Source organism: Strix uralensis, chromosome 3, assembly GCF_047716275.1.
Source record: "Strix uralensis isolate ZFMK-TIS-50842 chromosome 3, bStrUra1, whole genome shotgun sequence".
Taxonomy (NCBI): Eukaryota; Metazoa; Chordata; class Aves; order Strigiformes; family Strigidae; genus Strix; species Strix uralensis.
Window position 1 is genome coordinate 125,054,131 of NC_133974.1, and position 235,625 is coordinate 125,289,755.

The window sequence follows — 235,625 nt, forward strand, 5'->3', positions numbered from 1 at the left end:
CCAGCATTCATTTGAAAAATATATTGTACTTTGAAAAGTGTCTAAGCTGGGGAAGTTGCATTCTGCCCTTTAAAAGTCTGATGGACAAATTGGATTACTAGTATTGGATTAAATAACAAATGGTTAGAGGAGAAATGAGAAAAGCTCGCTGTGATCACAGGCTTTAATATTTTTTGTTACTTATAAAGCTGAAGGGGTCTTTAACCAGTTATTAAAGTCAGGATTAATTTGTAATGGTCCAACTTACTAGCTTTAAAAGGGTTTTGTTGTTGTTGTTGTTGTTTTTTTATCAAAAACAATAGTGTAATGCATGTATTATGGAAAAAAATTTAAGTTTAAGATCTGTGGGCTATTTATAGATTTTCATCATCTTGTACTGACTCAGATAAGGGGTTTGCATGCGTGGGATCGATTTGTTCTCAAACATGTTTTTCGCTTCATTTAAATAATCTCTACAGTTTTTTTTTTCCCCGAGAACGGCACAGATATTTTCCCAATTTTAATTTTCAAGCATTTGCAGCAAGTCAATTAAATACTTGTTTTACACTTGGAAAGTGGAAATAAAAACAACCCCAGCAGCAGCAGGGTTTTACAGAGTGAAACTGTGTTGAAGAAAGGCTTTTTCTAAATTTTTTATTTAGGAATTGTAAATGTAAATTTAGCTTGCAATATCACTGCAGTAACAACACTCAGTTTTTCTTTGTTGAAAGTGTTTTGTGTGCATCCTTCCACCAAGGGGGGGGGGGGGGGGGGGAAGTACTGTGCTAATGGCACTGTATTTGCTGAAAAGAGTTATTTAAATTTTTTATATGTGGCAGTTCATCTTTATATTGCCTGTATGGGAAGAATCTGTTTCAGCTTCATGCGCAAGAATTTAAAAGCTGACGGTCAACAAATAAAATATCAGCATCAACTGCTATTAATATTGCACACATGTGTCATTTCACTGATCAAAAAGGCCTTTGCCAGGGTACAATTGGCCTTTTTCCAAATTGCAAGCTTTTTCTCAGCTTTTTCTTTTTTACTCTTTCTTCTTTTGTTGCTGCCCGGGGATTTGTGCCTATCGCAGCCGATATCACATGACCGGTGTCAGGGCATCACATGGGTCCAAAGCGAATACAAAAACAGATTAAAAATTCTGTAAAAACAATCAAGACTTTGTTAACTCACTTTTAAACCAGCCTATTCTATGGATATTGCACGTGCTTTGGTGTCAGTGTGGAAATATCAAAATAGGCACCTGTTCAGATCTGACTTGACAGCTCCAAACTTTACCTAGATCTTTTCTTGTTACATGTTGCAACTAACTTTATTTAGGAGGATTGCATTAATAGAAAGAAGTTTGTATCTTAAATTTATATTGCTACCCTGAGATCGCATGGCATGAAATTCAAGTTCAAATCTGCCATTGAGTCAAACTCCTTTGAAACATTCTGTCTCTCATTCCTTTTTCAAGGCTTGCAAAATGAAATGCAGCAAGAGCTTGCATTTATAATGGCACCTTTTAGCCAGAGAACCCAGACCACCCCAAAGCCAACAAATTGTCATAAATTGATTAAAATGTTACTATAGCTGCATATGTCTGGTTGTGAGAACTTTTTTTCACCAGCAGTGTGACAATCTCATGCGTCACAGAATAGACTGATCATTTTGCAAGGATAAAAAAAGCAATCTATACCCTTTTTCTTTCCCTCTCCCCCAAATAAATTTCAGCTACTTGGTGCATTTCAATGAAAGGTTGTTAATATTGTTTATCATCTACTTGTAAAAGCAGACCCTGTTAGATGGACCAGTATAGCAATACCTTTGATCTGTAACTTAACAGCAAAGTATACATGTAACTTTTAATCCTCTTTGGGGAAGTGCTGAACTGATGAATATTATTGTAAATGCCATGGTGTAATATTTTCTGCACAAATCTGGAAGTTGGAGGTCTTGGGGGAGAGTGTTTCTACGTGACAAATTTCTTCCTTCATCACTGCATCGTCCAGGAGCTGGACCCTGCTGCTTCTGCTTGGAAAAGGGCTACAGGGCCATTCCCACTTCAGGATGCTCTGCCTTTCCCATCTCACCGGTGGAAAATCATGTACCCTAAAAGCACCCTTCCAGGAACAGTTTCATCAACCAGGAACTTCCCAGAGTGATAAGTGGATATGAGGGGATGTCTCACATCAGACAGAGCACGCCAAATGGCATAACTTCTTCATACTGTGTGGGTCCACCAGCTCCACCCCAAGCTGACCCACTTCCCTGTTCATCTCCTTTTCCTTCCTTGTGTGGATGCACCAAGCCCACAGGCCATGGTGGGGGGAATCAAACAGTTTGGAGAAGGCCAGCGACCTTCCCTTGCATGCATCAGGGTCATAGCCGGGTGAGGAGGTGGTTCTCCATGCAGATCTGGGCTTGCACACTACCGTGGCGTTGGGGTGTGAACGTGCGCATGGCAGGCACGTACGTGCAAGCATTTCAAACGCTTCCATCCAGAAATTGAAAGCTTTCTTTAAGAGCAAAACAATATTTTTTCTGGTGTCTTTCCAGCTTCTGGTGCTGGAAATTGCTTCTCTGCAACTAGGGATCCTATGGTTTAAGTTAATAAGATAGCTTCCCTGAGTGTACAGCACCTTGCATCAGAGATTTCAAAACCCTTTACAAACATCAAAGAATTAACTTTTAGCACCCTTGCAAGATCGGTATGGGTGATTATCCCCATATTACACACAAGATCAGAGATGTGCCCACAGTCTCCCAGTGAAGCAGTGTCGAAGCTGGGAGAAGTACTCGGAAGACCCAACTCATGCTCTTTTGCCAGGATTCCAGGTTTCTTCACAGATTAATTTTAACCATAAGAAATGTGTGAATTTCATAATTCAATGAGGACCATATAGTCTTTGCTCCTCAAAGCAAGAGGAAAGAGCTGAGAATGGCAAGCCACCCCAGAGGTGCAGTCTCCACAAAGGACTTTGATGAGGTTTCTCCCAGCCCATGAGCTCAGAGACAGTGGAATTTGGCTGAATGACCCAGCTATGTGGAAAGGACAGTCAGGAGCCTTCTGGACGCAAATCCGCCTTTCCCCCACGTGACCTGATGGTCTCTGTGAGACCTAGAGTCTCACAGAGTCTAGTGGAGCATCCTGATCCTGATCCTGCCTGGGAGGCAGTGATGACCATGGGCTGGGGGGAAGGGGTGCTAGTCCATGCACCCTTAGGCACCTGGACCCCACAATGATTTGAATTTGTGCAGCTCTTCCCAGCTTGTGGTCAGAAAGAGTGGCCATAAGCACAAAGAAGCTGAGCAGGTGCCTGCACCTTGGCCAGGTGTTCAGGATTGCCATCTCCTCTGCAGCTACGCGGCCCCCCACCACGTCATCCTGACTGCACTGGGTTTGCATGGGTGGAGTGGATCTTGCCCACAAGGCTTGGTTTTGTGTTCGGAAGCCCATAATGGTCAGGCATCTTTTAGCAGCAAGGTTTTTTTCATTGGGAATGTCGCAACAATATAGTTCTTTCAAGAGACTTTAGAAGATACAGTACTTTTAAACAGGTGTTTATTTAGATCAGGGTATTGGCGTGATAAAGAACATTAAAATGTGTGCTGAAGAATGGCTGCTTTCAAAGATTTATTTATGGCGCAAGCAGGACTGGGTGGCAGGACTTGTAGTCATACGTTTTTTTTTTATCATTTGAGAGTACACCTTGTAATGCTCAATGATATTGGAGGCCGATACTCCAAAACCTGAAATGAAATGTGTAGCTCAATCTGTGAAACGCCACATAAGTAATGAAATTCTTTTGATTGCAGGAAGAAACACAGAAGAAGAAGAAGCTATGATGCAAGAATGGTTCATGCTGGTTAATAAGAAGAATGCCTTAATAAGGCGAATGAACCAGCTTTCTCTTCTGTAAGTATGGATGGACACATGTATTTACAAAAGGATGATTTACTGGAATATTTATCCATCAGATAGATGCAAAACTTTTTTGCTCTCTTCCCATTAGACTTCAGAAATATTCCCTCAAAAGTGAGTAGCATGGATGCTTAGTGGAACACTTGTTTTTCTCATATTTCAGACTTGAAAATGAGAAGCGTGCAATGACACAAGATTATCCAGAGCTGTGAAAAAAAATAATTAAAGAAATATTAAGCACAGTTACATTTTCAAAGTCCCAAGAGTAGAATAAAATTATATTTTTAAAATGCGCAAACAGATTTGGATTGTGCCTCAGATGTGACAGGTGAAGACTATTCAGAGAGAGAGCAAAATTTGAGTCGCTACCTGCTTTGTAGGAATCCTCAATCCATCGCTCGTTCAGCAGCACCGGACTGCTGAAAGGATATTAGTGAATCAGTCACAGTGCGATGATACCACCGATACAGCAAAGCAAGGACAAATAAACTTTTTTTGCTAGCACGGGCGAGGAAGAGAGAAGATGCTGCTCGTTTTGAGAGGCGTTCTGCCCTCAGTGCTTCTTTTCCAGCTTCTTTCGGTTTGATTATATTTCCTTCAGTAATGCCACCTAGTGTAGATGCCTGCATACTTCCCTGGGAAGAGCCTGTGCTCACGAATTTCCTACCGTGTCTGAACTTGACAGAAGATTCTACGTTCAAAATATTAAGCTTTCTAATCCCGTGTCTAATTTTCATTATTCATTAGGGCAGAATGTATATAGGATAATACTTCCAGTGTCATATTATCTTTGTGAATAGGCTGATGCTGGAATTTCTTCATTGGATCCGGGGGAATGTTTTATACTTAGGACATTCCACAACAGCTGCTCCAAGAATGAATATGAAATAATTGCGTCCTGTAGCACAATAGAGTTAAACTGACAGAATTAAACCTGACATTATAGAAAATGAAAAGGCCCTGTTACTGAATGTGCCACCTGAGCAATGTTTTAAGTTTGTGTATCATTTGTTTGGAGTAGCTTAAAGTTAAAGAGAAAAGTCAGTTACGAGTCCTAAAATCAATGTAAGTTAAAGGTTCTTTTAAGTGTTTAATGATTTAGTAATTAACATATTGATGAACTTTTGCAACTTGCCTAGGGAAAAAGAACATGACCTAGAAAGGCGCTACGAACTGCTGAACCGGGAGCTAAGAGCAATGCTTGCTATCGAAGGTAAGAGCAACGCTGGGTACTGAGGGAAGGAAAATGCTTGCTGCCAAAGGTGGCTACCTGAAAGTACCAAACATGGAGGCTTTTCTGAAGCCCAGTTAAGAATTACTGCTGATATTTACATCATTTCAGGTGACAGCACACGCTAAATACGCTGGGTCCACAATCCCATTCTTAAGTTTTATTTGGGGGGGGGGGGATGGGGTGGGGAAGTCCAAGATAAGGGACAAAGAAATATAGTCTCCTTGGAATAAACTTTGCAAACAAAGTGAGGAGGAGATAAAGAATATTTGTCCAGGGTTTATTATTTTTTGTGGCAGTCATACTCTCGTGGCTCTCCTGCGGCATTGTGCTGCTTTCGGTGCCGCAGAAAATGGAAGGGGTGACCCACAAAGGAGTCTTCCTTCCCTGTAATGTTCCTGATCTGTTTTACAACAGTAGCTCGCTCAGAAAAAGTCTCATCGGTTTTGGTGGTAAAACAGTACATTTGCCAAGTAAATATTTTATCGCAAGCAACACCAGGATTAGTGCGATCCTTTGCACAGATTTTCTCCCTTCTCTGCAACTCTCCCGAGTTCAGTCACCTTACCTGAATGAAAACTCATGGGAAGATTGACACGTGGGATAAATGAAACAATTGCATCCTTTCCATAGGGCTTTCGAGTGAATTGTACAATAATCCTGGGGATGATTCATAATAAAAAATAAATATCCAGATAGCTTAAACCATTGCTTGCATTATTTTCTTATTTAAATATCTTAAGTGTTTTCTAATGCTGCACCGCTTGTACCTCTCAGTCACAAATGCTGTCTTATAGTTCAAAGATGTTTGCTTAAAAGTTAATCCTTTGGGCTCTGTAAAATGGACCTTTTGTCTAATCAATGCAAATTGATTTTGCTATTCTATATTGACCTCTCAACCCTTTGACTGTCCATGGTAATTTCTTTCTTCACCTGATAAGGTACCTGATCCATAATAAATCAATTCTAATTAGTTTGGAGACTTCACTGGGAGCATAAGTTTGTAGGAAAAAAGCAGCAGGTTTCAGGTAGCTTTTTCATATCTCTCCATCTGTGGTTATATTTTTTGCATAAGACTGCATTCGCTGTATTCTTGGATAAACTTGACTCATAAATGTATACATTGCTTTCTGCGGAGACACTCCAGATTAATTGGGACTCATATGAATGAAATATTTAAAACATAAAATACTCTAAAAACAGAGACGAGATAAGAGATACTGGATTTAAATGCAAAATTTCAGTGTTTAATTGCCTCTGGTATGTTTTACTGTCTTGGAACATCCTAGCAGAAGCCTCTGAATGTCTGTCAGCCTATGTCATTCACACACTGAGTTGAACAAAAATCTGTCCTTTTTTAATTTCTTTTTCTAAGTTCAGAGAGGGATGTCAAAATCCAGGAAAGCCCTCTTTGTTTTTTCCTCTTTTTTTTTGTGCTACTGGTGATATGGTAAACAGGGGCTTAGGGAGAAAACATAAGTGCTGGAGAATTTTGGTTATTTTGGGTTTTTTTATTTATACAACAAAGTCTGCATTTAGCATTTTAACCCTCAATAAGATTATTAGTCTGCTAGAACTTTTAGCAGCTGCTTTTACCTAAAAAACATATTAAAGGAGAAACTCTCCCAAGAAAATGCCTGTCAAAGCTCAAAATACACTTTTGTGACACCTCGCTTCTCAATGTGTGCATCTGCACTGTATCACTCTGTGTTCGACGTACGCAGGGGTGCAAAGATGCACTTTTTGGGAAGTACTGGTAAAACCACACCACTTATGATTTCCCCAAAGAAGCATGGGCTGCCCCAAGAGCCTGGTGCTGTCTGCTTCCGAGGCCATTTAGCCGATTGCTAATGAGCGCTTGGGCTCTGTGAAAGAGTTGAAAAGGCAGATCTCTCTTTTACCGGCACCAGTTCCAAACCTGAGATATATGGGCAGGAAAAAAAAATATATATATATGTAACAGGATGGGACCAGTTTGTTTGTCTAAAAGAAAGGCAGAATGCACTAACCCAAACTGGAACTTAAAAAAAAAAAAAAAAAAGTCTTTGAAAGGTGATAATTAATGTTTTGGTAAATTGCTCTAACTCTTCCACGCGTGACTGTGCTGTTTAAAAATCTATCAACCAATTTACTTAGCTAGTTGATGACAGGAAGAAAAAAAAAAAAAAAAAGAGAGCGCCAAAAGAGAGAGCCTTGCAAAAGGTAGCAGCCTGCTGATCACAGATAAAGGCGGTTTATTGGCGGTCGGCCTGCCCGGCCTGCGCAGGCAGCGTGTGGGCAGCGCTGGCGTCTGGAGGTGCTGACCGTTATAATGTTCAGTGATGTGGAGACACTGTCCTCTTAGCCAACCGCTAAAATGGAGGCATACGCAGCTGAATAGCCTTTTGGAGTGTTACGGCACTTCACGTGGAATACATGAATGACCGAGGGTGGTAAAAAAAGGCATACTTCCCCCCCTCCCCGTTTAGCCGTGGAGATAAGAAAGAGAGAGTTAACGCGCTGCCTTCTTCCAGCTAGAAAGTGTTCCTCTCTTTCCACTGCCGAGACTGCTCCGACTGAGAAGGGCCTGAAATCCCTGCCTAATAGGCCAAAGAAAATATAGGTTACTGGGTTTGTTTTAACCTGCGCATATGGGAAGGCATTTTGGCTGTCTCTCTGGGAGCCGGCAGGCTCGTGTAAACAAGGTGCTGCGTTTCAGAGCCTGATTTTTGCCACGGTCGAGTGGTGGGATGCCTTACTTTCAGCTACCTTTCCTCTCGCTCCTTTCTTTTTTTTTCAGTTGAGATTTAATGCCTCCTTAGAAAAGATAAGTTCATTTTTGCACACCTTGGGGTGGTGTGTTCATTTTCTGCCCAAGAAATGGATCTTCTTTCGGATTTTGTACATCTTGATTTATTCTTGGCTTATAGTTTGAAGTGGGTGCTCTTCTAAAAGGATTTATGCATAGGTTCACTATTTTTGTAGTTATGGTTTATATGATAAGCTTTTTATATTTAAAATCAATATGTAATCCTGTGGAGGAGCTTATCCTCTAAAACCCCATTTGTAAATCTATTTTAGCTTTGTTACACCGCGCAGCCACAGTATTCCATAGATTGATTAGGTTCAGCAGCAGAATCCTATCAAATGGCCTGCTCTGATGATGATGCAAACTCTTTCAGGATTGCTAGTTGACTGGAACTAAAGATAAGACCTGACTGCAATCCCCCAATGTGCTCTTTACAAAAATAGTGTTAATTTTCATCAAAGTGCTGGGCTTATTTATTATAGCGGTGAGGTTGAAGGTTTTACTCTGAGAACTTTCGACCATTTCTATTACAGCATTTCTATGGGAACCAGCCGCCTGTTTGCTCAAAGTAATTATCAGTTTAAGCAGTGGGGGGAAAAAAAAGACAATATGAAGTCAATGAAGATGAATAATTGAAAACATTTCGACTTTAACATGAATTTAGCAAACTCTGTCATTTTAAACTGCCCGTCGCGAACGGTGGCACGGGGGCTTTAGCTTTCAACACTTTTAGCTCATATACAGCCTCAGAGCTTAATCCTATTTTTGTCCAGAGTGTAGCTTTTATAACAGTATTATTCTGAAATCTTCAAATTAATCACAGCCCATATTGTAGCTTCCCAGAATGGCAGTCAGCCTGGGTAACTATATGTGACAGGTGTTATAGGTAATCCTGGCTTAAAAGGCACAACAGGTAGGAATCAAACTTGAACACAGTTGCTTTTTTAAACATAGGGATGCTTCCCGAAACTGCTGTCTGGCAGTATCTTGTTGGATAAAACAAAACTGCAGTGTAATCACATATAAAATGATATTTAAATACTTTTTGCTGGTTCCTCTTTTAACCAATTGCTACTTGACTGTATTTAGTGGGGGGGAAGTCAGACTCCTTTTCTAGGAAACAAAGTAAAAATGCAAGGGAGTATTTCTGCCAGCAAGTTTTCCTGTAGCGTATTTCAAACACTAATAATAAGCAAATACAGAAACAAAAAAAAAAAAACACCCTGGTTTTGTTCCATGAAGCCCTAATATGACATTATTTACCCAACAGGGCTACAAGATGGGGCACCAAAAACCATAGCTCTTACAAAAGAACTTAACAGAGAAAAATTGTAGTGAAGAACTGAGTGAAACCTGTGCTGAAATATTTTTGCCGTTTCAAAAGCTAAAATTGCTGCTGAAACTGGAGAACTAGGGGGTGAAGGGAAAAAAAAAAAAAAAAAGAAAAGGGCTTTAAAAGTGAGAGCTTTTCAACTAAGTGAAAACCGTCAAAATTGCAAAATAATTAAATCTAGTCCAGGTAGAGACGGGGTTTCTCGGGTTCCTTTTCATCTAGAGCTTCGTGTGCCCAGATGTGCCGGGCAGCCCGAGTCTCAGCACAGTTATCAGCAGAAGTGGGGGGAAAGTTAACCTGAAAGTTGGGGGCCATGTCTCGGGGGAGCAAACACCCGTGAAATTCTCTGCAGTGTCTCCCTCCTCCTTTTCTGCCCGGCTCACCGCTGCTGCCCTTTGCAAGACTTTGTCACGCTGAGATTGCGTTGCGCATGCAGAGGCTTTATTTGTGGGGGTAAAACCCTCTGGTTTGGGGAAGCTCTGACTTGCGGAGGTGCAGAGCGGTGAGTTTTAAACGGGTCGAACTGAAGGAGCCTTCCCCAAAAGGAGCAAAAGGGCAAGCAGCGACGGAAATTGAGAGAATCGCCTTGAGAATTAGCACCTAAAAGGCTGCTCCCCAAATTAAAGCAGCTTTGTTGCCGGAGAAATGGTTTAGATTACCAGTAATTTTGGCTGGTAGCTTCAGTTTTAATCTGTGTACACCTGGAAAATTATTTCCTTAGCAACGGTGGAGGGAAAGCAACACATTTAAAAAAGAAAAAAGAGGAAGAAAAGGAAAGGGAAAAAGGAAAAGAAAAAGGAGGAAAAGAAGAAGAGGGAGAAAAAGAAGGAGATAAAGAAAAACTCCTGGGAAGTCTCGGCAGGGCCCTGGCAGGCCGATGCTCCGGGACGGGCTCGCGTGCTGCTGCGCCGAATCCCTCCCGGCTTTGCGAGGCACGGCCGTGCACCTTCGCTCTCCCAAGTGTGCCTGCACACGCGTGTCAGCGTGGGTTTTCCCTGCGTGCCCGTGGACCCGTACCTCACTCGTGGGCCCGTGTGCCCAGCCAGAAGGCGAGGGTGCGATAAAAGCGGTTACACAGTCCTGCCTTTCTGCCGCTTTTCCCACCTTTATTGCATGATGATGCATCTAATTTTTAATTTGTAAATACAAGGCTGAATTCCCTCTAGCACCACTTGCTTTCATAAAGCTTCTGAGCAGTTTGCTGTCTTGAATAAATTTGGCTTTGGAGGGGGGTCAGGGGGATTTGAACCACCGCATTCTTGCGGGGTTTGTGAAGATTCACATGGTAACGGGCGGTGAGCATTGTTCGGGTTATCTGAATAAGCACCAGCCATGTGAGTTTGAACATGATCGCCCAGGGCAATGGAGAGCGCGGGGAGAAAGCCAAAACGGCTGCACCCTCTCTCCCCTCCGCCTTGGGGAAGGACGAGGAGGAGGTGGAGGAGGAGGACACCGCCGGGCCGGTGGCGATGGCTTCTCCCGGTGGTGGTGGCTTTTTTTTGGAGCCGGTGTCCTCTTTCCCTCCCGCTCCTCATTTGTCCTGCTATCTCCCTCATCATCTACTGCTCCCGCTTTTCATTGTTTACCTTCTTAATGAGGGAGGCGGGGCAGGCTGGGCCTTGACTGGCAGCCACCAGCCCTCACGGTCTGGCCCGGGAGAGCCGGGGGGCTGCGGGGCGGCCCCGGGGGGCTGCGGGGCCGGGCCGGGGCCGGGCAAAGCCCTTTCGGGAAAAGCGAGGCGGCTTTTGGGAAAAGCTGCCCGCGCCGGGGGTGAAGGGGGGCCCCGCGATATTCTGTAGCAAGTGTATTTTTACTTCAAAGGGGAAAATGCTAATGAACTGATACCTGCTTTTTAAAGTTACTGTGAAGCATATGGTGCCCAGTGTGAGATTCCTCCAGCTGCTGAGAGCGAGCGGGGAATTAGCAAAGAAGAGCCGGGTTGCAGGGAAACGGGCTTTCCTCCGAGGAGGGGGAACTTGGCAATGTCCGTAGCCGTCCAGGAAACACAGACGTGAAAAAAAAAATATTTAAAAAAATAAAAAAATCATTTTAAAAAACGACCCCAAAGTCGCTGCTGAGCTCCCCCCAGGCCAGGTGGGCAGGGAGGCAAAACGCCGACGGGCTGCGTGCGCTTGTCCCCGCGGTAGCTCCGCGGGCCGGGCCGGGCTGTACCGGGCCGGGGTCCCCGCCGCAGCGGCCGCGGGTCCCGGCGCGGCTCTCTGCGCCCCCGCGGTGGCGGCCGCGGTGTCTGAGCGCTGTTTTTGTTTTGGTTCCCTCCCGCAGACTGGCAGAAGACCGAGGCGCAGAAGAGGCGGGAGCAGCTTTTGCTGGACGAACTCGTTATTCTCGTTAACAAACGGGACGCGCTGGTCAGGGACCTGGACGCCCAGGAGAAGCAGTGAGTCGGACGAAAGGGGAGGAGGGGAGGGGTGCAAGGGAGTCCCCGCCGAGTCGCCACGGCCCCCCCGGAAAGTTTGGGCCAAGCCAGCGGGCGGCCCGTGGCCGTGGCGGGAGCTCGGCGCGGCCGCGGAGGTGAGCGCACATCCCGCGCAGCCCCTCACCGCGCCTCCCACCGCCTCTTTCCGCAGGGCCGAGGAAGAGGACGAGCATTTGGAGAGGACCCTCGAGCAAAACAAAGGCAAGATGGCCAAGAAGGAAGAGAAATGCGTCCTCCAGTGAGCGGCCTTCCCGCAGCGGTGGCGAAATCGCAGCGCGGCTCTGTCTTACGTTTTTAAAATGCCGACATGAGACTGGAAAGAAAAAAAAAAAAAATGTTTTGAAAAAAAAAATTTTAAACTTTTTTCCATTTTCTTAGGCCAGATCTAGGCTGCGCCGGGCCCCGCTCCGTTGTTTTTTGGTTTCCATTCAAGCGAACTCGCGTTGTACCGTGGTTTCCTTGTGGGCTCAGCTCTCCTGCCGAAAGGGTTTGAAATGAAATCGCCGAGACCCCGGGTGTGCGGGCGATGCCGGAGGTGTGTGGAGGGAGCAGAAGAAATAAAGTCTGTCCTGGTTTCTGTAGCTGGAGGAGGGCTGAGTTTTGAAATAAATACGTTTTTGTCGTAATAGGATTAGAGAGGGGGATATAGGAAAAAAAAATCATTGGGAATGGTTTCATCTAGTCCTGCCATATGTAATACTTAATAAGCTACCTACATTTTATAGTTAGGTCAGATCCACCCCAGTTATTATTAAAAATGTGCTGTATTTACCAGTGGTTTATTTCAGCAGTTTTACATTATCCCCGGGAATAGAGCTGAGCTGCTCCGATTTACTCGGGGGGTTTCTCCCCCGGAGTTAGTGCAAAGCCCGGGGTGCGGCTGCGAGCGGGACAGAGCCCGGCCCGACCTGGGGCTGAGCACGGCCTGGGGCTGAGCCCGGCCTGCGGCTGAGCCCGGCCCGGCGATTCGCACCCGCGTCCCCCCGCGGGCCCGGGCCGCGCCGCCGCTCCGCGTTATTTATTGCGCCCGGGCCACGTCCCCCCTCCCCCCCCCCCCGCCCCGTCCGTGTGTCCCACGCGTGTCCCGCGCTCGCATCGTCCCTTCGTGGAGCTCGTCTCGTTTATTTATTACAATATCGACTCATATATAAGATTTTCAATAAAAGCCGAATCTTTCTTACCGTAACTGCCGCTTTCCTCTTTACCTGGGACACTCCCTCCCCCTCTCCCCCCCCGCGCCCCGCGGAGGGGGCCCGGGGCCGGGAAGGGCCCGACCCCGGGGAGGGCTGCGGGGTTCCGCCGCCCCGGGCCGCCTCGGCCGCCGCCGCTTCTCCATCGCAACGAAACCCACCAGCGGGAAAAGTTTTTCGTTTGTTTTTAATAAAATGCGAATCGGGGAGGGGGAGGTAAAACTTTTCCCTGCGGGGCGATGCCGCCCGCCGGCCGGCGCGGGAGATGCGCGGCCAAACGCTGCGGCAGCGGCCGCGTAAGGAGCGCTCCCGCGGGGAGCTGAGCGGGCGGCGGGGTCGGAGGGAGCCCAAAGCCCGCGGGGACACGACTGCCGTCCCGGGTGGGACCCTCCCCATCGCCGGCGGCCCGGGATGCGACTGCCACCCGCTCCCCGCCGCGCCCTCCCGCTCCCACCGAAAAAAAAAAATCCCCCGTGGAGGAGGGAAGCGCCCGGCCCCGTGTGAGCGGCCGCCGGTGCCCGCGGGCTGTGCTGGCCTGGGGCCGGGGGTCGGGGGCTGCCCCGGTGCCCGCCGGTGGGGTGGCCCCGGGCGAAGTTGGGGAGGATGCGCGGGAGCGCAGGGGCGGCAGGCAGCCGGATCCGCCGTGTCCCCCTGCCCCCTCCCAAAAATGCAGGGGCTGGGGGCGGGGGGGGAGACACGCTCCGAGGTCTCCGCGGCCGCGGAGGGCAGCGGAAGCTCGGGCGGGGAGGGGGCGGCAAAGCTCGCTGCGCTGCCTGTCCGGCCGGGCACCGCCGAAGCCCGGAGCTGCCCCTTGGGGGGGCGTGGGGGGACGGCGGGCGCGCATTCCCCCCCCGGGGGTCCGGTGCTTGTCTCTCTTTTAATGCGAAAAAAAAGTAACTCAGGCCCCGGGTTGCGTGAAAAACAATTGTTTCCCCCCCCCCAGGTCGGGAACTGGCCGCAAGAGCCGCCCCCCCCTTCCCCCGTGGCCGTCCCCAGCTGCACCCCCTGCCCCTGCCCTTCCCCGCCGCCGGGGCCGGGGGCCGCACAGCCCGGCCCCCCCCAAACCCCCCGGCCGGCCGCCGAGCTTACCTGGGCGCAGCGGGGAGGGCGGAGGCTCCGTCCGGCGGAGGGGGGGGGGGGGGGTGTGAGGGGGGGTCGAGCTGAGCCGAGACCGTCACCTCGGGGGGCGGCGGAGCCCCGCGCCCGCCCTGCCCGCAGCCCCCGGCCGAGCCTGCGGGGAGGCGCCCGCAATTGGGGACTGGGCAACCGCGGTGGCTGCGGGGGTCACAGATACCCCCCGGTGTTGGGGGGGGGAGCAGCCCCGGGGGGGCGGCTGCTGCCCGCCAGGACCGGGGCTGCCCCCGGCGGGGAGAAGTGATGGGAAGGCGACGGGGGGCGGGGGAGCGCGGCCCAGCCCGGGAACTGCCCCGGCGGGACCGGGGCAAAACGGGAGGTGGGGGGCGGCTGGAAGGGGGGGGAACTGCCCCCCCAAACCCTTCCTCCTCCCTCCTCCTCCTCCTTTTGCTTTTTTGTGAATGGGCTGCGGCGCCTTTGTTGCGGGGAGAAGCGCCCGTGTCGCTGACTTCTGGGGGCGAGCGGAGGAGCTTGTAAACCTCCTTTTCTCTCCCCAACTCGGCCCGTCAGCTCCCTCCCGCCCGGGTCAGACGGTTCCCTCCTCGCCCGGGAAAAAGATGGGGAAAGAAGGAGAAAAAAAAATATAATAAAATGTGGGGAGAAAGGCCAAGCGCGTTTCGGTCGGGGCCGGCGGGCAGCGCCTTTGAACATTAGCTCGCTTTCAGCTCCAGCTGCAATTAGGGGGGAGTTGTTTTGGGGAGACCAACAAAAGCCGCGCACCGGAGCCCTCGGTAGAGGTCCGCGGCCGCTCCGCTGCCTGCGCGGCTGCAGAGCCCCTCTCCGCGTCCCTGCGCGCCGCTCCGCTTTCGCCGCCGCGGCGGACAACGAGTCAGGCTGCGCGGAGCGGTGCGGAGCGGCGCGGAGTGGTGCGGTGGGTGCCGTTCCCCCCCACCGCCCCCGGGCCACCCCCGCCCGCTCGTCCCCCGCGGTGCGGAGCAGGACACGCGGGGAAAGGTGCGGCCGCTGCTTTTTCATTATTATTTTAAAGCACAAAGTTTGGGCGAGCCTCCAGCCCCCGGGGGGGGGCCGGGACCCCGCTCCCCCCAGCTCCCCTCCGTTCCCCACACCGCCTCCCCCTCCAGAAGCGCCCTCCGCGCCGGCGCAGGCGGCGGCCGAAACTTTTCCGCGGTTCCCTCGGCCGGCGGCGGCGCGGAGCGGCGCAGGGCGGGGGGGCTGTGCCCGGGGGAGGGGGCAGAGCTGCGCGGGCGCGGAGCGGCTCCCCCAGCACAACTTCTCTAACGATTCACACCCCTTCCATCCCCTCCGCGGAGATTCCGCGGAGCCCTGCGCGCCCACCCCCTCCACCCCCCTCGCTCTGCCGGCCAGCTCTGCGCGCCGCCGGGGCCGGGCGCGGCGGCGGGTGCGCGGATGAGCGCGGAGCGGCGCGGAGCGGCGCGGGGTGGGAGGGGGGGGGGGGGGGGCGCGGAGGGAGCGGGCGCCCTGCGCTGCCATTGCCCGGGCGGCTGTCAGTCAGGCGGGGAGCGGCCGGGGATTGGCGCCGGGCTGGTTACGCAGATGCTTTGCGCGCACATACAAGGGTAGGGCCGGGGGTAGGTGATCAATCCTCATCAGGGCCGCGGCTCCATCGCCCCGACAGCGCGGGCCGCCGCCAAGGTAACGCGGGGCGCCCCGACAAGTTGGGGGTGCGCGGCTCGGCCTCGGACAACCCCCCCCCCCCCCCCCCTCGGCCCCCCTCCCCAGCCCGCCTCTCACCTGCCTGACCCCCCCCCCCCCCCCCTTCCCCCGCCTCGCCCGCCCCCTCCCTCCGCGCCCCCCGCCCGCTCCGCCCTGCGCGCAGCCCCCTCCGCTGCGGTCGCTCCGCAGGTGGCCGCGCAGGTGAGGCGGCGGGGTGGGGGGCGGGCGGCGGGCACCGCGCTCCCCGACGGAGCGGGCGGCGGCGGCGGGACGGAGCGGGCCCGCGGCACCGACCCCCACCGTGTGTGTGTGTGTGTGTGTGTGTGCGGGGGGGGGGGGGCACAGCCGGGCCGTGGCTGCCCAGCGATTTTCTTCTTTCTCTCTTCTTTTTTTTTTTTTTTTTTTTTCCCCCCCTTTATTTCCCCCTTTTCCCACCCTCTCGCCGCCCGGGACGGTCCTGCTCCGCCGCGCTTACCGGCAAAGTTATGCAACGCCGGGTGCGGGGTCACGGCGCTGCCGCCCGGCCCCGGCCTGCCGGGGGGTGTCCCTCACCCCCACCCAAAACCTGCCACCCCCTCGGGCCGGGGCGTCCGCGATGCCCCCGGGGCGGGGGGGGGAGTGTGTGGGAGTGTGTCCCGGCCTCGGCAGCGGGGGCCGCCCCCGGGGCTCGGCGGGGCCGCCCGGGCTCTCTCCGCCCCTTCCTCCCCTCCGCGTTTATCTGCTGCTTTTTGCCACCGGCCGCCGGGTCCCGTGTGTCCCCCCCGGCCCCGCCGGAGCCCCCCCAGCCCCGGGACGGGCCCCGCCGCCGGCCCGGCCCCGCCGCCCGCGCGGGTGCCTGCGCTCTCCCTTTTCCTTTTTCCCGTTTTAACTCTTATCCATTTCTAATTAAAACGTCCCCGTCTGCTCGCTTTTAAATTAATTATACTTCCCTCCTCTGGTACCTCCTTTTGATTCCTAATCCAATTATCTTTTTAAATAATTGCTTTATCTCTCCCCATCGCCGGGCACTGTTGCCTCTCGGCACTTGCACGCAACTCGCCTTCGTTTAAAATAAAATAATAGTCATAATAATAAAATTTACCACCGAAGGCCGCCCGACCGGTGCCCCCGCGCCGGCGTGCGCGTAGCCCCGCGGCCGCGCAGCCCCGGGGCGCCCCTCGGCAGGACTCGGGGCGCCCGGACCCCTAACCCGCCTCTCTCCGCTCTTTCCTCAGACGCTCCGGCCTCGCCTCTGCGCGGGGAAGAAATCCGCCTTTTTGTTTCCCGATCCTCGTTGTCGTTTTAATTTTTTTTCCTTCTTTTTTTTCTTTTTTTTTTTTTTTTTTTATTGTCTCCCTTTGCCTGCGATCGCTTGAGGACCTCGCGGCGGTGACGGCGGGACGGAACGAAAAAAACTCCTTTTACGCCGATTTTGTGCTCCGTTTTTTAATTGTTGTTGGCTTTTAATTTTTTTGCCTCTCGTTTGGGGTTTTTTCAGGGGTTCTTTTTGTTGGGGCTTGCTTTTTTTTTTTTTTCCTTTTCCCCCCTCCCCACCCCACACATTTTTTTTTTTTCTTTTTTTTTTTTTTTTTTTCTCTGCGGGACTTTGGAGGAAACCTGCCCGGCTTTTAGCATGATGTCTTACCTTAAACAGCCCCCTTACGGCATGAACGGGCTGGGGCTGACGGGCCCTGCCATGGACCTGCTGCATCCCTCCGTGGGGTACCCGGGTGAGTGCCCCGCACCGCGGCCCCCTCCCCATCCCTGCCGTTGCCCACCCGCGCCTTGGCGGGTGCCTGCCCGGGAGCAAGTGGAGGGGGGAAAAGCTCCATCCCGGGCGGGTTTGGAGAAGCCCGTGGGGCTGTAGGGTTTGGGGTGGGCTGTGGGGTGGGTGCCCCCCTTTGCCCGCAGCCTAGGGTGGGGGGACAGCACCGGGCCCGGCTGAATTTCCCCCCGTCCCCGGAGCTCCTTCGTTCCTGCGGGGATTTTTAAGGATAAAAAAAGCTTTAAAACCCCCAAGAAGTAGATTTATTTCAACGCAACGAAATCTCTCCGTTGCTCCCGCCGGGGCTGGGCCTGACCCTTGCCCAGCCCGGTGCCGCTCGCTCTGCCCGCGGCAGGACAGGGTCCGGCCCGGAGGGGCAAAGCCCGACTGCCGTGGGGCCGGGGTGTGTGGGGAGCACCGCCGCTTTTTGGGGTCGGAGCGGGGGATGCCTCTCAGGCCCCTGCCCCGGCTATGCCGGGACTCCCGCCACGCCGGGGCAGGGTGCGGGAGGTGTGCGGGGGACCCGGCGTGACCGGCGTGGCGGTGCTCGCCCCCAGCCACCCCACGGAAACAGCGGCGGGAGCGCACCACCTTCACCCGCTCGCAGCTGGACGTGCTGGAGGCACTCTTCGCCAAGACCCGCTACCCCGACATCTTCATGCGGGAGGAGGTCGCCCTGAAGATCAACCTGCCCGAATCCCGAGTCCAGGTACCGGACCTGCGTGGGGGGGATCCCACGCCGTTGTGGGTGGGGGGGATGTGGGGGCACCCCCCCTTGGCTGGTGCCGCTCGGACCCGGCTCACCCTCCGCACTCATCCCTCTTTCCTTGGGGCTGGGATGCGCGTGGGCTCCCGGCCACTCGTCTGTCCCGCCGTGGGGACATCCAGGCAAAGGGGGGGGGGCTTTTATTTTTCTTTTTTTATCCTTTTTTTATCCTTTTTTAAAATTCTTTTTATTTTTCTTAATATTTTTCTGTCCCTTCCACCTGCCCCAGGGTGTAGCAGCTACACTGCCCGGGTGCTTCCCAGGGGTGCTCCCTCCGGTGCTGCTCCCCAGATGATGATGCCCAGCAGGGCAGCACCCCACACACGATCCGTGCCCCCAAACAATATTTTGTTACTGCTGCGGACAAGCACAAACTGGGACACCCCAGCCGCTGGACCTGGGCATCCTTGCTTGGGGCGGGATGCGGGGTGGCCTGGGTGACAGGCGGGGCAGGGTTTTTTTTTGGGGTGTGGGGGTGTGCAGTGCTAATGGCTGGGCGTGGGTGCTGGGAAAACTGGTGCTGGGGTGAGGTTGGCTGGGTGCTCTGGGGGCAAGGAGGGGTGGTGGGGCAAGCCCCCCCCCTGCTCGCCCCACCGCCCCTCCTTGCCCTGCCGCTCATCCCCCTGCACCCCATTTTCTCTCTCCAGGTCTGGTTCAAGAACCGCCGTGCTAAGTGCCGGCAGCAGCAGCAGAGCGGCGGCGGGGCCAAGAGCCGTCCGGCCAAGAAGAAATCCTCACCGGCTCGAGAGAGCTCGGGTTCGGAGAGCAGTGGGCAGTTCACGCCGCCAGCAGCGGCCTCCAGCTCAGCCTCTTCTTCCTCCTCCAGCTCAGCCTCATCGGCCCCGGCGGGTGCCCCGGCATCTCTCAGCACCCCAGCGTCGTCCATCTGGAGCCCGGCTTCCATCTCCCCCAGCGCGGCGCCGGCGGGGGTGACGGTGCCCGAGCCGCTGCCGCCAGCCGCCGCGTCCTGCATGCAACGGGCTGGCCCTGCTGCCGCTGCCGCCTCCGCCAGCTACCCTGTGTCCTACGGCCAAGGCGGGGGGTACGGGCAGGGTTACCCCGCACCGCCCTCCTCGTCCTATTTCGGGGGCGTGGATTGCAGCTCCTACCTGGCGCCCATGCACTCCCACCACCATCCCCACCAGCTCAGCCCCATGGGGCCCTCCTCGGTGCCTGGCCACCACCACCACCACCCGCTGAGCCAGAGCTCGGGCCACCACCACCATCATCACCATCACCACCACCACCAGGGTTATGGCGGCACTGGGCTGCCCTTCAACTCCTCCGACTGCCTGGACTACAAGGAACCCGCTGCTGCCGCCGCCGCCTCCTGGAAGCTCAACTTCAACTCCCCTGACTGCCTCGACTACAAGGACCAGGCATCCTGGCGCTTCCAGGTCTTGTGAGGGGCTGACCGCCGTCCCCCCAAGCTGCCACGGACCCCCTGCCTGGGGTCTCCCCGCTGCCTCCCGGGCAGGACTCTGGCTCTGGCTCTTCCTCCTCCTTCTCCCCCCTCTTCGTTAGCAGTGGCAATGCCCCGGGGGGGTCCTGCCACCCCCATCTCTACTGACTGATATTTATTTGCTTCCTGCGCCCCTCCAGGGGCTTTATTATAATTATTATTTTTTTAAACACAACAGAAGAGGAGTTTAAAAAAAAAAAAAAAAAGAAAAGCCTAGCGTCTCCCCTGCTGCCCCCTGGGCAGAGGCGCAGGCTGGCTCCTGCCCTGCCAGTGCCCCCCCCAACTTCATGTGGGGACCCTCCCCACCCCCCCCTTGGGCTGCGGGAGCCCCTGGCTCGCTGGTCCTGTACAGCCTCTTGCCGCTGGGAGCGGCGGGAACGATGTAAATACTAGGTCCGTTCCAGTGACCGTGATTATTTTTAGTTGATGCTGTTGGGTTGGCATTTATCTAGAGTCTAACATGGAACAGAACTTCAAAAAAAAAATTTATTTTAATTTTTGTCCCTAAAAATGAATCTTTCCCTGTTTCACATCCTCCGTCCATCCTCCAGGGTTCCACGCAAGCTTGGCTGCACCGTCCCAGGGCCGGGGAAGGGGGGGCAGCAGCCCAGGGAGGGTGCCCAGAGGGAGGGAAGGGCTGCCCAGCTGATCCACAACCTGCAGACCAAAAAAAGCAAAACTTTTGGAAAAAATTAAACAAAAAAAAATAATAAAAAGGAAAGAAAAAGAAGCAGTTAAAAAAAAAGTTTTGGTTTATTTTTTGGGGGAGGGGGGTGCAGAGGAAAGCAGCTGTGCATTGGGGTTGGGGGGGGCATGACTTTTTGGGAGTGTGTGTTTTTTTGTTTGGGGTGGTTTTTTTTTTTTTTTAGCCCCTTCAGGTGGTTGGTGCGTTTTCGTGGGTCTGGGCCACCTGCCTCAGCCTGGTGCTTTCCAGCAGCTTTGCCCCATAGCAGGAGAGGGACCATGTACGTGTGAATTTTTTGATGCCGTAACCCCACACTTACCCCTTCAACTGTAAGGCAACCCCCCCCCCCCCCCCCTTCTTCCCCCCACCCCAATAAAATCCAAACTAATAAACGCCGTGGTGTCCTGTCCTCCTTCCTCCTCCCTGCCTCCTCGTCCCCAGGAAACTTCTCTGCAGGGAATGAGGTGCTGGGAAACACTTCCTGGGGGGTCCCAGCAGGATGGGGGTGTGTGTGTGATGAGTTTGTGAGTGCTCTGGAGGGGGGACCTACTGCTGCCTCTGTGGGTGTGGACTGGGGACTGCTTTTATGTTAATTGAAGCTGTTAATTGGTTACTGCTTTATTGCTGCACTGCTCTGCCAGCGGGACCCACAAGATGGGCAAACACTGGCTGAAACAGCAACCCCTGCCCCAACCCGGTGGAGCAACCCCACAGACTTGGGACCCACGGGCAGTCCTGGGTGGTGGTGGGTGTGAGGGCTGCTCAGACATACAGCCATGCAGACAGACCTCTGCCCCCCCGGTGCAGGCAGGTGCAGGCAGGGATGCTCGACACCCGTGTTTCCAGCTCTGGCTCCCAGCATTTCCCTCCTCAGCTGCTGCTGGGTGTGATCCAGCCGGGGAAAGGGGCAATGAATTATTTCTCATGACAAGCTCCCCTTTTTTTCCCCCCAGACCTTCCCCGCAGTTGTTGGAGGCTGCCCACTGGTGCTGGGGCCATTCCCACTCCCATGGGACCCAGGCTGAGGGGACCACTGGGGCCACTGCTACCCTGCTTGAGCTGTTGATGCACTTGGGGGGGGGGGGGGAGGCATCCCCAAATTCCCATCCTGCTCCCTGTGGTCTTGCAGCAGTGCTCACTGCAGCCAGGAGCTCTAGGGCTGTGCCATGTGTCCCCATCCCTGGTGTCCCCCAGCACTTCTGGGGCAGCAGGGACAATGGAGGGGGGTGGTGAGAGATGTCGAGGTGCTGACGTGCTCCAGGCAGCCACTTTGGAGAGGGTTTGCACCTCTCCACAGCCCCCCCTCAGCATCCCAGTGGGGTGCAAGCAGATCTGGTGATGTGCTGCCGCGGCTGCTGGGAAAGAGGGTGCAGCCGGCAAACTGGGGGGGGGGGGGATCAGGCCCAGGGGCCATGGGCTCAGCTTTCCAGGGTTGGCCCCCAGTACTCACACAGCACAGCAGGGAGAGATGGTAGCCAAGTTGATTTTAGAGGATTTTTTTTTTCCTTTAAACGGTTCTTTTCCTTGTTGTCTCCTTCAGTGCATATATATACATATATATATTTATTTTTATATACATGTGAAATAATTGTTCTCTTCTGCAAGCACTAGTAAGGCATCACACCAAAGCGTGGCTGTACAGGCAGTCTTAGGGACGACTACGTTTGCTGGGTCTGGGTGCCACCAGCTTATGCATCCCCCTTCTTTCAAAGGGCAAAAAGTTATCACAGCCCTCCTGGAGCTGTTAAAAAAAAAAAAAAAAAAAATCTGTGCTGCGCACAAAGCAAACTGCAGCTGCCCTCCCAGATTTAGTGAGCACCTGAGGGACAAGAGCCAGCAGGTGTATAAAGTGTATAACACACCCCCCCCCCATCTTTAAACAAAAATTACATGCATTTCATCTTCCTTAAAAAAATGTGCTTCATTATAACTCAGTAAATCAGCAATGCTGAGAGACATAGCCAAGAGGGGAGCCTGAATTTCAGTTTTGGGGACATGGCCTTAAACTTCTCCAGACAGTGCTCCCCACTGAGGTGGGGCCACTGTGGTAGGGTCATCACTCGTATCCCCCAGGGGAAACCCCCCTGGTTTGGGCACCCAGCAGCTCCCAGTGGCTTCTCCAGCATCCCCCACACCACAATTTGGGCATTTTCCTGTCCCACTCGTGCAGCCCTGGAGCACAGCAGCGGGGCCAGTCTCTGAGGCCAGCTGGCAGCGGGGACGCCGAGGAGACCTGTTCCAGATCACATCAAATAATGGCTTTGCCCTCAATGCCTGGCTTCATTTTTTAATTTTTTTTTTTTGTTGCATTTCTCCCAGTCCTGGGTTTCTTCGAAGGTCGACAAGCACAACTCAAGTGGGGACAGCTGGTTTGCTGCAAAACAAATCAAATTTCTTTTTTTTTTTTTTTTCTTGTATTGGGTAGAAACCCCCCTGGAAAAGCGGTGTGGTGACTAACCAGCGCAATGCCTGCCGGTGAGCCAAGCGTGGTCAGGCCTCGTCCTCCCTCTGCCATCCATGGGTCGGTGCCAGCAGAGTGAGCAAGACATGACTTGTACTTGTTAGTGGGCAAGTGTGGTCTGGAGAGGGTCGTGCTCAGATTTGGGGGGTGGGCCCAGCACCCCCCCCCCCCCATTTTGCTAGCATGCATGCCTGCACCGCTGGGACTCGGGTGGTGGAGAAAATTTCTCCCACTGTGGGCTTCCCCGAGGCTTGAAGAGGCGCTGCCGCCCCGAGCGCAAGTCTTGGCAGGTAAATCGGCTCCGGGAGCAGGCGCCGGCGAGATCGTGGGGCTTTTTTTTGGGCAGCCTGGTTGTGAAACAGCCGCCTGGGTGACTTGGTGCCTCACGTCTCAAGCAAGAAGGCTGCTGGGTGCATGGCTACTATTAGTATCTTTTTTTTTTTTTTTTTTTTTTTAAAATAGCATTTGCTGCTGGACCACAGTGCTGCCAGCGGCCCAGGGGCTGGTGCCACGGTGCCAAGAAGCTGGGTTACCCACCACAAGCTGACGAAGCTCCTGCCTCTCGCCCGAGTGCCGGCAGCTGCCTCCGCACGCAAGCGCCTGCTCCAAAGGCACGTGGTGCTTTCCTGCCTGTAAGTCAAGAGCCAGGACTTGGTGGGGGGAAAAAAGAGAGGCAGAGAGGGGAGAGTACTACCCAGCTTGGGCTGTCAATGGTCTTTATGCTTGGTGCATCACGGGCCTGAAATAATTTATGCTCTCTTTGCTGTTATCAGAGTGCTTGCTCTGAGTAGAGTCCCCTCCTGGAAAGCTTTGCTTTTAACCCCTCTGTACATAGTAGAGCCAGGCAGTGATTTGAACGCCCTTAGTGGTACCCAGCCAGGCAGAGGTAGGCAGAGGCTGGGCAGGGTTGATGCTGGCTGGCGTGGCCGACAGCCAGCTCGGGTGCAGGATGTGCTTTGGGGACGCAAAGTGTTATGGCTGAGCATAAATTAAATTATTAAAAAATTAGAAATATAAATTATGATGTAAGTTTCAGGAGATGTACCCACTAACACGACTTACTACAGTTATTCTGTAGACAGCCTTTCTGGCAGAGCACAGAGAAAACATATGATTACAGATGAATAAGGAGCCATCGCACCCAACCATTTGTGGTTTTCCCTGTGCTGACCTCTATGTTAGCCAGTCACTGCTAATTCATGCACTTTGAGTAGCAATTAATGCACATAAAAGCCCACATTGGTTCCAAACCTGTTCTGAATTTGTCAATAAAAACCTGCCGGTGTAACTCCCAGCCGAGGAACCTGCTATACTGGAGAGCTCTTCTTTCATGTCGTATGGTCAAGCACAAAAGCTGTGGGGAAGGAGGAGGGTGAAAATGGTCAGAGGGCTGAAGCCTAAAGGGAAACATATGCCTATTTCCAGTTAAATCCCTATTCAACACTTCTTTTTCTAGGACAGACAGGACTTTTCCAAGAAAGCCATGAGGGGATTTTTTTTTTTTTTTTTTAATGAAAAACTGCAATTTTAGGAAACGGCATTCTGGATCTTATGTACATTTCTAGTATCGTTTCCTGTATATTTTTAAACTGAAATCCTCTTAGCATGCAAAGTAAATAGATTATGATATACTGAAGGATTAGGAATCACTGTCTGGTGTCAGATTAATCCCTCATATAGACCATCACTTGTACTGACAGAAATATGGCTGCAATTCAGCAAAATAGCTGTACGACGAAGCAACGCATCGCAGCGCCTTATGCAGAACAAGCACGCGATCACCGTGGTCCATCGTTGCGCCATGCGTATTTCAGAAATTAAATTTAAATCTACAGGACATTAAAGGCACACTCCCCTCCAAGTGCTGTGTGAAGCACAGCCATTACAGGCACGGCTCTGCGAGGGGAGGTGGTGCAGCAGCCTGCTCTGTTTCAAAGCTCTATTAATTTTTCCCTGTTGAGTGTACAAAAAACCCGATGCATTGCAGCCCATTCGGTCCCTTCAAACTGCAAAGCAAAAAGTCTCCATCGAATATGCTCATGGAAAGGCACCAATTCGCATGAAGTGCTGAAATGGGTTGGGAGTTTCTCTGGTGCGATCAATATTGCCCATCGTGCAGCAGAAATTCAGCGGGATTTTGGCTCGTGGGGGAAAACAAACACAAATATTTTATCTGAGTAGAAGCAGAATTTTTGTTAATAAAATACTTCTAATGGCTTGTGTTTTGTTTTGGGTTTTTTTTACATTGTGCTTTTATTTTCAGTCCATTCATCGTACAAATTTTTTCATCATACAAAACTGATTTCAAGAAGCTTGCCGGCTTCAGCTTGCAACCACCCAATACTCCCAAAAAAAGCTCAAGCTTAACCCACACTCGTGCCTATGGTGAAGTACAAAAATCTGCACCCGTACACGCTGCACCTCATCAAATGGTGGGAAGAAAGACCTGCGACGATGCTCGCCCCTCTTCACCGTCAGAAAAAACCGAGAGGGCTGAAACAGGTTGTGTTACCTTCTCAGTGCATTTTCTCTTCGTGGTTAGAGGAGGCAGATTAAAATCTGGACTCCAATGGAATGATGTTTAAGAGGCTCTGCGTCTTTTTTTCAAGGCAAAATAATGGTTATTCAACTAAGATGATATATCTAGATATGAAAATTGAGAGCATTCTTCGAAAAATGCTGCCGACTGTGAAAGGCTGCTCTTTCACAGAGGTATCCTGAGCGAAGATTTTATCTGCTGGTATCTCAATAGGACGGTTTTCAGAGCCTTAAGTGGAAATTCAAATCTGCTTCCAAGTGAAGATTGTTAAAATATATAATGCATAGAGAATTACAGACTTTCTCCTGAGAAGTTTATGGATTTGTCCAAGAATCCCCCCTCCCAAATTTTTCAGCATTGCATTTGTACAGTAAGTGGCGATCCACAATTACTCGCTTTTTTGATGTCTTTGAATGACACGATGAAAATGTCACCAAATTGCCCTCCATCAGCAAACATGGGGCAGTTTGTGCATGGACATGTTCGCTCTAATTCAGAAATAATTCAGAGGTCTAAGGGCAGCGTATTTTCTAAGCCTGGTGTTTTGTCTTCTGCTAGTGGCCGGATCCAGGGCTGGCTGGCAGTTCGCTGAAGGACCTTCCGTGAACTTCACCACCTCGATGAGGTCTCCCCTTCTTTGCTTTGGCAGCTCAGTCACACCAGCCCGAAGTGCACAACTTTGAGAGACCCACTGTCTCCGATCTCCTGCGGGGAGAAAGACAGGCAGGATCAGGCAGGCTGAAGGGACAGGTGATGAGGGATGGAAACACGGGTATCAGAAACACCATCCCAACCCCCAGAGAAGAGACAATTGCAGACACTGACCCTATTTGGCCTGGGAATGGAAGATGCAGCCCTGAAGCAGTGGAGACTGCCTTGGGGTTCAAGGTAAGTCACTTCTCCCCTTTTTATAAGTCCTTTTGCATCACCCCTCCCCTGCTGCTCTTGGGGAAACCAGGTGCTGCAGCTCCAGAGACTGCTCATGGTGCTGCCTGCGGTGGGCACAGGGTTGGAATGCGAGGGGCTGGGAGCTGAGGCTCCACCTGCCTTTGAGCCCCCTTCCCTGGCACCTGGAAGCTTATTGGCAAAAGTGAACCTTCAGATTTTTGTTACCTTTTAATTAAAACATACTGCAAACACCACAAGCCTGGGTCAACGCCAGCAGATAGCGAGCCAGGTTTTCAAAGTTACACAGGGGATGGCATTTTGCATTCCTCATACAATGCAAATACGTGGTTTAAGCACAAATTCAAGCTCCTCTTTCTGCGCTCGGTGCCTGTGCAGGGTGGAAACCCCAGCACTCTGGTTTTGCAAAGCACATGGTGATGGGGAGAAGATGTGCCACAAATAGAGGTTATTTCATAACACAGGCTAGCGTGCCTGCGAAAGGCATGAAATACTTTGCCTTGGAAAGTGCTGTAGTCTAGTGAGTCATTGCTTTCTTTTGAATTACAGATGAGTAGCCAGCTCTTCACGATGCAAAGAAAAACTAGGTGTGGAGCTGAAAACAAAGGGAAATGTCTGTTTGTCCTGTCTCAGAGGGCAGGACGGGGTGGCTGTCATGGGAAGGAGGGTGGGCTTGGGCCCAGGAGGTGACTGTCAGGGCTGTGTCAGGCTGCTGGAGCACTAGCGAGGCGCACGGGACTCATGTGAGTGACTCACAGCTCCTTGACTTCAGGAAAGAGGAAAAAACAGAATTCCCCTAACAACTCTTGCAGCTTCATAAGGAATCTTTACAGAGCAGCAGCTCCATCTCATGGCACGTGCATTTCACCACAGAGATAGAGATCACCCTCTGAAACAGCATTCCTGTGTACAACCTCCCTACCTCAGCGCGGAGGGAGCAGTAAAAGTGTGATGGCTCAAAACGAGCGCTATACAGACACTGAGTTTTGTTTCCAGCCCGTTGCTTGGCACTTCCCTTGCAGGGAGATGGCAGAAGGTGGCTCTGTTAATTCTTAGAGGCAGTTTGAAGATGACGAGAAAGTGTCTCCGATGTCCCATCTGAACCAGTGCTTGCATTCCAGATCCCACCAGGTTATTCCAGCGTTGAAACTCGAAGCGTGGCTTCACCGCCAACATTGATGCTTAGGCAGGTGTCTTCAAGGAGGTTATGAGGTGCCTTACTCAGTGGCAGCCCTCATGGTGGGACTGTGTGTATGTGCCTTGGTTTTTGGGTGGCCGCAAGCTTTCTGTGGGCTCTCCTTGCTCTCCGAACTGCACTTGTTGGAGGCTCCAAAAAAATACAAAAGATTTTTTTTGCAGGGGAGCCACAGCAGTAGAGCCTTGAGGAGCATCAGCGGCTGAAGGTAAGGGGTGGCACTATTTTCTCTAGAGCTGTGTCAGTGCCTGATGCAGAGGGGTTTCTGCTGCTGCTTGCTCTGGGGACTGAGGAAATAGGGGGGAAGGTGAAGGCAAGCTGGAGGAGAACAGCCCCATGTTCAAAGCTGTTTGGGTAGGTCCCTGTTGTTCAAGGATCAGGGTCCTGAGCGCATCAGATAGATATCTGACCCAGGTTTTTGGATCTGTGATTTGTGCCTCTGTATGGGGAGAGGTTAAGAAGAACTCTCAAAGTCTCATCCCACACCAACACAGCTCTGCAGACCTACCTAGTTGCCTTTTTTTTTTTTTATATATACTTTTTAAAAAACCTATTTGCAAACCTCTGTGGTCAAACTACAGCAGCCTTGGTGTGGGAAGTCTGTGGTGTGGCATCAAGCGTGTAGAGATGTTTAATGTTAATCAAAGGCTGAAGAGCAATGATGACTGGAGCCCTCTTCTGACATCTGCATCTTTTCTGATGTAGCACCCTGGCAATAAAAGAAGCCGTAATAACTTGATGAGAGTTGATTTTCATAGTGCAGGAAGAGGGCTGTCTGTCCAGGAACAGGGGAAGCCAGCACTGCAGTGCTGCTGCCTATGGTAATGAGCAGCTTGTCATCCAGAGAAGGAAAACATGAATATCCTGACAGGAGAGCATCCACTTGTGCCCTGGAGAGTTCAGATTGTGGGGCTTTGCATGGTAATGATGTGGTCCCGCTCCGGCAGGCGAAGGGAGGAGCGGTACAGGAAGGCACACCCTATAATTGAAAAGCCACTAAGCCATCTCAGACCTGCAGGGATAGCAGGATGGAGGCAGTGGTTTGCTCGGTCTCCCCAGGTCTGAGCCAGAACAGAGGATCCCTTTAGTCTCCTGGAGCAGGAAATACAGAGAAACCTCTTCCTCGCACTGCCATATTGCTCCCAGGAGGTTAGGCTTCTTCTCCTGGGGATTAGTGTCAAGGGCACAACGAAGGTGGGAAAGGACGAGAGTGGGAGAGGGAGGAATAAAGGAAGGAGCCATGGGGAGTTATTTGAACACCTGTTTTTTCAGGCAGAGACTGCCTGGTTCCAGGCTGTAGGAATGGCTGTGTGGAAGGACAAGCCTGTTGTTAGGATCCATAGGTACTGCTCCCTTTCACTGGAAATGCCTTGTTTCCCCTAGCATCATCTAAAACCTTTCCGGCTGATAGGTATTTAGCTGAGTGATAATATAGTAAAACAACCATTTGGTAGCCATAAGGCACCATTGGCTTCAGTGTCTCAAACTGCCATAAATAAGATCAGTCTCCAGTCCAGAAACAACAGAGCAGTTGAGATTTACATTTTCCAAAGGGTCTTGTTTGCACCAACATTGGTGACCAGGGTGTTTGGAGGTTTAGTTTTGCTTATCTAAGGCTGGGTGCTGCTAAATGGAGACTCTTTGAACCAGCCTACATAGTTTGCTCAAGATTATCAAATCCCAGCATAACGCAGACCAGGAAGGACCTCTGGAGATCACCCTGCTCAAAGCAGCAAGAGTAGGCTGGGTCTTGAGCAGCACGGCCCTGGATGTTACTCCCATCCCATCTCCAGCCTTTCCTGGAAGACAGGACTGAACATAAACACCAAATCCTGACCCCACCAAATATTGTGGATGGGATGCTCACTTTTCGTTTGCTTCGTCCCTGCTGCTTGAAGAGCTGTACCCAACCAAGACATGCACAGTGCAAGAAAAGCTCCAGCTTATCCTCACTCCTCTGGCAACTGCTTCTGCTGTCCCCACCTTCGTCCCCGGTGATGGGATCCTCTGGTCCAAAACCAGCTTGACAAAGCCACGTGGTCTGCATTTATCCTACGTGCAAGCTGAGACCGCCGCGGCAGCCTTGCCCATCATCCCCCATGCACCAAGGGGCTATGGCAGGGACATAGGTGCCCCTGGGCAGTGCAAAGCCACCGGCACTGCTGGGGGGCACGCAGGCAGCCCCTGCGGTAGCACAGCCTTGCCTCTGAGCCACCTCTTGTGTGCTGTAGGGCTAATGCTTTCCTCTAGAAAACAGACCTTGTTCACCTGCTTGAGTGTTGTTTGGCTGTGTGACAGCCAGCTGCTCTGGCGGGCGACTGGGAACAGTTTGTTGCGTGATCCTTACAGTTTCAGGGAGGAGAAGCTTCCTCATAGCTGAGAGCGGCAACAAGGGAGGAAGACACGCGGTATGAGGCACGTACAAAAGATAGGGCCTGTGTCGGCTACGTCCCCACTGAGGCCTCCACGGCCATTTCCACTGGAGATAGGTAACTGCTGGCTCCAGACTTTTGCCAGCAAACTGGTGATGGGGGGCAAAACAAATCCTCTGCTTGCAACTGCAGAGCTCTTCCTGCAGAATTGACTGTGCAAGAAGGGCTGGGTTTTGGGTGTGCTCCCCTTGTGTGGCACCGAGCCCGGTATTGTGAGGGTTCCCTCTGAAGCAACGTGCGGGAAGCGGTGGTGGAGGCGCGCCAGCCCACGGCAGCAGGAGGGTGAAAATGGGACCTCGCGGACAGGCTGGCCATTGGATGCTGGCACCGATGCAGCAGGCTGGTGGTGGTGCCCAGGTGTAGAGCTGGGTTTGGGTTGGATTTGGGATGGGTTGAACTAAAGCCAGAGGTTGGTCCAGCTAGAAGAAGCTGCTCTGATTTGCTGGGTGTTGGTTCCTGCATTGGTACCCAACTGCTGCAAGACTTCTGAATTTCCAGACGCCATTAAAAGTCAGGACAGAACGGTGTTGGAAACGTACTCCCAGAAGTGCAAAGTCAGTGTTGTGTGGATGGCTTTTCTACTCTGAAAACCCTGGTGTGCACAACAGGTTCCCCCTTACCCAGCAAGTCATTTCCCTCCGCAGCCCAAGCGCTCATCAGAGCTGCTGCCTCCCTTCCCTCAGTCCTGTGAGAAACAGAGCGGCTCAGCAAGGCTGGAGGTGCCCCATTTTCCTGTGCACAAGCAGCTCGGCAATGGGTGGTGAAATTGGGGCACCTCCACCAGGGTCACAGAGGTCACACTTTGACCCACCAGCTTCTAGCAATGGTGCCCGCTCAGCTACAGTAACTTTTTGGAACCAAAGGATGCCTTAACTGCTCCCTTGTGTAAGTCCTTAACGATGTGACAGTAAAGCTTTCTTCTTTGTATCACTCTCATTATACAGTCTGCACGTTTGCACTCGCGGATTTTATTGTGATAGTCCAGAGCTTTCAGGTGAACTTCTCAGTTTATTAATTCAGCTGCTTACGTGAGGGCAAGGAGCATCTTCCATGCAGCTCAGAGAAGCAGCAGTTAACTGCTGGATAACCCAGCTCCAAACCCAGAAATCCCACCAATGTCTCCAGACCGTCGCCGCTGCTATATTTTACTTGACTTCGTATCCTGAGGCCACCAAACCATCAAAAGAGCCACCGGGGACATCCTTTGACTACAGGGACTTGCCACCAGTGCGACCCTAGTGCGGCGAACTCTGTCACCTGCTTCCCAGCATTTCCCTGTCCTCCACCCAGTGAAAATGTGCAGGGGCCCGCAGGAGGCTGCAGAGGTGGGGCTGGCCCGTGTTGTTCTCCAGTGCTTCGGGACTGGTAGAACAGCTCTTAGAGCACGATTTTACTTGGCACGGGCTGGTTTTGTAATGAAAGAAATAAATAAGTGCCATCCTGCTCCGCTGGGAGGTTGAAGCGTTTCCTTTCTTTTTTTTTTTTTTTTTTTTTAATAATGATCTGTTTGTACTGAGGCCAAACATTGAATACTTCAGCCTCAAAATAAAAGTTTCAACAAGAACTGTAATTGGGAGGAGGCTAAAATACAGTCACTCTTGTGCCTTCATCCACGCTGCTGTGAGACAGCTTTTATTTTATTTTATTATTTTATTTTATTATTTTATTTTATTTTATTGATCTTATTTTTTCCTTTAAAGTGGAACTGAAGGAGTGCGTTGGTGCTGCATGCTGCTGACTCACCAGCTCTGGAGACAGGATTGCCCTATGTATGTTTCTATATGCACCCCCACCGACACCCAACAACCTGGGGCACCAAATAAGGCCAGGAGGGAATGTCCCCATGGGACATGGGGGTAGCTGAAGGATCTGGGGGACAGGGTAGGGTCTCCCTGCCCACATGGAGGTCTTCTCCTCCTCTCCTGCCCCAGTGAGCTTCTCGTGGGCTGGAAGCGCGCAAGTGCCCGAGCCAGCGTGGGAGAGGGAGGAGGACATAAGACTGGAGGCTGACGGTGGGGGAAGGGATGGTCCACCTTTTTTGGCAGCACCTTGCAGTTAAATCAGCTTAAAGCGATCATGAAACCATAGGGTAGTATTTCACTCCTCTTTACTGTGGTCTCGCTCTTGAAAGCGCCAATACGAGCGCTGGCTAGTTCCTGTAAGATGAACACGGATGGAGGACAATAAGTTCTTTCTTAGGTCCTATCCAACAGGCATCGGATAATAATAATTTTCGACTTTTATGCACTGTGCTCAATTCAAAGCCGCAGATGAAGCCCCACTCTAGCAGCGTGGTATAGGAGCATTTCTACCAATTTCAGTGAGAGCCCTGCAGGCAGACAGCTTGCAGGGACAGGCTCAGGGAGTTTCAGGAAGCTGCAAAATAGAGTAAATAATAATAAGCAGAAATAAAAAAATAAATCAGAAATGTGTTACCTGCTCTGAAGGAACTGCTCTCAAATTTCCTTCAAAAAAAAAAAAAGATCACCATGTTATTTACATTCTGTTTAACTCACTGAAAAACCCAAACAAGAGTACGGTATTAGGTAACTCACTTTTTTGATAGGACACAGCTATTTTATATCCTGTTATTCAATGGATGAATTAAAATATTTAAGGTCTCACTTATACAAGTCTATACATGTAGGATACATATATTCCATCAAACACTACACCAGGTTAAAGCAACCGTGATTTTTACAGACAGGGCAGTGTGGAGACACGAGGCCAGCGATGGATCAGGGTTCCCACATTGTCCCAACTCGGCGGGGAGCTGTTGCAGGAGTGGGATGCACACGCTGGGACAGAGCCATGGCTGTAGCACACCTCTACCTGTAGCGGGGTAGCTGTAGGGTGGTGGAGCTCAGTACGGGCTGCCTGCCTGAATGCTCGTCCTGTGTCTCAAGAGGGTTTTGCAGCCCGTGTGCTGTCAGGTTGCTGTGGAGGTGCTTGAGGATGAGGCTCGTGTTACAGCTTGAGCTGAATTAACAGCTGCCAACATCAAAAAGACATCCTGCTGCAGGCAATGTGCTTCTGCCCCTTACTTGGTGCTCTCTGTGGTGTCCTCTGATCCCCAGGCAAGGCAGTTTGGTTCAGGGAATGGACAAAAGCCCACAGGAAAGAAAATTAATCTTTTTGGGGGGGGTTGGGTAAATATGCTGGTGGCCCTTGGTGTGATCCTGTGAACGTGGGCGGAAGAAGACGGTGAGGGGGAAGCAGGACCTTCCCGCTTCGGTGGTGGCAAGCTGCTAGTTCAGCTTCACTGTAACATGGAAGCGCACCCTTAGCTGGCTTGTTTGATACTATCGATTTCAGTTGTGTCTATAGGAACCGCGGTTACGCCTTCACTTTCCGTGTCAGTGTGCCTGGAGACTGGCTCAGTTCCTACATACCTGTCAGTATAGTGATGGGACACCCGGACAAGGCAGAAGATAAAAATCCTTGTCTCACCCCTTGTGCAAATACTCTTACATATCCCTGCCTGGCTGACTTTACAGGATGACTCTTTAATCATGACTTTCTCATGCTGCGCTACTCCTCTAGTATACTGTTGCACTACTTTTACTCTGCTATGATGGAGATACCAAACACTGCTGAAGCAAGACAGATGTCCATTTAGTCCAGAACTCCCTGCAGAAGTAGTGTAAAACACTGCTTCACAAGCCATGTAACTGGTGAGGCTCTGCTGCTGGCCACTGCACACCAAATAACAGAGCAACAACAACCAAAACTAATAAACACTTTGCCTGTCTTTGTTAAATTGTGAGTAGAGCTGCACGATAAGGAAATTCATATGATCACTTGATTTATTCTATGTTGCGAGAGCCAAGTCCTCACACCTCCCCCTGCTAGGTATATACAAACCAAGCTCATGCTGCGATGCCACTGCCTTATTTTTCTTCCTAGAACCAAGTTATTTTTCAAGATATCAATCACCATTGTTTCTAGCTTCATCCCCTTGTGCATATTTGAAAGAAAGAGACTCGTTTGCTTACCTTCTTGGCTGCTGGAAAAGGGTTTCCCCACCAGGGATGTGGCGTGGCCATCCACTCCAGGCTTATGCTCGGTGTCCTCTGCCTGTCTGTGGCTGCTGGGTCTTTGAAAACAAAACAGAAGTGATAGGAGAGGAGGGAGCAAGGACTGAAGAGCTGGGGAGACACTACATAGCACAGCAAAGCTGTTTCATTTGTTTTCTATCTTTTCAAATACACAGCAGCCTGTGTAATTCCCTGGCTACAAGCTGTAGCTCTTTTTTATCAGATGTCAGTACGTTTGTTGACTGAGCGTCACTAGGATCACTCATTTGGCTGTGCAGTCGCTCCAGCACCATCCTGTCATTCTAAACACGGTGTAAAGCTGGTGTTTTTTTTAACGATTAAAGTTTTGTTAAGCAGGACAGACTGGGGATGTGCAGCACACGTAGCAGGCGCCTGGCTCTGCTGCAGCCCTGCACGGAGGGAGTCAGGCAGATACTGGGAGAGGAGGATGTCGGACCCAAAAGGCAGCGCTGATTTTCTGTGATTTTTGCAGTTAAACCCTGTCCCCACACCACTTCCATCACTGAAATCCAAGTTGTGAAGGAGCTGCAGGGAGGAAAACACCAGTTATGTTCTATGGAAAATACAGATGGATTTGCAGATGGATTTGCAGATGGATTTTTTTTCTTTTTTTTTTGGTTTTGTTAGTCTCAGTTTCTTCACTCAACATTAATCTCTGCTTACGTAGGCGTATGGAAAGGCAATCCATTCCCAAAGCAGTGGAACTGGAAATTTGGAGGTCATCTTGTGCTATCTTGGCTTGCTGACTCGCCACTAATCCTGCCATCCGCAAACTACCAAGTGCCTGGCAAAGTCCAAGGAAGCGTTGCCTTCGGCAAGAACGAGACGAATAGAGAAAATAAACTAAACCTCTCATGTCATGTCAGCTGGGATCCCTTCTAGGGGAGATTCTCCTCATTTGGGTGGTTTTTCCTCCTCTGTGGACATAGTCATGTTTGACTTAAGTAGTGTTTTACTCGAGGGTGGCTTTAGACATGACAGCAGCGTAGTTGTGAAAATGTGAGCATTTCTGTGTGTCACCCAATTTGTTAACTGCCACAGTGAGAAATCTCACTAGGCTTTGCTAATATAAATAATACATTCCAGGTATAAAAAGCCCTTTATTACTGACAAGAACATAATTAAAGAAAAAGCTCAGGTTTTCCCTGTACCTTTGTCTTCACACTACCAGTTGGGCGATAGCTATGCAAGCAGCTAGGCATCTGTAAAGCAACTACAAGCAACTCTCCTCATCAGCTTCCCTGAAACATTTTTAAGCTGCAGTAATGCAACTCTCCCATCACGCTAAGCTTTATTGGTTCAGCAAAAGAAACTAACAAACTTCATTGGAGGCCAGATTATGCCAGCTGCAAAAATGGAGGGATTCTTCTGCTCTTCAAGCCCATTATCTCCTCTGTAGTGTCTTGATCAGCTTTCTTACACACAGCCTCGGATTCTGCCGAGACCTGCAAATTGCTTTTTTGGCAGCCAAATTGCCATAACCCTTCTATTTTTATGTTTTAAAAGAGCTTAAAACCCTCCATCCTCTTTGGACATGTCTTTAAAATTGACCAGTACTGGGGGGATTTCATGTATATCCGAAGGCTTAGAAGAAGATGTTACCTCTACTGAGCTTCTAGTTTTACAGTCAACAAACATGAAAAGCCCAGCGGGGATAAAAGGAACTTAACCAGTTCTGTCTAATGCATATAAATCTACCTAAGAGCTCAAGGCACTGGAAGTACTCAATGCGCTACATTTATCTGAGTCTAAGATACAGAAATGGGTCTTCAGCCCACATGCCACATGTCCCATTTTAATGCCAAGTTAATATGAATTAAGAGACTGAGATGAATAAACAAGGTCAGTCTGGGCTGGGCCAAGTTGAATCAATGTAAAATAATTGTCAGTATTTTCTATCAGCAATGCTGGTTTATCTTGGCTCAGGATTCTCAGTGCTATAGATTATAAAATGTTTTCAGTGGAACAGTTGGCAGACATTTTATTGATTTTTCTTTGTTTTGTGAATGCTGGAAAAATTTCCATTAAGTATACATGCTGCTCATGTGATGAAGCCAAGTTGCTTTTTCAAACTTTTCTTTCTTCAAGTGTGCTAACGCGTTAATACGTTAGCAATCTAATTTAATCAAGAGGACCTTTGTCTGGAATCAAGAGGCCATAGAGCGCACCTCGATGCATCTCAAGTACTTACGGGCTAATAAGAGTTAATTTCGTATTTTCAAGGTGCTGTACGCACACTGACTAATTAATTTGCCCAACACTTCTTTGAACGGTAACCTATTAGCTCAGTTTTACAGATGCAGAAGTTGAGAGTGCAGGTTTGTACAGAGCCACACATATTTGCCCGCTGTTGTGTTCTCGATGCACGTGAAGCTCCTGTTGCCTTCACCGGGGCTGAGCGCTGGCAAAGAATGAGAAGGGAGGCTGCAGCAACTGGGCAGGATTAGCACTGCTGAGCTGTTGGATCCCACTTCCGTGATGAGTTTCCTACACCACATTGCCACATCCCCACAGCACGCCTCTTAATAGTTACTTTGGAACTGAAAATTGCTAGTACAGATAGAGCAGCTTGTAGGATTACGCCTGGACCCGTGGCAGACTGTATTTCTCAGCCTATATTCCTGCTATTTTAAGACCAGGTTTGCTTCCTGGTTAAAGAGGATTTTTGAAAAAGATAACTGATGGTGAAGGAACAAACAGAAGTGCCGTAACGGTAATGAATGTTTATTTTGTTTAATGGCACAAAACAGAGGAGTAAGAGTAAGAAATCCATTTGATGGGTTTTTACATGACACACAAAAGGGGATGCAGTGGGATAACTCTAATTCTCTCTCTCTCTTTATGCTGATTTAATAATGAACATATACAGATATGAAAGACTCATGCAATTTTCTCTTAACGCTTCCTGAGGTTTGATCGGTGATGCTACAGATTCAAAATATACAAATTTGCTTCTGAGCTTAAATAAAAACCTTGTAGAGAAGTATAAGTATGTGTGTTTTTAAGTACATAAGCAACAGGAAAGAAATCACTGTGATGATTTTTTTTTGCCTTCTATCTTCATCACTTGTATTAAAATAAGAGATATACTAATTAAAATAGGAGTAGTTCTGGTTTGGGGGATGGGGACAAGGTAGATGGATAATAAGCTAAAAAAACACTCCAACCCAGCTTCACACACCTCCTGACACTACCAACAAATGCAAGATATTTAAACCCACAATGCATTATGGTAAGGAAACAGAATGACACACTGATGGGGAGGAAACCCGCACCGCGGTTACCAATGCCAATGGCAGAGAAGTGAGTGCAGCCATAGCTCTGTGCTGACTCTTATGTGCTGAACTCTGGCACGGTCACAGGCACTCACTAGTTGACTCATCCAAAAATAAGCTGCCCCACAGGGAGTCAGTCAGTTCCTTTAACACATTGCCGAGAGGATCAGTATGCTACCTTGGTCCTCTGAACAACAGCATCCATACCTTCTGAAAATATTTCCCTCATTTACAGGCAGCAAAAGGGTTATGCTGATCAAAATGTTTCCATAAATGGATAACAAGAATAATGAGAGGAAAAGAACTGCTAGGCTATAACATATCTGACACTTGGAAGGAGAGAATGGCAATGGTCAGTGGCAAATGTAAGCCAGAGATGAGAGCTTTGTCTTGTAAAATTATTCACTGGACTGTACATTGTTGGTGGTATTTAACTGTCCCGTTCATGTTAGAGCGAAAGAAATGCAGCAAATAAAATGCCTCTATCTGGAGTGTTGTCCGGAAATCTTTATTGCCCATAACTTACTCTGCGTGTGTGTGTGTGTGTGTGTGTGTGTGTGTGTGTGTGTGTTCACAGCTGAGAAAGTTGACTACAGTTCTCTGCTGACAGCAACACTATTGCTACTTTCATAAAATGTCATGGAGCTAAGCTAATTTTCTCTGTCTGTAAAACACACTTCAGTCTCAAACTAAGTTCTGTGCTTTCTGACTGTCAAGGCAAGAAGAGAAGCCAGACTTTGCCTAGAATAAGTTCTCAAAGAAATAAACCCTTGAGACTATGTTATGAATTATTATTTTGGTTCCAGCCTTTTTTGTCCCAGGCTACAGCTTTCCTTGTTAGGCAAAGGAGATGATGATGTGAAGAGTTAATTGAAGTGATTTGTTAATCATGCAGCCTGAAAACTGGGCTTCTGCTACACATATGCAGATGTCAGGCTCCCTGAAGGGCGTCAGTAACAAGGTTGATTAAGTAAGTTAAACAGAAATGTCTTCTGCTAGTCTTCACAGGGCCCTTGCCCAAGGCTTCTGCCTAGTGTAATTCATGAGATGTGTCTCAGCTGTCCCAAAACAAAGGTTCTGTCAAAGCTGAAATACAAGAAAGAAAGAAGTCCAAGTATGTGCTAGAGATGAGCTTCCAGAAACTTGGGTAAGATACAGATTTGGGACAGTATCTGGGTCTGACAGGGGTGGTAGTGTTAGCAATGCAGTAATGTAGGTCAATTGATTTCATGTGTTTGGTGCAACCAGCTGGTACAAAGATGTCAAGCCAAGGCAGACAACAAAAGACTCTGGGAAACAAGAAAGAGCAGCTGTTGAGTACTCTTGTTTGAACATCTGCGAAGTCCCATCGTGGTGTCTTACAGAGATTAGGGGAACCACTGCTACCCAGAAGACAGCAGAACCTGGTAGTACCTGAATTCATGTAGGCCATACTGTCTTTGTGTGACTGACGAGTAGCTTGTACAGATGCGGTTGTGGGGTTTTTATTGCAAGATTAATGACACTAAACACTGACGCTCAACTTGCAAAGAACAGATTGATTCTAGTTTGGAAGGGAGCTCTGGAGATGATCTCACCCAATGCTCTTCTCAAAGCAGATTCAGTTAGATCCAACTTTAACGTTGCTTTAGCTCAGATCTGTGACCCAAAAGGAACTTGTACTGGATAACAACAAAAATGAACTGTCAGCACTGGCGAGCATCCAGAAGGTCAAAAAGACCATTAAACTCACATTAAACTTGGAGCAATGCTCAGGAGTCAAGATCTGAGCTGACTCTTGTCACATCACCAGAAAGGATATTTGCTGTAGGAAGTCATGGTATGCCAGCATGCAGGGGATGCAGCAAACAAAAGCTAAAGACTAACCTAGCTCATCAGACTATAAATCAAGTCCTCAGAGACAGCATCTCAAGGTTTTAAATGATGCTGAGGAGGTAAATCAACAAGTTGCCTACAGTAATATATATAAAGTGTGGCTGAAGTGACTTGGCCAAGACAGAAGGCTGTATTGTGCGTGGGGTTAGGGAACAGAGCAGAATAGTAGTAAATCTATTACAAAAATGGAATTTTCCTATTTTGCTTTTCTTGAGGGGAAAGGCTTCAGAAGTAAATAGGAAATTTATTCAGCATGTACATTTATCTCACTGGTGAGCAGAATATATAAACACTGAAGACTAGCGTTAAACAGCATGAGAAATGGAGAAAGTCAATAATGAAACAAAAAATTACCAAGCTAACGAACGACGAAGGGCCTTTACAGGAGAGAGAATGTGTCCTGATTATTGATTTTGAAACTGCAGGTAGTGGTTGGAGGCTGGAAAGAAGTGGACAGTGGAAATGTCAGATATGAATTTGTGATGTGGGAAATCGGTTGCTCAGCTGCAAGAACTATACAGCTGCAATTTCATGAACTTCACTGCGTTTTAGTAAGGCATTGCTGTTGTCAGTTTTTGAGTGGAATCACTGAGGCAGCAGAAGGCAAATACGATTTAATTTTATGTTCACATGTTGGATCAATTTAAAGAAATTTCCTCAAGTGCTGCATAACCATTTACACATTATAAACTGTGTCCTCTGCTGATGTCTCAAATTAGGCAGCCAAATCTCTAGTGATGCTGGAGTATCTTGGCCAGAGAGATGAAACATCACAATGACTGCAGAGCTGAGAACGTGCCTATTTATGTAGGCTTCTAACACTCAAAACCTTCCTTTCTTTGTACAAATTTCTTCACATGAAGAAGTTTGATGCAGACTTGGCAGCAGATGTATTACAGAAAACAAACTCTGTGAAACTGGAGGCAAAACACAAGCTACAGTTACATGCTTGTAACCATCTGTGGGTTTTTTTAAGCACAGAGAAGAGGTTGTTGGAGTCACCTGTGCCTCAGCAGGTGAACCTTCCTAGCCAGTTGGCATTTTCACAGGGAGTGCCTTTAAAACTCAAATTCGTGTTGGCAGGCTTCAAACGACTGTGGTCAGCCAGAGGAGCTGTGAGAAGTTTTCTTTCACAGCTCTGCAAGAGGCAACCAAAAACTCTAGTGTCTCCTGGGGGAGGTCAGCTGCAAGCTCTGGGTGTCAGCAGATGGAGGAGCTGGTCGTGTGGGTGGGGAGCTTGCTTTATATTCACCAGACTGGCAAGAGGCAAACAAAAGCCTTGGGAAATCCCAGCAGTTTATGCAGCTCCAGCGATTGCAAGGAGCCACTTGTGAGGCTCAGCAGCTTTTGGTGACCCACCTGGGCAGGTGCAGGTGAACGTGGTCAAGCCAAGGAGCCTGGGAGTAGGAGTAAAGTTGAACTCTGTAATCTCTCTCCCAGGACGCCTGATGAAGGCAGATGCGGGACTGCCAGAGATGTGTGAGTCACAGCAACCTCCGAAAGGGAAAAGGTGAGCTGAAGGGAGGGTAGCATGTTTATACCTTGGCATCAGAGGCATGTTGGGATTAGTCTCTGCTCTAGTGCTCTGTTAAAGTAGCTCTTTTTATTGGAGTGCTTGGAAAGTCCTCTGTAGTCAATAGAGTCTCCAGCATGATCTTTCTGGCCTGTATCAATATGGTGCTACATCCATCCCAAAAGTTAAGACAGAATAATTATGCACTAGATTTTTAAAAGCAGGCCCATCTCCAAACCGCTTAGATATCTCTGAAAGCTTTAGACTGCTCTGTATCCTAAAAGTTGTAGGCTATGCATAAAATAAATATTTCACTAGTGGTGTGCAGCTGGTATAATGGATATTACATCTAATACTGCAAAAGCTCAATCCCTTCATGTGAGGAAAGACAGAAAAGTAGGTAATATAGAGATTTCCAGAAGGAGAAAGAAATGTGTTTCCTGCCCACATGAGGAGTGTTCAGCACAGTTATATACAAATGGTTAGGATGATTTGTCAATGTGGTAGTTCAACGTTGTACTCGCACTAGATTTACTAAAAATGTTCCTACGTAGAGTAGGCATAGAAAATTAAAACAAGTGCATCTATATACTTACTGGTAACAAATAATTGTTGTTTTTCTATCAAGAACGATGAAGAAAAAGGAGAAATAAATGCTTTCTTAATCTTTGCAGAAGAGCTGTTTCATTCTGATTTCCTATCTGTTGCAAGGTGGTGTACTGGTTTGCTAGCAACAGAAGTGTTCAAAAAAAAAACCCCCACAATCATCAGACCTGTTGTTTCTCTCATAATAGGTAAATTCTAGTTTTTAATCAGCTTTGGAAGAAGGGTACTCTTAAAGATCGTCCCAGGGATTTTGATCACAGGCTAGTGATGAGTTTACAGAAATCTGTGAAGATCATGTTAGGTTGTTAAAAGTTCTGTTTATCACCTGTAGCTGTTAATTCGCTGGATTTCCATTGCTGTATTTCTCCCTTCTGTACATTCATCAAGGAATGATGAATTTGCCCAAATGGTTTAATTTGGAAATGGTTCTGCTAGTGCACGTTAAATGCTTGCAAACTGTCTGTTTCTGGAGATTGTTTTGCGTCCATTCCACGTCCTTCTGGCTTCCAAGTTTTTCTTAGTTCCTGCTTAGTGTCTTCATGTTTTATTGTGTTTACAGTCATGATGCAGATGACAACTGAGGGTGTCAGGAAAATTCAGAATATCAAACATACATTTCAGAAGTATTTTATTTAATTGTTCTCCCCTCCCTTTCATTTTCTATTATGAAAATACAGGATTTTCCTTGGCCTTATGAAACATCTTTGATATCGACACACAAGTTGCCTGTGTGCCCTTTCCTGTGTCACTCACCTGTGGGAGCAGCTCTGTGCTGGTGGTCTGATGGCTGGACCAGGAGCAGGCAGGTCATGCTCTCCTCCATGCTCTGAAGATTGGCCAGTGAAAGCTTCGGGAGATGGGTCTTCTTCATCTGACTTCCCCAGAAGTTCTGTTAAGATGAATCAAGATATGATATTTAATTTAAAAGCACCGATCAAGTTCCTGTTTGTCTTGGATGTCAGTAAGAACGAGGTGTCCTCTCTTGTAATGCATCATATCGAATGGGAAACCATACACTTATACAGCTTTCACTCTTGACTCTTCCCCTTGAAAAGGAGGCCAAGCAGCTAACAACCAGCAACAATAACACATCCAAGAGTTTTTGGAAGGGAGGGAGTGAGCGTGTGTTGGCTTTAGATAGCAAGGAGGAAATGTGTTCTCTAAATTGTCAATTACAGAAGGTCTAGCTGGCTCCCAAAGGCCTGTGAGTATTTCACCGTTGCCATACGATCAAAGTCTTATCAATTGGACTGTTCCCTCCACAAGGATATGTGTAACTCCTTCCTTTAAAATTGAAGACTTTCCTTAGCTTTGTTTCAAAATATTTTCATTCATAATCAAGACCTGAAGTCTTCAAGTGGGTGAAGGAGGGGACCCCAATTCCCAAGTTCCAGTCTGAGCCCTTTGGGGAAGGAAACTGTTTGAAAATACCTGAACCACTTAAAAATATAGGGGAGGAATTGCATATTCTAGGTGTGAGACTTAAAAAAAAAAAAAAAATTAATCAAACCCCAGGCTAGCAGAGTTTGGATTAAAGAAAAAAATCCTGTTACAGATAAAGACTTTAAAAGATTTTTCTCAAAATTGTAAGACCCTTTTGCATTTTTTCTTTCTTAATCCTGTTTTTCTCCCCTTGTTCTCTGCCTTCCCAGATCCTCTATAAGCTAATCTGCACGATACCCATGGCAACACCATGGGCAGTGCGAAGAATATAATGCTCTTGTGAGTGCTGCCATACTGCTAGTTTACATTTTGGCCGGAGACCCAGCTCACCAGCTTAGGAGGGCAAAATCTACTTGTAAGCGTTTCTGAATCTCTGAGTCCTAAAAAGCCAATGCCATAAGATTGCTGCGGACTATTTCTACTCTTCATGCTACCTAACTATTATTAGCATCTGCGGTGCGAGAGAAGGTGAAGTGTGGCAACCAATTTGGCTTTCTCAGGTAACTGATATTGTCCACCTGTGCTGCTGTTTCCCACACAAGGAGCAATGTGGGGAATCACTGAAGACAACCAACGCGGTCAGGGGCAGCACACCTCCAAGCATGCATACCACATTACAATAAACAAAGGAGCTAAACTGGCCTTGGTGTAATCTCTCCTCTACCTTGAATAAAAAATCCAAAGAGAAAAAAAGGAGGGGAGAAAAAAGGTGTATGAGCAAGGTTCTATGTCTAGGAAATCAACTCAAGGGCAAGTGCAAGAGGTTTCTCTGGAGATCTCTTCTTGGAACCTGTTGCAGAGTGAGCAGCCAAGAGAAGGAGGGGAGCAATACAAAGAATTTAAAAAGGCGCAGGAGAAACTGCTTTTGATATGCATGAAGAACTCTGGGAAAGGGCTTAAAATTCCTCTTGATGTGTGTGTAGGCAAAATCATGGGAGCTCTCATGGGAGAAACTTTGACAGCCTCTGCTTGGGAACACAGCTCTCGCTGCTGTGCTTCCACCTGCGAATTGAGTCTTTGGTCCTGAAGAGCATCCCTCTTCACTTGGCCTTGGCTTTTAAGGAGGTAAATGTTACACCTTCTAGTTTTCTAAATGTCAAAGCTAAGTTGTATAGTGTGAGTCAAGCTGGTGTAACTCATCTTTTTTTTTTTCTTTTTTTTTCTTTTTTCACCTACTCAGTAAATGTCTAAGGCCTACATAACTTACCCCCTAAAGTTACAAACTTTCACCAATATACTTTGACATCACTCCTGAGGCTGACCTAGCTCCAAGGAGCAGTGGTATTTCAGAATGTAAAACCCTGAGAGAGGAGTGTGTATTGAGAAAGGGAACAAAATAGGATTGGGTCAGCTTTGTCTTGATGTCTTTTCATCATACTATTAATTTGCATTTTTTTGTACCTGCTGAGAACCAGATGTGAATAAATCACAGCCCTCTCATGTCAGTCACTCCAGCGTAACTCACGCACGTGCTCTGGGTGGGGCCTAGCAGTTTTGTAACGTAGAGTAGGCTACAATTTGGAGGTATCCAGTCCTCATGTGGCATATTTCTAATATATGAATGCTATGAGCAATTATAACCATGGCCACTGAGTGATATTTTGCTCTGTGGATGCAGCACAGCTACACCTTGTTAAATAATGATACTGAATCCATAGGAATCTCATGGGAAACAAAGTAGTCTGTCATATGCAAGCACACTTGTAGTCAAAATTGGGGGATGAGGGGGGTTCTTACGGGAGTGCAAATAGATTTCTTTGCACTTTCATATCTAAATTGAATATCTGAAACTGACCTCAAATTACAAGGATGGAACCTGTTCTAGTCTGGGTATACAGCTGCAGTGTGGCAGTAGAACATTAGATAGGCTCAGATGCCAGGAGTGGTTCAAAGCCACAGAACCACTAGATATGAGCTCTAGAGTAAAGAAATAAACATTTTTGTTGTGGGACAGTGGACTGTGTTCCCTGTGAGAAGTGCTACAGCAGGAGAAAAAAATGTGCAAGGAATGCTGTTTAAACAACACAGCCCTTCCCAAACCAGAGGCAACACATCCCACGTTTAATTATAAAGGGAAGGATTTTGTCAACAATGCCATATTGCTGGGAGAGGGTGGTGGTCTTCACATTTAGATGAGGGCTCTGGCTAGGGTTTGTTGCTTAATAAAGACTTGACTTTGTGCTGGCATTGAGGTCTCACAAATTGCATCTAAGATTTCATATTCAGGTAATCTGGGATCTTCCTTTGGCTTATTGCACAATAAACTCTTGCTGTTCTTAATTCTAACTTAGTATTTGCTTATCACGTTAGGATCTGGGGATTTGAATCCGAATTTGAATTTTAAAAACTTGAGAGTTGGTATCCCGGCTAGCATTGTTGTTTCATCATTAAGTCACTTATCGGATGCAATAATATGAATTATATCGTGCTAAAAATCTTTATCTACAAAATCCCATTGTCATGATCAATATTAGGATAATGTACACACGCAACCTCACAATGCACATTCTGCATTTCCAGAATGTGCTCATAGCTGCTATTGCTACATCTAGGGCCTGTCTGAAACAGCCAAATACATTCCTTTACAAGTCCACTAAAAGTTTTCCTACACGTTAATGAGCAGGATGCTCTCTGAACACCGTATGCAGGTGATGAGATCTCATGCCTTTCCGGCTCATGTACGTGTCATTATTTAATCGTATCTGTTCTCTTTTAGATCTGTGTCTGCAAATTAGAAGCTATTTCCATTCTGCAGTATCCCTCACTGGACTTTCAGGGATAAAAATGCCTTTTAAAACGTGCAATCCCATGGTAAAATGAAAATCTTCTTTTAATATTGTTTGCAAAATTGACAGCTCTACTTAACAGAAGCCATTAAATTATTTACAAAGTAGCAGCTGCTCTTGTAAAAATACAGCCTTTTTTGGGCGTGAAAAATAAACTAGTTGATAAGTGAGAGATAAGCCATTTGACTTCTTCTTTGTGTGTCCAGCACGGTATGCAGAGCCAATTCTGTACAATCTGATGTTTACAGAGCAATCGTAATGTACGACCTCCTTAGGCAACAGAAGGCAACAAGAAGCCTTTAAAACGCTGAAGCAAGCATTTAATCAGAACTCTTCATGCTGATCTTTGAAAAATTCAATAAGTTCAAAAAATGTAACTCCTTCTAAAGATAAAATACCACTTTTTTGCTTCAGGAGTTGCAAATATAGCCCAATGAACTCCCAATGAACCACACAGACTTCAGACATACTGCTCTTTTTTTATAAAAAGAGAAGTAAATAGTAGAGTTTTTCTGAAAGAAACAAATCAAGGGTCTGAAGAAATGCAAATGGTTAAGCAAAGCAAGTGTTGTAAAACAGTTTAGCAATAACCCAAACAATCACACTTTTTTTTAGGCATTTAAACAATTCTTTTTAACCTGAATAATATTTCCATGTGAATAAGTTCATATCTCCTTTTATTATGCATTAACTTTATTTATTTATTTATTTTAAATTTTTATTTTGACCTGTTGAAATCAAGCTCTCATGCTTTTGTGAGTTTTTGGTTTTGGGGTTTTTTTAAGACAAATAACTGCTACAGGAGGTGTGACATTGAGCATGATCTCATGCATTATCAAGTTGCTCCACCTTAACTCTATCCCAGGTTCTCTCAAACTACATGAAGGTATTTCTAAAGCCTTGGGTAAAATTCTTTTGGTATCAAAATTAGTGGGAACTTCCATTGCTGACTTGAGGGCAGTCAGCTCTTTTTTTCTGGCTACAATTGTTTTCCTGAAATTGTCTTTCTAAATAAACAGATTCTAATAAAATTGTTCACTTTCAACAAATTCCTGCAGGGAAACCACACAGCTTTGTTTGTGTGTGTGTAAAAATATAACTCTAAACTCCTCTGCTTCTTTTGGTCTAGTTTTTCATGGTTTCTTGTTTTTAGATTATTTTTGTGTTGTTTTGTTAATTCCCAGTGCTGACATGTTTTCATTTGACAAATATAAATTGTTGAAATATTGGTTTTATAGTACTTTTAAAACTCATTGAAAACAGCTGTTACTGTTCAGAGAGCTGGAAAAGGTCCATTAAATCAGAATATCTCCCGTTTGTGTTGTAATTTAACAATTTGATACCTGAGAAGATAAGGCACTTCAATCACTACTAAGTAGAAGCAACCCTTAATGGTAGCATAACATGTCATTATTTCACTAGTTGGATATTAGGCCTATTAGCAGCAGCAAAATTGTTTCAGTGGGTGTGACAGGAAATTTAAGAATTAAAATAAGTTATGTGATAAAACTAAAGAAGTAGTTAACATTTATAAACACCCCCCCCCCCTTTTTTTTTTTTCTGTAGTGTAGACAGTTATATTTCACTTCGCAGTCTTCTGCAACTTGCAGTGAAACTTGGCTTCAAAACTTTCTGCAAATGGAAATGCCCAGTTTTTACTAGCTCCGGCTGAGATTTCAATCTCTACTACTCATTTGCTCTGCTAGAATCATACACAAAATTAAGCTAACCACTATATAGGCTGAATAGTTCATTTTCTATCTCCCTGGAGCCGAAGTAATCAGGTTCCTTAGGAACTACCCTAGCAGTGCCAGTATTACTTAATTAAAAAAAAAAGGTGTGTCTTACAGGGTGATCCAGATGCGGTAGTACCAAGCTGTGATGGATAGCCAGCTAAAAGAGACTGAGTAACCAAGGATATGCTTCACTTCCAGGCTCTTTCACTTCAAAGGCTTGAATAGTGTCCCAGCAATAGAGATCTTGCACCTCTAGATTTTATCAGGTTTCCTGAACCATGTGAAGTTTGCCTTGTAATCTTGGCAGCGGGCAAACAGCTCTCCTCTCGGCTGCCGATGCGTGTTAACAAGCTGGAGTGCCAAGACACAAGATGAGCAACCTAAGGCCGCTATTGCTCAGTAATTACAGCAGGCACAGGAGGGAGGGCATTCCTGGTGACTAGGCATTTTCTTTGTTTGGTAAGTGGTACTTTAGACCAGGTCTTTTTGTTTTGTCTTTTTTTTTTTCTTCTTCATTTTAAGTGACTATCTAGAAATACCTGTTCTAAAGGAAAGCTAGGCAAAAGCTGCTGGTGAGCAGAGACATTCCCATTGTTTGGGGTGAAGGCTGCAGCGGTGGAAATGTGGGTGTGTGCTCCAGAGCATCTCGGTAAAAGCATTCAGGGAAGACCTGATTATTCTTAAGTGATGCTCTAGAGACTCCACAGAGGCAAAAGCGCCTCCGGCATTGCAAGCCCCAACCCACAACGGGCAAAGCAGGCACTGCCGAACTTGCGTGTTCCTTCAGCTGCTCTTCGTGACGCCCGTGTACAGGGCACACCCTCTGCTTGGCACTTCCAGCCCAAGGACCAAGCGTCTCCGCTCCCGGCTTCCACCCTCCAGGCATCCAGAGCAGGGAGATGTGCCGGCCAGACCGGAGGCAGGTAGGCTCAGGGGAGAAGAAAACCATTTCAGGGGGTTAATTGAAAAAGAAATACATCTGCAAACACAAGATGCAGAATGGAAGCCTGCAAATAAATGCTGCCAGACGGAAGCTGGCCAAACTGATAAAGCAGAAAATAAATTGAGGGTTAAATGTTTTGGATGCTGAAGGCTTGGAGTTCAAAGAGGAGCTCAAGGAAACTCAGCCACCAAGTCCATACCAAGAAGCTCTAGGCAAACACAAGCCTTCTGCAGGACAGCTTTATCCGAAACAGAGTTTCCAAAAGGGAATGGTTTGGATGAATGGTTAAGGGATATCTTTTAGCATCTGGGAGCTCTTGAGCAAGGGAAGATGATGCCCACAGGTGAGCTATGGCTGAGGGGCAGAAGGAGTTGCTTTCCACAGGGAAATGGATGAGAAGGGCATCTGCCCACATTGGGTTGGAAGAACAATGTGTAGCTGTGGATGTATTTTCATTGCTTCGTAGAAAGAGGCAGAAGGGAGCCTCTCCTCCAGGCCAGGAGGTGAGGGAAACCAGGGCACCCTGTCTTCCCTGGAGCATCAGCTCCTGTCCACGGCAGGAGGGGAATACTGTACCTGATGGCAACCTCGTTTTTATCATGTATATAAAGACTGAGGGACTGCTACTAAAAACTCCTGTCTAAATCCCAGGGAATAATAATCCCCATTAGAAGGATGCTTCCTTTTCCAAAGAAATTCTGTTTTGGGTTTGCATGGGCTACCGTTTTCTATGCAGTGGATTGGGGGTAGGAAAGCCTCCTTTTTCTACTGGACCAGGAAGCCGTACTCAAAACAGAGGATGGGACAACTGGTGATGTGTCTTGCTGATATAACACTCTCTGTGCCAGGTGGTTTTGTGACAAGGACCCTGTGTTTCCAGCACTGACCCCCCCCTAGAGGCTACACAATAAGACCACCTTGGTCTTCAGACAGCCTTTGTTTTAAATCAGCTGGGGTCAGAGGTCTGCACCGTCATCCCACGCTACAGCGGGGTACAAGAGCAGCACAAGGACAGCAAGGCACGGCTGCGTAACACTAAGGCTCTTAACACAGGAATTACACTTACAGGTGGGAAAGTCTTAGTCGTAGTATCAACACTTTTTGAGCAGGTGCATAACTATGTCGTAGTACTGGAGCAAGGCTAGAGTTCAAGAGTTAGCTAATTGTATCTCTCTCAGAAAGGAATTGCCTCAGACCAGTTAATTTGTCAAGATAACGAATTGCAGCAATTCTCCTTGTTTGGAGCTGGGCCACTAACACTGATCTGAACTGTATTTAAACTCTTGATGACAGAGACTGAAAAAGATATTGCAATACTGGAGGTACAGGTTCCTAAAGAAAAACTGCATGTAAAGCTGGAGCTGAGAGGCAGCAAGGGCATGCAAGTACACATCCTGCATATCCCTTAGATATGAAGAAATTCCCTGGGGCACTGACTCTGGTGCCTGGGCAGGCAGAGTTCATCTTGAATCTTTGGGAGTGATTAAGGTCCAAAAAGGATAATATAATACCCATCAAGTCTCCATTTCTGCAACATGAGATAACACAAGCAGGATTTTTACCTCCCCCCTTCCAAAAAAAGAAACAAACCCCAAAAGTACTGATTTAAAGTTGTTGAAGGTTTTCTGGTAGCCATAAGAAAAAAGCGCCTCTGTGGGTCTGATGCTGTGATTCCTATGGCACTGTATTCTCCCAAGTCCCAGGTCACTACCGCATTTTTCTCTACTGCACAGCAGTAGACATGAACAAGTTTGGAGGAGAGGAAAAGCAGAAGAAAGCTTCCATAAAAATGTAGGCTTAGTCCAAGGACTGTCCTCTATTTCTGCTGAAAGCGAAGTAGGCAGCATCAGGTAAAATGAAATGATAAATGTTCTCATGTCAAACCTTCTCCTCTGGCTGCCAGGTGTTCCTTCCCCCACAAGAGAAATGTGAACCAGAATAAATCCTCTACATTGACTCAGGGGAACTGAAAAGAATCAGGGATGAGCAATACCATCCCTGAAGGACACTCCAGACATGCTTAAGTTGGGGAGCAGGACTGACTTTCCCTGGGCTCCTCCAAAGAAGCCAGGATAAAGCCTCTGCTGGTACTGGCATCTCCTATGAGTAGAGAAGGACACACTGAAGTCTATTGCATTTGTGCTCCAGCAGTGCTTTTTGGTGTTAGAAAAAGCAGGAATGTTTTCAGAAATTATTTCATGCTGTTACGTTAAGCAGAAATAATGTCAGGTAAAGACAGAAAAGTATGCAAGACCTTTGACAAAGGCACCTTGACCCTCGCCTTGCATTGGCACACCCTCTCCAGGAAAAGGATGCACTGAAAACAAAATTGGTTGTTGATGACTGTGCGACTGTGTCAGTGCTTTAAAAAGCACCAACATGAGAAATTAGCCAGACAGCTTGTTTCAGAATATTCTTGCTGAATGGTCTACTTAGGAATGAAATTACTTTCTTTCTCATGTTATTCAGAATAATCATAATCTACCTGTAAACCCACTTAATTTAGAAAAGCAAAGTGGCTTTTATTTTGGAATAAGTGTATCCACAGGCAGAGTTCTTTCAAAATAGCTAATCTGGTCATTGCCACATGTAAACAAGCCCTTATAAATTGATGGGGATGGTAAAGAACTTGTGAAGGTATGGCCCAGGACTTCTTACTCAATTTGCAAACACTTACTTAGACCTATCTTCCTCAGGGCTAATATGGTGATCAACAGAGCCAGGTTCAATTTAAACAACATAGTCATATGTTTGAAAAAGAAATGAGCTTTTGAAAACTGTTTCCTCCTGTTGTCCCCTCAAGTTCCAAGACTATCTTGCTTGAGTTGATCCTCACTTTTAAATACCACAGTCAAATGGTAGTCCAGGATTTAGTAGATCTCAGAAGTGTGGATTGCCCATAAGGTTGGTCTAAGGCTGGTAGGGGCTGGAGATGAAGTGTGTGCAGCCTCTTCTAAAAAAAGCGAGTGACTGATAAAGGGTAACTTTATGTTGCTTGCAGCTGGTTTCTTGGCTTTGGCTGCAGTATAAATGTCTTGCTGTGCACAGACTGCAAAGAGATGCTTAAATGTTAAGGTAGAAAATTATAGAAAGAATAGATCTTTGCAGGATGGGTTATGTCATCTTGTGCAACATGTAGGGTGCTTATCTGTTTTTCTTCCCAAGACCTTTCTGCTGGTGGAGTGCTCCTGGGAAACCATCTCAGACTGGAAATCTGGGCTGAGGTTGCTCTGACTGTTTGTGGTGGCTTAGTGCATGTGTCCACACAGCGTGGCAGCATCAAGAGCTATGTGGGAGATGTGAAGTGACCTAGATCAGCACCCCTAATTCCTGCAGCTGTGCTAGTTGCTCTGTCCTGTGCAAGTGTGATGTGAACCAAATACCAGTCATGTTAGAGACTGACCTTGTTTTCTTGGAGAAACCTGTGTAAAAAATGGATATAACAACACTCTTGACACTTACCTCACAGGATGTTGTGAAGCTTAATTAAATGTGCACAAAAGCATTTTGAGATCCTTAGATGAAAGATGTTTTTATAAATGCAAATTATAATAATTATGACTAGTAACCACCATCAACTACTGAAACAATTAATTCAGGTTGCCACAGGCCATCACAACAACGTGTGCAAAGAGGCATCAGCCATTTAATGACATACGTGTTGCATGAGAACTCAAAGCCTTAAAAATGCTGTAAACAAAGAGGAAAAAACTAGACACTTGGGGCTTGCCCATGCTGGGTGCAGTTGGTGGAAGTTTCCTCCTATTTCTTCCATCACCCCTGTGTTTACATTGCGACTTGTCCCCAAGAAGACCCCACCTTAAAGATTGCATCACTGGGATCATTTTAAGTCCCTATGATTTTTATATTTAACATTGCAAGGAACTGAAAATGACCGCAAATAGCTTGGCTCACAAAAACTGGCAAATCCATAAATCTAACTGTGTTTTTTGTTAGTTCTTCCTCTCACCCTCCAGCCTAGTCCACTTACAGCATCACAGAATAGACTTTAGCTACAGGGTATTATCCAGCTGACTTTCCAAGGGTGAAAACAAAAGCTAAGCAATCCAGATGTGTCTGGCCAAATACTTAAAGGCCCAGTGCACACATTTAGTTGACAACTGACTGAAATCTGAACCATTTTTCTCAGCCTTTCTTGTTGCTTCAAAACTGATTTGGGCTTAAATAGCTAAAACCTACAGGTGTTTAAATGCTCTCCCTTGTCAGCAGAACAGCCTCATCAGACATGGTCTGAGGATGCGGTCAGACTGGAAGAGATATCCAAAGACCCCACAGGTGAATCCCAAAGAGCAGGCTAGCCCACCTGTGCCCCTCAGGCTTATTTCATTGCTGGCCTTTAAAGACGAAAATTCAGAAGAGTAGTAGTTACTAAGCACCCAACTTACCAAAGCAATTAGGCTAAATGCACCGCAGCTAGAAATTTAAGCAATGCACTGAATTTAATTTGAGAATTCATGGTCACAAGACTGAAACCTTTAACATTTAACCTAGCAGCAAATTAAATCAGCTTTCTGATCAAGTGAAAAATTCTATGCTACTGAAGTTTGAAAGTGTGAAGCACACACTTATTAAAAGGAAGTTTTTTTCCTTTTTATTTTAATGAAGAGAAACTTGGGACCAGTTAGTTGTGTAATCCAAATAATGGAAAAATGGGAATACAATCTTTAAATAAAGCCCAAATTACAAAACAGTATTGCTTTCTGGCCTCTGCCAGACCAATGTGCTCATAGTCAGTGGGTTTCATGGAAAAAAAAAAAGTTACTCATGCTGAAAGGTTGTATAGACTAAACTTACTCTGATACCAACGAGTTTAATACCTGCAGAGTTTAACAGGAACTAGCTTTCCATGTACCAAAACTGAAAATGTTTAAGTGTTTTTTCCAGTCCTTTTAAAAATACTGGCTTTCTATAATACCTTTTGTGTTTTAAGAATTAGGATACTAAGTTGGGAATTTCTTGGGTAAGTTTTCATAAAATGAGGGCCAATTTTTATGGGGTCTGTGTGTGTGTGTGTGTATCTGCATAGAAAATTAGCAGCACTGGTGCAACGTATAGAAAACACGCTACACAGTAGGTACCAAAAAGTTATTTTAAACCTACAAAGTCTAAAACTTTATTGTGATGTGTATATATGCAAGTTGAGTGTTTGCACACACACATATACACACACACAATGTGCATACTGATTTCGTGTTGCTAAACTTTCTTAATGACACTTATACAGCGTTCTGTTCAATGTCTCTTGGCTAAATCCTACAATATGAGGTAAAACTTGGATGCATTATCTAAATGCACCTCAAGGCACTAGGACATAAAAGAAGTTGGGGTATTAGAGCATGTCTTGTTTTAACCATCTCTGGAGCACCCTGACTGACACTTTACAATTTACAAGAAAGGTGTGGCTAATAAAGCCACTGAAGCAGATATACGGGCAGGTCCTCCCTGATAGGCATTTACGGCCCGTCACTCACCCGCTCCAACGCTTTGCTGCACAGACTTGCTGATAACCACCAGCACATTCTGTGGTTCGGGTGCCCAACAGTCTTAAAAGCCGATGTGACCATATCGGCATCTGAGAATCCCAACTGCTGGGTTGACACTTTCCTTTCCACCCCTCACCATTAGAAGAGACTAATTTAGAGGGAAAATGTAAAGCTTTGCAAACGGGACACGCTACGCTTTGTACACCCTTTCAAAAGGGAAATGCATCCTTGTAGAAACAGAGGGTTTTTCATTCCCAGGCTGTTCCTTCCACTCCCTGGGAAGATCTTTGTCTGGCTGGTATCCCTCAATTACAGAGTGGCACGAATACCAGAGTTTGTTGGTTTTTTTTTTTAAAACCTCACGGAGGTAGTTTACACTATATGCTGCCTTCTGCAAACACAAATACTTTCTCCCTGCCTATTTAAATAAACTCCATCAGCAGGAGCAGCGGCTGTGGACGCTGCTTGGGAAGCTCAGAGCCCCGGAGGGAGCTGTGGGCAGCTCCTGGCGTTGCTTGTGCTTCTCAAGGTAACCAGGAGGAAAGTCCATGGGAAGCGATGCAAAGAGCTGACTCCTGATGCCAGGGGAAAAAAAAAATCACCGTGGTTCCTGCCGGAGTTCCCTCGCTGCCCCATTTCATTCCCTTTCTTGCTCCTCTTCTCATTGAAGTAAACAGGAGTTTGGAGATAAGATTCTGTCTCAGACAGATGCTCACCTTTTCAAAAAAAAAAAGTTGTTTTTTTTTTTTAAGAGAAGGTAATTAACCTAGTCTGCATTCTCTGATATATGGTGAATACAGCACTGCTTGTCAGCCACTCCTTTCATCACTTAAAGTGCATTTTGTATCCATGGAAAGCAATTAATGTTCAATAGGGAAAGTTTGCCCTTACAAAGCAACTTTCCACATTCCTGCATTACCGCAGTGATCTTTTTCTTCCCTTACATGCCACCACCAGTCCTTCTCTCACAGACGTGCATCACCAGAGATGTTTACTATCTACCTGGTTATTACTTTGTGCTTGTAGTCCTTACAGACTGATCTGTCTCTTCTCTGACTTTGGGTGGAAACTCTTCTTCACACTTCATGTTTTGTAGGACATTTTTGGACTGGTTTAGGCTACCGGTGGGAACTCAGCCCACTGCAGGGAGAAGGGATCACTTGGAGGGAAACTGTCACCACAATCCTTTCTGATCTGTAAAGAGTGGCTTCAAGCAATTTTCTCTCTACAAGAATGGTGCTGTTTAAAGCAGGCTTACAGCTCTCTGCTGCTTTCAAGTCTATTTTACTAATGATTTGTTTCAAAATCAGCAAAATTACCTTTGGACTCACCTAAACTAACTCTAGGTGAGAGTGCCAATGTAAGCAGGTTGTGCCTGGTCCCGGAGCTTCTACTTACACCTACCTGGGGCCCTGAGGGAGCAGGGGGTACAGCCAGCTACGATGGCCAGTGCTGGGTTTTCATCTGCTCCCTTTGTACCACAAACAGGAAGAAGAACCTGGTCTGAAACCACATGTGAAAATAAGGAGCTCTTCAGTTTATATTTCTGAAGTCAAAATAGATGCGTAGGATAGCAGGAACTTTCAAGCTCCCACCAGTACCAATATAAAGAAAGGTTTAATCGCTGCTATTTAAAATAGTACAAAACAAAAGAGAGTTAGGATGCAAGTAAAGTATAGGAGACAGCTTTCTAGGCAAGCTGAGTAGCATAAGGAGTGGAAGAACATCATCGTGGCAACTCTTAATATGAAAATGGTCAAGGATTACTTTGCAATCTTGTATTAGCAGGTGGCTGGAGCCTTTTAATCAGGCATCTTTTCTATTCCTAATGCCTATAATTATCTATTTTAAAGACAAGGTCAAATTGGCACATGAGATTTTTCTTTCACCACCCCCAACTTGAAGAGGGGCAGGGCTACCAAATTATGGAAGTCATTGCTCCCATAAAGAGAACTGCAGCTATCCCACCTGGGGAATTGTAGCAGAGATGGTACCTGAGGATCCTTGTCTTGGCTAGGATTACTCTGGGCTGCGCAGTGCATGCTCAGGACTAACTGCTCCTGTGTCATGCAGTTACTAGAAAACTGGAAGTAGCTAAAAGAAAAGCCAGCACGCTCAGATGCTTATCACAGCAGCACGGTGCTACTCAAGATTTAATCTATCAATATAAAAAAAAAAACCAACATCAACACCAAATTTAAGCAATGCTTACAATCTCTTCCATCTCAAACGAGAAAAGAGGAAGGCAAAACTGAATCCAAATCCACAACAGATACCCTGATCCTGGTGAAGGCCAAGCTGATTTAGCCATTATGTTGACCTGATCTAAATCTGATTAAAGTTAATGGTGAAAACATTTCCAGTTCCAGAAGTAAGTCAAAAAAATGCTACCCTACAAGTACTTGAGGTATTCTCAATACTAGAGGTAACTGGACAATATTTTTTACATTAATTTTCTTCTGAAAATACTTTTTTTCCCAAAATTGATTTTTATTTTAAAAGTGTACTAACTTTCAAAAGTCCCATGTGATCAAAAACTGTTTGCTGCCTTTGCCACCTCATTTTGGGAAGTGCCTGAAAATTTGTTTAATAACTATTGCAAACTCCTTAATATATGTCATGTTTTTACTAGTTCTTCATCATGCATACCACTGATACACCAAAATCAGGTAGTATTTCAGACACAAAAAGTTGCTTTAAAACTAATTTTTAAGTTTTATATCCCTTTCTTCTGAATGAGTGGAACTTTTAGCTGTTTTTCTAATACAGTATTTTAACCAACTTGTGCAGGACCCGTCTATAAACATCAACATCAGCAGGCATCAACTTACATAAGTAATTTAACATTTGCATATGGGCAAAGCAGTTTACCTCCTGCAGACTGCAAATTACTAACTGTTTCTTTTGTCCCAAAATAGAGTGTCAGACCAATGTGTGCAGAAGCCCTTTTCCTGGTTTTGTAAATATTACACTTCTTCGACAACTGCAGCACTCGGAACGTGAGACACGCTGAATGAAACGCAAACAGACCTATCTGTTCGTAAATAACTTCAATCAGGAGATGGAAAAACCCGAAATAAAGTATTTCTTGCTTTCTTCAATGTTCTCTTTCCCCTCAGTTACATACTGTATTTTCCCTGAGTCGAAAATGAGAAGTTTAGGATGGGGTGGCATCCCCGCATGCCCCGCAATAGCCTTTTTGTATCATGGTTGTTGTCACACTGACACCTAATGGCAGATATGAACTAGAATATTATGGCTGATTTCCCAGGGGTGTGTTTTTATCCTATGCTGTAAAAATTCCTTCAAATTATAGAAAATAAATAATCTTAGAAAACGGACTTCACCTGACTGTGTGGTTAACCTCTGGGAGGGCAGTGCTGGAAACGCAGCAGCAGCAGGGAGAAGCTGAGGGCGCAGTGCCGAATTAGCATGACACGAACAAGGGGCTGTGACAGGGGGCTCAGCTGCTGCTGAAAGGATGGGCAGCCCATCACAGAAAGCTCACAGAGTCCTCAAAGGAAAGCAACAGCACTGAAGGCTAAAATGAGCTGGCCAAAGTCATCCAGTAGGTTGGTGATGGCTGGAAAGGTCTGATTTCATCCACTCCCTGACCTGCTGTGTTGTTTCTGATCCTGATGAATGGGCAGCAAAGCTCTCAAACACACAAGAAAATAAGTTGGGACAGTGTCGTTGACAATAATATATGAAAATAAGGCATTGACTAAAGCTTGTGCTTCTCTCAGGAATTTTTGAGGAAATCAGGAATTTTTGAGGAATGTTTTACTGTTAAAATTCTGTTTATTACGGTGATTGGGGTGCAGTGCTCTGGTCCTAATCTTTCCCTTACACACCTAAGAGGCCACAGCAGCACAGTCAGCAGGACAATCTGGCCTTCCATTGCAGCAGACTATGCCCACACAGGCTCCATATCCGTGGCTGTGAGCTAAGCATCTCACCATTTGGCAGTTAAAAGCAAGGGCCTAAGGTAAGCACTTTGTAGCTGTTTTTGTTTGGCCGCAATACATCCTATGTAGTAAAATAAATAATTAATTATAGCCATAATCTTTCATCTAGTTAATAAAAATTGTGTTATTTAGGCAGAGGCGTGGTGAAATTAGCAATGAACTTCAAATGATGATTCAGGAGAAGTTTAGACCAGGTCCCAAATCCTTCCTTCCATGGGTTATGTACTGCAGTCAGAGGGTGAGCTCATGTAAGGCTCCTGATGGTTCAGGAGCAGCAACCCTTCCAGAGGACATAAGATCAAGTCCTGGGGTTATTCTGCAAGGTCTCTGGGATGGCCCCAGAATCTGCTCTTCACCTGGAGCACTTCAGGCATATATGGATACCTCTGGGGGGGATTTTCAGCAGTAAGAACATCAGCAAAGGAAATGACTAAATTTAGCAGAGGTAAATGAATTACCATAGTAAGATGTAGCAGAAGGTAGGTTACATCAAGCAAAAAATATAAGCCAGCAGTTGTTATGAAACAAAACTGTTATGCTTTTGAAAGAACTAGAAGTAACACGTAGGTTTTTAACACAGTTATACAGGAAAGAATATTGTCTTCCATGTTTCTTTACAGTGAAAATTTTTAAACTATCAGTTAAGTGGTTAATCCATGGGGCCTAATTTATGTGAGAACTATACCCTGACTTTTTACTGATCTTGTGGTATGCAAGGACTCAAAGCTGTGCTCAGAGCCATCACTGGTGAAGGACAGCAAGAAAGTCCTTGTAACTCCTGCCACTGGTTCCTCACGAGAAGTCAGGCTGAGCTCTGAGCACCATCCAGACAGGGCTGATGGAGTCAGGCATGGCGAGCCTCCGTGCTCACATCAAACACACCCTGCAGATACATTTGAAAGGGATTACTTTAAATATGGGCAAGAGAGGTGGGGAAGCTGTACCCTCCCAGAGAGCAGAGGTCACAGGTGCCGGGGAGCCCGAGCTCCTGGGGACAGCGGGTGTTACAGCCAGGCCCTGGGCTGAGAGGGCAGGAGGCAGAAATCAAGCAGCTGCTGCATCTTTGGTTATCATAAAGATGAAAAGGTGGGATACCAGCAGTGTACCTGCAGGAAGTAACTAATTATGATCAACATACATGCTTATAAGCTATTATGAATGATATCTTTTCATCATATTATACTATTTTGCTACTTCATAATACCAACGTTGCAGAGATAACCAGTGATGCCTCACAATCTATTTCTAAGACTGAATTTTACACTTTGAAATCTATCACAATTCAGGACTTTTTGGTATCTTGAACACCGTGAAGAATATTATTGAAGGGCAGATATTACTCCTGCATGAGTTCAGGAGTTGCAGCAGTCTCATGGCACTGAGATTTAAAGTAAAAAGAAGTCTCAGTGCAGACTAACCAACAGGAAGGGTATTTAGGGAAAAGATATTTCAAATAGCTGAAATGAAACACAGAGTGTACATTGAGGGAAGAAAAAAGTCAATTCTGGATGTACTTACTGCCTTGTATTAGGCACTGTTGATCAGTTTTTCACCAACGCTTTTTCTTAAACAGCCCATTTCTTTAATTCTTCTGGCCAAGTTTGGCACTTTAGAAAGTGCAAGACTGACAACAGCGATGGGTGCAAAGCTTACTCTTGGGCCCCACTGAGCCCGTCCCTATGTGATATCCTGACTAGAATGTCACCAGCCCTGAGACAGGACTTCAGCAGGGAACTTGGTTTTGTTAGACGGAAAGCATTCAACAAGAACTAATATCAGGTCATCAAACACCTTTGTTTTTGTTGCAGGAGTTTTTCAGGGGTGAACTGTCAAGCAGTCTCCTGAGCAGGAGTCTTTGGAGGAAAACAGCCTTGGCCTCTGATTTTGCTGTGGGCAATTCCACCGTATCCCCACTTAAGGGCCTGTGGTGTGACTGGGGAGTGTAGTGAAAGAAGGGAATAAATAAATAGTCCTTCAATGTTTTTGTTTGTTTGATCAGAAACCAGATGTGCAAAGATTCTCATATTTACAAGAGTTGGTCCTTCTGAGCACAGGAATCTACGGCCTTCTCCTCATGTTGGCTATGCTATAACTGATCACTACTTCTAAAAACTCACCTGCACGGGGAATATTTCGTGGCAATTCTTCAGTAGGCCATTATAAAAAGACTTAATGCTGAAATACTATAACTGAATGTTAAATTGACACCTCACATCAGCCCACCATTATACCTCTTTTCCAATTCCTCTGCTGTCATGCCACTGATGTGATGAATTGCAGCCTGTCACATCACGTTATGGTGTGCAGAACAAACAGGACAAAACACATACCAACTGCCATGCAAATATGTGTTTGCCAACTCTTTTTGGTGTGCAGAAACACAACTGCCGAATTCCCTATCAGAAAACTAGAGGCTCAAGGATGGCTCTAGGGTGTGTGAGACAAACATGCCTCTGACACACCATGAACATACAGATACGCAGCTCTCGGCCAGCTACAGCAATTATGAAAGCACCTCCTGCTGTGATTATTTCTTGTTCTTTCAGAAAAAAAGTAGCATCAGATTCTGTGGCTGCTGATGTCACGAAGCAAAATATAAATACGTAATAATTAATCTAGTGCTTGTGTTCAGATTTGGAGCTATTTTTATGACTGGCCAGATTTTGGCTGTGTATGTGTAAATATAACACCCACTTATGTACACACACACACGTGCATACTACGAGATGTGTGAATATACATTATGTGGCTTTTAACTGCAGTCTTTTAGCCTACATGTGGGCCTTTTGAAGCTAATGGGAGATTTACCAGGGGCTTTTTCACAGAGCTGTAGGCAAGACTGGAATCCAGAACATATGAATATTATACTATAATATAGTGTAAATCATCTAGATTGACCTACAGTAAATTAGAGGCCATTAAATTTCATCCAGGTATCCTACACCGAGCCAGAAAAACTTGTGTTTGACTAATGCATAAATTGTATTTGGCTAAAACCCATTTCCCAGAAGGGTATTCATTTAGTCTCCATGCAAAGACACTTTCCATGCATCAATTTCTTTGATAGTTTGTTTCAACAGTTATTTTAACTATGTGTGCTTTTTATTTAAATTGACTTCAGTCTATGGAGTCAGTGCTGAGAAGTCAAATTCCTACTTAAATTCCTAGCTATAATGTCAATGGATACTCGAGTACTGACTTGCTTCTCTTTAATTCAATGTCATGCCATGGGCATCCCTTTGAGATCTTTTATGCTTAACTATTCCTTATCATGTAACATCCTCACCCAAGGAATATCTCTGCGAATTTTTTTCACTTTTGTAACTTCTTGATATGTTGCCACGGAAAATAAGTTGTTTACTTGGTAATTAGTGTCATCCATTCTCTACTGTCTATGTGCATCAACTTTGCTGGAGGTTATAGGGATAAGATGGAAATATACTGAAAAGATCTGAGATGAAAGACCTCACATATCTTGCAATAACCTAATTGTTAGTAGAATAAATACAGATCAGACATAGACAACTCCTTTCAAATTTCAGAATTTGGAAATACTGTAATTTTTTTGTTTATAAACCAGTCATAGTATGTGGCTATAGGTACAAAAAAATGAGTTCCTAAAGCTGGCTCTTCCAGTTGGTAATTTTTCTTTTTTCTACTCAACACGTCATTTAAAATGAAGGCAAAAAATGGTTAATCTATGGCTTCTTGGTAAGACTTCTTCATACTAAATAGGGCATAATTTTACTGCTGACAGATATTACAAAATATGAGGATCATTAAAATTAAAATATTAAGGAGAATAGTGTCTTCATTTCAGGCATATAGTGTTGTTTTTTAAATCAGGTTCTGTAGTGAGCAAGAATATGTCACAATAAAGAAGGGAAAAAAATGGAATGCCATGATTATTCTAAAGCTTGACACAAAACTATAAATCTCTTTCAAGTGAAGATACACAGATCTTTGTGTAGACCTCTGCAGCTAAGCAAACCAGCTAGCCTTTGATGTACTTATAATTATTAGGGGCTGAGGATTATGTCTTTAGGCAAAGCTGTCTAGCAGTGGGAAGGTATAGATCAAAACTGACATCATGACACAAGCAAGTGGAGAGGTGAGATGAGGTGGAGCCAAAAACAGTTTGGCATTACTATAGACCTTAAGTAAAACAAACAACTCCACTTCTCGAAAAGAACACAAGGAGGGGAGCAATTAGTGCCTATAACCTCTTGATAAGAGTAAAATCCTCACTACGAGTTGGAAAATTAAAAATGTAATTGACAAAAGTTAAACATCAGAATAAAGAAGAAGATTCAGCAAATCCGCTTAGTTATATGGGAACATATTGTTACACTCCCCGTGAGGTAGGTATGCTAGGCTGTGAATTCAGAACTACCACTGCAATAGGCTTCCATGCCATGAGTGCTGGATGCCACTAGCCACTCTTGAAACCAGGGGACTCAAGCAGTCTACATCAAGTAGAGCATCCTTCCAGACCAGGTTCTTTGTCATTTCTTTTGTAGAGGGCAGGAGTTCTGGTAATGCCAGGCCTACACATGAGCTTGTTACCTGCTAAAATCTCCATTCAAAGCCCACTGAAAATGGTAGAAATCTTTTCATTGTGTTTAGTGGCTCTGTATCAAATGCTGTGTGTGGCTTGATATGTGCAAGAGAGTGTACACGTGAGCACAGTTAAATAATTTCAAATTACCATGGATCTTCAAAGACATTCATCTTGTGTGGCACAAAATTAAAAAAGTGCTTGTGGAAACTAATTTCTTGCCATAGGTTAACTGCCAATCATACTTAAAAACCATTTTTCATTAAAAATGTTCTCCGGCTCTCTGGGGAAAAAGTCACATTATTAGAAAAAATAAAAGCAAAGGATTTGATTCGAGAGGTTTTGATTGACTTAAACTGAAAATCTAAATAAATAAATAGGAGATCTAACACTTACACTGAAGGGAGCAGAGCTCCAAAAAACTGTAGCAGAAACAGGTGTTCCCTGAGTCTTTCCAGATCACAGTTCATCTGTGTCTTGGATAATAGCTTTTAAGCATGCCACAGACATGTTACGCAGTGAAATAAAAATCATGCCATGAAATAAAGGGCTAAGATTCTCAGTTAGCTTGAAACTTGACAGCAAGAGAAAAGATGTGTGTGCCAAGGAAGAGTAGGAAACGAAGAAGGCTTTGTCCTCGGTGTCAGAGAAGGTACATGAGGAAGAAGTTTATCACTTGATAGATGAACGGAGTCACTATGGATCAGAAGAGGAACATATGTTATCAACTAAGTTAATGCATGGCCAGACAAGGTTACAAAAACAGGGGGACAATTCTAAACATGGTCTTGAAACCCAATCAGGATCACCAGGACTGTTAGGAATAGGGGAAGATCTGAGTAAATTATAAGTGACTGTATGCAAGATCAGACTGGTATCTCAGACACACTGTATGGAAGACAAAACACTATAGCATGTGTCTATTAACTATCACTAAGAACATATAAGCCATTCAGTGTAAAATACTACCACAGAACTAAGAAGAAATGAATAAATTCTCCACTTAAGGTTCAAACTGGTGCCACTCCTTGCCAGTAAGGTGAAACATTTAGGGCCCCTACATTTTGAATGTCATTTTATGAACAGTGAGAGAAACTAGACCTCAGTCTCTGTAAGAATTTATAAGATTCCCTATCCCACTTGCAAACATTATGAACTATTTCCAGAAATGTTTCAAAATTCTATTTGAAGTGGAAAAACCTCAAGTGCTTTCATGAAACATTACTGAACCACCAAAATGTTAGTCCCATCTAGCATTTCAGAACAATGCAGTTATCTCAACGTTTCAAAGATACCTCTGTTAGAAATGTTTCCTAAACATTAGTCTTACTAATATTCTGAATTTAATTTTAAGTAGAAATACAAGGTTTCCCAAGTTGCCTTTCAGTTATGCAGCAGTTATCTGTCTTGTCATAACATGAATCCCTTTTGGGTGAAAGCTATTGATTTGAAGGTTAAAATCATCTTTCTAGGCCCTAATGCAATTTGTTGGAAGTTGGCCTTGGGAAACTTTCTGACACTGACTACATATGCTCTTCGTCGGATATTCATTGAGCAATGATGTCTGAAAGGCTGAGTTCTTCACCTCTGTGATCATTATTAGTTATGGCATTTCTTAACAGGCTGTGCCATGTCTATTCTTTGCAACTTGAGTTTTACATTAGCAACCTACAGTTTGCAGCACTGAACAGACGCGCTCTTCCACCACGGACAATATTGTTCCAGGAGTGTATATGCAAGATTACACCCATAAACAGAATTTATTAGTAACCTGCAAATATAGTCAATATTGAAGAAAGTCCTCTCTGTTTTCATCAAGTGAAATGAGGTGCAGAGCACACATTTTAGGCCAGGCTAAATGAGAACTCCCTGACCTCGTTAAGGAACTTGTAGATCTACTACAGAAATACCTCAACAGAAAATCTTTGGCAGAGGAAACTACAATATCTATGGGCACTGGTCTGTGGATCAAATGGGAGTGGGGAAAGAGAAGACAGCTAATGCAGTTTCTGAGATGTACGGTACCATTACTTCAATCTTCTCATGCCTCAAGATGCATTTCCACAAGCTGTCAAACACAAAATCTTGTAATTTTCCTTAAAAGATTTTAATCAGTTGAACAAAATATCTGATTCTGCCAAAACCATAGCAGGGAATAGCAGCAAACTCACTTGACGCTTCATCTTGCTTCGCAATATTCTCACCAAACTACTATGCTCTGAAGGTCTACAGGTGTTTTTACCACATGTACCCAGACATTCTTAGCTTTGAGGGCGGCTTCTTCAAAACGGTGTATAGCAAACCATAATCATGTGATGAACTGAGAAGAGCTAAAATTCAAAAAGTTATAAAATAATCAATCTATTTTTAGTTCGCGTTGATACAAATCTTGATATATCTGAGGAATCTACTAACGATTATAGAACTCTGGATGACATTTATAAATTTCAGCTGAAATTATATTGTAGTTCTACATTATTTGTAGGAGCTTGAAACTTTTCCAAAAGTCTGAGTTTGAAATATATTATGTTTGAAGTGAGCCCTGTACACAAAAATATCTTGACAAATTAAATATATCTGGGGCAAGATGGAGCATTCTCAAGGGCTTGGGAATCAGCCAGGAGCACTGACTCATGTTATTTTCAAGTAGTGTTGAGCTGAGTTTTGGGGATGGGCTAGCTCAGGAAACATCATTAGATGCTGATATATGAGAACAGCTCACATTTGTACTATTTAGGACCAAATATTATACTGCAACATATATATGAAATATGCTGTAGAGAGGCCAGATACTATCTAGGGAGGGGTTCAGTATAACTTGGGATCAATAGCACTGATTGCACCTTGCTGCCTGTTTGCTTAGGTTGCTGCCTTCTTGTAGAAGCCTGAAGTAGGTGCCCAAGATCTAGGTTTGATCTGGGAAGTGTGACCATTGGTGAACTGAGTGGCTGAAAGCCCCAGAGAGGAGGGACTAGATGAAGAGGACTGGGTTTAGGGGATGGTTAGGGGACAGAGACTTGTTTGAAACTTCATTTTAAAACTTCTGGCTCTGGCATGAGTTTTTCTCCCCCTCTCAAAATATTAGATAAATATAGTATTTTACATATAAAGCACTTGTTATCTTTTGTTTTCACTGGGTCCACAAAGTTCATGACTCATGACACCTTTTTTGCTAACAACAGTTTATGAAATAAAAACATCATCAAGAAAGGGCTTTGAATTAAAGTGTAATAAAACAAAACCTGTGGCTGAGATTTCACATGTTTAAGATGAGATCCAATCTGCAGTGAAACGAACTCATGGGAGATTCCTGTTTATTTTCATATAAAATGAAATGGATGCAAATTCATTACTGTTTATAGACTGAATCTCAGTGACAGTTTGTCCCAGGGGCATTGAAAAGTACTTTAAATCATTCTGATAGTTAATTATTCAGCAAATGAGAACATTTTAAAGACTTTATCATATAAAACGACTTTAATAATTTATGCTTATGGGGCATTACAGAGGTAACTATAGGACTGTTCTGAAGGAGGGGAAGACTGTGTGCCTGCACATTTATAACTGTAGTAACGTGTATTATATCTGATATGCAAGTAAGGAATTTGTGATCACTTCACACTTCTTCCCTATTCCTCCCTTTGCATGTATGTCTATAATACTATATATAAAGCTCTCAGTAAACTTAAAAATTGACTAACTTCAAAAATCTAGTAACAGCACTAGTTTTCAAGGAATTAAATGAAGACACAGATTAAGGTTTAAATTTTCAGGATTAAGTGTAAGAGAATAGATAATGAACAGATACAAGTCTTTGGTATCTTAGTTGTATTAGGTGCAGAGGACAACTACCTAAGAAGTAAGAGAAGAGAAAGCAAAGGAGATGTAACTGTACACTTTAAAGAGTGCCCAGTAACAGATGACCTAAACAAATGTCAGTTTTGACAATTCTAGTGGTGAAAGGGCTTGCCCAAAGGCCCAGTTATGGTGCAAAAAACGCTCAAAGTGACTTAAGCTTGAAAATGAAAGACTCTGAAGAAAAGAGTTCAGGACAGGCACTGCTTGATTTCTCCTCTGCTGGAGAGGGAAGAAGGTGATACTGTATTGCACAGCCTTGAAAGTCATGGATTTATACAATATATAGAAAAAGCCACATAAACGCATATACCACTTCTCTTCATTTCTATATATTTGAATGGCATTTGCTTGTACGCTCTGGGTAAACACCAAGATGTACAGTTCTAAAAGAATCCTGTGTTACCCAAGATCTCAAAGGTTTTGTGACTCCTTCTGAGTTTTAATTGTATTCGACTTCTTGGTATGGGACAAGGACAAGTGGTTTCCTCTAATATTCCTCTAAGATGCAGTAGAATAAGCAAAACAGCACTGTGCATATTTTATACAAATATTCTGTGTTCTTTTTTTCCCCTTTGTCTACCTTCCCTCTGCTGAAAGTCAGCTACCTGGACTTAGACCCCTTCTGCTTCATTTGTGCTATAGGCCCAAAATCAGAACGATCCATGTATTTGAATACATCTCTTCATGACAATTCACAGGAAACACAAGGAGAAAGTGAATGAGGTATGAGTTTCCGTGCCTGAAAAGTTGTCTGTGTTTGAGCTATTAGTCCAACCCTGCAATTTTTGCATCGATATTCCTTATGGAACGGCAAGAATCCCACTGCGTGCAAAGCTGTTACTTTAAAGCCAGGATCTGAGCCTCTGTTCACATGAGTAAATGTTTCAACCAAATGCTGCCAAAGGATTCAGGATGTGACTCCAGTTATTGGAACAGTGTGCACGAGCAAATATTTAGAAGTGAATGAGATTGCCATACCTGGCCTTTAACATTGAACACAGTAACAAAGATTTTCAGATTCAGTCCCTTACCTCTTGCACTCAGTTCAGTCTGTATAGCCTGAACTTTTCTACATAGCCATAGTATAATTCCTTTTTGCTTTGTATCTATTGCATTGACACAATCCTCACGTGGGAACTGAAAGGCAAAGCTATGTTTTTATAAGCCTCCCTCTTTAGTTATGAATAAAAATACTGTCTCGCTTTCAAAGAAAACAACGCAATCGAAACAATAACCCCCTTACAAATATAACACGGTGTTGTACAGGACAAGTATTGATTAAAACAAAAAGGGCTTTTTAAACACCATTAATTCTTACCAATTCTAGTAGTTATTGATTCTGCATCAATGTCATTAGCCTTTTTCTTTGCCACTTCAGCTAGTGCCAATTCACCCTTATCTAGTGCAAGGTAATGGATGTCCTTTGGAAATAAAAGAGAAAAAAAAAAAGATTAATCTAAAATGAATCTCATAGGAGTAACAAAAGGGATTTTGAAAGAAAGAGGCTCTTTTATTATTTAGATCACAAACACAGATGGAACTGATGAACTTACCATTACATTTTAATTCCCTCCCAATGCAAATGTATTATCTTACTTGTGCTGTTGAATGCAGCAATGAATAAAACACTGACCAATCATGCACTGATAAAAGTGAAGCCATTGACTTAGTGTATGAAAGAAACCAATCTGTCTGCTTTTAAGGTAGCTTCTGTTGGTGTAACATGAATAAAAAGACGGTTGATAGGAGGTGGCTCTGTGTAAACCAGATCTGAAGTACGGGAACTCTTCTGGCTGACAGCACCTATTTGAAGCGTGTTAAGGTTTCCACCTAGTACATGAGTTTTGGGGTAAAGATCTTCCGGGACTAGTTTTTGTTTGGAGGTTGTCATGTTACACTTACTGTTCTTTGAGTAAAGTGATGGTGGCCCTCCTTGTGTGGTAATAAGAGCAACAACGGTTGCTCAATGGTTTTAACACCCACAGAGGTTACATGATCCCTGAGTCACTCTTGGACCACAAGGGGCTTTCCAAAAATGCTGTTGCCTAGCATGAAGAGTTGCCGATACTCTGGATCTAGTCCTTAATCTAGGGTTAAAAATCAGAGGGCTGCAGCAGAGGTGTATCATTACATGCTGAACTGCAAGGCTTTTTATTGTGAGTTAACCTTTGAGGTGGAAACCACCTGTACTACATACAGTACAATTTGTGGGAGAATGTATTCCCGCTGACAAATTACAGCTTCACTGGCCTTGGTTTTGGCCCTTGAAGTAAAGTTTCATCCTTGACCATTAATAAAGGACAATTAACCCCCTTCTCCTTTGGTGTCATGGCCACAGGCTGCTCTGTGCATGAACTGAGACATATGAAGTGAGGGAAACCCAAGAACAGTTGGCAAAGTTTTTCTTCCCCACTTCCTTGCTGAAGATGCCATTTGGTATCCAAAGATTTAAGTAATTTCTGGCCATTGTTCTGTAATCTATCTGCATGCAGGAATTTAAAGAGAAAAGGAGTATTTGCTGGAAATGTTGACCTCTGCATACCATAAAAGCAACTATATTCTCATTAATGCAGAAGATTTCAGGTGAAACTGTCCTTCTCAGTGTGAATTTACTGCCACTTTCATCAATATGACAGGAACTCTTACAGGAAAAAGTGACCTTCTAGAAAGAGAAGCTAGATTTAAAAAGTGAAAGTAATAGTGTTAGGAGAAAAAGATGCTGCTTTTATTATCCATTCATTTAATAACAACAACAACAATAACAATAATAACAATAATATTTAAAAAATAAGAAGCAAACTGAGAACGTTAGCAAAACTGAGACTGTTAGGCAAGAAAACCTGGTATTGACTTGGAAAATCCAAACAGTCTGCAGGAGATGGCAACATTCTGTAATTAGAAACACAGGTGTGACTTAAAAAATGTGCAAGTGTCTTGGAGCAAAGCAATGAGTTACGAACTCGTTGCGAACTCTGTACTTCCTCTCTCTGTAGGTCTAACACGGTTGTCAGGAGAAAAGGGGCCTGAGTAGCAAGGTATGATTTCTATGAAGATTAAACAGTAGATATTGTCAGCTTATTTAGGTAACAATAGAAAACCTAAGGGCTCTTGAACAAGTCTGAACTTACAAAGATTTGAATGTATAGGCAGATTGTGTTCGCTAATTTAAAATGCATTCTGACTATGCTTAATGACTGTCTTTTTGTAGTTTAAGAGAAGTATTGTACCCTTCAATGCAATTTTAAATAATAAACTTGGTGAGGGGATGGAAACAACTGCAGAAAATGACAAGGTTCTTTCAGTTAAGAGGCTGTACATGCTGTGTGTATCAAAACATCTGTTACTTTCAGATCTTGTATTTGCCCATGTTTTCTGTTTTGAGTAAAGAAATGTAGAGATGCTACATATCCATCCCTAACAGGAGCCTTGGAAGAAATAAAGATATAGCAGTAGGCTGATAAGTGGCTTTCTTCATGGTTCCTCAAGTTGCTGTCATAAAGAATTAAAAAAAAAAGAGTAGCTCTTCTCTCTATCTCTAAATAAGCTTTAGAAAGAAAAGATTACAGATATAAAAACTCCTAATTAGACAATTTCAGATCAAATTTAGGTGTTCCTCATTCAAATAAGCCAGCAAAATTGGATTTCCTAAGAATTTATAACTCTCTGAGAAGAATAAAACTAGAAAATAAATAAAAGAGAAAGAAGAAACACTGGATTAGAGGGTGCCTTAAAGAATGACAGAAAAAAAAAAAGAATTAAATTAGCTGAATATTCATTACAGACCTTATTCACACAATTATCTATGAATTTATCAGTCCAAAGATCACGTCCCTTTCAAAAACAATGGTGACAATAAAAACAATTTCCAGCTGCTTATCAGGAGTTTGCTGAAAGGGTTATATTTTATCATTTAACAGTTTGATTACTTTTTGGACTACTTCCTTTTTACCCTCATCTTTGTGACTCACAGAGCTGGCCCTCAGTGAGCAGAAGTCATTTGAAACACTGATGTGCATTTGTCTATAGGATATTTCTGGGCAAAATTCCAACGTTTCTTCGAAACATGCACTTTCCTCATCAGTGTATCACCCAAGATCTGACAGTTTTATTAAAGTGTCTTTTCCTTGCATTTTTTTGCTACCTTTGGTACGTGGGATGGCCTTTTGAATTTTCAGCAGCTGAGAGCTGGAGCATACTACAAAAGGATTTCAAGCTAACAACCCTTCTATTGCTTGATCTTTTCTGTCACAGATTGGATCAGTCACTGTCCAATAAATGTAGCTGTTGTTCATGATATTATGTCCTTTTCAGTTTTATTTTTTTATTGAACTTTGTAGGAGATGATAATAATTGACGGACTTAGATGTGACGTGAGGGTAAAGCTTATGAAGAGACACAGCAGTGCATATATGTCTTGCTATGGCATCATACTAGTGACGCTATAGCTACAGGACTAACTTTTAAGCCTTTTTTTTTTTCTTTTTCATTTCTATGAAAGAAATTAACTCTCATATAGCATTCTCTCAAACTTCTTTGCAATCTCAAAACAAATAACAGGATTGCTGCAGAGCCCTGTTTGGTGAAAGAGATGCTCAGGATAAATTCTCCAAGACACACGACATTTCCTTAGAAGTCTCAGAAGATGGGTATTCAACGTTTGGATCCTCCTCAGCCTCTGCTGTATCTGCTGCTCTCTATCCTTTCCTCTTTTGTTCCTTCTCTGTTCCCCTTTAATAAATAGATTTTTTCTTTCTCACTTCACTTATGTCATCAGATATCTTTCTTTAGTCTACTATTTCTTCTTGAAATCCCATTAAATTGACTGGGAATAAGGTGGCATGACTCCTAGAGCCATCTGAGGTTTTATAAATGGATTTGGTTGGTCTGTAAAACAACAGTACAAATAATTGACCTATATATTAGTTATTCGTACTGCACATAATTATAAATGCTTTAAATACAGGTAAAGTCAAGTTGTATGTTATTAATTGCATTTTGACCTATATAAACAATATATACAAATTATTCAGTGTTAAGCAGAAGTGAAGGATGCACAAACCTTGCTTAGCAATAGTATTGTTATACTAATACCTAGGAGGACTGTAAGCTTCCAGGGAACAGATCATCTAATTCTCAGTATTTAGTGCAATGAAGCCCAATTCCCTAGCAATCACCGTGGCACAAATAAATACTTTTTATGACCTATGCACCTTTAAACTTCTTGAGTCCTGTACTTAGTAGTCTTGCAGCAGTGCCATTGTTAGCTTATTGTAAAGTTTGTTCATTAGTACCTTACTTAGGAGATGAATTAGCAAAAGGACATTTCCCCAGAGGAGGCAGAGAGTTAACAGAGGATTCAAAGATGCAGGTGTATGTGCTTCTTATTGCATACTTTAGGGAAAACTATGAGGAATCTCAAAGGTAATGCAAGCAGAACAAGGACAATATAGAACTGGTTTTGATCTCACAGTAATGTAAGCCATCAGGAACCATGTGGAAATATATATTTATGTTTAAGAGCATTGGTGAGATGAGAAATGGAGAGTAGGTGTTGAGAGAGGAAAGGGAAAACAAAGAAGAGTAGGAAAGGATGGAACTAATTTCTCGGTGAACACAGAAACTCCTCTTGAAAGTTGGAGAACCTTTCTGTTGAAAGGAGGACATGTTACCACTTGTGGTGCCAGGTACTGACAGTCCCTCCCTCTTGTTAGCAGCTTTGGACCCATCTCTTGACCCAATACTGGTGTTTCTCACCCTGCGACAGAGGTGCTCCCTCAGTCCTCCTGTCAGAGGAGGGAAGGAAAAAGATCATATAGGAAATGCTCTCAGCCATACGACAGAGGGCCCTTGAGATGACAGGCCAAATGCTGGGTCATTTGTTCTGCCAGAATTGCTGACATTACTCAGAGAGAATTTATTATCTGTATGGTGGGCGAGCCTCCGACAAAAAGCTGTAACCTGCCACGGACATGTTACAGTCTGCATTGTATACGTGGCTGCAGCAGTGCTTAGCTTGATTAGGTATAAAATTTGTACTGAAGAAATTACATTAAATAAAAAAAGGAAAAAGATGAGCTAAAAAGAGGAAAAATCGAGGAGAGTAAACATAAAACATGTAATGAATTTCCTAAAAGTCTGACATTTCCACCACATTCTTTTGATGCATACTTAGAAAAGTTTATCGCAGTATTCACATCTTTCTAATTAGATGGAACAAGCCAGATGATTAGAGCTGTGAAAAAAACATCAAAAGGTTCACACAACTTTTTATATAATTAGAAGGGAATTTTCATAACCCATAAAAGCAGGATTTAATTGTGTAATTTAACATACAATTTAAATATCAAGATTGAACTAGCAGGGCAAGTGACTTAATGGGATAAATGATATTAACATCTAGTGTCAAAGCTTAATTTAAACAACAGAATGTCTTCATTATGCAAAAGAGTCAAGCAAACGAATCGTTCAAAGGGCCTTTTTTTCAACAAGCCCCTCTCCTATTGTTTCTTTGAAAACAATGAAATCAGCTGTGGAGCAGCAACATGCTGAGAGACTAGGAAAGCACGATTGGCTTTGTCCATCTGACCTCACTGTGACATTGTGGTGCAAGATCTTATAAAACAAGAGCCTCCTGCAGAGCTCACACAGAGGACCTTTTAAGAGCTGGTTAATTTTACTTTTGTAGCTAATTAAATGGGAGGGGGCAGAGAGTGCATGAAATGTAAAAACCCTTGTGTTGATGCTGCTGAGCTTTGTTGTTTTAAAAGTACCTGTAGAAGCGTTCATAATTTGTCACTTTTCACAAAACCCTAAGAGACAAACTAAGAGCATTCAGGATCCCCAGGATATGGCCAGCTCTTGTGTCCAGAACTCAGCAGTTGTACTTCTTAAAGGAATGGATTAGAAACGTATAAGCTTATTAGAGTGAAAGATGACATTCACCCACATCAGGACAGATGAAGAAGGCGAAAGTTCAAAAACATATACATTAATTCCTGGAAAATAAAGAATAGCCTTTAGGCCGTGCTAGGGAAAATGTCAATGACTCTAAAGATACTCAACTCCTATTGATGAGTTTTGTGATGGCAAAGGGCAAACCAGGTAGAATAGTTCTGTCTTCAGTACGTGTCTAAGGCTCCAAATGACATGGATCCATTTTAACGTGGACAAAAGCTGACAACTGACATCCTGATAACAGCCTCTGTCTCCAGAAATGACTCACCATAAACAGGTCCCGAGCACCTATGTCAACAGCTAGAAGAAATGCTTTTTCAAATCTCTGATACCTGCAAGAAAAAGGAAACATGTCACTTGCAGAGAATAATTTAAGAGCTGCATCAGGTTTTGTTAATGGCCAGACGAAGTTTTTCAATTCTCATCAAAAGTGCTGCTAAAGCTTTATTAGGGAAACTTGATACGCTCATACTCAGATTGCAGAACTATGAGGTAGGACAGTGACTACTCATAAACTTCTTCATCAAGTGTTATGTTCAGTGTTGAGTCCCATCAGATCTAGTTGAACTAATTGAGGGAGCTGAAGGTACTGTAGGTCATAACAAATTGATCCTTTGAAAGATACCAGCCACAACATAGATGAATGCTAGCCCCAATAACATTGTTAGGAACCTCAAAGTCCCCTGCAGAAAAGACTAATCCCCAATCTCACAAGACTTCAGAGGTCCTTGTAGAAATTTGCAGAGTTTTGTCCTCACAGACCCTTCAATACAGCTCTCTGAAGATGATAATCCAGTCGAGTCATGCTAAACAGTCATGAATCCCCAGGGACTGAAAAAGGTAAGGGGTGACACTGCTTTGCCTCCTAACTCCCTCAGCACTGTATTGGCACAGAATCCTGAGAGTTTTCTGAAGATCCTATGGTGAGGAAGGTTGTGTCAATGAGGCAAAACAAGGAGAAAACCAGCAAAATTCACAAGCAAAAATGATCTCTAAATGTGCTCTAGAAGGCACCACCTGAGTATCACCTAGAGACAGAGTGACAGAGTGCAGTAGGAAAGGAGCAGTGTAGATGTGGAACTTCACCTTTACTGTTAAGCCAGGAGGGCTGTATCATGGCATACTGAGATCATTACTCTGGTGGGTTGAGGGCTTGCTGAGCAACAGCTCCTTCCATTTGTAATGAATGACACAGACCCTTCTTCCTACCCAGAGACCATACACCATCATCTCCTGGCAATTACAGCAAATACCTACATGGGATGGAGATACTGTAGAAGGCTGTATATATCCTCTTGTTTGCAATCCTTGGGAATTCCACAGAAGCTAGAGGAAACAAGCCATCCATCGGAAGCTTCCTCAGAATATATACAACATCGCACTGGCAAAGGCTAATCACAATGGGAAATTCTGCATTGGGCTAATGCCGCTTTTATACTAGATGTAGAAAACCACTATGTGACAATCACACTGTACTGTGAGAAAGTGATTCTATTTGTACACATTTTCTTCTACTGCATGTTTGAAGCTGTTTAAAAATAGTTTTGGTGATTATTTTTGGATATGTAAACCAACAAAATACCTCAATTTTATTTCAGCTGTGAAGTAAAAGATTGATTCCCCATCTGTATTTTTGTCCCTATTTCTGTATTTTTCCCATTACTGGTAAAGTTTCCCCCACTTCACCTGTTAATTTCAACAATAGATCAGTTGTAGATGCTTGAAGTTTGTGAAGAAGATGTCTTCTTTGCCCCAGTGGGGAAAAAGCAGCATTGTGATTTCTCAGTGTTAGTAACGTGTAGTTTGTGTTTGCCCAATGAATATCATCAGACAGCATCATATGGATGCCGGTATTTATAAGTTCTGTACCTTGAGGGTATCTTAGGAAACAACGGGCAATGCTGTAGCTCTTCCTCAGGCCAGTGTGAACAAGAGGAAACACTGGAATCCTTCTTCCCCTTGGTGGGTGAAGGAGTCCCACGTGATGTACCACACTGGGACACCTGTTTCTGGCCAAAGCCTAAGCGATTTTCTGCCTCCCTCTTGCTACAGCCTTATTGCTCTCTTCTCTTCTACCGCACACTTGGAGCGATTAAGCAGATTGTGAGATAGAGCCGGAGAGGACTTTCCTCAAGGAATAACATTCGTGACAAGAAGGCATAATACGTTAGCTTAAGTAGAAAAGGAATTGCACTCTCCAGGTGAGGTTCCTAAGAGTTGGAGTGGGGAGTCCTTTCCTCCCTAAAGCTAATCTCCCTGCTGTGTCTTCCAGGCACTAATTTGCAGCCCTCCTCACAGAACCTGTTTAAGGGAGGGGAAAAGATGAATTAAGGTTAACCTCTTGATCGCTGGAGAACAGGCAGTGCACCATCATTTTATCATGCACATCTATGTATCTGAAGCTTTTCAACATGCTTTCTATGAAGGATTTTCCATTAAAATACATTGGTTTGTAATGTCGCTTCTGAGGCTATGCTTTAATTTAGACAAATAAGTACATGTTAAAATATGTGTATCTTGAATAGTTATCATGTATATCTTTTTCTGGCACATTTTTCTTTTCAATTATGGATTAAATATACATTCTTAGTACTTCGAGGAGAAATTGGAAACCAAACAGAAACTGGCTATACGACTAGCTAAAAAGAATGTCTGCTTCATTATTTTGTTTTTCCAAAGTTATAACTATACAGACATTTGCTTTAGCCTGCAACCAAAAAATGTAAAGTAGCTTTTTCATTTGATTGACCTGCAGAACGGAATCATGGCCTTAAAGCTGTCATTTCTTTGCTGTTTCACAAAGATTTCAAATTTTTTTCCTTTAATCAACGTTAAACTTCAGTCCTATTATGAATCCTATTCATAAAACTGTGAAGTTAGCTCATTATTTTCAGATCTGTACTGAGCAAAAAAAAAAGGGGGAAAAAAAGACTATCCAAGAAATGCTCTTCACAAACCAAGAGAGCTGGAAATAACAACACAGATACTTCATAAATTATTATAAATGGAATTGCGTTAAAATAAGGTGGAGGTTTCAAACAAGAATGACAAGTTTGCATTACTTAGGCAAACAGTATTAAATCAGTCAAGAATGTCCAGGTCTTTTAAAACTAGCTTTAATAGAAGATACTTGTTATTTTGAGTCTCTTTGGCATGGAAGTTGTGTTGTTTTTATTCTACAGGAACAATCAGAGAGATTTCTGTACAGCATGAGACCGACCTCAAGCTCAACGTCTGTTTTATAAGCATGTTTTGTTGTGGGAAGACCTCTTGCTATTACTAGCACACGTATGTTTTATCAGCTCCTCAAACAAACAAACAAACAAAAACCCAGGCAAAACACCCTCCCTTTTGTTCTTGTGCTACAATTACAAGGTACAATATTTGCTTTCTAAAATGGCATCTACAGGGTACTGGTCTTGAAGTGAGTGTCTTCCCACCCCTCCCTCCACCTTGTTATTATTGCTTGCTTCACAATAACTCCAGCAATCAAGACTTATATGTCTCTTGAAAAAGAGAGATAAGGAAATCTGCCTGTAAACCATGAAGTTCAGCCATTTGTTTGGTCAAAGTGACAGCCAACAGAAATATGACCTTCAAGATTAAAACTCTCAAACTGTGATTAACTATATAGGACAGATAGGAAAACACTTCCCTGCAAGCTGTTTAGCACATACAATATTAAGTTCAAATTCTCATATAATAAAATAATAATTATATGCACTTATGCGACCTTTCTACAACTATTCTACAAAAATTTAAAAAGATAGCTATTAGTATGTCTGTTGTATGGACAAGGAAACAAAGGGGAAATGTGAGTGATATGACAAGGTCATGCAGGTCAAAAATAGTCGAGGCAGAGAAGAATCCAAACCTGCCTTCCATGGTGGACTGGCAGACCTGTTGTCTGCTTGTATTTTGAGAATATGACTTAACTGAAAAGATGACAGGAAAGCATTTTATTTTTAAATAAAATATGTAAGTAATACAAAAATAGAATGTTATTTATTAACTTCAGAGAGGCTATTCTTTTTATTGGCATAAATAAAAAGAGAATCAAATGCCCAGGGTTTCCTCTCGGTGGATGTTCAGAAATAAGGTGATTTTAAATACTGTAGATTAAAATAATGTGCATGGATTGCAGCCCATGGAAAAGGGAAAAGAATTCTCTTCAGTTTATATGAGAGGTTCTACAAATATATCAAAAGGCAGACTTTTGTCATCTGTGTTCCACAACACCGAAACTGAATGTGGTCACCTAAAGGTAGAGATAGATTATTCAGGCTGAAAATGGTCAACTTCAAAATATTTGTAATATTTACCCATAATATTAAAACACGTCATAAGAAGTTCAGGAACGAGAAAAAAAAGTCATGTGGAGGGAGGAGGAAGGGAAGGGAGAGAGAGTTCATGCAAGCAAGAGAGAAATATAGTGCAGAAAAGATGGAAACATTTCTTTAGGGACTAGTTACAACCAACAAGCCTTCTTAGACATGCCCATCGACCATGTAAGCATATTCCTTGTGCTGGGCTGATAAAGGAGGGCTGCAGCAGTTTTTTTCCTTGTCTTCAGTAAGGGTACACAACATTTAGAAAATAATCTGCAGGGGAAGAGCCGTGGCACAAATAATATTTATAAGGCAATCCTTTTTAATGGAAGAAATTTCAGAGTCCTCCTCATCTCACAGTCCAATCAAGGGTGATATGCATTCAAAAAGTGAGTATTAAATATGCACTGAGCAAACAGAACAGGAAAAAATGAATATTGAAATAATTTACATGTAATCAAACTACACTGAAATTAAGTTTTAATTGTTCAGTATTCTGTGATGCATATGCAGATTTTAAAGTATTCAGAATATCAATCAAGTGTTTACTTACATCAAGCAATTGTATTTAAGCATACAAAACAGATGATGAAAATATGTTCAATCAGCTACAGCTCCCAACATTTACTGCAAGGTTTACATGATCACTTTTAATTCAGTTATTTCATTTAATATTTCAATTTAATAGCTCATTCTTTCATTCAATTTCTAGGCATCTTGCCCATTTCTTAAACACAATAATAATAATTATTCATAAAAGGAGCTGTTTCCCATAAGTTCTCATATCAGCAATTTTTGGAACAGAAATGGTTTTCATGCTTTTTTTTTTCCTCAAAAAATGTTGTTATTATGTGAAATATTTTCCTTTTAAATTAGACAATATTAAAGAATGGCATCTGTAAAATGACTCTGCACTCTGTTTCAATGGAATTCTGAGCCAGAATAATTTGAGATTATCAGGTTAAAGAATGTAAAAAGTGTGTGGCTAGGTTGCTAAGTGGTTGATTAAAATGTGGACAGATTGGTTTTCAACCAACTGTTGAACATAACACCACTGATTTAGGCATGTAGCTGTATTCCAGAACACTGCTCCAGAGACCATTTAAAAAATCTTGGTCCAGGGCTTAAGGTCTTATATATTTCACATGAATATAGATGTGTAATGAAGTCAGGTATAGATGGTGTAACATCAGCACATCACTAAAATGACAACCCTGAAATTCTATTGAACTTCAAGGAAATATTTTAAAGTAAAATTTCAGTGAATTCTGAAGACTTAGATTTCTATGTAACCTTTCATATAGAAAATATAGTATTAGTCAAAGACCATATCCTGCACTTTATAGCGAATGCTGAAATATTGACACTTTACTTAAGAGTTCCTGGAGAGGAATAAATACATCAAGATCTTACATTTCATCAAAAAAACCAAAACACTTTAAATGAAAGTCAACCCAAAACTGATACAATTTTACCCTAATGAGTTCAGTAGGACACCCTTCTTTAAATAAGACAGTTGCAGAGAAAATCAGACCACTGAATGCAGCCCGAAGACCAGGAACTCTCCAAAGAACCTATCTTTCTCTCTTTCCCCAAACTGTAGGTTTGTGTTTCGAAATTTCTGAATAATGAACTGTCTGGAAAATAGACTATCCCCGATAATACTGATCTACTTTGGCAAAAATCAATTAATCGCTGGGTATTTACTCCAGCTAGACTATTTCAACAACAGTTTATGTGCAAAGGCATACCAAAAGTTTCACGTACCACAATCACAAATTTAAACCATAACTGCTGTTTTTTAAAAGAAGATATTCTGTGAGCAACAGAGTATTGTTGATTAGCTTCCTATGCTTCCTCCTAGACCGGTCTCAGCACAGTAACTCTACCTGTTCTCTATGTGCCCTGCCAAAATACACTCCAGACAATATACTGTCCTCCTCCCAGCTGGGTATACTCAGCTCCCTCCCAAAAACGGTTTGAGCAAGATGCAACATAGACTGTGCTTCGTGTTAAGCCGCGCATGTCTTGATTGGCAGAACATATATCTGCTGAACTTTCACTGTAGCTTTCTGGGATGCAGATAGCTCCTGTATCCTATTTAAGCCTAACTGTTTGTTGATTTTCACAAAACTGACAGGCATTTGCTTATTTCTGAGACTTCTACCTCTGAAAAGTCGGTTGAGATTCATCAATGATTCTGTAAGTTAGTAGGGAACTGACGGAAGAATCAATGGATGCATTGGTAAGTTACGACCTCTGAGATGCTAGTGGCATTATTTTGTCAACCTCCTGCTGTTATGCTACTAGTTTCTAAGATTATGAGCTCTTTTGAACAGGACACACAAACCTCTGAGGAGGGTCTACAACCCTGTTGCCTTCTAAGACACTCTCATACTGACAAAGTGCTGCAGAGCACACCAACGGCTAATGGAGAAACAGCCACTGGGTCTATATGCATGTGAGTCAAGGGGATAATCTTCTAAATTGTACTTTAGATGCAGAAGCTCTAAAGGTTGCCCAGGTATAATCTATACATCCCTTTAGGCCCAAATTTAACAAAGCATTAATGTATGGGTTTATGACCTATAATTTTCTGTGGGTCCTAAATACAGGCATGTTAAGTGAAGGGCTGGATTTGGGGCCTGAGTGACTCGTTCAAAAAGAAAGCCCTTATGGAGCCTTTCAAAGGTCATACACAAATAGGTCTCAAGTAAAAGGTACTGAATAACCATGAGAAAATCTGAAATGGACACAAATATCTCAAGCCACCCAAAATTTCTGTTACTTGAAGTATACTGTCAAATTACATATCTCTGAACTAAAGGAAGTCCACCTATAACTTTATAGATTGTTGGGTGTAGAACTGAATGCCCTTCACATCAAAGGGTACCCTCTGGTATGAAGCAAGAAAACAAACCAACCAAATTAAAAAAACAGGAGGAAAGAGAAAGCTAATAAGGGGAGCCAGACAGTATGGCTCCCTGACCAGAGAAAGCCCTTGAGGGTTGTACCTGGCTGTGAATCTTGAAGATGTTCCCAACCCCCCCAAAAAAATAATCTTACCATGTGATTCCTATCTTCTAGGATGATATGCTACTTTAGGAAACCTAAACATATTCTTGTGTGAAATAGTTCAGATGACTACGTTAAACATCCATGCTGCTTCTCAGGACAGACTTTCTATGTTGAAAGGAAAGCTGTTTACGCATTTTTGAGTCAGATTTTCAAGTGAACCAAATTAATTTTTGAATGAAGTAGTTTAGTAAGAAGGGATCATTTAAAATTTTAAAATACATATTTAGTAAGAAATATTCTAGAAAAAATAGTAGTTTTAGCTATAAAGAAAGCTACGTCATTTATTTGTTGACCTTTGCTCAAACTAACTATAAACCAGCACTAGTTCAACACTACAGAACCCTCTTATATCTACACCAAAGAAATATTAGTTTAAAGATTCTGATCCTATGAATATTTATGTCACATGTTTCCCATGTGATGTTGGTCCATCATGTTAGCCTGGGTTCTTGTAGAATGGGCCACTGAAGAGGATGACTGTTGGAAGCAACAGTGATATTTTCCTACTGTGTAGTACAATTCTTTCACATCTGCCAAGTGCTCTGAGATTTTCAGTAGTAGGTGCTATAAAAGTCTGGATAACAGCAATTTATTACTATTATAAATTATTATTATATAAATTGAAACTACGATGGTTTAGTTCTTTTTAAACTAGATTCAGTCTTTTCTCTTGTAATGTGCACTTCCTTTGAATTTCCCACACTCTGTATTTCCTTTTTCATACTCATTTTCCTTCAAGAGAATATATTTTGTTGCCATAGCAATATTTCCCTACCTTGCAATTTTATCATAGTGGCTTTCTGTCAGGTTTCTCTAAGCTGCAACTAACACCCACCCAGCAAACACAGCCTCCCCCCACCCGCAAACCTCTCTGTTCCCCCAACCTCTTACTACTTAGTAACTTCTCAACAGTCTATCTTTATCTTTAAATACAGACACACTCCAACATACTCTTCCAAAGTACTCTGGGCTAAAAACAGGTGTTAATTAAAAATGCTGATAAGAGTCAGTGACACCTGTTGTTTCACATTTATTTTACTCAACCCTGTCTGTTAAATCCTAGCCTTTATTGCATTAATTCGCTTCTGCTTTTCTTCTTTTTCAGCTTTATCCCTCTCACTCTGGTGATCATGTAAACTTAACAGTATGTCTTGAAAGCTGGATTTTATTGAGCAAACATATCAGCATGTCTACACACTAAAGACAGCTCTATAACAGAGGCCCAGTATCATCGCTATGGTTAAGGATGAGTTGCTGCCTCTATAATAAATCCCTATTGTATATGTGTGATATCTCTGCAATTTCCAACCGCAGCAGATGGAAATTTGGTATTAAAGATGAACAGGCCCTTTTCCTCCTTGACTTTCCATGAGGTACAGGGCCAACTCTCCCTCATGCCTAACATCGGATAAGATGCAGTTTTTTTAGTGCTAAGACTTCTCAATATTTTCTAAAGCTGGCTGCCTAACAGTAAATATCTAACTACAAAGTCAGGGTACATGGCCAAATTTTGAATCACTTATTGAGGTCCATTACAGTATATTTACTTTTTCTATCTAGGTTTGTCAATAGCCAGTATTATTTCTTTATACTAAAATAATGCAGTGGTAGTGCTCATAAAATTCCCTCAGAGAAGAACTCCATAACAGCAAATATAGCCACAGGAGAGACAGACAAGAACTTCTCTAGAACTCTGATCGCACGAATTTTGGCACATTTTTGAGAGCAAATGGAAAACTAATGAGTATTTTAGCTTTTTCTGCACAGCATCATGTACAAGAACGCAGAACGTAAGATGACCATTTGCTCAGATCGAAGGTACATCTAACCTAATACGTTGCCAACAGCTAGGCGCCTGGGAAACAACATAAGAACAGGGCAAGCATATGGTGATACTTCGCTAAGTAGCCTCCTAGTCTCCAACAATTTGTGGTTCAGGGATTTGCTGAGCCAAAGGTGGTTTCTATGCTGGTATTCCTCAGTGAATTTCTCTTCCCTGAACTCTGCCTTTTAACTCATATACAATTTTATCATCCACAACATCCTGTGGTAAGGAACTTCATATTTTAATTATATGTTATGTGAAGAATCACTATATTTTGGAACTGCCACATGTTAGCTTCACTTGATGACCCCTAGTTTTTGTATTAGGAGAAGCAGTGAGCAGTCATCTACTGTGCTTTTTCTCCCTAACACTCACAAATTAATAGATCTCTATCTCAGTTGCCTCCTCTTTAGGTCGAGGAGTTCTAGTCTATTTAGTCATTCCTTTCACTAAAGCTGTTTCATGCCTTTAATCATTGTGGCTGCCCTTCCTAAAGCTTTTTGAGTTCTACTATATCCTTTTACAGATTATGGGACTCCAAAACTACACACAAAATTCAGGTGAACTGAAGTTCAGTGTTTTGTTGTCTATTCCTTTTCTACGAATTCCTGGCATCCAATTTGCTTTTTCTACTTGTGCTGAGCACTAAATTGACTATTTCATAGCTGTAGAGTTTTAAGACCAAATTCTTCTTCCAGAGTAATGGTGAGCTCAGACTCTATCATTTTATACATTAAGTTAGGAGTCACCCCTGCCATGTGCTTCACTTTGAATTAATTTACATTTAACTTTATCTTCAATTTTGACACTGTTGCTGAGTCCTGTGAAGCCCTTTTGCTGTTCTTCGAAGCAGGCCCTATCTTTACTAGTCTTAATAATTTAGTATCATTAGCAAATGCTGGCACTTTGCTATTTGCTCCTTTGCCAGGCTACTTATAAGTATAGATCTGCTATACTTATAATTTCCATTGGTGACCTCCATTGACAACTGACCATTTACTCTTACTCTGTTTCTTACCTTTTAATGAATTGCTTATCTATGAAAAGGGAGCTTCCTTCTTATCCTGTGGCAGCTTAGTTTCTTTAAGGCATTTTGATGGGAGACCTTCCAAAAAGGTCTTCAATGGTCAAAATTTCATCAGTAGCAACTGGATATCCATTACTGACATGATTGCTGACATCAAAGAATTTGGAGTTTTGAGACATGACTTGCCTTTGGAGAAATCCTGTTGAGTCTCCCTCAATACAATGCATTTGTCTGTATGTTCACAATTATTTTAAATATAGTTTTTACTAATTTCACTGGTACAGAGGTTGGACTTATAGGGCTATAGTTCTTCAAGGCCTCTCCAGACTGTGTTTTGAAAACTGACATATTTTCCATGTTCCTGTCCTCAGGTTCTAATGTCATTCTAAGTAAAAGGTTGTACACCACAGTGTGTATTTCAGCTATTTGATGCTTGACTTCCTTTAGAAATTCTAGATTAATTTTATCTAGTGCTGGTCATATTTTACTGTTTATCTATCTATAGTATAACTTCTTTTACTTATCAGTGTAAACTAAGAAATATCCCCATCCTCTCCCATTCTGGCCAACTGGTCAAAAGGGGATTTTTAAAGAGATCTGCATGCTTACCTGTTTTTTGTGACTTTCTGTAAACCTTTCTTCACATATTTTTGTTGTCTTTGTGCCTTTCTCCTTCTATTACAGAAACTATATGTGGGCATCTAAGATCTTTCTGTTAACTGGCCAGTAATAATGTGATACAGGAGCTAGACATTTACAGTGCAAATCATTCCATTTATCTTCAAACAGCTCACCTTTACAAGGCTAATTTAAGCTAATCAGGTAGGCTCCCTTTATAATTAATTTATAGGGATAGGCACTGATGTTTGATTCTTCACGCTTATCTTAGACATCTCCCTTCAATGGGATTACTCATCCTTTAGGTGCCCATGTCTCTATACGAACTTCAGAGGAAGCCCAGATGAATGTGTAGGACATCTAAATTCTACATTATTAAGTCAGGAGAGGTGAAGTGCAGCCCCAAGACACTACATCCACTTATTGGACAATTGACTATTTCTGACTTCTGTTCTAAATTTTACTTATGGTATCCTCTCCTTAGCAGGCTCTTCAGTTCTGAAGAACCATAAAAAGGAGCTCTGCATTTGAAGATAGGAAGCTTAGGGGTGCCTGACTGCTCAGTTAGCTCTTCCTGGAGGGTATTGAATGGAAGTGGGAGAAAAGTCAGAAAAACAAAGCTCTTTAGGGAGGAAAACAAACAATTTTTCGCACACAACAAATGGATTACAGATTGCCAAGCCACGTTCTGTTCTGATCCGATGAACTGAGTTCAGGACAGAATATTGTCAGATAGTCCATACACAGAAAAGTGAAGTGTAATGGTGGGGATCAGGAAGACTCTGAAGATGAATGGAGAAAAAGTGTCTTGGTAAAGAGATGAGACATGAATCAATCTCGAAAGACTGCAAGGAAAAAAAAAACATCTTAAATTCAGGTTCTTGGTCAGGACCTCAAGAAGATATTTTTGAGTGTCACTTCAGAAGGAGATACCATTAGTGACTAGGTAGAGTTGATGGGGAGGAAGTAACTGATGACCTGCAAAGGAAAGCTGAGGCTGACTGACTGCAGCTGCGCAAGGAGAAGATGTGTTGTTAAGAACTTATTCTTGAGTTTTTGTCCATGAATATAGTATATTTGCACTGTTTCTGCACTCGATGTATGCCCAAAGCCCCTCAGATTTCAGGTGAATTGCACAGCTGGTACAGCAGGAAAAAGTCACCTTACGAGGGCAGATTATCAGTTACACAACACAACAAAACAATGGTCCCTACGTGGGCTCAGCTTCTAAAAGTAGCAATATCAAAGTCAGATTAACCAGCACGTGGGAATAGCCTTGGCACAAAGAACATTAGTCCAACGTAGCTATTCTGTGCTCCTTTTTTCTGGTGCAGCCCCATGGCATTATGGGCCACCAAACAGCCATTTGTTGGTGACTCTGGGAAAAGGCTCCATATTAGAGTAGCTCTGGGACCGCTCTAAGTGTTGGGAGGGGCCATTTTTCCCATGCTCCAAGCAATGTCTCCCATTTGGTTCAGCAGAAAATCTTGCCCAAATCTCTGACAGAGATTTCTTGTGGTTTATCTTCATGGGATTTTATTCTCAAGCAATTATGTCATGTAATTTGGTTCCCACCCCCCCATCCCCACCCCAATATTTTGCTCAGTATTTCTTACATTGTAATCACCACTAGAGAATTAAATCCTGGAGCCATTCCTGTGGCATCAAAGCATCTGACTGAAATTGAAAATTGTTGTGGAGCTGGTTCAAGAAAAAAAATCATTAACAACACAGGACTGAAGCAAAGACATTCTAAACTTTTCCGGAGGTATTTAACCTCTTTAACTGCAAAAATAATCTAGTTCCATTAAATAGATCCCTTTTTTTCTTGTTTCTAAAACAGGTCAAGAAGCATGACCAGGAGAATCTTTTCATGTGCAGTTCCATCACAGCAATTGAAATGCTCATTTATCAGTGCCGTGGTAATATGAAAACCTTTGGTTTTGATCGTTTTCACAAGATGACAAAAAATGACTCTTCAAAGTCCTCTCCAGAAGGTGCTACTTTAGTCAGAATGCTGCTACTGAACTTACTCCCATAGAGATGAATTCTGTTCATGTGGCCACCACAGAGAACCTGACTGACATCAGTGGTCATTTTATCTGAAGGCATAGTTTAATGCCTAATAGGTTACCTTATGAATATAAAAGACATTCTTAGTCCTGAACCATGTCATCATTAATGTTTATACATATTTTGTGACACACTATGTACCAATATAATTATAGATTCTACTTTTAGGGTGCTCTTAAAAAGAATCATAAAAGCTCTTTGCTCACTCTGTCCCTCAGTTCCATATAGTTGGCAGCAGATGGGATTGGGAACTATTCCTATAGAGTTGAGGCATTTTTTTCACCTTTGATTTAGGGCCCTATTTAGGATGGAATACTCACAGTGAATATCTACTTTGCAGATTGCAGTGTAGTGATATGGGAACCTGCTTACCAAGGGGTAGTTAGTACTGCATAAGTGATGTACCTGCAGGGCGAAAGAGCTTTATTTTAGCTTTTCAAAGGCTATCCTGCACTTAAGTGATAACTGACTGTGTCAAGGCATCATGTCAGGTAGTATAGCAGTACACTTCAGAACTCTTGAATAGTGAAGTGATTTATAAAAATCAGTACTGGCTGGAAGCAGCCCTCCCGTGATGCTAATGACCACCTACTTTCTCATCTCCTTTATGAGTGTTTATTTACAAAGAGTTCTATCAAGTTCTGTGTGTAAAGTCATACCACTTCGTGAATGTTCTGCCCAACAGGTACCTAATTTTTTCTTTGCATCATTAACCGGTAGCATCTTACACCAAACACTGGGAAGAGTACACAACATTTGTGAGATTTGTGAAGGAGTAAAACCAGTAACAGTAAAACCGTGGTGGAGGGTTTCATTTTTGGATTCAGATGAAGGAGAATATTTCATGAATCCATCCAAAATTCTACTAATGAATGTGATCAGAGCTGCATTTTGCTCTTGAAAGAAGCAAATGCACTATCTTGTTATTTACAACAGAGCTTTGCTTTGTAGGTAAACATACTTGTACTATGGGAAAAAAACCCAGTGACATTCTCTTAATGGAATTATCAGATGGAAAGGTCCAAACAGTTTTGAATCTTAGTATTTTTCCACGTGAAAAAAAAAAAAGGAAAAGAGATCCTTAAATTGTGTATTCACAAACACAAGAGCTGAATTACAAAGGGGGAAAGGGCACAGCAGAAACACAGCACTGTGGCTGCATTCGAATTCTACAACTCCTGAGCTGCATTTCAAACTTTACTTTCCAGCTCAGCCTTTACCTCCAGCTCATGCTACATTACTTTCTCACTGTCTCTCTGAGAGAGACAGAAAAATCTGAACAAAACACAGCAGGCATGTGTTTCTGCCTCTGTGTGTGTGTGTGTGTCAAACAAACAAGATAATTTCATGCATTAGAAAATATGACAAGTACAATTTACGAATGCTTGATCAGAGTGAAGCAAAGCCATGAGTCAGCGATGCCATAGTTAACGAGTGAAAAACTATTCCATCCCATTCCATGTTCTGTACACGGCTAGATGAGGCTGTTATACAGAGGCAGGAGGTTGTGCAGCCACTCCCCCATTACACAAATACACTTAGTAGGCAGTGCTCAACAAAAGGGTGGGGGCAAGAAGGTTACAGCTCCCCAAGGCTTCCTAATAAATCCACCTCTGCTCAACATTTTACATAATGATATAAGGCATTACATTATTATAAGCAGTGACATCATAATAAAATACCAGAGTGCTACTCAAGTGGCAAGGAACACCTAAGATATATTTCTATACATGTAATTCAGTTCCTGTATTTTTTAATTATAGATAAGAATTTAAAGTGAAAATAATCATTCATTCCATAAATACTGTTGTAATGGATCCCTGGCATATAATTAAGAGGCCTTTAATTTTAATTTTGTATACTGAACGCCTGGTTTTGGAGGTATTCCATATTCTCTGTTCAGGGCCTATACCTGCAAAGCTCTAAGCTTCTATTTTAGTGGAAGCTGAAGATGCTGCATGGTTTGCAAATTTAAGAACTCAGCTTTTATAACGATGGATACAAGTAACATGTCTGTGTCAAATACGTTGCAAGCCATTTTCCTTCCTTCTAATTGCAAGCCATTTCAATTGTGCTGTCAGTGTTCTTTGACCCATCTCAGGTTGCAGCACCATTTTCTAACCCATACTTGCAATACAGCCAGTAATGACAGAGCACCTTCTTTCTAAAGTGCCCGATACCTAAAAGAGGGAACCTACCACCACAGCATTCAGCATTTTCTAGAAACTGATCTCTTTGATGGTAGAAAAATAGCCTATAACCTCACTGATAATGTGAAAATGGATGTCTCCAGTTATTTGCAACTGGATATACAACCTTTCAGCCTACAGTAAAGATTAAAATCACTGGCACATGATTATTACTAAGTGAGGATAGCCTTTCTGAAAAGGTAACTGTATTTCTCAATTCTAGTAAATACAGACACTCACGTCTTTAAAAGTACAACAATAACTGGCACCTTTTTGGCAGACTCAGCAGGCAGGTCAAAGATTGTCTCAGCATGTAGAATGAATTAATATTTCTCTCCCAAGAGTGGGTCCTTCTAGAAAAGGCTTAAGGCACATTGGTGGGGCATTCAAAAGAAAGCTGGAGAAGGGGGTGAAAACTTTTGTTTATATGCACATTTTTCAGATTTAGATCTAGAAACATTTAAGTGTTTTAATGTTTTAATCGTCTATGAAAAACTCCGCCCTTCCCTGTCCATTCCTTGTATGTCTGGTCTCCTCTATAGCCCACCACACTCATCCTAAGCTGTCTTCCCCCATTTCGCTCTGTACTACCACTCTGCCCTTTTGCAGGATTCTCCATGTCCCTATCCCTGCCTTTAGGCCTTCATCCCCAATTCCTCGTCTTCTACTCATGCTGCTAACCCTACTTACCTCACTCTTCCTACCCCACTTCTGAGTTTCTTCCTGTGTGTTTTAGCTCCTTATCCTCTAGATTTAACTTCTGTGCATCTGCTGCTTGCTGTCTCGGAAGCCCAAAGGAATTGTGTCAGGCTCTGCTCTATTCCAAGAAATACTTTTGGAATATCAGCCATACTTATAGTGCATGTAATTTAGGAAGTGCTCTGTTTCCTCCACTTCTTGCTACAACAGGGTACAAAGTTATCACTTTGCTTTTGCCTCCTCATGCTCACAAGTAACAAATATCCCCTAGTGGTGCATCAAGTTGGCATTGACAGTTTACAGTGCTTCTGCCTTCAAGTCTTCCTGCTTGGTCATGCAGACACATCTGCAGTAATAAAAATGCACTCTGAAGATTTACTAACTATTTGTAACTAGCCTGCAAGTATTTATGCTAAATGAATAAGGGTAAAAAAGTGACTAACTCAAATAACAAGGGTTGAGACAGAGAACTGACTTAAAATGAGGCCTTCCTGACACCCAGATATAGTTGCTGCCTGACAAACAGGTAGTGGGAGGACTACTCCATTTTCAGAGTCCTCATGGGCATAATACGGTGACTTGAAAAGGCCAGAGCATAATTCTCTTCTTGCTTTTCTTCCTGTTCTGAACCTACAATTGTAAATGCAGGCTGGCAGAAGTGGCTTGCCTTGCTGGCTCCTCACAGACAGATGTAATAGCAGCAACTGCAACTTTCACGTCCCTGAAAGAATTAGTAACCATTGTGCCTCCCTCTGATTCTCCTAGACATTGCATTGTGCCTAGATGGCATTCTCTCACCCAGAACCATTGCTCCAACAAATCTGTAGTACTTGCTGCTTAGCCTACATTCAAATCATTCTAGTCACTTAAAAAAACATCTAAAAGGAAATAAACACCAATTAAGGCACAGCCACTTTAATACAATAAAGATCAGCTCTGAACATTATTTCCTTGCTTTCTATCAGATAAATCTCCCATTTTTGAACATTTCATTTTGTACTTAGATTATGTCTTCTCAGATAAGCTTTAAGCATTACCATCTGTTCTGCAGCAATCACATGATCGTATCACTCTGATTCAGTTGAATACAAATCCCTTTGACAATAGGGAAACAGCAAAATAACACACATTTGTTCCAGAAACTGCCACAACTGTAGATTGTTCAAGGGCTGCTTTATAGTAGAGGTAAAAGACACAGGGAGACTCCCCTGCACAACTCCTGTCTGTGCCCCGTACTGTCCAGGCAGCGTTCTGGCACTGAAGCTCACTGTTTGCTAGGGGGATTGAGTCAGTGTTTCAGCTGTGTTCAGCAGCCCCAAGGGCTGAAAGCTCAGCCAGGGCCCCATGCCTCTGCATGCCTGCTAGCATTTGGAAGCAAATCCTGAGTCAGAGGGAATACACCTTTCTCTTGCAGATGTAAGAGCACTATAGTCACACCTCTCAGCAATCTCTGAGGCATTCTTTCTGCATCTGTCCTCTGCAGGCAACTGGCCCACAGCCACTACAGTTGGCCATTGCAGCAACAGATCTTCCCTGCTGGTTTCTAGGAGAAAGGCAAAAGCAAGAGTTTGTACTCACTATTGTGGCTACATCTATTAAGAAAACTCCAGTGAAAGGCTGGTGCATATTATGCAGATATTTGGAGCATTCTACTTAGAATAATTTCCCCATTGGAATGGGGATGCTATTCAGATTCAAAATGCAGAAGACAGTATAAAATACTTTCTCTTTAAGATGTGAAAGAAGCATAAACTGTACCATCAAAGTCACTTGCACTTCCTAGTTTTGCATAATCAGACAATGTATATAATCTGGGAATCACTAAAAACGGGTGCATTGCAAGTCTTCTCACTATGTCCATCTACACTCCTCAACAAGGCATTACTAACATTCTATAATTCAGAAGGTAATGTCTCCTTATTTTCACCCACTGGATAATTATCAGAGGGAATGTTTCATCTGTATTTGCAGTTGAACACATGAACAGATTAAACTGCTGTATATTGATGTTTATAACTGATTGAAATTTAGGATATTAATTTATTATGAAGGAAAAATATAGCAATAAACAAATATACTATAAATTCTAGCTGAATTTGGTATTATGACTTGTCTAATGTCATATAATTTCCAGGCAAATGCAACATTTCATTTTCTCCTCTTATTTTAATGGCATTGAAAATTCATTGAAAATCACTGGAATATGAATCTCTGTATAAGAACTTTGAGGATGAGAACAACAAAATACTCAAGATTTCAATGGTGCAAAGACAAAAATGTCTTGGACAAAACACCATTCATTTGCATTTTAGCATCTATTTAAACTCTCCAAGTTTGTAAGCTGTTTCAATAGTTAAATCTGCAAGCAGTTGGTGAATGTAAATCTCTCAGAAGCATGTTATCTTTTTTCTATCAAGCTAAAAGGGAAAGGGTGATTCGTTTTAAGTGCATTGGTGATAGAAGAGCTCTGAATAGCATTTTATCTGCAATACTGTACTTGAAAGGAACGAAGTGCAAGTTAAACAAACAGTAACAATGAATGCATTTTTTTCAGGGGTGGTCCTCTCGGAAAATGTTAACCACATTAAAGTAGATAGTTACTGAAATATGCAATCAATTTTAAGTTGATAGAAGTTGAAACTGTCATTCACCTGAGCAGGTGGTGGAAGAACCTTCTTGCATATCTGCTGATTTGGTCCCTGTACTCCAGCACAGTTGTATCCAAGAGGGGTCTTGTTGGAGCATAAAAGGTTCCAAGGCTTGCCTCAAGCTGTGCTGTGGAGTTCAAACACAGCAGCAATGAAACAAGTGAAACTGTTTCAATTACAACAGGTTGCTCATGTTTGCAGTCAGTCAAATTCCTCAAACACTGATGAAATGTGATGTTGTTGCAGGACAGATGAAATTAAAATATGACAGATTGTACAAACACAAATGTGCATATAAACTTTCACTTTGAGGCAGAGTTGACAGGGACTTTGAGCAACAGAAGCTGTCAAAAGGATGAAGAAGTCTATAACACATCAAGTTCTCACCAGCAGCGTACAATTAAAAGTGACTCATAAGAGTAATACAGTTTGAACAAGCTTGTCCAGTAGAGATCAACTCTCAATTAGCTCAAATCATGTTTGTCCTCTTAGGCAAACAACAGGGAAGTTCAGTTTTTCAGGGATTGTTGTGATAGGTCAGCAGGCGACAGAACCCTTCTTGTGATGGCCTTGGGGTCTAAGGAACCTCCTTCAGCCCACAGTTTTCAAAAACTTTAAATAAAAGGATCTAGAAACCCTAAGGGTTTGACTCACCTACAGCGTGTAGTGGTGGGAAACAGGATAACCTCCCTTGTAATCAATAAAATAAAGCCTTTTTGTTACAGAAGTTCTCTCCGCTTTAAATAGTTTCTGACTACTATATGCCCCAGCTGGAGCTCTTAGGCAATTTTCTACATGTTTTTCACACAAAATTATAAATAATACAAGAAAGTATACAGTATATGTGTGTCCCACATGCTTAGGTGAAAGGAAATTTAATGATAAGTAATATTTATGTTATATGTCTTCTGCTTGAGAGTTAACACATAATACAAGTGCTTATAGGCAGAACAGAGAGTGTTTGCTATATATTTGCTATATAGGTTCTCCTTTCAGAGGGAATATGCAAACTGCTACGGCTAATCAGAATTTTGTGTGGGCTTTAAAAGCAAAATATAACCTATTGTCTCATTAGGCAGACAAAATCTCAGTGATGTGCTGTTATTAACGTTTGTTTGAACTAGCCATTTCTGTATTTAGTGATAATGGTTCTTTATTTCCAAGCATAGTTACATTTTATTTTATTAGGCTTGATAGCACTAAATGTGCTAATAGTACTGTGTTAGGAACACAATCAAACTGTTAGTAAATTAGGCTTTGCATTATCTTAAATCTAGACAGTAAGATAAGTTGAACTTTAAAGGCATTTTCTCTCAAAGCAGCAGTCCATTTAGATTAAAATTGAATACAGCAGTACCTTTGCAAAAACAAGCCATACTCTCTTGCCATTGCTGTTTTCTTGACAGCATGAAATATTTCAGCGTACATGGAATACGAGTAACTGCTAGCACAGTTATAGATTCATTAGATAGCCCAGCTTGATGTTGAAGGCAGAATAAAGATCTCAAAGATAACTGCCCCATCACTATAAATAAAAGCCCCCACTGGGTTTTGCTAATAAAAAAGAAAACAAATTACCATGCCAAATTTGTTAGATTCATATAGAATAACTCCTGGACAGAATGAAATTCCAGCTGCTGTAAACAGTGTTAGGGAGCTGCATGGGGGGAAAACACACAGACATCTATTTATAATGTGCATATTTTTACAAGAGTTTGAAAATCAGCCCTTTTCATGGGTACTTTTAAAAGCATGTTTTATTTAGAATTGATACGCTATTCTTGCAATGCACAGATTTTTTTAATCAGATCCCCCGAAATGGGATAGCTGATGGCTTGGCAGCAACACAGGACACCTTGGAGTTTTTCTATCATCAAACACACCAGAATCCTAAGTATTCTTTCTTGCCACAAAAGATGCCTGGTCCCCAGCTGTCTGCCTGCTAGACTGGAGGATAACACCTTCACTAAAGCAAGGCACTTCAAATCTTGAAGTCTATTGAGTTTCAAGATAGACAGCAAATCAAGAGGAAGGCATCACATCAGGCTTCAGCAGAGACGAGGCTGAACCTAAAATTCATCATTTCTTGTGAGGGAACCCAGCTACTACTGCAGGGGGCCAGAAGATTACAGTGAGGACAAATGCTATAATCCTAAAGGAGGCAGCAGAGGATAGTGTATTCAAAGCCTCTGGATCCTGTAATGAAAGAATGACCCTTCAAAAGCACCTTAAAAACCATACTAAAATCTCTTGTCCCCATTGCAGGAAAATGTCCCTCCTTAAGTTGGTGCTGTCTCACTATGAACATATAACAAATACTCCAGTCCTATGTTAACTAACACTAGCCTGTAGCATAAGCTAAATTTATGTCGTGTAATAACAGTTACAGAACATGTAAGATACTGCTACATATATTGTCATGCCTATGCCATACATAGATTAAAATATGCATTATTTTAGTATCACTATTGAGACAAATGAACTAAAATGCAATCAATACATTGATCCCCCTTTTATTGAAATGACTTGTCTACATATGACACTTGGTTAGGGAGTACCATAATCTGGCTGACTGGATTCTCACTGTTGTCTTCTTTATAAAGTCAAGAAATATATTGTCATAATCCACATATGAATTACAAAGACACCACAAACGTACATTAAGAATACAATCAGTCCCTTACCTTCTCTTTCTGGTGTAAGTTTTTGTTTAAGAAGGTGATTGACAATGGTACTCAAGCATATGTAACACTGACAACCCATCGTGTTCCAGTTCATGGTGTTCAGGACGTTAATTGCCTCGTGTATCTCATCGTAACGAATATACTGGTGGATGATTTCCACAAGGCCCAGCTGTCCTCTTGTGATCACACCTTTTACAGGAAATATTAAAACCAAAGATAGTGTTATGAGTATGCAAACCAGTAGCTGACTACTTTTCAGCACAGTTAAAAATAATTGCTGTTGGTTAAAATTATGAAGTTTAAGTTAATTAGTTTCATTATTAAATTTTTGTGTGAGATAGCTCCTTACTATCTTGGTGTATTTAGACTGAGTGTGCTTTGGACAGCGGAGAAAAACCACCAGTGAACTTCACACATGGAGGTTGAGCGAATGTGGCCAATATGTCTTAGTGACATCATGCAATTAAGTTTGTTCTAAACATGGTAGAAAAAGCTTATTCCCCATTTATCATTATTCTATTGGAAGTAATAAATTCATGTTCCTCGCACCTCCTTCCTGTGCGGAAATACTGCTGGACAGCACTAAAAAATAGCATTTTTCTCACAGAAACATACTTCTGTATACAAGTTTACAGCAACTCAAACTTCAAAGCAGCAGTTACTCAAATACTCTCCATACTGCAATTGCTCTAGAACTTCCTTCTAGCTTGGCAAAATTCTCTAAGTGAAGTATTTCTTCTGTGAGAGGGTATCACGAAAGATATCAACATTTAGGGACTGTGAATTAGTTGCACAGGAAACCAAGAACATGCTTGCCATAAGGGAAAAAAAATCACTCCATAAGAACATGATTTATCCACAGCACTCTATCTCTGAAAAGTAGAAATTAAAAAACTCTCAAATTTTCTTGACTTGTAGGTCTCAGCTTCTGAACAGAAAAGGTGACTGAAAAGCTGCAGACAGTAATGTTATTTATTGTCTCCGACTACCCATATGATCGTGTGACACAGACCACACATGGCATTTTAGCAGTTTTTGCTTGCTTTGGGTCAATGTGCTAGAGTATTCATTATTACTACAGCTCCAGGTATTAGAAAGAGACCAGAATAAATTTACTGTTCCCCACTCTTTAAATAAAAACATAATGTTATTTTTTTATTTTCTCAATTTATAATCTGATGTTGTTTGTCAAAACTAATTTTAAGGAAAAAATTCTGATGAGAAAGGGAATAAGCCGAATTTCAATATTGATATTAAAGCCATAGGACAGCTGGGGGAAAAAAATCTGGTAACAGAGAAAAGCAGATCTGATATATAGGAAACATACCTTGCAAAATTTTCATAAATATAGTTGTCAATATGGTTTGTGAATTAAAATAAGATTTGAGGAAAAAAAAGTAGGGGAAAATATCTAAATATAGCTCCAGGGCAAGTAACCTGCTGAGAACTTGCATATATAGATGTGACACTTTGGGGGGAAAAAAGCTTACTTTTTTTTTTTTTTTGTAACAGAGAAATACTTTCATTTTTTAATGTCATTAAAGAAAAGACATGGTTTTCTATTGTATTTCACTTTCCATTTGCATGTATTAAAGTCTATGGACATTATACTGAGTAATAGCCATGTTTAACCTGTGTATGTGTGATAATATCTAATTGTTATGGTAGACTTTATTCTTCCTAAATGTTTAGTGTTTTCAAAGTATTACATAAGTTGGGCAATCTTCACATTAATCACTAAGTGAAGATGAAAATACTCATTTGCATGCTAATTAAATATAATATTTAAAACACCTTTTGAGGCCAGCAATGCTGAACCACTGGCACCAGTACCAAGTTTGGAATTATCCAAGATCTCGGCTGACATCATCGACAAGAAGCCACGATGCTTTTGAAAGTTATTTTGGCATTAGACACCAAAAATATCTGCCATTAATGTTTGAGAGCAAATTTAATGTGAAACTTTTCCTGAAATATATCTGGTTAGACAGCACAATGGAGAATCCACAGAACTTGTCCAAAATCATAATATGTCAGCTGGAAGTTAAAAATATATTTGCCTATTCTCATTGACATAGTTTCTTAACAGATTTTTATGGGAAACAATTCCAAGCCATGAGTTAATTATGGATTTTATTTCAGTCCTGAATGTCTGTCTGGGTTTTGCTGTCATGCTGTCCATGCTGTCATGGACCCCTAGATTTTCCATATAATTTATATTTGCATTAATTCTTAAATAGCAGAGACCTAAAAGCTGCTGAGGTTGGGAAGCGGATCTGGCTGCTCAGCACCCCATTACCTTGGTAGTGTGGCAAACTGAGGAGAGAGGGGTAAAGCTGAAAACCAAGATGCAATAGAAAACAGCATATTTTGCACAGTGGACTACAAAGAGGAAGGGAGGGAGGGACAGAGAGAGCTTTGCCTTCTTCCTAGAAGAGATTTTACAGTAATTATAGAGAATGAATTTTAAAATGTGATAACTTTCAGCTGTAGAGGTCAACATCTTCCCATTTGGATGCTAGACTTCTCCTGGGTGGTGCGCTTCCAGGCAACCTGCTTGGGAAAGAGGTGACAGCCAACTCACTGCCTAATTGATTTAGGAACGGTGCCCAGGGAGACAGTCCAATTAAGTTTACAAGCTGGCAATTAGCAGGAAAGGCCTCTAAATCCCTGCACTGAGAGCCTGCTTGCCTTCATAAGAACATAAATGTGCTAAAGATAGCAAAGGGAAAGCTGTGCTTTCTGGAAAGCTGTTGTGAGAAAAACCCACAAGGGAGGACTGAAGAAAAGCAAGGTAGATGTGGGTAGAGTGCCTTCTGCTTGACAGGTAAGAGGTAATTTAGAGGGTTTTTTTTAATGGCCAACATGCACAAAACCATCAAATAGCTGTTATAATTAGTGTTCTGGGGTACTCTGCAACTATTAAACCTGACATTGAACATAATGCAGCTGAATTATCTCAAATAATAATTTGTAAACAGTTTTTTATTAGTTCTTTTGGATAACAGTAATAATCTAGATCAGCTCTTTAAAAACCATACAACTCTAAGTCAATCCAACATTTTTTTTGCTAACATCCTATTATATTAATTTACCTTTTTGCAGTGGCATACTTAGTTAAGTTTTTTAAATTCAGCCTTTCAAATGTTTAGGTCTGCAGCACTTTTAGACAGGATTTTTCCCCACAAAAGCACATGCGTGTCTCAGTAAGTAAAGAAATAAAGTAGATTTTCAAACCTTACTGTCACCTAGTTTTTTTTTAAAAAAAATGCTTCTTCCTAATCTCAGTAGCTTTATCCAAAAGAATCATAAAAAATTTCTGCAAATATCCACAAAGGCAATCCTGTTTCCTTGGACAGACAATGGACAAAATGCTAAAACTTTCCACGATAAGTATATTTGACATGCCTGTCTGCCCTGCTGAAACACTGGCTTGGTAGTCAGAAGATTTAAGCATGATTGTTTTTTTAGCTCTCACAGTGGGTTTGTACCACTGTAACTTGCCTGACTTGAATGGAATGAATACAGTTCTCACTGATGAGCAACTGCAGGGGTTTTATTCTTAGTTCAGCCACTGGCTTGTTGCGTAACTCTTTGAAAGCCTTTTAGCTTTCCTTTACTGCTTCTTGTTATCCTGTTTGTAAAATGGAGATAGTTATGGTTTTACTGTTTTAGGGTCTCCTTACACCTAAAATAAGAATTGCTATATAAATTCCAAAATTAGTATTATTACTTCTCCTTTTATTCACAACTCCTGGCAAATTAATTGAGAGACTGAACTTCTCTGAGGGTTATGAAACCTTCCTTCTTGTGTGAAAAGTCTTCAAGGAAAGAAATGGTGTAGATTCATGTACTGATGTCAGGAAGAACAGAGTACTGGGACAAATATACATTGTAACGGGAAGGGCAGTTGCATCATACACACAAAAAAGTAATTTAGGAAAGAAAATAGCATTACTATTCTATTATTACACATAGCTTATTTTAGCTTGTTAGGGGTATTACTACAGAATGAATACAATTCCTCAAATTATATACTGCAGATTAAAAGAATTTTCTGTATGAGAAATTGTTATGCTTCGTTAGAGTAGCAGGAACATAATGGAACCCTGATCCAACAACAGATCATATAGGGTGCTATTCTGTCAGACCCTATATGAAAAAATACTAAGTAACTGTGAATCATAATGAACTCCTTGGTTCGCATCTTCAGATATCACTGGAACTATGTACTTTTAAGGCTGTGGTCCCATATAATAATAAAATGAGGGTGTTTCAAGTTACAAAAAACTTGTGAGGTACAGACATTTCCTTGAGAGCTCAAGGTCCAACAGACATGCTCAGTAACTTACCAAGTTTAAAGTGAAGTACTCCTAAGGGTCCTTTGTCGAATCTAACCAACAAAAGATCATGAATATCCCTGCCGTCAGTGCTGGAAGATGCAACCTGAGGAGCAGCCCACTGGATCTGGATGAGGCTGCTAGGCACGTCAAAGTGTTTACTGAATTGCAGAGTTGCCTCAGGTGAATAGTCTTGTGCCAAGAGCTGAATTTTAATTGGGGACAGTGCTGTGTCAAAAAGTTGCAGCTCCCCTTGAGAGCTGCCAACCATGAATATGGCTCCGGAAGGGTGGTAGCTTATTAAAGCAGGCAGCAGTTCTGCTTGGGCTAACAGAGTCACTTGGTTGTAGGCTTCATACAGAATTACTGACGAATCTTCACAACCCAGGACGAGTTTGTCTTCTGTAACATCTCTGCAACAGCTGATGGCCTTGGATCGTAGTGGTATTCTGGTGACTGCCGCACACTGAATTTTGTTCCTAATACACTTGTAGATGCAGCTGTCAGCCATGGGCTCTTTGTCTGCAGAGATGGAGTGCTCTACCGTGTATACCTGATAAGGCTGATTAGTGCTGAAGGTAGCATCGAGTGGATCCCATTCTGTACGGACGTAGCTCAGAACCTGAAGAAAAATCCAAAGCATTTTTGTAGTCACTTGTAACAATTTGTTCTTACTCTGAAGATTTAAAAAATAAGACTGCTGCAAATACGCTTTCTCATGGGTCAGTAAGCTGAAACAAATACACATTTTAGAAATGGAGTTGTAAAATCTACTGATTTAACTTTTAAAAGGTTAATTCGTCTGATTAAAAAACCCTGCAATATAGTTTGAGCCATATTTGTCTGTCCAGAGAATATAACAGGTTAGCAGAATAGAAGATAAAAGAGGGGATGGTCCTAACAGTGTTGGTAAGAGGAGAAATGAGCAGCAGATTGATATAAAAGAATAACTGATTATTCACAAGTGGGGTGGGGGAGAAATCCTAGAATTTCTGGAAAAATTTATAATAGGTTACTCTGAGCATCACAGGTAGAGGATTTTTGATTATTTGCTCTGGGCCATGGTAACAGAAAATATTACACTGTATGGTATAAACAATGGCATGTTGAAACACTGTATGCTATACATTGCCAGATGAGTAGGTGGTAGATGTTCTTTGGTGCCATATAGCTTTAGATGCAGAATAAATGAATTTGTGATAGCAGAGAAGGGGGACCATTTAGGGATACTTGAAGGTTGAATGAACTGGAAGAACACAACAGCAGAATATGATACAAAGACAGCAGCTGGCAAAAACCAGGAATTTGTAGCGTGGAAACACGGGGAGTATCAAAAAGTGATGGAGGCAACAGTGGAGATCAATGAAGATTCATGTCCTAAAATATATTTGAGTTTGAGGTGTTGTACAGGACTTGAGCACGGAAACTGTGGGAGAAATACCAGCTGTAAATAAGTAACAACTGAGCTCATGAAAAGCTGTTTAGCTGAAAGAGAGAGAAAACGAATGTCTCTAGAAGAATGAGAGTAGTGGAAGTTAGACAGAAACTTGCTGGTGTTTGTTCACGCAGAAATAAAGAGTGAAAGGAAAATGTCAAACTGAGCCAAACCCCACCCTCAGGTATACCCATAGCATTCTTCACACTATAAACTAAAGCTGCTGACCTGCCACTAATTTTGGAAGCCCCTTCTTTTGAGTCCAGGTGGTATGCAAATAGTATTTACACAGAAAGGGGTAACAAATGTGATTAAAAGGCAGAGAGAGGGCGAGGGAGGAAATCTGGAAATTTCAGGTTGAAAACAGAAACGCACACATAATGTTAAAGCAGTTTGAATTTGATTTTCAAAGATCACAATACCAACTGAACACATAATTTAGCCATTCATCCTGCAAAGGAGGAGAATAAGAAATTAAGATTTTTTTGGCATACCACTCATTACTTCAGAAGCAACTGATGAATTTATAAACAAGTTATTTGGGATGTTGATGAGACTGACTAGGGTGTTTTGTTCTGACTGTTTACTTACTTTGACAGCAAAAGGGTTTCTCATTCAAAAGAAAGAAAAGAGGACTATTGCAATTCTATGGCTGCAAACCAGCTGCCAGTTAATACAAATATCTTAGCTACTTTAAGATGAGTAGTTAGGGACATGCAAAGAACCACTTAATGCAAAAGCATCTAATGCATCCAATGCATCCAACCTGTGAAAACCAGGTAGACCAATTTCAACAGAGTAATGATCAATGCAAACATATACCAAAGAGGAAATAAAAGATTAAATTACTTATATAGTCTGAAAAACATTTTCTCACCTCAACCATTCCCTCACCAATGACTTAGCCTCTGCAACTAGTCATTTATGCCCACAAAATGTGCAGTGGCTACCGTGCAGATGTTAGAAGTGCTGAAATGTGTAGCTTAGTAGGGTGTTAAATTGCAGAGCAAGGAAACCTGTAAAAGAGGTTATTGTGGATAAAGGATTACTGTGACCACAGAGCTCTCTAACCCCAAATAAAGACAAGGTGAAGTGTTATTGTTTGTTCTGCAGTTTTCCCTAAGAGTATGTATAGAGACCTAGGTAACTGCCTTTCAAATATGTGAAATAGAAATCTTGCCCAAGCAAGTCTTCAAAGCTTCCATAACTTCAGTGAAATGAGCCTTGAGGCCCTCTGGGACTCAGATTTCTGTCTTCCTGTGGCAGGTTTCAATGCACTGCATTATTCATCTACATATTTTGATCCAAAACCAGTGTTCCTTTCTGGACATCTCTTCACAAGCTACAAGAAAGTCACAAAGATCCACACAATAATCAAGCCTATGAGAGATGAAAGACTGAAAGCAGTATTAAATTCTGAAGAGAGACTGGCCCTGAAGGTTAAGACAATAGAGAAGAAAACATGTGAAACATGGATTTTACAACTCCATAGGAGTGACTGTTGGAAAACAACAATGGAAATAATCACAGAAAAATAAATGTTGTCATCTGATTGTTTGAGAGTCAGCAAGCAAACTGAATCCAATGAATAATTTTGTTCTGCCTTGTTAGAGCAAAAGTGGGACAAAATGTTGCTCACTACTTTGAATTTAAAAGAAAGTAAAATCTTATATTTTGGAAGGCTGATTTAATGAGCCTTGAGAAGAGAAGCTTCCTAGCTTCACATAATTTTGAGAGCAAATCCTTGAAATGAAGTCTAGGGTAGGGCTGGTTGCTGTATAGAACACAGTTTTTCTCTCCTCACAGGAACTTTTTCCTAGTTTAGAACTATCTGCTACATTTCAAAACAAAAGTTTTGACATAATGTTTAAACAAATTAGGCTTAAAGGAAACTTTTCTAGACACTACTGTTCATATTCTGGCTGAAAACAAGAGAAACATTTCCTAGATTGGAACAGATAAGCTGTTTCTTATGCATCAGTGGCCTCATGTGCCTCTTGGAGGAAGAGTACCAAGCTGAGAGACCTCTTTGTTCTGGTTTCCAGTTTTGCTGAATGTAGTTGGTATTTAGCACTCTGAAGGGGAAAAAAGTGGATTTTTCTCTTTCGTCTGAGAGGGAAGATTTGAGTTTCTCTCTCAGAAATTACTTTTGTTATTAATTCTTCACTAACTGGAAAAATAAAGCAGAGAGACATACAGACTACAGAAATATGTTAATAAGGCTAAGATAATGCTTTTGAGAGATAAGAAGTCTAACAATCAAAACATCTTTTTTTTCCAAGAAGATGGTTCTTCATCACCTGCCAATTGTTTTTCTGTCTGGTAAGTAGCCACATGCTAGTAAATGCAGTGCACATAGTGCTTTAGCAGTCCATTTAAAGGAATCTGCTGGGATTCCTTCCCGGTGAGCAGGAGTTCTCTGGAATCCTGAAGGGGAACATTAAAACTGCTATGTATCTTTAAGTTAACAAAACATTTGCTTGGAGAATGGGAAGGCAAAAGTTGGAGGAGTTCCCTCAGAAGTGGGTAGGACAACTGTAGGATTTGTGGAGGAGGGGACAGGGCAGCGGATCTAAAAAGACCAAGCTGTAATATCACATGTTGGGGTGCATAATCCACTCAACATTCAGTGCTTCCCATAAATCTTGGGCTAAGCATTTAGCCTTGGATTTCAAGGGAAGATTTTTGGAAGTACTTTGCATGAAGTAAAAACTAATGACTTTCTGTAAAATAAATAAATAAATAATAAAAAAATTAAGATGTCCCTTTTAGTTTTGTGACATGTACGCTACAAAAATATAGCAAATTTATTTAAATATTGTCCACATAATTTATGCATATTTCCCTTATTAATGTGGCAGTCATGCACCACTACTGCACATCTAGATTGTTTTCCCCTTGCAGTACTGGCCTGTGCTCTGCAGTATGAGGGATACTATATATGTCAAGTTCTCAAATCCTAGAGGCAGAAATTGTAACAATCCAAGTAAAGGAATCTGTTAATCTTTGTAAATAAGGGGCCTAAATTATGCTAGTTAAAATACTTTCTTTCATTTTATGTTTGAAGTATTTTGCAAGAGTGCTGGGAAAGGATAAAGTCCACATATCAAAACAAATAAAGAGTTTTAACCAGTAGTTCTTAAGCAGAAAATTGGCTTACCAGCCAGATAAAAAAAGGAAACAAAAGAAACATAAGCTTGCTGTGACTGAATTCTGTGTCTTTCAGATGAGAAAAATATTTGATTTATTTTATGGGTGTTAAAAAAATGCTTATTTAATTTCACACAGTGGGGCTCCAAATAACAACAAACACTTTAATTAGAAGTGTAGAGTGAGAAGTGTAGTACACACTAGAGTAAAATAGTTTTAAATACAGCACTGTGAAGATGGAAGAAAAAAGCAACCCTATTTTTAAACATTTGTTTAAATGCAAGGCTCCTACTCTAGGTTACTTATTTGGCTGCACTGTATTTATAGTCCCATGTGAAATCTTATTATTTAGATCTTCAGCCAAATTTTATTCTTATTTTCTTTCAAAAATTATTATCATCATCTCTATCCCATATTATTCATTGAACTTTTAACCCAACGTGACATCAAGGATTTTACATTCTTTGCTATATGTGTGTGAGAAGTATTTGAGCTATTCAGACACACACGGTAGATGTTTTTCTGAGTGCTACAGTAATTGTAGGATAGCTCACTCATAAAAGATCTGCTGTGTTTATTTCACAAGTTTGATGCACAATGTGGAAGCAATAACTATTAAATATTAACTCTTGGGAGAAAGAAAAATAATATTCTCTTTCAGGCAAATTATTTTTTCCACGAGACTGAAGTATAATTTCAGTGATTCACACTAGCACTAAATGGAGTGAAAATAAACATGGCAAAGACAGATGCAAAGTATTACAGTAACTGAGCCCTGACATCATCACCTCCTGTTAATTTATGTTTGCAGAATAAAGTTCATGTTGATTTTAACATGACTTTCTCTCAAAGCATTTAATCCAAGGATGATTTCACATCAGATCCTATTGATTTATAGCAAATTGTTTCAATGATTTCTGAAAGATTCCTCTTCTGTTTTTGAAATCAAAATACCAGTATCATCTCCACAGGGAGACAATTTAAATAACATGCTTGATCACTGGTACTTCAACAAAGAAGAAAGAAACAAACCCCAAATAATTAAATAAATAAAATGGAAAATGGATGAGTTTACTGGAGGAAACCAATGCACACAAGAAAGCAGACAAAGTTTCAACAAATAAATACTCCTGCAGCAACGTGTATGCCTGTATATAAATGTACATCACACACCAAAGCAAAGTCGTATGTTAAAGAGAAAAGGACTTTTATTTCTTCAGGGGACAATTCCTCACCAAATCTTACAGCATTCAGCATAGCAAACCCTGATCTCAGGGAAAAATGAAAGGAGTAAATGCAGTCAAGATTTGCAAGGAAAAAGTTCCTTCTGTTTTAGAGGAATAACGTCTAACTTTAGCCTTAATAGCAGCAAATGTTAAAACATAAAGCCACACAGCACAATTCAAATCAAATTGATAGTGTATTTAAAATGGAAAATATATTTCCTCCATTAAGTTGAAAAGCTGCTTAAGTATCCAATACCCCAAACACTGTATGTGCAATGTGAATCATCCCAGTGCAGAAGAGTAGTTACAGGACATTATCATGATGAGGGTTGAATTGTCTTGTCCCAGAGCTATTCCTGTCCTCATCCTAATAAGCACTCTTCTGGTGGGCAGCAAATCACTCAGAAAATCCTTCCAGGGAGGAAGGAGTATCACTTAAGTGCCCCATTTACCTTTGCTCTGCCACAACAATACAAGTGTCAGTAGCTGGCAGATTTTCGTAGGTCAGCACCAAGGTGCTGTAGAATGGCTGTGGGTAGCACACATTCATTTCCTCGGGCTTCATTTACTTTTTCATAACTCCAATACATCAAACAGCTCTTTATGGGCTAGACATTCAGCAATTCCTGCTTTTCTCTTAATTCTAGATAATAATGCAGTTTTATCCAAGCAATACTACTGTTTTCAAGTAAAATGTTGGTGGTATTATTTCACTACACTTCTGTTTGATAAATGCTCCAAACTGAATCAGTTCATGCTTCTCATTCTTCTTCTGTTGACAATAATCATTTATTGGGAGAAAATTCATATTATTGGTCAAATATGATAAATATGGATTTACTTTCATGCATAACAATGGCATGCCATGTTTTTATTCCAGGTCTTTACCTGAGGAACACTACAAAAGGTAAGGGAGTAGAGGCAAAGAGAAGCAAATTCGCATGTGTACACAGTAGTTTTGTGGTATCTGATCTAGAGAGTAACTCTTTAGAAGCTGTCTAGAAACACTAACTACGTTTTTTCTCATGTTTAAGCTATCAAATGACCCTAAGAAGTTAAAGGTGTGAAGTTAAAGTTCCCCTCCAAGACTCTGCAGGGAAAAATGTACCTCAGTGAACTGCAGATTGGGGGTTGATGCTACTTCTAGAGCTGCTGGCTTATGACAACCCCCATCTACGCACAGGAATTTAACTACTGCCCATAAGGAGCGCTAGAGAAGGCAAGAAAAAAACCTAAAACAAACAGTACCATAGATTACACATCATGGATACACAGGGGAAGCGTATAGGCAGAGTGTCTTGAGCCTTACAGAGCAGCCCACTGAGCATCCAAGAGATAAGTACATGGAACAGACTAATTGACAACCAGCAAGACAGTTTTTTACCTATATATGACTAAGTTTTCCATAGCCTTGGCATATTGTTTGGTATTTTATTGACAAATACAGGAAAAGAAATGTCATGCAAAGATCTCAGAACTAAAATAGACAAGTACAGGCAAAGAATTAGAAAAGGAAAAGCAACTGAACAGTTAAATTCGGCAGTTCTGCTTTTAAAAATAATTTTCTTATATTTATATTACAATATGGGCTAAATTAAAAGGATTATGAGTTTAGGCCTAAAGGCTCAGTGAATGCTTATTATCATTATTGTGTTAAGCACCAGTGACGTGCTTGGGACTATACTAGACAGCCTCAGCCCTGAGCAATTTAGAGTCTAAACCAGAAAAGGATAAAACAAGGTGTACTGAAAGATGCAGAGCAATGCTGTAGTTTGGAAACCTCCCTACAATATATAGAACGAAATGGAGAAAACTTTAAACTGACAGGGTGGTTTCTGTGAATTTCTTAGAAGAAGTGAGTCTCTAAAAAACATCTCAGGAAATAGAGACTGCAAACTGCTATGTTGGCATTAGGGAGCTTTCTGGAAGACGTGGGAAGGAAACAAAAGGCATGGGAATGTCACTGTCAGAACCTGGACATACAGAAGTCATGGTAAGAAATAAGATCTGAAATGTAGTAGGATGAAGTTTCATAATATCAAACTGGCACAGGGACTAGGCTGAAAAAGCTTACAAAGAACAGACACACATTTTAGCTACCAGAGTAATTTTTATATGTGATTGGGCATAGCTGCAGGGGGAATTGAGAACTGCAGGTGTATATCAGGCAGAGGAGAGAGATGAGTCAAAGATGACCGCTAGTGGAGAGAGGTCAATTGAAAAGAAGTAAAGAAGGCAGAACTGGAGGTAATTTAAACTTAAATTCTACAGTGACTAATGACTGAAATAGGAAAGAAAAGCTGTCTCAGTGAACTTTTCTCTTTTGCTTTCAATATATAGAAAATCCCAAGGGAAAAAAGCATCACTGAAATTAATATTAGTTATCAAAGTAATAATCCCAAGACATTAAAACATTTACATCTTCCCTAATTAAAGAGAACAGGATGTTGTTTATAAGAGCAGCTTATTCTAAAGTATTCCTTACGGTTTTTCCCTACAGGGAAATAGCCTGTAATAGCTACTCCAGAACAGCTATTCCACAGCTGATCCTCAAGTTTGTGCTTTGCTCCCACAGTCCGTGCCTTTTTAGTCCATATTAGTAGTGCCTTAAACTAAACTGAAAATAAAACTCCAAATACAGGAGCATCTATACAAGATGCTAGTCCAGAAAAAGCTTTCACATTTTAAATTCAGGCTACAGTTCTTTTCAGAGTATGCCTTCAGAGATTAAGTGTTTACCTAACATAGGAAACTGGATTCAAGAATTCGTAAACAGATTAAATAAAAATGAAATAGATGAACTGGAAACATCTGCCTAAAAGTGTAAGCTAAGAAAGTGTCAGGAAGAGGGTCAGCTTGTAGCCTTGTTCTAACTTGTAGCTTACATTCCCACCTGTAAATGGGGAATTTTGACTTTTTCTTTAAGAAAAAAATTGGTCCCTGATTTCATCAATACTCATAGCAACAATTTAAGCAGCATCTGGGTGTAGCTAATATTTTATAATAAACCACTTAAAATAGATGTAAAATGCCTATCAGTTAAAATTGCAGACAACATAAAATAATTGCATTAGACAAGCATGCAACAGCTACAGTTTCTAATTCAGACTAGTTTTCTAGTGGTACTCTTGACACTTTTATTTTCAGTGTTAGCAGCTTCAAAGCTATTCCATTATAGAGACCTAACTTCCTTGCTACATTTCTCAGATTGCCAGTTTTGGTGTGAAAACAGTAAACATACTATATAAGGTGCTTTTTTCATTAAATAATGACCCTTTGTTTTTAAGATTAGAATGGCTGATCTTCCTTTTTAATGTTTTTATCATATCTGTTCTTTATATCTACCTGAATATGCATTTAAGTTGAATAGCTATTTCTTTAGCAAATCTGAAAAATCATGTAACAAGAGAGTTCAGCACGTTACCTCCAGTTTGCCATGTGCACACCCTAACAGCAATAGGTTGGCTCTGTCCCTCTCACAGGAAATAGGAGACCAAGGCCATGCTCCATCACTAGTTGCTGACCACCAGCAAATGACCATATCTTCCACAGAGTTTATTGCCAGGTGACGTTTCATCCTTCTACTTTCTGGTCCAAGTATATCAATATAAGAAATCTGATGGAAGAAAAAATGCAGGAAATATTTGAGGTGATAAAATAGCATAGTAGGAGCAATTGGGAGCATTTACTTTGGATGTGTGAAAGAGAATGTATATATACACAGGAGACTGTGTACATATATCTTCATATAGGCTGTCTGTAAATGTAAAATATATCTCCTCAGTCAGAAAAAGACATGCTCACACTTTTATCTATGGGGAGGGGATTGGGAAGGAAAGGAATGTGAGTTAAGAAGGAATTTACTGCAATGACTCCAATCAATACCAAAATGTACAGTCATGGTTGCTTGACAGCATCGACCTACACATAGGATTTAAGCTTAGCCACATTAAATGACAAGTTTTGCAAAGCTGACCAGGGAGCTACGGCTACTGTTTAACACACAATAAAATATTAAATATATTCTACAGTGTTTTAGCAAACATATCTTTCTCTTTCCTCCCTAAATTAAGGAACCCAGATACAAACATCCGCTTTGCAAGCAAATATATACTTTTCTGCATAATGTGGATGAGCTACAGCATCATGCGTAAAGTTTATGCAGCTCTTGAGAATTGTGCCTCTTTCTCAGGAAGGATTTGTGGAATTTATTATTCAAACTCTGTTATTTTGGAGCATGGTTATTTGAAAACATGAGCAGTGCACCATCTGGGTGACACATGCCAAGGAAATATAGATTGCACCGCATTTCTGCTTAAGGAATTAATGGAAGGTTGATAGCTAGGGGAAAAAAAAACTATCTTGCCATTGCTGGTCAGCAATAATCGAACCACTTTCTGGGGATTAAGCGCATGGCTAAGCCTACTGGACCAGACACTAGCAAAGGGCAGGGGGTCTTCTTATCAGAGAAATGCTTCTGGAGCCAGTCTCACTACATGACAGATTGCTTTCATATTCCTGTCTGCAAGGCAACAAAGGATGGCAGTAATGCGATAATGCCAGAGTGCAATGGGTGTTAAGAACCCGTTGCATTTATGTATTGTATTTAGTAAATAATCAGGCTCATCCAAATTGTGATCTCACCACTCAACCAAGGCCATTAAAATCAAGGTTAATGCTTTAATAATCCTTTGCTGTTTTTTATATGGTCAAAAAGAACCCTTTTCTATTTGCATGGTCATAATATTATTGACCTCTTCATCCCCTGAATACACATCAAAAGGAACTGAAATCAAAGTAATTACCAATGTTGTTCTCTCATGGTAAACATTTAACTCCTTGCGCTGTCTCCTCCTTCAGTAAATTGAAATGGATTAAAAAACCACAGATGGGAAAAACTTGCAAAAGGTCAATATTTTCAGAATATCCTGTGTTTTACTTGCCAAAATACTTAGAAATTTAAAGATATAACATACATAAAAGTTAACAGGTAGCTGCTACTTGAATTAAAACTACATATAAATAGTTAATTTGGTGACATTTATTAAGATAGAAAAACACAAATACTTTCACAGATATTAATCAGTCCTGTATTGCAGCGTTAACTGTTTATAACAATTTCGCATGTAATTAAGAGCCACAAATATTTTGTAACCGTTTATGTCTTGCATTAGACACAGCAGTCTCAAACATGGACTAATGCCACTGAGAAAAGGCAAATGGTAATAGTTGTTTTTATATTTTGCTGGTCTTCAAGGCTGTAGTGATTCATACAACAAATAAGTCTTCCTTTATTTTTTCAAAGTGTAAATAAAATCCAAGGTGGTATCATTGAGAAAGGAAGAGGATAGAGAAAGTAATTCTTCCTTTTACGTATGTATTCTGTAAAAAACCCCAACTTTTGGATAAATATCAAACTGCAAGGAGGAAAGTACGGTTGACTTGTTCTTATTATTAATAGCACTCTGGCAGTCCAGTACTGCCTAGTCTTCCCTGCCAATTCTGCCCACCACGAGGCTGGACACTGAACAATGTGAAGTTGCTTCTGTCCAGGTACCAAAGAAATTATGTTAATATGACGTTTAATTATATCATTACATATGATTGTAAGCAAGCATTTTCCTTATTTTAGAAATGGGAATTTAAACCCAAATACTACATACATTTCTCAAGGCTACACCAAAAGTCAGAGGCAGAAATTAAGGCTACACTCAAATTTCCTTAATCTTAGCTCCATATTTTAATCCTGTGGTAGCTCTATACCAGTGCAAGCTACATTTTAATTCAATTCATCTTGAAAAAAAAAATCAACACTAAGGAGCTGGTTTTTTTTCTAAAGCGTGTATTGTTACAAGTTTGCACATTTGCAATTGAGGATCATCTTTTGTTTCTTTTGTTACTACTGATAGCAACACTAGTGTTGACTGTGTCTGTGTTCTTTTCGCTTTTGAAAGTTTGACCAAAATCAGCCATGAAGAACTCTAATTCAATGCAGAGAGCTGACATAATATTATTGCACTAGTGAATAATACTTTCTGCTGGCTCACACTGGTGCAATTTTGAAGATAATAAAAATTATATTTAGCTGCCTAACTAGCAAGCCTCACACAAAAGAACATTCAATTAAAAAATGCAAATGCCTTTTTTTGGCTGGCAAAGAAATAATCCATAGTGATTCCCACTGATTTCAAGAGAAAGAAAAGTTAACATCGAACATGGAGGCCTTTCTAGAAGCTCAGCTGTGTCAGCAAAGAACTGAACATAACAACCCTATTAAGGAGTGCGGCAGATATTTCTGGTTTCCTAGGGCAGAGAGAGTTTTCTATGGATTAGGCTTTCCTTCTTTCCCAAGAAAAAATGCCATAACCATTAGATCCAAAATGTGCCCAGCAATACTCAGAATGAAAATATATCTTCTAAACATAAATTAAGGAGCTATGGCCCTTACAATTAAATGATGAAGGCAGTCTTTAGCTCACCACAGCTTCTTCGTTAAAGTTTAGCACTATTAAAAAAAAAAAAACCACCACACACCACGCTTGCTTCTAAAGCACAACCTTAACAAACACCATAGGCCAGGCACAAGCGCACATAATTTTAAAGTAAACTACGTATCAGCTCAGTTCCTGGTGAACAGTGAACTGTCTCAAATCCACGTTATAGAGGTTGGATCAATCTCGCAAACACAAGTCATTGCTGAAAAGAGGCCCTGAACTGAAACAGCCTGGAAAATGTATTAGATATTCATCCTAGCAGAAAGTATTTCTACCAAGCAAGTTAAAACGTATTATGGCAAAACTTAAATTAAACACATCCTTAAAAAGCTTGCCTTGCAGATGCAAACTCCCTTATGTGAGGAAGTAAATTACTGAGGGGTTGTCAAGGGGAAAATATTTGCTAGCACAAGACTGTTTTCCTTAACATTTATCCAGTCTGAAATAAACACAAACTCTCGCTTTTACTCACTACATCTTTCTACCTTTCTTGGGCAAAGGCTTGTCTCTTCTTCATTCTTGCACTGAATTGCATACAGCCCCTTTCCTACTCTGCCTCTTCAACGTTAATTGCCTTTGGCTGATTATTTTTTCATACTGTTGTAGTGCCAAGTACTTCCACCTAAGGTCAGCAACTGCCCTGATGCCAAAGAGCTTATGGTTGAAATAAGTTACGTCTACACAGCCCAATCCACCCAACATACAGTGTCATTCAGCTTGAGATGAGCTGGTTTCTACTGACATCCAAACCAGCTAGTTTAAAGCCAGCTCAGCTATCTCTAGACTACCTTTCAACTACTGCTGTGACTGTGGTACAGAAGGGCTGGAAAAAAGGAGTATTTTAATCTTCACTGTGTAAGTAGTGAATTGAGATACAGAGGCACCAAAAGTCACTTGCCTAAGGTCACATACATAGTTTGTCAGTGGTAGGAAACTCAAATCTATATCCTGAGTCCTGGCTCAGTGGCTTAATTGTAAACCAACTCTCCTAACAATACCATTACTGTAACTAGAGGGAAAATTAAGATTTCTGCAAAGAATTACAACAGTCTTGGAGCCCAGACAGATGACTGAATTATCATAGCTTCATGAGTTCATGTGTATCAGCTGAGCCATAGTAATTGACCATGTGTGCGTTTTTAGCCCACAGCAAACAAGAGGTAAAACACATTAGCTTAAATCTTTTACACTGAGGTTTATCATTACAGATTTTGCTTCATGCTTGTTAGATGCTGAGAATGTGCAAAGGGTCAGTTACTGCTGCTCAACTGACACAAGGTAATCTGTTAAGCAGGGGTAACTCAACTGTGTGTCTGAGCCCTTAACCTAAATACAGGAGAAAATTGGATCCCTCTTGGCACAGTATTTTAACTCATTAACTCAGAATGCCATGTAATTTTTTTTGACTTCTTAATAACTGCCATTTTTAGAATTTGAGCTATTCTGGTGAGTTTTATAAAGATTTGCAATTTATACTGCTATACAATATCAGCGAGTACCAGTGATTGAAGTGTAAAGTTACTGCAGTATTTACTGTCACCATGACAGCTGTACCTTAAAGTCCAAACAAGAGAGCTTTTCCAGTCTTTTGTTTACATCGGGAGAATCCATCTTCTTTGTAAACTGAATGAAGCAGAGTTGGTTATGGTCCTCAAATGACAAGATGATGAAATTGTCTGTAAGAACAGCTGAAAAACAAATAAAAATTGTCACCGCTGTAATACCTGTTTCTAGTAACAAAACAAATTACTGAACCCTCCACTGAGAGATTGTAAAAAGCAATTTTTTCAAGGCAGTGTCTTAAATATTACACTGAAGCCTCTGTAATCTCCTAAAAGACATCAATGTGTCATCCTGCCAGGACCTTCTTGGAAATGAGAAATAAAGCCTAGGGAGTACTCCGATTACATAAACCTCAATAAATTATCTCATATCAAGTTCCCACTGCATTCAAATATATGTTTTATGCCCTTCCACATTAATTTTCATCTCAGTTCAGCCTTAATTCTTTTTTCCTTATGGTAACATCCACCAGTATTTCAGAAATACACTTAATAACAGCATAGCTTGTGTTAAAGATGATAAATGCAAAGCAGTACTTGAGGTATATCTGATATTTTGACATTGTAAGGTTCCAGGTGCTGCTGCAGACACCAAGGAAGCTGCTACCAACAGGACTATGCTTTAGAGGGGTTATGAATTTGTTCAAAGCTTCACATGGGGGTACCCAAACAATAAAGATAACCAAGATGGAACAGACTCCCTTGGAGTCTGGAAAAGTGCAGTGGAATCCCTGTTGTTATCATAAGGGGGTGCTAGACCAAAATAGTTCAATATAAAGGTGATTAACTAATTTGACAATGAAAACTAATTAGACAATAGTATCTAGGATTTTTCCCAAGTGATATCCAGTTATTCAAGCAGTACCCACATTTAAAGAGATGTCTCAGAATGGAGTAAGTCATCAGGGTAACTAGTACCAGATCACTGAAAAATTGTTAATGAGAATCAGTTTAAAATAAAGCTAGCAAGCTATTTTCAGAAAGCAAACTCAGAAACCTCTGCTAAAAGGAAAATGCTAAGTAAAGTGGAACCGGATTTAAAAACAAATAAACAAAACCCTGCAGAACAATCCCTGGGGAAAAAAAAACCAGAAAAAGCATTTGTGACTAATATTCTAGATTCTTAAATGTGTTTTACATATCCTTAAGTAGCTTGACAGTTTAGTCTTACACATAAGCATTGAAAACTGGCTACTCAGCTTTGCTTTGCTTTGCTTTAGTGTGATTTACAACCATTCGCATGCATTTTCCAATAGTCATGTACTGGCACAGCTCTGAAGTATCTGGTATGCAAATGCTAAAGGGTAAAGTTTAAAGCCAAATAATTGCCTTTGAAATGTAACATTAACACCAGCTTTTGAAAAAAAAAGAAATGGTGATAAAGTATCTGACACTGTGAGCTAGAAGCTATAACCAAGATCTTAAGCACACATGCAAATTCAAAGACAAGGAGTATGGGATCCTCAATATGTACACAGTGAAAATAGTTTTATATCCTCACAGACATAGTTTACATTTAAGATGACCTACAGCACACCTCAGATGCTTCTGAAATTTGTTTTGGTTGAAGGAAAGAAAGCAGGATTCAAAGATCCCTGGGCAGGTGTGAATGAGACTAGCAGTCCCTTGATTTTCAGTATCTGTGGTTGTCCTGGGCAGGAGTGGAGACTAGATCAACATGAACGCAACTACGGGCATAGTTAGACCATAATTCAGAGAGGACCCATATGCTGCAGAGTCAAATTATCCTAAGAAGGCAGGCAGTGTAGTTAATATTCTGTATACTAGTACCACAAGACCTCAGTGCCACAAAATAATTTAGAAAATGAGAAATACTGTTTTCTTTTAGGAAAACATTTTTTTCTATAATTTCTAATTAAATTAAATTTTAAAATTTAAAAAATTAACTTAATTTTAAAATTTTGCCTATAAATAATAAAATATAATTTTCCCTATAAATAATAAAAAGAGGAGTTTATTAGAGGCAGGAGGATTATAAATCTTAATTCTGTATTTTGTGCAAACAGTCTGCCCTTTATTCCAAATGTTAAGAGGACATGCTACTCTGAGGTAGAATTACAACATTCCATATGTAATTTTGGCACACGGTAATCCTTATCCAATCCCACATATACACAGTTGTTAAAATAAGAACTATTATTTTTATACAGACTTCTTGTATGAAGTATTGAAATTCTTCTGGCCAACTTTATAATCACAACCCTAATTCCAACCTAGATTTGGAAAGATGTGAAATTATGTTGAATTAAAGTTAATTTATTCTAGGACAACCTTATGTTGTGGTTCTCACATACATAGTTCAGTATAAAAATTCATATTTTGAACACTGTTTGCACAGGTAACAAAAGTATCTTCTTTTGTTGTTCATGAAATAAAAAATGTATTTCAGTGACAGTTATTGGGGGTTTTGCTTTTACTGAAACAGAAGCGGTCCTACTTCACCTTCAGACATGGGTATTACCAAACATGGAGGTTTAAGAAATTCTTGAATAGGTGAAAATAGGACAAACCATTATATAACGTTATTTATAGCAGTTTGAGTGGTATAACTGTAGGAAAACATATTTGTTGCTTTATTATCGCTTTAGTTGTAAGCTTTTCTATTTAGCAGTATTTTTAGAAAAATAATTTGTATTTCTATGACATATTAAGCCAAGTAAGGCAAGATACATATAATCTAATTATATATTTATTATTTATTAATATTTTTAAAAGACAGAGCACTCTGAAAAAATTCTACAAACAACCTCGATTTGGGTATAACCTTAGCTTCCATGCTTTACTAATTTTTGTCACCTGGAAGTGAAAGTTTCCTCCCTCTGGAAACAAGGGGCAGAAAAATCTGAGATGGAATTAGTAGTCTAGTAGTCTAGGTGAAGAGTGAGAAAAAGGAGTCAAGACATCAAATGTGTTCTATGGTCTCTGTGTAATTTGTTGATAAAAAACGAGGTTAGGGTTAAATTTTTTGATACTAAAGATTCTACCAACATAGTCATATTAATGTTATTTTTCAAGACTAAACTACAATAATTGATAAGAAAAGATCAGAGGGACACAGTATTGCAAGTTCCTTAAATAGCTGGGCCAATATTCAATAGATGCCTGGGTATGGAAGAAAATAAATCATTATTAAAGATCAAAGCTAAATCTAGCATATATTCTTATTAAAGGGATGTAATCTGGGTGTACTTTTTAAGAGTTTGGAAGATAATGTGCATGTAATTTGGCTCACACTGAAATTCCATATTCATGGTAATGCAGATGCCAAGATACCTGGTTGAGTTCTCAGTGGAGCTCTGTAGAGACACATTAAAAAAGCTACAGTTGTATTATAAAGCTGTTGAAAACAGCTACATTTTCGTGAGTTTTCTTCTGAATTAAACTAAAACTTCATTTTTAGCAGTTGGTAGTTAGTAACAGTAGTGAGATTCTGGAAATCTAGAAATTAAATCAGAACACCTCCACATAACTAATGTTATCCAGCCTTTTCTAATAAGTAAATATTTTAATAATAACTATCCCATGTAATTAATCAGTTGGCTAATGTTTGGTCCTGTCACATTTTCCCACTTATGAAATAAACATGACAAGTTCAAGTGGCATGTTCACAGTGATTAAAATGTGTAAGAAACTGAATTTTAGAAACCTATTCAGTATTTGACAAGCCTGAAAACTTTGATGTTAAATATTATTCTTAAAGTGTTCTTAGTCCTGAGGGTTGTAACTATGGCATTACATGCAATTACTTGTTGTGTTTGCAAGTCCCCAGTGGCAATAATTAGTCTACCTGTTGACATACTGTTTCTCTACTCTATTGTTAACGTAGGCAATTGATTTGCACGTGGGTGTAATTACCATCACTGATGGTGTCGGAGATGAGCTTCCCCACCAGGGTCCTGTCAATCACCACTTTCTCCAGCTGTGGCCCAGAAAGGCTTAGGGACACCAATATACCTGAGTGAAAGAGGAGCTAAATCCAAATAGTGAGAAAACAAGACATCAAGAATCATTAATAAAATGAAACGTTCCAAGGTACATATTAGCAGCTGTCCATTACATAGTCATCCAATTTTCAAAATTATAGAAAAGATTTATCATTGATGTGAAGATGTCTTATAATGACTTTGAAAGCTTTTTCAATAAAAGAGAGATGTAATACAACACTGAATTATACGGGTACAAGAATTACAATTGCTGAACACTTGAAGAAGATGCATGCTAAGTCCCCAAATGTGGCAGAAATGTCCTGAATTCATTTGTTAAAATCTAAATTCTGTCCTGAATGAGTAAAGGGATGACGCTGATCACTTCAACATCCATGGACCTGATTTTTTCTGTATAAAATAACTGCATAAAGTTGGGCTTCATGTAATTTTACATTATTATCACAGATTAAAACCAGCACCTTTTTGCTATCCTTGTTATTTCTGATCATTCATATATTGTTCAACTTAAACAATGGTGCCCTACCACAGTGATAGCTGTGGGCTCCTAACAAATCCATATACTCCTTGGCATAAGGTTATAGCTGTCTCTCTTAGAAAGAAGAAATTTAAACCATTGGACAGAATAGTCAGAGGCTTATTTCAGCATTAACTGAATATTTCTGCCTAATTAATCTCAAATAAATGATACATATAATCTTGAAGACTAAGTCACAGTACTTACCAGCTCCTCTGATCTGTATCTTGTATGAGAGAGTGAATGCTCAATGGGAGGAGTTATGAAAACCATTTCTTTTTGCATAATTAAACCATTAAACTTAGTCATTTTCCAAATGCAACTAGTACACCAAAGAAATACAGAAAATAAAACCCGTAAAATTCCCTGCTCCATTGTGAGTTGACCTCACTTTGCCAAGTTACTCCAGTAGCAGAAGTATATGAAGAGCTTTACTAGAAAAATACTGTTTTCTTAGAAACATGGTAAAAGATAAAGTCAGAGGTTTATAAAAAAATTTTCTGACCATATTAACTGTTTAACTCATTACCAAACTCGGGTTCTACAGGAACCTTGATGGAAGAACAGTGAAAAAAATCACTACTGTGACTTTCATCTTCTTAAGCAGTACTGAAAACACAAGTGTATTTTAATTCATCTTACAGTGCCACCTCTCATCCTGCAACCTGTTGAACTAGATGACCTCAGTGTATAAGCTAAAGAAGTTTCAGTCCAGTTTTCATTCATGCCACATGGCAGCAGTTCTGAAGGACTCATTCTGGCAGCTAGGTTCATCTCCCTCTAATCAGTAAAAAAAAAATAAAAATAAAAAAAAAATCATTATTTGTTCAGCCCTAAACTTGCTGAACAATCTTTTCTGCCCAAGGAGTCCTCAGTGGAAAGACCACTGCAGGAAAGCATAGAGGGCTCACCAAAGGCCAGAATCTGGGACTCCAGCTCTTACTTCTACCTAACAGCATATTTTTAAATAAATCTCTGTGCTTTTAAAAAACTTACTACTAGAGAAATACTTGCTCTTGCAGTAGAATTTGGCAGAAAAATCCCTGTTGGTTTTATGCTAGGGCTGTGAGACAAACATGGTTGCAATATACTTTTTAGAACATCACACTGGTACATAAACACCAGGCGAACTTTCTTGCAGTGAGATGTACTGGATTGTATAATAAATAAAAAGTACTGGGGACAGGAATGTGGTGATCTAATTGAGCTTGTCTCCTGTGCAATGTTCTGCTTCCAATAATTTAGCTATGACAACTCTCAGTTATACGTATTTTGCTATATTACTATAGCTCTGTGTTCTCTGTAGCAAAGAACAGGGCAAGCATATTTAAATAAATTACCTTCTTGCCCTGACTAATACCTTTAACCAACATTTTTCCAATCTATCTTCCTGTCAATTCACAGTGGGTTGAAAATAAATTCTAATGATGTCTGGATTAGAAACAAAAAATGCCTGTGATGTGAAATGAATTTTTTAAGAACAAACGATCATCTCCCATCCTGCCAAAGTCTAATCATGCATTCATTTGTTAAATATATAGTCAATGTTTCAATATTCCCAGCCATGACAGATATCCTTTGAGGTTTTGTCCTAGTAAAAATGTTAGACACAGCTACATTCATGCAGCTTTTATTACAATCTTTCAAAACTTCAATTTATCCTTATGTTGAAGTTAGATTAGATAAAATCCCAATTTATTTCCAACTTGATAATATTAAGTCCAGAAAGGTTTGACTACAGTTAGCTATAACTGTCCGAAGAACCTCGTTGAAAAATTGAGGGTTGAAACCCAGAAGTTGACAAACTGTCATGCTAGCAACGATCAAGCAAAATTACATAAATACTCTAGAAAGGTCAGTTCTAAATTACTGAATGAGTATCAGCCTGCCAGAGAAGAGTAAAACATCCCAAATCCTTCAGGGTTATGTGCCAACAAGAGAGCTGGTGCAGTAATATAAACAAACTCTCCAACTTGTGTCTTCTACTACACCCTTGCTTGGGAGCTATGTTCTTCCCGCAGAAAATGTTACTGTAATGGCACGTTGTTCCCATGCTTCCTTTCACTGCAGGGAGTGAGAGGAGCAAGCTAGAGTTAACGTGGGAGAAAAACCTGCACGAATCAGAAGTCTGTTTGTAGCCTCTAGGTTTACCTAACAGAGTAGAGATCCATCCAACCCATCCAGGTAAAGAGGAGAGGCAAAACACAGGAAAAAACGTGTTTTGATCTGTAGATGGTCAGTGATCTTGAATGACTGTGTTACGGGATGAGGCCACGTGCTTGCCATTCTAATGACATCTAATGTGTTCCATCCACGATGCTGTACAGAGACATGCGTTCAAACTCTTGGCTTGAGAGCAACAAATAAAGTTAGGATTCTTTAACTCGTCAGTGTTTCAGGGTGTAAATTCACTTTATGCCTATATGTTCATTTCCTGATAATGACGTAAATCACACCTGTTACAGAGCTAGAATAGAAATCTATGAAAACTACTCCAAGACATTTATATAAATATAAAATACTGTGCTAATGGGTGTGGTTTGCTTTACATCTATGAAACTAGTCATTAAACCAATGCTATGTATTTTCAATATTGCATAGATGTCTCTTTATGCTATCAGTATGGCATGTCAGAACGACAGAAAGTAGGTAAAACTAATATAATTTCCATGGCTTTTATTGTTTCTTCCGTTGCACTCCCTCCTTCTTTACTTTTACAGTAAAACATTCTTTCCCATCATTCTCCACATAAGTTTGAGATATTTGGGCAAAACTTAAACTTTAATTTAACAAATTTTTGCTATAGTAACTTACCATGGTTGGTAATATACCTGTGCTCCACAGGTTTAAGTCCTTCCCTCTAGGAACTTTAGACTCTAAACTTAAAAAGTAAATCAGAGACCTTACACACTATATGGCCACATAAGGTCAGTATTTCTTCCACCTCCCTTTAAAAATCCTTTGGATTAGAAGGGGGGCTTTTTTAAAAATAATTGTTAAAAGTTACCATGAAATACAAGTAGGTATTTAAATAAAGCAGGGAAATGGCTGAGTCACCATCCCTGGAGGTATTTAAAAGATGTGTAGATGTGGCACACAGGGACATGGTTTAGTGGTGGACTTGGCAGTGTTAGGTTAGACGTTGGACTCAATGATTTAAGGGTCTTTTCCAACCTAAATGATTCTATGATTCTACAATTCTATATTATCTTTCATCAAAAATATTCTGTAAAACAGAAAATATTTATGTGCTCGAATTGAAACTTCACTATTTCAATTCCTTACTCACTGTGTACTCTATGCAAAGACTTACATGATAGTAAGATTCAGGTGCTGTTATACATAAGCTTGCTTAGGCTCACATTTTGGTGGATGGGAGCAGTCCTATCATAAGCACAAATGAATATAAAGCAAATGGGGGAGACTGCAAACTTGGCTTGGACACAGATACACAGTGATCCAACTCCAAAAAGTACTGCTCAAGGGAATTGCCCATCATTGCTAAGGAATAAAAGCCAATGTAAGAGGCATTATTTACACAAGGCATGAAGTCATTCCATCTAACAGATATTAAATTAGGGAAAGAAATTCACAATAGTGAAACACATCACAAATTTTTCAGACTGAAGTACTGTGATGTGAAAAATAAGAATCAAGAAAGTCATCTCTATAGCTTTATCAGTCTCAAGGTACTCCTAAACAAAATATGAAAGTATGACTTCATACCTATTGGAAGAATAGGCATAGCCTTTGTACTTGAACGTAGTCTGAGTAAAATTTTTGGGCAGCTGGTCATTCTACATACTGGAAAGGAAGGACCACTTAATTTCTGGTTTACTGAGAGTTGAATGTGAAGACTTTGATAGAAGGAATTATGTACTTTGTGTGCCAAAAATGGTTCTCGGGTGAGCAAGACAGACATAAGAAGGAGCAGAGGATACTCAAGAGAAGACTTAGCCCTTACCCAACAGCAAAGCGCTCCAGTGTGTATTTGAGTTACTTTTCATTAAGCAAACGACTTAAGTACACGCTCATGACTTATGGACTTTAGTAGAACTTAAGCATGTACTTAAGTGGATTCCTTTATCCTCTGAAGCCTTAGCCCTTGACTCCCCATTCATGCAGCTTAGCTGCTTATCAGTCCTTCCACCTAAAAAGATACCTGCAGAGCAAAGCCAGGATTTGCTTCTATCTGATTAAAATTGGAAGAGATGAAAATATGCCTGTAAAAAATATTGCTGCAAACTGTTTTCCCTTACAGAGCCCAACTGACAAAGGAATATGCAAAAGGAGAAGAGAATTGCAAAGCATTTCATGTTCAAGCAGGTTCCCAGGGTTTTTCCCCACCTCTTCATTCCAGATTACTTTCTTAGCCACCCTACCGTAATTACTCTGTTGCATGCCTTATTACAGATGAAGTTATTGTTGTTACATGTTACTGTTTCACAATAATCAATGTATTTGCAGTTCTAGCTCCAAATCTCTAAAACCACACAACACATTAATGGTTGTGATCAAAAGCAACTAAAAGAATTTAATATGAGGGCAGAGTTCCTCTCAGTAACTGGTGATGGGTACTAGCTTCTCATGTATTCTAGCCAGAATGTCTTTATTTTGGTATCAGATGTGCTACTGTATGTCATCACATATCTTGCTAAATCAGTTTGCTTATAGGCATTGTAGCTGATAAAACAAGTCATGTCAGCAAATATTGCTGGGTATCTCAATTCAGAATCCAGTTCTAAGTATGTCAATGATGGTAACATAAAAACCATTCATAGACATATGTAAATTGCAACACAAATCAAATTAAATCAAATCAAAGTAATTTAGCAAACAATATATAAATCTTTTTCATTAGCAGGTAACAGACAGGATTCACAGCTAGTGCTTGGCTTTTATAGAATAAAATAACTCAGTGTTGGCATGTGTTTAATTCTACATGGTAATGCATATGTAAAACTAAAAAAAGTTGGAAATCAAATTTTTTGGCTAGATCTCATTAATTTTTACTACCTCATATTGTAAAACCAAACCTGAACCAATGGCATAATTTCATAGGATTGATTTCATGATTTTGTGGCAAAACTTAAAAGCATTCCAAAGAATTAGAGAAGGAGACCAAGAGGAAGGGAGGCAGCCAGAGCTGAGTTGAGTAAACTCAACAATATTGAAAAAATTAATTCCTTAGGTTATTACTCCTCGGCAGGGAAAGCTGAGGACTAAACTGTTTATTTAGTTATAAACAATACAGTGACATCTTATTGTAAAGACTTCTTGTCTTTTTTTCCGTCGTCCTTCTTTAATGGTCTATTTATTTTCCTTTGACATCAGCTAACTGGAGATTACAGGATTATTTCAGCAACTCATCACAGGTCATCAAAGTTGGGGTTCAGAAGTAGCATACAGCACTGGTGTGAATTCAGATCCTATTGGAACAAGTAGGAACAGAGCTAAAGAAAAGACCTCAGTCCTTTAGGGCTCAACTAAGCTCTTTTAAATAGGAGAGCAAGCTCCTTGACAAAAATCCCTGTACGGTCTAGGTTATGTTTACAGGAACTGGCACATCATCTATTTCATAAGCTCTAAGCAGTACTAGAATGTATACTTAGGACTGCAAAAATAAAGGTCAACAGATTCCTTTTTTGGCAATGAACAAGGAAGTAAATATGAAACTTCTAATGCACTGATTGTATAAAAAAAAAGTAATAGGAGAAATTTTGATGCATAAAATGAAATATTAAGTAGAAAGCTGGGCCAGCATTATAGTAGTTCTAGGCAAACTCATATAGAAGAGCCAATTTTGAGAAATATATTCATACAATGGACAAGATAATCTGCATGCAAACTAACTAGATTTTTCATTGAGGCATATGCATGAAGTGTAATTGGTCATTTGCACACAAATGGTTAACACGACAGCACCCATATTTTTAGCAGATGCACGTTTAAATTTACAGCCCCCAATTTTTGCCTGTGGGCTAGTTAGAAGCTGGAAGTACTGGAGGAAGCAGTGAGTGATTAGGAATAGTGATATTTAGGTTCTGGAAGGCACACTAGCAGCAGTCCTATGCTTAATTTTCACAAAATTGGAGGGAAATCATACTACTTTTTAAATTTATAGTCTTGTTATCATTGTATCACCTTTCAGACTTTTTTCCATTTGTTTTGTCTTGCTAAAGGTACAACAGCCATTGAGTTTTTGGATAGCACATTGTTATTACAACACAAAGGGAACACTTCCTGGTTCAGCTAAAGATATGGCAGATTCAAATACACAGAACATTTACTGAAAAATGTGATGGATGTTGAGTTAAATATTTTCACATCTATAAATGATTTTTTTTGACATTGTATTGCTACTAAAAAACAAAGAGCTAAAAAAAAGATACTATAATTAAACCATATACTCAGATTTCGCCCGAATCACTGAAAATTATGACAGTCAGGGTAATTCACTATATGCTCTCCATGCTGTTTGTCTGACATGTTGCTTTCTATTACACTTGAAAGTTAATGCAAGCATGGACTTTTCTTTTTCCACTAGCAGCTGCTCTAGTATGAATCCAAAATAACATGTGAATACAGGAGAGCTATGACACAGATTGCACCATTATGTGATAAGCACTTTCTGCTGAAACAGTTAATTAGTCTCCCACTTAGAACTGAAAAATAAATGTACATCTTTTCCAGAAGCTTCATAACCTTTGTTTCAAAAAGGGAGAGTCCAGATATTCCTGCAAAATGCTCAAAGACACATAAGCAGAAGAAAAACAAACTGTTTGACATAAAAAAAAAAAGACAGGAGATGGCTTTTCTGTTCTAGACTCTCCCAATTTATTCATTTTTCTCTGTTTTATTTTCATTTGTTGGAGAGCTTGTATTTTCAGGAAGACAGAAAATGGAAGAGCACAGTTGTTTTGGCACAACATTCTAAATCCTGTTGGAGACTTCAATTATCAGGCATTATTATATAAAAAACCATTTTGTTTTGTGATTGAGAAACTTAAGGACAGAGAAATGACTATGATTTTTATCTATAACTTTAACTCTGGCTATGTTATAAGCTATCCTATCACTCATACTCTGCCTGTACAAGCCATCTAAAAAACCCTAAAAAAATACTCAATTTATCAAGCTATCCCTTTACATGATTCAATCAAGTATAGAACCAGACATAATATACTAAGATAAAAACATCCATCTCTATTCTTTCCCATATTGTACAAGAAATAAGTAAAACTGTGTTGGACTCCTTTTTGTTTATGTAAGCCATGAAACTACTTAGAAGATGCTAAGTGAAAGTTTTATAAGAACTGATAGCCAACCGAAGGTGTTATATTACAAAGACAGGATGATCAACTTCTGGCAAGAAGTTCACTGTTGCAAAGTATGTATAGGTAAGGAATGCGGGTGGATGCAGATAGATGGGAGGGGAAGGAAAATGACAGAGGGAGAATGGACAGGGAAAGCAAATGAAGAGACAGCAAATTGGGAGGCAGATGAGTACGCTCACGTCTAATTGACTCAGTATTCCTTAACCAAATTCCTCTCCTAATCAGAACAATAATAACAGAAAAAAAGAGTCCTCTAAATCAACATACAATTAATATTTAAACAGTTCTAGAAGATTATAATTCACTGATATATACTATGTAATCTGTATGTGAATGATATACATTTACGAGCGATAAAATCTGATAGGCAAATGTAGCTTAGACAATAATATCTTTATTACTGATACAAAAAGACTATATACTATTTGGCATGTCAGTTATTTAAAAATTTTGCTATTCTTAGAGACATTTCTGGAATTGCAGCTGTATGATGTTCGAATATTTAATATTCATCCTGCTGACACACATTTGGAACTACTTGAATTAGAAGAAAAAAATTATGAATCTGAAGAAGCGTAAAAGTTAGAACACAATATTTCTTTTTAGAAACAGTAATATTTACAAGTACTCCCCATGCCAGAGCAGCTTCAAATATGATGCACATTTCTCATGAACAATGAAGACTGCAGAAACTTATAAAATACATATGTTTTTCAGAACAAGCTCACAATTAAGGAGATAGAGCCATGTCGTTCAGATTTCTCACCTACCCCACTGTTCTTTGTTAATGAGGATGTGAAAAGATGTTTCTTGTATACAATATGGGGAACTTATATAGACAAAAACATAGCTACATGTGTGCCACGTCACAATATCTATTATTCCATAACTCAATTAATTATCTAGCTGGTTTAGAGTTATGGCTTCCCTCCCATATTACACAAGCACAAAGTAAAAAGATTTGCAACAGACATGTAAATAATTAAGATAGAAAAATGTAATATAACATACTTTCCAGACCTGTCTATATATTTTAACTGCTCCCTTAGCCTGCTATTTCGAGGTACAGGATGCTTTCAGTTTCCCCAAATAATAATAATAATCTCACAGAATCAGGGCCCTTTAATGTAATTTTTCTTGTTGATAAAAACCATACTTTTGTTTTGTAGCATCTATTTCAGGTTAGAAATTTAAATAAACACAATCTGGGTAATATGATAAATAAATTTTAAAAACCCAATGATTTTCTGTGTTAGTTAACATTTTAACACTATTGCATCAATCACTGAACGGCTGTTCGGCTCCACTGACTGAACATTGCAAGAGCTTGTCAAAACATTTTACCTGACAGATATGTTTGTTCTTCCATTTGCTCAGCGTACAGTGACTGTTTTGCATTAAGTCCTAAAGGACAACAGAAAACAGAGAGTGAAGTTGGCAGCACACATTGTCACTATCGGTTAACATACTTCTGATTTTCAAGTTTATAGATGAAGCATGCCACACAAAGATGCAGCTGTTTTAGAACAGCCTGCCAGACAAAAGCACATTTATCATCACTGGGAGAGTTGGATCTTTATGAAAATTAAAGCTGTTGAAAGAGTTTTGAAAACCGGATTATATGTTGCCGTACTTGAAACTTTCTGAAACATACCTCTACCTCCTTGAGTGTATCTCTCAGTTTGTCTGGTCGCTTGTTTTTCAGTATCCAAGGACAATCTCGAGCTGACAAATAGAAGTAAAAAAAAAAAAGAAGATAGAGAAATGTGTATATATAGGCAACTGTATATATATACATGTGTGTATATATACGTGTGTGTATACAAACATACATTTATACATAATAAAAAAATACATTCTTCGAGTTGAGCTTCCTTTTCTATGGAATCACAAAACTAAGATTTCTAGGAGTTACCTTAAAGATAAAACTTACCAATAATTGTAAGGAAATGGCTACGGTTTCTATTGGTTTGTAGTGTCAAATGATATCCTTTTGAAAGGCTCTGTCATAGGAACAGTTAGCATGAAATATCCACACTGACCATGACTTCACCATGGCAATTGTGTACAAAGCTCTCAGGATGTAATATCTTACCCAGCTGCTAAGCACTTGCAATGAGAAAGCATCTCACATTCGGTATGTTAACTCAGACTCAAGTTATCAAATCCTAAAGAGATACTATTCTTTTGTACTAGCATTTCATTGCCTAATTTCAAAAAGCGAGCTCTAGCATGTCTGCAACATATATATATGCATGAATATATGCATATACACAGGTACTAACAACAGGTAATTGTGAACACCAGAACTTATGGAGTATACTTATTTATAGGATTTATTCTTGAAAACTTGGTCTGAAGAATCTGCCAAGTCAAGCTAACAAGAAAATGCATGAAAGTGCATGACTGCTACAGTCCATTAACAAATTTATTAATGTTCAGCAAACTATTGTGAAAATTCTGGCCTAATACATTAATCCTGAAACCAGGAGGCAAAGCGTCCTCTGGATCTGCTAGTAATTGGCTTGTTTCATGGCTGAGAATCAGGCTCTAATAACTTGTGAAGTTTCATCGTTTAAAACTGAGCAGTTTTCTGTTCATAAGTATACAATAAAGACCATGAGAAACTGGAACACATTGTCTTTTTAAAATCTAGCCTATTTAAAGGAAACCTGATGAAAACTTTTGAGCTCCAAGCTGTCAGTTTGTATGCCAGCTTCCAGACCAAATGACTTAACAGTTGTGTTTAAACCTCCCTGCAAAAAGGAGCTTACAATAGAAGTGCTATAGAGTGAAAAAATGAAGGATTTCATATATCAACAAAAGAGCACACCAACATACAACTTCTCTTTGTATTTTATTGGACTGAAGCCAGTGTTGGTGGAACTGTTATGATAATATTAATTAGGCATGTAAGATCACATTTTCAATGGGTGCCTTCATAAATACTGGAATATTTAGCCACATATGCAAAATGGGAAATTGCCTGTACAGATACCAAACTATATATACAAATCAGCAGCTGTGAATAAAGTTACCCAGCGCTGCTCTTTCAGAAATGTGCCATACAGTGCTTTGTGCCTCGGCCACCCCTGTATTTACAGCAACAAGGTGCAGTAGCTTGTGTTCCTTTTGCATGTCACACGTATAACAGATAACAGTTGGGGCTTCTGTGTAATGGGGTTTATCTGGGCCTGCTTCTCTTTTCATACGGGCAGCGCCTGTAAGATAATGCTACGCAGAGCACAAGGGATGTAAATCCGTTATGCTCCTCCCTACTTATAACCCCTTCTCACCTCCCCACCTTTACAGAGCTGTATTGATTCTGACTGACACACAACCCTCCACAGCGGGTATGGATTTACCACATGGCTGTGTGCACCTTTACATCCACCCCCCGTCGGCTTCAACCTGCTCCAAACACACCTTACGGTGTTGCAAATAACTTACCCTTCCAGAACACATTTTGCCTTCAAACGCACGCACAATTCCATGTGGATTTTCATTATAAGATAAAATGTTAAGGCAACTCTTACAGCATACTTACTACTTTGTGAAGTCATCTAAAAAGCAATTAGATTTTTCAGAGTGGTCATGTAATAATGTCTGAACATTAATGAACGCTCTGAGCAATAATAACTATGCAGGAGTTGTAAAACTTGAGCTAAAGTTGCACAAATATAAAAATCTTCAGCTGTCACAGCACTGCTGTGTGATAGCATAAACTGAAACCGCCTTTAACCAGATAATGCAGGAACAGCATAAATGTTTCAAAGCTAAAAGTGTTCTATGAAGGCAGCTGATTATTAACCAGGAATTTGATTTTGGCTGAAAGCATTTTAGTTATAATTTTCAGTTTTGAGGCAGTTGGCATTTCAATTCAAGAGCCGATTGGGGAAATGTTTATTGTTCATCTGCTGAGTATATTTCATAACGAAAAATCTGGATTGTGATTATTTTTGCGATTCCTCTTGACAATGGATTTGAGAAGCAATACATACTACATTGCTCAGTGACGCACAAAAAACCAAGAAGGAGTAATTACAACTTTTCAATTGTTTTGTGCTGTGTAGTTCTGTGACTGTCTGTCTTAGATGGCATGTGCAGAAAGTTACATTGGAAGCAGTCTGAGGTTATTCCAATGTTCTTACAGGGGCATCACCAATCCAAATTAATCATTTGGTTTTACGGTAACAAGAAACTCAGAAAATGTCCTTACATTCTGCTAGCTTTTGCTGTTCTTCTAAGTAACCATGCTTCATCTGTGATGCTACAGGAGAGAAAGGATGAAAAGATGAATGATAATCCTTACGGCTGCTGTCAGCAAATGTTAATATTAGAGAGAAGATTCGCACAGTTTGATAAAACACAGAAACCTGCAAAAAATTAAGACAACCCCGGTGTTTTCACCTCGTGAGGCAGGTATCTTAAATTTGCAGTGAAAGAAAGGCTTATGTAGCCCAACAGGTGGGCCGGCGTTACTGAGCCTCCAGCCTCATCAGATAGTGAAGTTGAGCTGCAACCGAGCCCAGGAGAGCGGCGGAGCCGGTCTGTCAGCAGGGCCATGGCGGCGGCGGAGCCCTCAGGATGCCCGCGCCAGCCTCCGCTCCAACCCGGCCGCAGAGGGGAAGTAACGCGAGCCGGACAGACCTTTCGGCCCGTCGTGAAACTTCTAGGATTAACGGGATTAATCAGATAAAGAAAATCGATGGCTCACTCTGAAATGGCCATTTCGGATGCCGGGGAGGGAGGGAGGGAGGAGGGAGGAGGGGGGCCGGAGGCAGGGGCTGGCGTTCCCGCGCGCGCCCGACGCCCCCTGCTGGGCGCACCCCGCCCACGCGGCGGCCGGGCCCTCACCACGGTGTCAGGTGAGAGAGTGTACGGAATGTAACAGAAAAGGCACGGATTTAGAGCACAAAATGCACGGATTTAGAGCACAAAATCCCACCGAGGCTTCCAAGGACACAAAGGCTGGTTTTATGTAAATACTTGTCCAAGTTTTTTTCTTCTGTGCAATAAAACATTTTAAAATATTCTGATGTAACTTGAGAGCCTCTCTTTCTGTGCTTCCTTACTCTATAGAAATACATATATTAACAAGAAATTCAAAGTTGCATTTTTCAGAGCAAGCAGTCGGTGTAAAAGATTGAACATTTGGAAGTTTTGGTAGTTTTAGTTACAGTTACTTATACTTTACCTGGTTCTTTCTTGTCATAGTACTGGTGGATGCCAATATCTTCATCTGTACAATTGAATGTAAATACATTTAATTATGGATGTGACACTGGAAGCAAAACACAACTTAGCAAGCCAAGTTCAGCATCTCAATTTTTGCTAGCTGGAGCACAGCGTTAGGTGTTAAAGTATAGGTGACAGTAGAAAAACTACAGCATATAGTCTGAATACAAGTAGGACTTCCAAGAACCAGCAAGCAAGGGGCTGAAGAAGAATGTGACGGGTCCTTACATTTATTTGAAGCTGTCATTTCCTGCACATACACTTCAATTCCCTTCCAGCTGCCAACATGCAGAAGTATTTTTACCGCCTTCCTAACCAGCATCTTTTGTGTTCTTTCACAAGGGAAGGTAAGGATCATGGTGAAAAGCGTACCTTAGAATAACTTAAAATGTTTTCTGATGACTGACATAGCTGAGCTAAAGACAACAGGATTTTTAAAGATTCGTGAACTTATAAAGCTGCCCTTTCAAAGGATCCGATATTCTTAATCCATAGATATTATCATCTACCTGGTTCCCATGGCAAAGAAATTCAGATGTTTCAGGTACCTTGGGACTGCCAGGCACACCAGCCAGTTCCTGATGTGGCTGACTGGTAAATACTTAGGTGTGCCACAGCAAGCTCCACCAAGAAGATGCAAGTATGGCTTTAAGTTGCATTGTTTTAAAATAATTAGTTTGACACCACACTTGTCTCCTTCTAAACTTAGACAGGGATATATCATGGGGAGAAATTCCTTACATGGAGGAATGTAGGAAGGCACTGCAATGGCAGGCAGCTTTTAAAACAAGACAGCAGTCCTCCCTTCTGCCTCAGAATTTTAGAATGAGGCTTGTAGGCAATGAATAAATGGACAGAGAGGAAGCAAGAAAGTCAACAGCGGAAAATAGGCACAGTAGGCCACAGTACACCTTCAGTTACAATAAATCACAGCTATGTGTTTACTTAAACCATCAGACTTTTCTACGAAATATAGCTTTTTTTTTTTTTTATATTATTGCTGTTACAGAACAGTTCTCACACAAAGATGGGATGCCAAGACATACTGAGCCAATATTTGAATAATAACATTCAATTGAATATTCATTCATATTCAATTGAATTGACAATAATATTCAAAATAATATTTCAGCAAAAGTATTGTACATTAGAATTGGCATAAAGTGCCATAAATAATATTTTGATATGGTTGACTTATAAACCAGTGGGGTTTTTTGGTATTATATTTTACCAATAACAAGGCAAGATGAATGAAGGTTATTTCTACATGGCTAGTAATTAGTCCTGTGTCTCCTGGAACAATCAGTTAATGAGATAAATATATCCTTGTAAGTATAAAATATCAAGTAATCATGCAAAACACCCAGAACATGCAATAATTTTTTATTTTCATGCTAAGTACAAATCACAATGCCTCTGCAAATCACTTGACTATAGATCTTCATTCACCCAAACTAGTCATTAAACTGAAGCTTACAGTTAAGTAGGACATAGCTTCCTAAAAAGGAAAATGCATCCAATTAAACATAATCTTAACATTTTTTTCTTGAAAGGATGCTCCAGTTCTATGATGAGATCAGCAAAGAAGCTGACTGTGTTCAAACATCGTATTGCTGCCTAATTTTCTTTCTCCTGAGTATAAAACCCACTTCATTTGGGTATTTAGAATTTTGTTATTGGTTTAATATTCATCAACAAGCTTTGCTGTTTTCTTTTAGTAACAGGTAACAGCTCACCTCTGATATGTAAGTTAGTCTTCAAAGACCACAAGAACATCTCAGTCAGGCAGAAAGACATCTGGTGGCAGATGGAGCCTTAGCACTATCAAAAGAAGGAAAGAAACTGCATGAGCAAATTAGTTACCTTCTATCACCAGTGAAACAGCAAGTATTTTGGAAACTAAGTGCTAGAAGAACCTAGCACCGATGATATTTTGAATATGTAAGTTGTAGTTTTTAACCGCAATGAAATGAATAACGCATGGGAAAGAATAGGATAAGAAGTGTATATATGTCTATATATACATCGTATACAGAGACAAATCAACATTTGTTTAAATTTACGGTTGCTCTCACTAAAGTAAATAACTTTGTGCTTCTTATATACACATTATAATCTATTTTTACTGTATGGTTATTACCTTGACACATGCAAAAGTGAAGCCACTACTTAAAGATCTGGCCTAGATAGGAGAATTTGTCTTTCAGGCCAAATTTTTTAAATGCTGTACATTGGGAAGTGTCAATATAGTCAAGAAACAGTTTTGAACACGTGATATTTGCAGACATTAGTTATAGTGCTAAACATAAAAAATGTTGTCTTTCTAAATAAAGAAGAGCACTTACATTCACTCAAACTGGCAAAACAACAGATGTGAAGCATGTAAAAACTATGAGCTGAAGTATTATGTACATTGACTGGAGTTATAAACTGTTTGCTGTGTTTTTTGAATAATCCATCTGAATATTCCCACTGGAGAATGTCTTGTGTTTCAAAGGAACACTGGGAATCTTCTGAGACACAGTGACCAACAGACTTCCCTGGGTAATCCCTGCAGTGCTGTAGTTATAAGTGGGCCATCAGACCAACTATTTTCACTTATTTTGCTAAACCCAAGAATACACTGAAAGCTGGACTTGGGAGTTTACACAAATACAGCACCCTTAAGAACCACTGTTGGTATGGTACTGTACTTGAACTTTTTTCTTTTTTGAAGTGGCCCCTTCATTTCCTCTCCATTACTGCCATCTAGATAATGAATCAATTACAAGATGATTGCAGAATTCCTATCACATAGAGTATCAGATATTTATGTCAAAAGTGCTATGATGAAAAATATGTGCAAGAATCTCAGGTGGCATCAAGGAAACTATCATAGTCCCAGCAGAGCTATGAGACCTTAAGGTATTATCACTCGAGCTAATATGTATGTTTTGATGCACTGCCTAATCCACTGAAATAGCACCAAGTGGAAATAGCATTTTCTTTACACTGATCCCCAAATGTACAAAAAGTCTGGCTGACTTACTAAATCCCATAGTTCTATCAAAAAAAAGGAAAAAAATAAAAGCTCACAACACATGTCTAGTAAATGGAATATACTTTCATCTTAGGCGAGAATGAGGTTTGGAAAAAAAATGCAAGGAGATTAGTAGCATGGTAGTCTGTTGAATATGGGAACCATTTTTGGTATAAATATGGATGAGGGCAGCCCTTCATTTTCCATGTGGACTACAGTAAAAGGAGATTGTACATTATACTTTTCTTATTTGTTTTCTCTTTTTTTTTACTTTCTTACTTTAGCAAGCGAAACAAAACTTACATTCCCCAAGGCCCATAGATCCTAGATTAGAATCTCTCACTAATAGGAAGTCATCAAATTGAGTGAACTTCTCAAAATCCTAACACGATTTGATTAAAAAAAAAAAAATCAACACAAAACTTTGATCGGCTGATGATCTGTTCAGCTGGAGAGAAGGCACATCTGCCCAGAAGACAAGGTAAGATTAGTAGACTTTGGCACAACAAATAATCTAACGTAAATTCCCAAAATTACTCCAAAGCTCTTGTATGTAGGCTCCATGGGCCATTTTAGTTGTGTCCTCCTATTGAACATAAAGCTATCCATAACATTTTAATGCTGCTGTGTGCCTTCCAAACAGACAGATCAGAGAAGACTTTCAAGTCCTTATATTTTCATTGAGTGTCAGAGACAGGGAGGGAACTCTCAAAAAAACAGAAGGAAGCTTTCAAATGAGCACTAAATACTCAGTGTCCAAGACACATACTTCTAAAAAATTTGCCCTCAAAAATGAGAAAAAAGAAAGTTTGTAAGAAAAGGTTAAAAACCCAAAGACATCTAAGGAACTGCATTTCAGTTCCGCTCTGAATAACCTAAATGAAGCAAAATTCTCCATGTACCTAAAAAGGGAAAAAAGATTTTGTCAACTATTCTAATCTTGAGTTTAGCTTTTTGCTTCTCCCTTTCTTTGGACTCTGAGCACTCACAAACCAGCTAATTATTTAAATGCTCATTACTGTTGTGCCAATGAGAATGGACATCTCCCGAAAAATACTGGTCCTGTCTAACAATCCTCTAAACTGAAATACCTTCTGATTATAGTCTACGGGGAGGGGGGGGGGGGGGGGAGAGAGAGAGAAAATTTGCTTCTGTAACAAAATATGGCATTGTAAAGTCTGAATATTTTGTTCAGATGAATTATTCTTTCTTGTTCCTTTTGAAGGAATACACGCCAACTTTCAGAGTTATGCAACTACATCTCACCATTTACCACATCATTATATTCGAGCAAAATGGGGATGAAGATGATGAGAATGATGACAACAAAGGCATCTTTCTGTATTTGAAAAATGCCTCTCAGAATTTACAATGTTTCTTTAACTACATGAGCAAAGCCCTGCTATTGCAAAGAGGTAGATATGAAAAACTATAAAAATTCCTCCCATTAAGCTTTAAGGACTCCATTCCTCCCTCTTTAAAATTGATTAGAATTTGGGAAAAATGGGATAAAATAACTCTATTGTTAAGGTAAAACTGGAAATCAATTTAATAGCTGGTTCTTTTTCTGGCTCATGCAACACTGACTGTCTGTTTTCACAATATCTCCACAAACAATAGGCAGGGATATTTTGGTGGTTGTGAAAGCTTACTGACAAATGGAGATGTTCTGCAATGGTTAGCCTGCTCCAGTATCTGTGTTAGGAGTGCTTTGTTTAAAAAAAATTCCTCAGTTTAGTAAATCTTTGTTTAACCACTGATACAGAAAATAACCATCTGGCCACTTTGTAACATTAACAAATGCTGAAACTGATAGCTAGGGTCCACTCCGACACCTTCAATATAGTTGCTGTCGTGCCAAATAATTAGTAACTATGCACTGCATGAGTGATTCAGGGCACTGATACTGTATTTCTCCTCTTTCCATACAGTTACCTGAGAGAGTGGGGTGCTTGCGAAAGGCAATGCCCAGCTCCTGAGACGAGGGCATCCCAAGAGCACAGACCTCTGAAAGCGATGTTAGGAGCAACCTAGAGCTAGAGAAAAGGAAATGCTGACTACAACAGGCCATCTGAACTTTGTAGTTTATGTGCCAGAGGCACGGCTCGGTGTCACTACACTATCCCAAGTGCCCCTCTAAGAGTAAATCCTATAACTGCCAGGCTACAGGACCGACCATCTGCCTATTCCATTGCAGGTGGGCCAACGTGCTCCCAGAAATCCAGCATTCCTAGCGAAAAAGTGATAAACAAGGGGGAACCCCTCCAAAATATCACACACTCCTAGGAGCAGAAACGAGGTAAAATACAAAGCTAATCGGAAAGCAGGTACCCCTATGCCACAGCAAAGTTACAAAGCTGCTGCAATAACGTGTGCACATACTAGATGAGGTGCTTCAGACGTGGGTTTGGGCAGATGTTATGGGACAAAATGCCCAAGTAAAAGAAAATGCTGCAGAATCCATTTCCACTACTCACATGGTATCAGACTTTCTTGGCAAAAAATACTATACCAGGAACTGTTTTATAAGAATCAACACAAGCCCCCCTTCTGTTTTCTCCTACTCTAGATTGCTTTCATGTTCTATGGGTCTCATTTTTTTCAGGAAAATGGAAAATGTAGTAGCCACGATGGACTGTAATTCAGAAAAATCTGTATTTTTTCATTTGACTTTGGATAAATTACACAATAGCTCTACTAGCTATAGATTCCAGAACAGATTACTCTCAATCTTAGTTCTGCCTCCCTTCCTCCGCCCCTCCAATGTTAACATCCTAGCTTTAGCATCGCTACAGCTCACTTCCAATGTCTGATCTGTAACTCAGACTTCAAGTGTTCAACAAACAAAAGTAAGTCATCAAGTTGCCCTACAACTTATTCTATGTTTCCGTGATATAATATTTGGAGCAGAAATCATTGTCTGTTTTTTCTTCCTCTTCATGACGAATTTCTCCTTCACCAAGGAGAGAAACTCCCTGCAGCACATATATGATTCACAAATGTAATATCTGACTCTGTAAGATAGAGTTTAGATCAAACTATGTGCAATAGATCAGTAACTCCTCGCTGTATGCTTTAAGTTGATACAACAATTTCTTTGTGTAAAGCATGTAAAATAAAATTTTAGACATACTTTTACATTTTTAGCTACACCAACTTAAAATTTACTGCTATAAAATAGACCAGTAAAGGTTTTTCTCAGTCATGTTCCCATAGATAATAATTGCAAAATATTTTCCCAATCTTACAAGATGGGCTTCCACTTTTTACAGTTGTATGAAGCCATAGTCTGTTTGTTATTTAATAAACACATACAGAAATAAAGTCAGTAAGATCACAAGAGTTTGTAAAACTTAATTTTGTATTCTGGCACTAAGCAGAAACAATCCAGATTCTTCCTTCACATCTACAATTTATTCCACCAAAAGTCAACAGCACAGCAATTAAAGGAAACTGCTAAATTTATATGTTAATAGTTTTAATTTGGTTTCTTAAGAAAATGATGCTTATGTCTATGTGTCAGTCTAACCTTTTAAAATTTTTAATCTACTGATCAAGCTAAATCTAATCTTCCAATTTGTTTTCTCGGAAAAGAAATTATCAAAAATATGTAATTCCTGCAAATGCTGTACAAACCTGCAGGTGGGCACAAGGAATGATTGGTGTCTTAGTACCAGAACTGAGGGACGTGGGGGGATAGCTTCAGGCCCTAATCACTTTTCTTGGTGAAACCTGTAAATCTAGACCAGTTGGAGATGTTGTTTTGTGCCAAGCTGAAAGATCTAACAAAGGGGGTATAGCCTATGGAAGGCAGTGGTGGCATGGTGGCCATGAGTGCTACAAACATGGGGAAGAACTGGACAGGAGAGGGGAAAGAAAGGGTGGCAGGTTGTTGGGAAAAGCAGGGGAGTCTGAGACTGCAGTGGATGGGGAAAAGGAGGCAGATGCAGGAATTGTGAATAGCATATATTGTATGTATTGGCTATACCACTACGGCATAAGAGACAAGCACAAAGCACACGTCAGCTGGGCAGGGGGAGATCACTGGAAATTCTTTAGTTCTGCTGCTTGGTGAATGAATCGCCATACAGACATTGACAAATGTTCTTGTTTCTCACTAATGGATACACGAGAGTAAACAGGCTACCTCCCATCTGTGACACTGGCCCAAATGTTTAGAGCAAATCATGCAAAGAGGTACGTGTGATAGTTTCCTGCTCCTGTGTAGAAATCTAGAGACTATAGGAGTCCAATCAGGTTTTAAGACCTTGGCACAATGGGTCTATTGGTAAGATCAGCTCTGAATTTTTAGCCACACCACTTCTAAAGTTCAGGAATGTTTGGATTTAAGACACTGCAGAAATAGCATAGAATGGCATAGTTTTAATATGGTTAGAAGTTAAGTGGGTGCAAAGATCTGGTGGCATTCTGATCTACCCTCCCCTTATGCAATCCTTTCTTTGGATTGCACAGGTTAGAAATTCTATCACCTATGCAGAAAATAAGCTATTCTCACTTAACTCTTAAATGTTTCATTCATTTCAATTGTGGAAATTTAACTTAATTTTCTGTTAGGTAGAGGTTCTAGTCTCTGTATTTCGCTTTGCACTGGCCAGGTCCGAGCTGCATGTTTCGTAAATAGAAACTCTGCAGTGCATAATAAATGGAAGTCAGGGTTGGAGAACCATTTACAGTAAGACTGTGGTTAGCCACAACAGTGAATGCTGTTCTGTCATTCAAGATCAGATCAAAAATGCTGTGGCTAGAGCAAAAGACTGACCTGATAAAATCTGGATCAAATGGGTTATTATTTCTTCTGTAATGGCAACTGCAAGCTGGCTTTGGTAGTCCCAATTCTTTCTGCTCTGCTGGCACCCATGACTAGACCTCTTGCAGCTGGCTCACTGGTATCTCACCAACCCCGCTCTGCTCCCTGATACCTCTGTTTCCAGATCATCACTTCAGTATGTCACCTTCCCTTTATAAGCAGGCTTGGGCTCATCTTCTTTTTCTTCCCTTTTTCTTAGATGCTTGTTGAACTCCCAACCTGCAGCTACTTTTTCTGAGCCTAGGTCAGCCTCTCCTCTCAACTACTACTCCTGGGACTGCAACTCCTTGCCTGAGGTCTTTGCTATCTTTCGTAGCACAGTGGGCTTTATTCTTGTGTTTATTTACTTCTTTAAATCCCTTTTCCACTGAGAGAAGTGGTGTAGATTTTGTAGAATAAATTAAAATCAGATCCCCATCTGTAAGACCAACCTCTGATTTTAAGTAGTAGAAACACAGGCATGCTCTTATAAATCTACTCAGTGCATAATAATTCATATTATAATATTGGTTTAAGAATATTTTCAGCTAACACAAATAACAAGTTGTTCAATTATCATAAATCTTAAGTTCTAGGCAAATATTTACTCTCACTATATTTATTCCAGGCAAATATTTACTGTTGCTACTTTCCTTCTCTTCAGACTTCAATGACTCAGAATATTTTTGCCAAACACATGAATGAAGCAAATTCTTTTCCTTATTCTAACTTCCCCAATCTAAATAGGAAAACTATTTTGTAGATGGGTGAACAACACACAAGAGCACTCTGTATTGAAATACACAGTGAAGCTTCTATTGTAAGAAAGGCCTAAATATGGCTTGCAGAATAATCATTGAAAGGAAATACATTATCTGATAACTCAAGAATTCTGGCATGAAAATTATACATTGTAAATTTATTCCCATATGCTGTGAAGTTGTATCATGCTCCATTGAATTAATTTCTGTGAGGTTTGTTTTATTGTTTTGTGAGTCTGAAAATAATCCCTTTTTTTTTGCAATGACAGTTACATTTACTGGGTTTTCATACAATTTACATATTTAACTGTAAAATATACATATAGGTCCTTAAGAACATTGAGACTATTTGACACATACTGAGAACACTGAAGTTCTGAAAATGCTGTAAAACAGAACAAGCATTTTATCTCCAGTTAACATCAATTAAGATTACTTCTTGTGCAATTATCTTTGGCTTAATACATTTCTACTCAATTATTTTAACTGCATTTAAAATGTTGAGGCCCTGATCTTGCAACTGGTTCTGCAGTGATGGTCTCCTTTACTACCATGGCAAAGCTCATAGTAGGATCATGTCATTAAACAGTAAGCATAAAAAAACTGCTGCCAGGCTTAATTTATCTTAAGCACTGGTGTTTGAGATATTATTATTTTAAAACTGATTAGTTGTATGTGGGCAAAAAGCCATGTAGGCAGTTCAGGATTGTTGGCTGAGAGACAGCCGTCCAGTTCATCCTCTGAGCACTAAACTAAAACTCTTATCTATTAGATAGAGGGGGCTGAAGTTCAAGGACACCTGCCGAAATATTACAGGAGGTCTGTATGGGGATAACTTGTTGCCACCTAATTGCCTGTTCCTGTGTCAAAACCGAGGCACAATTTTTGCTGAGTTGTCACCCAAGTAGATGATGACAGGATTAGAAAACAAATTCTTGCCTACTGCCCAAACCACACTACTTTCAGAAACCCACTTCCAATATGTATTATTGGTATACTCTTTTGAAAGACAGCTATTGATTAACTGAACAGATAAGAAGATTAACAACAGTGAAGCAGAATGAATTTGAGGGAGGTAATGCCATTTGTCAAGAAGATACTTAGTTTACGTATCAGCCACACCTCTGACAACATTAATGAAGCTAGGAATCATTCTCCAGTTGATACTGCAGGCAAGTAATACAATCTATAACAACTCTCTGGCAGCGTGGATGTGAAAAGTTAAGGTCACAGAAAATAGATATAATTGACCCAGGTTTTTAGTTCACAGAGTGAAAAGTTCATATACACATTTTGATAAAGACCCTGAAGGCCTTTATATAAACCAGATAGTAGATAAGTGATCCAAACTACAGATATCCAGTGCTGACACATGACACGAGGTAATTACAGAAGTACTAAATGTCAAACTGTTTTACACTATTCTTTTAGATAGTGATTGTTGTTGTAAACAAACCAATTTTTCAATACTAAAGGTCAGTAGGTCATAAAATTTCATAACAGTGATTTCTGTCAGCCAAAAGAGAAGATAACAAAAATCTCTTTTTTAAGCTAAGCAGAAATGAGCATCAAAAGGTGAAAGGACCTGCAAATTATTCAAGCACAGGAAAAGTCCTTGCTCCATTGCCCTACCATTGTTGCAACTCCTCTTTACAAGGAAGGAGGTTTATATCAGCAGGTCTTTAAACTGAGAACACCACTTCACATTGGAAATTAGTTATGTAAATGTGTGGGTTTACAGCAGTACTACTGACAACAACAGATCTGCATTGTTCCTTTCCACTTACACTTCTATGCATAGGCATTTTAGTCCATCAACTGGCCTTGCAGCATGGGCTGCTACTATTAAAAAAACCAGTGATCAGAACAATATTTAAGTCCAAAGCAATGAATTAACCATAGTTCAATCTTAATTTTAACTCTACTTGCACCTAAACAAGTAAGATACTTCTCTATTTTATGCAGTATTTCAGATTTAGTTATCAAACTACTAAGCAGATCTGTAAGGGTATCAGTTAATTTTTTTAAGTGCAGCACTGAAAACATAGTGTGAACATCTATTTAGTTTTCCTTTTGTTTGCGTGCTGTACAAACAAATTTCTCACTGAACTGTACAGCTCTTGCCTTTAACATTTTATACTATGCATGTTACCTGACTACTTGTTTAAACAATTTTCAAAAGCACACTGGCTAACACGTTGATTTGATTTACAAATCTTGCAAATTTGCAAGATGCCTTTAAAAACAGAAATGTATTTCTGAGTACATTGTATAAGCTGAAAAGATTTACTAGAACAGATTAGTTATTTTTAGATCTACAACATCTTTAAATGTATTTTTCTGTATTCTTTTTCAGAATGTTTTGCCATTTAAATAATTTTCATTAGCTTCTTTATGTTGACCTATTTTCTTCTGTTTTGCTTCAATGAAGGCAATAAATTAGGCAAGCAATAAATTAAGCTTCACTAATATTTGAAAATCACCTTTGAATAGCCATTTGCAAGGCTCATTGAGCTTCTTGTTTGTGAGCATTTATTTTAAAATGCTTTTTTTTGCTATACTTGAATTCTAGTTAATCCAGTGAGACTTGTATCTTGCTTTCTTCAATGTAACATTAAAAAAAACCTACAATGCCGGTGTGTCAAACTTCCTTTTAAGAAAGATTTGATTGCGAACGCAAACAAAAAGCTTTTCTTCTTTTGTACTCCTTTATGATCTTCAAACAGGTTTCTATGAAAAGGACTAATATTTTTTCAATTTTAAGCCATACTCACCTTTGCAGTTAGGAAAGACAAAAAATGAAAATTTCATGTTATAATAATTAATTCTTGATTGCAATGCTACATTATAGTTTATGTTCTAATTACGCAGATATGCATTAGGGAAAATAACTTTGAAGAAAAAAAAGCATTTGTTTAAACACTTTCATAATCACATTTGAAACTGTTGAGTGGTGGGGTCATATGTAAAACAAAATGTACACAGATTTTAATATTGAACTACCAACTACTCCACTACTCTTAGGAGAGACATAAGAGTAAAATATTTGGTCTATAAGTACAGCTAGTTTCAGAAATCTACCTTACTAAAAAATGCAAACAAAATACGTCCATTCCACAGTATGAGACAAATGGCAAGTTGGGGCGAGGGGTGTGGGGAGAGACAAAGACAGGCAAAAGATCAAGCCAAAACTGAGTATTTTTTACAACAAAAAATGATGATTTAAGCAATCCAGTTACCAAACCCAAAAGAAACTTTTCCTGCCAAACAGAATTAACTTGAGATGCTCAGTTAATTCACCAGTTACTCAGGACATGAGCATTCATGCCTCTGGCAGTGATACTGATCTGAATATGTGGCCGAATGGGATTTGGTCTTTCTGAATCTGCTGACCAAGAATCCAAGGTAATCCTGCCTTTTGTCCAGGTTGCCAGACTGCTGTCTGCAAGACAGACAGCCAAATGACAGTGTTCGGCTACCACAGTGGTTAAGTGCTGTCCAAGAACATACGCATAAAAGAAAAATTTGATGGGCTGAATCTCTGTCCATTGACTATGTAGGGGACCCAAACTGACAACAGTACTAATACAAGCATTTCAAGGGCCGAAAGCTCAGTCCAGCTTCATTCTACCTGTTATGCAAGCAGAGTAAGACAAGCTGTCAATAAGATACCTGCAGTTGCCTTTGACTAGTATTTTTAAAAGTTTTGGTCTCAATCCTGTCCTATAACAGAAAGACAATAGATTTAGTAACTACCAGCACCATCCCTATAACTTTGAGTATTTATAGTAAAGATAAACTGAGTTTCAGGATCTGCAAGAGATCACATAGATAACGGATATCATCCAACACTTCTTCAGGAAGACTCTCCTCTTGCTAATAATACCATTACCACTGGATGAAAACTGTTAGGTGTCACTTTATGATCAGCTTCATCTGCCTCAAAAAGTGGAAAATTACAGTATATTTATTTTATATGCTAGATACTGACACTGATGTAGAGGTAATTTCATTCACCAACCCCACTTTCGTGTCTTGAAAGAATATATACAATTGCTCTAATTTCTGGTCAGCATAGGCTAGTAGCCTTTCTTAATTTCTGTAAAATAATGCACTGGTGCAATTTGTACATTTTATGTTTTATAACTTTCTTTACATGTAAAATGGATTTTTAGTCAACTCTTAATTCTTTAGAAACAACCAGCTAGCTTGCAGCATCTTCGCAACGTGTAGTTGAAATATGGAGAGAAATGTAGATTGTTCCCCATAGAAATGACCATCTGTTTTTTTTAGGTAATACTTGTGATGTACTATTTGGCTTCAGGCATACTGTCTTACTTGTCCAGCTGTATATTGAGTTTGTTTTCCTAGTGGACAGATTTGAAGGAGACAAGATTGACATAATCAAAATATGTGCATCCTCACTATCTTTAGTCATGAGTTAGCATATCCAGTATATTTGATCATCTAGCTTTTCTTTTCATGACAATGCTTATTAGCTCTACTCCCATCGTTAACTGATGGATTTATGGTACTTGTTGAAGAAAACTAATACAAAGCAGCTCTTGTTAATATAAAAAACGTTTACTGAGGGAATCAACCATCCAAAATCTGTTAAAATGTTAAAGTATAATACCAGAAGGAGTAATTACCTCAATAAAGTATAACATTAGGCAGACTCCCTGTTTTCATTTAACCACTCATTGTTACCTATCCAGTTCTAATTTTAAAATACCACTTGTGAACTCAACCAGTGATTTACAACAGCTACTCAAATATGCTACCTGCAGAAAAATCCATCCAGATAATTTTAAAAAAGTTTGTAACTTAAAATTGGATCCAGTTATCATTCAGCTCAGGGGAAAAACTACTACTGGCTCAACTGGTTCAATCTCCTAGTGAGCAGAGTGTGTACACTAATATTTTGTTCCAAATTACAGTACTATTATGATTTGCACAAGAATAGTACCAAACACACTTAATCAGTTTAGGGCCAAAGTTTGCTGGGCATTGTATAAACTGTTATACTACAGAATTCCTTAGTACCTTGTTATGTTGTTGTCATAGGTCTAATGTAAAAATATCTTTGAAAATCTATGAACAATTACCTTCAAAACGACACATGACATAGCCTTCAGTGCCTAATATCTTCAAAGAACCCATATGCTACCATTCTGTGTATTCATTAAGAAGCTCCAAATTGTATATAGAAAGAACAAGATGTTCACAATATCCAATTACTCTGTCGTTTGACATGCTTAAGAAAGACGTTTTACTTTTGCCTAGATTCTACTCCCAAATTAGAAAAAAAATGACATGATTCTGAACTAGACAGCCCAGGTACTAAAGAAAAAATATACACCTTTTAACAGCTAGAAGAAACCCGAGTATCGTATAACCTCTTGGAAGAATTAGAATCAAATTAGTTATACAACAGTGCATGTCAGCTTCACAAAGCACACCCACTGATGCTGAAACTTATATTACTTAAACATATGCAAATACTAAATTCCCAAGTTGTTAGGGAGTATGATGTTAGGGAAATTCACAGATTTTAATTCCACGTGTTCTTGCAATGTAAACACTGCCTTTTGAGAAGAAGTGTCCTTACAATCTCAAAAAAGATATCTAAGTGATGTAGATGTAAAATTGGAGACAGCACTACCAGCATCCCTCGATACAAATATGGTACTACGAGCATATCAACATACAGCAATAAAAATGTGGACACTTATGCCTGAAGGGACACTTTGCTGCCCTTTTTAAGGCTTAGGAGGCTATATGGCTTCTTAAGAAGCTCCTGAAGAAGATTTTTATTCCTCCCCTTCCTGAGCTCAGTGCCAGTTCCTCCAGCTGTCACTCGACATTTTACTAGAGAAGGTCTTTGGAAGTTTTGGCAGCCTTCAAAAGCAGCTGGATATCAGAAATCCTTAACCTGAATTTGAAAATTCGTGCAAAGATGTACCAACTTCTCCAGGAGTATTATTTTCAGAATCACGATCTCCATGGGCTGGCTTTGACAAAGATTTGCAGGTGTCAGATTTCTTTACTGAGCACTCATGATCTAGACATTACTGGGCATGTAACTGAGATGTACTGCTTTGCACTATGTGCCACACTTTTGAAATGTACTGACTTTTATTCAATCGGCCTTGGGAACTGATTCCATAATAGCAGAATTTTCTCTTAGAAATCTTCCTTTTCTGTTCTCCTTTACTCACCTTGCACCAATGTCCTGGGTCAGAAGTGCAGATTTTAAAATGGTGTTCCCGGGATAAATGGCTATAAAACCAGTTCCCTACTCTGCTGTCTGCACATTCTCACAGCAAAGACATACCACTTTTAAGTTTGCTACTGAATGAGGAATCATGATGATTCTAGAGAAAGAAACCCAATTTTACTGAGAGTTTTATTTTTAAATCTTTACTAGCAATGGCAGAAATTTACAAACTGCATCTATTTTACTATTCTTGCTGCAAATATATGCAGTGGAATTATAACGAACAAACCTATTTCTAAAAGAAGCAGTAATATTGTAAGCAAGTGCTATAAAGTACAGATGCTCATCTCTGTGATTAATTAGGTAAGGGACCAGCCCATTTTTCACTTCCATGGGGTCCATGCTAATGTAAAAACAAAAGAAAATATACAATTATAAAAAGTAACAATTTTTCTGCTTTGAATCATTCCACCCTCTCTGAATCACCTTTAGTTATTTGTACTTTAATCCTCTGATTTCCAAGAATAGTACTCCATAAAGTAATGCAAATTAAAGAAGAAATTAGGTACTTCTAGGAAACATGAAATGATTCTTCATTAAACCTACAAATACTTAAAGTTAAGAAAACTGGGTTTTAAGAAAAGAGAGCTCCTTGGTGCAGAAGCACCCTCTAATGGCTGGCTACTGATTGCTCTGAATAACAACTGTAAAAGCAATTTAATAGCTCCCCTGAAAAAGATGGAAAACTGCTAAGATACAAGAGACATAGAAACATGAATACATACATGCACACATACCCATATTCACATTTCACACACATTCTCTGTTGCATATCCTTAACACACAAAAAAAGCAAAATAAATCTGATAAACTTCATAAATTAGAGCCTGTATTTCCTTTTAAAGCAATATTCTCAATTTAGTAGATGAAATAGCTTTTTATGCTTGCACAGGTTCTTCAAAATTTTAAGATAAACAGAAACTGACTTTCCTATCTTGTCTCAATTAACTTTCGCAAAAGAAAACTAGTCCAAAAAGGCTTAAAGAAAAATGCTATACTAAATCCAAATCGCACAATAATTTAGGCTGGAAGGAATTTGGAAGTCTTTGAGTTCAATCTCCTGCTCAGTTAGACAGCTCTGAAGTTAGATCCCAATAGTGGAATACTAACTTTAAAAAAAAAAAAAAAAAGTTATATTTTCTTTTGGTGCTAAAGCTGTACTAGAGATACTGGAAATGTAAACCATTTCTGCTATGTAAAAATATGCCTTAATATCCTTTTTTTCCCTTCTATTCTATGGTTTTGCTGATTTTTTTTCCTGAAAATACCCAAAATTTGCTCATATAACTGCATTATTTTACCTCCACACTAGAATCTGTATTTAGCATACAGTCCTTTATTATTAACGGTTAAGTATAATATCTCAGTGTTCATACAAAGCCAGTGGCAGATAGAGCAGTTAATAACATGAAAGTAATCAGGCTAACTGACCAACTTGCTTCTCAACATCACTTTTCAAATCTCTTTGGGCTAAATTTTCAGCCAGTGTGTGGGGAATTAGCCATAGAAATCCCATTAACGTTAATGAATGTTTCATGGTTAACTCCCCATGCTCTGTGCTGAAGATTTACCCCTATATCTCTAAAATAAATATGTGCAGATGCCAAAATTCTTTTTGTAGAGCCTGAAGAAATTAAGGACTCTATTCTCAAATAATTGACTTATGCACACATATCTTTTTCCCCCATGGATCATCTTCTACATATCAGAATGGGTGTAATGTCTGCATTATTCTCATTGAAAAGATTATCCAAAATGCATGTTTACTACATAAAGGCTGAGTTTAATTAATTGTATATTTTACAAAAATAATATATATATGGAGTCAGATTTGTCTCATAGTTAAATACACGATGCACAGGTTGAACAGCACTCAGTATCGTTAAGAACAGCATGTATTTGTACTTACATTTCTGAAGAAGAGACAGTATTTAGGAAAGTCATTAGTTTGAAAGAATTTGAAAGCATCCTATAGCCCTACAGAAAGCAAAATACAACTAGGGCAATATAAGCCTCTGCAAGTGGTGGCTGAGTCAATGTTTAAAGATGGTGGAGGATCAACTAGGAAAATACGAAGCTGGGAAGGGCTTCCAGGATCAAAACCAGAAGCTGCCCTTTGTTTTTGAAACGGGGGGTAGGGGGAGGCATACTTCCACCATCTTTTCAACTCCCACTTGCAAGAATATAGCCTTGCTATTTTTACAATTTTCGTTTAGAAGCCTACTTGCCTAGATGATCATGTCATTTCAAGCTCCATGACAGCTTAAAAAAAAGTGCCAGAAGAACTTCTTTACCAAACCTATGCTTTGCTTTGGCAAAGCACTAAAATTCATGTTTATACATTTTTGGCTTCACTGGTATTAAAGTACATGCCTAAGTGCTTTATTTATCTGAGGACAGCAAGTGCCCATAAAGACTTAAAATGATGTCGACCTTTTACCATACTGAAACTCTTTCAGGCTTCTGATGCATTTCAGAGATGTCTCAATCCATTAAGCCAATGAACTGCTTCAAACCATATCCACTTGCTAAAATTTGGGAAATAAATCTTCAGTAACGCTTTTCATACATGAAGATTTACCTTACCTTTCTTAAAATTACTATTTGTGGATGTCAGACTGGAATAGGTCAGCATCTTCCCTAGAAATAGTTTACTAGAGTGTTAGCACTACAAAGTCAAAGAGGACAGTCTACTTCTTCCCTGACTACAGAACCGAAAAATCATTTACATGGAGCCTGTGCAAAATGTTTTATCTGGAAATTATATACCAGCTAAATGAAGATAGAGGAAACCCCCTGAAATTATGCAGTGAAACCATATTTGAGAAAATTCACTCAGAAAAACCACAGTCCTTCAGGTTATACCTGGAGCTGAAGATGGTGCATTCAGATAGAACTTTTAGCTTATGTGCAGACTCTTAAAATAATTTCTAGATCAAAGATTAAATGTATAGTCCTCCTAAGAACATCAAACTATGTGACTATAAACCAATCCTCTTTCAATAGCAACCCATTTAGACAGATTCCCTCTTTCCACTGAAAGGTCTTTCATACAAGTCTTTCATAGCCAAGATAAAAAAGGGAATTTTCCTGGTAGCATTCTTCACAAAAATGCTTTCAGCTAGAACCGGGGAATCTGGAATGAGGTAAGGTCAGGCTGGTGGGGGTGGGGAGGAGAATCAGTCATGTAAACAGGTTTTATATTGCATTTATTACAAACTCCCCTTATTTTCACTTGCTTCTTTGGAAATTAGCACAACCATGACTGGATTAATTCTCTGTGGGTTCCCCTCTGTACTATTATTGAGCAGTCATGGGAAAACTCAGCCAAATGAGTATGGCTCTAGTGAAGCCATACATCTGGGAGGAAGGGCAATCACCAGAACACAGGGTTTGTCTAAAAAAAGACATTCAAACAGATAGGGCACTTAAGCTGACCTCCCCAAAGTGATGTCCTCATACTTTAATTGAGCTGAATTTTTTATGTTTTATGTCACTCTAAATGAAAAGGAGTAATTTTACAGAGAATGTTAGTTGGTTTTCTGGTTTTACAGACACATTCCTAACTATTCTTCAGGCAGCCTGTCATGTTTCATCCCTCACTGCACTGCTTCACATCTGAGCAGGTCTTGTATCCATACCTGTGCACCCTCCACAGCTCCAAGACTATGAACTAGCTGAAACGTCTCTCTTTAAAGTGCTGTAAGGCAACCAGGAATGTCTCTTTTTAGTACGATGAGAAACACAGACATTACAGTCTTTCTCACACCTACAGCTCATGAGAAAATAAAAGGCAAAGACTTCAGCATGCCTACTGCCACATCCAGCATTTCCTCCCTAATGGTTCATAATTGGTGTTCCCTTTCCACTGCTGTATCCCCAGAGAGGGACGCCATCCTAGTGAACAGCAGCAGTGCTATCTTTTTTTGGTTTTTCCAGTGGTTTTCTGAACACAGTCTTCAACATCTCCTGGGAACCTGCCTTGAGACAACATACTTCATCATCAAGACGCTTCGCAGGGGTTTATTGGTAGTAACTAAATTGTTGACATCTGTTGTCCTCTGACCTGCTCCCCTTTGATATGCTTGGCACTACCAGCTGGAGGGCTTAAATGTATTTGTCCATACTTGATGCTGTCCACTTGTGCCATCCTATAAAGTATTCTTTCCCATCAAAATTTTTGTTTGCATAGGGTAATGGGGGAAGGGGAGAGAAGACAGGCACCTTTTGTCATCCCAATACCACTTCAAAATGTTGAGCACTCTATTTACGAAAACTCCTGACTGCTGCTGCATTTCACAGTAGCCTCCTCCCTAAAAGCATCGGAAATTTCCACAACAGTCCCAACAGTTGTTTCTCAATATTCAACTAGTTTGCAACTGACTGGCACCAAGCGAGAGCAATGAGCTTTCAGATGGTAATGGCAAAATGCCTGTTGGCGCTGCCAAGAACTCCCCTCTCTGTGGCAGCTCTGGAGTGTGATCAGAGATGGACAGTGGCCTATGTTATGCTGAATTTTTGCTTTCACCACTGGTCATCCAAGTCATGCATCATTACACTGCTTCCCCAAATATATCAGCAACTAGATGATTTACCCCTAAAGCAGCACTTCACCAAATAAAGCTGTTTCAGATAAATGTCCTGGGGAAGTAACTACTCTATTCATCTACCCACTCCTCCTCCTTCATTAGCTGTATGGCCACAACTTCAAAAGCTTTATGAAATCACGGAGCCAAAACCACCTCTCTACATGACTACACAGGCACGTGCACAATCTTATTTGCATTAATGATTATCATGATCTACAATATATATTTTGTGCTGCCTTACGACAGTTCAAAACGGAATGGCAAAATTAATGGATGTAGGGAGAGGAACCATATAAGTTTTCCAGCTTCAGTGTCAATCTTGAAATTTCTGCAAGTATTCCAGGCACTGACATATAAAAGCGATTGATCCACAGCACGGAACTGAGCAGCATAACATTGCACTATTGGTCCTACCTCCAGGATACTCAGTGGTTAAATCACAAAAGTAGAGAACTCAAAATACATTATTCTAGCATACTGAAGTTATACAGAGGCATTTCAGTTTGATATAGTCAAGTTGCTCCACATGGAATAAACAAACTATTCTGGTTCCCCCAAGCTCTCTTTGTATCTGACACCTTCCTATACAGAATCCTTAAGGATTAGGAAGAACCTGGGATACTGCAATTCATGTATCAATACATGTTTTAGGGCTTTTTAGGGCAATTCATTGCCATGAAGTCTCATAGCTGTCCTGGCCTTTGTCCTTTCCAAGGATTTCTTCATGAGATGTGTGATATTTAGTAACCACATTCCTCATCTGTCAGCCTGCTTTCAGGATTGCAAAACACACACCTAAAAAATATTCCATTGCTCGATCACGCTAACACAAGTCATATTAATTAAGAATATGTTTGTATAATTATATGGGAGAGGTGCTTTGCGCAGCAGTTAAAGTAGATGCAACATCTATAATAAGCAACCCTGTGTGTAAGATATTATTACGGAACAGGGTTCTTGGTCTGAAAGAAAGAAGTAATTTAAAAATTGATGCCAATCCTTTGGTGTTTTCTAGGTCACATAAATTGTTATTAGGACCTGATATATTTAAATAACAAGGCACATGAAATCATATTTTATCTGACTCAATACGAACAATCATTCTATAGCTTTTGCTGAATAAAGTCAAAACACATTTCTTCCAACAAGTTAATTAAAAATGTATCATTTACATACAACAACTAGATCTGAATGGCTATTGCAAAACTTTCATTTTCTTTTGACTGCTTTACCTAAAAGAATAAACATCGGTGCAATCAAATTTTCACATCTTAAAGTTACAATGATTACTTTGTTTAGAGCTAACTCTTCTCATAGATCCAATGAACAGAGTGATCCAATGAACCCTGTGATAAACATTTGCAGGCTAAAAAAGCTGTTAGCAGGACAGTCCTTGGGTAAGCAAGCTCCCCATTTACTGTTTAAAACACGTAGCAATACATAGAAATAATGTGCGTATGCTCAGCAAAGCCATTTTTATGTTTTCTTTTTAATTTTAATATCAAAGTGTTCCAAAGCTCAATTATGCTTCATTAGTAAAACTGTGACTATCCCACTTAATTATTTTAATATCTCAGGATTAGACAAGGAATGCAGAATTTTGGTAAAGCAGACAACGAAGGAAACACATTGACTGTTCCAAGAAAAAAAAAAAAAAAAAAAAAAAGCTGTATTTCATGTTTTGAGCCAATCAATGATGAGCCACAGATATTGTATTACAGATGATTGCTTTAATCCTAAGGCATTTTAGGGTGTATTTGAAGTAACACAAGGGAAGCTTGTTTTGATATATTCACAATATAAAGCTGCTAGGAGATGGCTCCTAGATTCATACAGTGTGAGTTAAGTTCTCTCTCCCCCTTTGAAACCGAAAAAGGAAAATACTTGCAAGCAGACTTAAAGTCAGAATAACACAATTTAACATACCATTCTTTCCTAAGATATCCCTTCTCCTTCTGCATATCACAAAACCAGAACTACAGGCACACTCTCATTCACCTTGTGTTACAAATCTGTCATTTGCAACTGCTAACTTCTCTGTACACCCTTCTCACAAGTTTTTAAACAGTTTTCACCTGCACTGACTTCAGAAATGTAACAGAAATACAGCTTTACACAATGGCACCACCTAGTGTTTAAAATACCAGTTTTCAATCCTTACATTGACCTCGACTTTCACTCACAGTTGCTGAAAAAGATTAACTATTGAAATTAGAGCACATTTCTTTCAAACCAGACTCATTTTCTGCCAGTTTGCATTTGTGTCTTTCATATCCCTAATTACCTACAACACGACCTCTGTGAGTATATTCTTAACTTAGTTACCTGTTGGTTTTCATTTAAAAGAATTGCTTAGGTCCCAATGGATGACCTGTTTTGTGCTCAAAGTCATTAAAATTGTCCTTAAAGCAGGATTTAACTGGTTGGTTAAGTGGAAATCAAGCTACATATATATGTATTTTAAACCATTATCCAAGAAAGTAGATTTCCTGTAAAAATGTAAGTCTTGAAAAAATGTTTATTTAAAAGATTAAAGGCAGGCATTATCATATTAGAAAAATGCGTCATCCAGTGCCCAAGCTTGTCTTTTATTGTTACAGACAGGCTGGCAGCCTTGCCATTTAGAAGTGTCAAACCACCTTACTAATTTTACAAGTGTACATAAAGTTGTGAATAACTTTGCAAAACTTCATCTGTCTGGGCTGAAATACAAATAAATCTTCACCAGGTTGACTTTTCTTCTCTGGAGGTGGAGAGTGAGGTAACTTTGCAGCAAAAATGGTTCAGTTGCTTAAAACTCTACTAATTTTTTCTTGAAGACAATTTCATATTTTGCAGGATGGATCTTTATCTTTGAAGCACACCCCCCACTATACCTAGGCTGGACCTTAAAAAAAAAAACTCCGGTCTTTGGTGGGAAAAAACATCATGTTCACAACTGCTCAGTAAAAAAAAATCAGCTTTAGCAAATAAGGTTCACAAAAGTTCCATTCGTATATAGGATGCTCCAGTTCCCCTGTTCTCAATGATCATAGGCAGTAGCTAACCCTTTCAGCCCTCTTCTGAGGCACTATGCACCATGATCTTCAGTATCCTGCATTTCAAATAAAAACATCTGGCTGCTCCCATACAGGCTTAGTCCAATGCACACTGGATACAGGGATTCAGAATAACCTTCCCAATTTGCTTGCTTCAGAAGTTGGAGGCAGAAGAAGGACCCCAACCAGAGTTCCCATGCCCAACTACTTTCTCTCCATTACAGGCACAGCTGATCCCAAGTACAGTTCTCATACACAGTGTTTTAGGGAACAGGTATGTTTTGAAATGCTTAGTGCTAATGAAAGAAAGCACAGATATGGTCCCTATCCCTAAATCTTAGTTTAATTCTGTGGTGGTTAAAGCAATCTGAGCCACATTAGAAAGACTTCTTCAACACCTCACCTTCAACATATAGCGCAGAAATTCTCTGCCCTTCTTGCAATACTGAAGGATTTACACTGCAGAAATATTCCCATACCTTTAATCTCACCTACTTTTCTGATTCTAAATGGTTAATATTCCTCCCTCATCTCATATGCTCCTCCTCACAAACCTAATCCTTGCTTCAGATGCAAGCCTTCTCTCTATACTACTCTTCCACCTGTCAATTTCTTCTTTATCTCCTGCAAGTATTTTTATAATTTATTTTCAAAAAACAGTTGGATCTTTTAAATTGCTGGCTATACGGAAGTCACATTTGCTCAATATAAATAAAGGCAAAATCTATAAAGGCCAATTTTACCAAAACATACCCACACTTCTGATATTTACAAAGGGTTCCACTGCATAGTATTTGAGGACGCTGATTTAGTGGTCCAAATCCCTCTGAGTCACCAATATCATGAAAACGTCAGTTTTCTAGAACCTTCTTGTGCAGTCTTATCGCACACATAAACCTTTATAAGACTTTTGCCAAAATTTTTGAGTATTACCCCTTCAAGGCAGCTCCAAGAGTTTGAGTCAGTGGGTTAAGGAAGGCACGGCAAAGGGAGAAATCAGGGGTGCGTTTCATATACAGGAGGGCACAACATCATTGCTAATATTACTCTTAAAAGATGATGCTGGGTAGTAATGGAGCTCATTAGAGGCATCTCCAAAATTCCAGAATAGATTCCTAATAAAAACAGTTCAATTAATTGGGTACCCTGTATCCCAACTTGTTCTTCAGATTGCAAAACCTTCTCAACCTTAAGAATAACATTACCTTGTTCACTACGAGATAGCAAAAAACTGATTGTCAGCAACTGTGCTGCAACAGCCCGATCCCCAGCACAGAGGGTCCTGAGAACAGGCCCTCTTTAAAAAAATCCAGAGCTGTTGACCTCCCTGCAGTTGTGCTGGTAGAACTGTTTACAAGGCCATACAAAGAAAAATGTTCAATTTAAAACCAGTTCAATTCTCTGAACCAGCTCATCGGGCAACCCTACAAATAGTTTACCAGCACAATTATGGTAGTGATGCAAGAACAAAACAAGAGCTGTGTCAGCTGGCAGGGCTGCCAAAAACTTGCCTCTTAAAACTGCATTCTCAGGGGAAATATAATGTGAACCACTGATATCTGCAAGGCGTTTTCAGCTGGAGACACTTGGACACGACAGTTCCATGAGGAGAGGATAGCTCAGAAGGTGACTGGAACAGTCCTCCTGTTTCTCCCCAACAGAGCAGTAGAAGTTGAGCGGGCAGTGTTGCCAAGCAAGCCTATCTTCTACTGACTACCTAAAAGCTTTGCCTGGGCAGAGATGGTTTACACCGAGACATCTGTACTCATTCTTTTTCCCCATTGTTCAACCCCCTGGACTGCAATACCGCAGGCGTTGCATAAGAGCTTCTGAACAACCACAAGCTACAGCCTGGCATTTTAAGAGAAACCAAAACCAGTCACAGTTTACATTAATATGCCAGACTATAATCTAGGATGATTCAACTTGTTTTTATAGCAGCAGAGGCTGGAACTAGAGGCATCTCAGTGAGCTGTTCCTCACAAACTGAGCCATGCTTGCATGCCTTATTCTCGTCTCCTGCCCATTCTCTGTTCTCCACATGGCAGGAAGGGGAAACAGCCTTCTGTATGCTAGCTCCTCTGGGAGGCCAAGACAGCAGCACCACATCAGCAAGCCCCAAATATCTTGCACTGCGTTATAGGCAGGTAAACAGAACCTTCTTCTCTTCTTTTTTCCTTTCTGAAGAAAAGGAAGCTGGAGACAGCAATGAAGGTTATCTGTTCAACCGCTGAAGGCAAAGGAGTAAACAAACTGAAGACTGTGACAAATGTTTTTGTCCTTCCTAAATAAAATGGGATTATAGGTAACCTGAAAATTTAAATTCACTGCACCGATTGGTCACAGCCTAGAAAAATGAGGTAGGCTGCGTCAGATGAGAATCAAAAGGCAAATTTAGGCACAAATAAGCACAAGGCCACATGATAACTCCATCTCTATGGACTGAAAGGCCATAAAGGTGACAAATTTCTAACAAAGGTGATAGTGATGACAAAGGTGATGATGAAGCAAAAGAAAAATGGCATTTTGACAAGCAGACACACTAAAAGCTGTTCAAGATGGGGCTCGTACAATGAAACCTGGAAGCATGGCAGGGACTATACAGAAATTCCCACTAGGATGAAGACCTTCCACATGAGACTGCCACTATCCAATTCCTAAAGTAACTATGAAACAGCAGAACAAACAAATACATATTCCTGATCAAATTATCATAACTGGAGAGAACTGTCATTGATTGCATGCCAAATGTAATTGCATTTGCGTGCACGTGTCAGAGCTATGACTCCTGTTCAACACAAACAATCTAATTAGATCTGAAGAAGTTTAAAAGTTTTTGAGAACTGTAAATCCTTGTTTGGGTCCTTTATACGCAGAAAAATCCCAATTGCAAAACCCCTGATTCCTGTGCAGGTATAGGAATCTTGTAAATAAATCACTTTAAAAATATCTTTGTTGCTGAAGAGTGTATCTAGAAGGTGAACTGAACATCTCTGGACAGCTAAGTATTGTAGTACTCATGGCATTAAATTGCTTATTCTTTATCTCCATTGCTTTTGAATGCAGACACTGAAAGATTGAGGGAGAAGACAAAGGATACAGTTGCTCTAGTTCAGGGTGCCAATTCTTTAACAGGGCAGATTATCACAGGAGAGATGAAATTGCTCTCATTCCAGCTGCCCACCTAATTCTCTTTTTCTTCGGGACAAAGGGGTTCTCACCCTGTTGCAGGGTGGCTCAGCTGCTTATGAGTATTTCACAGTTCTGAGCTGATGCAAGGTACAGCTCAGTGCCAATGGTACGCTAGCACCAACTTCAGTTTTCCTTAATTTGCCAACCTGTAATTTGTGGAGCTGCTACATAAGCAACTGAATTGTCTCCAAAGCAGAGGCAGCGCAATAACCAGAACAACCATCCCAAGGTAAACCGTCCCGGATTGTGAATCAGATCCCTGAGGCATCTCATGCCCCTGTGAGCCCCAGTTTAGAAGTAGAAGCACTTGGCACTCAGCCTGGTTGATTAATGCATACTCTCACCTTAAGGGGAGCCTGAAGATATTGCTAAGAGTTTGATGAGTCCATCATGCTGATTGCTTAATGCAGATGGTCATACATCATCTTTCCTTTCCAAGAAGATTTAAATAGCAAATATGAAGTAAATAGCCAAAACTTTCTTGCATCTAGAAGGGGGATTTGAGAAAATGAGAACTTTCTTAAAAAAAAAAAAAAGAGCATGCTAAGCTGTTGTGTTGACTAGCAGTATCAATTTGTACCTGTGCTATTTGATACTGTATAAAAGGAAGACATTACTGCTGTATTCCACCACTCACTTTCACTCACAGTGAACTGGGACTTCTCTTCGCCAAGGGTGTGACACAGTGAAGTCCCAACAACATGAGGCCCAGGCTAATTCAAAGGAGAATGGTGGCAAAAAGTTTAAGAAAGGAGAACCAAACAGCGGTGCTGAAGCATGTTATCTGCAAGAATTTTCCAGGTACTCACAGAAGGGAAGAGTGACTGACTTTGTTTTTAGGCTTTATATATACTGATCAGTCAATGAAGTACGGCTCAATATTAGAGGAGGTTTCGCTGTTAGGCAGAAAAACAGTGTCAGAGCAAAAGCTAAGGGAATGTCGATGATTCTCTGTGTAAGCTGTGGCAAAGACTTCTTTTTTCATGCTAGAAGGAAGTCCGTAATCAGGAAGGCTGTTGTTCTGCACTATTACAGGCCATCAAGTTTTATTCAAGACATTTGATTTTTCTTTTCTTCAGACTTCACTTTCTCTCTTCTCTTTGTAGCTCTCATCCCATCTTACAGAACAAGGCAGACTTCCTGCTCTGCCTTACAGCCTTGTGCCATGTCAGTCCAGGTATCGATAGGATCGGTCAGGATCAGTCTGTATGAAGAAAGTTCAGCTGTGTCCCTTGTGCCAGGAGTCAATCTCTGCTCATCCTCTCTCTGTGAGGAAGGCTCATGTGCAGCCTGGTCAGCAGCCCAAAAGTGAGACAAGTGCATTCAGTGAAGATGCAAGCTAACTGTTGAACTTGAAGGTCTTGCAAGACATAGGCAAACTCCAATTTTTCAAAACGTAATTTAAAATGTCTGATACAAAGAATAGAGATATCACTGACTTCAGGATGTGGAAAAATCTTAAAAAATTTTAAGAGAAAGAAAGCCCTCAGCAATTTTTCCTAACTTCATCCTTTGCCAGACTGGGAAAATCTTTTTGCTTTCTTCTTACAAAAAAACAACAGCCCTAGACAAACACATAACACATACTTCAGTTACAGCAATTAAAGTCACAAGCAACTGAAAACAAGCTCTTACAACAAAGAATTAGGCAACCTTTCTGACCTCACCTACAGCAAATCATTCAGTTCACTGAACAATTTCATATGCAGTTACATATTTGAAAATGTCATTTGTTCTTTATATGTGTCTAAGTGACTCTCCAATTTAAGTGGGCTTGGATATAAATGTTATGCTGTACACAACACCTAAGCAAAGTATACAATTGGCAGCAGGTAATATCCTTCCTAATACAGTATTTATTTTGAAGGGACTACATCGGTCTTTATTAAAAGCGGTATTTAATACTCCATAAAACTGTGTTTATTCTGTATCCTTAAAAATGCTAAATGCAGTTTTGATATCCTCTCATAAACAGAATGATAACAGTTAAAATTTTATGTTTAAGTTACCTCTCTCTTGAAACAACACAGCAATTAGTATTTTTTATTCAAGGCAATTTCTTATATTTAACATTACTGATATTAATACCTAAACAGTATTTAAATGAGTTACCTGAGCTAGAAGAGGATCTGAATGCTGATTTAACTAGGGATAAAATTATTCTTTTTTCCACAGAGAGAAAACTGCTTACAATATAATTATAATTATTGCCCCGAATCTTCCCTCACCTCCACAATCCAGCCTGATACTTCATTACACTTCCTTCTTCTTCTGCAGTTTGAGGAATGTTAACTGTGTTTGTGTTCACAGTGACAAATACGGATGACAACCAAGGAAGCAATTACAATAAACGTCTGATCTGCCTCCACTAAAAACATATATTTCAGCTTCAAAACAATATGCCACGCAAATTGAGTAAACCCTGACACAAAAATCACCAATGTTTGTCATGTCTGAACATATTTTTGACTAAATTAAACATGTGAGTCTTGCTTTTATCAACTCTTCTAAAAGAAAAAGAATATTTAGCAGCTTAAAAAGCTAGTCCATGTAGTGCATTTCTGTCACTTTTTCTTAAAGAGATAGTTCTGGGCACTTGTAAACTGTGAATTTTATTTTTTTTTTTCCAAATGGCATCTAGATTCTTGGTGGATTTCACTGGCAGTTGTGTTTGCAGCTTTGAAGTCTCCTCCAGGTCTGTCATTTTGTAAGGCTGTTGATGGGTGCCTGGGGTGCTTTGTCCTCTGGGAGGCTATTTTCCTTTAATTCATCTCTGATTAGAAGCAATTTATGCATTTTCATCTGTTTTATGTAAAGATCAAAGGGATCATAGAACCCAGTGTTGACCCTATTATAGGCAAAAGACGCAGGCTACAGATTTTTGCTTGGTTCAGTTTAAGCCTCAAAGCACCCATTCATACTACTCAGTTCTTGATATATCTTTCATAAACCAGCATCTTATATGGAGACCAAGCAGTACCTATTCTCTTGCCTGTAAATACATGCATGCTTTTATATTTATATAAAACAAAGTTGTGGGGTGAAATTCCCATTTTCAAATCTGCTAAGATAATTACTTGTCCAATGAGAACAAACAGATAAAAGATTAAATTCAATATTGCTACAACAATACTCTTCTTAATGGTTCCATTAATAAACTCGTTACACTTCATCTAATCACAAACTGATTTAGCTGGCCCTGAATCAGAAAGTTCTATCAAAGCTTTCTCAGTTTTTTTTTCTGTCTTCAAGTTACAGTAAAGAGAAAGATGGACTTTTACGCAATTTAAATAGAAATTTTTCACAACACAAAGGCAACTTGAAAATTTCTTCCGATACAATCAATATTCAGTAGCCATTGATATTAACATTGTTGCCATCATCACAAGAGGAAGAATACAGATGTCAATGAAACTTACCTTAAGTGAAAGGAGCTGCATAAGGAAGTTCTTATTTTATTGCTATTTTTTTAAGCAAATTTGGTACATTTGCCAGCAAACATGCGGATATGGGGAACTGCCAGGATGTTGTCCCAAGCCAGTAAACACATGTTGTAAATGCAAATACTTCTTCTTCCAGTCAGTTCAAGCTGACTCCATACGGCTCAACTCTTCCCTTTTTTTACTGATTTTGTGTAGAACGGAGAAAATATTGTGAAGGGGGAAAAGCCCATCAAAAGTCCACTTTGGGGGAAATGACACAGCACTATGCTTGGGAAGGCTTCTCATGTGGCAGCATTAGGAGAACAAAGAATGCCATGGATGGTTTGTCATTTTAAAGACAAAGAATTAGGATTGTATTTAGGAAGCAATGTCCTGAAGAGGATGTTCCAAGTGATGGACTTGCAATAAATGGTTCTTGCCTTGCGAACAGTGGAATCTACTCCTACCAACTTTATAAACTTTTCTAAAACCTATCATGGTCATTCTTTCACAAGAGTGACAGAGGGGCTGCATGAAGCAATAGAAGTGCAAGAGAACAGCACTGGAAACAACCAGGAACAGTACAGCTTATTTGTTATCAAGATAATCCTGACAAGACAAGAATATTTAGGATTTATATGTTGGAAAATAAAAAAAATATCCATTACATTGCAAATAACTTTGTCATTTTCTCCTTCACGTCCCTGTTTTTGCTCAACCTGAGTTACCACATGCCATTTAAAAAAAAACCAACACCACTTCAGGCAACTTCTTACCGTTCTACTTGTGACACTTGAAACTTGTGACACTTTCTATGGATTTAAAAATAATAATTGAGCTCTCCAGAAAAGTGTCTGAATTCAAGACAAATTCTAAGACAAAAGCACCCATAGGGAAAAAAACACCACTGACAAAGAAAACACAATTATAAGAGCTCTTTAAATTTCAACAGGCAAGGAAACTTATGAGATACTTAGGGGTGAACATTCCAGGAGAAAAACTACACAAAGAAAAAAATTACATGCTGCTTTTAAAAAACAAAAATTACCTTGAGAAAATATGCAAACTTCCAAATTCATTCCTAGTGAGCAACCACCCTCTGCCTTTTTCAGGTCTGACCTACCCGTTGCCTAGCGATCCCTTAAATTGCATTTAGAGAAATGTAATCAAGTTTATATGGTAAAGGAATGGGAAAAAAACTGCCCAAGACCAAAAGGAAGGTCCTGTTTGGGGGAAGGGGAAGGCAGTGGGGTGGGGGGAGAACAGGAGAAGGGACCCTACCTTTCCTCTCAAAATTGTTACGAAGTCACACACACAGAAAGGCCTTGGCTGACTTTTGGTAGAATTTCAGGGTCTTTTACCACTTAACAGAAATCAGGAAGAAAAATTATCTTGGAATGTATTAAAATCTGAAAGGACATAAATAAAAATGCAACAAACTGACATAGGAAAAAAAAAGGAAATAGGAATTAAATGTCTGTTGTTTGGGGTTTTTTAAAAAATCACTTTATGCTCCTTTGAACCCCTGAAAAAATTTCCCTGGATTTTTCTCGGAGCCCTCAGACCAAGACATTTGACAAAACGGGAAACAGGTGGCTTGACTGGAAATGGTTTATTCCTTATGAGAAACAAAATTTGCCTACTAAAAGTACTTGGCCTAGTTCTCTTCTTCTGGAATCCAAGAGCTCACTCCAAAAAACTTGTGGAAACACTTGGCATTCATATCTTATAATTAAGTAGAAGATAAATTACCTAGCTAGTGTTAGAGAAAGACTTAGGCAGTTTGTTTCCACATTGCCATGAGGTATTATCTAATGCTTCTGTTTATTTTAAATCTAAAGGTCTGTTTCAAAAATAAACAGAATCTGTTTGCTCCATTGTTGTCATGATGTATGATACAGATGAGCACCTTAAAACATAAAGTCTGATTAATTTTAGACAAAGTCTTATTGTGCTAAATATTAGTATCTCTAAAATAGCCTTCCTAAATATGGAGTGCCTCTAGCACTGTAAACTTAAGATATACCAGCATGCCCATGAAAGCACACTGGGCATCTGGCTCCAGTTACACCAAGCGTCGATGACACGATCAATGCCTCAGCACAGACAACACAAGGCACCCAGGTTTGCCAGACCAAGTCCAGCTCAGTAACTCCTCCATCCAGCCCTTCAGCTCCACATGCCACCACAGCTCGCAGCAGGATTAAAATCACGCAGAGGCTCACCAGCTCCACCTTCCGTAGCAGGGCAGAAAATCACCTCCCGTGGCTTTAAACCTCAATGTATCTGAATTCAGAGAAGGCTCTGCAAGAAAGACAGTTCAGAAGCTAACTACGAACTCTTTAACCAAGTAATAAGTGATAGGACAAGAGGTAATGGCCTCAAGATACGCCAGGGAAGGTTTAGACTGGATATTAGGAAGCATTTCTTTACAGAAGGGGTTGTTAGGCATTGGAATGGGCTGCCCAGGGAGGTGGTGGAGTCCCCATCCCTGGAGGGGTTTAAGAGTAGGATCAACTCAGTGCTGAGGGATATGGTGTAGTTGGGAACTGTTAATGTTGGGTTGATGGTTGGACTGGATGATCTTCAAGGTCTTTCCCAACCTAGACAATTCTGTGATTCTGTGAACTGCTGCATGCTCACAGAAAACCTTGTGATCCTGGACATCAGAAAAACAGCCACGTTAAATAATGTCACAATGGCCCCTCCAAAACAGCAGACACAAATTCATGGCGATGAGGTCAGCTGATTTCTCTGCCCTGCTGGTTTTGACAATGGGTCAGAGTGATCAGGACAGAAACATTCCTCCCTAAACTGTCGTTCTAAAATTCTGAAGTCAATACAACAATGTACACAGCAGGCAGCTGCACAGCTGTGTTTTCAGACATTCTCATTCCCTCACACTTTGTATGGTACTTAACTTTCACTTACATAATTTCTAGGAAAACTGCAAACAAAACCCAATTTATCCTAAGGTACCTCCACACACCACTCTCTTGGAGGAAGCCACTAAGTATTTTTGCTGAGAATTTGGTCTTTTATTCAAGATAAACATTTGCTTGTATGCTATTTAATGCAGCTGGTTTTATCAACACTTAAAGAGTAATTCAGGTTTTTTCCCACTATTCCATACCACAAAATATCAAGTCAACTACTGGAACAGACTGCTTTGCAAAAATTTCAAGGTAGTGGTTGGACTGATTTCCTTTCACACAAAGCCTAATAAAACAGTTTGGAAAAGCCCAACGATGGTGCTCCACTGCAGACTGAGTGGCACAGCATATTGCATCATCCAACAGTTTACAAAACTGACAGATTTGATGGGTGAATAATGTAACCATCACATTGGCAAAAAACAAGTATGATGCTTACATGTTTTTATAGAGGAATGATCTCTTCTTGATTGCTCAGGCACCTGAGCAACTATTTGCATATTATGCATCACACACATCCCAACACGACTGTAAATCTGATGACAGATTTATTATTTGGAGATATGACACTCTCTGCGATCCTAAGTCTGTTGTGAACTACTGCAATAGCCACAAGAAAAACATACATGCCATGGTCAAAATTTTCTACCAAGCCCAAAGAAACAAAGAAGTTTCCTGTATTTGTCATATATTTCCTGGTGATGCAGAACAGAACGAAACAGTAGACACCTTCTGAGTAGGCCAACACTGTCTGGATAACACTAAAGGAGGAATTTTACATAGAATGGAAACTGGGTATTTTTTTTTTTGTGCAAACACTTGGCGTACTTCCATTACTTTCTGGCTCCCAGGTTTAAGGTGAGGTTTAAGCTCACAAGAACACACCAAGTACTATGTTAAGAGGCAAACTTGAGGGTATGCTTATGTAAAAAGCTTAGTTTGGGTAGTATTTCCAGCACAAAACACTGACGCGTTCTAAGTGTTAGTTCTGGTTAGAATACCGAAATAGAATAGAGAGGTAAGAACTAAACTGTTTCTATATATTGCAGCTGGAAAACAAAACAGCATGCTGCCCACAAGTAGAAGAGAGTCATTCAGCTGATTCTCCTGAAAAAGTAAGATTTACAATTCCTCCCATCTATTCAGTAATTTCAGATAACAAATTAATGAAGAATTAAATTATGACTACAGAGAAGTTTTTCAAGTCTATTTTGCAAGACAGTAATTAGAAAGTAATTCCTTTAAAAGAAAACTAAAAACACATGACAAGAATGTATTTTTTACCTTAATAAACTCTGTATTTTCAAATTATCTGTTTTTCTGGTTTAGGCAAGTAAAGGTGATAATAGTTTTTAGTTTTATGATGATATACTTTCAGTTTTGCACAAAGTCAGGTGTCTAATAAATCACTAGCAAAACCCTTCAACAAATAAAATTAAAAAGCTTGTTTTAGAAAGAGACATGCAATTTTATGTAGCAGACTTTTAGAAATTAAAGCCAGTTTAAAAAAAAGCTTTTTTCTCAAACATTTATGTCTCAGATTAATTTTTAAAGTCTTCTATAAATCTTCAACATTGTTCAGATATATAAGAGAAACATGAAATGTGGCAAAAATCGACAAGTTAATTTATTGCAGTCTGTAATCAACAATCTATGCTGATCTTCAGAAAAGATAAACTAGAAAACAGATGCTCATTCTGTGGAGGAGATAAAAGCAAATGGGAAACTCTGAAAGTGTTCCAGAAATGCAAATGCATACATCATTTGTGCTAAAGGCAACACCAACATTCTCCCTTAAACGAAGCAATATATCAACATGTAAGAACAAGGAAGCATTTTTCTGTCAGCAGAAAACACAGAAAACATTGCCAGTGATAAGTAAGCGATCAAACTAAAAAGAAAATGGCAACAAGAATTACACAGTACTTAAAATTTTATTTTCACTGTGCTCATATGCCACAACATATACAGGCTGTAATCCAAAGGACAAACAGTGAATGGCACTGCAACTTGTCTGATTTTCTACAGATTAGTGATCTACAAGCCCAACACTACTATGTCATCCTCATATTCCCAAACCTCCACACTAGGTTCCTCACTTTTCCCTCAAGTTTCCTAAACTCCTTCTACATTACATTCAGGTCATTCACTTCTTTGTAGCCCTTCAATTCCCTTTTCTTTCCTCTTCTCTGTCACTATACGCAACTCTCACGCCTGCCCAGCACAAAGCAGCACGCCGTGGCTGGTCTGGAGCGACAAGCTGTCTCAGCAACCAGTAAGTACGTATATGATTGATATCAAAGGCTGAATCCAAAAAAATCCTTGAGCTCAGGTCACAGCCTTTTCTTGAGGAGTCTGTGGAAGGGAAGACCAACTTGGCTGTCCTGAGATTTCACAAAACACTCACAGACTTGGAGCTTTTAAGACCTGTACCTTATACATCAAATCAGCCAACAAGCTCCAAAAATGAATGTGGGAACTGAAAGGTAAACTGTGTGATCAGTTGTCCCTTCAGGTAATCAAAGAAAAATGCAGTTCCCTTACTGATCAGATTTTGCTTACAGGAATCAGGTGATTAAAACAAAAAGGGAAGTAACAGTGCTCTGAACATAAATGCATCTGTTGTCTGTCTGAAAATTATGGCTGCTACTATGAGCCAAGTGTTAACTCTACCTCTAGGTCATAATTTGAAGATACGAAAACTCTCAGCTACATTTCTTGTTAAGTATCTAAAGTTGCAAACACAAATTCATTCTAATACTTTAGCACTGCAGATTAACACTGATTTAAACCCTAACCTCAATAGAGACTAAGTTTCCATGACCAACAGAACAGGTATTTGCTCACACCAGAAGAGTAGTTTTACAAAAACCAGCTTAAAATCTACTTTCAGTACATTCCAAATCTGTTTAGCTTTAACATTAACTAGCAAAATCATGTATTTTTTTAAATTTTCCATAAAACTGTGCAACACATTCTTTCAAAACACCCATTCTTCAGAACTCTGAAAAATCCATAGTCACAAAGGGTAAGTCACTTACTGCCCCACACATCCCCCAAAGTACATTATCACATTCCAACTGCCACTTCCTAAAATAGGTATGTAAATCCATATTCGCATTTCACTTTTCAAAACTAGAGCACTTATAAATTGGCATTAGGACCCTGAATTCAAACACTTTGTGGTTATGACAAGACTTCACTGCACCGTAAGCATGCTACTGGGCAATAAATGCCATTCCCTGATTCATTTTTGAACAATTTAACATCTTAATAATCAAAAGGAATGTTATCCAAGCTCTGAGGAAAGATGCGTGGATGAGTGATAAGATAAAGTAAAGTATCTTCAGAGAAAAAGAATGAAGGGTAACTCATTGATCCCAGAAAGAAAAGGTAAAAATTGCACTGCACCTCTACTTGGTGAAAGCCATATGTATTTCAGGAATGTTTTTTTCACTTTTTCTAAAATGTAGGAGAAAATGAGAACAAAATGTAATTATCAATACAATGCAGCTGTAATAGTGGTCACAAAAACTACATTTTGGTGTGTATGGAAATGTCTTTCCCCAGAGGGATAAAGTTCCTTATACTCCATTTCTGCCATATTCAATCACAATCCTGACTTTGCTGGGCAGATCCACTTTTTCATCACTTATACTTCATAGCAAAAGTGTGTCCTGGAGCTACAATTCTAAAAGGCAAACAATAACTCATTTCATAGTTCTTGCTTAAGTGTGGCAAATGAATTCTTATGTATTTCTCAAAATCAGAAAGAAGTGGGACATATGAAAATGTTTGTCAAGCAAAGTCTGGGAGAGGCCCAAGAACACTTGAAGGTGTCAACAGGACTTTGAGGGGCAAAAACCTCTTAACTTTTTCTGCATAGAGAACTGGACAATAGTTGTCATGCTGAGGAAACTGCCTCAGTTCTTGCCGAGCTCATTTCTGCTGTCACATTCCCAGTCACCAACTGCAGTTAAAGAAAAAAAACCAACATTGCTTTTTTTTTTAATACCGATTCATCAAGATAGTTGTATCTTTTTGCAGTATGATGAGTGCCTAATTACAATGATTCAAATCTCTTGTCACCTTCAGGCTAGACTACAGATAGCAATGGTTTTTAGCCAGAGCTGATAGTGAAAATGAACTTGACAGAGCACGCAATGGTTTGTTAAGCATGATATAATATTAAAAACATCACTCCCCTTTTTAATCTAGCCAGGAGGAGGAAGAAATCACATGATTTCGAGTTCAAAGTTGCTAAATCCCTTCTCCAGCAGGGGAACATGCTTGTCTGATTACATTTTCAGGTTGAATGCATTTGTCATTCTATCACCCTTCTCCACATTCAGTCCTGTTTTGAGCCCTGTTGGCTTCAGACAGTTCTTTCTCCTCCTAATTTTGCTGTAATTTCTCAGAAGTTCCTTCAGCTTGCTACCCATTTTTCTTATTGGAAAAGGGTTATGTGCAGGCTGGGCCCTCTAGTGCATCTTAATGTTAATGCACTACATTCCCAGTCCGTTTTGTGTGGGCTTCCTCTACCAAGAAATTTCCGAAAGAGCACCTACTCTGTCACAGAATCAGAGAATCACCTAGGTTGGAGAAGACCTGAAGGTCATCTAGTCCAACCATTAACCTCACACTGACAGTTCCCAACTCCACCAGATCCCTCAGCGCTGGGTCAACCCGACTCTTAAACACCTCCAGGGATGGGGACTCCACCACTGCCCTGGGCAGCCCATTCCAATGCCCAGCAACCCCTTCTGGAAAGAAATACTTCCTAATATCTAGTCTAAACCTTCCCTGGCACAACTTGAGGCCACTCCCTCTTGTCCTATCGCTTGTTACTTGGTTCAAGAGACTCATCCCCATCTCTCTGCAACCTCCTTTCAGACAGCTGTAGAGGGCGATGAGGTCTCCCCTCAGCCTCCTCTTCTCCAGACTAAACAACCCCAGTTCCCTCAGCCTCTCCCCATCAGACCTGTGCTCCAGACCCTTCACCAGCTTCGTTGCCCTTCTCTGGACACGCTCGAGTCATTCAATGTCCTTTTTGTAGCGAGGGGCCCAAAACTGAACACAGTAATCGAGGTGTGGCCTCACCAGTGCCGAGTACAGGGGTAAGATCCCTTCCCTGTCCCTGCTGGCCTCGCTATTTCTGACACAAGCCAGGATGCCATTGGTCTTCTTGGCCACCTGGGCACACTGCTGGCTCATGTTCAGCCGGCTGTCAATCAACACCCCCAGGTCCCTCTCTGACTGGCAGCTCTCCAGCCACTCCTCCCCAAGCCTGTAGTGCTGCTGGGGGTTGTTGTGGCCCAAGTGCAGAACCCTGTCCATGTGCCTTTTGCAAGTGGACCCTATCTGTGCTTGTGTAACCTCAAAAGAAGCGGGAGTTGACTGAGTGATATCCACTCTAGTTGTACTGTTGCTTATTGGCAAGACTCAAACTCGAGCACTCGTCTCCATGAATGGCACCCGCTGCAAAAATCAGCATCAAAGGCCCAGCAGGAAACTTGAGAGATGAAGGCAGAGAAACAGCCTCCTCACCAGGAGCAGAAGTTCAGGAATGAAACCTGCTTAACTTCAAATACAGGTCCTTTATGAGGACAGTGATCTGTACTATCCCTTGAGATCAAAAGACTACAATGAGGCACATACATGCACGCATAAGGCCTAGGTGGGAGACTGGAAATATTTTCAGATCCTCAGAATATATTCAGCTTCTGATTAAGCCAGACAACAAAACCCTGAGGCTGTAATTCTCTTAGTCGCTATGCTGCGTGTCCTATCCAAGCCAACCTAAAACTTCAGCATATAGAAAACCATCTTGATACTCCCGTATCACAAATTTTTTGACTCCTCAGGTTCTATTTCACGATCATTAACATAATTATTCATCTGATCTCAAACTATTTGCTTGTCTTTCACTTTTAGTTTCTTAAGATCAAAAAGACCTTGCTAACAGGCAAAACTGGAGATGGTTAAAATGCTTTAAATAAAAAGCTGCAATTATATCTAAACAGATATTTTTATGTCACTTAAAAAAAATACGGTTTTTAAGTAAGGAGTGAAATGCTTTTAAAATAGGCAATATTATGTACGTAACCAAAATTTATACTGACAAAGCTTGCAACAGTCCAGGGGAAAAAACGTAACAAAACATAACAGAAACTGGCCATGGTACAATAACTATGAACAATATCAGAATCATCTGTATTAATTCTCAACACGGCATATATAGCTTCGCTATGTGTGATCTCTTAAACTGATAAAATCAAAGATCAGCAAACATAGATATGAATGTCATCTATATGAATGCCTGTTTCTTTACACACTGATGAATCTTTTCAGCCACAATAATTAACAAAGGAAAAGGAAGTCTACGGTATAGGCAGTTGCATATTTTGTTACAACTTCCCAGGTTACTGAAAATTCAGCGCACCTCTTAGCTGCATCACACCCAGTCTATGTTTCAAAAGAAATTGTTGAAAGAAAGATTTTTTTTTTTTTAATGGATTTTGAAAGAGCTCTGCCAGCAAAAGCGTTCCCAGTTTTGGAGGGGAAAATGTCATTATAGGCACCCTGCAAATGTCGTAGAACATGAGGAAATAGCATACAAGTGACCAAGTTTTCTAATCAGCTTGCAGTTACCTGATGAAATCACTACAAGGCAGAAGCATTTTGAAGCTTGCTTTTCTTTCACTGCAAGATTAATTTAAACTCTACTTTTAAAACCTTCCAAAACTGTTTATTACCATTCAAGTTGTGTATATGATTTGCGATCAACAGGTGTGACAAAACATGAACAAGCTTTTGAAAACCAAGAATAGGCTTATGTTAAACTGTTGTGGACCAGTTTAACATAAGGATGAAACCTGTTGTGACTGATTTTTAAATAAAACAGAGTTAAATTAATACCACTGACATTAATCATAATGGAACAATCACTATTTATGGTTTTTCTGTTAATTCTGGTAGTAAAACTCTGGATGTGGTCACAGAAATTATAAATCTGCATTTGTTATCTGGAAAACAAAACAATTATAGTAATCTTCTGCTATTACAAGCAATTGTCTTTAATTACCTCAATATATTACTTCATTGTCTGAAAAGACAGGATGTCAGTTTGAATAGCATTGGTTTGGCAGCCCCAAATTACCAACAACCATTAAAACAGTGCATGTTCTCTCTATTCCTTCCCCCAAAAGAGGATCTGAGCTCTCACAGAAGCTTGACTTTCTACCTTAGTATCACACAAAAATAAAAATTGAAATGAAAGGAATCAGACAGACGATTTCAAAAATTCCAAGTGGCATGTTCATGTCTTTTAAGTTTGTTCTTTGCATCATGCATATCTTTTAATTATCAATCATTTCACAGTTTGACCCACTCTTTTTACCAACCCATTTCTCATCTGACTCCAATTTACACCAAAGGTAAATGACAATATAATGGAAACAATGGCACTGCGCAAACAACCTGTTACTTGACAATAATTCTGCAGATGGCCATGCAAGGATGCCTTTACAGCATCAGCCAATCACTGGCAAATGTCTGGCTTCTACGGAGTTTAAAAAAAATTTTAAAAAATTGCAAAAATGAGAAAAAAAAAATTTTTAAAATCAGATATAGGAATTACCCACTACCATTACTGCTGTGAGTATATTATAGGTCAGCTTTCGACATGAAAATCAAACTAATGTCCTTTTGTGATAGTAAGATTGCAACACTTAAATTATGCATCCTTTTTGTAAACTTGGGCATCAGTAACTGGTTGAAGTCTTTGACCTTGTGTTTGTAATTCTGTAATTCCACATACGCCAAAGAAACTTCTGTCATTTACAAATTTTGGAATATGATTTGAACCACAAAGATTGTATTTCCTTTTTTTAAAAAAAACACTTCTGTATTGGTAGCTGGGGGGTTTGGGGGTGGCTTCTGTCAGAAGCTGCCAGAAGTTTCCCCTGTGTCCGACAGAGCCAGTGCCAGACGGCACCGAGACAGACCTGCTGCTGGCCAAGGCCGAGCCCATCAGCGACGGTGGTAGCGCCTCTGTGATAACGTGTTTAAGAGGAAAAAAGCAAACAAACTGTAAAGCTCAGCAGAGAGAGGAGTAAGAATATGTGAGAGAAGCAACTCTGCAGCCACCAAGGTCAGTGCAGAAGGAAGGGGGGAAGTGGTCCAGGTGCCGGAGCAGAGATTTCCCTGCAGCCCATGGCAAGGCAGCCTGTGCCCCTGCAGCCCGTGGAGGTCCACAGGGGAGCAGAGACCCACCTGCAGCCTGGGGAGGACCCCACACTGGAGTGGGTGGATGCCTGAAGGAGGCCGTGACACTGGGAAGCCCACGCTGGAGCAGGGTCCTGGCAGGACCTGTGGCCCCATGGAGAGAGGAGCCCATGCTGGAGCAGGTTTGCTGGCAGGACTTGTGACCCCGTGGGGGACCCACACTGGAGCAGTTGGTGAAGAGCTGCAGCCCATGGGAAGGACTCATGTTACAGAGTTCGTGGAGGACTGTCTCCCGTGGAAGGGACCCCACACTGGAGCAGGGGAAGAGTGTGAGGAGTCCTCCCCTTGAGGAGGAAGGAGCGGCAGAAACAACGGGTGATGAACTGACCACAACCCCCATCCCCTGCCCCTCTGTGGTGCTGGAGGGGCTGAGGGAGAGAAGTCGGGTGTAAAGTTAAGCCCAGGAAGAAGGGAGGGGTGGGGGGAAGGTGTTTTTAAGATTTGATTTTATTTCTCATTATCTTACTCTGATTTAATTGGTAACAGATTAATCTCCCCAAGTCGAGTCTGTTTTGCTGAGATGGTAACTGCTGAGTGATCTCCCTGTCCTTATCTCAACCCACGAGCCTTTCGTTGTATTTTCTCTTCCCTGTCCAGCTGGGGAGGAGAGTGATAGAGCAGCTTTGGTGGGCACCTGGCATCCAGCCAGGGTCAACCCACCACAACTTCATCCAGGATTTATCACTTTTTAAGGACATTATTTAAAAATGCATTAATTCTGAGCAATTTGGAAAAATGTTCTCTCAAATCAGAGCTGTGACTGACCATTCTAGTTAGCTGAAACATTTGGCTCTTTCCACTTTCACAGCTGTAAAAGATACGATTAAACTAACTTAGCCACACAAGTTTAACCTTCCACACTGGCAGTGCAAAACAAAACCAGTAAATGGCTTCAGCTGGAGGAAGCAGAGTTCAGTAATTTCTGTATTTTACACAAGTCTTTATTTTACAAAAGTCTCATTTATAGCTGATACAATAATAGGGGCCTTCTCACTTTCATCTGTGGATTTCATTTCCCAAAACCTTTGTCTGAGTTGGGCTTGCTCAAATTAAAGTCATAGCTGCTGTTACATTTCTTGTGATGCTTCCTTTCCACCACCTGTTAAGGGAAGCAGAAATATTTTCACCATTATCATTATTCCTTTACTTTTAAGCAGAAGGCCAACAGCATAATCTTCACACTAATCCATGAAACAGATGACAATTATTATATATATGTGAGAAAAAGATGCAGAATTTTCACTCTTCTGCTTCCTTGCCCTGTTCAGCAGATACTGCATTATTTCCTTTCATGATGATAACATTTCTTTGATCCCAGCAAAGAGATTTTTGAAAAATAGTTAGAAATAAATGTAGAATAACTAACTTACATGGCCTCAATTATAAAATGACATTTACTGCCGTTCATTCAGGCAGTTCATTCAGGCAGTTTTAAAATTCACAGCATGCCATCTTCGGAAAATCAAGCAGCAGTCCCTTCACAGGTATGCCACTCCTGTAGCTTTATGCAACGTCTGCACTCTCGTCCTTGAATTCCGAGTGACTAATAACCTTAGCACAGCACATATTTTAAAAGTACACTGATGCCAAAGTTGGCATTTATTCACTGACATTATAGGTGGCTTATTTTATAGGCTCCTTTTTAAGGAATATTCAACCACTTGCACATTGTGCATAATTTCAAGCTCACCGCAGTGAAGTTCAGCCATGTACTAGAACTGAATGTGTTGCATAGTTTTGCCAATCTGATTCAGAAAACAATCATGACAGCAGCACAGTTAATTTATTAAGTCATGTACTGAACAGGGATACAACTTGATATATTGCAAAGCAGAGAGGCAGAAAAAGCCACTTGGGGGGTTTCCTAATATCACATATAAAAACTTCTACCCAGAGAACAAAATAAACAAACTCTTTGCAAAAGAAGAAAGGTGATAAACATCATCACTGACAGATGCCAAAGAAGCTAGTCTAGCTATCTTTGTGGAATCTAAATATTTAATTTGCCCTTTGATGAAATGTCAAGTAATCAAGTTATTCTGAAATCAAATAGTCCCCTGAGGAGTAAGGTCTGCTTAACTACCTAAGTTTTTATTTAAATGAAACTGCCATCAATGCCACTGTTTCATTGTCTGAATTTTGTATTTTAACACAAGAACGGCACTGTGTCACAAGTTTTCCAGTACCAATCTTATACTGAGTTCCACATGAAGAAACCGTTTCAGGCAGCTGAAACAGTCATGAAGTTAACAACACTCCTAAGAGACAGGTGACTCTGCCAGCAGAGCGTTCAATGAACATTCTGAGCTTTCACATAGATTCTGTCACAAGCTGCACCTCATTCATTGACATTACATCATGAAGAATTTTGTTTCAATTTGAATGTATTAATTAAATTTACAAAGGAACTCTCTCAATATCTAAAAATTACCAACACTTAAAAAACATGTCTGCTTCCTCACATGTAACCACATATATAGACTGTCACAGGAGGTGCCTATTCACCATTCTGCTTTGTGTGACGGCCTTACCTTGTGCCCCCTAAGATCATGGAAGAGATCCTCCTGGAAGCTGTATCAAGGCATATGGATGACAGGGAGGTGACAGGGACAGCCAGCGTGGCTTCACAAAGGGCAAATCATGCCTGGCAAATCTGGTGGCCTCTTACCACAGAGTGACTGTGTTGGTGGACAAGGGAAGGTCAACTGATGTCATCTATTTTGACTTCTTTAAGGCCTTTGACACAGTCCCACACAACATCTCTGCCTCTAAATTGGAGAAATACGGATTTGACAGATGGACCATTCCATGGATAAGGAATTGGCTGGATGGCTACATCCAAAAAGTTGCAATCAACAGCTCAATGTCCAAATGGAAATCAGTAACAAGTGGTATCTTTCAGTGTCTGTTTTGGGACTGGTAATGTTCGATATCTTTATTAATGACATAGTGGGACTGAGTGCACCTTCAGCATGTCTGCAGATCACACCAAGCTGAGTGGTGCAGCTGATATGCCTGATCAGTGGGATGCCACCCAGAGGGACCTTGACAGGCTTGAGAAGCAGACCAGTGTTGACCTCATGAAGTTCAGCCACGCCTACTGCAAGATCCTGCACCTGGGTCAGGACAATCACCAATATCAGTACAGCCTGGGGGATGAATGTATTGAGAGCAGAGGAGGACTTGGGGATATTGGTAAATGAAAAATGAGGTTACGAGTCAGCAATGTGTGCTCGCAGCCCAGAAAGCCAATTGCATCCTCATAAAAAGAAAGAGGGCCAACAGGTTGAGGGAGGTGATTCTCCTCCTCTACTCCACTCTCATGAGACCACACTGCATCCAGCTGTGGGGACCCCAGCACAAGAAAGATGTGGACCTGTCCAGAGAAGAGCCATAGAAAAGACTGGAGGGACGGAACATCTCTCCTATTAAGAAAGGCTGAGAGAGTTGGGTTGTTTTAGCCTGTAGAAGAGAAGGCTCTGGAGAGACCTTACTGCAGCCTTTTAATACTTAAAGGGGGCTTATAAGAAAGATGGAGAGAGACTTTTTACATGAGGGTCTGTAGAGACAGGACAAAGGACAATGGTTCTAATCTGAAAGAGGGTAGATTTAGATTAGAAGAAATTCCTTACTGTGAGGGTGGTGAGACACTGGAACGTGTTGCCCAGAGAAGTTGTGGCTGCCCCCTCCCTGGCAGTGTTCAAGGCCAGGTTGGACGGGGCTTTGAGCAACCTGACCTAGAGGAAGGCGTCCCTGCCCACAGCAGGGGGGTTGGACTAGATGAGCTTTAAAGGTCCCTTCCAACCCAAACCATTCTATGTTTCTATGATAAAAGCAGTAGGCAACTCGTTGCAACTCACTGCATTACATTCACTGCATCTGGTCAAGTTACCAAAACAAAAACCAGCAAAACAATGGATTGGGAAGCATCTACTTAAAATACACAGCTCAGGTAAAAAAAGAGTGGAAATACTTTTGTACAATAGCTCATTAAGCTTTACATTTGCTTCTGTTTTTCTTTATACTATTATTTAAAGAACAGTCAATATAACCATTATCAAATATAATTACAGAAAATTGTAATGACAACTGGTAATAGCAGTGATTTTGAAGTCCATATAGACTTATTCTTTCAACATATATTTGTAATGCATTTTACAAGCCTTCCATTTCTCAAGGAAGACAGGCTCAACATTTACAAAATACCTAAGTGTCCTCCAAAAATCCAGAATATTTTTTGAAGGTGCATTTCTTAAGAGTTTGGTCATTTCTGTCCAAAAATTACATAACAAGATGGTATTATTACCCCTAGGCTGATATGCTTGCTTTCTAAGAGTCGCATTCAAACAGATCATTATCTCTCAGACTTTATAACCGCATCTGCAAGATAGTGTCTCACACTACCTGCTCAGAAGTTTGGGTACAACTGCCTGAGACCAACTGTGATGGAAAAACAGCCTATTAACCTTCAGTAGGCCTCAGCTCCCATTAAAAGGTATGCGGTAATTCAGAGCCCATGAGTGGCTCTCAGCAGGCAAGCTGGTGGCCACCAGTACTGCAGTGGAGTTCCCAGCAGTGACAGCAGATCTTGCAGTAGGGCTGCGATACTCCACTAGCTTTCATTACGGAAATCTGCAACATTAATTTGGCAAGAACTGAGTCTAGCATTGCAGTTAGACTAAGGATGCTGTTAATGAAATTCCACTCATTGATGTCCCACATGGGTATGTTGTATACCTATACTTATAGTCCTGATATCCACATGACGAAAGACAAAACCATATTAAATTGCATTTATTATGCATCTTAAATCATCTGGAGTACGCTGCTCTTTCGAATCCTCTCTGCAGTTTTTTAGTCTTTAAATCATGTTTCCCCCCCCCCATCTGATTAGTCAGGCAAGTCACAATGGTCCAATTTCACAGGCAGCTGGCCCGCTATTGTTAAAAAAAAAAACCCTCGTGAAACTCTAAGCAGGTATGAAATATTGCAGTATTAACATTTTCCTGGACACTATCTACATCAGTCAAAAGTCCAAAAAGGAAAAAAGTCAGCTACAGGTGGAAAAGAACCCTACTATTTCTCTAAAGACTGTAGATCTTAATTTTCCAACAGAAATGTACCACTTGCCCTTGCTCTAACTAATACTGAGATACTTAATCATATAGTAAGAAATATATTCATGTTAGAGATTTTCTAAACCTTTTAGAAATACTCTTTTGCTCTTTCCCCAGAATCTTGTAAGCTGGGGACTCCTAAAATAGCTTTCCTATAAAATATGGCATATATATGTTATAAAAACATAAAGGTTTAATGAGCATATTTTTGACTAAAGTTCACTAATGGGTTTGCCAAATTAACCAGCCCAGAATTGTGTAAATATATCATTAAACCCCATATTGTATTTGCATATTACCTGTCTCTTAAGAGTGTATTTGTCCTCTGTTTTGGCATTTTACATATTTACAAAGATACTCTAAAATTTTGCCTTACTAAGAAAAATTGCATAGAATAAGAAAAACTTCTGTGGTAACTTTGGAATCTTTTAACTTGTAAATTAGCAATGAAAGCACTGAGATAAGTCTTTGGAAGTATATTTGAAGTTTTAATGAAAGAGTCAGATTACAAAAGGCCATAGTGGGAGTTTTATATGAAGAAGCTTTAAAGTTAGTTGCAATGTATTAAAAAACAACATTCAAATAAATTATTTTTCACTGCAGTATGCCAAGTTTTTCGAGATAGAATTAAAATTGGGCTTTCATTTTAGACCAAGTAAAGCATAATATTAGACTATAATACTGCATATACTAGTGAGATCCAAATGCCCACGGTGTTGCAAGAGAACATTTTCCCTCAGGCATTTGAAATTTAATGCTTCTTTAATATTCTCTGTTGGATATTGTTAGAATGGAATTTCAAATATTTCCTGCAATTTGAGTTAAAGATTACTGAATAATGCTGAGCAGCAAAAAATTTTTGAAGCGTACATCTAAAGCTGGCATAGTAGCTTAATGTCCTGTTGTTTCTTGCTTTAGCAAAATTAATTTCTACAGTCTTCAACCATGAATTCAAGCACCACCTGGAGATACAAACCCATAATTTAACTGTGGTGTATTTCTAGCTCCCTTGACTAATACACTGAGGCTAGACCCTGTATGTCAGGCAGCTATAAAAGGAAAAGGCCATTTCATAGCAATACTTTATATTCTCCTAAGTCAGACAGCAGGCAACTTGAAAAACAGTATCTGGCCCATTATTGTAGATAAATGGGATTACCTGACATGAAATAAGTGTACATGGTTTTGCCTATATTAAAAGTATATATTCTACTATATAGTCAAGAGTAACACCTTTCCGATAGGACTCAACGTATTCAAAAGGCTTTTAATTAACCTCTTCACCATACATGTGTTAGTGCATTACCATGGTTACTCCATACAGGTAAGGGTACACCGCAAATTAAACCTAACAAAAAGGCATAGTTGTATCATTCTAGAAACAAACTAGAAAAAGACTAATGATAATCATGATTCCCTTCACTTGATTACTTCATGGAGAAGCCTCCTTCATCCAAAGACACAGCTACTTTCTTTTCCATCATTTGTGTCACAATGTAAGCAGTCACGCTCCCGATTTCGTTCCATGGCTATTGCTCCCTTATCACTCATACTGGGCACATGCAGACTTACTCCTTGGCTCTCTCCTACAGGAAGCCAGGAATTCCCCTCAGAATGGCCTGGAATGCTGCTTCAGACAGTATGACTGCTGTGAGTTCAGATGAAGTAATTCCTCAACACCACCCAGCCAGGTAAGGCAACTCTACTAAATGCCTTCGCGACACACCCAAAAGTTTTAAACATTGATCCTCAGTCTCATGCTGCAAGAAAACTATTCTCACTGGTTCCAACACAACCCTCATCGACACTCTGAACTGAAAAGCAAACAAAAATATATGTATGCACGTTCTCGAGCTGCAGGAAACTCAAACTTATGTAACATGGGTATGGCCAATAGAATCCACACAGCTGGAATCATGGGCCTACACTTTTATTAAGAGATGGGGACAGTTTAGCCTTGCAGTGTACAACTGATTGAATACAAGCACGTGCAGAAATTGAGTACTTGTGTTTAAGTGAGCAGAATGAATAAATACAATTTTTTCTTTTTTTCCCTCAAGGATCAGTAAAAACACTGAATATGGAGAGTACTATAAGCAACACTAAAGCCATCCATGGACTCTGCTGCTGCATAAAAATCAATCTGGACAAAGTTTCCAAAAGCAGGCCAGACAGCAAAATGAATCTGTGCAGCAGCAGAAAAACCTCCATACAGAACCTAATGTGTTTAGTTGGCTCTTAAGTTTATTACTGATAAATCCATATTTTGTAAGTTACATTTCACATATGAATAATGTCATTAAGATAAAAATTGATCAGTATTTTCATTCTGTAAAGAGTTAGTTTTTAAACAGTTAACTTTAAAAAGTCAACATCATAAGACATCATTCTCCCTCCACAGATATTTCCAGTCCTATTTTCTTTAAAATATCATTCAATACTTGGGGGAAAAAAAAAAGAGAAAAATTCAATCTGTATAATGGCAGCTATTAACAACTTAGTTCTGTGAAAATACAGAAACAAATACAAATGCATATTGTAAAACTAAGATGAAATATTCTAAGCAAACTGTGTGATCATAATTCATAGCAATAACCTTAATGGGAACAGCACTTGTAATTATGTGACAGGTTTGGCATGGAAAAGCATCCATCAGTCATTCTGACATGGAAAGGATGGATAAAGGAAGCAGATGGATTCACCCGCCTGCACTGAGTCTAAAAATGTGAAGTAATCATTATGGCTGGTAACTTTTTGTATGAAAATGTATTCCTTGATTATCAGGTTATAACGAACAAGTGCAGAAGACAGTCATATAAGAGAAAAAGCAAACATTTATTTTCAGTAGAAGTGGTTTCACCACTTGACTAAATGCTTACCTCATTTTAAAAAACTTAAAAGGACATCAGCTTAATGTTTAAGTCTAGTTTGGGGAGGGCAGGGAATTGGTTTTGGGGGTTTTTTGTTGCTGTTTTTTATTGTTGTCATGGATTAATTTAAGATTACAAGGTTTGATTTTGTAGAACTTGAATTGTTACACGTGTAATTTCTCCTTTGGAATACCAACCTGACTCTTCTGATTGGGGTTAAAACGCATCAACACTTTTATGTGTTTTTTTAAAACAGGAGGAAACTGAATGAAGAAGCTATTGCATAATACCAAGATAATTTTTAGATGTTCATAAAAAGGCAGATTTTCATTACTCACATGCTTACAGCTAATGCATTAACCTGCTAGTTTTACTGAACATACTAACAAGCTGGTATAACCCTCATTCAAAAGCAGCAATGTCATGGATATGCCTTGGAAACTCACCATATCAACAAAAACAATTTCATGACACTCCAAAAATCCAATCAGGCAAGGAAATGTACCATTCCTTGTGATCAAGGTAACATTCTTTTCACATGAATCCCTAATCTGACACTCTTCTTGTTGCATTTTAATTAGGAAGTCACATTTCCCAAGGAAATTGCCGTATTACTTTTATACAGTCTGCATGGAAAAAAAAAATAAAATCTTTAGATGCACTTTAATGCAAGTGTTTCAAATAGTTAACTAACTGAATCCGTGATGTCCAGATTATGGATTGGCATTTTGCATCACAAATGTACATTTAGGTTCCATGGTCTGGAAACCCACTTAGCAGAACAACCAGACAGCAAATACAGAAAAGCACTTTCTGTCGTACTCATGCCGCTCTCCTATTTGCAAAGGGTGCTTTTACTCCTCCCCTCTCGCCATTTCCCATCTCCCAAGGGTTTGCAAAAGCCTCTACCACCTGAGTTCACCTACCATGGGAAGAACTACCTAATTCACTCAGAAGTTACAAGTCACAACCAACCTCCTCCACACGTTGACATTAGTGAGTAGAAAATCCACACATTGCTGTCACAAAGTGTCTGTTCAACAAAAGATAGGTTTGTGTTAAGGTAAAAGAGAATCCAGTAAGACTATTTCTCATACACCAGGAACACAATTCTTCTGTTCTCTTTGTAATAATTCAGAGATCAACTTTGCTGAATTTACAGCCAATATACCAAAGTCTTTGTGTGTGTGTGTGGGCACATGCGTTTTGGTTGCATGGGGTTTTTTTAACAGGGATTCTCTGTACCCTGTACTTCTAAGAACTGTGAGAAACCCTCTAGAAATGGTTCACAGATGGTAGATCTTCCAGGGCCTCTCAGCTTTGCCTACAACGGGGTTGCTATTATCAAGCCACTGTGCTACCACAACCCCTAGTCGGTGACGGAGCCCTGCAACACCTGAACCTCACTCCAGGCACTGGAGGCCTACGAGCATCAAGCCAGTCACCTCAGATCTACCTACGCACAGACAGCAAAGGAGGCCTTAACTATCACAGTGTCCTCTATCAAACATACAACATGTGTTTGTACTATTAACCTACTTAGAAATAAGAAACAAAAAGGAACATTCTGGTCACAATTTTTATTAAGATTTAACTCATGAATAGTTCATAAAGATTACTGATACATATTACAAGCACGCTATACATGATTTGTGTCTTTTCAGTCAGTAGGCACATGAGTACAGAATATTTTATGGCATCCTATCCCCCTATTAAAAACATATTAAAGGTTGTAGAAATCAATCAATGAATGATTAATTACCTCTAATTATGTAAAAACCCAACAAAACTATTAAGACGTAACAACGAAGCCATAGGATAAAATGAAACCAGTTCCAAAGAAGGTAAAGTTTCTCTTTAAGACAGAAAGTTTTCTGAACCACAGCAAAAAAATCAGGGTTATAAGCAGAATTTCTAGATATGTCAGTTTCTTCACACCATTTAATGTATATGCAGCCTCACATAACTGAAGTTTAGAAATGAAGAGTGAAAAATTGGTTTTGGACATTAGCACTAGGAATACAAAAAAATAAATAATGTATAAAAATGTAAATTCTTAAGGAAAAACGTACCTATATTAATTTTCTAAACTAAGATTTTAATTGTTCTTGCTTGTATCGATATCTTTATCTTTTTTAAACTCACAGATTTCTCGTATACCTTTAAAAATAGCTTTTGATCCTCTTAATCTTATTTCAGTACTTTTTTGTAATGCTTTATTTCTGAAAAATTCCTTATTATTATTCCTTTGGATCATAACCCAGAAGAATTTCCAAAACTATTCCAATTCTACTATTATTTCTAAGATTGAAACTGGCCATTATACTTTTTTTTACAGTCTTAAACATTTTAAACTTTAATTATATCACACAGACATGCTGCAGGTAAATGCATGAGATAAAAGAAAAACAGTATTATACATGGAGATGATAAAAAGATAACTTCACAAATTATTGAAAATTAAGTGTAAAAACTTACCTAAAAAAATTCATCAATTTCTATAGATGGCAATGAAGAAAAAGAAAATCCCATCCAAAATACTGTTAAAGAACACAGCCAGCTGTTAACAGAGAATAATTCATTTTAAAACATAGAAAAAAAATAGCAAAGAATTCTGGCAGACTACCCTTCAAAACTATTAGTTGCCTTGAAAAATAATACTTAATCCCCGCAAAATGGAGATTAAAACATCTTGAGTATTGTGTTGTCTAATTACACCAATTTCCAAGTAATTCAGTATCTTTTGAGTGCAAAAACTGTAAAGTATATTTCAAGAATTAGACGAGTGTCCAATCCACACGCACACTAAATTTCCATTACTTCTTTTGCACATAATGTTTCCATTTATGTAGCTCTTCAGTTTAAAGCGCTGCACAAAAGACACATACTCATAAAACATGAGGTAATCATTAAAGAATATTTAAAAATCACATCAACACCTTATGATCTCAAAAAATACTGGCAACGGAAGATGCAAAAGTGGCAAGAAAATTATGAGACAATAACAAACTGGAGGAATTCTGAAGACTGTGACAAAGTTGACAGGAAAAACAGCATTAAATTTAGAATGAAAATATCAAAAACTTTGAAAAGGTTATAAGACTAATGATCAGCAAAAATAAGTCAAATGCATCACGCTTCTTGAAGATCAAGAGAAGATGAAAGATTTGGAAGAGAAGATTTAGCAGTCTGGGTTCAGAAGCTCAAACACAGTGTGTTTATAGATTCCTACAGTCTGAAGACAGTGGCATGATTTAACAGCATGAGAAACACGACCAAGAACTAACCCTTCCTACAACACCAGAAAGGTTTCTACCCAGAAGCAAAGGGTGTATTTTAAAAAATAAAAAACACCAGGAAAAGGAACTGTAAAAACCAGATAGACAAAAGCATGTCATTTACATTTTGCTTGGAAGATATTAAAGCTTAACAAGTAGAAACAAAATTTAAGCCAAATAAAACCAAAATGGTAGAATTGTTAAGTTTTTGTAACTTTAAAAATTACACCACGTTCGTAAAAGGTGAAACTTTAAGGTATCTTTAGTTAAACTAGCACAAAATACAGTGCAGTCTTAAACCAATTTAACTCTATCTTGGATTAATTATACTGGGAACAGATTTAAAATAAACTGATACACATCTCTGAGAAATAAAAGCATTTACACATGGCTTTGCACCATATTCATTACAAATCACTTTCAACATAAGATATGTTGTTATCTTCAATGACAATTCAAGGAGCACAAGCTTGGGCAAAAAAAAATGAGGGAGCCTTACCTACAGAAGAAAGTTTGATTAGCTTAACTGAAATCCACTAAACCAATAGAGTCTGCTGTGCTGACACACAGAAATCAGCTTACAGCATGCTAGCATTGATTTAGCTGAAAATTGATAAGGAATCAATTTAAACTGAACCAATTATGCTGAGTGGAAATTACCTTATGCAGGTCCACATCAGGTTTGGTCTACTTTTAAATCTTAAATACTCTTAAAATAGTGTTAATTAAGTCTGTACAACATCTAAGTGTGAAAAAGGTTAGAGTCACCAGGGCAAAACATTTTAGGACACTCTGACTGGAAAACAAGCTTGCTTCTACTTACCAACCTTCTCTACATTTCCCAACATGCCAGACCTCAGCTTTGCTTGCAGCAATTTGGCTTTCGATATCCCCAGAAGGGAACTTAGGTACAATCTTCATTCATATTAAAAATGTACAGGTTTTAACTGATATAAATCAGTATAGACATTTAAAATAAATGAAGTGTGACTGTACCTTTTCAACTCTGACACTGCAGTTTTCTGTACTGCAGAAGCTGTCAGAGGTTCAGCTAAAGCCTTGCTCAAGCCACAGAAGTTTTGAGTTACGGCATTACCACGATTAGGAACAAGACTCACTAAAATGAGAGCACTTTGCATGACAAGCATAAATACTTACATTTTAGACCCACTGCCCTAAAAAACTAACTTCTTATTTCTGTCTGAGAACTGAAGAAGAAATTGCATCAGTGTACACGCTGTTTAGATTATTTTTTAAAAAGTTCCAATGACTGTAAGGACTAGAGTAAGATTTAAAACTAATCCTGCAGAAGAATATTCGGACAAGTGAGACTTCACTAAATACTTAACTAAATTACAGAATTTGTCCAATAAGGAACTCTGTCAGGATCCAAGAAAAAAATAATCCACTGTCCCATCCAAGCCTCTCTTCTATAGCAACAACATAAGTTTAAGAATCTGTGGGGTTTGCTGATGTATTTATGCCCGTATCAGCCTCACTTTAGGCACAGACCAAAAGAGTTTACTTCAGCCAACAATCCAAAATACAACTAAATTAATAGTTTTATTTTCGTTCAACAAGTCACTAGGTTAGTCACGCTGTTTTAACAGCAGAATAGCCCAGGTAAGCTCTCACTAAATAAAAGGGAACGGCCAAGGGCAAGGATTTTATGAAGGGTAGCTATGCACCTTCTCCTGAAGGGCAGACAGGTACCACAGGCAGCAGGGAGAAAGGAAGCGAGGAAAGAAACCCGGCGCCTGCGCGGGAGCCCGAGGCAGCACCCGAGGGCAGCGGGTTTGGGGCTCCCCGGAGGCGTGGGTGCCCACACAACTTCCCAGGAGGAGGCCAGGCCTGAGGGAAAGCCGGACAAGAGGCTGCGGCGCGGAGAAAGCACAGGGAAACCTCTGCCCTCCCTCACCGCGCCCGGGGCTCGGGCCTGAGGAGAGGAGCTGCCGGCCGCCCCCCGCCCCCCCCGGACTCACTGAGGTGACGGACGCTGCGCAACGGCCGCGCAACCCCGGTAGGGCGGGCGCGGGGGAGGTGGGAGGGCCCGGAACCCCGCCGGAGTGCCCACCCCAGGGAAGGGCGCGGCCAGGCCGCGCACCCGAACCCACCGAGCGCTCCCAGGAGACGGGGCAGCGGCGGGGGAGCGCCGCCCGCCGCCAGTGCCGGAGTGTCTCCCGCCCGCGCCGCTCCCCGGCCTCCCGTCACCTAGCAACCACCGAAGCGCCGCCACCTGCGCACGCGCGGCAGCCACGCACTCTCGCGGCACGCGGCGTCCCCGGCCGGCGCCTCCCGCGCTCATGCGTCTCTCCGCTCCCACCGGAGCAGAACGCGCGCAAAGCCTGGCGCATGCGCCAACCGAAACGCCCGCGCTGTTGCGCCCCCGCCGGCTCCCCTCTCCCTCGTGCGCATGCGCAGCGGCAGGGGTCGCCTGTTGCCCCCTAGCGGCTCCCGGGCCGCCGCTCTGCGCCGCAATGAATGAATGGGGGGGGCGGGTCACCGCAGGCACGACGCCAAGAGCGTGCAGGGAAGGGGGGCGGTGTGCGTGCCCCGAGGCACGCTGGGAGTTGTAGTTCTCCGCGAGCGTCGGGCCGCGCGAGGCTGCGGCGGCCGCGACTACAGTTCCCAGGAGGCCACGCGAGGCGGGCGGCCGCGCTCCGGCCCACCCCCTCCCCGTGGCACCTTGGCGCTGCGCTGCCGCGGCTCCAGTTGCGCCGTAGAGGTGACCCCGAGGCTGCCGGGCCCGCAGCTCTTCTCAACCATGGTCGGTACCGCTCCCCGAGCCGGCGGGGGGGGAGCCCTCCCTTTAGGCGGCGGTTGGGGCGGGGTGACGGCGAGCTGTGCCCCCTCGCTGGGGCGGTTGGGGCGGGGGGCTCCCGTCAGGCGGAGATGGCTGCGAAATGGCGTCGGCACCCTACCTCCCCCCTACACCTCCTCGCCGAGCCGGCCCTGCCGCAAGGCCCCGGGGGGTGACTTGAGGGTGCTCTGGGTAGCCGGGAGGAAACGGGCCCGGCGGCGGCCCAGGGTTCGCCTCAGCCCTCACGGAGGCCGCGCCGGGGTGACCCTTCAAGCCCGGAGACTCGGGGGTTGGTGTCGGCCCCTGCAGTGCCGGCCTAGCACCGGCTCTGCCTCCTCTTTGGTGCTGTGAAGGGGATGGCGGCTTGTGGTCCCGCTGGGGTCACCCCGGGGGAGCAGAGCGAACCTCCCCGGCCTGGTGCTGGTCCTTCAGCGGTTTAATCACGCCTTTTCTGAAAGCCGTCGTCTCGCTGAGCCCCGTGGTTGCCTTCGGGAAGATGGGGATGCTCGCTCCTTCCATTTCATGAGACATTAACGGCTCTGGGTGCAGTTCTGTGTTAGCTCAAGGGGAAGTGCCAAATGAAATGTTTTCTTCTCGACATTAACGGCTCTGGGTGCAGTTCTGTGTTAGCTCAAGGGGAAGTGCCAAGTGAAATGTTTTCTTCTCTTGTTTCATCCCTGCTTGCTGTCAGAAACCCAGGTATTTGTGTAGGTTCTCCGAATTGTCAAGGAGTTCTAGTTCTGCCCTGAGGTTATGTGAACTGGAATGCTTTGCTTTTCTGTGGCATATATACATACAAACTTGCACAGAGACCTTGCTTTCCTTTGTAATTGAAAAATCTCAATGTTTTTCTAGACTTTATATGCTGTTATTCAAATCTTTTGGTACTTTGCTATAGAAAAGATGCTTGTGTGCTCTGAAATGTGGTTTGTTATTTCAGCTATACACTAAAAAACCACAGAAATCTGCAAACCATATCTATCCTACTTCTTCACTCTTACTTCTATAGAGATTCTCAGGAGTGACCACAAGGCAGCAAGTTTTAGTTTGTACTTGAGCTTTCAAAACGTTAGCTGCCGTGAATTTGCTGGTCTCCAAGAGAACTGCTATTTGAAACTTACTTTGATGCCCAGACTTTTTAGAAGTCTCTGGTTTTTATCTTGCTTTCACTATTCTAATTGAGCATTTGGCATTGGGCAAAGATTTTAAACTTAAGAAACAAAATCATGTGTTTATTGATACAGCTGTTATTAGCTAAATGAAATGGAAAAAGTTTTTAAGGGCACCTGTCTCAAGGTCATTTCTTAAGGAAAGTCGTCCTTTGGAATTCGGTCTACGAATCAGCGCTGCTGGGGTTGCTAAAGAGCACAACTGTCTTGTTGATACTTTCTACCACTTTTCCAAATACATTTATTGTCACTCCAACTCTGCTTTAAAGAGGGAAGAGCAAATGGAAAGTTTGTTAGGTGGGCTCTCGACTTTTGAGGAGATACAGTTTAATGCTTAAAACATTCTCGTCAAGCAAGGTAGGGTCACTTAGTTGGCTTTAATATTCAGGAATAACGTTAGGTTGATGATATTTTACAAACAGTTATCAGCAATAACGTTTATAGAGGTCTTTTATAACTAATTAGTAAGGCAAAGTCTATCCTGTGTAGAAAGGGCATTGATTTTTCTTGTTGCCACATTTCATGGATTGCGAGTTACTTAATATTCCTCTTTTACTTACCTTTGTAATCTCCTGAGTCAGTTTTGCAGTGTAGTACTATTTTCATGTATGGCACTAATATTTTAGACCTGCTAATATCAGTGGTAATCACAGAGATAATTTAGGCACCGAGTTCTTAAGCCAAAGTGTGTGTGCGGGGAAGGCATTAAATCCTCACTTTCCTCATTTGGTATTGGAAGCTTTACTTTTGTCTGTGATAATATAGGGGTGGAGGGGGGAAATCCTGCACATTTGCTGAATTAGAGGGAGAAGGGTATCTGAGGGTGCAATGTTCACTTTTTTGGTTTGCTTTGGGCTTCATTATCTTTACTGCTGTTTCCATTTCTTAAAACTTTTTAACTATACGTGAAGTGGGAAAGGCTTTGAAACTGTCTAGTTCAGTTAGATTTGGTTTAATTGATCCTCTAGTTCTTGTATACCTGAGAGTGAGTAAAGGTCACCTCTGTAGTTACCACAGTGTGAAAGTATTCTTATCAAAGCCCAGTGCAAGAGCCAAGTCACGGATTAAAGTGCCTGAATGCGAATGTGTGGAGCCTACAGCTCCCATTAGGGATCTATGCACTTCTCTAAACTCCCCACCTCCAAGAGTGGCCTCAGATGCTCAGTGATACCAATTCTTATGTGTGATGTGACCTAAGTTTTCCAGGAAGAGTTAACTATATTTTTTAAGAAGCACATTCTTGGCTTGTTAATACAGCTTCTGGAATTAAGAGAAAGCATGAAAATGTCTTTGATACTAATTGCTCACAATTAGTACAGGGGTAGGGTGGATTAGGGAAAGCTTGGATATGAATCCAATGTACTGAAAGCCTGGAGAGAACAAACAAGTAGGCAGTACCTTATTTTAGCTTATGTTTCTTCCTCCCTCCTCCAGGCCTAAATGGGGGGAGAACAGGAAGGATGATAGTAAGCAAACAAAATATTTTTGAGAGGGTGGAGCTGAGTCAGGACTGAAGGGTATTTTTTTAACAAGGCTAAATGTTAAGTGTGTCTCAGTTAAAAAAAAAAAATAAAAATAGGCCTACCTCTTGCCTTTTTATCTTCTACTCCTCACTCCTGTTGTTATGCTAAATACTCACCATATTGACATTTTTTTATGTTTAAATCAGATTAGTATGTAAAGTGCATACAGTGGAAAAATTCTCATTGACTTTCCCCTTTTTGTGACACTACTTTAGACTGGCTCACAGGTTGCAAAGGAGAAAGAGCCTAACTTCTTAAAATCTTTGTTCCATTCACTGGAAATTCAGAAATCAATTCACAATTGATTTCAGATACTATGTAATTCAAAGAAGATGTGTTCTACTGTTATCTGCGTGTGTTCTGGAGTAGATGCTTAGCACAGGGTCGCTTTTTATATGCTGCTGATATGGGATTTTGCCAGGCCAAGGTTTTGCTGCGCAGTAATTTTCCAGTACTTACTTTCCAAACTAATATTAGCTGCCTTAAATAATGTTCATTGTTCCATTTACTTAAATAAAATCTAGTTTCTCCTTAAAAACATGCCGAAAAGTTGGCGTTAAAGTCATAATCTGTGCTGGCCACCATCTTTCAGATACTATGGTACATTTGTAGGGTGTAACTTCCCTACTCAAGAGTTAGTGTATCCAAACTATTTTTGAAATTTAAAACAGCAAGAATTGATTGTCTGCTTTCCTTCCCCCTCCTTGCTGAGTTCTGACAAGGTGTGAAGGATGAGACTTGCTGTAGGACTGGTTCAGAAGAAAATAATGTGGTTCAACACCATAACCAGTAGTCATTTAATCAAATATTCAAAGAATCATTCCCATAATGAAGGCAAAGTGACGTTGAGGTCTAAATCTGCAAGTTGAGTAGTTTAACTTCATCGCTTATGCTCTCATTTTATCTAGTACGTGGTAAACCGGGGTAGGTGGCCTCATTTTTCTAGTTATCTAATGCTGTCTTGATGTAGCTGTGCTTCGCTGGTCACTTCTGCAGAGAGAATACACTCAAATCCCAAAAACAGTTTTTCTATCAATATCGATGACAGGAATGTTGGTTGGAAAGGTTCTCTAGATCCAGTCTGACCTCTTTTTATTGCTCTGAGTCTGGACGTTGTCTGGTCCAGCCTGATAGCAAGGGTTTTGCCACTGCTAAATCGGGTCATACATGTTTTTTCATCTCAGTCTTGAAAACTGGCAAGGACAAAGGTTGCACAGACTGTCTGGATACCCTGTTCTAGTGCAGCAGTACCACCCTAATCAAGACTTTTGCTCTTGATTAGTAGCTGTTGCCCTGTGCTCTGCCATCTGCCGCTACTGAGAGGTGTTTGCCCGTGTTATTTTTGTAACCTTCCTTGAAGTAGTAGTAGGCCCCTTGTCCTTTACCTTTCCAGACTATGCTCAGCTCCCTCAGTCTAATTTTACAGGACATAAACTCTGGGCCCCAGCCATCTGAGTAGCCTTTGCCCGGACCCTCTTTAGTTTTCCAACATCCTTCTAAAACTGAGGGTCCCAAAACTGGACTCAATATTCCAGCTGCAACCAGCAGCACTAAATGAAATGCCTGCTTTTGCCCTGCAAGCTACACTCTGTAGCTCAGTATGCAATTAAATCACTTCAGACATAACTGAATATGGAAGCTCTTTTTTCTGTAATTCAAATGATAATCTTTTAATTATTTGAAAAACTGGGCATGGGATTCCAGCAGGCTGGTCAGAATCTGCTTGTTTCTGTCCAAGCACAATCTGCTCCAGACCTATTGCCTCTAGGGATAAAAAGGAGATACAGAAAAACAGGCTTACAAAATACTGGGTTATGAATGTCCCTGAGCATGCTTTCCCTTTTCAATATTAAATAACCTCTGGAGTTCCCCAAGTCCTGGTTCCACTTAACAAAATATACTTTTGCTATAGGGTAAGTCATTTATTTTTTTTTCCCTATTTGCAATATAGCATTGTGTTACCAGTCTTCTGGTCTCTTGAAGTTTTGGGTCAATTTGTCAGTGGACAGAGGCGTTATGGATATTAATATCTGTCTTTGTCCATAAAGTAGCTTTTGTCTGTGGATTTGTTAAATTGCTGCATAACAGTTTAGTAAGCCAGTATTTTTAAGTCCTCTAGATTCCTTGGTTTCTGGCATTCAATAAGTCTTTGGTTGCAAGCAAGCATTCAAAATGCCTAATGGAAACAGCCCTCAAAATTGAAAGAATCTGAAGACGGGTGAAGTGTGGCAGCTCGTAAAACTTCTGTAGTAAGTTGGAAGTATGAATGGGTAATATAATGAGTGGGTACATGTTGTAACACCTTATGCTAAAAAGGCAGCGTTGTTAAAAGGAATACAAAGTTTTTAAAATAGATTGTAATTCCTGGCGTTTTGGAAGCTTTTCCGGGAAAAATTCTTAGGGATATTTTTACAAGTGCTGTCTGTTTCTGTAAATGCAAGTAGAGAAGTTTCTGGTGGTTGTAGCAGAACAGAAGTATGATCCCAAGAGCTGACCCTGATCCACACTTAAGCACGTTTTCATCCAGGTTAAATAATCATAACATCATTTCTGTGGTAACTGTTAATTTTTACGTCTCTCGGATGGTGTGAGCCTGCACTGTGGAGCTGTGGGTAAGTCTCTGTACCTTTCTTGCAGGGTGAACCTATCAGAGTCCTGGTGACTGGAGCAGCCGGGCAAATTGCTTACTCACTGCTCTACAGCATTGCCAAGGGAGATGTCTTTGGGAAAGAACAGGTAACTCTTACACTGAATTATCACTTGCCTCTGCTGTGCAGTAATGAATACATTAATGTCAGAACTGCAGTCCCTGAGACTTGTTTTCTTGTAGACACTCTGGTTTACCAATATGCAAGTAATTTAAGTGGTGAAAATGGAGTCCTGCTCTGTTATGCAAGCTTTCAGTTGTTGGTCGTGCTGAAGTTTTTTGGTTTTCTGTACATGGAGTTTAAGTCCAGCACAAGATAGCAGTTTGTAGCAGGTAACAAGACAAATTCATTTTCAGAACAGATTATGTGCAACTTGCACTAAACCATGTCTTTCTTTACAGCCTCTTGTTCTTGTGCTGCTGGATATCACCCCCATGATGACTGTATTGGAGGGTGTAGTGATGGAGCTGCAGGACTGTGCTCTACCACTGCTGAGAGGTAGAAAAAGAAATTTTTCTTATACCTACAAGATGTTCTAGTACAACTATTGCATTTATGAGTTCCTGTAGCTGGCAGGAAGTTAAGCAGAAGAAATTACTAGATGATCCTTCCTTGGTTTTGTATTTTGTGGAAGATAATTTAATTTAACTTAGGCTGTAAGCTAGGAATAACATCATCAAATAAGTTTTCTGTAAAGGATTGACTACGCAGATACCTGGGTTTTAGTTTATATCATCTAATCCTAGGTTGTCAGCATGTGCAACAAATTGTCAGATACTTGTGCATTTATGCATTGTAATCGTATTCTGGCCTAGTGTTAAAATAACAATATTTAGATATGCTTACATGCCTTTACTAAGTAAAAAAAAATTCTAGTCTTTAGAAATACCTTCTGCATAAAGACAAAAATCGAAAAATCACTCATCAAGTCATGTAAGCAAGTTAAATTCTGATAAATCTGAACAAGCAGAAGGGAGCCAGTAGATGCTACTGTAATTATTACAGTACTTAAAAGTGTGTAGCTACCAGCTCTTGTACAAATCAAACCTTCAGTTTGAATGGTTAAAGGGAGAGGAAAACTTAATTTTTGTTGATTCTTGCCACCAAGAATTTTTTTGTAAAAGTGGAGAACCGCATATGTGCGTACATGTGTATAATATGCATATATACCTATGTATTTATATTTAGAGACACACATGAAAAGTGTCTTTTGACATAGATTTCTCCTGTGTTTTCAGAATTGATATTTAAAGCTTTAGATAAATATTTGTTTATAAATACTTGCCAGTAAACAATTTCTGATCTGTGGAGTTAGAGCCAAATGACTATACGTGTATTTTTGGAAGGGGAAGGTGCTGGTGTTGTCACATCAGATTATATACTATTTATGAACCAAAGAACATTCCCATTAACACTTTGTCAGGAGTATTTATCTTACTTAGATGATTTTTTTTTTCCCTGTTTCCTTTTTTCAGAGGTCATTCCAACAGACAAGGAGGAAGTTGCATTCAAAGACCTTGACATAGCAATTCTGGTTGGCTCCATGCCAAGGAGAGAGGGCATGGAGAGGAAGGATTTACTCAAAGCAAATGTGAAAATTTTCAAGTCTCAGGGTGCAGCCTTGGACAAGTATGCCAAAAAGACTGTCAAGGTGACTATAGAAGCTGAATTTAAAAAGTTAACTCTCTGAGTTATGTAGAGATCTAAATACATTATAGAATGATACTGTGCAAGCAGGAGCCTATTCAGCTCAGGCATTCCTTTCCTTAAGCCCTGGAAAGTACACCACAGTAAAGGTTAGATGAGATATAGTATGTTAAATAGGGAGATGATTTAGTCCTTATTTTGTTTGGTGAAAAAGGTAGGTCTTACATTTTATTGCTGTAGTCCACACATACATGGTACTGGTTACCAGCAATTCTAAAAAAAAAAAACCACCTATATAAAATAAAAAAGGCAGTCTTATGCTTGTTATCTCTTTTCTCTGGAAGAACTAAATTATCTACATGCAGCTGCCTACTTCATATCCATCTGTGGCTTTAACATAATGACCCTTAACTTCAGTATCAATGTGGAATTACAGTTGCACAAAAAATCAGCTTTATTCAGGTTGTTTGCGTCTTGGTCTTTGGAGCATTGGAAGCTTTTAATTGTTCTCTCTCAGATTCCTTCAGCACAGTTAATGGGATCATGTGGCTGCTCTCCTACTGCTCTTAATCTCAGACCCAGACTCCAACTGTGCTTTGTAACTGACTTTTTAATGTCTACTTCCTCTGCTGATGAACTTCCTACTGCTTCTGAAGACTTGTTTGCTTCTTTATACAGTTGGAATAAAAACTATCAATATAACTATTGCAGAGTAATGGAAAATTTACTGAACTCACTTTCAAAAGGGGAAATACAAAGGGGGGTTTGCAGATTAGCTTGTGTGATTGAGAGTATACGGAGCTTGACGTTAATCATTTGAGGCACATTAGTAGATGAAGAATGAATAAAAATCAGTGTTCCATAGTAATAAATTGATCTAAGTTCAGGCAGTATTTTACTTCTAACTGCCTATGAGATTTTTCACATTGAGATAAGTAACTGTTCTGGCTTTCTTAATTATAAAGCAATTATAAAAAGCAGTGGCAGCCAGTCTAGAAAGGGTTTAAAAGGTGATGGTGAATTCACTGTGGGCTGACTAGCATGTATGTCTCTTGCTTTATCTGTATCTAGTAGCATGAGGTTTGAAGTCAGGCTGTGGGTCAGCGTGCAGACCTCCCTAGAAGTCTTGTTCTCTTTTGCGTTTGAATGTCAAATAGTAAAGAGAATACCTCGCTAGAAAATATTTTTCTGTGCAGTTATAGAAAACTCGGTGACTATGAGCAATGCACATAAAAAACAATCTTGTTGAAGACAACCTAGAGATTTAGAAAACTTAACCTTTTGGTAGCTTCTTTGAAAGCAAAGTCATGTATTTCACTTGAGGGAGTTGTTTTGCAGAGATAGCTTCTTCATCTTTCCACATTCCCCTTATCCTTTCTGGTTTTAGGTCGTGGTAGTTGGGAATCCAGCAAATACTAACTGCCTGATTGCATCAAAGTCAGCCCCATCAATACCAAAGGAAAACTTCAGCTGCTTAACTCGTTTGGATCACAACAGAGCTAAATCTCAGGTAAAAAGGGCCTATTCAAAGTAGAATGCTTTCTGTTGTCTTTGCTAAATACAGAGCAATGCTTTCAAAGAGAGCTGTGAATTGAGAAGCTGAAGTTAATACAAGCAACATCTTTAATTTCTGCTTAGATTGCTCTGAAACTTGGTGTGAGTGCTAATGATGTGAAGAATGTCATCATCTGGGGCAACCACTCCTCCACTCAATATCCAGATGTTAACCATGCAAAGGTAAATGTGAAAGGAAAAGAAGTGGGAGTTTATGAAGCTATAAAAGATGACAGCTGGCTGAAGGGAGACTTTATCCTGGTAAGATCTTGTTTTGTTTTTTTCAAATGGTCATTCTGTCCTGCTTTTTCCTAACCTCATGTGAAATTGTAAACTACATAATTACATAGTTGATTGACTCAGCTCTTCCTATCTCACTAGAATAAGTAATCTTCAGATAGCTTATCTCTATCAGTTATTTGCTCTTGAAAAATTTAAGGCACTATGAAAACCTATGTAAATACTACTAGAAAAATCCATTTGGACTGCTAAAATGATTCAACAAAAATAATTTTGATCATAGCTCACCTGCAGTTCATCTGACACACAAGCACCACTGGCATTTCACTGTGGTGAATATTTTGGGCAGCTTTGTAGATGAAGTAGGATGATCTCTCTTTGCTGACCCCCACCCACCAAAAAAAGCCCAGCAGCCCTCCCTCTGCACATGCTTTCCAAATCTAAATCTGTAACCTCAGCAGCAGCATTTCTGAAGAGTAATCTGGAAAAAATCTAGAAAACACCTGCAAATGTCTTAATGTAGGGTAGTAATAAATAATGTAGGGTAGTAAGACAAAATAATGGTATTAATTGATCAAGAGCACAGGCTACCTAAATGCAATATAATGTGAAACAAGGATTACTAAAGCCCTTGGTGGACGTGACTCCAAGTAGCTCTACTTTGCTTGGTAACTGGCATGCTGACAGCCAGGTACTGTATCTTAGCCAAGGCACCTCTAGTTTGGGCCTGAGGTTGTGTTTTGTTTTATGACCGTGCTCTGTCCTATGTTGGGTTTGGATATAGCTTATTCCAGTTCATGCTTGTTGCTACAGAGTAAATGATTCTATGCTGGCAACCAAAGTTCATGAGCCAGAGTGTAAGCAGAAACCTGTCTCCTTGTCCTTGATCTTGCTGTAGCTTATGTGGCCAAGGCAGAATAGTGGTTTGGCCTTCTAGGTACGTTGTAATGCTGGTCCATGCTAGAATGCTTTGCCTAAGATGAGGAGATTTCATAATTCTTGCTTTCTAGACTGAGGTCTGGTTGGCATAGAGCCTTACTAAAACTTATTAAAAGAAAAAATGTGTACTGTTTAAGAAGCTAGTCTAACTCTAAGAAGTGCAATTCTTAAGTACAAAATTTCTAAATATAAGCTTGAGTATAGGGAGGTAGGTTCAACTATCTTCAGGTTTATTCATTAAATATTGTAGGATTGAGACCAGCAAGTAGTTCATGTTGGCATTCAGCAAATAACCTTAATTGCCAACGTTGCTCCGTGACATCTGTTACTGTTGACGTACATGAAGGCTCTTCGTAAAAGCTTGAAGCGTGGTTGGTATGAGAGAAGTCAGTGGGCTGCTAGCTGTAAGGCAGGTACGAAGAAATGAGACAGCCTCTGAAATAGCCCATTATATTCTTGTCTTGACAAAACTCTTCTAGATTGTATTTCTGGATTGTATGCCATGTTCATTTAGTGATAAGACTGTATCTTGACTGACGAAATGAAATAATGATGTAAGGTGGTCTTTCCATGGGACACTTAGACCAAGCCATGATGTTGCTGCTTTACATTTTAGGGGTTTTTTTCTTAATTGCAGACTGTTCAGCAACGTGGAGCAGCTGTTATTAAGGCTAGGAAGCTGTCCAGTGCGATGTCAGCTGCCAAAGCTATCTGTGATCATGTGAGGGACATCTGGTTTGGCACTCCAGTGGTAAGATGTTGCTCTTGAGTAAGTGTTTGTTTGCCGAACGCTTTGATTATATGCCGGTGTCTTTGACCTCAAGTGTATATGTATGTTCAGAGGGTGAAGAATCTGTCTTTTTCTGGAATAAAATGTGTCGTGGCAGATGCAGTATATTGGAAATGAAAATTTTGCTTGCTTCTAGCAGTGGAAAAATGTATTTATCTCTTACTTTCCTGGTTTCAGGGGGAATTTGTTTCCATGGGAGTCATTTCTGATGGCAATTCTTACGGTGTTCCTGAAGACTTGATATATTCATTCCCTGTTGTGATCAAGGTAACTAGACTGTATTTGAATCCAAGGATCTTCTGCAAGACCTGGCTAAACTGCCATATGAGCTTAACGGCGGTGCTTTTAGTGTGGGACTGCAGTTGCTGGGACTTGGGGGTTTTGGCAGTCTTTCACAGAGGGGACCATTATTAACCAATTTTGTAGTAGTAGTCAAATAAGTACTGATAGAAAGTATAATCTGATATGACTAGCTGGTGCTGGTTGCATTTGTTGTCTGAAAACAAAATTAACTTCTGCCTGATGTGTTTTTTAAGGTCGTCAACTTTGTTTCTTATGCTGCAAAGTTTCCTTCATGCAGACTCAGTGAAGCTTGTTCTTATATGAAGGGCCTTTTTATTTGTTTGTTTTCAAACAGGACAAGACCTGGAAGTTTGTTGAGGGTCTTCCTATTAATGATTTTTCTCGTGAGAAGATGGATCTGACTGCTAAGGAGTTAACTGAAGAGAAGGAGACTGCTGTGGAATTCCTCTCCAGTGCATGACTAGATGATGAGGAAATACAAAATCATTTAAGAGTGGAAGAATCTAAAAGTCGTCTCTAAGTCTGCTACCAAACACTATTACTTGTATTCAAGTCAACTGTCTGTGGCAATTGTGCATTTTAAAGTTCATATGCTTACTGGTACTCTTGTGCCTATTGAGTTATTAGCAAAAAGATTATTAAAGAAGTCAAATTAGTTTGTTGACCAAACTTTTTGTCGTTTCAATACTAGTTGCTTTCTGTGTATGATACAGAATAATTGTTTGCCTTGGCTACTAACGCACAATCTGAGTTTTGATTAGAATTTGGCACTACTGGAACACGTCCTAGTCTGTGATCATTTCAGCATCCTGTGGGTCACCTAAAAATGAAATTAGAATGCCAGTCTGGCCAGACTCCAAGTATATACTGTTCACTCTGGTTATGCTTACAGTGTTTGTTAATAGAAATATTAAAAGATGCTTAATCACATAATGGCTAAGAGTACTCTGTTGCACTTTATTTGCATGTTTTAGTTACGTAAGTAGCAGAATATGATAGTACAACATAAAAAAAAAAAAACCAACCAAAAGCCTGAAGGCCTATTTTAAGAAACTGAGGGAAACTAGTTTTAAGAAGCCTTATTGATGATTAGTACTTGTCTTTGCCAGGCAAAATTGCTTTATGTCAACATCAGACACACAAGTCTGAAGGCAGATTTGTACTCCAGCACTACAGTTCAAAAGCTGGCAGTGCTGGTACTATAGCTCAGCACGAATTTGATTGTAGCTTCAAAGCCTTTTGTCCCAGGAGACGAGGACTCACTTGGTTAAGACCGAGTGAGGTTAATATACTTGAGAGTTTTCCTAGTGCAGCCTACAAACACTTCACCTTCAGAAAGGTTCAGAGATATTGTAATTATTCCTTTGCAAACACACAGATGAATGTTGCTGTAACTCTTCTAGACTCCTGCTTTGTTTGTTCCTACTATGGTAACCCACCTCACATAGATTTAAGGGATTTAGACTAGGTTCATTGTTCTGGGAATTTCTTAGAGGTACTACTACCTGTTCTGTTTGTTTTCTAAGCACCTTAAATGCTTCTTGCCCTGTTTGCAGAGTGAAAACTCGCAGTGCTGACATTGTGTAAGGTTTTTGTCTGTCCTGTTCCAATATAAGTGTTTCTGCCTTCTAAAGTAAATCTCGGGCCTGTCGTATCTGATGTCATCTCATTTCCCTCTTTTGGTTTGTTGTCCTTAAATGCGGATTTGAGAAGTAGAAGTGTTTTGATGACAAAAAAAAAAAAAAAGCTTGAACTGAATTCTAGGGAAATGGAATGGTTTCTTTGAGGATTTATCAACTAGAATATAAAATAAATCTGCGAACATCAATAAGCTTGTCCTTAAAAATAAATCTGCTCTCAGAACATTGCTGTAGCTGTTAAGTACAGTGACAGTAATGCAGCAAAGACTTTTGCTATGCATAAATACTTGAAAGGGAGAACAAGCATTTCAGAAAATGGGAATGTCTGGTGCAGCACAGGCCAGCTGGAGGCAGGGCACAGTAAGTGAAGGCCGGGAATGTTTGTGAAGCAGCGGTTGCAAGAATTTATGCATTCTTGCAGTCTCAGGAATGGATGAGTACATACACTGGGGTTTTTCCACTGTTTTTCTCATTCCTCTAAACCCCTTGGAGTTTAGCCATGGAGAAATAATAAGCAAATTTCATATGTCTGTCTTTTCATGACTGTTTGGGAATTCTGCAGAAACCAGGGAGGTAAGGAAAGCTGCCAACATGATGACTGCCTTCTGGTGTTCCGTACAAAATAAATGCAGTACTGAAATCTCATTTCAACATGAACCTGGGGACCAAAGGAATTCATTCCAGTAATACAATGCTACAGCTTATTTTAAAACAATGTGTTTTACGGTGAATGTTACAGGAGATAGCTACAATGCATGCTGTGACTCGCTTTAAAAAGGCTACAGGCTGAGTAAAGGAAAGAGTACACGTCTCTGCCTGAAAACCCTAAATAAGAGGATAAATCCTGCTGGTGTGCAGTATGTTTTGTGCCATACCTCCAGAAACATCACAGTTTAAGGAAGAAGATTTTTAAAAAACAATCTGAAAGAGCTGGCTCTTCAGGGTTGTTTTTGATGTTTGATTTAAAGGAACCTCTAGGAGACAACTCACTTCTTGTAAAGTGATGCTTGTAACACTTAGTGTGTCAAAACAATTGAATAATTAACTTCAGTACTTGATAGACTATCTCATGATATATCCAACTCCTCAAGTTAGCATTTGATTCCTCTCATGAGTTCTAAGCACTGTTTGTATTTCCTCTAGACTTCTGTGAAGCGAGTCAACAGGAAATCTCATCTGCTCATTGACTGCATACTTAACTATTACCCCACTACTTACAAACTCTCAAACTAGCAAGTGATGGATATTCCTTCGTATTCATGTTTCTGAACTATTTTGTCCTCTGTTCTACTTTGTCCTGTTTTTCTATTTCTGGGAGATTCCCTCCTGCTGTGGTTAAGCTATCTTTTACTGTGGCTTGTGTTACTTTGCACAGTTTGCACTGTTTTTGCAGGGTGCTTTGGTCTTCTCTTAGTAGGTGGCATATGAAAATACTCACATGAAAGCAAAAAGAGCAGCTATCTGCTTTTCCTCTGCCTTTCAGACTGTTCTGGTCTTATCGTACAAGAGAAAGCTTGCACATTACTTCTCCAAACTTACAGTATTAAGTACTTTCCTCTTCACTGAAATGTTTCTATTCTGTGGGTTTGGGGTTTTTTTGTTTTTTTGGGTTTGGGTTTTTTTTTTTTTTTTGAGTGTTCTTGGGCTGGAGGACATGATGCACTAGATGAGGCTGAGAGCTGGGTTTCTTCATCCTGGAAAAGGAAATGCTCAGAGGAGATCTTGTCAATGACTACCTAACGAGAGAGCGCAGAGCAAGCAGAGCCAGGCTCAGGGGCACGTAGTGGAAGGTCGAGAGGCAATGGACACAAGCTGGGACACCACAATCTCATTTATCAAATCTGAGGGTGATCAAATACTGGAGCAACCAGAGAGTTTGTGGAATCTCCATCCGTGGACCTGGCCCTGAGCAACCAGATACAGATCAGCCCTGTGTTGAGCAGGAGTTTGCCCTGAATGACAGACTGACCTATGTGACTGAAAGCCACTGAATATATTCACACCAACTGCATCTTCTAAACAATTCTAAATACATACATAGTAAAAGGAATTCTCCAGTTAGAGATGAGGGTATTTCTGTGCAGGAGGGAATTTCACATCCACTTTTTACTTGCTGATTACTTCCCCAAGAGAACAAAAGTTAGGATTTCAAACAGCAACTCCCAAGTGAGTACATGCATGAGAAACAAATCCTGGGGGAAATTAGGAGTTGAATTGTCAGATCCACTTCTGGAAGGTTTCTAGATGGAGCAGATGAGAACATTAGGGCTCCTGGCTGAGTCTGCCTGTGTGTGTCAGCAGAAAGACTCCCAGGGAAGACTGGAAACTTCAGCGTGACTGGCGTGCTTTGTCACAGAGCGCCTGGAAAATGTGGATCCCAAATCCTCCCTTCATGCTAGTGAAAGCTGTACAAGGCAGGCTGCAAAGCTGATCTCTGTGCTTGCCTGACAGCTTTCCATTCCCAGCAAGAATTCTGAGAGAGAGAAGAAATAAAGCTTTTCCTCAAATTAACAAAAAACTGATTTCAAGTTTGTCTCTCATTGTCATTCTCCTACTGCAGCCATTCCTGCTATTTTTCACAGTGACAGCAGGTGAAGCTGGAAACCAGCTCTTACAAATGAATCTAAATCAACATTATGCTGATGCTCACCACAGAGCTTCGCACCCTGGGCATATTTATAAGGCATCACATCACATCAAATCAATAGGATTTCAATCACACTTTGCACAAGGGAAGGCAAAAGAGAACTTCTCTGGCAAGTAAAACAGATGCAGTATGCTTTCAAAGCACCAGATTTACAAAACAGAGGAAAGTCATCCTGGAAGAGTTAATTAGAATGATTTCTTTTTTTCTTTTCTTTTTTTTTTTTCCTCACGCTTCCTGTGGTTTGGGGGCTTTTTTGCATTTATAGACACATTTTGAATTCCAAATAACAAATCCTAGAGGATAACTTGGTTGGTTGTAATGAAAGAAGAACTTCGATAAATATAACTATTTGCAACTGAAAATGCAGATATTTTCTGTTCAAATACCAAGTTGTTTTTTTAAAAAACATTCCAAACGTTTTAAGTGGCAGCTTTGTAGAGGAGCATGGCAAATGCTATTGTATCAGAACAGAGGCTGAGCAGTCAGCTGCTTAAAATAAAATACTGTAACTGCAGGTAAATAGAGAAATTAATAGATAAAGATGTGATCTTCAGCTTAGCCAGAAATAAGCCCATTGTTTTGGTTTTACAGAATCATCAATCGTGCATATTAATTTATCGCTAAAAATTTAGTTGCAGAGATACTTTCTTTTTTTGAGTCTGCTAACTGCACTCATCAAGGGGTTTGTAGCTAAATGATACAAAGGATTTGCACAGAGATGTGCTTTCTTTCAAAAAAAACCATAATCATCACACACCCAGGAGTGATTTGTTGCTTAAATGCATTAAAAGCTCAACTTGAGCCAACTGATATTTGAGGTTCTGAGTGTTTGTTGAGTCCTGATGAAATACACTGCATGAACAAATCTGTGGCCACTCAGGACTTCTCAGTCGTGTTGACTTCACACCATAACGACTCCGTTTCCCTCCATGGCTGAAAGTCCCGAATTCAGGCTATCCTGCTCCTGCGGTACCCACTCCTCCTCTTTGCCGTCAGCATCGCAGCCGCAGAGCACAGCTGGGACGGAGCGGCTCAGTGGAGGGAAGAGCTGGCCGCTGCCTTCCCGGCAGATGGCACTCATATATACATTGTGCACATCCATACGCACACACACACATGCTCCCCTGATCAGACCGTGATGGAAAACCTCTCTGGAGTTCAAAGGAGCCACCTGACTGTCCTTACAAGCTAAGACCTTCATGGTTATCATTAAGCTGCACAGATCAACCATTCAAGATTTTATTGTAGCAGGCAACTAATAATACTTGGGATGAAGGTGAGCTTTCATCTGTTATCAGCAGTACAGCAGCCAGGACATACCTGGGCATGTAATTCCAGCCCAGCAGCTCAGGTTGGCTTCACTGAGCCGAGTTGTGCATCCTTTAGCGCTGGGGTGTTCAGCAGCAGCAGTGCACACGTACATGTGCAAAGGCAAAATGCCGAAGCCAAGTCAAAGGCTGAGAAAATATGAATTTCGGTTTGCTAAACTTTGGGGTCTGTTTTTTAAATCAGATCAGCATTTGTAAAGCCACAGATGTGTGCTTCCCACAGATACAGCATAGCCCTCTGTTGTGAAATTTTCACTGATTATATTCATATATACAGTTTTGCTTTCTCATTCACAACTGTTTCTCAACAAACACAGGTGGCTTGAGTCATTTTAAAATGAGACCAACAGTACACCTTGGCTGATGTGACCCTAATGGAAAGAAATTATGATGTGATTATTTCCAAAGCCAGTGGGAACAGAATCCTTTCAAAGTTTGAGATAGAAGATTTAGGAAGCTACTAATAAACCAGCATGGGAGTTATTTCAGGAGCAATTTGAACCCCTGCTGAAAGCCCACTGACAGAGACTTAATAGTCTGACTGAAAACTGACTTTATGAGAAACCAAACACAGCAACAGAAGTGGATGGTTTTGGGGAAGAACAGCAAACTGCAGGTTTTTAGTGCCACAGTAAATACTGCCTCGTGTAGCAAGCCCAGCAAGGTCTCTCCTGCAGACGGTGGCGTTTCTTTTGGTTGGGAAGGTAGCAATAGGAAGTTCTGCCCACACCTTTGCACTTGCACACTCCTAGGAGGGAAAGAAGACAACATTTGGCCTTTCTGCTTGAAGGGAAGATTAATAAGTATTTTTAGCTAAATCTCTTCCGCACGCTGAGCTGACAACAGACGTGCTTTTTGTATGTGAGGATGCCTGAGCGAGGAGAGCACAGTGTGAGCCGCTTATGCCAGCGGGCTCGAATGCAAGCCCCAGAGGTAAGCTTGCTGTTCAGCAGGATTTTAAATAGAGGATGTGCCACTTCCTCAGCACCACGAACATGGGCACGTGGTGCTAATTCCCACTCAGACTTCCAGTTTCAGGGAAAAAAAAACCCAAACCACTTTCTTGAAGGCAGGTTCTTCCTAGAAGAACTCTACAAACCTAAACTCAGAGCGAGACCAAAAAGGCAAAGAGCCAAGGAAGATGGGGAAGAATGAGGTTTATTCCTCAGCATAGAGGTCGTAGGAGAGAATTAACCCCTCAAAGGATCTCTAAGTTTTCTAAGTTAAAAAAAAACCAACCAAAACCTTGTAAAAGGCAATGTTAACCTTTCTTTGTGATATTAAAAGGGAGACTGACTTCAAAGTAAATATAAGCCATGATGGGCATGGCTGTGTTGTGCACGTATCCCACAGGGGCACGCGGATTGTATGAGCAATGTCCATCGCTCCCAGCTGAGTCAAGGATGGAGAAGGGCGGGACATGTTAGATCAGTGAAAATACACAGGCCCACTGCGGCTGAAAACCAGGGAAAACAGCTCAGTAGGAAGCAAAAGGTGAGAGACTTTTCCTTTAGCAGTCAGAAGGTGCTCATCCCATGGACACACGCTTGTTCCAGTGATTCCTGTGTACTTGAAGTGAGGGTCCCAGGAGGGGAGCATGTCTTTAGGCTGATAACTGCGTAGCCAATGTACAAAGAAGTGGTGGTTCCAGCATGACCCAAGCAGCAACCAGCTTCACTGTCGAGCCAAAATCCTGAGTCCCACAAGGAAGGACAGGAGGTCAGCAGGGGATGGCTTGCAGTTAGCGTTGGAACAAGGGTCGGGTAGCCAGGGAGAGAGGTGCCGCTCCTGGTTACACACCATAATTGCAACATTATAGAGAAAGATAAGGAAGGCAGGTTTGGAAGATTTCAAGAAGGCATTTTGACACATCCGAATTTTGCCATCAGGCCTTTCATGTTTTTCATGACTGAAAAAGGGCAGATTGTTTCCTAAAATAGTTTAAGCTAACAGATATTGCACCACCCAGCTGTTTGCAGACTTAGAGTTCAAGAGCAGCAGCTTGATTTGACAAGAGCTTCCAGTGTGGGCTTGTTATCAGTTAGAGGAGGGGAAAAATAGATAGGAAAACGTCCTGCCTTCACACTGCATGGACATCAAGCAAGATGACATCTGACTTTGGATCACTCTGGATACATTAATTATCACTCTGGTGCTGCTCTGGCTGGGTAGTCGCATCCAGCTTTTGGGATAATTATCTAATTAAAATTTGTTATTCCTTATCAGGAGGTCCCTTCCTAATTCTCTCCTGTATTGTTCTCCCTGGACCATCACTGGCCAACAACCATGATGCATCTTAACCCTGCAAATGACATTGCCAGTGCAAGGTAGTTTTACCTGGGACATCTGTTGGGTTGGTGGAGAAGCAACTGCAGCTTCCTGGGATGGCTGTCTCACCACTGGAGGCAGAGAGGGAGCGAAGAGTGGGAAGCACAACTCCAAGGGCTGCGGTCTTTGTGCAGGTTGTTCTTAGACAGGAAAACCTTGGAGAAAGGCAGACCTTGGAGAGGCTTCATGTCCTGCTCCCCTCCAGTCTGGCATGCCCCCTTCCCTCCTCACCTAGTTACTATTAGACTTGTGGAGCAAGAAGCTTTGGAGAGGCTTTCTTCACCTTGAGCTGTCAAGTGTGCACACGAGGATTGTCCTTTGTAACTCCTCCCTTGGAAGAGGGTAGTGTATGTATGCTTGGTGGGATTTTTACTATAAGAATAATCTGAGATGCTGGTAGTTATCCCAGGATACTGTCAAGTGAAGTATTTTTCACACGGATCCTTGAGCTGAATGGTAAATAGTGCTTCTGGCTCTGCTTAGCAGGTTGGACAGAAGCAGAGACAGCTTTTTACACCCACAGCTGCCGCTGCCTCGATGCTTTTTAGCATTAGCGGTTTCAATGCCATGACAGTCTTAAATCCTAAATAAATAGATAAATAAATGAATAAAAATAATTTTACAGTGCAAAGTTTTTTTGCGCCTCCAGATGGAGCTAGTAGAGAGGGAGTCACACTGGGAGGATTTTTTTCCCCTCAACCTGTGAGCCTGGAGAATTTAAATACTTGACCGAGAGAAAACAGACAAATCTTCCAATTCTGCAGTTACAAGGCTGGGGACCCAGGAAACTCTTAGACGGGACAAGGAAGGTATTGGCTAGCCCTCATCCCCACCGGGGTGGACACCTGCCTCCATCCAATGGAGGACATGTCTACACGGAAGGCAGCTTCTTGGCAAGGAGAATAAACTCCAGACACACATTGTGTTAGACACTTGGCACTACCCCCGCCAGTGACCCTCTCTTCCATTCCCAAGCAGGAATAGCACTTGAGACTGAGTTATAAAATCAGGAAATGAGTTCTCCTGCTGGCTCTGCAGGAGACATCCTGGCTGACAGTGGTCAGACAACCTGTCTTTGCTCCTCAGCTTCTTTTAGCTGATATTTGCAAAATGAGTTGAAAGCCCTGGCTGGAGGATGCTATTAAGGGCACAGTCAGAGTTTCCTTCTAAGCACTCTGGAGAAGACAGGGTGGCTGCACACCAGGTGACACAGGCGTGAGAGGCAAGCGGAGCAGGAAAGCTCACCACATCAATCAACAAGCAAACCACAAAACAAGTAAAATTCTCTCCTAACCAGAGAAGGTGAGGGTGAATGACTCCTCTCCTAATAGGTGAGGGTGGCTATGCTACTTCTGTGGGCTTTTAGGGTGAAAACTTAAAGACTAGTAATGCTCCTCGTTGTGAAATACCTTATCACAAGAAACCCAAATGCTGTTTGGTAACATCTCTTTAGTGTGGACTGGTGGTAGTGCTGGTGTTGATGCCTGCAGAGCAGAGCATCCCGCTCCACGATAAACATCTGTCTCTCCTGAGAAACAGTCAGAGCCTCCCTCAAAGGTCTGTCTTCCTGCAGGGAGACGGAGGAGATGAGCCACATGGACACTGGCCAGAGGCCACCTCTGTGGGCTTTGGGCTTGTTATGTCGCTCAACAGAAATACCTGGAGGATGGGGGGAGCCAGTTACCAGCCTTTCCCATTTCTCTCTGTAAAGCCACAGAAGATGAGGTTGGCTTTTTTGGCAAGTGCCAGGTGATTCATCTGCATGGTGCACAAATAGAGAATTAATACAGGCTCCACGTAAGCCATATCATATCTAACTACACTGCTATGAAATTGGATGTGGGGTAAATTATATTTCTCTTTAGGGCTCAGGCTGGTAACAGTAAAATCTGAGGAACCACTTAGTCTCAGCTGCTACAAATCAACTCCCCACAACCAGACTCCTGGCAGCACCTCTCCAGCACCATCCCTGCCTCCCCTGTGGGGCTGGACTGGTGTTAATGGGACTCGCCCACCCTGGCTGGCAGGAGAGGACAGCAGCCAAACACTGCTGTTTAATGGCACCTGAAAGTTTTGGGGTTTCAAACTCAGCCACTTATAATTTCCCTACTAAGGCTTCTGTCACATATGCATTCTGTATTTATTCTGATTTAAATCCCGTATCTGATGTCCATGCAGAATGCATCTGAAATTTATGTACCCCCTACCCCAAATCCATGTGAATATCTGAAAAAAAAAAGATTAGGATCTTATTCTGCCAGATTATCACAAGTTTCCTGAAGGGGAAGGAGCTTTGTAGCAGTATTTCTGAATTTTTGCAGAAGTTTTCTATTATAAAAATACAACAAGGCTTTGCCATCTTGCTTCTTGGCAGCCAATCGTTTGCTCAAATGTATAACCATAGCATGTTTGTTTCTATTTCTGTTTCTACATCTCTGTCCAGTGCAGCGTGTGTGGATACCTTCTCAGCACTCCTGCAGTTGTGTGCTGTGCCATGAAGAGAATGTTGTCCTTCTGTAGAGCAGAACCAACATCCACCTCTGCCGTCTTTCCACGTACAACGAGAAGTTTACAAAATACCATCCCTTCCTCCCTTCTTTATAACCCCTTTTCCCACAGTGAAGCAAAGGAAGAAGACCTATTGCATCGTCTCCCAGGCACACATGCCCTTCACTGAACTGCACCAGTTTATGCCTGGCAGCAGGATTTAGGCAAGCCTGTTGCCATGACCACAGGGACACCGATGCTTGAAGGTCTCCAAGGTTTTGATAGCTGGTCTGTGTAAATGGACCACATTGTACATCTCCTGGGGACTAGCATCATGCTGGGCAGAGACGGTGAGGGTTAAATGGAGGTAGGAGGTACAAAACACAGGATGGCAGGGCTGGATGATATCTGAAAGTGTTTTGCTGCTCCTGCCCTTGCCCTGACTATCTGCCTGCTCAGAGCAGGGGAAAGCAACTGAGATCCTCGGCAAAACCCTGCCCTGACTAGTCCCACCTGACAGACCAGAGCACACCGTAATAAAATATAAAAATAGTATAATAAATAAATATATATTAAAAATATATAATTATATAATAAAATATAAAATACTATATAAAAAATGTAAAATAAGTTGCTAGCAAAATATTAAAACCCAAAATGCTCCTCCTAGCTTGCTTAATGTGTTTGTTAACAAGCCTGAGATGGGCCAGATGTCCAAGTAGGGTGATGCTCAGCAGATGTGCCTTGCCATTGTTGGGCTCTCGCAACCACGGTGAGTGTCTAGGAAAAACTGGTGGACTAAGCTTTGCCACTTCAAGTTCTTATCCCCCCTCCTTCCATCTGTTTTTTGCTTGTGTTGGAGCTTCCCACTCCTGTTGGTGGCTTGGCCAATTAAGTCAGGTTTGCGCTAAAATGCAGACCACGAACTGCAGTGGCTGACCCATAAATAGAGCTGTCCGCCCTTGGAGGAGGCATAGGGCAGGCAGCAAAAGCCTCCAGGGCTGCCCAGACTTAGCTGTCAGCACTCAGAGAGTTTTGGGTGTACACTGATTGCTGAATAATTAATTACCTGCTCGTTTCTTCCTCCCACGCCGGCTCCTGGGGCTGCCTACCAGCAACATTGCTGAGATTGTGTAAGCATATGAGCAGACGTGTATATATGTATATGAGTGTATCTGTATCGGATGACTTTTGACAGCATCCAAGCAAGATCATCATCTCATCATTTGATGGAGCTGGTTTGTGGTTGTCTGAATGAACGTTTTCACTGCAGCTGCAGTATGCAACATTTCCCCTGTTTTCCCCTATTTTCTAGTCTGTAACACCTTGTAATGAATGAGAAGCACCTATTAACTGCAAACAGTGGTAGAAGTCAGCACATTTTACTCATGTTCAGCTTCTCTGCTTGGGAAAATAGAAAATTTTGCACCAAGTGTCACTCGCTGGGGTTGCCTTTGCCTCTCCCCCTGGGAAGAGGACACTTCCCTGGCATGCTGTTATCTGTTTTGTATGAGGAGCTGGCTGTCCGCTAGACCTCCTTCTGCTGAGAAGAAATCCTCTTTGATTTGCAGCCCCTTGGGAAAGCAGCACATCAGGATGGCTTTTTCAAGGCTTTCTTCTCCCTCCCATCCTTTGCTTTCTTCTCCCTCCCATCCTTTAGCTCTCAGTCAGATTCCCAAGGTCTCACTCTCAGAGCTCTGTTTTCTTTAATAGCAGGGTGTCATCTGTCTGTTTGTCTTTCAGTCATCCCACACATGCTCCTGGCTCTGGTTCTATACTGCTTACCACATGTGTGGGTCTGGCACTCAGGTCTTCTGCATTATACACCAGTGGAGTTATCTGAGTCAGCAAAGACCAAGTTTCTGCCCCCACATCCTTGCTGCCATCCCAGCACTCACTTGGGTGGTGTCACTCCTAGCTCCCTGCTTTTGGGTCATCTTGGAGGTTTTGCCACTTGAATGACGTGTTGCTTTGGCCAGCGTGCCTGAATCTGGGCCCTTCCACATTCTTTCCTCCACTTTCTTAGGTGCCACTTTCTCATGTGGGGAGGTGGGCTCAACTGGATGACTCACACCCCTCTTTTTGTTCTTCTGTCCCTCTTCAGTCTCCCTCCTTTCAGCTGGTGAGCAGTAGATCACAAGAAATCATGTGCTCCACTAATCCCATGGAGGTTTCCTAGCATGCTGGCAACTTGTGGCAACTTCACAGGACTGCAAGGGGCCCTAAAGAACTACAGGGCATTGGAGGTGTGCGAGAAGGAGCCTCGTGGTTTCCAGTTGTGTGTCTGCCCTGATGTGGTGCATGCATCTCTCCATTCGAATGTGCATGGAGACAGTCATGCAAGCACCTTGATGATTTATTTAATCTAGAAATGCTGGAGGTTGCTTTGAGTGGAAAGGACACAGTCAGGTTGAATGTGATGGATAAAGACTTGAAATCTCTGGGCTTTAGCTGCACCGTGCTGTTGACCTCCAGGTCCTCACACTGACTGTACCTCTACCACAAAAGAATCATGCGAATGGTGAAAGTTGAAAAGCCAATTTGCTGGAAGACTTTCTGGGGACAAATCAGGAGGAGAATGGGAGAGCACTCCCAGGCTGAGCTTAGGCAGCTGACACCTCCTGCACTAGAGTGTGTGGGGAATGAAGAACCCCATGGTCCAGCCGCGGTGAGACATCTGCCCTCTCTGCAGTGGTGATACACCGATGTGGGTCTGTTGCCACCTGGTCTTTACACCAAATGTGGTGCAGACCTGTCCTGCTGTCATGCCCATGGTGAGAGAAAGTGGAAAAAAGAAAGGGTAGCATGGGAAGGTGGTGAGGCTCAAGGCACAGACTTGTCCTATGGCCTTCACTAGGTACCTGCTGGAGGTTGTCTGCGCTGAGCAGAAATGACACAAGCTGCTTGCCCGCAGTCTGCATTATGACATGGGAGGGAAGCTAGTCCTTGTCACATCCTGCTTTTGCCTTTTCTGAGCCTTTCTTGCCGTGAGGTCACCTTGGTCACCTTGGTGATGAGGTCATTTCTGGATGTTCCTGTAGAAGCACTCAGTTAAATTATTTATGTGTTACAAACATGCATAAGAACCAAAGTAAACAATGACAAAAATAGTTGCTATTTTTCTATTTGGATGTCTGGGTATCCAGGCAGTATCTAAGTCTATAGGCAAAGCATGGAGGGACAACATCCTTCATTATACCCAGTGATGCATTTGGGAAAATCAGACCCTGTTAGGCACACAGGTCTTCACAGAAAGAAAAAATCTTTTTTTTTTTTTTTCCAAATAAATAACTTGGTTTAATAAAAATGTAAATGTAAATCTTTGAGAAAGAAACAACAGGAACAGATGAGAAAGAAACAACAGGAGCAGAAAGACCTTGAGGTTGTGCAGAGAGAGGGAAAGTGACGTCTCCTGCAAAGGCTGAGTTTACATGTACATCACCTGGCTGGGCCACCTCCTCAACTAGCGGTGATTCTCTTGATGTGTACAACAGGTCAGCTGTGGATATGTGGGTGGACTGCTCTGGTTCCCATCATCAGAATATTAGTTTATGAGCGTGATGGTCCCTTGATGCCTTGGATGATCACAGACTGCGCTTCTAGTTGACGCAGGCCAAGGTTCATCAGACACCTGGGATCTGTCTTGGACCCACCTGTCCTCTGTGAAGCCAGTAAGGAGCCTCACACTGCAATTAACTTGATCATGCAATGTTATGTCCACGAGAAAAATGCCTTTGAAGGCTTTGCAGCTAAAGAGGTTTTGTGCAGGGAGCAGAGACATCTCATAAAAACAACGTGTGGTCCCAGGTGGTTAGTGTCTCTCATGCTAAAGAAAGCAGCTAGAGTAGCTCAGACAGATGGGCTTTCCGCTAGGATGCCGGCATGACAAACGCTCCAGAAATGAATAGCATGTCACTTCTCTCCGGTATAAAAATAAACAGGTTTTCTTTCCTGTAGGTCATCCCAACCTTTTCTTCATACTCAGCATGACAGCACTGAGTCTTTCACAGGTCTTCATCCTGATTGTATCATATCCCTGCCCACAGCCAGACAGCAACAAACACTTGTGCCATTGCTATCAAGTATTTTACAGAGACAGGACATTACTGCAGAACGTGGCTCCTGTTGCTGCTACCATCCCAGAAAAACATGAGTTCGCTGTTAGGAGCAGGACCTTTCTGTGCTAGAAGTCAGCCTGTAGCACAAACACAGGGCAGGCACAACTCCAGGAGAGGAAAGATGCATCGCTGGTGCTGGAGGGACTAATACCTCCTGTAAACCCTTGAAGGAAGGGAATGTGCTTTGCAGGAAGTATACCAAGGGTTGTTCTTCCAGAAGGACAAAATGAGTGCTGGGATAGCTTCAAGCTGGGCAGGAGTTTTAAACACCTGCAGCAAGGGGAAAAGAAAACAAAATTAACATTTTCCCTCAGTGCCTAATAGCAGGTGTTGGAGAAATCAACTTCATTTTCAAGTTTCCATCAGTGAAGAGTCGTCTTGGTCTGGTTTTGATTCTCTCTGGCCTAATTGCCCATTTCTCAAAGATGTGTGCTTTAAAACCTCAGGAATTTGAAAATAATGGATTCATGGCCTTATTATCCAGCGCTGGGCCCATTTGCCATGCAGCTGTGGAATCACCCATGTTGGAAGGGACCTTGGGAGGTCCTTTGTCTAACCCCTGCTCAGAGCAAGGCTGACAGCAAGATCAGACCAAGTTGCTTAGGGATTTATCCTGTCAGGTCTTGAAACCAAGGATGGACACTGGACAGCCTTTCTGGGCAACTTGCTCTGGTACTTACTTAATTTCATTGTAATTTTTTTCCTCTAATACCTAGTGAGAAACTCCCCTCTTACAGTTCATGTAATCTCTCATCTGCTATGCACCACTGTGAAGAGCCTGGCTCTGTCTTCTCAGCAACATCCTTGTAGGTGTTGGAAGACCACATTTAGCTTCCCCTAAAACCTTCTCTTCTCCATGCTGAACAAGCCTCAGTCCCTTGGCCTCTACTCATACACAGTCTTGATGGTCTCTGAGCTCTCTGCAGTTTATTGACATTGCTGTTGTTCTGGGGGCTCCACAACTGGGTGCAGTGTCCAGATGCAGACTAACAAGTGCCAAGTAAAGGGAACACATCTCTTCCTCAATCTACTGGCTGTTGGTTTGATCTAAAAGTGATGAATACTCAGGGAGACCAAATCTGTCATGCAACATTTTGGGTTTTGTCTGAAATGGGCACTAGCTGCTAAAAAAATCATTAGGAGAAGAAGTGGGTATTTGATGGGAATTATAGATTAGACTTGTCCCCTTTAGCTCCCACCTCCAAATTCGACTTGATGTTTCACCTCCCAGCCAGCACACTGGCAGATAAAATATTTTGCACAGATTGTAGTGCAATGAAGAGGTGTTTCCCTAAAGGAAGCCCCCAGCAACCAAACCAAAGGTGCCACTAGAACCACAGGGTGTCCCCACAGGGCAGCTGCACAGCCTCAGGGAGGACTGGGAGGGAAGCCACAGGAGAAGACACAAGTCTGCAGTGCTGGACATGAAGATCTGTCACTTGATATTTCACACGTGGTTTGTTGTTTGTTTTTTTTTTTAATGGTGAATGTTTATTTTTTGACTTATGGTAGAAAGGGTGCTCCCCTTACATATGGAGATAAAAAGACCCAATCTTCCCCAGTCTCCCTTGGATCCCTAACTGGAGTAGGTGCAATGTAGGTGCAGGAGAAAACAGAAGTGCCATTTACCTTGTACTCCCTTACAGCCCTGTTGTCTCAGGGTGTCTGTTAGGTGGAGGCAGAGAAGCAATCTAGAGAAATGATGCTTCTTGGCCAAACAGTAACTTCACAAAAAGTGATCATTTTGGTGCAGAAAGTTTCCATCCTAGTTCCTGGTCTTTTGACTCAGAGAGTAAAAGGGTGGTGTAAGTCTGTGTAACTCCTCATGGAGATTACAGCAAATGCGTCTCGAGGGTATCAGTTCCTGCTGCTGTATGATTATTTCTACAAGGTGAGATCAGGAGAAATTCCCTTTGTGTCCCAACATACGCAGGAGTCTGGGCATTTTCCTGAAGCGATAGCTCTTTTTGAAGCTCTGAGCTACTTGATAGACACAACTAAATGCACGACCATGATGTGAAACTAGATTTTCCTTTCTTTTCCTTTTCACCTGAGCACAGAAACAAAATGCTTCATTTTGGTTCACAGAGAAACCTTTGATGATGGAAGAAAACCCCAGAGATTTCATTTCATTTTGGTGAGTGGGGGAAAAAAAGGTGGCTCAGAGTTTCTACATTTACATTTCTACACTATCAGACCTCCCACCCCTTACTGCTAGTAATTGAATGAGGCTGTTATTCTATAATATAATACAGGCTTCGGCTGATGTTGATGCTCTTCAGCACTGGTTGTTTTCATTTTCAGACTAGAGAAGTCAACAGAAGGAAAGACCTGACAGAAAAAGATCTGCTGAAGAGTCTCGCCAAACCTACAAGCTACAAGCTGAGACATGGCTCAGAGTAACCTGCACTGAAAGTCCTTGGTCTTTCAACGAGGTCTTTTAACCTGGATAATGACCTTGGTCATGCCAATGAGTGGGAAGTAACCTCTTATCTTGGCTTTTGACATGGAAATTGCTGATGATGTGTTCAGTGAATGCAGGGAGCTGGACAGTGTACGCAGGGTAACTGACTTCCCATATTGGCTGTAGGTAGGAGAGAGGTACCCCACGGCTGAAGAGTTACCACAGCTCCTCTTCCAAATCCCAGGCTGCCTTGTTACAAGCCACTAATGACACCACCAAAACTCTGGGAGCTGACATTTGTCCCTCTTGAGACACCCAAACAATATGCTTCATTGACATACTTGTCAACACAGATAATCTTGGAAAAACTGCTTGAATTCTGTGGGAAAAAAAAAAAAAAGTCAGAAATATTGCCTACAAAGTTTACCTTACTATGTAACTTCCTCATAATACCAGTCATAAAATCCCCAGATACTTCATCAGTGAGAGGAGGCTGTCACATTCTGGACTCTTCGTGCAAACGTTGTAGCCTTTCTTCATGTCATGAGCCATCTGGTTCCTGCAATGTCCACAAAGGAGGTGATGATGCCCACACCTACCCAGGAGTAAAATTTCTCTTGGCAATGGGAGTGACACCTGAGCAAATAAATGAGCATCTGAGTCACAGCTTCTACGTAGTGCTCCTCCACCCGTGACGTGGGCAGCACTGCTGAGCTGCAGAGGCAGGAAGAAAAGGTCAGGGAAGTGAGGGTTTATGAAAAGAGCTATCCATCCACGTATATCCTCAGGCACACAGTTAAACAAACAGAAGAGTGGTGAAAGAAGTAATAAATGATTACTCAAAGTTTACCTTGACTTTTTTTAAATTTATTTATCTGGAAAAGTAAACATTGGGGTATCATGGCACATAGGGGCTCCTGTATATTTTTTTGAGAAGGTTGAACTGAAAAAGGTCAAGAAACACAGTTTGAGTGACCTCAGACTGAAAATCAAAGCCACAGAGATGCAACATGATCAAAGCTGTCTTGTGGTTTCCCAACTACTTTTGCTATTGATTTTGACTGGGGTTTGGTTATGGACTTTGATAAAAGCAGGGCCAGGCATAAAAATCAATGCTGCTTCTCACCCTTATTTTCAGTCCATTATATGCTATTGATAGCACCTGATATTTTTCATCATGACAAGTTTTTATCTTCCCCCGGTTTGTTCACAAGCTTCGGACACATTTTGCCTGTCCAGTAGGTAGACACTGTACTGTCCAGACAACTTATCTGTAATGAGATCCCTCATTTTCAGTTTTAGCATCCTTCCTTTTCTTTTTGCACTGTGTGCCATCATCTTCCGTTCACTTCAGATAAAAGGTCTGTTCTTTTTTTTCCATTTTAGAATGGGTTGAGAATAATCTTTTGTGTGTGTGCCTAATAAGAAAAAGAGCTTTCTTGTTTTTGTCTCGCGACAGAAGGCATGTTTTTGACTGTAGCACAGGTTAACCTACTTTTTGAAAGCAAAGTGAAGGAAACTAGTCAGGAATGGTGATTAACGGTATGAATTTCAAAAGACAGGAGAAAACAAGCAGATGAGCCAAAGGAACCAGTAGCCTGAAACTCACAAAACCAGCAGCTGAACCCCAAAGAGAGGGGGCACAAAAAGGAAATGTGTGACACTGGTAGAAAGACAACTGGCCAGGAGGACAAGGAGGTCACCTCAGCTTAGGAGGAACTGTTAAGTAGAAACAAGAGGAGCGGGAAGAGAGCCAGGCTGGTCTGAGGGATAATCACAAAAGCTATCAAGTCTGGGAGAAGGGAAATATGGGTAGAAATAGAGAGAGTTTAGGGCATTGGAGAAGGAAGGATGGATTAGCCCTGCAGTAAGGAGAAAGCAGGCAAGAAGATGGGGCAGAAGGTGCTGGTGGGAGGTAGAAGTAGGACAGAGAAGAGGTCAGCGTGTGGAGGTGTTGGGTGGATGGTATCCATCTTACGACCCAACCTCCTACTCGGGCAGGCGTAAGTCGAGTGGCAGCACCGTCATGCCCGGTGCACCTTTGAAGGAAGCTGGCAGGCCACCAAGCTCCAGCAAAGGCTGCAAGGAGAGAGCTGTGAGAGCACATGGCAGGAGAAGTGTCTGTGCCACACGGTGCCTCTGTTGTGTTTGCTTTGGCATCGGTGAGGCAAATGAGATTAACTGGGAGGAAAGCGGAGTACAGATGGCAGCCAGTGTGGCTGGGGAGGGGTTGTGGGGTGGGTTATCTTGCCCTGCTGGAATCACAGCATGGGAGCAGAGACAGAGTGAAAAGTGTTGCTCAGGCAACTCTGATTGTCACTGCCATGAAGTCTGGGCAAAAGCCAGGAACTGAGGTTGCAGGAAAGCCTTAGGAGGAAATCATGCAGGTCAAAAATCAAGACCAAGGCAGCGACAGCAGGAGAGCCTGTGCTTGGAAACGACCCTAGGTGCAAAGCTGGGGCAGGGCTTACGAAATTTTCTAAAAATTCCATGAAAGAGGATGTTCTTCTCATCACCACTGAGCCAACTCTTTCAGTTCAGTCAGGAGCACGTGGGGTCTGTAGAGCCCCTCTGCGCTGGAGAAGGCTCTTGTCCCTGTCCCCACCCAGACCTTGCTGCAGCAGGATCCCTCTCTGAACCTAGCAGGGATCCAGCACAACTCAAGGTGAGGGTCTGGAGGGGCAGAGGACAGTAATTTCTTCCATTTCTGGGCATAGTTTCAACAGTCAGCCGTCTGTATCTAATGGCCAATTTCATCCGGGTGTGCAGCGGTGCCGAAGGCGAGCAGCAGCCAGCCATCTCCTTCTCTGAGGAATGAATGCATGGCATGTCCTGCAGCAACCTCTGGAACTGTGGCTTGCTTGGAAATTCAGCTGAGCCCCCACCTGCAGCAAAAAGAATGCAAGGAGAGGCAAGAGTCCAAGCTGGAGAAAATAGCATCAGGCCATCCGTGCTGCTCCCACATGATTTTCTACCAGTGCTTTTCTAAGTCAGCTTGTGCCCTTGAACACCTGAGTAACTCAGAGCAACCAGGACATGCCTCACCTTTTCTCCTGACTCATATCCTGCTGTGCAATTGGGTACGCAAAAGCCAAAGGTTGTGATATTTTTCAGGCCACCGTCATTTAAATAGTTTCATCCAAGCCCATGAGCTGACCTGCCAGAAGTCTGGAAAGCAGGCGGCTCCCAGGGTACCACGTTTCCCGAAAACGCGTGCTCATTATACCAAATGGAGGCAGCACTTTGGTACTTAGACTTAAAGGCTTTTCTTCCATTTATTCTGCTTTGACAGAATCAATATTATAAAGATGAATTGTTTGGCCAAACTACTGTTTCCCTTCCAGACTCCCTAGGGTGAACACATTTGTGTTAGCTTTTGTACACGAACACAGGTTTTTCAGAGATTTATTACATTTATGTGAGGCGGGGGGGGGGGGGAAATAGCAAATCATTAATCTACAGCGTACCCACCTCTGTCTAGCTGTGCCACAGAAGATATGATGGGACTGGGAGGTGAATTTGCACAATCCTATTCTGTTTGCTCTCTCTCAGTAACTATCTTAACATCCTCCCTGTGTAGCTGTATAATTGCCACTAAATTTGAGCTCTTGAAGCGGTCACCAATTTTCAACAGAGCGGAGAAATATAAAGAAGATAGAAAGGCCTTAGCTGTGATTGCATCCAGTATCTATCAGCGCTGAGTATTGTCAGTGCAGCCCTCCCTTTTTAAGTGTTTCTTTCTCCGCTGTTTTTTATGACTTGATCCCAAATTTACTTAATTCAAGAAGTGACTTTTTCAGGTGATCCAAGATTTTCTTTGCCGTACATAAAACTGCAGGTGATGCTTTGATGAAGCACATTATAAATACTGTAAGGGAAATCACACCAACAGTGGAGAGAAGAACCGTTCAGGTATATCTCCCTGGATAGTTTCATTCCCAAGGAGCCAGAGAGCAGGAAGAAAAGAAGCACCATAATTAAAAACAGCATATAAATCAATCTCAAAGAGTTAAATCAGAGCTGGAGGGATGGATTAGATTTTGTTATGTTATTTGTGTAGCTATTCACGCTACTCAAAATGGGAGTATGGCATCAACTCAACTGAAGGCTTTATTCACTACCAGTACTGAATGTAATAACTGAGCTCCCATGTCATTCAGCTTACCCTAACCACCACATTCCTGGGAGAAAAAGCTTGCACTGGATCAAAACCAAAGTGGGTGCACTGCAGTAAATGTTAATATTTAATCACCTGGAGTTTTCCAGCCCTCCAGCACACGCAATGGCAGAAACGAGAGCCTGGGAGCAGGTCCTCCATTCACAGTGTGCACACATTGCCCTGCTGATACCAAGGACGAAACTTTAAACTTATCAAAGTCCCTTTGATAAGATGAACTGAGTCAACCTAGGAGCTGTTATCCTCAAAAAAGCATTAAAAAAAGCAGGTTTTGCTTTTTCTGCAATAGCCCCACTTGATATCAAGCTGGACTCGAAGACAAATCAGGGATATTCCTCATTACAAAGAGAAGAAGACCTACTCATCCTAGCTACCTAACGTATTTCTAAAGCAATATTTAAGCTGCTTTGTATTTATGTCATCTGACCTTTCACTCTGCAGGGCTGCCAAGGGATGGGCAGACGCGGTCATCCGTGGCCATCTGGGAAAAGCTGACCAGCCGGGGCTGAGCTGGCCTTGGTTTCCAGTGCTGGCATTCTCCCAGTCATCGTCAGCTCTCACCTTCAGAGGAGAAGTGCCATCGAGTCACGGGTCTTGTCTGCTGGCACCCTGGCCAAAAGTCTGCTGGCACCCTGGCCTGACTTCTGAGGATTTAGAGAAGGGCGTGACGACAGGTATAAGATGTATTGTTAGAAGGGAGAGGGTATTTTTATAGCTTGTTCCTTTTCCAAGGAAGCTGGGATATATGATGAGATAAAAAAGAGGAGATTTGAGACTCCTGGACAGCTATAAGCTAATGAGGTCTGGGTCATGGTAGGTCGAAGGAGATTACCAAAGTCAGAGTACGATTCAGTGAAAAGGCATGTCTGGAGAAAAGTGGCGATGAAGTCTGTGTTTTAAGCTTACTGTCCAGGGACAAGCCACTCCATGGTGTGGGACACAAGCAGTTGCATCCTGGGTTGCCGCTTTTAGGAGATTTAGGCTGTTTTGCCAGCTCTTGTCAAGAAAATATATGCTGGAGTTTCTTATAGGGCTTTTTCAAGAAGATAGTGAAAGTCACAAAATTATTTTATTGTCTCGTTTTCCCTTGCAAAGCTTCTGTCTTTTCTGCCTTGCCTCTATCAGCACATGAGCATCCTTCAAGGTCTCAGCGTCTAACCTGACACACAGCCACAACTGCTCCCCTTACCCCTTTTGCTCCATTTGAGAGAGTAACATCAGAAAATGGATTCTCTTCCAGCGTTAGCTCTGGAAACCCACGCTGGCAGGGCAGCTTTGCATGCCTGTCTCACCCAGGGAGCCGGCAATTAGCAGGTGTTGCATTAGAGCTGCTTACATGGGCTCAGCCGCACCAGCTCAGCCCTATTTTTAGCCAGGGCTGAGTTCGCAGCCAGGGCTGCGGGGTGGTGAAAAGTGATGGGCATGCTACAGGACATCAACCCCTCAGGTTTCTTACAAATCTTTGCAGTGCCTCAGAAGTCATCGACTTCCTTAAACACAAGCAAATGCAGCCTTAGGACCTCGAATTATTGCCCTTGGCTCTCCTGCAAAACCACCATGCTTTGCCTTAGGTGGTACCAGGAGATCTTTTCTTTGGGTTTGCACCCCAGTGGGTGGAAGGATTGTGCCAAGCCATCTGAGACTCCTGCACTCAGCCCTGGTGTCCTCATGCCTGTGTGATAGAAAGGTGGTTGGAGGTGATCACTAGCCCAACTCGGATGGGTGCAAGCAAGGGCAGGCTGGGAGCTGGCAGCATCCAGCGGGATGTTATGTGTGCATCCATCTGGGGCATATCTTATTTTGGGAGAAGTGGCAGGGCTCACTGCCTCATCTCCTGGGAGCTGAGTAAAAGTCACGCCAACAAACAAGGATCTATTTTAATCCCAGCCCTGACAACTGTCCCTCCTCTACGGGGGTTTGAAATGTCACCTTAAAGACAGGGGGCTTGGTACATGCTGTACAGTTTAATGAAAAAAGTCACGTGGAGCCTCATGGATAGAAGTTTGCTGAGTTACACTAGGAAAATTAAACACGCTCCAGCTGGGTTTTGCATCATCACATTTCTCATATTAAAATAATTTTTCATGTGATGGTAGTGGAAGGCCAAATTCTGTCTTTGCATAGCCGAGCACATGTGCTGTCATTGAATTGGGACCCAGGACATCACGGACGGGTTCATTTACCTCTGCGGGAATTGCTGCTCCTCAGTAGCAAAGCACGGTTCTTTAATACAAGTTGGATGTGCCCCTCTGGAGAGCAGATTTTGGTTAGTGTCCCTTGCAGTTTTCTGTGGGTACTTCTAAACATGGACATGCTTAGCCCCTTAATTTCCCATGGAAATGGTGAATCTCTCAGGGGATCTCATTATAGTCTGTATTTACAAGCCAGTCTTTGGAAAAAATATTGCATTTAACAGGAAAAATTCCTGGTAGAATTAGGTAGGAAACATACAATTCAGAGAGGCAATGAAAAGTTTTAAAACTACAGCATTTTAAAACTTAAACTCCTTGGTGTTCAGCTTTTTCCCTTGCGTTATGCCATTTAACGCTTAGATAGCAAATGCTTATGGACAGAATTAATTATAAAGGATTCACTTTTACAGCAGGACACAGGTTCAGTCCAAGTAGTTGTTCATATGAGTAAAGCTGCTTTCTTAAACTCTTGTTCGAAGGATTAGGAAATGAAATCTCTTTAACTGAACAACACTGGCCATCTAATTTTCATTTTTTTTTGTAGCAAGACTTCACAAAAAGTTGACAACAACTGCTGAATATCAAAAGAACAATATATGGTAAGAATTAATGACATATATTTAGCATCTGCTCCCCATAAAGCATTTGGGGAACAGACAACTGGATAAAAAAGGAGGACAGGAACCGCATATAAGAATAGCACTTCTTAAGAACTGATGACAATAGATGCTCTGTCTCCTGTACCAGGAAAATGTACTGGTGTTTTATTGCTGTGTTTATTATTTAACCGCAGGAGGACTCACAGCCACTGAAAATATTCTACTGAGGTCCTAGCATGCTGCCGACTCCAACAAGGATGTATTTTTAAGGGGAAAAAAAGCGCAGAATTGGCTTCTCCTCCCCATCTGAAAGGGGTACAAGAAGACCAACGCCACTGGAGCCGGTGGGACCAGGATGAGGAATGGCTCAATAACCCTCCCCTGTCTCTCTCCACAGCAGTGAGCGATGAAAAGCGCACTCAGCGTGCGGTGCAATCAATGCAGGGATTGTAATGCGACTTTCCCTCCCTTCCTGAGGTCCGTCTGCAGCCTTCCCAGCACAGAGATGCCTTTTCAATAGCCCTTGCTATTTTTGGTGCCTTTTAACCATCTCATCGTGTGACCAGCTTGGCCTCAAAATGCCACAGGGGACACAACCAGGGTCTGTTCCAGCAGAGCAAAATGGGAGTGCCGGATTGACCTGGAAGACACGGAAAGCCATGTGTGAGGAATTACAAGTCGTTACCTTATTACATGCTTGAAAAAAAGGTATGAAGAAGTTCAGCTAGGCAGAGCTCCCCCCAAAACGCATACAGGAAAGATTTAATGGGAGCAATGCACTGCCAAAGTCCTCTCTAGCCAGGACCCCTCCTCCCCAGCCCAGTTTTTCTAACAACAGGGCATTAACTTCTCTTCCCACCAGGCATTACTGCCTTGTCCAGCATTTAGCTCTTAAGCAGCCCATGTCTCTGCAAAGGCTGCACTCCTGTGGGTGCACCCTGAGCTAATTTATATTTACTGTTTATGCTGGAACATTAATTTGCCTAGCAACCATAGATATTTTTTCCATGCTGGTTTACAATTATTTATGTGTGTTCACAGTGGCAGCTCTGCTATATACAGGGTTTATTAGGGCAGCGTTTTTCTTGGTTTTCCTCCAGGCTGGCTCCTCTGCAGCGGCTCAGCCGGTTGCTGGTGCACTAGTGGGAGCAGATGCAAAAGTACAAATGAGCCAGAGAGAAAAATGCCTCTTTTCTCACTCTGCTTCTGCTCCACCCTGGCACTTGCAGGTGAGTATTTTTAAAGTATGTTTCTCTTTCTATGGGAGTCCTGGTCAGGTCTGCCTTTCTCTTTAGGTGCCCCCACCAAAGGCACCAGGGACCTTTTCTGTGTGCAAGATGCCCACTCTGCTCAGCCACCTCTTTGTCCATCGCAGAGTTAGAAGAGGTGCTGGGGAATGGTTTGGGACAGGGCTGGCTGGCTTGGCCAAAACTGTTGGGGCTGTGCTAAGGATTTACCCACAGAGGAGCTCAAGATCCCACAACTGTCCCATGCCATCTATGTGGTATGTGTTAGTACGTGCTGGTGTAAAACCAGACTGTGAGTCCAGGGTAGAGGTTTTGTACCTTTCTCACCTGGGATTCTGGGTCCAAACTGGGCTGATGAAGTGGTTCCTCTTGCAAACCCATTTTCTTGGCAAGGTAGCTGGCAGCCCACATCTCCTCCCCTTGGGAAACATGAAGCTGCTGGAATATTTCTGTAGCTCCTTTTCTTAAGGCTTTTGTTAGAGACAGCTTCACAATTGTCCTGTCCAAGCTGAGAACATGCATTTGAGATGTTTTATTGGCACTGGGGGCCAACTGGCAAAGAGCAGATTGCATCCACACTCATAAACTCTCTTACCCCCAACTGCATCCAAGTTGCCTTGGAGGAAGGTCACCAGCCAAGCTGTGGACTAGGATGTGCTGTAGGGTTGGGATGAAGTTATGGGTGATACATACCCTGTGCTGCTGACGTAATCACAGCAGAACTTCAGGATTTACAACAGTGGCAGATACAGCCCTTATATTTTAAATTCTGTTTCCATGTTTTCTGCTTGCTAACTCACACAATGATAGACATCTCTGGTTTTGGTTTGGTGCAGAGTTTCCAAACCATCTAAACCCTCCTGAGCTTCAGAGGAGCTGGATCAGAAACAAGCAGCTGGGTCCTTATTTTAGAAGAAATCCCAAATCAGGCTCTGAGTACCCCATGTGTGGGAAAAGCATGGATTTGAATTTAGATGGCAACTTTGCAGCTCTGGTATTTCTCTGACCTTGCAGCTGCCATGCAGCCCAGGCTGGTGTAGCTTCTGTCCTCTGTGTGGTGTAATCTAGCCAGCAAAATAACAACAGAGGCTTTTCTGCTCTTCCCAAAAACATTGTGCTTCCCAGAGGACTGTAGTTGTGGCAAACATGGAGACCATAGCCCACAGACCAATGCATGAGGGCTGGCCTTGAAAGCCAAGCACACTGCTGCTCATAAAGTAGAGAAGCAGATCTCCTGAGCTAAGGTCCAGCTTGCTAGAGACAGTCTTCGTAGCAAAGCTACAGCATGTCTGGAAGTGCCTCCTGAGCTGTTCATGGTCCAAAATACTCCTCTTGCATCTGGAACAAGGGACAGGTTCAGGACTTTCCTCCTTCTAGCTGGTCCAGGGGAAACAGAGAGAAGAGTCATTGCAGCTGAGAAGGATGGAGCTACCTGGTGGAAACAGAGAAGAAAAGCAGGGGAAAATCATCACAGCAGATGACAGTGGCTGGAGAAAAAGCAGGTTAAGAGTGGGAAATGTCTGCAGAGAGAAGTCTTAGAAGGAAAAGTGAGGGAAGAATGAGAGAAAGGAGGAAATTGTATGCCACCAAAATGATCACAGGAAGGTCTGCCGATGTGGTTTTTTTATACTGGCTGCAATCAGGATGTGATCCAAGTGTTTCAAGCTCCAGCTGTGCCAGTCCTTTGCCCCACTCTGCCTCTCTGTATCCTGGCGCAGCATCTCTTCTGGATCAGCCATTTAGACAGGTGAGGGCAGCAGGAAGGTTTCAGGACATAAAGAAATCTTTACATCTTTTTATTTGTTTTAATATGAGATCATGAAGCCATGTAAACATGTATTTTTCTTTAAATCGGAAAACTCTTGTACATACATGCATATATTTATTTATGCACAAACATCTCTTCACAATGCAGAAACAGGTTGCTTCTCAGTTCTTTATCTACTTAACCCATAATTTCTCCAAAAAGAGCCATGGCAGCAAGCCAAGCTTTAGTTTTGTTGATGGAGGGATCCATGCTGATACCATCCCCTCCACTAACCCACTAGCTGTGGGACTGCCACTGTGTTATCCCACAGCTTATACCTGTTCACCAGCAAAACATTGTTCCAGCAAAAAAATGTCCCTCCCATTGAAGGAGAAAGGTCTTCCCTAAGATATCTAATCGGCTGATGAACAAAGGTGACTGAAGAGGTTTTCTGCACTCCCCCTTGCCCAAAGCGCTGGTGCTGGGGAAGGGCAGGATGTCTGGGCTGAAGGAGATGGAGTCCCAGTTTCCGCCAGCCAGGGTCGAGGAGTTCTCCCTGATACCACCAGCTGGACATACTGGTTTGGCTGGATTTTCACGTTCTTCTACGTATCACAGGTTACTTCCGAGCAGCAGTGCTCCCTCTGCACATGAGAGGGATGATCTGCCCTGGGAAGTGAGTGGGAGGGAACCTGTACTATTTTGGCTTCTCTTCATAATCTCCCGTGCACACCCCGATGGTGGTACACTGGTACCCAGGACCTTGCGGTGCCTAGCGTGAATAGAGGTGTCGCTCCCGTGAGCTCAAACCTCTCTCCCTCTCTGCCCCACAGGCTTGGGGAGCTGCTGGGGTTGGGTGGAGCATGCTCACCACTAAAACGCTTTTCCTGCGTTATTTTACTCGCAGGGAAACCTAAACCGTTGACTGCACGTATTTGCTGACTCAAAGCCGTGACAGATGATGCTGTAATCCAAATGTCACCGTGGCGGCAACCTTACACTGGGCGACCGGGATCGTGGGTCTCATGACTATTGTCATATTTTTGGAGCTGTGCTTAGCCCAGAGATAAGGCTTCCCTTTGCAGCTTCCTTTCCCTGCCAAGATTATGGCCATGTGTGCACAGCCCTCCGCCCCGGGATGCACCATCAGCAGCTTCTGGGAGGGCCCTGTGGGTGGGGACAGAGCAGCTCTCGGGCTGCTGGGGCTGGCAGGGTCCTCTTTGTTTTGGGGAGGGTGGTTCTTCCTTGACTGGGGCAAGCACTAGCACCTTGTCCCTAAATGGTCACCTCCAAGCCACGAGACCATCGTGCATTCCTGGTGCTTTCAGTTCTAAAGTTGTTCTATGGACAGTGGGCTGATATCTATTGCTTTGAGTTATTTTAAAACAACGTAGGAAGCTCTTTTCCTTTCTCTGTGTCACTAATATGGAAAAGTTGAGCTCTTCTTTTCAGGTTTGTGTCAAGTTTAAAACACGCCTAAAGTTTAGAGAGCGTCCAGCCATGGAAGTGCTGGCAGAATCAACCGGAGAGGAGCTTTACTGACTTGTTAAGGTCTTAAGATACCCCTAGAGGCACCTGCAAATGGACTTGGCAAGATTTTATTCTGCTTTTATTGGATCAATATCAGTCAGCTCTTCAGGTAGTTGCTTGAATATATTTTTTTAAATTTTTATTTGTTGTGAAAGGCCTGACTCTCTGTGACCAGAAAGATGCTTTCATCTCACTTGGGGGCAGATGGGGCCTTTGCGAGTCCCAATCAACATCGGATGCTGGTGGTCTGTAATGTGTGCCAGTCCCTCCAAACTCAGATGGACTCATCCCATTTGCTCTAAGAGCACTTTACATCATCCCAGGGTATTTCAAGGCCAGGTCAGTGTAAAGTGGTTTTGGTATTAAGGAGTATCAGGCCCAGAGATTTTGTAACTCCACTTATTGCAATCCTCATAATCAGCTTGAAGTCTCTAATTAGCTGCAGTAATGACTCAGCCCTGTAGACAAAGGTTGAAGGTGAAGGGTGACATGTAAGAGTTACTCTTTTATCTGTGAAAGGCTGAGATGTATTGTGCCTTTTTTTTAATAGGAGAGCCGAGCAGCTAGGAAATTTACCCTCTCACAGGTTTCATTAATGGCATTAAAAAGCCATTCAATATGTTCAAAAGCCATATCCGCCTCTCTTCTGACCAGATCAGAAATCTCTCTAAATCAGCTTTAAAAGATCCAATTGCTGAGCGGCTGGGCTTTCTGGAGGCCACCTGTGTCATCACCCTTTGGCACCTATAAGGTGAGATCTTGGTTTGCTGAGGATTGTGGTCCTTCCTGGGGAACCATGGTGCCTGGTGCCCAGTTGGTGATCCAGGCTCCCTGCCCAGCTGAATCCAGCTCTAGGCTGGTCCACAGAGAAGTGGCTTGGGAAGGAAAATATGCCCATCCTGGGCAAATTTAATTAAAACCTTACAAAAGAAAGGAAGAAATTCTTGACAAAGGGGACTATGAAACTCGAAGGGAAGGCTGCTTTGCCAGCTCTTGTTGAGTGAATAGCTGCTGGAGTTTCCTGAGTCCCCATAAATGGCTATAATTTGCTTTTCAACAGCCTCTACTAATGGTTTTGCAGAAGTATCTCATTAAAGTTTATGGGAGCTTCCAATCTTCTGGGCCTCTGAAAAAGGCAGAAGTTATTCTGTGCCTTCAGCTGAATTCATGAGTTGATCTCATCAAACTTCTGTCTCCAGGAAAAAGTCCTGTGCTTATTTCCTGACAAGCTGTCGTGTTCCCATCTGTGTGGCTTTGTGTCCCCATCTCCCAGCCATTTGGGTGAAATCTGCTGTCCCACAGGGTTGCAACCAACACATGGTGATGGAGATGCTGGGCAAGACCCAAGAAGCTGATAAAGTACAGCAAAATCCTTGAGGTGTTTGTTGCTTGGGTATTTAGCATTTTAACACCCATTGCAAGGTCTTCTGCTGCTGGGCTCTATGCTGAGCAGGTAAAAAAAGGTCCATAGCAGCAAAGATGTTGCTGTGTTCAGCCCTGCAGTGCAGACTTTGCAGCATCAGTCCTGCAGCACCGTGTAAAACATCCATGGGGGACTGTGTGGGGCTGCAAGGGGCTTATGAGGGCTGCATGCTCTCACTTCCCATAAACAACAGTCTTGGAATGGAATAACAACAGCTTGCTGGAATAACAACAGTCCTTATGGGAGACCTCTAAAAGAGACACCCCGGCCAAACAGGAGCACAGGGGGATGCTCAGCAGCCCTGCGGGCTGCTTTAACCAGCTCTTGCTTTGCCATGCTGGCTTTTGGGACCTCTCTCCCTTGGGGACAAGCTCTCCAAAGAAAGGATCTGGCATGTGGATCCTTGCAGGCTGGGGGATCCCAGCACCCCACTGCATTCCCACGTGGTTGGAGCTGGCAAAGGGTGAGCCACCTTCGAGCAGGGAGCTGGTGGCTGTGATGAGGCAGAGTGGTGGCTCTGCAGCTCGAGGCAGGGTTTGGCCATGCCGTGCCACTGCGGGAGCGGAGCCACCTTTGCCTTGTTGCTGGGACAGAGGGTGAGGAGGACAAGCTGGCACCTGCACCAAGAGGGGCTGAGGTGCCATAAGCCGAGGAGCCAGTGAGATGTGGAGCAGCCCTTGGAGCTCCAGGCTTGGCAAGAATAGCACCAAGCAAAAATGGCACGTCCCCTGGAGAGGTAGCACCTGCCAGTTTTACCTCTTGCCCAGCCATGCAGCTTTGTGGTCTTGATTTTTTCAGCCTATTTTCCCTTTCAATGAAAAAATGACTTTTTAAATTTTTGTCAGTCCCAAACTTCCTCAAGGGTCAGAATGGCAAGCCCTGCCTTAAAGCCCAGTGTGGCAATGCATGGACGAGAGATGCCAAAGGTCAGGCTAGCTTGGTCATACTATGCATATAGCCTGTATAGAGTGCTTTCAGCTGCTGCCTGGCCCAGCACCAGGTCAAATCTGTGTGGCTGACAAAGACAACAGCATCGTCCCCTCACCCTAACACAGGAACGTGGCCCAGCAAGTTCACCATCGCAGTAAATCAACTTGTTGCTTTCCTTATTTGAGGCTTCCAGCTGGCAACCCTGCAAACCCCGCAGTTTTCCCTTCCTAACAAATCAGTTTCCAAGTTTTTTTACTGAAAGCTGCAGAATTTGGCTCCTCTGTGCGATCTGTATTCAGTGAGAGCCTCTCGCTCCTGCCTGCTCCTCGCTACCCTGCGATGCGGCAGTCCTGTTGCAGTCTCTCCACAGCCTGATCTTGGTGGCATGTGAGGTCATTTCCCACAGCTACGGATAAAGCTCGGGGACCCAAAAGGGAGAAACTGCCTGTGTTGTAGAACTAGTCCTTCACCAGTATGGCCAAACTCCTGTAAAAGCCTCTTCACTCAAGCGGAGAACATTTATTGCCCTTGATAAGCTTGTAAGACATTTCTGGCTGTTTCTGGATTTCTCCATTCATGTTTTGCCCCATAGCTTAAGGTAACTAGAGCAAAAAAAAATGAAAGACCTCTTGGACCAGGTGTGGTTGAGGTGGGAAGCCTGGCGTTGAAGCGCCTGCTTTCATATGATCAGGACCCAACTGCAGAGTAGGAAATGCTGTTGGCTTTTAGCAGCTGTTGATGGGGCAAAATACAGCACATCGCATTATATGCTCCCGGTAACAAGCATAGCCCAAGGCAGAGGAGACACCCCAGGTCTCCTGTGCTTCAGTAGCTGTGGCTCTGCTGCCCGGCACGAGGTTGTTCACTCAGGCTGCTCACTGGACCCATCTTGTCCAAAAGTCACACGATTGGAGACCTGGTTTCCTATCCTGCCCTCTATTTCTGAGGTGCTGAGAGATGATCCTTAGGTATCACTCATTGTGCTTCCCTTGACAAGGGGTTGTTTGGGGCAAGGAATACTTCTTCTGGGCTTGTTGTGTGCCTACCCCCAGAAGCAACTTGATCAGGATTGAAAGTTATAGGCCCCTCCGTGAAAGCGTACCTGGGACAGAAAGGTCTGGCTTTATGTTTGTGGTGTTTCATTCTTCACGGATGCAGTCAAAGCACAATTTCACTGCTGGCTAAAAGCTTAGCCAGGACATCAGGATTTGGCCCTTGTTGCTACCCCTGCAAATACAGACTCCGTAAGGACTTCCTCATGGACACCCGCTCCCGAATTTGGGTGACGGAGTTGTGGACGGCTTTAGAGATGCCTCTTGCAATTCTTCCTACAAGCTGCCAGAGGTCTGCTGCGGCCAGATGAGGAAGATCTGCCTGACACAGGCTTCCCCCACCAAGGAGGATGCAGACTGGAACAGAAACCTAATCTGTGCCTGGCTGGGTTTTAGTGCCCCTTACTGACTCGCTACATTAGGCAGCAAATCACTTGGGAGTGCCGCGGAAAACCAAAACATGTGTGCACTGGGACCATCTACTTCTCCAGAAGAAAGCATCACTGTGTGGTAAATGATTAATGGGAAAAATATTGCACCGCTCCCCTCCAAGCCTCCTCCAGCTGTGCTGATGCCCTCCCAGGACATGATGCTGCTTGGCAACCAGGCAGACATCATCCCCTCCCTTGCTGTCCAGCACACAGGGCAGCCCAGACAAGCACAGGAGGGACTCACAAGCCTTGGAGTCACTATTTTGGATCAAGAAATGGAAAATCCTTTCTCTGGGGAGGTGCTGTCCTGTCTTCTCCAGGCATTTTGAGGTGCAGTGATGGCTTGGTCTCACCCAATTTTGCTGGAGACCTCCTGTATGGCTTTGGTTCAGAGAAGGAACCTCTGTGGCGTGAGGCTGCTCACTGGCCCCTCTGCAGTCCTTTTCTCCACCAGTGTTGTGTCCTACGGCCACCGCTTGACCCATTAGGATGGACCACCGTTGCCCCCAGGAAGTCCAGAACCTCACTGAAGGCATGGGTTGTACTTCAGTAAGCATCTGCTTGACAACGGCTAAAACGCAGTAAATGTGATTTATAATCAACAGACAGTTCTATTGTCCCACAGGTTTATCATCCAACATTTAAAAAACAGAACCGCGGAAAAATTTAACCCCTTCCACCCTGAGTTTGGGTGGAAAGGATGGCAGCTGGTGGTGCTCCAAGAGGATTTGTGCTGCCACCAGCAAAGCCTGTGCAACTGTGACATGGCATCCAAACACATCTGAGACTCTGCCTTTGCCACCAAAATGACATAATGGTGGTAATATGCGGTGCTGTGGGCACTAGAAATAAATTGTTTTCTGACATTTTGTTTGGCTTCTCCATGACTATTTAGTACTGTGAAGAAAACATTTTGGCAGGGGTTCCAGCTGAAGTCTTTTGTCCCTCTGTAACTAAGGAAGGGAAGCAAGCATGGCCTTAATTAAAAGGATTTACTAAGGGCTCTTTCTAGGGACAGTCTGTGAAACAGGATTGTTTCAGTAGAGATGGAGCAGGGAAGTCCAGCATGGAGCAGGCTAGAACTAAAAGGATGAAATCCACCTATTTCCATCAGAGAAGGGGTAAAAGAGCAGGGCAGGCTTTGTGGAAAGTCACTGTCCTACCAGAAAAATCTTTGTGAGTGTGTCCCAGGGGCTCCCGGGAGATTGTCTGGCAGTGGATGACTTGGCTAAAAATGCAAGATATGGAAGAGATGCGAAACATGCTCATTTGTAACAATAAATACATGATCTTCTCCTTTCTATTATAGACTCAATATTCAGAGAATGCGCCCAAAGTGAACAGATGTAAAATTAAAACAAAACAAAAGCATTAAATCAACAATAACAACCCTATTACTTGAAATGGGTTAGCAGCTTGCATTTCTTGCCTTCCTCCTACATCGCCTTAGATATAAGCACCTGGAGGGACGTTGGTGGCCCGAAGGGACTACATGTTCTTTGCAGATTTCTCCCAGGGGCAGGATATCCTCATCGAGCCATGGCTCCAGGCTTGAGGCTGTCCTGACTTTCAGTCCAGCAAGAGCCTGCCAAATCTCCGCGAGAACGCCTCATTCCTCCTCTGTGAAATTACTGCAGCATGACCTCACGAAGGCGGTATTTACACCACGTGTTATGTCTATGAGAAGCAGCTGTGCAGAAGCATTCGCCTGTCGGGAAGCCTCATGTTGCCAATGAAGTTTTGGGATGCAGCAGCTTCAGTCGTGCCTTTCCATCAGGTCGATCCTGTGACCCCAGACTGCAGCCTGCTAACAGAAAGCAAACCAGTGGTCCGGGGTTTCTCTGCTGACTCCCCCAAAGGCAGCTGAAAACCTGGAGCTCACCACTGGCCCTTTGGGCTGCTCCATCCCCCAGGTGCTTAGCAGCACCATCATCATGGGATACACTTCCTCCAGTCGAACCACAGAGGTCCAGAAAAGATCAGGTGTCCTGGAGAATTTGTTATATGCTTGAGAAGAGGTGATATTTGGTTCCTTACCCCAGTAGTGGTGTACATAATCCTGCCCATGCCAGGGAAGGAGACTGCTGATCTGTCAGTAAGGTACTAGCTTGGCACAACCATTGCGAGAAAGAAAATGAAAATGGATCTGTTTTATGCATTTCAGGGTGAAAAAGGGTCACTTGGACACACTGGGGTTGGTCCTCTGCTTGGCTTTGCAGCGCTGCAGGACTAGGAGCTGGCTGAAGAGTACTGTTCCCTCTCTGGGACAAACTCTATCGCGCTGCTGCGCATGGGCTTGTGAGCACAGTCTTTGTTTTCCCGCAGAAACTAGGTGCTTGGGTAACCATGCAAAAAAAACCCAAACAAATACCAGTGGTGATTTGGAAAAAAAAGGTCACCTCTCTGGATGGGACATTTGGTGGGAAGCCAGGTGTGCACAGCTAGGGCTGGTGCGGAAGCCCAGGGATGGTCCCCAGTACACTGGAGGGCGGGGCTGCTGCGCAGATTTGGGCCGCTAGACAAACTCACTGTTAAACAATGCGAGTAGCTTGTTCCCGTGTTTTTCTTTTCCTTATTTAACTTGAGGATTACTGTGTGTTAAAAAACTCAGCAGCAGTTAGCAGGAAGCTAAGATTTTTTTTTTTTTTTTTCCCCCTCTTTAAATTTGTGCGGTTAATATGGTATTGCAGATGGAAGAAAGGAGTAGTTGTTTAGTAAGTATATAGCCAGATTAATTTTTTGTGATGGATGGGGATAGGAGATGGATGGTTTTAGCATCCATAAATTTACCATTCTAATTTGTGCTTATATTTCCCTACAACTAAGGATTATCCTTCTCTTTCACCTTAAGCCCCTGGTTCTGTCCGTCTCTGTGAGAATATTGCGTATTCCCCTTCTCATTCAGATTCTAATGTTACCGTAAATGAAACTTACCTTTCAAATAAATACTAAAATTCTGTGCACCTCATGGCTGCTACTGTACTTAGGCACATACCTCCTAACTACTTGAAAGCATTCCCTATTGTCATAATCTGGGATTTTATATTAAAATCTGTCAGTAGTTTCAGTACCTCCTGCATGAACGAGAATAGGAGCTATCCAGAGAGGAGACCAGACAAGTTCAGACCCAAGAAATGGTCCGGCAGGAGCCTTACAAAGCCCAGCAAAGGCAAATGCCATATCAGAGATGGAGACGGAGCCAGGCTCCTCTCAGAGGTTTCACAGGGGAAGGTGAAGAGGTAATGGGTACAAGGTGGAAGATGAGAAATACTGGTTGGACATTAGGAAAAAATGTGTTCTCCATGAGGCTGATCCAAAACTGGAGTTCAGCAAGGCTGTGGGATCTCTGTCCTGGGAGATGCAAACCTCGGCCCTGAGCAGCAACCTGATCTAGATGGGTTGAAGGAGGGACATCCAGTCGACCCAGCTTCAGAGGTCCTTGTTGGTGTCTGTTCTTCTGCAGATCTATGACTCATGGGGAAAAACCCACAGTCTATTGGTGGAGAAACCAGAGAAGTTATAATCACTCCTTTAGTCTTGTTCTTAATGAACATGTTTGGTTTTTTATTGCCAAGTTCACCATGCCCCAGTGCATGTCCTTTCTTTCTTTCCAACATTTAAGATCTAATTACTTGCCAGTCAAACATCTCTTCATGCTCCGCTTGTCCAAGTGGAGCAAGAGAGGACTGGGTAACCCTCTCTCACCCCTTGCCTCCAGCTGCTGGTCAGTCACCAAAATCCTCCCGAGATGTTTCACTGAACCCACAGGAGGAGTCACCAACAGGTCTAGTCCTAGTTCTCTGGGCTAGGACTTTAATCAAAGTTTTTGTGCTGACCTGATTAAGCCAGTGGGCCCAAACAGGGCCCTGGATGGTTCATGCTGTACGTTGTGATGACAGGCTACCAGGGCTGATAAAATCACTCATTATATAGGGGACCCACAAGGCCACTGCAACCCCATGGATGCGGATGTGTTGCCCCATGGGGTGTCATGCCCAGCCTCGGGCTGGGTCAGGCCACCCAGGGCTCCAGGATGAGCGGTGCTTGGTACACAGCTGTGTAATTTTGCATCCTGGATGACCACTGAGGTTTGTGCTCCTTGCTGTACCTCCTGTGCCTCTGGAGCGGGTCTGCTGGCATGAAGGGAGAAGCTACAGCTCTCAAGTGTAGACTCAGGGCAAGGAGGTTGCTGCCTCCTCCGCTCCTCCCCATCCTGATACTTGAAGGGGTCATGACACCCCTGTTTTGCTTCCCTGTTGCATCTCTCTCACTGGCATGGAAATAACAACAGCCTGGACTTGGTGCCTCTTTGACAGAGCCTCCTCACCTTCCTGGCTTCACCTACAACCCCAGAGTAGGACATTTTGATGCTCGCATCCCCAGCCAACCCCAATGGGGCAGCTAGGGACCATCGGAGAGACTCACCATCGAGTGGCTCAGCCCCATGCCTGGCAGACACAAAGCATTACTATCACCCCCAGACCCACGCCAGACCCCTCAGTGCCAGCGTGACGTCCCCATGCCAAGGTCGACCACGCCCCTGGTTGCAGGGGACCTGCCTGATCGTAGGCGCCGACATCGGGAGGTGGGTGAGCCTGGCACGGCACTGCGAGGCTCTCCCCACCTGGGATCTCTGGGTGGGCACACAGATGTCCAACCACAGCCACCTTGTCTGAGCTAGGTCCTGGGTCCAGCCTTGAGCGTGCGGGGGAAAACGGGGAAGGCCGTCACCCCGCTGTGGCTGTAACGAGATGTTTTCCTCCCACCTCTCCAGCACTTGGCTTCCAGCCCCGAAAGGAAGAGCACTGTGCCAAGAATTTCTACGACTGTGTCCAATGGAGCGAGCTGACACCTGATTTGCCCTTAATTACAGCAGTGGGAATAGGCCCAGGGGCAAATGTGAAAGGGTGACAACCGGGTGGTGATAAAGACAAAATTTGTCTGTCGTTTGCCATAAGGGCTCGTCCCAAGGGCTTTATTTCCTATGAAAAATCAGGAGAAAGACTTCCAGAGAAGTCTGCGGACTTCCAGAGAAGTCATGGGACAGGATGCATAGAAACCCTGACTTCCCCGCTGCCATGCCTACACCTCCAGACCAGAAAGGGCTTCGCTATTCCCGCACAGCCCCCTCGCAGCCTTGTGTCGGGACTGACGTGCATACTGTTTGCATGCTGACACGTCACCAGGTGCCAGGTGATGCAAAATTACTGCAAGAAGGGAGTTAAAAATAGACACTGAATTATTCCAGAGCTTTTGACCAGAATATTTGTGGACAAAGTAGCCCCCATGACCTTGTGATCCCTGAGCAGCTCCAGCCATTCCCACACCCCCCAAACCAAGAGACCCTGCCCTTGCTACCTCTGCTGTGTTCCCGGTTTGCTACCTTCCAAAAACACTATTCAGGAGTGCTGCAGCTCTGAGCGGGCTTGCCTGAAACCTCCAGACAGTCCCCGCTGAGGTTGTTAAGAGGGGATTTTTAGGTGTAACAGGGCTTGTTTCTGATCCAGTGGCTTTCAGCTGTTGCCCCAAAGATGTGCTGTGTGTCCTTGTTTTAAACATGTAAAAGAAAGAGAGTGAGGAAGCCATAGAAATTTTTTAAAAATTATTTTATTTTATTTTATTTTATTTGAAATTAAAAGGAAAAGCCTGCACAGCAATCGGCTGAAGCACCTCAAGAGCTCACCGGCGATGCTCAGCCCTGCTTACAGGGTTCTCCCCACCCGCACTCTGCTCACGCAGCCCTCGCTCAACTCCACCTGGTTCAACCTTATGCTGCTGGCCATAGATCATGGATTTTTATACCTTTTTAAATGCTTGGGAAAGGTTTCAGAAGAATGCAGCCACAGGTTTCTGCACCCCATGTTGGAGTCCTGGGGTATCATGGACCGGTGCCCAAGAGGCATATTTTTTAATAATGCAATTTGAAAGCTTTGATCTGTTTGGGGCTATTAAATTTGTTAACGCAATGCTTTACATCCTCCTGGGCTTATTGTTTTAACTCGGCTGCTCGCCAGCCAGCAGAGGCAGGTCGAAGGGGAAACTGGAGTGGGACCGATGGTGCTCGCTGATGAGTCTCTTCTCGTTTATGAAATATTGCAAGTGGGTGTTGGTCACGGGAAACGAGTCTCCAGAGCAACCCGGGAATCTGTCAGGCGGGTGTTTGCGCTCACTGGACAAACTGTGCGGAGCTCAGGCACAGCGTGCCCCGCACACCCCAGGCAAGGAGGCTGAGAGGCAGATTTGTACCCTTTCCCAGACACTCACTGCCTCCTCCTGCCAAAAACCTGATTTTAAAAAAAGGAAAAAAAGAAATATATATATTACTGTATACAGTTCTATATATTCTATATATGTTATAGATTTTATATATATTACATAATTATATCTATCTATCTATAATATTAATTCAAATATATATTTAATATATATAAACCTATAAGATTATCAAATATATATAACAATATATAGTAATATATATTTATATAATAGATATATAAATGTGTGTTTATATAACAATATATATACACATACCCTTGGGGATCCATGTGCGTAGCATGTCTGCTTTGCTGGATGCCTGGACGCATCTCCTGGGATTGTATATCTATAATATAAATACAAGATTTTGGATGGGATTGTATATCTATTCTATAAATACAAGATTTTTGATTTATACATGTGTATTTATATACATATATACAATTTATATATGTATATAAATTCCTGGATTTATATATGTGTATTTACATTATTGATAAATATATAAATATGTATTTATATATTATGGAAACATATAACATATATAGCGAATATATATAATTTATATTTTTTTATATATACACACATACGTATCCAGGAATATTAAGCAGTGTTTTTACTAAGCACAAGACCCAGGGGCAACAAAACTGGGAGCAGACCATTTCAGAGGAAGGGCAGACCTATAAAATTATGAAAAATACTAAACGCTGCAAACTTCACCCCCATTTTCTCAGTCTTGGGTGCACACTAGGTCCTGTGAGGGCAAGAAGGGCTTTCTCTTGCCAGAGCCAAGCCCTCAGGCTGCTCCTGCCCTTATGCCCCAAATTAGGCTCAAGCACCTGCTCAAAAATGGCCTTGGGGGGTTCCTGGGCAGAAGGACTTGGCCACGTTGGGGAAGGAGTCTCCCCCTACCCTGCCCAACAGGGCTGGGGATGCTGCTTCACCTTGCAGGTTAAAAAAGAAACTTAGCTGGGACATCACCTTTCAGCTTAATGGAGAAATGGCTGTAAAGCATCCGCGTTACTATTTATATTATTTGGAGAACAAAAAATAAAAGGTTTTTTTCTATTATTCCCTGGTCAGTAAATTAAAAAGTTTACACCCTGGCTTTCCAAGCGCCTCCTGGCCACGTTTCCCTGGCATTTGTGCTGTGTCTTTTTCCCCGTGAACACTCAGATTTCCATTATCTGCTGATCCTGCTCAGCTCGGGTGAGTCAGTTAATTGGCAATAAATGAAACAGCTGAAAAACAGACTGAGGATAGAGAGAAAATAAATGTCCTTGGTGGGAAACTTAACAGGGAGAGCTAAGGAAGAAATAAATGAGAGGGAGATGAAGGGATGATGCTGGGTACCCAGAAGGGCTTTTTCATCTGCCTTTGCCAGTGCCAGCTTGCGTGCCAGAAATGAGCCCATCCGAAAGGCGACTGTCCCAGGCAAAAACCACCAGCGCTGAGACAAAAGCGGGATGGGAAGAAGGCCTGGAGTAAGGAGAGGACAGGACCAGCTCTTTTGGCAGCATCTAGCATTGGTGTTGGCTTCTCAGGTGATGAAACCAAAGGAAATCGCTATTGTATTTATTTTATTCTTGCGGCGTATTTACGAGGCATTTTATTTATGAGGCATAAAAACCAGGCGGCAGTTTGGGTTTGGTGCCTTTTTCCCGTTGCTGCTTACTCTGATGTTCGCGATGTGGTACAGCCCGATGTTCCTGGGAGATGCCGGCCTCCCTGGGTGAGACGGTGGCATCAGGCACCAGGGGAGCAACACCTTATTTTTTATTCTGGCTATTTTGACCCCCTATTGTCAGAGTTTCTATGGCTACTTAACCCAAAACGTTGGCGCAGATGGACAGACGTCTCACATCACGTCACTCCCTGCTCATCCCTGGTTGGTGTTTTCGGGAGCAGCGGCATCAGGAGGCTGTCTGCATCAGCTTGCATGCGTCCTGTGGGAAAAACCTCTCCCTCTCGTTTTAATCTAGCTCTTGGGCAATTAAGTTTGTTAAAATAAGGCCAGGGACTTGTGCTGCACAGCTTTTCTGTCTGTCTTCCAGCCAACACCTGCCGAAGGAGTCAGGAGGAATTGCTGGGGGCAGACCTTATCAGCCCAAACAACTTCATTTCCTTCATCTTCCTAAAAAGATGCCATCAGAGCTCTGGACACTCAGAGTTTTACCAAAATTTGCTGTTTTCAGATGGGTTGATTCTGATTACCTCCATCCTAAGTGATGCAGTGGCCTGACCGACACCATCAGTGCTCAGTCTTGATTTTTAACTTATTTCCATAAAAGTCAGTGAAGGAGGGAAGGTTTTCTCTTGGTTCCACCGCAGAGATAGGTCACTGGAATTAGTTTTATTACCCTGTAATTATCCTGTAAAAGGATGGCTGTAAAAAAGTTGTTCTGGTACTATCTGGAGATTGTTTAGCTTGCATTTTTGGCTTGCAGGTGTTGGATGTGGGATCGTAGAACTGAGCTGTAGGAACAGAGCACTGGGTTTAAATCAAAGCATGTTAACTAACAGTGCAAGGACA

The 235,625-nt window shown here is 41.7% G+C and overlaps 4 protein-coding genes and 1 long non-coding RNA gene across 14 annotated transcripts in view; 4 read left to right on the plus strand and 1 right to left on the minus strand.

Annotated features, from left to right (window-relative positions):
* The window catches only part of EHBP1 (EH domain binding protein 1), a 228,255-nt gene extending 215,376 nt beyond the window's left edge, over window positions 1-12,879 (plus strand). For all 7 annotated transcript variants that reach the window (XM_074864301.1, XM_074864302.1, XM_074864305.1 and 4 more), the window contains 4 exons: window positions 3,799-3,898; window positions 5,044-5,117; window positions 11,540-11,654; window positions 11,845-12,879. In XM_074864301.1, coding sequence (XP_074720402.1) covers window positions 3,799-3,898; window positions 5,044-5,117; window positions 11,540-11,654; window positions 11,845-11,935 — 380 coding nt within the window. In that variant the 3' untranslated portion in view covers window positions 11,936-12,879. The remainder of the gene's footprint in view (window positions 1-3,798; window positions 3,899-5,043; window positions 5,118-11,539; window positions 11,655-11,844) is intronic.
* A 3,825-nt stretch (window positions 12,880-16,704) lies between these two features.
* On the plus strand, window positions 16,705-19,568 carry OTX1 (orthodenticle homeobox 1). Its single transcript, XM_074864904.1, has 3 exons — window positions 16,705-17,361; window positions 17,954-18,105; window positions 18,810-19,568. The coding sequence occupies exons 1-3, from the start codon at window positions 17,265-17,267 to the stop codon at window positions 19,566-19,568; spliced, it is 1,008 nt and encodes a 335-aa protein (XP_074721005.1). The 5' UTR covers window positions 16,705-17,264.
* A 6,267-nt stretch (window positions 19,569-25,835) lies between these two features.
* WDPCP (WD repeat containing planar cell polarity effector) lies at window positions 25,836-183,147 on the minus strand. Of its 4 annotated transcripts, none has more exons than XM_074864905.1 (19): window positions 183,059-183,147; window positions 180,145-180,226; window positions 131,089-131,173; window positions 129,312-129,356; window positions 128,334-128,384; window positions 125,769-125,839; window positions 125,459-125,518; window positions 116,172-116,286; window positions 112,288-112,421; window positions 107,664-107,855; window positions 98,441-99,050; window positions 94,089-94,277; window positions 91,408-91,531; window positions 73,188-73,251; window positions 67,284-67,386; window positions 41,923-42,058; window positions 33,838-33,938; window positions 32,279-32,307; window positions 25,836-26,014 (listed from the first exon to the last, which is right to left on the minus strand). In XM_074864905.1, exons 3-19 carry the CDS (start codon window positions 131,147-131,149, stop codon window positions 25,964-25,966), a joined length of 2,136 nt encoding a protein of 711 aa, XP_074721006.1. In that variant the 5' UTR covers window positions 131,150-131,173; window positions 180,145-180,226; window positions 183,059-183,147; the 3' UTR covers window positions 25,836-25,963. The 4 variants fall into 4 exon arrangements, with proteins under 4 accessions (XP_074721006.1, XP_074721007.1, XP_074721008.1 ...); XM_074864906.1 differs by lacking the exon at window positions 183,059-183,147 and adding an exon at window positions 182,633-182,672; XM_074864907.1 differs by lacking the exons at window positions 180,145-180,226; window positions 183,059-183,147 and adding an exon at window positions 155,383-155,408.
* Window positions 183,148-183,548: 401 nt separating this feature from the next.
* On the plus strand, window positions 183,549-195,490 carry MDH1 (malate dehydrogenase 1). The gene is made up of 9 exons (XM_074864308.1): window positions 183,549-183,711; window positions 189,074-189,172; window positions 189,486-189,582; window positions 190,560-190,735; window positions 192,119-192,241; window positions 192,370-192,546; window positions 194,102-194,215; window positions 194,432-194,521; window positions 194,892-195,490. Exons 1-9 carry the CDS (start codon window positions 183,709-183,711, stop codon window positions 195,015-195,017), a joined length of 1,005 nt encoding a protein of 334 aa, XP_074720409.1. The 5' UTR covers window positions 183,549-183,708; the 3' UTR covers window positions 195,018-195,490.
* Window positions 195,491-219,100: 23,610 nt separating this feature from the next.
* LOC141941926 (uncharacterized) lies at window positions 219,101-232,803 on the plus strand. Its single transcript, XR_012628470.1, has 3 exons — window positions 219,101-219,185; window positions 219,578-219,706; window positions 232,477-232,803. It is a non-coding gene; the product is annotated as an uncharacterized LOC141941926 (long non-coding RNA).
* Window positions 232,804-235,625: the final 2,822 nt, after the last annotated feature.

Excerpts from the sequence above, each read along its gene's own strand:
- MDH1 (XM_074864308.1), top strand. Across the intron at positions 190,736-192,118 it reads ATGCCAAAAAGACTGTCAAG|GTCGTGGTAGTTGGGAATCC; the intron begins GTGACTATAGAA and ends TTCTGGTTTTAG. Across the intron at positions 194,522-194,891 it reads CATTCCCTGTTGTGATCAAG|GACAAGACCTGGAAGTTTGT; the intron begins GTAACTAGACTG and ends GTTTTCAAACAG.
- WDPCP (XM_074864905.1), bottom strand. The coding sequence starts at position 131,149 with ATGTCTTTCTGCCTGACTGAGATGTTCTTGTGGTCTTTGAAGACTAAC. Across the intron at positions 125,519-125,768 it reads ATACACTCAAGGAGGTAGAG|GACTTAATGCAAAACAGTCA; the intron begins GTATGTTTCAGA and ends GTTGTCCTTTAG. Across the intron at positions 67,387-73,187 it reads GTGCTCGGGACCTGTTTATG|GACATCCATTACCTTGCACT; the intron begins GTGAGTCATTTC and ends TTATTTCCAAAG.
- OTX1 (XM_074864904.1), top strand. The coding sequence starts at position 17,265 with ATGATGTCTTACCTTAAACAGCCCCCTTACGGCATGAACGGGCTGGGG. Across the intron at positions 17,362-17,953 it reads TCCCTCCGTGGGGTACCCGG|CCACCCCACGGAAACAGCGG; the intron begins GTGAGTGCCCCG and ends GCTCGCCCCCAG. Across the intron at positions 18,106-18,809 it reads TGCCCGAATCCCGAGTCCAG|GTCTGGTTCAAGAACCGCCG; the intron begins GTACCGGACCTG and ends TTCTCTCTCCAG.